This window comes from Ranitomeya imitator, chromosome 3 (assembly GCF_032444005.1).
Source record: "Ranitomeya imitator isolate aRanImi1 chromosome 3, aRanImi1.pri, whole genome shotgun sequence".
Taxonomy (NCBI): domain Eukaryota; kingdom Metazoa; phylum Chordata; class Amphibia; order Anura; family Dendrobatidae; genus Ranitomeya; species Ranitomeya imitator.
In genome coordinates, this window is record NC_091284.1 from 111,054,783 (window position 1) to 111,327,343 (window position 272,561).

At 43.8% G+C, this 272,561-nt stretch overlaps 1 protein-coding gene across 1 annotated transcript; it reads left to right on the forward strand.

Moving 5' to 3' along the window:
* The first annotated feature begins 120,397 nt into the window (after nucleotides 1–120,397).
* On the forward strand, nucleotides 120,398–241,637 carry CCDC92B (coiled-coil domain containing 92B). Its single transcript, XM_069761276.1, has 4 exons — nucleotides 120,398–120,740; nucleotides 153,484–153,628; nucleotides 201,925–201,972; nucleotides 236,494–241,637. The coding sequence occupies exons 2-4, from the start codon at nucleotides 153,499–153,501 to the stop codon at nucleotides 237,234–237,236; spliced, it is 921 nt and encodes a 306-aa protein (XP_069617377.1). The 5' UTR covers nucleotides 120,398–120,740; nucleotides 153,484–153,498; the 3' UTR covers nucleotides 237,237–241,637.
* Nucleotides 241,638–272,561: the final 30,924 nt, after the last annotated feature.

Below are 272,561 nucleotides of genomic sequence, written 5' to 3' on the forward strand. Positions count from 1 at the left end.
CGCGGAAATTGCACCTGTACTTCAAGATTCCGAGGAATGTTGGTACTTACCTATTTTCGGCGTGTATCATCCGAAGAAACCTGGTCAGATAAGAGTGGTATTTGACTCAAGTGCCAGATACGAAGGTGTTTCTTTAAACCACGTCTTTCTATCTTGTCCAGACCTCAACAACAGACTTCTGGGAGTACTTCTTCGTTTCCGCAAAGATGCAGTAGCATTTATGGCCGACATACAACAGATGTTTCACTGCTTCCTTGTTAAAGAAGAACACAGAAACTACTTGAGGTTTTTCTGGTACCGCGATAATGACCCCTACAAGGACATCGTGGAATATCGTATGAAGGTACACATCTTCGGGAACAGCCCTTCCCCTGCTGTCGCTATCTATGGGCTTAGACATTCAGCCAGAGAGGGTGAAGCAAAGTACGGATCGGATGTAAGATATTTTGTGGAAAAGGATTTCTACGTAGATGACTGCCTGAAATCCACACCCACAGATGAGTCGGCAGTCAGTCTCCTGAAAAGGGCGCAAGAAATGCTCGCTTCATCCAATTTGAGGTTGCACAAAATTGCTTCCAACAGCCAAAAACTAATGGCAGCCTTTCCCTCTCAAGATTACTCAACCGATTTAAAAGACTTGGATTTAAGCACGGACTCCCTCCCTATGCAGCGGAGCCTGGGTTTACTTTGGGATTTGAAAAGGGATGCATTCACCTTCCAGATCAGCGAAGAACAGAAACCTTTCACGCGTAGAGGCGTCCTGTCCGTTGTGAACAGCTTGTACGATCCTCTGGGATTTGTAACTCCTGTAACTATCCAAGGTAAAATGATGTTGAGAGACTTCACCCAAGAGACGTCCGATTGGGATGATCCGCTTCCCAGTGAGAAAAGAGACTTGTGGGTAAGATGGAAGAACTCGTTAGAAGCCCTGTCAAGTCTCTACGTTGCACGACCATATGCTTCTGTGCCATCAACAGAAATCAAGATGCAAAGGCTTTGTATCTTCTGCGATGCCTCAACCAAAGCAATTGCAGCAGTGGCGTATTTGAAAACTATTGACATCAATGAACAATGCCACGTGAGGCTTGTTATGAGCCGGACAAAACTGGCCCCGCTCCGTGAACACACAGTACCCAGACTGGAACTCTGTGCAGCTGTGTTAGCAGTAGAGTTAGCTGAGCTTATCTCAACAGAAATGGACCTGGAGGTCAAAGAAATCGAGTTCTACACTGACAGCAAGGTAGTGTTGGGGTACATTTGCAATTAAACTCGTCGTTTCTATGTCTACGTCAGCAATCGGGTGCTCAGGATCAGGAGATCCACCGACCCTAAACAGTGGCATTATGTGTCCACAAACCACAACCCTGCGGACCACGCAACCAGATCCATTGAAGCAAGACACCTTAAGGACACAACCTGGTTTACTGGACCAACATTCTTACACCGTTCGACGCCATACACGGACGAGTCAAACATCTTTGAGCTGGTAGATCCGGAGGCAGATAAAGAAATCCGCCCTCAGGTATCCATCCTACGTACGGTGACTAAAGACAATCACCTCAAATCCCACCGTTTCAATAGGTTCTCAACTTGGAACTCGCTTGTTCGTGCCCTCGCTTATTTAATTCATGCGGCTCGATCCTACAAGTCAACGTCACCCGCCATCCAGGAACCTTGCAAAGGTTGGCACCACTGCAAGCTTGCCTTTACCGTTCCAAACATGGAAAATGCCAAGAACGTTATAATTCGTACCATACAACGTGAATGTTACGCCAAAGAAATAGATAACCTCAATAAAAACCAACCTGTCTCTAGAGACAGTGTCTTGAAGAAGCTTGATCCAATCATCGACCAAGATGGGCTGTTAAGAATTGGAGGTCGTCTTCAAGAAGCTGAAGTGGAATTTGGGGAGAAACACCCTATAATAATTCCTGGACATCATCATGTCACGACCCTGCTTGTGCAACACCACCACGTCTTGGTGAAACATCAGGGCCGACTGTTTACCGAAGGAAATCTACGAACTGCTGGACTATGGATAGTTGGAGCAAAGCGGTGCGTGAGTAAACTCATTTACAACTGCGTGATTTGTCGCAAACTCCGTGGCGGGACTCAAAAGCCAAAGATGGCCAATCTCCCACCAGACAGACTTAGTACAGAACCTCCTTTTACCAACGTCGGACTGGACGTATTCGGGCCATGGTCTGTGGTTGCACGGCACACTAGAAGAGTCCAAGCCAACGCCAAACGCTGGGCGGTTATGATCACCTGTATGTTCATCAGAGCAGTCCACATCGAAGTAATTGAGTCCATGGACACTTCAGGGTTTATAAATGCACTCCGACGTTTCATCGCCATCAAAGGGCCCGTGAAGCACATACGCTCCGATAGAGGTACCAACTTTGTAGGAGCAGTGAAAGAACTTCAAATTCCTTCCAATCTAGACACCACCAGTGTGGAAAGGTACTTGAATGAGCAGGGATGCACCTGGACTTTCAATCTTCCACACTCTTCTCACATGGGAGGCGCTTGGGAGAGGATGATAGGAATGGCACGCAGAATCCTTGACTCCATCTTCTTGCAAGCAGGTAGCGCAAGACTCACACATGAAAGTTTGACCACATTCCTGGCAGAAGTTTCGGCCATTATTAATGCTAGACCATTGACTTCACTTTCTAGTGACTCTGAGGATCTGACCATTCTCACTCCTGCCATGTTACTTACTCAGAAAGCCAGCGTTCTCAGCGCTCCACCTGGAGAATTTAGCAACAAGGACCTCTACAGACGACAATGGAGACAAGTCCAAAGTCTCTCCAATACCTTCTGGGACAGATGGAGGAAGCAGTACCTCTCTACCTTACAACCCAGGAAGAAGTGGCAGACCGACAAACCAAACATCAAAACCGGTGATGTCGTTCTCATGAAAGACAGCCAGTCTCACCGTAATGAGTGGCCACTAGGCCTCATCACTAAGATACTCCCAAGCAAAGATGGGAAGGTACGTAAGGTCGAGGTCAAAGTAGGCAAGTCCGGGGAGAGTAAACTATTCCTCAGACCAGTTGTGGAACTTGTCTTACTGTTTTCGCCAAAAGAACTTGTGGGTGGCATCGGTTGATGCCAAGCGGGGAGTGTTCTGCCCATTCTAGCAAAGGTCAGGTTTCGTATCTAGCTTTAAAAAGGTTTAATACCATAGTTTTGGTTTTGCTGTGTTATAGCACCACCCAGTGGTGGTTAAATTTATTACCTGTGTTTTTCAGTAACTATTAGAGTGTTGCATTCTGGGATTCACCAAGGTATCATGGGAAGGGGAAACTCCATTTTCTCTCTGTGTATTTCCCTGGACACACGTGTTAATCTGCTGTGTTGAACTACCTCACTTACTTGCCATTCCGGTTAAGATTATCCGGTAAGACCATTATCCCTGTTCTTGCTATGTAATGTTGTACAGAGTGTGATTAACTGTATAGCAGCTAGTACACAGGAAATGTGATTTTTGGTTACCTGCTGTATGTAGTTATTATAGAAGTTGCATCATCCTGTATGCTTTCCCTGTTAGTTGCAGTCATGTTATTATTTGCCCAATACTTATACAAATCATTTGTATTCTTATAGTTTTACCGCGCTCATGTTTACCAATAAACAAGTTAGACTACAGAGAACAGTCTGCTTATTTGGGAGACAGAAGTGGTTTATGCCGTATGTCGGATCACACACCGTATCAACGTGTATGAAGACAGAACACTGAGGGAAATGAAATAATTAGTGATGGGCGAGCACTAAAATGCTCGGGTGCTCGTTGCTCGGGTCGAACAAATTGGAATACTCGGGTACTTGGCCAGAACAACGAGCCCAATGTAAGTCTATAGGAGACTGTACATGTACAGGTACCCCAGTTTTGGCATCTGTCTTAGTCATGTTTCTCTGGTCTTATATAGTGATTTACACTATGTAGTAACTCTAGTTTCACCCAGATTCAAGTGGCCACTTTTCAAGGTTGGATTAAACTGAGATATCATGGAGTCATCAGACGAGGGGCCATAAACCCCTAGAAAATAAAAGCCACACAGAGTTTGATCAAACCACCATCGGCATAGTTTCAGTAAACCTTAATGTTTTACAATGACAAACAGCAAACATATAGAGGCTTAGCCAACAATAGGAGAAAATGTAAATCCGCACCGCTGCTGGCAATTAACCCATAATTTCCATGCCATCCATTTGGCTGTGTCAGCAATGCCTCAAATCTTATATGGGATCACTTCGGGTGCTACATCCATAGACAAAACAAAGTCCAAGGTAAAAAAGAAAAAAATGATGTGCACTCACCAGTCCCATAAATCAGTTTCCTTTATTTGGACATAAGGCGGTTACAGACGAGGAAAAACGTGCAGATAAAAGGACAGCTGTTTCGCACGTAAGTGCTTCTACAGGTCCCAATCCAACACATTTTCCTCATCTGTAACCGCCTTATGTCCAAATAAAAGAAACTTATTTATGGGACCGGTGAGTGCACATCATTTTTTTTTCTTTTTTACTTTGGATATAGAGGATTAGAACTGTTTGTGAAGTGAATGAACAAACATTTATCAAGATTGTGTCACTATCAGCATTATCTGTCACATTTGTAAATGTTTTACAAGAAATGCAGCTATGTGATTGTCTGAATGCATTCGGTATAAAGTCTTTATATCTTGGTTACAAATCGCCATTTGTATATTTGCCATTTGTACATTTGAGGCAGCCAAAGTTATGGCTCTCAAGGAGATAAATTAATGTAGTTGGCAAAGAAATATTTTTAATAAACTACTGAGCCAAACTAACAGCATTGCTTTATTAAATTTATATGAAGTATTTTGTGTCCAATGTGAGCAACCAGGCAACAGAAAAATGAGCTTTGTAAGTGAGCTCTTTAAGATACACAAATGTTATGAAGTCTTTGCCAACAAGGATGTGGTTTCACCAATGTGGGGTACCTTTTTTAAAAATATACTAGTGCCATTGCAGGCCACTTGACCAAAATTCACCGGCCTATAACAGTACAGAGCAAGTTCACCCTGGTGATCTAGTGGCAGTTAACGAACACATTGCAGGAGTCAGAGTTAAAAAGTAGGCCCAATGGAATGTAATGTCTAATTCCCCAACCTGGTGTCCTTTTTGGACTTATTAAAATAGTGCCATCACAGCCCCCTAGCCCAAAATTCAGTGGCCTATAAGAGTACAGAGCACGTCAACCCTAGTGATCTAGTGGCAGTTAAAGGACACATTGCAGGAGACAGAGTTAAGAAGTCAGCCCAATGGAATGCCATGCCCAATTCCCCAATGTGGTGTCCTTTTTGGACTTATTAAAATAGTGCCATCACAGCCCCCTAGCCCAAAATTTAGTGGTCTATAAGAGTACAGGGCATGTCAACCCTGGTGATCTAGTTGCAGTTAAAGGACACATTGCAGGAGACAGAGTTAAGAAGTAGGCCCAATGGAATGCCATGCCCAATTCCTAAATGTGTTATCCTTTTTGGACTTACAAAAATGATGCCATCACAGCCTCCTTGCCCAAAATTCACTGGCCTATAACAGTTCAGAGCACATTCACCATGGTCATCTAGTGGCAGTTAAAGGAGACATTGCAGGAGACAGGTTAAGAAGTAGGCCTAATGTAGGGGTGTGGTGTCTGACACTTGTAATGGAGTGCATGGCCTGACAAGCAATTGCTCATGGGGAGGTAAATATTTAAAAAATATTTCATGGGGTTCATAGACACCCTTACCCAAAAATTGACTGTCTTTAGCAGCATGGAACACGTGAAGCCTGGTGATGTGGTGGTGGAGAATGATGAGAGGTGGAGGAAGGCCTCATTAAGACCTATTCCCAATGTAAAGGAGCGGGTCTCCTACACTTGTAATGCCCAGTGCATGGGCTGTGAAACATTTCCCCACGGGGGGTGAATTTTGTAAAAAAATTTGTTAACGGGCATCATAATTTATAAACACCTTGCAAAACTGTAAATTGGTTTCCTACACAGTTGCTGCTGGAAAGGTTCAGCTTTTTACTAAAAATATGGAGGACGAATCATTGGATGAAGTGATCAGGAAAAAGGGCATGGTGATGTCAGGAATGGGAACATACATGATTAATAACAGCGGTGGCTATGGGAGGTATGAGATCCAGGATACAGCCTACAATGATTAGTCTTTTAGCCACCACCAATTACCATAATGTGTTTCATGCCCGTCAGAAGATCTGTGTAACAGATGCGCATGTTAGACTCGAGCTAAAAAATTCCTGTCAAAAATATGTTGCCAAAGACGCACGTGTCTGTCTAAAGGGCAAAGTGCAACATGTTCAAGAGTTGCTGAATTAGAGAAATCAGATCAGTGTGGTAGGAAAACCAAAGAAAATGATGGATGCTTGTGAAAAACAAAGTTTAAAGAGCAGTGCATCTTCCATAACTATAAACACACCTGTGGCACAAGCTTCTTCATCTTCACCCATACATATTACCAATAATATCCAAATGTCACAGTCAACAATTCTTTTTTCTAGTGTAACAAACACTGTTAAAGGAATGCCACAAAATGTACATAACCACGACTCTGGGAAACCCCAGATTTCCTCTTTCTGAGATATGGACGATGATGGTATTGATGAACACTTTGAAATTTACTACATCCACACCAAGAAGATGAAGATCACAGCTGCAAAAAATGTGCAAAAATGGCCGTGAATGTCTGGGAAATCATTTTCTCTTGGGCAAACTTTCCCTCATACTAAAGTGGTACCGAATGATGCAAACACAGCTCTCAGGTCTATTTAGCCTGAGATGGTTGAAAGATGATGTATTCTGTTTGGTCCATGTCCTCTTTTTGAAAGCGAACACAAAAGAAGTATGAATTAGCGGGAAGACGTTTGCTTTTGGACGGTAAGGAGGTGATGTCGGGTACAGATAGGTAGATACGCGTGTCATTGACGTACTGATGAGATTACAAACCGTGCCATTACATCAGCTGGCCCAGGCCAAAGGTGTAGATGGAGAAGGGTAGGGGTGCTAGAACTGTGCCTTGGGGAACATCAAAAGACCGGGGTCGAGGTGAGGAGGTGGTGTGGGAGAGGGAGACACTGAATGTCCCCGTAACAGCCTGGTTGTTTTTTAAAGACTCTGCCGATAAACCCAAAAAAGGCCATTTGTACCACATGCCATGCCCGCATTAGCAGGGGTATCAAAACTCCCATCTTAACCACCACAAGCATGATCAGGCACATGACAGGAAAGCACCCGACTTTGTGGGTTGAACACAAGGCTCCATGAACAATGTGTGCGGGTGATGCCACTGCTTCTTCCGATGTTGTGCGTGCAAGCCAATCCCCTGTCCATGCTGCATGCAAACATGCCTCATGCCCTGCATTTGCAGTTGCACACAAACTCAACTACCACCATCAACAAGCTCATCCACGTCCTTGTCCCAGCGCACCGTTCAGTTGTCCATACCCCAGTCCTTGGAAAGCAAGTGGAAATACGCAAAATGTTGTATTTTAGGCCCGTATGAGGCCTAAGCTTTCAGCAAACTGATGGCGGTGACCATCACAAGGTACTCGCTACCCAGCCACCACAATTTTGCCCGGTCTGCAGTCATGACATTATACAAGCAACGACATGTCCCACAAAATTACCCGGGCCCTCAGCAATGCTGTTACAGGGAAAGTGCACCTAACCACGGACACGTGGACAAGTGCTTGTGGGCAGGGATGGTACATCTCGCTGACGGCACACTGGGTTAGTGTAGAGGAAGCCATGACCCAGTTGGACATTGGGAGACCATGTTACAGATGTATGGAAACAGGTTGTGGAAGGCTTTGCATGTCATAGTTAAGGTTTTGATTTTGAACTGTAGCCTCTGGGCAATTGGAAGTCAGTGAAGGGCCTAGCAGAGAGGAGAGGCGGGGAATAACCGAGGGACAGTTGGATTACTCGGGCATCAGACTTTAGGATAGATTGGAGTGGTGCAAGAGTACTAGAGGGGAGGCCAGACAGTAGAAGGCTGCAATAGTGGAGGCTGGAGAACATGAGGGCGTGGACAAACATTTTTGCAGTTTCTTGGAATGTACGGATCCTAGAACTGTTTTTGAGTTGTAGTGGGCAGGAGGAGGCAAGGGCTTGGATATGTATATTGAAAGGGAGGGCAGAGTGGAGGATCACCCCAAGGCCACGAACATGCGGGACTTTTTGTGCCAGTGTGGCATCCCGGGATTACACAGGCACAGGTCCCAAAACATTACCCGTGCCCTCCAAGATGCTGTTATTGGCAAAGTCAACCTAACCACCGGCACGTGGACAAGTGGTTGTGGTCAGGGACGGTACATCACACTAACAGCACAATGGGTTAACATAGTGGAAGCCGGGGCCCAGTACGACCTTGGGATGGTGCACGTCTGACCAACCACAAGTATTGCGGACCCTTAGTCAATCTGGATTGCCCCCACAGTCTTCAGCTACTCCACCTCCTCCTCTTCAGCCTCCATTTCCGCAAATAGCACATCAGTCACAAGCTGGAAACACTGCAGCATTGCCTCAGCCAAGCGGCAACAGGCTGTGCTGAAGCTAATATGTTTAGGTGACAACCCGCACAATGATGAAGATTTGTGGACAATGGACAGCTCTGAAAGAGCAGGCCGATCTGTGGCTGACACCGCTGAACCTACAGCCAGCCATGGTCATGTGGGACAATGGCTGCAACCTGGTGTCTGCTCTGTGTCGAGGTGATCTCTTGTTTCTACAAGACTGAGGAGTCCATCACTCCTCTGTGGGTCATTTGCATGTAAGCTGTTCCATCCTTATGTCCACATGGATATTCCTTCTCTGAACCCTGCTTATACAGGTACTATACAGATGACCAGGTTTTAAATACATCAGATAGGGATTATATACATTAGATAGGACTGCTCTATAAGGGTATACCTTGACGATTGGTGGAGCAGCATAGTATACATTTTTTTGCATAAAAATGTATCAACTAAATACCCTGTTTTTTTCCATCTTTTGACAAGCACTTGCTTATTACTGTGATTTTTTTTACAACAGAGTATTTTGACCTCACTGTGCTCTTTTGTGTTCTCAAGTTTTTTGGTGGTGTGAACAGGTTCTTACAGACTTGTTCAGTGTGCAAGTAGCCCATGTGTTTTTGGTTATATTATTGTTTAGCAAACTGAACACAGATCATGAACTGTCTCTCTCTACTGCACACGTGCGATGTACTCACCTTTATGGAGCACACGGTGCCTCGCTCTCCGGCGGTCATTGGGCACGTGTCTCCTCGCTTTATGGCAGTAGCGCTTTTATTGGCGGGAGAAAACGTCTTCATTATACAGAAACAGAGTACAACACCGCCCAAGTGTTTACACTCTGCTCCTCAGACTTTCTATGTGCGCAGTGACTGCCTGTAGGCAGAAGATGAGGATGGTGGTAGTAGTAGTTGGAGCATTTAACACAGTCATGACAACTTGAAAAGGAAGTATTTGTAACAAGATACCACACTGTTTGATATGTGGCCTGCATTTTTTACTTTTTTAAACTAAAATAGTGTACCGAACTAGGGTAACAGACAGCAAATACTGTGTAAAAAAGGCCTAAAATGCGGTAACTTGGAGCATGCACATACAGTTAGGTCCATATATATTTGGACAGAGACAACATTTTTCTAATTTTGGTTATAGACATCACCACAATGAATTTTAAACAAAACAATTCAGATGCAGTTGAAGTTCAGACTTTCAGCTTTCAATTGAGGGTATCCACATTAAAATTGGATGAAGGGTTTAGGAGTTTCAGCTCCTTAACATGTGCCACCCTATTTTTAAAGGGACCAAAAGTAATTGGACAATTGACTCCAAGGCTATTTCATGGACAGGTGTGGGCAATCCCTTCGTTATGTCATTCTCAGTTAAGCAGATAAAAGGCCTGGAGTTGATTTGAGGTGTGGTGCTTGCATTTGGAAGGTTTTGCTGTGAAGTAAACATGTGGTCAAAGGAGCTCTCCCTGCAGGTGAAACAAGCCATCCTTAAGCTGCGAAAACAGAAAAAACCCATCCGAGAAATTGCTACAATATTAGGAGTGGCATAATCTACAGTTTAGTACATCCTGAGAAAGAAAGAAAGCACTGGTGAACTCATCAATGCAAAAAGACCTGGGCGCCCACGAAAGACAACAGTGGTGGATGATCGCAGAATAATCTCCATGGTGAAGAGAAACCCCTTCACAACAGCCAACCAAGTGAACAACACTCTCCAGGAGGTCGGCGTATCAATATCCAAATCTACGATAAAGAGAAGACTGCATGAAAGTAAATACAGAGGGTTCACTGCACGGTGCCAGCCACTCATAAGAATCAAGAATAAAAAGGCTCGACTGGACTTTGCTAAAAAACATCTAAAAAAGCCAGCACAGTTCTGGAAGAACATTCTTTGGACAGATAAAACCAAGATCAACCTCTACCAGAATGATGGAAAAAGAAAAGTATGGCGAAGGCGAGGTACAGCTCATGATCCAAAGCATGCCACATCATCTGTAAAACACAGCGGAGGCAGTGTGATGGCTTGGGCATGCATGGCTGCCAGTGGCACTGGGTCACTAGTGTTTATTGATGATGTGACACAGGACAGAAGCAGCTGAATGAATTCTGAGGTATTCAGAGCCATACTGTGTGCTCAGATTCTGCCAAATGCAGCCAAACTGATTGGTCGTCGTTTCATACTACAGATGGACAATGACCCAAAACATAAAGCCAAAGCAACCCAGGAGTTTATTAAAGCAAAGAAGTGGAATATTCTTGAATGGCCAAGTCAGTCACCTGATCTCAATCCAATTGAGCATGCATTTCACTTGTTAAAGACTAAACTTCAGACAGAAAGGCCCACAAACAAACAGCAACTGAAAACCACCGCAGTGAAGGCCTGGCAGAGCATCAAAAAGGAGGAAACACAGCATCTGGTGATGTCCATGAGCTCAAGACTTCAGGCAGTCATTGCCAACAAAGGGTTTTCAACCAAGTACTAAAAACGAACATTTTATTTAAAATTATTGAATCTGTCCAATTACTTTTGGTCCCTTTAAAAACAGGGTGGCACATGTTAAGGAGCTGAAACTCCTAAACCCTTCATCCAATTTTAATGTGGATACCCTCAAATGAAAGCTGAAAGTCTGAACTTCAACTGCATCTGAATTGTTTTGTTTATAATTCATTGTGGTAATGTCTATGACCAAAATTAGAAAAATGTTGTCTCTGTCCAAATATATATGGACCTAACTGTATATGAGTCCTGTCACGGAAATAACACACTGCCAAATATGTGGGCTATTTTAAAATGCAAAATAGTGCATTTTAGTAATTAGTGTATCAGACCGCAAAAAAAGTGGTCCACCGGCCAAAAATGTGCTAACTTGGAGCACGCAGATATATCAGGGCAGACACGGAAATGCCACACTAGCAAATCTGTGGCCTTTGAATTTTTTTTTATGCGAAATAGTGTTGTATAGTATTTGAGTATCACACAGCCAAAAAATAAGTACACCGGCCTCCAATGCCCAAACTTGGAGCACAGAGATATATGATGGCTGTAACGGAAATAACAAGCTGGCAAATCTGTGGCCTTTGAATTTTTTTTATGCGAAATAGTGCTGTATAGAATTTGAGTATCACACAGCCAAAAAATAAGTACACCGGCCTCCAAAGCCCAAACTTGAAGCACAGAGATATATGATGGCTGTAACGGAAATAACAAGCTGGCAAATCTGTGGCCTTTGAATTTTTTTTATGCGAAATAGTGCTGTATAGAATTTGAGTATCACACAGTCAAAAAATAAGTACACCGGCCTCCAATGCCCAAACTTGGAGCACAGAGATATATGATGGCTGTAACGGAAATACCACACTGGCAAATCTCTTACCTTTCAATTTTTTTTATGCTAAATAGCGCTGTATAGAATTGAGTATCACACAGCCAAAAAATAAGTACATTGGCCTCCAATGCCCAAACTTGGAGCACACAGATATATGATGGCTGTAACAGAAATACCACACTGGCAAATCTGTGACCCTTGAATTTTTTTTAAAGCGAAATAGTGCTGTATAGAATGTGAGTATCACACAGCCAAAAAATAAGTACACCGGCCTCCAATGACCAAACTTGGAGCACGCAGATACAGTACAGACCAAAAGTTTGAACACGCCTTCTCATTTAAAGATTTTTCTGTATTTTCATGACTATGAAAATTGTAAATTCACACTGGAGGCATCAAAACTATGAATTAACACATGTGGAATTATATACTTAACAAAAAAGTGTGAAACAACTAAAAGTATGTATTATATTCTAGGTTCTTCAAAGTAGCCACCTTTTGCTTTGATGACTGCTTTACACACTCTTGTCATTCTCTTGATGAGCTTCAAGAGGTAGTCACCGGGAAGGATGCTTTGGGAAGGATGCTGTGGGACCAATGGACGCACATACAGTGCCTCCAGGCCTTGCACTGATGTGGATATGCTGTGCCCTGCCTAACTAGCGCTGCAATATCGGGACCCACGAATTAGCCCTAAAAAGGACTGTTGGTTTCTCAGGAGTTGTGGATGTAAGAGTTGCAGACCTACACTTACTCAAAAACCACGATTTTGACCCTATCTCGGCAGCAGCTCTCACTACTCTCACTGAAACAGGAACAGAATGTGGCGAGCATGGTGGCACCAGGTCTCTTATACTCAGAATGATGCTGTATGGCCCAGCCAATCACAGCACGACCACAACAAAGATGGCTGCGGCGTTTCATGGCTTGGCAGACAATCCCTGCACCGTGATTGGGTCTCTAAAGTCAGCCAAAACTGTTGGGTGGAGACTGCAGTTACCGCCGAATAATACCGGAAATGCTCAGTGCTCGCAGAGTATGCCGAGCATAGCAATACTCAGGCGAGTAACGAGTAGTGGCTAGCACGTACGCTCATCACTAAAAATAATCCTTTTTAGTAGGTGCCAGAGAGTATGGAAGCCATAAGTTAAAAGCCATTTCTCATCTTCCAAGCAATAAGGATAAACCTAATGTAACTGAGAAGGACAGCTGCATGGCCAAAGCTATGACCTACAGTATATAATGAGACTAGAGATCTTGCTCATTTCATTATTGCTCTTTGCAATAGGTCAGTTCAATCTTGACTCCAATCTCAACCACTTTTTATCAGTGTTCTGCTACTGATGCTCATTATATTGAACAGACATTACCAAACAGCAGTTGTAATGTGATACATCAGCAAAAGCAAGACGAGGTTAAGAGCTCAAAAATATGATGTCATTGCAGCTAATTAGTAAGCAGAAAGGAAAATGTTGAGAGACGAGGAAAGGTGGAAAGATGAGACTAGAGTAAAATTTGTGTTTTGCTAAATTTCTTTAAAGGGAACCTGTCACCCCCGTTTTTTGAGATTGAGCTATAAATACTGTTAAATAGGGCCTGCGCTGTGTGTTACTATAGTGTATGTAGTGTACCCTGATTCCCCATGTATGCTGAGAAATACATTACCAAAGTCGCCGTTTTCGCCTGTCAATCAGGCTGGTCTGGTCAGGTGGGCGTGTTCACAGCGCTCTTTTCTTCCCCAGCTTTCCGTTGGTGGCGTAGTGGTGTGCGCATGTCCAGAGTTCCGACTTCCCTGCGCCCACGTGAAGACACAGCGCGCGATCTGCGCTGTAATCCCTTGCATCGGTGGGGGCGGCCATCTTCCTGTGGCCGCGCGTGCGCAGATGGAGTACTCTGCTGCACGGGGCTTCAGGAAAATGGCCGCGGGCAGCCGCGCGTGCGCATTAGAGATCGCGGCGGCCATTTTCCCAAAGCCGAGTTTGCATCTCTAATGCGCACGCGCGGCTGCCCGCGGCCATTTTCCTGAAGCCCCGTGCAGCAGAGCACTCCATCTGCGCACGCGCGGCCCCAGGAAGATGGCCGCCCCCACCGATGCAAGGGATTACAGCGCAGATCGCGCGCTGTGTCTTCACGTGGGCGCAGGGAAGTCGGAACTCTGGACATGCGCACACCACTACGCCACCAACGGAAAGCTGGGGAAGAAAAGAGCGCTGTGAACACGCCCACCTGACCAGACCAGCCTGATTGACAGGCGAAAACGGCGACTTTGGTAATGTATTTCTCAGCATACATGGGGAATCGGGGTACACTACATACACTATAGTAACGCACAGCGCAGGCCCTATTTAACAGTATTTATAGCTCAATCTCAAAAAACGGGGTGACAGGTTCCCTTTAAAGAGGTTACCTACTACATATCAATGGTTAATTGGCAGGGATGCTAAGTGTTGGACCCTGACCGATCAGACTTAAGGATAGGTTATCCATGATAAACTAGTGGACAACCTTAAGTTAGACACAGCCAGTATAAATTCTTTTATTTGAAATAGCAACAAAACACATTTTTCCCTTTTTGTATTTAAAAATAACAAACACAGTTATACTCACCTAACGCCCATTCCATTGAATCCTTTGTCTCCTGTATGAAAACAAAAATAAAAAACAACAATATCCTTCACCTGTCCATCGTTCTGAAAACACTGTAATCCATGTCTGGGGATTACTAGTTCTCAACCAGGATGGTGCCAAGATGCGACTGTGCAGACTGAGAACCACTGGGAGAATGAGCTGCTGCAAACACAGCATCAGTGAGCAGCGGTGACCTCATCGAGGTTACCTCTGGTTACTGAGGCTGCATTTCCAGCAGGGCTGAGCAGCAGTGGTCCCCCTCCAGTGAGAGGTGAGTTCACCGCAATTCAAATTCACCGCAGTGAAATTCTCCCAGTGAAATGTGGTGAACACACCTCTCACCGGAGGGAGGTCACTGCTTTTCACTCGGCTGGGAATGCAACCTCAGTGACAGGCAGTAACCTTGATGACGTATCTTGCACATGTCTCCCGTACCGGAGCCGCACATCCATTATTTTCTTCTGTTATTGTGGATTTCTGACATGTTTTTGCTTTCTATATGTATTGAGCACCTACAGCGGTGTTTTTATACACATGCTGCGTATTACTCTGCAGATTTTTCCGGACTGATTTCGGCATATCCGCAGGTAATCCACACTGTGGATTTCCTGCGGAATTATCGCGGATTTACCGTGGTTTTTTTCGCATTTTCTGTGCGGATTTCACTTGCCATTTTACACCTGCTGATTCCTATTATGGAGCAGGTATAAACCGCTGCAGAATCTGCACAAAGAATAGATATGCTGTGGAATAAACAGCGCTACATTTCCGCACGTTTTTTACCACAGCATGTGCACTGCGGATTTTGTTTTCCATAGGTTTACATGGTACTGTAAATGCATGGAAAACTGCTGCGAATCTGCAGCGGCCAATCCGGTGCGGATCCGCAGCAAAATCCGCAGCGTGTGCACATACCCTTATGGCGTTCATGATTTAGTGTGGTTAACCTCATTTCATTACTTTGAGGTAAAGGCGATACAGTGGTGCCAAACACTCTTCCGCTGTTGAAAACTATTTATACCCATACATGAATTACGACGTGGGAAAGAACGACAGACAGGTGAATGATATTGTTGTTTTTTTAGTTTTCTATTCTTACAGGAGACGAGGGATTCAATGGAATGGATGAGTATAACTGTGTTTGTTATTTTTAAATAAAAGAAAAAGTGTGTTTTGTTTTTATTTCAAATAAAAGACTTTACTCTTGTGTTTTTATTTACAATACAACTATAGGATTAGTAATGGATAGGTGTCTCATAGACAGCTCTTCATTACTAATCTGTGGGCTTGATGTCGCCATACAATACAACGATGACATCAATACCACAAATATGAATCCCACTGGCCTCTGCTGTGGGGCCAGTGGGAAGAGCCGGGCAAAGTGCCAGAATTGGCGCATCTAACAGATGTGCCTTTTATGGCCAACTGGGGGCTGTTATTTTTAGGTTGGGAGGACAATATCCTTGGCCTTTACCAGTGTGAGAATACCAGCCCCCAGTTGTCTGTTTTAGCAAAGCTGGTTGTAAAAAATTGGGGGAATCCCACGTATTTTTTTTTTAAATTATTTATTTATATAATTAAAAATCAGCTTGGGGACCCCTCTATTCTTGATAACCAGCCTTGTTAACACTGACAGCTGAGGGTTGCAGCCCCCAGCTGTGAGTTTTGCCTGGCTGGTTATCAAAAATACAAGGGAACCCATGTTGTTGTTGGTTTTATTTATTTAGGGCGCAGGCACCCTCTGATGAATCCCGTCAGCTGCTGCCTGCTCTTTCTGTTATTAGCGGCAGCAGGCGCAGTCTGATGGGAGCAGTAGTCCCATTAGCCGACACCAGTGACTGGAGGTAAACTATATACCTCTAATCACAGCTGCGGGATCATGCTGTCATTTGATTGCGTGGGAACAGTGGCTGTCTGACCAGAGGTAATGATTTTACAGCCGATCAGAAGCAGTTTTTGCTGCGCTGTCATGCACATGACTGCGTGACAAACACCCAGTGTTTGGGGGGCCTAACTCGAACAGGAACATGGACTTCCTGGTGAAGTCCGTGTTCGGTATCCATGCCCAAAAAGTAAGTGTTCGGTACGGACGTCAAACCTTACTGTTCGGGTTCGCCGATCTCTAGAAAGAATAAAAGGAATGGTTATGTGTGCAACCACAATGCACAATCCGGTCTGCCTCAGAAGAGCTTATCTTACCCTCCTGAATCCTTATTCCAATTATCGATTTATTGGGCTAAACATTAAGAAAACAACTTTACACATTTACATTATTATTTATGTTATTTTTATCTAAATTCCCACTGTGAAGAGCTCCTGAGAGACTATTCCGGATTTTAATGATTCTTATGGCATGCAATTCTTCCTTTCTCCAAGTAGAGGGAGTGCACGCTTGTCTTTTGTTGGGGTTTTACATGAAACATCTTTTGACCATACCTTCGCGTATGAGCCATTTACTTTATTTTTCGGACTATAAGACACTCTTTTTTCCTCCAAAATTTTGGAAGAAAATGAAGGTGCATCTTATAGTCCAGATATACCTTATGTGGTTTGGCTGTGGATGGGGGGGAAGCGGCAGCGGCAGAGGAGAGGGTCACAGTAGGCACTGCAGCTAACACGTGTGCCCGCTGTTAACAAGAATGAAAATTCACTTCTCTTCATGCCCATAGTCCCTCCAGCCTCTATGCACTGTAGCTGTCACCAAGAGGTAGGAGGGACTATGTGAGTGGAGAGCGGTGAATATTAATTTTCTGTAATAAGGGGCACATGTGATCACCCAATCGCTGCAGGAGCCAGCGGCTGTGACTAACAGTGTGCCCAATATTAAAGAAAATGAATATTCACTACTCTCCACTCTCAAGGAATGAGAGAGTATGTATACCAGAATGGGGATGGGAGCCATGTATACCAGGATGGGGGCCACATATACCAGGATTGGGATGGAGCTATATAAACCAGGATGGGGGCCATGTATACCAGGATAGGGATGAGGGCCATGTATGCCAGGATGGGGATGGGGTGCCATGTATACCAGGACCGGGGCCATGTATACCAGGATAGGGATGGGGTGCCATGTATACTTGGACTGCTGCATATCTACTAGTTCTCTGAATGCTCTGTATAACCCCACCTACACCCCTGATCAAAAGCTTTCTGTGTACATTGTACATACTAAGAAAGCTGCTAATCAGTGGAGGGTGGGCTGGGGTAGAATGACCTACTGTTGATAAAATAGTGATTTTATCAAAACTACAGCAACCAGCTGGAATGAGGATCTTTGACTTTATAGTATAATGCTCTTGGGTTAGGTGAAAAAACCTGATGACAGATTCCCTTTAACCCCTTCACCCTGAAACCTGTTTTTAAATTTCTCACCAGGTCAATTTTTTAAATTTTGATCAATGTCACTTTATGTGGTAATAACTGTGGAATGCTTTAAAAAATCCCAGTGATTCTGAGATGGTTTTTCATAACACACCATACTACATGATATTAGTAAGTTTAGGTAATGTGATGCCACGGTAGCACACTTATGCAGGGATGAGGCAGTGATCCAGCAAACTTCAGAGCAAAAATGTCTCTTTAATGTTCAACTCAGCAAAACACAGCACACAATATCCTCCGGATCGCAGCCGGGGAGCATATCCTCTCGATTTCAGTTGCTAAACACGCCAGTCCTCCTCTTGAGACCAGTTGCCATGGGCAACTGCACCACCGTGTTAATGTTCTACTCACAGCATTACACAGCACACGATATCCTCTGGATTACAGCTGGGAACCATATCCTTCCGTTTACAGTCACTAAACATCCAGTTCATGGCCGAGCACAAGACAGTTCACTTCCGAGACCAGTTGCCATGGGCGACTGCACAGCTGTGTACGCTTTGGGTGCCAGGCCCCTGAGCTGCCTTGACTGCTTTGGCTCTGCTTGTCTGTGTTTCCTCACATGGAGGGAGCACTGCAGAGCCGACTGCTCTGCCCTCTTGCACATCCCAGACTGGCACTCATCCTGACACACCCAAACCCTATACTGCAGGGTTTTTAACTTGAATCTGTGGCCTTCAGCCACATGGAAAACCCAGCCCGGAATTAAATGGACTGCGCTACTACCATCCTATAGTATGTTTCAACACAAAAGCCCAGATCATGTTTTCCCTAAATCTGCCTTGGACAACCAGCATTTCCAAGACCTATACTCACTTTAGTCTGCATTGCAACCACAGCTATGCCTGTAACTCCAATGTCCTCTCATGACCTTAATACGCCTCTGTACGCATCCTGGTGGGAACATACAATGACCATCACATGGTACACCAGTCACTGCCTCACAGTCTATATGATTTGTGTTTTATGAAAATATCAAAAATGTTCCAACAATTTAGAAAAATTCTCAATTTTTGAACTTTGAATTTTGATGTCCTCAAAATAATTAATAAATAACATTTACCACTTTATGTCAGCATAATTTTTTAAATATATTTACTTTTTAAGTTAGAAGGGTTAAAAAAATAGCAGTCATTTTTTATTTTTTTATGAAATTTACAATGAATGATGTCCCATACATGGGTGAATACTAATGTTCGCATGCATAGAAGGGCTTGGAAGGGAAGGAGCACTATTTAAGAGCACGTTTTAAGAGCCCCCAAAGTGCCAAAAGAGCAGAAACCTCCCACAAGTGACTCCATTTTGGAAACTACGCCCCTCAAGGAAATTGAGGGTGGAGTGAGCATCTTGACCCCACAAGTGCTTCACAGAATTTTAAAATATTGGACTGTGAATATTTAAAATTAAATCTTTTCCCCCAAATGTTGCTTGAATCCCAAACTTTTCATTTTCAAAATTGTAACAGGAGAATATGAACCACCCAATTTATTTACCACGCAATTTCTCCTGAGTACACCCAATATGTGGGGTATAGCTATTGTTTAGACACACAGTGGAGCTTCAAAAGAAAATAGTGGTGTTTTGAGAGCAGATTTTGCTCATATAGTTTGCGGGCACCATGCCACATTTGTAGAGCTCTTGTATGAAAGAATAGGGGCAGTATGAAAGAATAGGGGCAGTACTGAACAAAGACAGATTAAGTAGGTAATAACAGCTTGGGATATATTAAAAATTAACTTTTATTGAGTACCATAATTTTATTAAAAAAGATTTAAGCCACAAAAAACACAAAATACATATAAAGTGCAAACGTGCCAAAGTGTTGTACATAGATAACGGTAAAAAAGTAGCTGATTACCAGATTACCACTATCATACCCTATATTGGTAGGGTGATACAGGGCCGGACTGGGACTAAAATTCAGCCCTGGCATTTGAAGTTACACAGGCCCACTTGTCACATGGTGACTGTATAATATCTTTGTACACTTGTTGGTTACAAGAAGTGAGGGGAGTGTAACACGACTACATAACATATAATTACAGCTGTATCCAGCATTACAGCTCAGTCCTATTTATTGCATTTAGTTGCAGTACCAAGAAAAGACGCTACTTTACCTACATAACTGGATCTCATAGATAATGAAGGGATGAGACGACCAAAGGCTATGGAACCTCATTCTGATGCTCCATAAACTTTGCCTACAGCCACTTTTGGTTCCGCTGCGCATGAGACCCGGTGACTCTGAAGAGTGGTGACATCAGTAACATCACCGCTCTTCAGATATTCCGGGTCTTGCGCTGAGCTCGGCGACTGTGAAAAGCGGTACTGTTACTACCGTCACCGCTCTTCAGAGTCTCTGGGTCTCGCCAGGTCTGGGCTAGTAGTGGAGGTGTATGATAGACACCTCTCCATTACTTACACCAGGGATTGATAGTAGCTGACATTACGCAGCTCCTTGAGGAAGGAGTCAGCGACTCTGAAACGCGTAGGATAGTGTGGTCCTGTGTGCACCTCGTAGCCGGTCACGTGAACACATCACGTGTCTGTGACGTCACGGAAGGTCCTGTACCTTGCCGGCTTTTTGTTCTGAACTAAGCCGTTACTACCAGTGCACGACAGATCTTATATTCTCAAGAGGCATGCTAGTCACCGGCCGGGACAGCATCCCCTGTACCATGATTTATTACTGATCACTGCTCTCTGGCATCGGGCGCTACTGGATTGGATATACAGATAAGGAGCCAGACGCACGCTTCACTGCACATAACTGCAGGACCTTTCCAGACGCTACAGGAAAAATCTGAATACAGTCTTGTAGATTGAGGTAATTATATACTGCTATTTATCTGTTGTGAATTCCGCTCTTCGGCTCCCTCCGGTGGTTGTAAGTGGCACTTTTGTGAGTTCCGCTCTTGGGCTCCCTCTTGTGGTTTCTAGTGGTATGGCTGCTCCTTGGAGTTAGCTGTCATCAGCTGCCTCCACTTATTGTCCGCTATTTAAGTCTGGCTCTTTATTCAGCCTGTGCCACTTGTCAATGTTCCTAGCTAGATTCACATCTCTGCTTGGATTCTCCTGGTTTCCTGACCAGTTCTGCAAAGATAAGTTCTGGCTTTGCTCATTTCAGTCCACATGTTGTGGACTTATTGTGCTGTGCATTCTATATTTGTCCAGTTGTCAGTATGGATTTTTTCTGTTAGCTGGAAGCTCTGGGAAGCAGATTTACCCTCCACACCTTTAGTCAGGTGTGGAGATTTTGTAAACTCTGTGTGGATTGTTTTGTAGTTTTTATACTGACCGCACAGTATCCTTTCCTGTCCTATCTATCAAGCTAGACTGGCCTCCTATGCTAAAATCTGATTTCATTTCTGGGTATGTTATTTTCCCCTCCTCTCACCGTCAATATTTGTGGGGGGCTAGCTTTCCTTTGGGGATTTTCTCCGAGGCAAGATAGGTTTCCTGTTTCCATCTTTAGGGGAAGTTAGATCTTAGACTGTGCCGAGGGGTCTAGGGAGCGTCAGGTACCCCCATGGCTATTTTTAGTTGCGCTGCTAGGTTCAGGGTTTGCGGTCAGTACAGATACCACCTCCTTCAGAGCTTGTCTCATGTTGTTCCTAAACCACCAGATCATAACAGTACAAGTGGCCAAAAATGAATTAAATGCATCTCAAAAGAAGGAAAAGAAAGTTCTGAACCGTTTTTTTTTCTGTGCTTTGGTTTGTCTTTTTTTTTCCTCTTGATATCTGGGTGGTTCAGGATATATGTTTTGGCATGGATGTTCAGGGTTTGTTTTCTCGTGTGGATCAACTTGCTGCAAGAGTACAGAATATCCAGGACTATGTTGTCCAGACTCCGGCTTTAGAGCCCAGAATTCCTACTCCTGATTTGTTTTTTGGGGACAGATCCAAGTTTTTGAACTTTAAAAATAACTGCAAATTGTTTTTTGCTTTGAAACCCCGTTCTTCTGGTGATCCCATTCAGCAGGTGAAAATCATCATATCCTTGCTGCGTGGTGATCCCCAAGACTGGGCTTTTTCTCTTGAAACAGGGGATCCGGCATTATTGAATGTAGATGCATTTTTTCAAGCGCTCGGATTATTTTATGACAAACCTAATTCTGTGGATCATGCAGAAAAGACCCTGTTGGCCTTGTGTCAAGGTCAGAAAGCGGCAGAATTATACTGCCAGAAATTTAGAAAATGGTCTGTGCTCACTAAATGGAATGAAGAGGCTCTGGCTGCTATTTTCAGAAAAGGTCTTTCTGAAACCCTTAAAGATGTTATGGTGGGCTTTCCTACGCCTGACGGTTTGAGCAAATCTATGTCTCTAGCCATTCAGATTGATCGGCGTCTGCGCGAGCGCAAAGCTGTGCACCATATGGCAGCATCCTCTGAGCATAGTCCTGAACCTATGCAATGTGATAGGATTTTGACTAGAATAGAACGGCAGGAATTCAGACGTCAGAATAGGCTGTGCTTTTACTGTGCTGATTCGGCTCATGTTATCTCTGATTGCCCTAAGCGTACTAAGAGAGTCGCTAGATCTGTTACCATTAGTACAATACAGCCTAAATTTCTCTTATCTGTGACCCTGATTTGCTCATTGTCGTCCTTTTCTGTCATGGCATTTGTGGATTCAGGCGCTTCCCTGAACTTAATGGACTTAGAATTCGCAAGGCGCTGTGGTTTTTCCTTGCAGCCTTTGCAGAGCCCTATTCCTTTGAGGGGCATTGATGCTACACCCTTGGCCAAGGATAAACCTCAGTATTGGACACAGATGACTATGTACATGACTCCTGCACATCAGGAAGATTGCCGTTTTCTGGTGTTGCATAACCTGCATGATGTTGTTGTGCTGGGATTTCCATGGTTACAGGAACATAATCAGGTGCTGGATTGGAAAACTATGTCGGTGACTAGTTGGGGTTGTCGAGGAGTACATGGTGACGTTCCTTTGATGACAATTTCCTCTTCCCCCTCTTCTGAGGTCCCTGAGTTTTTGTCGGATTTCCAGGATGTATTTGATGAGCCCAAGTCCAGTTCCCTTCCTCCACATAGGGACTGTGATTGTGCTATTAACTTGATTCCTGGTTGTAAGTTCCATAAGGGCCGACTTTTCAATCTGTCTGTGCCAGAGCATACCGCCATGCGGAGCTATGCTAAGGAATCTTTGGAGAAAGGGCATATTCGGCCCTCTTCGTCACCATTGGGAGCGGGTTTCTTTTTTGTTGCTAAGAAGGATGGCTCCTTGAGACCCTGTATTGATTATCGTCTTCTTAATAAGATCACGGTTAAATTCCAATACCCCTTGCCTCTGCTTACTGATTTGTTTGCTCAGATTAAGGGGGCTAGTTGGTTTACTAAGATTGACCTCCGAGGGGCATATAATCTTGTTCGTATTAAACAGGGTGACGAATGGAAAACTGCATTTAATACGCCCGAAGGCCATTTTGAATACCTTGTGATGCCATTTGGGCTCTCTAATGCTCCATCTGTGTTCCAGTCTTTCATGCATGATATTTTCCGCAATTATCTTGATAAATTCATGGTCGTATATTTGGATGATATTTTGATTTTTTCCAATGATTGGGAGTCTCATGTGAAGCAGGTCAGGATGGTGTTCCAGATCCTTCGTGATAATGCTTTATTTGTGAAGGGGTCTAAGTGCCTATTCGGAGTTCAGAAGGTCTCTTTTTTGGGTTTTATTTTTTTCTCCCTCGTCTATAGAAATGGATCCTGTTAAGGTCCAAGCTATTCATGACTGGATCCAACCCACATCTGTGAAGGGACTTCAAAATTTTTTGGGCTTTTCTAATTTCTATCGCCGTTTCATTGCCAACTTTTCCTGTGTGGTTAAGCCCCTTACTGATTTGACGAAGAAAGGCGCTGATGTGACTAATTGGTCCTCTGAGGCTGTTGAGGACTTTCAGGAGCTTAAACGCCGATTTACTTCTGCCCCTGTATTGCGTCAACCGGATGTTTCTCTTCCTTTTCAGGTTGAGGTCGACGCTTCTGAGATTGGGGCAGGGGCCGTTTTGTCTCAGAGGGAGTCTGATGGTTCTTTGATGAAACCATGTGCTTTTTTTTCCAGAAAGTTTTCTCCTGCGGAACGCAATTATGATGTCGGCAATCGGGAGTTGTTGGCTATGAAGTGGGCGTTTGAGGAGTGGCGACATTGGCTTGAGGGAGCTAAACACCGTGTTGTGGTCCTGACCGATCATAAGAATCTGATTTACCTCGAGTCGGCCAAGTGGCTGAATCCTAGACAGGCTCGATGGTCCCTGTTTTTCTCCCGTTTTGATTTTGTGGTCTAGTATCTTCCGGAATCTAAGAATGTTAAGGCTGATGCCCTCTCTAGGAGTTTTTCGCCTGATTCTCCTGGAGTCCTGGAGCCGGTTGGCATTCTTAAGGAGGGGGTGATTCTTTCTGCTATCTCCCCTGATTTGCGGTGGGTGCTTCAGGAATTTCAGGCTGATAGGCCTGACCGCTGTCCAGTGGGGAAGCTGTTTGTTCCTGATAGATGGACAAGTAAGGTAATTTCTGAGGTTCATTGTTCAGTGTTGGCTGGTCATCCTGGGATTTTTGGTACCAGAGATTTGGTTGCTAGGTCCTTTTGGTGGCCTTCCTTGTCTCGCGATGTGCGTGCTTTTGTGCAGTCCTGTGGGACTTGCGCCCGGGCCAAGCCTTGCTGTTCCCGCGCTAGTGGGTTGCTTTTGCCTTTGCCGGTCCCTGAGAAGCCCTGGACGCATATTTCCATGGATTTTATTTCGGATCTTCCTGTTTCCCAGAAGATGTCTGTTATCTGGGTTGTTTGTGACCGGTTCTCTAAAATGGTCCATCTGGTACCTTTGCCTAAGTTGCCTTCCTCCTCAGATCTGGTTCCATTGTTTTTTCAGCATGTGGTTCGTTTGCATGGCATTCCAGAGAATATTGTTCTTACCCACAGGCCCACAAGAATCTTATTCAGGGCACAGAATGTTTAGTTCAAAATATATAAACTTTATTAATATATAGAAACAACTTTTTTAAAAAAAACATATAATACAAAAACTTATGCAAGAACCTCTATTCCAAAAACAACCTTGATGTGTGCTTAGTAATTATATCCAACCAACATGCTGACCTTGATGTAAGACTATGTCATAGGTCAGATTATTGCATAAAAATGCTATATAGGTTTTAGGTATCGTATTGTAAGGTGACTGCTTGAATGTGAACTCTCTAAAGTGCAAATGTGCTGAATAGTAGTTTACGTGCTATAATTAAGCTGCAAAAGAACTATCATAGTACCATGCATAGATATACAAGAGCATGTACATAACGCAACTTCTGTGGCACATGCCCCAATAAAATATCCCCATATAATGCGCACGTACTAAACTTAAGAAGATGGTAAGTATAGAGCACAGAAAAGCATATTCACCTCACTGAAGCACACTCAAGGAAACCCCTACGCGCGTTTCGATCGTATCTTCATCCGGGGGCCCCCGATAGTCTTACATCAAGGTCAGCATGTTGGTTGGATATAATTACTAAGCACACATCAAGGTTGTTTTTGGAATAGAGGTTCTTGCATAAGTTTTTGTATTATATGTTTTTTTAAAAAAAGTTGTTTCTATATATTAATAAAGTTTATATATTTTGAACTAAACATTCTGTGCCCTGAATAAGATTCTTGTGGGCCTGTGGGTAAGATCAGTTATTTGAATGTGTTCTAACAGAGGTTCCAAGGACTAATATGTATAAAAACCAGAGAATATTGTGTCTGACAGTGGTTCTCGGTTTGTCTCTAGATTTTGGCGGGCCTTTTGTGCTAGGATGGGCATTGATTTATCTTTTTCTTCGGCGTTTCATCCTCAGACTAATGGCCAAACTGAGCGAACTAATCAGACCTTGGAGACCTATTTGAGATGCTTTGTGTCTGCTGATCAGGATGATTGGGTGTCTTTCTTGCCGTTGGCCGAGTTTGCCCTTAATAATCGCGCTAGTTCGGCTACTTTGGTTTCACCTTTCTTTTGTAATTTTGGTTTTCATCCTCGTTTTTCTTCTGGGCAGGTTGAGCCTTCTGATTGTCCTGGTGTTAATTCTGTGGTGGACAGGCTGCAGCAGATTTGGACTCATGTGGTGGACAATTTGATGTTGTCTCAGGAAAGGGCTCAACGTTTTGCTAACCGCCGTCGGCGTGTTGGTCCCTGGCTTCGTGTGGGGGATTTGGTTTGGTTGTCTTCTCGTCATGTTCCTATGAAGGTTTCTTCTCCTAAGTTTAAGCCTCGGTTTATTGGTCCTTATAAAATTTCTGAAATTATTAATCCGGTGTCTTTTCGTTTGGCTCTTCTTGCCTCTTTTGCTATTCATGATGTTTTCCATAGATCTTTGTTGCGGAGATATGTGGTGCCCGTTGTTCCCTCGGTTGACTCTCCTGCCCCGGTGTTGGTTGAGGGAGAGTTGGAATATGAGGTTGAGAAGATTTTGGATTCTCGTTTTTCGAGGCGGAGGCTTCAGTATCTTGTCAAGTGGAAGGGTTATGGCCAGGAGGATAATTCTTGGGTTGTTGCCTCCGATGTTCATGATACCGATTTGGTTCGTGCTTTTCACTTGGTTCGTCCTGATCGGCCTGGGGGCTCTGGTGAGGGTTCGGTGACCCCTCCTCAAGGGGGGGGTACTGTTGTGAATTCCGCTCTTGGGCTCCCTCCGGTGGTTGTAAGTGGCACTTTTGTGAGTTCCGCTCTTGGGCTCCCTCTTGTGGTTTCTAGTGGTATGGCTGCTCCTTGGAGTTAGCTGTCATCAGCTGCCTCCACTTATTGCCGGCTATTTAAGTCTGGCTCTTTATTCAGCCTGTGCCACTTGTCAATGTTCCTAGCTGGATTCACATCTCTGCTTGGATTCTCCTGGTTTGCTGACCAGTTCTGCAAAGATAAGTTCTGGCTTTGCTCATTTCAGTCCACATGTTGTGGACTTATTGTGCTGTGCATTCTATATTTGTCCAGTTGTCAGTATGGATTTTTTCTGTTAGCTGGAAGCTCTGGGAAACAGATTTACCCTCCACACCTTTAGTCAGGTGTGGAGATTTTGTAAACTCTGTGTGGATTGTTTTGTAGTTTTTATACTGACCGCACAGTATCCTTTCCTGTCCTATCTATCAAGCTAGACTGGCCTCCTATGCTAAAATCTGATTTCATTTTCCCCTCCTCTCACCGTCAATATTTGTGGGGGGCTATCTTTCTTTGGGGATTTTCTCTGAGGCAAGATAGGTTTCCTGTTTCCATCTTTAGGGGAAGTTAGATCTTAGGCTGTGCCGAGGGGTCTAGGGAGCGTCAGGTACCCCCCACGGCTATTTTTAGTTGCGCTGCTAGGTTCAGGGTTTGCGGTCAGTACAGATACCACCTCCTTCAGAGCTTGTCTCATGTTGTTCCTAAACCACCAGATCATAACATTTATCCAAATATCAATGTGAAACGAAGTTTGGATTCTTACCCACATTCTTATTTATTTATATATTTTTATTGAGTTTTTTAGTGCAAATATTTTTACTTTCCCCTTTATATATTATTATTTTGGACGAAGAGGAGTGGTTTCGTCCTTATATTTGCCGCAATTAATCTCAAATGATAAAGCAGCGCCTTCTGGTTTTTTCTTTATTGACATTACGCAGCTCACATCAACCCTAATAGTCATTACACATACCAGAATTAAATGCTTTGAAGGTTGGGAAAAGCAATAGAGTTAGCGCTATTCCCAGGCGTCGGGTGCTAACTACAACTGTCATCATCCTTGCCTGGTCTCCCTGCGAAGCATTTCTGTTGTATTTACATGCGCTGATCTCAGGCCGCTAAACGAGTGTGATTGACAATACTGAAGTCGTTCGCTTGTTTCCCGGCCTCTTTACACCAACTGAGAAAGAATGATGGGGACTGAACAATCACAATTAGATCAATCTGTCCCCATACAGTATCATGTTATCAGCAGCACATCTACAGATTACACCAGCGCTGTGTTATGTTCCCACATAAACAATCCAATCAACTCAATGAATAGGCAGCATTTTGCTTGTTTAGTATAATACACCCCATAGTCCTCCATATATTATAATGTGCACCTCAGTCCTCCATATAGTATAATACACTCTTCAGTTCTCCATATAGTATGATACACTCCTCCATATAGTATAATACAGTCCTCAGTCCTCCATATAGTAAAATACATACACTCCACAGTCCTCCATATAGTATAATACACTCCTCAGTTATCCATATATTATAATGTATTGCCACAGTCCTCCAAATAGTATAATACACTCCTCACAGTGCTCCATATAGTATAATGCACCGCCATTGTCATCCATGTAGTACAATTCACTTCCCATATTATAATGCACCCCATAGTTCTTCATATAGTATAATGTATTCCCCATAGTCCTCGATACAGTATAATGCAGCCCACATATAGTATAATGATGCCACTCCAGAGTATAATACAGCCACCTCACAGAATATATTGTAGCCCCCTGAGCATAATGTAACCCCCAGAGAATATAATGCAGCCTCCTCATATAATATAATGCAGCCCCTGCATATAAATGGTAGCCCCCTCATAGAGCATAATGCAGCCCCCATAGAATATAATGTAGCTCCTCCATAGAATACAATGCAGCATGCAGCCCTCCTCATATAGTATAATGCAGCTCCCCATAGAATATAATTTAGCCCCCTCATAGAGTATGATGCAATCACTCCTCATCTAATATATAAAGCTGAGTGTGTGTGTGTGTGTGTGTCCTGGATTGGCATCTGCACCGTCGCAGCTACAGCCAGAAAATTTTGCACAGTCACACGTCTGGACCCCAAGAGCGTCATAGGCTATGTTGTGAGGCGAAATTTTAACCTCGCGCTTTCCAATTCACCAAACAATTTTGCCCCTATCTACATAATGGGGAAAAAGTGAAAGGAAAAGTGTTGGAGGCAAATTGACAGCTGCCAGATGTGAACAAGGGGGACTTTAAGAATGAGAGCGATGGCGCCAAAGAGTGTATACCATACAGTTGCTAAGGTGGGGCCCCGACATGGGATACTCACCACACACGGGGATATGAACACACACACAAAATTTGCCACACACTACCAAGTGCTTGAACACATATACCACCCTGAGCACACATTTCACCACACATATACCAACCTCGCCACATAAAAGTCGAAACAAAAAAGTCACCACTCAAAACTCGCCACGTGCAAAATTCGCCACATGCAAAACTAGGCTCACGCAAAACTAGCCACACATGCAAAACTCACCTCATGTAAAACTCGCCACACGCAAAACTTGCACACGCGGAAAAATTGCCACATGCACAAAAGTTGCAGCACATGCAAAAGTTGCCTCACAGAAAACTTGCACATACTCAAAACGCACCACACATTAAACTCGCCACGCGCAAAACTTGCCAAGCGCAAAACTTGCTGCACACAACTTGCTACAGTAACCTGTCACATGCAATTCGACACACAAAAAGTTGCTACACGCATGTCGCCACACAAAACTCATCTTACAAAAGTCGCTACATGCATGTCGCCACACGCAACTCAACACACACAACTTGACACATGAAACTCGCCCTAAAACACACACAAGTCTGGTATTATCCTTCAAAAATAAAAATCTGATTAATAAGCAGACAAACTACAAGAGCAACAAATGTACCATATAGGAAATACGGCAGCTGTCAGTCACATGACCTGTTTATTATGTGTATGTGTGAGCTAATATATACTGCCAGGGGGGGAGGGCTTCCTGTTGGCTGGGGATTTATCAGGCTGCCAATTTAGGCTATGTGCACACGTTGCAGATTATTTGTGGTTTTTTAGCGTTTTTGCGCTATAAAAAAGCTATAAAACTGCAAATAATCTGCATACATTAAGCATCCTATCATTTTTAATGAAATCCGCAACTTCTGTGCACATGATGTGCGTTTTTCCGCATGAAAAATGCATTGCAGAAAAATAATGAACCTGCTCATTAATTTTGCGTTTTTTTCCCGGTTTTCCCACTGTCTAATGCATTGGGAAACGTCCGGAAAAAACGCGCAAAAACTGCATCAAAACCGCGCAAAAATCGCATGCGGATTTCATGCGGAAATCTGGCAGAAAAGTCTGGATTTTCACAGGAATTTTCTGCATGAATTCCTGAACGTGTGCACATAGCCTTAGCCTACAAATACTGAGGTAAAAATACTGACCCAATAATGTGTGAACGAGGTCTAATACAGAAGGAGATGACATACAGGTACATACTATATACAGGGGAGATGACACACAGGTATATACTATATACAGGAGCAGATGACACACAGCTATATACTATATACAGGAGGAGATGACTTACAGGTATATACTATAAACAGGAGGAGATGACAGACATATATACTATATTCTGGAGGAGATGACATACAGGTATATACTATATAAAAGAGGAGATGACACATAGGTATATAGAGGATGAGATGACATAAAGCAGGTATATATTATATACAGGGGAGATGACATACAGGTATATACAATATGCAGGAGATGACATACAGGTATATACTATATATAGGAGGAGATGACATACAGGTATATACTATATACAGAAGAGATGACATACAGGTATATACTATATACAGGAGGAGATGACACATAGGTATGTACAATATACAGGAGGAGATGACATACAGCAGGTATATAATATTTACAGGGGAGATGACATATAGGTATATACTATATACAGGGGAGATGACATACAAGTATATACTATATACAGGAGATAACATACAGGTGTGTACTATATATAAGGGAGACATGTATATACTGAGGGGAAAATGAGAGGTGTGAGGTGAAAATGAGAGGTGTGAGGTGAAAATGAGAGGTGTGAGGTGAAAATGAAAAGGTGCGAGTGCAAAATGAGAGGAGTGAGGGAAAATAGTGGAGTGATCGGAAAATGACAGATGTGAGGTCGAAATGACAAGTGTTAGGGGGAATGAGAGGAGTGAGGGGGGAATGAGAGGAATGAGGGGTAAATAAGAGGAGTGAGGGGGAAAAAGAGAGGTGTGAGGGAGAAAATGAGAGATGTGAGGGGGAAAATTAAAGATGTGAGGGGGAATATGAGAGGCATGATGGGAAAATAAGAGAAGTGAGGTGCTATAACTAACCACAGATAATTACTATGCCCAGGCAACGCCGGACTCTTCAGCTAGTAGAATATAATACAACCCCCATAGAATACAATGTAGCCCCCAGAGAATGTAATACAGCCCCCCATAGAATGTAATACAGCCCCCCATAGAATATAATACAGCCCCCCATAGAATATAATACAGCACCCCATAGAATGTGATACAGCTCCCCATAGAATGTAATACAGTACAGCCCCCATAGAATGTAATACAGCCCAGCCCCCATAGAATGTAATACAGCACAGCCCCCATAGAATGTACTGTAATACAGCACAGCCCCCATAGAATGTAACAAAGCCCCCCAATAGAATGTAATGCAGCCAGCCCCCATAGAATGTAATAAAGCCCCCCAATAGAATGTAATATAGCACAGCCACCATAGAATGTAATGCAGCCAGCCCCCATAGAATGTAATGCAGCCAGCCCCCATAGAATGTAATGCAGCCAGCCCCCATAGAATGTAATATAGCACAGCCCCCATAGAATATAATACAGCCAGTCCCCATAGAACGTAATAAAGCCCCCCATAAAATGTAATACAGCCCTTACTCATAGAATGTAATAAAGCACAGCCCCCATAGAATGTAATACAGCCCCCATAGGATGTAATGCAGCCAGCCCCCATAGAGTATAATAAAGCCCCCCATAGAATATAATAGAGCACAGCCCCCATAGAATGTAATACAGCACAGCCCCCATAGAATGTAATACAGCCCCCCCAATTGCCCCACAATCCAGTTATCACTCACTGATATATTAAAAAAAAACACTCTCCTCACCTCTCCTCATGCCCCGCGCTGCTCCTGGCTCCGGTCTCAACAGCTGCAGTCTGCCCAGCCACACAGCAGGTGCGCAATGATATGCATTCAACTGTACTGGCATCATAGACACCAGTATAGTTGAATGAAGGGTTGGGCAGGCGATCGGGGCGGGCGATCAGGGGGTGAGTTGGCACTGGCAGGAGGAGTCGGCCCTGGTGCCGCTGATAGCGGCAGCGGCCCACTCCTGGCACCGGCCCTTCTGCCATTTGCCGTGGGTGTAACACAGGGTGAGGGTAAAACAGTTTGGCAATGCTTTATTGAACCACAAAACAGGCAGATAACATGTAGAACAGTCCCAGCAAAATACCAAGATGGTGTACATTACAGAGTTTCAACCTTCCACTGACTCGCCGGGATAGAAGAATAGCTGTGACTTCAGAGGTTCCAGGGATGACTACCCAACCTGTGACATGCACAGAGAGGAGGTGTGAAGAAACCAGATTGTATCTTAATTTCCCTGACAACCATGTTTTTTGCAAACCAAAATTACTGGCTTTTTATCTGTATATTGGCTTGTGAATTTAAGAGTTTATGTATGGTGGGTCAAGAAGACAGACTTGCCAACTGATATACTATCTAACATACTGTGTAAGTCTGTAATAGTGACTGTAAATAGGGTGTGTTAAGCTTTATTGATGTGTGCTTATATGCTAATAGTGCTACTTAATCCCATCATCATTGTTTACCTTATCTTGATGTTGGACTGAAGGACCCTGAGTAATTCTAAAAATAGCTTACATGCCTTGGGTATAAAAAGACTCAGAGATCACATCCCGGGAGATGGAAGTAACACAGAGCTACCAGCCGGACATTCTGCAAACCACCCAACAGACAAGAGAAAGGACTACAGCCAATTCACCATGGCACCATCGCGAGGGACACTGATCTATGATTCTATAGGAAACAACCTAGGGACTTTCGGCTCTGGTTGGAAGGACACAGATCTGATCCAGTGACCATCTCTGAACCATAGATATGTTTGGAGAAAGCCAGGTTTGGGACCTGCTGGTCACCTGGTTCAATAGAGATGGTCAGATAAGCCAGGTGGAATAGCGACCCTGGGAGCTCTGACATCAGGTCATACTGAAAATATGTGGAGATGCAGTGATCTTTTATATGCACCCATGTGGCTTTGGACCTTGTATGGACTCTATGGACAGTTCTTGGTCATCTCCCTATGCTTGTCGTTACCTCTTCTCTGTGTGTGTATCACAGGTGGAATAGCGACCCTGCGAGCTCTGACATCAGGTCATACTGGAAATACGTGGAGATGCAGTGATCTTTTATATGCGCCCATGTGGCTTTGGACCTTCTATGGACTCTATGGACAGTTCTTGGTCATCTCCCTATGCTTGTCGTTACCTCTTCTCTGTGTGTGTATCACAGGTGGAATAGCGACCCTGGGAGCTCTGACATCAGGTCATACTGGAAATACGTGGAGACGCAGTAATCTTTTATATGCGCCCATGTAACTGTCAACTGGCTTTGAACCTTGTATGGACTCTATGGACAGTTCTTGGTCATCTCCCTATGCTTGTCATTACCTCTTCTCTGTGTGTATATCACAGGTGGAATAGCGACCCTGGGAATTCTGACATCAGGTCATACTGGAAATACGTGGAGACGCAGTGATCTTTTATATGTGCCCATGTAACCAAACAATCCCAGCCATGGGGGAATTGTTCTGTTTGCTATTGTGTGTTGTGGTTCAATAAAGTATTGCCACACTGTTTTACCCTAACTCTGTGTTGTCTGTGTAGTGTAGTGTATTGCACCCTGGGAGATAGAGCGGGCGTTCAGTGGTATGAGCTGTGGTCCATGCAGTCTTGCTAAAGACAGCCGGGCCAGCGGACGAGAGCAAACACTGACCCCGTTTCTCCACAGTAGGTAACAACAAGCTTGGGAAGACGACAGTCCATTCAGGTACAAGGCCAGTTGACCAGAGAGTCACAACCTGGTTTCAGCTCCCAGGGCCGACTACCTCACCTGTGGCACGCACACAGAGAGGAGGTTACGACAAGCTTAGGAAGATGACAGTCCATTCAGGTACAAAGCCAGGCAACTGGAAAGGTCCCATTCCTGTCTTTCACAAACTTAGCCATATGTCACTGATTGTCAAAGGAGCAGATCTGTATTCTCCCAGCCGGTGCCATGGTCCTCTAAGCTGGCTTCTTGTAGAATGTCACATCTGTGTCCCTCATGATGGAGCCATGATGTCTTGGGTGATGTCTAGTGTTGAGCATTCCGATACCGCAAGTATCGGGTATCGGCCGATACTTGCGGTATCGGAATTCCGATACCGAGATCCGATACTTTTGTGGTATCGGGTATCGGTATCGGATACATAGAGATGTGTAAAATAAAGAATTAAAATAAAAAATATTGATATATTTACCTCTCCGGCGGCCCCTGGTGAGTCCGCGGGTAACCAGCAGGCTTCGTTGTTCAAAATCAGCGCTTTTAGGACCTGAGAAACACGTCCCGGCTTCTGATTGGTCGCGGGCCGCCCATGTGACCGCCACGTGACCAATCACAAGCCGCGACGTCACCGCAAGCTATTAGCGCGCTCATTTTTGAAAAATGAGCGCGTTAATGACTTTCAAAGACGTAGCGGCTTGTGATTGGTCGCGGCCACGCGACCAATCACAAGCCGCGACGTCACCGCAAGCTATTAACGCGCTCATTTTTAAAAATGAGCGCGTTAATGGCTTTCAAAGACGTAGCGGGTTGTGATTGGTCGCGGCCGCGACCAATCACAAGCCGCGACGTCACCGCAAGCTATTAACGCGCTCATTTTTAAAAATGAGCGCGTTAATGGCTTTCAAAGACGTAGCGGCTTGTGATTGGTCGCGGCCGCGACCAATCACAAGCCGCGACGTCACCGCAAGCTATTGACGCGCTCATTTTTAAAAATGAGCGCGTTAATGGCTTTGAAAGACATAGCGGCTTGTGATTGGTCGCGTGGCCGCGACCAATCACAAGCCGCTACGTCTTTGAAAGCCATTAACGCGCTCATTTTTCAAAAATGAGCGCGCTAATAGCTTGCGGTGACGTCGCGGCTTGTGATTGGTCGCGGCCACGCGACCAATCACAAGCCGCTATGTCTTTCAAAGCCATTAACGCGCTCATTTTTAAAAATGAGCGCGTCAATAGCTTGCGGTGACGTCGCGGCTTGTGATTGGTCGCGGCCGCGACCAATCACAACCCGCTACGTCTTTGAAAGCCATTAACGCGCTCATTTTTAAAAATGAGCGCGCTAATAGCTTGCGGTGACGTCGCGGCTTGTGATTGGTCGCATGGCGGTCACATGGGCGGCCCGCGACCAATCAGAAGCCGGGACGTGTTTTTCAGGTCCTAAAAGCGCTGATTTTGAACAAAGAAGCCTGCCGGTTACCCGCGCTGAGTTCAGGGGCCGCCGGAGAGGTAAATATATCAATATTTTTTATTTTTATTCTTTATTTTACACCTCCCTATGGATCCCAGGGCCTGAAGGAGAGTTTCCTCTCCTTCAGACCCTGGGAACCATGAGAATACCTTCCGATACTTGATGTCCCATTGACTTGTATTGGTATCGGATATCGGTATCGGCGATATCCGATATTTTTCGGGTATCGGCCGATACTATCCGATACCGATACTTTCAAGTATCGGACGGTATCGCTTAACACTAGTGATGTCCTCTGAAGAGTCTCTGGTCCTTTGGATGTTTGGATGTCATGGCTGAATGTCTGTCTCTTCATACAAAGGCATATAACCTGTTTTATAGTTAACAAGTGTCTTTCATTCAGTAATCCCAGGTAAAGGTGAAAAATGGTGACGCAACGCATTATTTGCATAGTTTTTCCTCTATTTTAAAAGTCAACAGACTAGCTGGCCTAGACCATGTGTAATCAGCATATCAGAAAATATGATTCTTCTATGACCCTTTATCACTTGTCATCCATGATAAGAGCACAATATGCTACAGCAAATTGTCAACTTCCAAGTCAATATTACAGGCTTACACAAGCAACAGTCTGTTTCTTGACCAACCAGAAAAAAACACATAAATTCAAAAGTCAACATATAGATAAGTCTATTCTTCCTTTCTTGCAAACAGCAAGGCCACAAAAAGAGGACTTAAAATCCTCTCCAAAAATTCAAGAATTAATACAACAGAAAAAGGGCAGCAATGCTTAACTGCCCAGGTCTCCAAACAAATGCAGGATGCAGAAGACCCATGTTTTAAAGATGGCGACAACACAGGTTCAACATACTGATGAGACAACCACTCACAGCCTACCACTCCATGGAGGGGGTGATTGCTTAGTATATGATAGCACAAAAAGGGCTTGTATAGGGTTATGTTCACATACAGGTAATGCACAGCATCTGGTTTAGAGCCTATTAGTGACGCCCATACTATTAGATCAGGTGGGTTGTCCAGCGCTATCTAAATGTATCGCATATGAACAGACACCTCATTTTCCAAGACCAAAAATAATGGGCCTGGCTGCACCTTGAAAAATAAAGTGCAGAAAATACATATAAAAATATGTGAGGTATTGGTAAATATTTTGGCCAACATATTCAATCTCGCAACCTGCGCCAAGAGTCCTCACGCTTGCAAGTCCTAACACTAAAGTAAACCGCAAAACCACAAAAAGAGGACTAAAAATCCTCCAAAAATTCAAAAATTTCTGCATATGATAAATTGAGGGTGAGGGATGGGACTGCAGATGATGAATTAAAGGTGGGGGGCTGGGGAGAGGAAATAATAACTTGGGGACTGGGGGACAGCAAATAATGCTGTATTTTGAGGGTTAAGGGGAGTAAATGATGATGTATTGAGAATGGGTAAAGGGACAGTAAATGAGGACCTGAGGGTGGGGGACAACAAATGATGATTAAATGGGGGCGGGACAGAAAATAATGATAAACTGAGGGTGGGGGGAGAGTAAATGATGTATTGAATGTGGGGGACAGAAGTTGATAATGAATAGAGGGTTGGCGAAAGAGAAGATATAACATTATGAATTGGGGCGGAAGGGCCATGTAAATATAATCGTAGAAGCGGGGGTACAGAGTGGGGGCCGTTGAGATTGCAGTGACTGGTATTGAATTGGGGAAAGAGTACAGGTGAGAATTCATTTATATATTTATTAGGTAGGGAAAGTGGCTATTTATAGTGGTGGGGCACAGTGGTGGATTACAATTTATATTTGGAATGGTGGGTTGCATATCTGTATACAGCTGTGAGGTGTAGAAGAAAGGGAAAAAGTGGGGAATGTGCTCTGGAAGCGGTGCTCTAGATAACACTGACACTATACACTGTTTACTATGTACAGATCTCCTGTGTATAATGTCACTGGTGATCACTGTATTACCTGTACACTAACACTATATACAGAGCTACTGTGTATAATGTCACTGGTTATCACTGTATTACCTGTTGTACACTGACAGTATATACAGAGCTCCTGTGTATAATGGCACTTAGAATTTTTCTTTTTTTTATTAATGAGCAGCAGTGTAGTTTTCGGTCACTATGTGGTGGCAATGGTCTAGTCATGGTGTTGCGGTATTTGCTCCTTGTATGTGGTATTATTTGGTCACTATGTGATCTGGTCATAGCGAGGCAGGATTTGTCCCTCGTATGTGATATTATACAATCACTGTGATTTTAATATGTGGTCTGGTCATGGTTTGGCGGTATTTCCCCTTTGCATATGGTATTATTTGGTCACTATGTTGTGGTAATATGTGGTTTGGTCATGGTATGATGGTATTTGTCCCTTGTATGTGATATTAATGGTCATTTTAAAAAATGTATGTGACTCATCCCCTTAAAGAAAAATAAAGAAAAATATACCTTAAAAGAGTATTGAATATTTTAAGAAATGTTTAATAGATTAGAGTAGAGTAGGGCCCGGCCAGAGGAGTATACCTTGTCATGGTGGCGGCTTAAAAAATCTTTTGGACAAAACAAAAGCTGGTGGCTGTATATAAGATCTGATGTTCGATGGGAACTGTTAATGAGTGGTTGGTGAAAACATGGTGCAGAAGTGGAGTTTTTCCAAGAGTGGGCAATGGTACTGTGGAAGGTTCGAGGGGTGGAGGTGGAACTGGGGTAAAGCCTGGGCGGAGTCTCAAAGGGGCCTGAAAATGTTGCCAGTATGTGGCCCTGAAATTCCTAGTGGCAGCCCTGTGCCTTAAACATACAAAACTTTAGATAAAATGGATTTTACAGGAAAAATTTTTAGGAAGCATTCTTTCCTGTATAAGGACTTGTATATAAGGCACAATTAAAAATAGAAAAAAGCAAACAAAAAAAGTCACCTTAAAGGGAACCTGTCACCCCCAAAAAAGGTGTGCTGTAGATAAGCCCACGATGTATCCTGAAAGATGAGAAAAAGAGGTTAGATTATACTCACCCAGGGGCGGTCCCAGTACGATGAGCATCGCGGTCCGGAGCCTCCCATCTTCTTAAGATGACGTCCTCTTCTTGTCTTCAAGCCCTGTTGAGGGCAGAGCAAAGTGTACTGCAGTGCGCAGGCGCCGGGCCTCTCTGACCTTTCCCAGCACCTGCGCACTGCAGTACTTTGCTCTGCTCTCAACAGGGTATACAAAGTACGCCTGCGTCAGAGCCACAGCGTGAAGACAAGAAGAGGACGTCATCGTAAGAAGATGGGAGGCCCCAGACCGGACCGCGACACCTATTGGACCGGACCGCAGCGGGACCACTCCTGGGTGAGTATAATATAACCTCTTTTTCTCTTCTTTCAGGATACATTGGGGGCTTATCTACAGCATTCCAGAATGCTGTAGATAAGCCCCTGATGCTGGTGGGCTTAGCTCACCTTTGATTTTGGGGGTGATAGGTTCCCATTTCTCACCATATTTCCCTGTCTCCTATTGACTACAGTAGATGACATGATAGAGGGGTAAATAAAACTACACCCACCGGAAGTCAGCGGTAAATGTAATTTTAATATTTTATTACCTTATTTGGGCATGTGGTGTGTGTGATATGGTCCGATACATCCTGTTTAATTTATGAAGGAGGGACTCTGAAACTTCCTAAATGTGGACAATGCAAGAACTGCCAAAAATTTGAAGAAAGAGGGATGCTGATACGCCTTATTTTAACAGAATGTGAATGAGGCCTTCTTTATGTCTAAAATTGTTAGGTAGTAGGACTCCTAGACTCATAAAACCTATGCACTAAGTGCAAAGGCTGCCCAAAATTAGGAGGGACTGCAATACACCCTGGAAGACACGTAAAGAAGGGCCTCAGAAAACATTTTTTCCCATTTTAAAGATTGGTACTCCTAGGCTGGTAAGGTCTATGCACTAAGTGCAAGGACTGAAAAACATGAAAAACAATTACCCATGGGGTATATATATATATATATATATATATAAATGTAAGAGAATTGTAGAGGTAAAATTAGGAAGGAGGGCATCCTACACACCCTGGAAAAATTAATAGGGTCGCACGATGACCTTATAAAGATTTTGAGTGTGGTCTGCTTCATGACCCAATAAAGATTTTAAGTGAGGAACGCCTGAAGACCCTATAAAAGTTTTTTGAGTGAGGGCCCCCTAATTACCCTATAAAGATTTCGAGTGAGGGCTGCCTGATGGCCCTATGAAAATCTTGAATGAGTGCAGGCCTGACGACACTACATTTGAATTGGTTTTATGTTCCATTGCTGTTATCTGGTGGGGTTGAGAAGTCTGGCCCAAACCAAGACTTGTTCATTTTGATATGAGTCAGTCTGTTACCATTTTTAGTTGACAGACAGATGTGCCTATCAGTTATTATGCCCCCTGTGGCACTAAAAACCCTCTCTGACAGAACATTAGCAGCAAGGCAGGCCAGTACCTCCAAGGCGTAGAGGACAGTTCATGCCACGTGTTCGCTTGGATTCCCAATAGTTGTATGGCACAGAGGAATGACAGAGGACTCTGGTATGGTTGGCTAGGTACTCCTTCATCATCTTCAAAAACTTTTCCCTCCTTGTCAGACTACCCTGTGCATCAGGGCTAGGAGCTGGGAGGGTCTAATGAAACTGCCCCAGACCTTTGATAGTGTTCCCTTGCCTCTTTGACTCTATTAAACCTAGTGTGTGTGTGTCTCTCGTTTCTCCTACTTGGTTGCCCAAGGATCTATGATCTCTGCCATCACCATTGTCAGAGGGATTTTTTTTACTAATTGTTCGACTTGCCTCTCCACAACAGGAAGGAGAGATGTAAAGTTCTCCTTGTAGCGTGGGTCAAGAAGGTTGAACAACGATTCTCGGTGGCTTAGGCACCATCAAGAGAGGAAGCTTCTTCCAGGAGCTCCTGATCTTCAGCCTGGAAATCAACATCCATCGGCCACACTGCTGCTGTAAATCATCTTGTCTTACCATCTAAGCCTCCATGAGAGTGTGCTGCATCTGGTGGACCACAACAAAATAGCTTTTACAGAGTGTGAAGGGATCTCTGGAGCCTGAGCCTCGAGGCCTGGTGAGTGTAACAGGCCAGTGCTTCTCCTGTGGGGGAGGGCCTGTGATTTGCTCTCTGCACCTCTCGCTTCCCAAACATCTAACAGCAGAAACACCAGCACTTTTATCATCTTCCAGAGGTTTCCTTAATCCTTCTCAGCCCACAGTCAGATCTGTTAGGAGATTCCCCCTGAGCAGAGCAGTGATTACAGCCTGCACATGCTTGCAATAGCCCTGTTCTCATAGTGAGGGGGCCGGGACAGATCCTCCTCTGCTGGGCAAACACACTCCAGTGTGAGAGATAAGGGAGGCTGACAATATCCCTTCTAGTCAACAGAAGCTGATCGTCTACCACTGTCACTCTCCTCCATAAGAGAAGATAAACTATTTCTTTGGAATCCCATCCCTTTTCCTGCAGCAGCACCCAGGAGAACAATAAGACATATATCAGAGACAGTGTGCTTCCTGTATGTGTTTTCTCTGCTTCTACAACATCATCACTGAGTTGTACCCTCAAGTACACTGTCCTGGGCTTGTCCCACACCTAACCTTATCATGCTGGACCTAAAATGAGGTGACGAGCTTTGGCATCACCAGACATAACGCGGCTCATACCGGCTTTCACTGACTCTCCTGACCGCTGAGGCGCTTACCGCTAGAACCGCAGCACGACTGGGCACATGATGACCCGAGGCAGATCTCAGAAGAAGGCCTCTCCTCCTCGCCTGCCAGACTTCTTTCCGCGGTCTCAAACCGCACATGCCGCAGGGAAAATGGCGGCAGCTACTCCCTCCAGATCATCACACTCCTCCCGCGGCTCCCAGGATTCAGAAAGAGGTGAGACCTCAGCGGGAGCACAATATAGCAGCTCTGCACCTATGACCAGGGGGGATATGAAAGAATTCCTCACATCTATACACGCCTCATTAAAAGAGGATATGCAGGACATGTTGAAGGAGATAAGAGGAGACATTAACTCCTTAGGGGCCCGCACGGATCATTTGGAAAACAAAATGTCCGAATATGTCTCTGTAATTAACGCTCTGGTGGATGAAAACCAAGTTATAAAAGGCAAGTTAGCAGGGGCATTTAATAAATTGCACGACTTAGAGGACAGATCCAGGGGAACAATATTCGTGTGAGAGGAATCCCTGAGAATGTTGCAGATAAAGGTTTAGCTGCTTTCCTCCAGAATTTTATGCCCTCACTTTCCTCGAGAGATCTACTGGCGGACAGGGTACATAGAACACCCAAGCCCAAGCATCTAGACCCATCTCTTCCTAGAGACATCCTTGCACGGATTCATTTGTACACTACTAAAGAGACATTCCTGCAGCAGATAAGGAGCCCCCCTGACCTTCCCCCTGAATTCCGGGATCTCCAGGTCTTCCCGGATTTGTCAGCTGCTACCCTGGCCAAAAGGAGAGAATACGCCCATGTCTGTAAAGCATTGAGGGACATCAACATACGTTACCGATGGGGGTTTAATCCTGTGCGTTTGATTATCACTTATGAAGGACGCACGGTCGCCTGCCCCTCGCCTAAACAGGCAGAGGAGAGGCTTATGGCCTGGAAAATACCCTTTGCTCCCAGACCTGCGGATACAGGAAAGAAAATAGCCTCAGACTGGTCTACGGTTTGACAGTGCCACACGGACGGTGTCTGGATTGCTGAGCTCTCCTACTGCACCCCTCAGTGGGCCTTTGGATTGTCAACCTCTCACTTCCACCCCTCCACGCAGATTCTGTTCTGCGGACTGTCTGGACTGTTCCGGACGTTCCTACGAGGATTCCTCGTATATTGACCTATGTTTTGTTTTGTTTTCCTTTGTTTTTACTTTTTATTTTTTGGTTCTTTTTACTACATCCTTGCCCTTCCCCTTTCTTCCCTCCAGGTTTTTTCTCTCCAAATCCCCGGGCATTCTCTGTCTATATTGATTTTTGATTGTTATTATGGAACTGGCAGTTATTTGAATATAAGTTTTGGTACACCGCCATTGGGGTCACTGGGTAATACCAGCAGTATAGACTTTAGTATAATGGTACCATGACTTTACAAATTCTTTCTTTGAATGTCAGGGGTTTAAACTCCCCTGAGAAGAGATCTATGATGTGGAGGGAGGTGAAGCGGTCGAGGGCAGATATTATCTGCTTGCAGGAGACCCATTTGTTGGTCGAGGATAATTTTAGGCTTCGTCATCCCCTCTTCCCACACATTCTATTTGCTAATGGCCCATCCAAAAAGGCTGGTGTGTGCATCATGGTGAAAAATACAATTGCTTTTAAATTGATAGCGCAAAATAATGACCCCACGGGTAGGTGCTTAACTATCACGTGCTTATTAAATGGTGAGTTACGCACGTTGACAAATCTTTATGCTCCCAATGAGGGACAACATAAATTCCTGAGAACAACCCTTCATGAGGTCTCTGAGAATGTGAAGGGCAGCAATATAATATGTGGTGACTTTAATCTCCCCATGCATGTGGACCTTGATTGCTCTTCTGGTAGCAGACGACCTAGAGGGGACTTGACTCTCCTCACAGGCGAGTTTCACCTGCATGATTATTGGAGATATTCACATGCATCTGAGAGGGATTATACCTTTTACTCTTCCAGGCATTCCACATACTCCCGTATTGATTATTTTCTAACAGACAGTGCAACCTTGTCCAGATGTAGATCCGCAACTATAGGCTTAATAACGTGGTCTGATCACGCTCCCATCACTCTAACTCTTACTTTAGCACACCAAGCTAATCCAGCCTTTAGGTGGCGATTAAACGACGCATTGCTGTTGAATGGGGAGGTGTTAGATAGAATCTCTTCGGAGTTGGAACACTACTTTCAGATAAATGATAATGGAGAGGTTTCTGATGAGTCCTTATGGTTGGCGCATAAAGTAGTGATTAGAGGTGTGCTTCTCCAACAAGCTTCGTACCTGAAAAGGAAGAGGGAGAGTGGCAGAGAGGCTTTACTTTCCCACCTGCAATATTTAGACAATATCAACAAGTCTGCTCCCACGCCTTCTATCTCTGAGGAGATCTATCAGATTAGGTTTAAATTGAGAGAAAATCTCTTGGCCAGATACGCACATAACATGAAGAAATTCAAGACTAATCTATATGCCGCAGGTGATAGGGCAGGTGCACTCCTGGCGCGCAGAGTACGTAAGAGGGAAGCTAAATCAAGAGTGGACCATATCTTAGATAAAAATGGGAAGGTCCTCAGGAACCCTCAGGACATAGTCCAAGCTTTTGCAGAATATTATACCGGCTTGTATAATTTAAAAGATGACCCTTCTACTCCCCAGCCGGATCACCAATCTATTTATAAATATCTAGACTCTATAAAATTACCCCGTATTACATCTGAGCAGCTAAACTACCTTAATTCTCCCTTCACAGATGTAGAAATTAACTCGACGATTAAACAAACTAAATCTCATAAGGCCCCAGGCCCAGATGGGTTGACGAATGACTATTATAAATCCTTTTATCTGTTGCTGACTCCATATTTGCAGAGATTATTCTCGGTGTGGAGAGACTCGGGTACTGTGACGGCTCCTGGTTTGGAAGCTACCATATCTACCATACCCAAGCCTGGGAAACCCCTCACACACCCTGGTGACTTTAGACCCATTGCTCTGCTCAATTCAGATGTCAAAATATTCACTAAAATTATAGCGTCCAGACTAAAGCTTATTATCCCAACTATAATTTCACCGGACCAAGTGGGTTTTGTGGCCGGACGGGAGACGAAAGATGGGTGCGGCGCATGCTGAATCTGATTAAAATAGCCGAGCTGTCTGGCCTACCCAGTGCATTCCTGTCGCTTGATGCTGAGAAGGCTTTTGACAGGGTGCACTGGGGGTATCTTCGGGCAGTATTGGAAAGGTTTGGACTGTCGGGCCCAATATTCTCAGCAATCTGTGCTATGTATTCGACTCCTTGTGCCAGGGTCTTGACATCCGGTTTTTTATCTGGTCCGTTTCAGATCACAAATGGCACTCGTCAGGGTTGCCCACTCTCTCCTATTATTTTCGCACTGTGCATGGAGCCGCTTGCTGAACGCATTAGAACCTCTATTAATATCACCGGTATCAAGGTTGGACAGATGGAGCACAGAATTGGCTTGTATGCTGATGATGATATTCTATCCTGTATCAACTTGGAGACATCCTTGACAACTATTACCTTGGAACTCAGGGAATTCAGTAATGTGTCATACTACAGGTTGAATCCCACGAAGTCCTTGTTGTTTCCAGTGGCGGTTCCGTGCGCGGCCAAGTCGAAAATGGAGGCTGAGTTTCCATTTAAATGGATGACAGAGGGTATCCCGTACTTGGGAGTTATATTGACGGGCTCTGAACAGATTGTCGAGAAGAATTTCTCTAAATTGATCACACAGGTTAGGGCACAACTTGACCATTTTCACAAAGTTATGACATCCTGGATTGCCAGGATTAATGTTTTCAAAATGATGATCCGGCCTAAAATACTGTATCTCCTTAGGTGTATCCCATTAAAAATCCCCAAACGTTTGATTTTGAAATTACAAACTATGACATACGATTATATTTGGTCACACAAAAAATCCAGAATCTCTAGGACCTTGATGTACTATCCGTACAAACGGGGAGGGCTGGGAATGCCGAACCTCATGCTGTACCATAGAGCGGCCATACTAACTGGACTTAGAGACTGGTGGCAGGCAGACAAAGACCACAGATGGCTCCAAATAGAAAACTATTATGCCAAAACTAGATCTACCCGCACAATTCTTGAGGCTGAATCTATTGCAATCACTGATTATTCCCCTCCTTTACCAACCATGAAAATCGCGCTCCACTATTGGAGGACACTGGTCCCTTCCTTGATTAAATTATCTCATGACTCCCTATCCTTAAAAGCCCTTGAGACACACATCCCATTTATTAATCTCCAGCCTTGGGTTGATGCTGGAATCGTAACATTACGGCAGATATTGGATGCCGCTGGCCTTGTCCCCTTTGACCGCTTGGCCTCCAGCTTCCCGAATGTCCGGAGATATTTCTATCAATATTTGCAGATACGTCATCTACTTCATAATTCCCCAAACTCGCCTTTCTTCAACTCCCATTTAAATAACAGGGTTAATGGTTATTTCTTGTTGCCTGACTCTGGCCCGAAGGGAATTTCAATATTATATAAAGCCTTAAACGACCCAGCAGAAGATGTTAAACTGCCATATATGATCAAGTGGGAACAGGATCTGGACTTCCTATCGGACCCGATAGATTGGGAGGAGGGACTGGGTGAAGTATTACGGGTATCAGCCTGTGTCAATCATCTCGAACAATTGAAAAAAGTACACCTTAGATGGTATCAATATCCGGTTCAGGTGGCTCACTATGACCCTACTGGGTCGGACAAATGCTGGAGGGGGTGCGGTCACAGGGGAACTCTGGAACACACCTGGTGGTCGTGTCCAATTCTTCAGCCCTGGTGGAGAGATATGGACCTTTTAATTGCACAGGTCTTGGGGATCCAGCTGACTATGTCACCTAGGCAGGCCATTCTTCACATCGGCCTGGAGGACATTCCACACATACTTCGAGGTACACTATCACATATTCTAATAGCTGCCAGGTTATTAGTCGCCTCAAGATGGAAAGACACTAATCCTCCCAATATTAGTGAATTAATTAATAAACTTAATGTCCACTGCCAATATGAACTCGCTTTGGCTCACTCCATGACTGCCAAAACCAAAAGACAAAATATTTGGCACCCTTGGTTACATAGTGGTCATTCCTCTATTGACCCGCACCACCTTGTTTGATCGTTTACTTGAGTGGGAATAAGTAAGCATAATTGACATGTCTGTTTTTGTGTTTGTAATATTCTTATTCTGCCATAGTTTGCCAGGACCCCTTGTCTATAACTGAATTGCTAGATAATGTCTTGTGAATGCCTATACTCCTTTCCTCCCCCCCCCCCTATTCCCCCTACTGTACCTATCCCTCCCCCCCCCCCCCCCTTTCTCCCCTACTTCTTCCTTTCTGATTGGTTTGGTTTTTCTCCTTACTTATTTCTGGTCATTTTTAGTTGACCTCTGTTACTGTTATTACTGTTTGATTGCACTGTATTGTTTTGGAAATCTTCAATAAACACTAATTGATAAAAAAAAAAGGTTGAACAACCACTAATCAGTGTTGGCCAAAATGCATGTAGCGCAAGGGTCACAGGAAAGGCAGAGGGACATAAAGTCAGCTAAATGTGCCAGACTCCCAACAGGCAACCATCTCCTGTTCCTCCTACTCAGCCCCCTCCTCCTCGTTATCACCCAATCCACGTTGAGAAGATGAGATAAGGCTGGGCAGTACCGCCCTGTGTACTTTCTTCCTCCATCTCCACATGCACAGTTTCGTCTTTATATGTGAGCAATGAGCGTTTGCGGAGACACAAAAGCGGGATGGTTATGCTGATTATGGCATCATTGATGCTCACCATCTTGGTTGATTCCTCAAAGTATTGTAGAACTCACAGATGTCAGACATCCATGTCAACTCGTCGGTTGTTATGTGCGGAGGCTGACTGGAATGTGGACGGGCATGTTGTATCTGGTATTCAGCTGTTGCCCTCTCGTGCTCAAAAAGCCTTGCCAACATATGTGATGTGGAGTCTGAGCTCATGTTGCAGTGCTACGGATCCCTCCCCCTCTGCGCTGTTGGCCTCGCTCTGCATGGCACCTTCCCAGATTGGGTCAGTGATTTCATCATCCACCACTTCATCTTTGACCTCCACACTCTGGTCCTCCTGACTTGTGGACTTAACAACATAACTTGTTGGCATCTGTATCTCATCATCATCTACCTCTTGAGATATTAATTGCCGTTACATGCTTCCCAAATGTTTGTGCATGACTACAGATGATCTCCTCATGTCCCCATGTGCAGGGTGAGAGGCCAGAATCAATAAATAGAAGCGCTCCTCGGAGGTGTGGGATCATTTGTGTCCTGGGAGTCGCCATAGTGGGAAGAAGGAGAACCAGGGTGAGGATTATGTGGTCCAGAATCTGGAGACTGAACCATGTGGAAGACAGAATAATGCTGGGAAACATACTGAAAGCACTATCTACCATCCAATCTACCACATGTTCGCCCTGCACTGTCTTCGAGAGTGGTGTCCCGTGCCCCCCTGCAAAGTGGGACAAGAAGCTAGGTCTTGTGGATGAGCATGTTTATTGTGCTTCCACAGCAGGCACAATTTCGTCTGGCCCATGGCCCTGGCCTTTGCGTGCATCATCAGCAGGATTTCCACTTCCTTGTCCCTTACGACACATCTTGCCCATTATAAATTAGGTATATCTCATGACTTTACCGCAACAGAAAGGAGCTAGAACACCGCAGCATCTGATTTCTCCTACTCCTGCACTGACTAGAAGCACTTCACCTTCATATTAAATGGTGTACATTTATTTTAGCACTGCACTGCAGCTCCTGGAAGCTTTCCTGTGTTAAGGCTCTCAGCTGTGCACTGTTAGCCACTCCCATCTTCTACATAAACTAGTTTATGCTGCATGGCGGTTGTTGGTGATTATTATTGGAGAAAGCGTTTGGTGGATTTATTTGTGACTGTTACTAGGTTTGAGTGTGTGTTAATTCCCTTTCTTCTCCTACTTTAGTTTAACTCCATCCTCCACTACCCGGTGTTTACCTCTGTTGTTTACGTGTGTATATTTGTATCATTGGTATTTTTCTTTATCCCTGTTTGTATTACCTTGTTTATGTGGTTGGTATTTTAGGGTATGCTTCCACGGTAAGGAAACCCTGCTTGTTTGACGCTGCGTACAGCCGCTGCGTCAAACACGCAGCGTGCAGATGTTACAGCATAGTGGAGGGGATTTAATGAAATACCATCTCCACTATGCATTAAAAGATGCAGGCGGCAGACCAGAGTAAATGGACTTGCGGCGCGTCTTTCCAGAATGCAGCATGTCTGCTTACAATGCGGCGATGCTCCGTCGTCGCACCGTAAATTTACCATAGACTATCATTAGATGCGGTAAAACCACATCTAATGATTAGTCACATGTGAAATAACTGTGTAAATGCAGCTTACTACACATGTATACTAATTTAAATAAGGTCTTACTTGTCACACCGCCAGAAGTCCGCGTCCACTGCAGTTCTCGCCATAACTTAGCTTACCACGAGAACTGCCATGCACGTGACCGGTAGATATCTCCGGTCACCCTAGGCTAGTTCTCACGGTCAGTTGACCGCGAGAGCTAGAGTGTAGGTGATTGCTGGAGAGTTATCTCCAGTAGTCATCTACAAGCTCTGCTATGTCTGGATGTCAGGCATCCAGATGTAGCAGAGCTGGACTCGTCGTGGGACACTCGTTATTAAGGACTGCGTCGGACCAGGGAGTAAACTGTTGGTTTATTTTATTTTATTTTTTTCAGAAGATCGATGGCTTCGCTTGGATTACCAGTGTAATAAAGATGGCAAAACTGTGTGGTGCTTTATTTCATTAAAATACTTTCTTCTGCATGTGTGTGTGTTTTACTAACCCGTTACCAACTATAGGATTAGTAATGGTAGGAGTCTTATTGACGCCTCTCCATTACTAAGCCGGCTTAATGTCAGCTTACAAAGGTGACATTAACCCCTTATTACTTCATATGCCACCGCTACAGGGCAGTAGGAAGAGCGAGGCTAAGCTCCGAAATTGGCGCATCCTACAGATGTACCATTTCTGGAGCGGCTATGAGCTGGTATTTGTAGCCAGGGGGGCCAATAACTATGGTCGCTTCTTAGGCTATGAATATCAGCCCGCAGCTGTCTGCATAACCTTTTCTGGCTATTAATTATAGAGGGACCCCATGTCGTTTTTTGGGTGGTCCCCCTATTTTAATAGCCAGTAAAGGCTAAATATACAGCTGCAGGCTGATATTCATAGCCTGGGAAGCTCCAAGGGTATTAATCCCTTCCCAGGCTACAAACATCAGTTCCCCAGTTGTTGGCTTTCCCTCTTTGGTGCAGAAAATTGTACGGGAGCCCACGCCATTTTTATTTCAATTTTTTTTTTTTAAATTAAACATATTAATACCCGGCACTGCCGCCAGCACTCAGACCGGAGCGTTCAGCTACATAGAAATACATGCAGCCGCATGCTCCACTCCCGAGTTCCGGTGGCAATGCCTGGTATTAAGATCTGAGATTCCTCTGAGTTTCTCGCATGTGTGATCCCGGCCTAACTCTTTATGGTACATATTATGTCCAATAAGTATTGTTTCTCCTTGTGGAGATTGAGCTAAGCATGATGAGATGAATAGACTTAAAGCCGCAATGTTCCTCTGGGAAATATACTAATTATGCAAATTGTCTCTTCAGCGAGGAAGAGAACTAGAACTCTAGTGCAACCTATTGGAAGGTAGCAATCCTACAAGTCAGTGTTGACCCTTTAACCAGCCTTGTCACATGGCTTAGGATAATAGCCAAACCAGAATCTCAATTTGCAGACACTGTGTTTCGGTGTACTACCCCTTGTCAGTGCAAAGTGGAGATCTGGTTTGGCTGTGTGAGAGGCGTCCAACTGATATCCAAGAAGTATCTTTTCTCCTTGCGGAGATTGACATGCAAAGCATGACGAGATGAGGAGACTTAAAGCTGCAATGATCCTCTGGGAAATATGCTAATTATGTGTTCCCTGGGGTAAGCGGAAATACAATATTGAATAGAGCGATGAGCTAGACAGTAATTGTGCAATCTGAAAAGTGATAATGAATGTATTGTCTATTTATGTGAGCACTAGTGTTGAGCATTCCGATACTGCAAGTATCGGGTATCGGCCGATACTTGCTGTATCGGAATTCTGATACTGAGTTCCGATATTTTTGTGATATCGGAAATCGGTATCGGAGTGTGCGGTGCGTATGGTTCCAAGGGTTTGGAGGAGAGGAAACTCTCCTTCAGGCCCTGGGATCCATATTAATGTAAAAAATAATGAATAAAAATAAAAAATATGGCTGTACTCACCCCTCCGAAGAACCCTGGCTGTCACTGCTGCAAGCGTCCGCCTCCGTTCCTCAGAATGTAGTGAGTGAAGGACCTTAGATGACGTCGCAGTCACGTGAGCGGTCACGTGAGCGGTCAGGTGACCGGTCACCTGACCGCGATGTCATCGAAGGTCCTTCACTCTCTGCAATTCTCAGGAACGGAGGCAGACGCTTGCAGCGGTGACAGCCAGGGTTCTTCGGAGGGGTGAGTACAGCCATATTTTTTATTTTTATTCTTTATTTTTTACATTAATATGGATCCCAGGGCCTGAAGGAGAGTTTCCTCTCCTTCAGACCCTGGGAACCATCGAGGATACATTCCAATATTTGTGTCCCATTGACTTGTATTGGTATCGGGTATCGGTATCGGCGAGATCCGATATTTTGCCGGTATCGGCCGATACCATCCGATACCGATACTTTCAAATATCGGAAGGTATTGCTCAACACTAGTGAGCACAGAACACTTTGGCACTGATGCACTTTATGTGAACTATAGAAAATGACAATATGGAATAATGCACTTTTATGACTATATAATATGTACTGCACTTTATGAATATACTAGATGGTGGCCCGATTCTAATACGTCGGGTATTCTAGTATATGCATGTCCACATAGTATATTGCACAGCCCATGTAGTATATTGCTCAACCACGTAGTATATTGCCCAGCAACGTAGTATATTGCCCAGCCACGTAGTATATTGCCCAGCTACGTAGTATATTGCCCAGCTACGTAGTATATTGCCCAGTGACGTAGTATATTGCCCAGCCACGTAGTATATTGCCCAGTCACATAGTATATTGCCCAGTTACGTAGTATATTGCCCAGCCAAGTAGTATATTGCCCAATGACGTAGTATATTGCCCAGCCACGTAGTATATTGCCCAGCCACGTAGTATATTGCCCAGCCACGTAGTATATTGTACAGCGACGTAGTATACAGCACAGAGCCATGTAATATACAACACAGACACGTAGTATACGTATGTAACAGGTTAAAAAACAAAAAAGAAACATATACTCACCTTCCGAGGGGCCCTTTGTAGTCCTGTCGCCTGTGTGCAGTGCACGCGGCAGCTTCCGGTCCCAGGGTTGGTATGAGCTCAGGACCTGTGATGACGTCACGGTCACATGACCGTGACATCATGGCAGGTCCTTCTCGCATAGCATCCTTAGCACCGGAACCTGCCGCTTGCACTGCCGAGGACAGGGGCGACGTCGGAGGGTGAGAATAACGTTTTTTTTTATATTATTATTATTTGTTACATTAGATCTTTTTACTATTGATGCTGCATACGCAGCGACTTGGATTCCATGACAGACAGAGGCCGCGACTAATGAATAGCCGTGACAGACAGAAGGACAGACAGAAAGACGGAAGTGACCCTTAGACAATTATATAGTAGATAATGTGATTGGTTGTAATTAAGGATTGTTAAGATACCTATAAATATGCACCCTGTTGTAACACCTACTGCTTGAGAAAGGCTCATTCAGAGCCGAAACGTCACCCAGACATGTGGGTTGAATAAATCCTGCACGTTTTTCACCAATTTTTTGGGAATTTATATCTATAGATCTATCTATCAATCTATTATCTATTATCTATCCAGCTCTCTATCTATAGATCTATCTATTATATATCTATTCTCTATCTATAGATCTATCTATTATCTATCTATCCCATATCTATTTAACTATCTATCTATAGATCTATCTATCTATCTATGATGATCTATCAATCTGTGTGTGTAAACATTATCCTTCAATGGAGTATGTAAAAGAAGAGTTTGGACTAGGAAATTACATCACAATTCATTTTTTTTGCATAACTTTATTTAGCTTACAAATACACACACAAATTCGCATGAAAAACACATCAAAAATGCATCAAAAATGCAGGTGACCTGCCAGTGACCTCAGATGCAGATTTTACCTGCGTCAAATCCTGAGCAAATACTGAGCCATTCCTGACCGTGGAAACATACCCTTATGGTACACTACTACTCCCCTCTTACCTGGGTGCGGGAAGGGTACAGACTGAGGGCAGATTCAGGAGGTAAGGCAAGGTACATGGCCCCGGCGTCTTCACCATCAGAAGTAATCCAGGGACCAGGGCGAGCTAGGGCACCCCTAGTGTTAGTGACAGAGAAGGAACCCCTGGTCCTGGAACACCCGACAACAGTCGTGACAGTCTATATTTATAACTTTCCGGTAGTAATAGGGAAAAGAAAATATTTAGCCCTGAAAAGGACTATCTTTTAACGGTGCAGCAGCAGTATACAAGTACTGCAATAGCAATATTAAACCCTGCCTAGATGCTGCTAATCCAAAGCTATACATCCAGTGAATTCAGATAACAGCGGTTTTACTATAAAAAGGAAAAATTGTAGCCCTGAAAAGACCTGTTGCTTTTAATTGTGCAGCAGCGGTACACAAGTACTGCAATAGCAATATCAAAACCCGTCTAGATGCCTCTAATCCAAAACTATCTCTCCGCTAAATGCTAGTAACAGCGGTTTTACTAGAAAAAGGAAAATATTTAGCCCTGAAAAGGACTGTTGTTTTTAGGTTGAAGCAGCAGTATACCTATAGAAGGACTGTAAAGCAATATGCCCTGACTATATACCTACTCTTAAATACGCTTTCCCTCCTATAACAACTCGCCCTGAACTGAGGACAGTGTGCCGAACATTGCATCAGCGGGGCTTATATCCATATGGTCGGGGACCGTATAGGATAGCATGGCTTGCCACATGTGGTCCAAGGGCCCCAGGTTGTGCACACTTGATTTAAACCATACATTAAATATCGAATATAAAAAAAATCAAAATGCCTGAAATGCTTTTCTTTTTTCTTTTTGTTGCCGCACTGCCACCCCACTGCCAAAAATGCAACAAATACTAGTCAACATATTGAATGCGCCCTATTTATGGTATTGCTGTAAATTTATTGACCGGAAGAATTATATTTTCAGGTGATTTTTACTGCACAATGAATGCTGTAAAAACAAAATCTAAAAACAAAGGTGGAATTCTACTCTGAATTTTTTGCCCATTTTTGAGCACATGATATGCTAAAATGGATGGTGTCATTCATATTCAAAACTTCCATTCATCCCTCCAAAAGATAACAAAAAATATACAACCCATATGTTGCTATAAAATTAAAAAGTTATGGATTTTGAAAGGGGGGGAGTACTAAAGGGCAAAATGAAAAGTCATGCCATCATGAAGGGGTTTATAGCACTAAATAAGAAATACATGATCATAAAGGTCTTTTAATTATAGAACTATCGTATGTGGGTGATAAGTGTAAAAAAAGTCTGCACAATTGCGGTTTAACAAATGTACAGCATAAGCAAATGAATAAAGGTTGAGTGCTATAGCAACCCTGAGTTATTTTGCGATACTGTCAATATGGAGACACAGATTTTCTTATGTAGTTAATACGGTGTTTAGTAACAATTCCAGGAACACGTATTTCTCCATTTTCACATTTATAGCATCATTGCTGGTAAATGAAATATCAGCAGGTGGCAGCATATGTCAGCGATTTGTATGCAGTGTGCTACAAAGCTGAGAAGTTAATGGACACCATTTGCCTTGGTTTGTTTTGTCCATTAACGTCATAGCTACAATTCCTTATAAGTTTGTAGCACTGGATTAGGCACATTGATCTACCAATATTGTGTTTACTTTATCTGTATGTTCACATGTTGCATATTTCCAGTGTTTCTACACTAACAACCATTGTGGTGGCAGGAAAAATATTGTGTCGAATATGCACATTTTTGTCCCATTTTTACATGCATTTTTGCACTATTTTTCACTTATTCATTTTAATGGGTGAAAAGTGCTGCAAGAACTCTGAAATATTCCGGTCACGTGAGACAATCTCAGCAGCGGAAAAGCAGTGATGTTAAAAGACACATAAGCAAGGGCAATGCTTAATTGGGAGAATAATACTGTGTATGAGGAACTGTCAGGTCGGGGTCACACTAGAGAGGAATACGGACGAGCGAGAGGCGCAAAAACAGCGTATTGCACCCAGACCAATGTTTCTCTATGGGGCAGCTCCCATCAGCCGTATATTTCTCTGTCGTATTTTACGGGCTGAGAAAATCGAAGCATGCTGCGTTTGTCAGCGTATTGCGCAAAAAATCCGCCAATGAAAGTCTATGGAGGCGAGAAAAATACGGATTACACACGGACCATCAGTGTGACTTGTGAGAAATACGCTTCGGTGAATATAGAAAAGCCGGTAATTCAGTGTGGTGTACAGTAAAATGACACTGACAGGTTAGAATAGAATCTACCATATAATTGTCTAAGGGTCACTTCCGTCTTTCTGTCTGTCCGTCTGTCTGTCTTTCAGTCTGTCTGTCACAGAAATCCGAAGTCGCTGATCAATCAGCGACGGGCACAGTCTGGCCGCTCCCTACTCCCCTGCCATCAGTGCCCGCTCCATACGCCCCTCCAGTCAGCACTCAAACATGGTTAATGGCAGCGTTAACAGACCACGTTATGTCGCAGTGTAACGCACTCCGTTAATGCTGCTATTAACCCTGTGTGACCAACTTTTTACTATTAATGCTGCCTATGCAGCATCAATAGTAAAAAGATCTAATGTTAAAAATAATTAAAAAAAATAAAAAATCATTATATACTCACCTTCTGTCGGCCCCCGGATACAGCCCAGGCCTTTCCCGCTCCTCGCGATGCTCGGGTCCATGCATTGCGGTCTCGCGAGATGATGATGCACTTTTGGGACCGGAGCATCACGAGGAGCATAAGTAAACGCCTGGGCTGGATCCGGGTGCCGACGGAAGGTGAGTATATAACTATTTTTTATTTTAATTCTTTTTTTAACAAGGATATGGTGCCCACATTGCTATATACTACGTGGGCCGTGTTAGATACTGCGTGGGCTATGTTATATACTACATCTCTGTGCTATATACTATGTGGGCTGTGCTATATACTACGTGGCTGGGCAATATACTACATCGCTGTGCTCTATACTGCGTGGGCTGTGTTATATGCTACATGGCTGTGTTATATACTACGTCTCTGTGCTATATACTACGTGGCTGTGCAATATACTATGTGGCTGTGCAATATATTACGTGGCTGGGCAATATACTACATGTTTGTGCTATATACTACGTGGCTGGGCAAAATACTATGTGGCTGTGCAATATATTACATGGCTGGGCAATATACTACATGTCTGCTAAATACTAGGTGTCTGTGCTATATACTACGTGACTGTGCATTATACTACGTGGCCGTGCAATATTTTACGTAGCTGGGAAATATACTACGTGTCTGTGCTATATACCAGAGGTCCCCAACTCCAGTCCTCAAGGCCCACCAACATGGCATGTTTTCAGGATTTACTTAGTCTTGCCCAGGTAATAATTGCATCACCTGTGCAATGCAAAGGAAATCCTGAAAACATGACCTGTTGGTGGGCCTTGAGGACTGGAGGTGGGGACCTCTGCTATATACTACGTGTCTGTGCTATATACTATGTGGCTGGGCAATATACTATGTGGCTGGGCAATATACTACATGGCTGTGCAATATATTACGTGGCTGGGAAATATACTACATGTCTGTGCTATATACTACATGTCTGCTATATACTAGGTAAGTATCAAATATTAATAGTAAAGCCGCACCCTATAATGGCAATGTCTCTATGGACAGCAGAGTGCACGTCCTCACCAGGGGATCCATCCCCAAGCTTGAAAAAGGTCCACGGACCAAAACGTTGCAGATGGCAGAATAAATACGGGAGCTGTTTTTTCACAATTGCTGTGGTGCTGTCCTTCTCTTCATGCTATATACTAGGTGTCTGTGCTATGTACTACGTGGCTGTGCAATATACTACGTGGATGTGCAATATATTACGTGGCTGGGAAATATACTACGTGTCTGTGCTATATACTATGTGGCTGGGCGATATATTACGTGGCTGGGCAATATACTACGTGGCTGGGCAATATACTATGTGGCTGGGCAAAATACTACTTGTCTGTGCTATTTACTACGTGGGCTGTGTTATATACTACGTGGGCTGTGTTAGGGTGGTTTCACACTTGCGTTTTTGTCTGCAGCGTTTTTTTTCAAAAAAACGCATGCGTTTTTTTTCCCTATCTTTAACATTGAAAACGCATGCGTTTTTTTGTGTACGCGTTTGGTCACGTTTTTGGACGCATGCGTTTTTTTACTGCATGCGTTCATTTTCTGAAATGCTACTTGTAGTATTTTTAGAAGCGTTTTTTGGACCAAAAAAAAAACGCATGCGTTTTCATGCGTTTTTTTGGGTCAAAAAATACATTGGAGTCAATGGGGACGCATGCGTTTTTTGGTGCATGCGTTTTTTGCGGTAAAAAACGCATGCGTTTTTTTATTAAAAAACCAGAAAACACACTGATATGCCACCCCCCAGCATAAAGGTGATAAAGGGAACCTAACCCTACCCCTAACCCTACCCCTAACCCTACCCCTAACCCTAAGGGATCCTAACCCTAACCCTACCCCTAACCCTACCCCTAACCCTAACCCTACCCCTAACCCTAAGGGATCCTAACCCTAACCCTAATCCCTTTATGGTTAGGGTTAGGGGTAGGGTTAGGGTTAGGGGTAGGGTTAGGGTTAGGATCCCTTATGGTTAGGGTTAGGGGTAGAGTTAGGGGTAGGGTTAGAGGTAGGGTTAGGGTTAGGGGTAGGGTTAGGATCCCTTAGGGTTAGGGTTAGGGGTAGGATCCCTTAGGGTTAGGGTTAGGGGTAGGGTTAGGGGTAGGGTTAGGGGTAGGGTTAGGGGTAGGGTTAGGGTTAGGATACCTTAGGGTTAGGGTTAGGGGTAGGGTTAGGGGTAGGGTTAGGGGTAGGATCCCTTTAGGGTTAGGGTTATGATCCTTACCCCTAACCCTACCCCTAACCCTAACCCTAACCCTAACTATTTCTGGTTATAGTGGGTTTTTTACTTTATTTTGATGATTGGCAGTTGTCACACATTTTTCTGCATGCGTTTAAAAAACGCAAACGCATGAAAAAACGCATGTAAACGCGGTAAAACTCCGCGTTTTTTTCACCACATGCAAAAACGCATGCGTCAAAAAAACGCAGCGTTTACACGCGTTTACATGCGTTTTTTCACCATGCGTTTTTTTGCGTTTTTTACCGCAAAAACGCACCCGAAAAAACGCCAATGTGAAACCAGCCTTATACGCTACTTTGCTGTGCTATATTTCTCTGCTGTATCTGTGCATTATGAATCGTGGTATGTGTTAAAGAGGGGGGCCTACTGAGACTCTTTCGCCTGGGGCCTCAAAAACCTGGAGCTGGCCCTGGCTTCACTGATTGGTCACGCCCAGCCACGAACAATCAGCAACAGTCGCAGACCACCCGCGAATTGCCGCGGAATTTTAACCACGCTTCGCTAATTGGTCGAGGCCGGCTGGCTGAATCCTTTGTATAAATTGCATTATTCTGAAAACTTCATAAATAAACTACATACATATTCTAGAATACCCAATGCATTAGAATCGGGCCAGCATCTAATAGATAAAATAAATGTCTACATATAGTATAGGTATATGTGTGTCATTGACACACACATATATATCTATATTTATATTTAATACAGAGCTAGATAGCTTAAAAGCCAGCAATTCAATTGCCGGCTTTTGCTAACTCCTTATCAAACCCGACAGCATATGAGACATGGTTTACATACAGTAAACCATTTCATATCCCTTATATTTTTACATATTCCTCACTACTAATGTTATAAGTGTCTGTGTGCAAAATTTGGGAGCTCTAGGTGTTAAAATAAAGGGTTAAATCATGGGAAAAAACTGGCGTGGGCTGACGCGCAATTTTCTCTGCCAGAGTGAGAAAGCCAGTAACTGAGGGCAGATATTAATAACCTATAGAGGGACCATGGTTATTGCGCCCCCCCCCGACTAAAAACATCTGCCCTCAGCCACCCCAGAAAAGGCACTTCTGTAAGATGCGCCTATTCTGGCACTTAGCCTCTCTCTTCCCACTCCCGTGTAGCGGTGGTATATGGGGTAATAAGGGGTTAATGTCACCTTACTAATGTAAGGTGACATTAAGCCAGGTTAATAATGGAGAGATGTCAATAAGACACCTATCCATTATTAATCCAGTAGTAATAAAGGGTTAAATAAACACACACACATTATGAATAAAGTATTTTAATGAAATAAATACACATGGGGTTTTAATATCTTTATTGTACACTCAATCCAACTAACAACCCTCGATCTTCTGAAAAAAAAGGAAAAATAAAAAAACAACAATATCCCATACCTATACAGGAGGAAAAAGAGTCCAAAAATATTGCCAATTATTTAAAAAAAGTAATAATATTTATTCAAACAATCGCATTGAAATTTACACAAACAATTCAAATATAGCAAAAGCTAGAAGTACAGTATATGGATTTTATCATAAATGTGACTACATCCATAAATGCAAAAGATGACTCAAGAATGCAGAACGAGACATATAATACCCACAGCAGGTTCATAGAAGTATGCAATAAGGCATGATATCCATGATAATGTAAAGTACATGTGCTAAATAAATAGCGATCCTTGCTGCAACCAGTGCATCAATATAAACAGTCATTCCCTTCATCGCTATATACCTCTGTGCGCATAAGTCCAAAACAAATGAATATAACTCAATCAGGATGTTTACCCATAAATATGAAGTGTAAGGCCGGGGTCACACCAGCGAGTTTTCCGGACATATGAGAGGCGCAGAAAATACGCATTGCACACGGTACAATGATTCTCTATGGCCCAGCTCCTATTTGCCGTATTTTAAGCATCCGTATTATACGGTATTGTACGGCCGTAGAAAATCACAGCATGCTGCGCTTGTCAGCGTATTGCGCAAAAAATCCTTCAATGAAAGTCAATGGGGGCGAGAAAAATATGGATTACACACGGACCAACAGTGTGACTTGCGAGTAATACGCAGCGGTGTTCTATAGAAAAGCCAGCAATTCAGTGTGATGTACAGTAAAATAACACTGACAGGTTAGACTAGAATAGCTAAAATAAATGTCTACACAAAGTATAGGGGTATATATATATATATATATATATATATATATATACATATATATATATATATATATGTCAGTGAGACATATATATATATATATATATATATATTTCATACAGCGCTTGATAGCAGAAAAGCCGGTGGGCTCCCACGCAATTTTCTCCGCCAGAGTGGGAAAGCCAGTGACTGAGGGCAAATATTAATAGCCTAGAGAGGGACCATGGTTATTGGCCCTCCCTGGCTAAAAACATCTGCCTCCAGCCACCCCAGAAGAGGCACATCTGTAACATGCGCCTATTCTGGCATTTAGCTTCTCTCTTTCCACTCCCGTGTAGAGGTGGGATATGGGGTAATAAAGAAATAATGTCACCTTGCTATTGTAAGGTGACATTAAGCCAGAATAATAATGGAGAGGTGTCAGTAAGACACATATCCATTATTAATCCAATAGTAGGAAATGGTTAATAAAACACACACACATTATGGAAAAAGTATTTTATTGAAAGAAAGACACAGGGTGTTGTAATAGTTTATTATACTCTCAATCCAATTGAAGACCCTCGTTCTGTAAAAAAGGAAAAATAAAAAAACAACAATATCCCATACCTTCCGTCGTTCAGTCTTGTCCCACGCTGTAAATCCATCTGAAGGGGTTAAATAATTTTACAAGCAGGAGCCTGCTAATGCAGCTGTGCTCCTGACTGTAAAATCTGGGGAATGAATGGAAAGCAGGGGAATGTAGCTACCTAGACTTGCGGTGCTGCGCCCCTTGCTGGCATAGCCTCAGATGAACTCGAGCGTGAGAAAGTATTCAGAACCCCGGCCTGAGAGTCGTTATTCTGTGTGGGGGAAATCGTTGGGACAACATGTGTGCTGTGTAAGGGGTATTGGGTGGGCCATCATACTGTGTGCATGGGACAGTGAGGGTGGAGCTGTAAAGATAATATGCTATGTGTGGGGTGCTGTGGGGGCATCATACTATGTGAAGGGAGTTTGGGAGCATCATAGTGCATGGATGGTTCTGATGGGCATCAAAGTGTATTAAGGAAATGCACTGTGCTGACATCATATTATGTAGGGGTCTGAGAAGGCATCATACTCTGTGTGAGGGACTGTAGGGGCATCATACTGTATGGTAACTGTGAGGGCATCATATTGGGTGGTATGGACTGTGGGGATGTAAGGGGGTTACCTTCTCTGCTCCATGCCTGGAACCACTTAGCTGTGCAGCAGGTTTCCCTGGGGGCAGACTTAGAGACCGGGACAGGTAGGAAGCCGGGCTGAGGGAGAGAAAGAGCACGTTTTCCAGGGCTAGAGGAGCATGTACTGGACACAGAGCAGCACATGCAGCAGAGAGCAGCGGGCGCAGCGGAGAGAGCAGTGGATACAGCGGTCAGAACAGCACACAGCTGAAGAGAGAGAGAGCTCCCGGTTGGAGGACTGATACAGGGAGATTGTCCAGAAAGACTGCATCTTGTGAGTACGTGAAAGCGGACTCTGCTGTGACTGGAGAGGTGCGCCCTGATGCCCGTGCAGAGACAGTGACCCGTGCAAAGACAGTGACCCATGCAGAGACAGTGACCCATGCAGAGACAGTGGCCCCTAGTACCCACGGTATTACTGCAGAGCCCCTAATTCCTGTTGGGAGACCCAAAAATAGACTGAGCATCATTCTCCCGGGATAGGCTGCACTGTTGAAGCAAAAGACTCAGAGCACAGGGGACCCCGTTTGCCTAGCATCCCCTCTACTTACCACAGTAACTTGGAAAGAAGAAATATAAGCCAGCTCACCCGTGATGCATAAACCAAACTTCAGGAGCACAGAGCCGCTGTGTCCAGGCGTATAAGGTCCAAAAAAGAAGAGAGTGTCCAGCTTCACTGAATCCGTAAAAAAGAGTTTTCTTTATTCACAAACTTTAAGCATAGAGGATACAGACTTCAGCATGAACCATATGGGTAAGAATCTCAACGCGTTTCTGGAGACTAAGCTCCCTTAATCATGACAGTTTAAAGTTTGTGAATAAAGAAAACTCTTTTTTTCGGATTCAGTGAAGCTGAACACTCTCTTCTTTTTTGTTACCACAGTAATCCCTTAAACCCCATGTTGCGGGTTCCTAGAGACTACACAGCCCACGGATAACAGAGGGACGACAAGTGCCGCTGTTTCTTGGCTCCTACATTGGAGAAGACGACCCTACAAGCAAGTCCTCATCAGACTGATAAGTGTTTTCCCAAGAAATTCCGTTTATTACTGTTATGCTGTTTGACTGTCTGGGAACTTATACTGCTTCCCATATTTTTGCACAGTTATTTTATCAGTTTAGATTCTACTGTTTTCTCCTTGCGAAGAGAATATTGCCCCTGTTAATAAACCCCCCTCAACAGTTGGTCTGTCTGTTCCGTGGTGACATACTCTACCCTGCACTCTATTACAGGGACATCATACTCTATGGGCATCATGTGTGGGAAGGACTGTGTGCTGGGGTACTTAGAAGGGAATCATATTGTGTTTACATGTTTGGTATCTATAATCTCATAATTAGAGATGAGCGAATTTGCTCGGGTTTCCTCTTATTCGGCAAGCTAATGTAGAGCACTTGCCGTATAAGCTGCAGAGGGAACCCGGCTTCCTAGATCACGTCTGCCGATCAGCTGATCGGCACCGCAGCTGCATGTGTCACGGCTGTGTGACAGTCACGACACATGCATGGAGAGCCCAACAAACAGTGCTATAGCTTGCCGAGTAAGAGGGAACCCGAGCAGATTCACTCATCTCTACTTATTGTGACCCGGAGAATCATAATTACAGGTCAGTTTGAGCATTTAGTGAACATGGTAAAAAAAAACACAATTGTGGAATTGCACTCTTTCAATTTTACCACACATTGAATTATTTTCCAGTTTTCTAGTACACTGTATGGCAAAACCAATGGTGTAATTCAAAAGTACAGCTTGTCCCGCACAAAAATAAGCCACAATACAAAAACAAAGAAAAAGACTCTACTATAAAATGCACACCACCCAACACAATATAACAAAATACAAATTTTATTGGCACGAAAATTAAAACACAATTAAAAGCACTATGTTGCTTGCAATCCTACTAAATACATGGTACAAATTGCTACAAAACATCCATATTACAGCCTGGGGCACAGATACAATACATAATAATCTGTATACCATATATGATTCAAAAGTGCCCTGCCTAACGGCTCATGGGGAGTCCACATACATATGGATGTAACAACTCTGCTGGCATCGCAGCATGGCCTCACATCTCTCACACAATCTTACCCACTGCTCCAGGTCATGATGTGGTTTCTGTTTCATGCCAGCTCCATAGTCTGTTCCTCTGCTCTCTGCATGCTTCATGGCTATGTGTATAGGGGGCCGGCGCCTGAACTTTCTGGTTCTTAAGGTACTGTCACACTAGACGATATCGCTAGCGATCCGTGACGTTGCAGCGTCCTCGCTAGCGATATCGTCCAGTGTGACAGGCAGCAGCGATCAGGCCCCTGCTGTGCTGTCGCTGGTCGGGGAAGAAAGTCCAGAACTTTATTTCGTCGCTGGATTCCCCGCAGACATCGCTGAATCGGCGTGTGTGACACCGATTCAGCGATGTCTTCGCTGGTAACCAGGGTAAACATCGGGTAACTAAGCGCAGGGCCGCGCTTAGTAACCCGATGTTTACCCTGGTTACCAGCGTAAAAAAACAAACAGTACATACTTACATTCAGCTGTCTGTCCCTTGCCGTCTGGTTCCTGCACTGACTGCTGGCCGTAAAGTGAAAGCAGAGCACAGCCACAGCGGTGAGTCACCGCTGTGTGACTCACCGCTGTGCTGTGCTTTCACTTTCACTTTACGGCCAGCAGTCAGTGCAGGAACCAGACGGCAAGGGACAGACAGCTGAATGTAAGTATGTACTGTTTGTTTTTTTACGCTGGTAACCAGGGTAAACATCGGGTTACTAAGCGCGGCCCTGCGCTTAGTTACCCGATGTTTACCCTGGTTACCGGGGACCTCGGGATCGTTGGTCGCTGGAGAGCGGTCTGTGTGACAGCTCTCTAGCGACCAAACAGCGACGCTGCAGCGATCCGGATCGTTGTCGGTATCTTTATGGGAATCAGGTGCACCTGTCCAATCAGTTCCTGACCAATTACCGAGAGGCCTCCTGTATATAGGGCAGCTCCACCCTGTGGTCTGGGCCTGTGCAATGTGTTTGCTCAGTTAGTGTTTTGCTTCTGACTTTGCCAGGTCTAGCTCTGTGTTGCTCCCTCTCTGGAGGCTTTTCTCTGTGCATTTGCCTTTATCTTTGTCCGCCCTCCAGGAGGCAGAATATCCTGGTCCCTGTGTCTTTGTCCTTGTGTCTTGTTCCATTGCCTTGTCTGTACTTAGTCTTGTCTCGGTCTCCTTGTGTGTGGCTTCCTTCCCTGCTGTGTCTTTCCTTGTGTTCTCGGTCTGCTTGCACTCCGCACTCTTGCGGCTCTGCCTGCTCTGCATCTTGGTGGCTTTGCCGCTGCTCCGCACTTCTGCGGTTCTGCTCCGTCTTGCTCTGCTCCGCTCCCGTTGCTGCAGAAACCTCTTGCTGCAGTTCCTCTCTGCAATCCTTGCGGTTCCACTTTGCTTAGCTTCTGCAGTATCTCTTGCTGCAGCTTCTCTCCACATTCTTTGCGGCTCTGCTCAGCTTTTGTTGCTACGCTACCGCTTGCTGCTTTTCCATTCCTATCTGCAGTCTTGCACTCCTCTCCTGTGTGAACAGGTCCCTACCTGTTCCTCCAAACTATATATCCCTACCTGTTCCTTCATCTCACTCACAATTGGACTGCACTCGGGTGTCATCTGAGTGCAGCCTGATTCTAATATCTCATCAGCTAGTCCTGTGTTTCCTGCCGTCCTAGCCAGTCCTGTCTCCTGCCGTCCTAAGTCAGTCCTGTGTCTCCTGCCGTCCTAGCAAGCCCTGTGTTCTCTGCCGTGTCTCTGCCAGCCCTGTGTTCCAAACTACATAACTGTACCTGCACGTCCAGTGTGAACAGGCCCTTACCTGTTCCTTCATATACCACATCAACCAGTTCTGTGTTCTCTGCCGTGCCTCCCAATCCTGTGTTCCTGCCAGTCCTGCCGTTCCTGCCCTGCCTTCCAGTCCTGTGTTCCTGCTGTCCTAGCCAGTCCTGTTTCCTGCCGTGTCTCTGCCAGCCCTGTGTTCTCTGCCGTGTCTCTGCCAGCCCTGTCTCAGCCGTGCCAGCCTACTCGTCTGTGTTCCAGCCATGCTCTTCTGCCAGTCCTGCCTAATGCCCGCACCAATCCTGGTGTTCCTGTCTCCCAAGTGGGATCAGCAGCCACAGCCAGACACCACCCTGGAGTAGCACCTGGCAGTTGCCTGCTGCACAAGCCTGTCCTCACCATCAGAGGCTCCAGTGAAAACCCAGGCAGCTGTCATAGTCACGCCCCTTCCAGGGTAGTCTGGTTTGTGGCACAGTGGGGCCACAAAACCCCCGAGCTCACGCCCACCAGTCAGGGCGTGAGCGTAACAGTTTGCACAGGCATGGCCTCCGCTGTATCCCATGTCCTACCGCTCTCAGAGCATGATGAACTTTCTGTCTACCGGTATGAGCAAGCTGAAGAATTTGTTCCGCCCTGTGTCGTTCCAATTGAGGAGACCTCAGGCCCAATCATAATTTCAAACGCTCTCTACGATCAACTCCGGGCCTATGAGGAAGAGCACAACCCAGCAGACCCACCTAGGTTCTATGGGAATCCAGAGGAATGCCAAAGCTTCCTGGAACAGTGCTTGCGCTACATCCTGCAGAATGCAGCTTGTTTTCCCTCTGACCGGATTAAGGTGGCCTACATCATGTCCTACCTAGCAGGAGATGCTTTATTATGGATTTGTCCCCTCTGGGAAGCAGGGGATCCTATCGTCATGAGTCTTGGGGCCTTCCTGGTGGCCTTCCGTAAAGTATTTGACAAGCCTCGTCCTGCTGCTCCTGTGAAGTCTTCCCCATCTAGATCCGAGAGGAGCTCCAGACGGGCGAAACCTGTGAAGAAACCTCCACGTCAAGCCATGACCGTCTGTGATCCTCCAGTTCCTCTATCCGTTAAAGCAGCTACTCTAATAGAACCCAAAAAGACTGTCAAGAGTGGACTGGCAAAGCATCAGTCTAAGACCAGTCGTAAGAAGGGCTTACTATGTTGCTGCTGTTGTGAGGAACACCTGGAAGACCTCTGTCCAGGGGATCTAAAGCTCCAAAACCTCGGGCCAGTAGGAGAGACTGCCCTTGGTGAGAATAACTCCCTTCCGCTAAAGTCTGAGTCTGTTCCAGTGCCTTGTGGGAGCTTCGGTCCTGCAGATGTGTTAAAGCTGCTAACCAGACGGAGTCTAAGTGTGATTCCTGTTCCACTGCTCCAGAATCCTGTGAAGGTGTTTGGTGATTGCCGAGTCCTACTTATGAACAGTCCAGTGTTGAAGGGACAACTACAGCTCCAAATCGGAGCATTGTATGCGGAGAGATTTGTTTTCCACTGGTTGACCAGTCCGCCCGTCGGTCGTTCTGAACCGGATACTCTGCTGCCCGTTCCGGTCCAAAGACCCAGCGTGGTTCTGCGTTTGGAACTATCAAGTCTCCAGAAGTTTCTTGTTCCTAAACTGCTAGGTCAATCTACAGTGTTGATATCTTCGCCACCTAATCTGCTGGCTATTGAGTCACGGTGTGCTGACCTCACTGAAGTAAAGAAAGCAGTGGCGTCCTCTCCGCACACCTCCAGTGACCAGTTCCCAGGAACATCCCTGTCACTTAAAAAATTTTCCCTGAACTTTGGGAAGGAGATGCTTCCTGTAAAGATGCCTTCAGATTCCATGTGGCAAGTGGATGAAGAAGTTGAAGCTGAAGCTCTTGCATCTCTGTTCTTCACCAGTCCGGAGGAAGAGATGGTCCAGTTTTGTCTGAGTAACAAGCTGATGGGGCTTCCTGAATGTATGCCTTCTGCTTCCAAGTGGCTACTTGATACTAAGACAGAGACTTACTCATCCTCTAATCTAGAAGAGGAGGTCCAGTTTTTTCAGGGTACCAGGCTGAAGATGTTTCCTGTATGTATGCCTCCAGTTTCCATCTGGCTATTTGGTGAAGATCCCAAGACAGAAGTATTCTCATCTCTGCTTCCCACCGGTCTAAAGGAGAAGGTCCAATTTTCTTGTAATGATGGGCTTAAGTTGGATCCAGTGAACGTGTCTTCAGTTTCCAAGGAATCACATTATGTTGTGGTCAAATCGCAAGCTTCCAAGTCCCTGCTTTCAATTAACCAGGTGAAAGAAGTCCTGTCCCTTGTGTCTTCTGTGTGGGAAGCTGATCGTACTGGACTCAAAGAGACTGAGCATCCTGAGATCTCTAATGTCTCAAATACCTCATTCTACGAAAGGAATGTTGTGATGGCTATGACTATGTGTGCTCCTATCCTTCTTCTACAGGTTGTTCTGGCGGGCTTGAAGAGGAGGGGCTGTAAAGGGGGGGTACTGTAACAACTCTGCTGGCATCGCAGCATGGCCTCACATCTCTCACACAATCTTACCCACTGCTCCAGGCCATGATGTGGTTTCTGTTTCATGCCAGCTCCATAGTCTGTTCCTCTGCTCTCTGCATGCTTCATGGCTGTGTGTATAGGGGGCCGGCGCCTGAACTCTCTGGTTCTTATGGGAATCAGGTGCACCTGTCCAATCAGTTCCTGACCAATTACCGAGAGGCCTCCTGTATATAGGGCAGCTCCACCCTGTGCTCTGGGCCTGTGCAATGTGTTTGCTCAGTTAGTGTTTTGCTTCTGAGTTTGCCAGGTCTAGCTCTGTGTTGCTCCCTCTCTGGAGGCTTTTCTCTGTGCATTTGCCTTTATCTTTGTCCGCCCTCCAGGAGGCAGAATATCCTGGTCCCTGTGTCTTTGTCCCTGTGTCTTTGTCCTTGTGTCTTGTTCCATTGCCTTGTCTGTACTTAGTCTTGTCTCGGTCTCCTTGTGTGTGGCTTCCTTCCCTGCTGTGTCTTTCCTTGTGTTCTCGGTCTGCTTGCACTCCGCACTCTTGCGGCTCTGCCTGCTCTGCATCTTGGTGGCTTTGCCGCTGCTCCGCACTTCTGCGGTTCTGCTCCGTCTTGCTCTGCTCCGCTCCCGTTGCTGCAGAAACCTCTTGCTGCAGTTCCTCTCTGCAATCCTTGCGGTTCCACTTTGCTTAGCTTCTGCAGTATCTCTTGCTGCAGCTTCTCTCCACATTCTTTGCGGCTCTGCTCAGCTTTTGTTGCTACGCTACCGCTTGCTGCTTTTCCATTCCTATCTGCAGTCTTGCACTCCTCTCCTGTGTGAACAGGTCCCTACCTGTTCCTCCAAACTATATATCCCTATCTGTTCCTTCATCTCACTCACAATTGGACTGCACTCGGGTGTCATCTGAGTGCAGCCTGATTCTAATATCTCATCAGCTAGTCCTGTGTTTCCTGCCGTCCTAGCCAGTCCTGTCTCCTGCCGTCCTAAGTCAGTCCTGTGTCTCCTGCCGTCCTAGCAAGCCCTGTGTTCTCTGCCATGTCTCTGCCAGCCCTGTGTTCCAAACTATATAACTGTACCTGCACATCCAGTGTGAACAGGCCCTTACCTGTTCCTTCATATACCACATCAACCAGTCCTGTGTTCTCTGCCGTGCCTCCCAATCCTGTGTCCTGCCAGTCCTGCCGTTCCTGCCCTGCCTTCCAGTCCTGTGTTCCTGCTGTCCTAGCCAGTCCTGTTTCCTGCCGTGTCTCTGCCAGCCCTGTGTTCTCTGCCGTGTCTCTGCCAGCCCTGTCTCAGCCGTGCCAGCCTACTCGTCTGTGTTCCAGCCGTGCTCTTCTGCCAGTCCTGCCTAATGCCCGCACCAATCCTGGTGTTCCTGTCTCCCAAGTGGGATCAGCAGCCACAGCCAGACACCACCCTGGAGTAGCACCTGGCAGCTGCCTGCTGCACAAGCCTGTCCTCACCATCAGAGGCTCCAGTGAAAACCCAGGCAGCTGTCATAGTCACGCCCCTTCCAGGGTAGTCTGGTTTGTGGCACAGTGGGGCCACAAAACCCCCGAGCTCACGCCCACCAGTCAGGGCGTGAGCGTAACAATGGACCCTAGTAATCAGAACCATACAAGACTGAACAAAACGCCATAAGCAGATACAAACCAGCGTTTAAAGCGAGCAGGCTGGAGGATGTCCGAGGATTTAACAAGCCCTGGCCCCACGCGTATCGCCTCCCGAATGAGGCTTCGTCAGGGGAAGTACAAAGCACTGCCAATAGCAACAGTGCTCCCATCAGCTGACACCTGCTGTCGCTAATAACAGTGAGAGCAGGAGCGGTATATGGGAGTATTCATCAGCAGCTCCTGCTCTGTAAATAAATATTTATTTTTTTTAAACGGCGTGGGTTCACCTGTATTTTTGATAACCAGCCAGGCAAAACTCACAGCTGGGGGCTGTAACCCTCAGCTGTCAGCTTCAGCAAGTTTGGTTATCAAGAATAGAGGGGTCCACATGCTGTTTTTTTAAATGATTTAAATAAATAATTTAAAAAATGGCATGGGGTCTCCACATTTTTGACAACCAGCCTTGCTAAAGCAGACAGCTGGGGGCTGGTATTCTCAGGCTAGTAAGGGGCCATCTTTATTGACCCCCCAGTCTAAAAATAGCAGCCCGCAGTCACCCAGAAAAGGCATATCTATTAGATGCGCCAATTCTTGCTCTTTGCTCGGCTCTTCCCATTTGCCCTGTAGTGATGGCAAGTGGGGTTAATATTTGTGGGTTTGATGTCACCTTTGTATTGTCAAGTGACATCATGCCCACAGATTACTAATGGAGAGGAGTCTGAGACACCTATCCATTACTAATCCTATAGTTATATGCAGGGGTGGGATTCAAATTTTTAACAACAGGTTCTGTGTTTGTGTGTAGGAAAGCAACATCCATTTTTTAAGCCACACCCATTTACACACACCTTTTCCTCAAACATATAAAAGTGGGGGCGCAGTCAAACCATACCTCCCAACTTTTGAAGACGGGAAAGAGGGACAAAGTTGGCAGTGCACTGCGCATGCGGAGGCAAATTTTAGGCCACACATCTGACCACATCCATATCCACATCCCTACCACACCCATTTAGCACTGCTGATCACACTGTTTCATAAACAATAATTATAAACAAAAAAATATGGTCACACATGATGCTCAATACTGTATAATGGCCTACATGATGCTCAATCTATATATATAATTGCCTAAGGGTTTTTCCGTCTGTCTGTCTGTCTGTCTGTCTGTCTGTCCTGGAAATCCCGGCTCTCTGATTGGTCGAGGCCGCCAGGCCTCGACCAATCAGAGATCGGCACAGCATCGACGTAGAAATCCCGCGTCTCTGATTGGTCGAGGCCACCAGGCCTCGACCAATCAGCAACGGGCACAGCGACGATGATGTCATAAAGGACGTAGATATCCCGCGTCTGATTGGTCGAGGCCGCCAGGCCTCGACCAATCAGCAACGGGCACAACGACAATGATGTCATAATGGTTGCCATGGCGATGATGATGTCATAAAGGTCGCACAACAGACAACCATACACAAATATGCACAAATCATCATTGCCCATATACTACGGGGACATGTATATTCTAGAATACCCGATGCGTTAGAATCGGGCCACAATCTAGTACTGTATAATGGCCCACATAATGCTCCATACTGTATATTGGCCACACGTGATGCTCCATACTGTATAATGGCCACACATACTGCTCCATACTGTATAAAGGCCACACATGATGCTCCATACTGTATAATGGCCACACATGATGCTCAATACTGTATAACACCCCACATGATGCTCAATACTGTATAATAGCCCACACAATGCTCCATACTGTATAATGGCCACACATGATGCTCCATACTGTATAATGTCCACACATGATGCTCCATACTGTATAATGGCCACACATAGTGCTCCATACTGTATAATGTCCACACATGATGCTCCATACTGTATAATGTCCACACATGATGCTCCATACTGTATAATGGCCCACATGATGCTGAATACTGTATAATGGCCCACATAATGCTTCATACTGTAAAATGGCCACACATGATTTTCCATACTGTATAATGGCCACACATAGTACTCCATACTGTATAATTGCCACACATGATGCTCAATATTGTATAATGGCCCACATGATGCTCAATAGTGTATTATGGCCCACATAATGCTCCATACTGTATAATGGCCACACATGATGCTCTATACTGTATAATGGCCCACGTAATGCTCCATACTGTATAATGACCGCACACGATGCTCCATACTGTATAATGGCCACACATAGTGCTCCATACTGTATAATGGATACACATGATGCTCAATACTGTATAATGGCCACACATGATGCTGCATACTGTATAATGGCCACACATAGTTACTCCTGCACACACTGCTCCGCTCTGTACACCTTTCACACAGCTCCGTTCCGTCCACTTTGTACACACACAGCTCTGCTCTGTACACCGTACATACACTGCTCCGCTACATACACATGCTGCTTCGCTATGTACACCTCGTACACACGTGGTTCCGCTCCATAAACCTCATACACATGCGGCTCCGCTCCATACACCTCATACACACGCAGCTCCGCTCCATACATCTCGTACACATGCGGCTCCGCTCCATAAACCTCGTACACACACGGCTCCGCTCCATACACCTTGCACACATGGTTCTGCTCTGTACACTTTATGCACACACGACGCCACTCTGTGCACCTTGCACACACCTGGCTCCGCTCCGTACACCTCATACACACCTGGCTCCGCTCCATACACCTCGTACACACGCAGCTCCGCTCCATACATCTCGTACACATGCGGCTCCGCTCCATAAACCTCATACACATGCGGCTCCGCTCCATACACCTCATACACACGCAGCTCCGCTCCATACATCTCGTACACATGCGGCTCCGCTCCATAAACCTCGTACACACACGGCTCCGCTCCATACACCTTGCACACATGGTTCTGCTCTGTACACTTTATGCACACACGACGCCACTCTGTGCACCTTGCACACACCTGGCTCCGCTCCGTACACCTCATACACACCTGGCTCCACTCCATACACCTCATACACACACGGCTCCGCTCCGTACACCTCGTACACACCCGACTCCACTCCGTACACCTAGTACACACCCAGCTCCGCTTCGTACACCTCGTACGCACACAGCTCCTTACACCTCATACACACATGGCTCAGCTCCGTACACCTTGCACACATGGCTCCGCTCCGTACATCTCATACACACACGGCTCCACTCCATACACCTCGTACACACACGGCTCTGCTACATCTACACTGTAATCCCCTCCTGACTCCACACATAAGGTTACCCTCATCCAGCACCATGACAGCACGGCAGAGTCCTGCAATACACGGAGGCCCTTGATCATGTGACTCCTGACTCCTCCCCTCCTGTGACCTCATCACAGGTCCTGTGATAACAGAGCAGCAGCAGCCATATATGTGATGTGCGGCTCTCTGCGGGTGGAGGGATGAGGCTCTGCAGTGAAGGACCGCAGGGCACTGCCCGGCAGGATACGGGATGGTTGGGAGGTGTGGTACCGGATCGCTGCTCTGAATAACCCCGGTTCGGGAAACCGGCTGCTTTTTTAACAAGCGGTTCCATCAAACCGGGGAGAACTGGCCGAATCCCACCCCTGGTTATATGGTAAATAAAGATACAGCAAGAATGGTTCCCCACAGTCAGTTGGTCATTTGGAAATTTGTGACAGAGGGGAAAACAAGGCAGAAGTACTGGAATGCCAATTGACTTTTATGGATTCATAAAAATGCAGGTAGTTTTGCCTGCCAAACGGTCATTGTCATATAATCACATCTATAGCCTGACAGTGACACTTATGCTGGATCTGCCTGATGTGATTATATGACAATGACCGTTTGACAGCCTTTTTCTTATATTGGGTGCCATTTACTGCTTGTTATTTTACCCTGCCTCTGAGCAAAAACCTGCTGCTATTTTGATGTCGCTCTATTATTTAATTTTGTACTTAGTTTCTTGCCCTAAAACCTTGACATAGTCACCACATATTTTTGGTTATTCTTTGTACTAGTCAAAACTACCTGCATTTTTATGAATCCATAGGTTTCAATTGGCATTCTGGTACTTCTGCCATAATTGGACATGAATTATGTAATCTTTGTTTTAAATGTTTTTAATAATTTTTAATCTTTATATGTGTTTTTTTGTGTATACCAATAAAATTTGTTAATGTTTTATGGTGATCCCTGCTGTCATGCATGTCCCCTTTTTCTTTGCTCATTCATTGGTCAGTCTTTATGACATGCCATGGGTGGATTCCATATAAAATAAATACGATAGTGCCCTCCTATTAGTTTGTTTGATTGCCAGGGGGGGAAACGAGGGTGATTGAGGTGCCACCTCTGATGATTGTACTGTGTGTTATGGTAACGTGAAGGAAGAGGAGAAGAGGCCACTTGATGCAGCGCTTGCCATCCACTGGAACACATGCTCTTTCTGGCCCTCATCTACAAGGCGTACTGCTGTGCAGCGGCCAAAGAAAGGGAGTGTAGTAGCCTGTCCAGTAACAGATGTTGTATTTGGATAGAATAAGACAGTGTTTGTTCAGTTGAGCTTTCATTAACATTAACACCTAACCCACATACACAGCGTTGGACTGGAGCACCTTGGGCCCACCAGAGAAAATCATTCTTGGGGCCCACTATGTAGATACAGTACATAGAAATAACTTCAAGACCATCAATTGTGTAGTAGAAATCATTGCTTCCCCCACCACCATCATCATCATTGCTCCCACCATCATCATTGCCTCCAGCACCATCATCATCATTGCTTCCCCACCACCATCATCATCATTGCCCCCACCACCATCATTGCCCCCACCACCATAATCATTGCCTCCAGCACCATCATCATCATTGCTTCCCCCACCACCATCATCATCATTGCCCCACCACCATCATCATTGTTCCCACCATCATCATCATTGCCTCCAGCACCATCATCATCATTGGCCCCACCACTATCATCACCATTGCCCCCACCACCATCATCATTGCCCCACCACCATCATCATTGTAATCAGCACCATCATCATTGCCTCCAGCACCATCATCATTGCTTCCCCACCACCACCATCATCATTGCCCCCACCACCATCATCATAGTAACATAGTTAGTAAGGCCGAAAAAAGACATTTGTCCATCCAGTTTAGCCTATATTCCATCATAATAAATCCCCAGATCTACGTCCTTCTACAGAACCTAATAATTGTATGTTACAATATTGTTCTGCTCCAGGAAGACATCCAGGCCTCTCTTGAACCCCTCGACTGAGTTCGCCATCACCACCTCCTCAGGCAAGCAATTCCAGATTCTCACTGCCCTAACAGTAAAGAATCCTCTTCTATGTTGGTGGAAAAACCTTCTCTCCTCCAGACGCAAATAATGCCCCCTTGTGCCCGTCACCTTCCTTGGTATAAACAGATCCTCAGCGAGATACAGTGGGGCAAAAAAGTATTTAGTCAGTCAGCAATAGTGCAAGTTCCACCACTTAAAAAGATGAGAGGCATCTGTAATTTACATCATAGGTAGACCTCAACTATGGGAGACAAACTGAGAAAAAAAAATCCAGAAAATCACATTGTCTGGTTTTTTAACATTTTATTTGCATATTATGGTGGAAAATAAGTATTTGGTCAGAAACAAAATTTCATCTCAATACTTTGTAATATATCCTTTGTTGGCAATGACAGAGGTCAAACGTTTTCTGTAAGTCTTCACAAGGTTGCCACACACTGTTGTTGGTATGTTGGCCCATTCCTCCATGCAGATCTCCTCTAGAGCAGTGATGTTTTTGGCTTTTCGCTTGGCAACACGGACTTTCAACTCCCTCCAAAGGTTTTCTATAGGGTTGAGATCTGGAGACTGGATAGGCCACTCCAGGACCTTGAAATGCTTCTTACGAAGCCACTCCTTCGTTGCCCTGGCGGTGTGCTTTGGATCATTGTCATGTTGAAAGACCCAGCCACGTTTCATCTTCAATTCCCTTGATGATGGAAGGAGGTTTGCACTCAAAATCTCACGATACATGGCCCCATTCATTCTTTCATGTACCCGGATCAGTCGTCCTGGCCCTTTTGCAGAGAAACAGCCCCAAAGCATGATGTTTCCACCACCATGCTTTACAGTAGGTATGGTGTTTGATGGATGCAACTCAGTATTCTTTTTCCTCCAAACACGACAAGTTGTGTTTCTACCAAAGAGTTCCAGTTTGGTTTCATCAGACCATAGGACATTCTCCCAAAACTCCTCTGGATCATCCAAATGCTCTCTATCAAACTTCAGACGGGCCCGGACACGTACTGGCTTAAGCAGTGGGACACATCTGGCACTGCAGGATCTGAGTCCATGGTGGCGTAGTGTGTTACTTATGGTAGGCCTTGTTACATTGGTCCCAGCTCTCTGCAGTTCATTCACTAGGTCCCCCCGCGTGGTTCTGGGATTTTTGCTCACCGTTCTTGTGATCATTCCGACCCCATGGGGTGGGATTTTGCGTGGAGCCCCAGATCAAGGGAGATTATCAGTGGTCTTGTATGTCTTCCATTTTCTAATTATTGCTCCCACTGTTGATTTCTTCACTCCAAGCTGGTTGGCTATTGCAGATTCAGTCTTCCCAGCCTGGTGCAGGGCTACAATTTTGTTTCTGGTGTCCTTTGACAGCTCTTTGGTCTTCACCATAGTGGAGTTTGGAGTCAGACTGTTTGAGGGTGTGCACAGGTGTCTTTTTATACTGATAACAAGTTTAAACAGGTGCCATTACTACAGGTAATGAGTGGAGGAAAGAGGAGACTCTTAAAGAAGAAGTTACAGGTCTGTGAGAGCCAGAAATCTTGATTGTTTGTTTCTGACCAAATACTTATTTTCCACCATAATATGCAAATAAAATGTTAAAAAAACAGACAATGTGATTTTCTGGATTTTTTTATCTCAGTTTGTCTCCCATAGTTGAGGTCTACCTATGATGTAAATTACAGACGCCTCTCATCTTTTTAAGTGGTGGAACTTGCACTATTGCTGACTGACTAAATACTTTTTTGCCCCACTGTATTTGTATTGTCCCCTTATATACTTATACATGGTGTGAGGATACGCTACCTGAGTGTGTTGGGGGACACTCGCTTGGCATAAGATTCAAGCACTCAGGCATGGTACCTCACATAAATCTGGTTTATTAAACGTCATAAACCACATGACATACAGTCTCTTCATGCAGCAGATAAACCTCTCTGCCACATAATACAATCTCCTTGTCCAGGGTTACCTTACAGGAGTTCCAGCTCCATCTACTGGCTCCTGCCAGCGCTGGTTCACAGGAGAGAGCTGCCTCACTGGGATCACCGTCCTTGTGAACAGGGCACCTCAGATAGTCCAGACCCACAGTAGGAACTGTAGCCTCCCTAATACCGAAGCCATCACAGGCTCTGTAGTTGCAGCCTCTTCAGGTGCTTGCAGGACTCCAGTCCACACCAGGACAATCCAACACCTCGGCCACAAAGTCCACGGTCTCAGGTGCTTCCAGGAACACTCCACCAGCCAGGAGCTTCCAACACCGACTGTCCAGGACCTTGCACAGGAACAACCATGTGACCCACACCCTGGTCACATTACATACCTGTAACTACTCCCCTGGGTGGGAGTGTGGTTGTGTGTGGCTAGTTTGTCCCGCCCATCTCACATAACTAGCCCTGCCAATCTCCCATTACAACTTACACATTAACCTGTGGGACTACAGGTCCCAGACCACCAACTTATCTTCAGACTGACAGCGCAGAGTGACCTCCTCTGCGACACACATACCGGCCAATTATAATCCTGCCGGACTTTCTCTCATCACCATTATGCCTCCAAGTGCATCTTGAAGTGCACACACAGCGCCCCCTGGTTGTAACATTGGTCACTGCACCACATACCTCCCCCCTTTGTTCAACCCTATTGGGGTGGACACATGACATAAACCTGGGGTTCTGATAGCGGGAACCCACGTCACCTTTGACAGGCGTCCCCCGCCCCCAGCGGTCAGTTTGTCGGTGTTGGGCTTTAACCCTTGAGTCACCATCTGTTTGTTTTAGCAGACCCTTTTTGGTCAACCCACTTACAGTCGAGCTGACTGTCTGGTTTGAATCTGACCCTTCGCTACTACGTCTGCTACCAGGTTTCCTACCTTGGTCACTCAGCCCTGAGCTAATAGAGGAGTCACTCCTTTGGACTCTTCTACTCTTTAGGGTATCTTTTCGTATCTCCATACCCTGGGTTGGAAGTTGTCGCCATCTCATGTTCTGCAGCTGTTTATTAATCTTCAGACGTTCCAGTCTTAGCTGCTCTATCTCCTTTAGATACGTCACTCGGTATTCAAGAAGCACTCGAATGTTCCCAAGGCTATCTACTGAGCCAATTACAACAAATGGAACCATCTCATCTTCACCAGTTACCTGGACTTCACCATCATCCGGAATCCTAAGTCTTACCACACCGGATCTATTCACCAGGTCCTGCATCACTTTTCCAAATCTTCCAATGACTTTCCCCACCAGACTTCTGGGTACTTGAATGACGTCTTCCACAAAGCCCAGCCGACTTTGAGCTTTCCTGGCATGCTCCAAACGTCGAGCCGCTTTCTTATTTCTCAACAGGATCATTTGTTTCATGCGAAGACATTGTAGGTGCATATCCTTCAGGATAGCCACCCGCTTCACTGTGACTTCCCTAGTCGACAGTATCACCAACTGTTTCGTCTCTGGGGCCCAGTTCACACTATGCGCTTCGACTGTTTTCCTAAAGGCCTCATGCACACCTTCACCGGTACAGGCTTCTTGCACATCTTCGGATACATCTATCACACACTTGAATAGCGGGGTCTCACTCTCTTCATGGACAGACGGCTCCCCTTTTGCCATGGACCTTTCCATTAAGACATCTGCCACGACCGGGTGACTGTCTTGTTCTGTTTTTAGTGCCAATTCTTCCTCCACTTTACAGTCTTCCAGAACCCTGGCCAGGATGGGCACTGGCAACTTCACCTCGTTACCACTCTGGTACTGCCGCTGTGAGTCTGTGACCAGCATCTCCTTCTCTTGCAGAAGACCATTTAATGCTTCCCTGAGCACATCCACATCTTCCCTTAAGGCTTTATTCACACTTTGCCACGTTGACAGGTGATGTTTGAGCTCAGAGACTTCCTTCTCCAGTTCATCTACTCTGTGCTCAGCGGCTTGTCTCAGATGCCATAACTCGGCCTGTAAGTCTGTTACCTTTTGCTTGTCATGAGACAACTCATTAGCGAGATCATGGACCTCCTCTTTATCAACCTTCTCAGAGGGTGCAATTTGTTCAGTCCCTTTTCCTCTTTTACGTCTCTGGCGACGGGAGGAAGACTTGCCACTTATACTTGAGTCAGGTATACTGCACTCTTTTCCACTGGCGTCATCATCTGAATGGGAGTCACCACCACCCATTCGGTCCTCCTGGAACCGACAGTCCCCACCCAAACAGGTCACAACTTCTGGCATGTCTGTCACTGCCATCCTGTCTTCACCCTGTGGAGCCCTGTCATTCCCCTGTGTCAGTATTTCTGATACCGGTACATCATACTCAGTTGTAGCGCTTGTTACTGGCCACGTCATGTCACAGTCACCCCCAGAGCCAGTCTCACCCCCCACAACATGGTGAACCTTCCCACTGCTCCCTAACCGGGTGTCAGCTTCAGGGGCTTTATTAACCACGTCACTTACAGTCTTCTTGGGGTACACATCAGGTGACATGTCCGTAAGTTGGGCAGACGCTCCCTCGCCACTGGTCAACCCGACATTTGACCCTTCAACTTTGGGAGGAACACATGTTTTAAGGTACGCAACCCCACCAACTGAGAGCCCTCCATTCACCTGTTGTAAAGAAACTCCCTTCTCCCACAAGTCTGTGAAGAACTTAGAGTCCCGGCCAATTATCACTGGGCAGGGTAAAGTTGAGACTACGGCCACATCATGGATTGCACGGTCTTTGGCCATCTCTAGGACCACCCTGGCTATTGGAAAACGCTTAGTATGCCCATGGATGCAGGTGACCTTGATTTTCCTACCGGGTATTTCGAGTCCCTCAGGTGCAACCCTCAGTAGAGTCACCGGGCCCCCAGAATCGACCAGTCCATACATTTCCATATCCTGCATCCGTATGACACCCCCCCGTAAACTTTCACTAGGTGGATAGTTCACACAACATACCGGACACACATAACTCACAGGCCCCGGGCACCAATTTGTCTGCGGTACCTCTTTGGGATGCTCCTGCCCCTTTTGGGAAACCACTATTTCTCGAGATTCCACCTCTTTTTTAGCTACTACCCTTCTTTGGGTTACCCCCCCCATTTGGGACTCCACCCCCTTTTGGGCAATCATCCCCATTTGGGTCACCGCCCACTTTTATGGACACCACCCCTTTTAGGGACACCCTGTGGACTCCCCCACGGCACTCAGGCCCCAGTTCGCACAGTACACCCCTATGTCTCTGGGCTTGTACTGGCCCTTTAAGAGTCTGCAAAGAAAAAAAATGTTTGTTTTTTTTCCTTCAACACTTCACCAGCTCCTGCTGGCAATTACAAGCCGCTGCTGCTGAACCTCTTGCTGCAACTGCAGCCGCACTCCACAATGCTCTGCCGCAGACTTCGTGGACCCGCCGATCCACAGCAAGCCGCTTGTCACCTTTGTAACCCCGCCGAGTTACAGCAAGACGCTTGTCACCTTCGTAACCCCGCCGAGTTACAGCACAAACACAGTTTCTCACTGATCCTTATCAGTATAACATACGGTTACCAGACCGTTGACTCCTCTGGGTCAGATCAGCCAGCGCTGCAACATGTGCTTCTTGGACCGTTGCCCGCATTCTCCACCATATGTGAGGATACGCTACCTGAGTGTGTTGGGGGACACTCCCTTGGCATAAGATTCAAGCACTCAGGCATGGTACCTCACATAAATCTGGTTTATTAAACGTCATAAACCACATGACATACAGTCTCTTCATGCAGCAGATAAACCTCTCTGCCACATAATACAATCTCCTTGTCCAGGGTTACCTTACAGGAGTTCCAGCTCCATCTACTGGCTTCTGCCAGCGCTGGTTCACAGGAGAGAGCTGCCTCACTGGGATCACCGTCCTTGTGAACAGGGCACCTCAGATAGTCCAGACCCACAGTAGGAACTGTAGCCTCCCCAATACCGAAGCCATCACAGGCTCTGTAGTTGCAGCCTCTTCAGGTGCTTGCAGGACTCCAGTCCACACCAGGACAATCCAACACCTCGGCCACAAAGTCCACGGTCTCAGGTGCTTCCAGGAACACTCCACCAGCCAGGAGCTTCCAACACCGACCGTCCAGGACCTTGCACAGGAACAACCATGTGACCCACACCCTGGTCACATTACATACCTGTAACTACTCCCCTGGGTGGGAGTGTGGTTGTGTGTGGCTAGTTTGTCCCGCCCATCTCACATAACTAGCCCTGCCAATCTCCCATTACAACTTACACATTAACCTGTGGGACTACAGGTCCCAGACCACCAACTTATCTTCAGACTGACAGCGCAGAGTGACCTCCTCTGCGACACACATACCGGCCAATTATAATCCTGCCGGACTTTCTCTCATCACCATTATGCCTCCAAGTGCATCTTGAAGTGCACACACAGCGCCCCCTGGTTGTAACATTGGTCACTGCACCACAATGGTTATTAGATCGCCCCTCAGTCGTCTTTTTTCTAGACTAAATAATCCTAATTTTGCTAATCTATCTGGGTATTGTAGTTCTCCCATCCCTTTTTATTAATTTTGTTGCCCTCCTTTATACTCTCTCTAGTTCCATTATATCCTTCCTGAGCACCGGTGCCCAAAACTGGACACAGTACTCCATGTGCGGTCTAACTAGGGATTTGTACAGAGGCAGTATAATGCTCTCATCATGTGTATCCAGACCTCTTTTAATGCACCCCATGATCCTGTTTGCCTTGGCAGCTGCTGCATGGCACCAGCTGCTCCAGGTAAGTTTATCATTAACTAGGATCCCCAAGTCCTTCTCCCTGTCAGATTTACCCAGTGGTTTCCCATTTAGTGTGTAATGGCGATATTGATTCCTTCTTCCCATGTGTATAACCTTACATTTATCATTGTTAAACCTCATCTGCCACCTTTCAGCCCAGCACCATCATAATTGCCTCCAGCACCATCATCATTGCTTCACCCACCACCATCATCATCATTGCCCCCACCACCATCATCATTGCCCCATCACCATCATCATTGCCTCCAGCACCATCATTGGCCCCCACCACCATCATCATCATTGCCCCCACCACCATCATCATTGCCTCCAGCACCATCATCATTGCCCCCACCACCATCATTGTAATCAGCACCATCATCATTGCCTCCAGCACCATCATCATTGCTCCCACCACTATCATCATTGCCTCCAGCACCATCATCATCATTGCCCCCACCACCATCATCATTGCACCCACCACCATCATCATTGCCCCATCACCATCATCATTGCCTCCAGCACCATCATTGGCCCCCACCACCATCATCATCATTGCCCCCACCACCATCATCATTCCCTCCAGCACCATCATCATTGCACCCACCACCATCGTCATTGTAATCAGCACCATCATCATTGCCTCCAGCACCATCATCATTGCCCCCACCACTATCATCATTGCCTCCAGCACCATCATCATCATTGCCCCCACCACCATCATCATTGCACCCACCACCATCATCATTGCCCCACCACCATCATCAGTGCCTCCAGCATCATCATCGACATTGCCCCCACCACCATCATCATCATCATTGCCCCACCACCATCATCATTGCCCCCACCACTATCATCATTGCCTCCAGCACCATCATCATTGCCTCCAGCACCATCATCATTGCCTCCAGCACCATCATCATTGCCTCCACCACATCATCATCATTGCCCCCACTACCATCATCATTGTCAACAGCACCATCATCATCATTGCTTCCCCCACCACCATCATTATCATCATTGCCTCACCACCATCATCATTGCCCCACCACCATGATCATTGCCTCCATCACCATCATCATTGCTTCCCCCACCACCATCATCATCACTGCCTCCACCACCATCATCATTGCCCCACCACCATCATCATTGCCTCCAGCACCATCATCATCATTGCCCCCACCACCGTCATCATCATTGCCCCACTACCATCATCATTGCCCCCACCCCATCATCATCATTGCTTCCCCACCACCACCATCATCATTGCCCCCACCACCGCCATCATTGCACCCACCACCATCATCATTGCCTCCAGCACTATCATCATGTTTGCTTCCCCCACCACCATCATCATCATTGCCCCATTGCCCCACTACCATCATCATTGCCCCCACCCCATCATCATTGCCTCCAGCACCATCATTATCATTGGCCTCACCACCATGATCATAATTGAGCCCAACACCATCATCATCATTGCCCCACCACCATCCTCATCATTGCTTCTCCCACCACCATCATCATTACCCCCACCACCATCATGATTGCCTCCAGCACCATCATCATCATTGCCCCCACCACCATCATCATCATCATTGCCCCACCATAATCATCATTGCCCCCACCACCATCATCATTGCACCCACCACCATCATCATTGCCTCCAGCACCATCATCATCTTTGCTTCCCCCACCACCATCATCATTGCCCCACTACCATCATCATTGCCCCCACCCCATCATCATCATTGCTTCCCCACCACCATTATCATCATTGCCCCACCACCATCATCATTGCACCCACCACCATCATCATTGCCTCCAGCACCATCATCATTGCCTCCAGCACCATCATCATTGCCCCCACCACCATCGTCATTGTAATCAGCACCATCATCATTGCCTCCAGCACCATCATCATTGCCCCCACCACTATCATCATTGCCTCCAGCACCATCATCATCATTGCCCCCACCACCATCATCATTGCACCCACCACCATCATCATTGCCCCACCACCATCATCATTGCCTCCAGCACCATCATTGGCCCCCACCACCATCATTATCATTGCCCCCACCACCATCATCATTGCCTCCAGCACCATCATCATTGCCCCCACCACCATCATCATTGTAATCAGCACCATCATCATTGCCTCCAGCACCATCATCATTGCCCCCACCACTATCATCATTGCCTCCAGCACCATCATCATCATTGCCCCCACCACCATCATCATCATCATTGCCCCACCATAATCATCATTGCCCCCACCACCATCATCATTGCACCCACCACCATCATCATTGCCTCCAGCACCATCATCATCTTTGCTTCCCCCACCACCATCATCATTGCCCCACTACCATCATCATTGCCCCCACCCCATCATCATCATTGCTTCCCCACCACCATTATCAACATTGCCCCACCACCATCATCATTGCACCCACCACATCATCATTGCCTCCAGCACCATCATCATTGCCTCCAGCACCATCATCATTGCCCCCACCACCATCGTCATTGTAATCAGCACCATCATCATTGCCTCCAGCACCATCATCATTGCCCCCACCACTATCATCATTGCCTCCAGCACCATCATCATCATTGCCCCCACCACCATCATCATTGCACCCACCACCATCATCATTGCCCCACCACCATCATCATTGCCTCCAGCACCATCATTGGCCCCCACCACTAACATCATCATTGCCCCCACCACCATCATCATTGCAGCCACCACCATCATCATTGCCCCACCATCATCAGTGCCTCCACCATCATCATCATCATTGCACCACCACCATCATCATTGCCCCACCACCATCATCATTGCCTCCAGCACCATCGTCATTGCCTCCAGCACCATCATCATTGCCTCCAGCACCATCATCATTGCCTCCACCACCATCATCATCATTGCCCCCACTACCATCATCATTGCCAACAGCACCATCATCATCATTGCTTCCCCCACCACCATCATTATCATCATTGCCTCACCACCATCATCATTGCCCCACCACCATCATTGCTTCCCCCACCACCATCATCATCACTGCCTCCACCACCATCATCATTGCCCCCACCACCATCATCATTGCCAACAGCACCACCATCATCATTGCTTCCCCCACCACCATCATTATCATCATTGCCTCACCATCATCATCATTGCCCCCACCACCATCATCATCATTGCCCCACTACCATCATCATTGCCCCCACCCCATCATCATCATTGCTTCCCCACCACCATCATCATCATCATTGCCCCCACCACCATCATCATTGCACCCACCACCATCATCATTGCACCCACCACCATCATCATTGCCTCCAGCACTATCATCATGTTTGATTCCCCCACCACCATCATCATCATTGCCCCATTGCCCCACTACCATCATCATTGCCCCCACCCCATCATCATTGCCTCCAGCACCATCATTATCATTGGCCTCACCACCATCATCATAATTGAGCCCAACACCATCATCATCATTGCCCCACCACCATCCTCATCATTGCTTCTCCCACCACCATGATCATTACCCCCCACCACCATCATGATTGCCTCCAGCACCATCATCATCATTGCCCCCACCACCATCATCATCATCATTGCCCCACCATAATCATCATTGCCCCCACCACCATCATCATTGCACCCACCACCATCATCATTGCCTACAGCACCATCATCATCTTTGCTTCCCCCACCACCATCATCATCATTGCCCCACTACCATCATCTTTGCCCCCACCCCATCATCATTGCTTCCCCAACACCATCATCATCATTGCCCCACCACCATCATCATTGCCTCCAGCACCATCATCATCATTGCCCCACTACCATCATCATTGCCCCCACCCGATCATCATCATTGCTTCCCCACCACCATTATCATCATTGCCCCACCATCATCATCATTGCACCCACCACCATCATCATTGCCTCCAGCACCATCATCATCTTTGCTTCCCCCACCACCATCATCATCATTGCCCCACTACCATCATCATTGCCCCACCCCATCATCATTGCCTCCAGCACCATCATCATCATTGGCCTCACCACCATCATCATAATTGAGCCCACCACCATCATCATCATTGCCCCAGCACCATCCTCATCATTGCTTCCCCCACCACCATCATCATTGCCCCCACCACCATCATCATTGCCTCCAGCACCATCATCATCATTGCCCCCACCACCATCATCATCATCATTGCCCCCACCATAATCATTGCCCCCACCACCATCATCATTGCCCCCACCACATCATCATTGCACCCACCACCATCATCATTTCCTCCAGCACCATCATCATCTTTGCTTCCCCACCACCATCATCATCATTGCCCCACTACCATCATCATTGCCCCCACCCATTATCATCATTGCTTCCCCACCACCATCATCATCATTGCCCCACCACCATCATCATTGCACCCACCACCATCATCATTGCCTCCAGCACCATCATCAACTTTGCTTCCCCCACCACCATCATCATTTCCCCACTACCATCATCATTGCCCCCACCCCATCATCATTGCCCCCAGCACCATCATCATAATTGCCCCCACCACCATCATCATCATTGCCCTCACCACCATCATCATCATTGCTTCCCCCACCACCATCATCATTGCCCCCAACACCATCATCATTGCCTGCAGCACCATCATCATCATTTCTTCCCAACCACCATCATCATCATTGCCCCCACCACCCTCATCATTGCCTCTAGTACCATCATCATTGCCTCCAGTACCATCATCATTGCCCCCAGCACCATCATCATTGCCTGTAGCACCATCATCATCATTTCTTCCCAACCACCATCATCATGATCATTTCCCCCACCACCATCATCATTGCCTCCAGCACCATCATCATTGCCTCCAGCACCATCATCATCATTGCCCCACCACCATCATCACTGCCCCCACAACTATCATCATTGCTTCCAGCACAATCATCATTGCCCCCACCACCATCATCATTGCCTCGAGCACCATCATCAACATTTCCCCACCACCATCATCATCATTGCCCCCACCACCATAATCATTGCCTCCAGCACCATCATCATTGCCTTCAGCACCATCATCATTGCCCCCACCACCATCATCGCCTCCAGCACCATCATCATTGCCCCCACCACCATCATCATTGCCTCCAGCACCATCATCATTGCCCCCAGCACCATCATCATTGCCCCCACCACATCATCATTGCCTCCAGCACCATTATCATTGCCTCCAGCACCATCATGATTGCCCCCACCACCATCATCATTGCCCCCACCACCATCATCATTGCCTCCAGAACCATCATCATTGCCCCCACCACCATCATCATTGCCTCCAGCACATCATCATCGCCTCCAGCACCATTATCATTGCCCCCACCACATCATCCCTGCAGCGGCGCTCTGGTCCCAAGCTGCAGGGATCACAATCAAGGATCGCTGCCCTTTAGGGGCCCACCTCCGGGGCCCCCCATTTAGCAGCAGCGGCGGTGGCTGCAGAACACACTACAGCATGAGCTGCACTCACACACACTGATCTCGCAGACAGCCGTGAACAGGGCAGAGAACTGTGCACTAGCACTGCAAGGCTGCAGAAAGGCTCCTCTATCTACTCCTATGTAGTGTTTGCAAGCAATCTAGCTGGATACGGATGGAACCACACTAATAGGAGAAATCAGGAAAAATGAGTAGCACTAATGTAAAAAAGGACAATGTATGAGACAGTGACGCACGCTGAGCGGACTACAACCGGAGGTGGCTGCACAACACACTACAGCGTGAGCTACACTCACACACACAGACCTCGCAGACAGCCGTGAAAAGCGCTGCAAAGCAAAAGAAAGCTTCTCACACAGCGGTTGCTAAAGTAGCCTGGGTAAAGCACAATAAAGCAAATCGCTAGCTCAAACTGTCCCTCAGAGTCAGAACAGCAGCGTCCTGTCCTAAGTGCATTATGGGAACTTCCAATTCCGTTATTCGATATTCTAAAAGTACCGGAACTCAGTATCAGAACTCTGATACAGCGAATATCGGTTGATACCAGATATTTCAGTATCGGAATGCTCAACACTAGTTAATACTAAGCTGGATGTTAGATATTTTATTTAGCACTTGGGTTTTGATCTGCTATGCAAAAAAATATTATTTTACTTAAGAATATAATCCTATGGGAGATCATATAAACTGAAAAAAAAACTGAGAGATTATGAGAGATTATAATTGAAGGATTGAAAGTAACCTATTGTGATTATGCAAATGTCATTAAATACTTGGGACACAAAATTGAAGTCTCATTTTACATCTGAATCACTCAAGAAGGCAGAAGGCAGTAACAATATGGCTACACTTAAAGAAGTCATTAAAATATTTCATGTAATTAACGTAGGCAAAAGCCTTGATTCATCACAGAATGGCAAATTGGGCAGGGATCTAGCGGATGACCGTCACTGAAGATGAATGTTAAGTAATGTATCTAGGTCACTGTAATATTTAGAACACTTAAAGTGTCTGCAATTTATAAACGCGCAGCTTATAAAGGAAATCTGCTGTGTCCTTCACATATATCTATATAAATGTTTTTCTGGATTCTTATATAAATGTTTCTATTGATTCTCGAACTTGAACATAAGCTAGTGAGCATATGGGCTGATCTTCTTTGGACTTTTTGACAGAAATACCTATAAATAAAGGACCACAACCTGAAAAGAGCACTACAACCGACCATGTAGTCCAATATAATGTGATTCTATTACATAAATATATAATTACAGTAGAAAGTTAAATAACGGGAAAATTTACAGGTGAAAAATACATAGACCACCATGCCAAGTTGCAAATTAACTACAAAAATGTACCAGGAAAAGGGACATGTACCCAGGAGCATGTAAGGACTGGGTTTAAAAAGATACTGTGTAGGCGACAATATAGATCACAATAGATCATATATGCATAAGTAGCTGATTATGTTACAAAAAGCAAGTGAACTCCACCAATATTACCTAAGTATGAAACCAATCATGTGTGGTGGTGAAGCATACATCTGAATTAACAAAAAATACAAACATGTGTGAACAATTGTTGTGTTGCAGTGAATAAAGCAAAACTGATGATCAAAAAGAAAAAAAGTGAACGCTCAGTCGCTCACAATGAGTGGTAATACTGTGAAGTGAAAGTGAAGGGAAGGCACTTCACAGTATTACCATTCATTGGTAAGGATGAGGATAAGGAGGAGGAAAAGAACAAACAGACCAAATCTGGAAGCGTATGCCCATGTGTTGTTGTGAAGAGGTGCATGGGAATTCACCTCCCCAAAAGAGAGAATGTATTTGAGGTTATGTTTAGCTGTTTTCACTTGGTGCTGTACAGAAGTCATTTCCAATCCAGCCCTTGTTCATTTTTATAACAGTCTGCCTGTCAGCATTTTCAGTTGATAGGCAGATGCGCTTATCTGTTATAATTCCACTAGCAACACTAAAAACTCACTCTGACAGAACGCTAGCAGCAGGGCAGGCCAGGACCTCAAAGGCGTAGAGAGCCAGTTCATGCCACGTGTCCAGCTTGGATACCCAATAATTAAAAGGCACAGAGGAATCATGGAGGATGTTTATATACGAACTGCAAGGTACTCCCTCACCATCTTCCCAAACATTGGACTTCTTGTGACAGCACCCCTTGCCTCTGTGCCATCACGAATGGAGGGTCTGAGAAAACTGTCCCAGAACTTTGCCATTGTTCCCCTGCCTGAGCTGGATTGTACTTCTGTCTCTCTCGCTTGGAGTCCTTGGTTGTACAACAATCTCTGACGTCTGCTGCCAGCGTTCTCACATGGGAATTTTCTAAGTAATTCCGCTACAAGGGCCCTGTGGTACTGCAATATTTTAGTACACCTCTGTGCCTCTGGCAGAAGAGATTGAAAGTTCTCCTTGTACTGTGGGTCTAGAAGTGTCACCAACCAGTAATGAGTGTCACCCCAAATTTTTATAATGCGAGGGTCACATGAAACGCAGCGCAACATAAAGTCAGCAATGCATGCCAGACTGCTAACAGGCAAGACTTCCGTGTCCTCACCAACAGGACGACTGACCATGCTGTCCTCCTCCTCCTCATCCTCATTCTCCTCCTCCCTGTCCTCAGGCCATCTCCGCTGAACAGACGGTATGACAGCTGTGCTTGTAGTACTGTCTATAGCGCATGAAAGTAGCTCCTGTTCTTCCTCCTCCTCCTCCTCACTGCCTACCAATCCATGTTGAGAAGACATGAGGCTGGGCTGAGTGTAATCCCCCTGTATGGTTCCTTGCTCCATGTCCTCGTGCTCTGCCTACAATGCATCCTCTTAAATTGTGATCAGAGAGGTTTTCAGAATGCTGAGAAGCGGGATGGTGACGCTAATTATGGTGTCATCGCCGCTCACCATCTTGGTGCAGTCCTCAAAGTTTTGGAGGATGGTACATATGTCTGACATCCATGTCCACTCCTGAGGTCTTATGTGTGGAGTCTGAACTGAATATTGACGGCCTTGTTGATGTTGGTAGTCAACAACTGCCCTCTTCTGCTCACAAATCCTTTCCAATATATGCAGCGTAGAGTTCCAGTGCGTGGGGACATCACACACCAGTTGGTGAGCTAGAAGCCGCAAACGCTGCTGAAGCACGGCAAGGGAGGCTAAAGCTATAGCTGACTTTCTAAAATCGGCAGACAGATGGTGTACTTTCACTAGCAGTTCCGTCAGCTCCGGGTAGCTTTTCAGAAAACGTTGAACCATGAGGTTAAGCACATGGGCCAAGCAAGGTATGTGTGTGAGCTCACCTTGCCTCAGAGCCGCCAACAGGTTATGGCCATTGTCACACACGGATGCACACCTTCTGTCTGTGGCCACCACACTGCTTCTTCCTGCCTGTTGGGGGATATGCCTCCTTCCCCATTTGTGCTGCTGTCCTCGCTCTGCATGTCCTCCTGCCAGGTTGGGTCAGTCACTATGTCATCCACCATCTTCCACATCTGCATCTCCTCCTGGCTTTCTGGCAATTGTGTCTCATCGTCGTCCACCTCTTGTGACAATTTCCCGCCATCACCTTCATGCGGCCTGGGCTGGTCAAAGCATTGGGCAGCTCGACATGCGATCTCATCTGTCCCCACTTCAAGTTGACCGGCCGTGAGTATGGAATCTTGAAATGGAAAACTGAACAACTCTTCAGAGTGTCCAAGTGTGGGATCAGTTGTCTCAGGGCACTAGGCATGGTAGGAGGAAAGAGGATCAGGGAGAGGAATATCCGGGCCACACTCACCGCTACTCAGACTTGACCGTGTGGAAGACATGGTGGTGGTGGTGGCTAAGTGACTAGAATCATTACCTGCTATCCAACCAACAACCGTTTCACACTGCTCTGGCTTCAATAATGGTGTGCTGCGGTCCCCTAGAAACTGGGACAGGAAGGTCGAGCAAGAAGATGTGGGTCTTTGTTGTGGCCCACTTTCACCTTGGCCATGGCCTCGTCCTCTGCATGCACCATCAGCATCACGTCCACTTCCCTGTCCCTTGGCCCCTTGTCTTGCCCATTTTAAATGGACTACTGCACTATTTCAAAAGCTCAACACAAATGTCTTTATTTGGAGCTAAATGATATCTGATTAGTATGCCTGCAAAGCTACGATTTTTCAAACACAAACACCAGGCCTCAGCCTGACATAACAGACTATATTACAATTTTTTGGGCTTTTTGGTGAATTTAAAACCCCAAAAAAGAGTGGCACAAGGCTAGCACACAGAACTAAGCTACAGTGCCTTGCGAAAGTGTTCGGCCCCCTTGATCTTTTCAACCTTTTCCCACATATCATGCTTCAAACATAAAGATACCAAATGTAAATTTTTGGTGAAGAATCAACAAGAGATGGAACACAATTGTGAAGTTGAACGAAATTTATTGGTTATTTAACATTTTTGTGGAAATTCAAAAACTGAAAAGTGGGGCATGCAATATTATTCGGCTCCTTTACTTTCAATGCAGTAAACTCACTCCAGAAGTTCATTATGGATCTCTGAATGATCCAATGTTGTCCTAAATGCCTAATGATGATAAATATAATCCACCTGTGTGTATTCAAGTCTCTGTATAAATGCACGTGCTCTGTGATAGTTTCAGAGCATCATGAAGACCAAAGAACACAACAGGCAGGTCCGTGATACTGTTGTGGAGAAGTTTAAAGCCGGATTTGGATACAAAATGATTTCCAAAACTTTAACCCCTTAGTGACAGAGCCAATTTGGTACTTAATGACCGAGCCAATTTTTGCAATTCTGACCACTGTCACTTTATGAGGTTATAACTCATAAAGTGACCAAAGAGCATCATGAAGACCAAAGAACACAACAGGCAGGTCCGTGATACTGTTGTGGAGAAGTTTAAAGCCGGATTTGGATACAAAATGATTTCCAAAACTTTAACCCCTTAGTGACAGAGCCAATTTGGTACTTAATGACCGAGCCAATTTTTGCAATTCTGACCACTGTCACTTTATGAGGTTATAACTCTGGAACGCTTCAACAGATCCCGCTGATTCTGAGATTGTTTTTTCATGACATATTGTACTTCATGTTAGTGGTAACATTTCTTCGATATTACTTGCGATTATTTATGAAAAAAACGGAAATATGGCGAAAATTTTTAAAATTTTGCAATTTTCAAACTTTGTATTTTTATGCCCTTAAATCAGAGAGATATGTCACACAAAATAGTTAATAAATAACATTTCCCACATGTCTACTTTACATCAGCACAATTTTGGAAACAAAATTTTTTTTTGTTAGGGAGTTATAAGGGTTAAAAGTTGACCAGCAATTTCTCATTTTTACAACACCATTTTTTTTAGGGACCACATCACATTTGAAGTCATTTTGAGGGGTCTTTATGATAGAAAATACCCAAGTGTGACACCATTCTAAAAACTACACCCCTCAAGGTTCTCAAAACCATATTCAAGAAGTTTATTAACCCTTTACGTGCTTCACAGGAACTGAAACAACGTGGAAGGAAAAAATGAACATTTAACTTTTTTTTGCAAACATCTTAATTAAGAACCATTTTTTTTATTTTCACATGTGTAAAAACAGAAATGTAACCATAAATTTTGTTATGCAATTTCTCCTGAATACGCCAATACCCCATATGTGGGGGTAAACCACTTTTTGGACGCACCGCAGAACTTAGAAGTGAAGGAGCGCCATTTGACTTTTTCAATGCAGAATTGGCTGGAATTGAGATGGGACGCCATGTCACGTTTAGAGAGCCCCTGATGTGCCTAAACAGTGGAAACTCCCCACAAGTGACACCATTTTGGAAACTAGACCCCTTAAGGAACTTATGTAGATGTGTGGTGAGCACTTTGAACCCACAAGTGCTTCACAGAAGTTTATAACGTAGAGCCGTGAAAATAAAAAATCGCTTTTGTTTACACAAAAATGATCTTTTCGCCCACAAATTCTTATTTTCACAAGGGTAACAGGAGAAATTAGACCACAAAAGTTGTTGTGCGATTTCTCCTGAATACGTCGATACCACATATGTGAGGGTAAACCACTGTTTGGGTGCACCGCAGAGCTTGGAAGTGAAGGAGCGCCGTTTTACTTTTTCAATGTAGAATTGGCTGGAATTGAGATTGGACACCATGTCGTGTTTGGAGAGCCCCTGATGTGCCTAAACAGTGGAAACCCCTCAAGTGACACCCTTTTGGAAACTAGACCCCTTAAGGAACTTATCTAGATGTGTGGTGAGCACTTTGAACCCCCATGTGCTTCACAGAAGTTTATAACGTAGAGCCCTGAAAAAAAAAATCGCATTTTTTCTACAAAAATTATCTTTTTGCCCACAAATTTTAATTTTCACAAGGGTAACAGGAGAAATTAGACCACAAAAGTTGTTGTGCAATTTCTCCTGAGTACGCTGATACCCAATATGTGGGGGTAAACCACTGTTAGGGCGCACCGCAGAGCTTGGAAGAGATGGAGTGCCGTTTTACTTTTTCAATGTAGAACTGGCTGGAATTGAGATCGGACGCCATGTTGCGTTTGCAGAGCCCCTGATGTGCCTAAACAGTGGAAACCCCCCACAAGTGACACCATTTTGGAAACTAGACCCCTTAAGGAACATATCTAGATGTGTGGTGAGAACTTTGAATGCCCAAGTGCTTCACAGAAGTTTAGAATGCAGAGTCGTGAAAATAAAAAATATTTTTTTTTTCACAAAAAAGATATTGTAGCCTCCAAGTTTTTATTTTCACAAGGGTAACAGGAGAAATTGGACTGCAATAGTTGTTGTCCAATTTATCCCGAGTACGCTGATGCACCATATGTGGGGGTAAACCACTGTTTGGGCGCACGGTAGAGCTCGGAAGGGAAGGAGCGCCGTTTTGGAATGCAGACTTTGATAGAATGGTCTGTGGGCATTATGCTGCGATTGCAGAGCCCCTGATGTACCTAAACAGTAGTAATCCCCCACAAGTGACCCCATTTTGGAAACTAGACCCCCCAAGGAACTTATCTAGATGTGTGGTGAGAACTTTGAATGCCCAAGTGCTTCACAGAAGTTTAGAATGCAGAGTCGTGAAAATAAATTTTTTTTTTTTTCACAAAAAAGATATTGTAGCCCCCAAGTTTTTATTTTCACAAAGGTAACAGGAGAAATTGGACTGCAATAGTTGTTGTCCAATTTATCCCGAGTACGCTGATGTGCCATATGTGGGGGTAAACCACTGTTTGGGCGCACGGCAGAGCTCGGAAGGGAAGGAGCGCCGTTTTGGAATGCAGACTTTGATAGAATGGCCTGTGGGCGTTATGTTGCGTTTGCAGAGCCCCTGATGTACCTAAACAGTAGCAACCCCCCACAAGTGACCCTGTTTTGGAAACTAGACCCCCCAAGGAACTTATATAGATGTGTGGTGAGAACTTTGAATGCCCAAGTGCTTCACAGAAGTTTATAATGCAGAGTCATAAAAAAATATATATATATATTTTTCCACAAAAAAGATTTTGTAGCCCCCAAGTTTTTATTTTCACAAGGGTAACAAGAGAAATTGGACCCCAGAAGTTGTTGTCCAATTTATCCCAAGTACGCTGATGCCCCATATGTGGGGGTAACCCACTGTTTGGGCGCACGGCAGAGCTCAGAAGGGAGGGAGCACCATTTGACTTTTTGAGCGCAAAATTGGCTGTCGTGTTTGGAGATCCCCTGATGTACCTAAACAGTGGAAACCCCCCAATTCCAACTCCAACACACCCCTAACCTTAATCCCAACCTGATCCATAATCCTAATCACTAACCCTAACGATAATCACAACCCTTACCCCAAAACAACCCTAATGTCAACCCTAACCATAACCCTAATCAAAACCCTAAATCCAACACACCCCTAATCCTAATCTCAACCCTAACCTCAAACCTAACCCTAATCCCAATACACCCCTAATCACAACCCTAACCTTAACCCTAATCCCAAACCTAACCCTAATCCCAAGCGTAACCCTAATGCCAACCCTAACTCTAATACCAACCCTAATCCAAACCCTAACCCTAATCCCAACTCTAACCCTAACTTTAGCCCCAACCCTAGCCCTAACTTTAGCCCCAACCCTAACCCTAAGGCTACTTTCACACTTGCGTAGTTTGGCATCCGTCGCAATCCGTAGTTTTGGACAAGAAACGGATCCTGCAAATGTGCCCGCAGGATGCGTTTTTTGCCCATAGACTTGTATTGCCGACGGATCGTGACAGATGGCCACACGTCGCGTCCGTCGTGCACTGGATCAGTTGTGTTTTGGCGGACCGTCGGCACAAAAAAAGTCCATTGAAACGTTTTTTTGTACGTCGCATCCGCCATTTCTGACCGCGCATGCGTTGCCGTATCTCCGCCCCCTCCTCCCCAGGACATAGATTGGACAGCGGCTGCGTTGAAAAACTACATCCGCTGCCCACGTTGTGCACAATTTTCACAACGTGCGTCGGTATCTCGGGCCGACGCATTGCGACGGCCCCGTACCGACGTAAGTGTGAAAGAAGCCTAACCCTAAATTTAGCCCTAACCCTAAATTTAGCCCTAGCCCTAACCTTAGCCCTAACCCTAGCCCTAACCCTACCCCTAACCCTACCCCTAACCCTAGCCCTAACGCTAGCCCTACCCCTAACCCTACCCCTAGCCCTAACCCTACCCCTAGCCCTAACCCTATTCCTAACCCTAGCCCTAACCCTACCCCTAACCCTACCCCTAACCCAACCCCTAACCCTACCCGTACCCCTAACCCTAACCCTACCCCTAACCCTAACCCTACCCCTAGCCCTACCCCTAACCCTAGCCCTAACCCTACCCCTAACCCTACCCCTAGCCCTAACCCTAGCCCTAACCCTACCCCTAACCCTACCCCTAACCCTACCCCTAGCACTAACCCTAACTTTAACCCTAACCCTAACCCTACCCCTAACCCTAACCCTAATTTTAGCCCCAAATGCTGTTCTCCTGCCGGCCAGCAGATGGAGACAGATGGCGGGCGCACTGCGCATGCGCCCGCCATTTTCTTTTGCCGGCGGCCAGGAGGAGCAGCAGGAGGACCCAGGGACACAGGTGAGTTTGCTAGGGTCCCCGAATCCCCCTATTTCTCTGTCCTCTGATGTGCGATCACATCAGAGGACAGAGAATTACACTTTACTTTTTTTTTTTTTTGCGGTCGCCGGTAAGCAGTTAATTACCGGCGATCGCAAAACAGGGGTCGGTAAAACCGACCCCGATCATGTTCTTTGGGGTCTCGGCTACCCCCGGTAGCCGAGACCCCAATGATTCTCCCGGTGCCGGCCGGCGGGCGCACTGCGCATGCGCCCGCCATTTTGAAGATGGCGGCGCCCACCGGGAGACACGAGGAGCATCGGGGGAGATAGGTGAGTATTGGGGGGCTACCTGGGACCCCTTTTCTCTGTCCTCCGATGTGCGATCACATCGGAGGACAGAGAAATTAAAAAGAGATCGCGTTTTTTTTTTTGCGATCGCCGGTAAACGGTTAATTACCGGCGATCGCAAATGCGGGGTCGGTTAAAAACCCCCCGAATCATGTTCTCTGGGGTCTCGGCTTCCCCCGGCAGCCGAGGCCCTGGAGAATCTGACTCTGGGGGGTGCTATTCACTTTTTCCACCACAGTGCCATTAATTAACGGCGCTGTGGTTTAAGTAAACTTAGCGGCCGCCGTTAAAAGGCGTATCGGCGGTCGCTAAGGGGTTAAACATTCCAAGGAGCACTGTGCAAGCGATCATATTGAAATGGACGGAGTATCATACCACTGCAAATCTACCAAGACCCGGCCATCCCTCTAAACTTTCATCTCAAACAAGGAGAAGACTGATCAGAGATGCAGCCAAGAGGCCCATGATTACTCTGGATGAACTGCAGAGATCTACAGCTGAGGTGGGACAGTCTATCCATAGGACAACAATCGGTCGTACACTGCACAAATCTCGCCTTTATGGAAGAGTGGCAAGACAAAAACCAAATCGAACTTTTTGGCAATAATGCTAAACGATATGTTTGGCGTAAAGGCAACACAGCTCATCACCCTGAACACACCATCCCCACTGTCAAACATGGTGGCGGCATCATCATGGTTTGGGCCTGCTTTTCTTCAGCAGGGACAGGGGAGATGGATAAAATTGATGGGAAGATAGATGGAGCCAAATACAGGACCATTCTTGAAGAAAACCTGTTGGAGTCTGCAAAAGACCTGAGACTGGGATGGAGATTTGTCTTCCAAGATAATGATCCCAAACATAAAGCAAAATCTACAATGGAATGGTTCACAAATAAACGTATCCAGGTGTTAGAATGGCCTAGTCAAAGTCTAGAGCTTAATCCAATCGAGAATCTGTGGAAAGAGCTGAAAACTGCTGTTCACAAATGATCTCCATCAAACCTCACTGAGCTCGAGCTGTTTGCCAAGGAAGACTGGGCAAGAATTTCAGTCCCTCGATGTACAAAACTGATAGAGACATACCCCAAGCGACTTGCAGCTGTAATTGCAGCAAAAGGTGGTGCAACAATGTATTAAGTTAAAGGGGTCAAATAATATTGCACGCCCCACTTTTCAGTTTTTGAATTTCCACAAAAATTTAAAATAACCTGTAAATTTCGTTCAACTTCACAATTGTATTCCACTTGTTGTTGATTTTTCACCAAAAATTTACATTTGGTATCTTTAACACAAAGAAATAGAGTGATAAAGTCCACAAAGACATAATTATCTTAAAAATGTCAATCTTATTTTTATTATAGACAAAAAGTAACAACAAACATATACAAAATAGGTCAGATGCCGCAACAAGGTGCTATATGCACCATGCAAGCTAAGGATGAACGATAGGGAAGAGACATGACGGAATTTGAGCAGAGAAGGGGAAACACTCCCAATGTATCATTCCTTACATAACTAAAAAGCACTAGTGCACATATGCTGTAAAGAGTCCCACAGGTATCCCATATGCATGGATAACAGAATGTTACTAGTAACACAGAGCAGGCTTACCCAGGTAACCCTGTTGAAAAAGCCATTGGGCGAAATGTGCGTTCGGGGGCTTTGAGAAGGAGGGGGTGCGCTTCCTGACACCTAAGATGGGTAAGCCTGCTCTGTGTTACTAGTAACATTCTGTTATCCATGCATATGGGATACCTGTGGGACCCTTTACAGCATATGTGCACTAGTGCTTTTTAGTTATGTAAGGATACATTGGGAGTGTTTCCCCTTCTCTGCTCAAATTCCGTCATGTCTCTTCCCTATCGTTCCTCCTTAGCTTGCATGGTGCATATAGCACCTTGTTGCGGCATCTGACCTATTTTGTATATGTTTGTTGTTACTTTTTGTATATAATAAAAATAAGATTGACATTTTTAAGATAATTATGTCTTTGTGGACTTTATCACTCTATTTCTTTGTGTTAATATCTGCCTGGAGTGGTCGCAGTGATAGGACACTGTTATGATCCGGTGACCTAGGAGCTGCATGAGAACTTTCACTGGCGAAGGTGTCCACTATACTGACCGCAATCCTGAACTTAACACCGCAACTAGAAGTAGCCGTGGAGTGTACCTAACACATCTAGACACCTCGTCACAGCCGGAGGACTAAATACCCCTAAAGATAGAAATTGGAATACTATCTTGCCTCAGAGAAAGTCCCCAAAGGATAGACAGCCCCCCACAAATATTGGCGGTGAGTCGGAGAGGAAAAAACATACACAGGCAGAAAAACAGGATTTAGCACAGGAGGCCACTCTAGCTAGATAGGACCGGATAGGACAGAGTTCTGTGCGGTCAGTATTAATACCCTTCAAAACTTACACAGCAGAATATACAAAAAACTTCCTACATCTACTAAAAGATGTAGGAGCGTAAATCTGCAACTCCAGTGAATCCTACAATCAGAGCAGGAATAAAACTGAAACAAGCACACAGCAGTGTGCCACAGATACAAAAACCAAACACTTATCTTTGCTGAATTTGGCAGCAACAGGAGAAGCCAGAAAGTGATCCAACACTTCACAAGTAACATTGACAACTGGCAAGGGCTAAAGGATCCTGCACACCTAAATATCCCAGTCAGAATTGAAATCATCCGATACACCTGGTCAGGACTGCGAGTCAGAGACAACTGCATTCCCACCAACAACCACTGGAGGGAACCCAAGAGCAGAATTCACAACAGGACACCTTGTTGGTGTTTGGGGAGAGCAGAATTTTGTCGCTCTCAGATACATTGTACCTTGGTGCTTCTTGATTGTGTGAGTAATTTGGTATCTTTATGTTTGAAGCATGATATGTGGGAAAAGGTTGAAAAGTTCAAGGGGGCCAAATACTTTTGCAAGGCACTGTAGATATAACTTTAAATTATATCATGGAGCAGATTCTAAAAAATACTTTTATTTCTACTCACAGATGGGGCGTACCAGTCCGATGGGCGTCTCTGGTCTTGATCCGGCACTTCCTCTCTTCCCAGCTTTAGTGTGGATGACACATTCTACGTAATCTACAGTGTCTCCTTCACTCTCCTATACAGGAGCACTTCTCTCTGCCTTATTGAAAGCAGAGCATGGTACTGTAATGCGCATGCGCCAGGAAAGGCCGAAGAACGCCAAAGACCTGGAGGTAAAGTCAGCACATTCTTACTACAGTATTTTAGAGATAGTAATAAACCATGCCAAGGGCGCTTCCACTGGATGAAAAACGAGGATTCGGAGGTGGAAAAAATCCTTCTTATTGTAAAAAATCGAATTTCAAGTTTGTCACGCTGACACTAGTGATAAGCGAACAAGCTCGTATAAGGTCTTATCCTAGCAGGCTCTTGTGTTATCCGAGCATCTTGGGCGTACTTGTATATAATAAGTATATAAGTTCCTGCGTCTGCATGATTTGCGACTGTTAGACAGCCTGAACACATGTGTGGATTGCCTGTTTGTTATGTATCCCCACATGTGTTAAGGCTGTCTAACAGTCGCAAATCATGCAGCTGCAGAGACTCAAACATAATATACGAGCACACCCAAGATGCTTGAATAACACCTGAGTCTTCTCTGGAAAGACCTTATCTGAGCACGTTCATTCATCACTAGCTGACACATTAAAAACAAAAAAATTATTTTTATAAAATGTATAAGCCGAGAGGGGCACTTTCAGCCTAAAAAAATGGGCTGAAAATCTCGGCTTATACTCGAGTATATACGGTAAGTTTTTGTGCCGGAGATCGCAGTATGCATTCAGTGCTTACGCAAACCGCGATCTCCTGGGCCGCAATCCTTATCCCTGGATGCGTAACTCGGTCGCGCTTGCGCAGTCTATAAAGCTTCAGACAGAGTGACACTCAGGGCACTAAGGTCTGATTAGAACAATTTGTATGTCAGCAATCATGAAGGTTGTAAAGGAGCAAAAAAAAGAAAGAAATATCCAGTGCCAATGATCCAGTACAAAATTCTTGCTTGGCTTTATTAAAGTATCTATTTTGCAGAATTTAGACAAAAATACATTCATACAATTGTTCAGATGGAGCCAGTGCTCTGCACCTTCTCTGAGCTAGCTGTCAAGCTGACAGCCAGCTCAGAGGATGGCCGACTACCAGTCCTGGTGGGCAGCAAAATGCAGACGCCAAGGGAGACACCTCGGACTGCTGCATTATGCTGCCCTACAGCATCCCCCTGCCAGCTGCATCGCCTGACCCCCCCCCCCAGAAACACCCCTGCACCTACCACCCCACCAGTCAGCAGTTATCAGCTTTTCCACCTGCCAGTAGTGAACATTGAACAAAGCAGAACAGCCCAGCTACAAGGACTGATTACTAGCCACTGCCATGTGCTACAGTTCAGTTATTTAAAACCCTTGTACTGATTCGCGACCCCCCACCCCCGTTTCTGCTTTGGCCGCTTGGCAGTAACCTGCTTTTATTGCTTGCAATGCATCATAGCGCAAGTCCTATTTATTTTGGGACTTTTGTTGCTACTCTATAAGGGAGCTGTTTGGATAATTTTAATCTAGATTATGATCACCCCTTCCTTTGGGCCCTCAGCTATTTAAACCCCTGAAGCTCTGACTCTACTACCAGTCAGCAGCATTGCAGTCCTGTTCTTTGACCTTCGCTTGACATTTGACTACCCAGTAGCTTTCTGAATTTGTCCCTGACAACACCTATTGGCTTTTGCTCTGCTTGAAAACCCTTTGTGACTCTGGTTTGCTCTTCCTGACAGCAGCACCTTCCGTGGAAGCAATCCATTGGACCTCGTTGTAAGACCAGATCCCTGTGGTTAAATGGTGTATGGGGTTTCTCTAGAATCTGCCCGATGGAGTGGCTTGTGCCAAGTCTGTGCAAGGTAGCCTCTGACAGTCATGATTCTCTGATTTAGGGGAATAGGAGCTGATTTACAGTTCTTGGCAGTGGCCTCTATACATTGAATAAAACCGTGCTGCTCAGTTCTGATCAATGTTTCCGTCCACTGGATGTTCATGCCAAAGCTAATAACAGCTGATCAATAGGAGGGCAGGATGTAAGACCCCCAGCACTTTAATATTGATGAGATCCAAAAAAATAGCAATTTCGGTCACCTAATTTGAGAGCAGGGCCCCAATGTACACAGTAAAAAAAGAAGAGAGTGCATAGACACTCTCCCCATTCATTTCTATGGGAGCTCCAGAATAATTTGCTTAGCAAGCGCACTTAAATCAGTTTTGAAAGATTTGAGTTTCTGAAAATATGATACACCGTTATAACCGAAGAGCCATTGATCTGAAAGACAATTTGCTCAGAATGTTGTATCAGATTTCCAGTAACACAAATCTAAGAGAAGTGCAAAAGAAATATGTGCACTCATCCAGCTGTTCTATTCAAATCAATGGAGAGCGATCTCTCCTCACATTCATATGGCATATCAGACCTCCTTTTACTGAATTCTACCTATATGTAGACAATCTCTATTACTGAAGCTTTTCAGAGTAAAAGTAAATGAATACTAATCTACCCAAAGAATACTTTAACCTGGATAAAACAATATGTGCAAATATGTTGTAGACTCCACAATTGCACTACTTGATTAATCCATTCATTAAAGTGGTTGTCCAGAACATGATATTGATGACTGGTGTCCAGATTAAACAGTGCATGAACCCAGAACAGGTAACATCACAGTTTCAGGACTATGGACAGCCATAATTAATCCAGAAATTAGTAGCCAACTGTCCATTATATCGCTAGCTGTGCATGAAACGAATTTACAAAAATTTGAGTTCTCAAATTTTATAAATTCTTAACAAATTTAATTTGTTTAGAATTGATTCGCTCACCATTAGGCTATGTTCACACGTAGCGGTTTTTGTAGCCTTTTTTTTTTTCTGCAGCTATTATGTTCACTCTTGGCAGTAAAAACTCTACATTTAAAAAGCAGCAAATAGGTGTGCTTTTGGCAGTGTTTTTCCGGTGGATTGTATGTATAATTTGTCAACAGTACATGTTAATACGGTTAAGTTTTATTCAGCAAAATAAGCAGCATAACTATTATACTGAATTTATTTGCCGCGTTTTTGCACGTTCTCAATGCTTTCAAAGGGTGAAAAAACGCAGAAGGAATTGAAAAATGCTGCAGGCTTTCAAAAACCCTGCGGTTCTCAAATTCAGTCGGGAAAATTAATGATGTGTGTGTGAGATTTCTGAAATTGCATAGCTTTTGTGGGAACTTTAAAATGCAGATTATTTTCTGCAGAAAAATATGCAGCCAAACCCCAACACTACAAAAACTCCACATGTGAACATGGTCTTAAATTGGTACCATGATGTCCTTAAAAAGAAAAAGAAAGCCTGGCATACAGTATGATGTTTTCTGTATGCACCTAAAATCATTGCAAATCTAAAGTTTAATAATAAATTCACCATTGGGTACAAAGCTGTAATGGTAATACTTAGAGCACTGCTGCGATAAATGCCGGCACATAGTCTTAAGTAAACAAGCGGCACAGAATTCTTTTGGAATGAGGCGAATTGGTTGTGCTCCGATAGATTGTAAAATGCTTTTACATGTCTCTTCACAATGAGCGGCTTCACACAGGGAAGCAGGGCATTGTTTAAATTCTCTAGTCAGAACAGATTAGTTAAATCTTTCATTTAGGTTCTCCCCATGCACTGTGTTAAAAGGAAAGTGTCACAATTTTTTTTCTCTCAAATGTTTAGACTTTATGTTAAAAAGTTTATTTATAAATGTATAAAATTAAATGGTGTACTTGTTTTTAAATAATTTTTTGACTGAGTTGCTGCTTTTCTTTACTGGTGTCAGAACATGACATTTATCACAAATACGGCAGCTCTATGCTTTTAGGAGACGGCAGTCAGCGTCTGACCCTTTGGGCTCGATTACACCACTGTATAGCTCGGATGAGTACTCTCCTATTTTTTATCCAAATATATTCGGACTAATGTTATTCAATGGGGCAGCACTGATGACCTTTATTTCCACTGACATAATCTATTTGAAAAATTGCAGCAAGTTGCGATTTTATTCCGAAATCGGACGGGTGCGAGAAAAAAAAAACAGATGCCATACAGAGCTACAGTATAGCATGTGATTTTTTTTTTGGATACATTACAATTCTGTAGCATAGCAAATTGTAAATGGTCCTGTAAATGATTAATAGCTGCTGAGTGAAAAAAAACATATTGCACACGGACTGCACTTGGATGACAAGTGAGAAAAAAATGGATAAAAATCACACCATTAGCTGTAAACCGGACACATCGTTGGCCATCATGTAATTGCAGTGCTCAGATCAGAGTAATTGCCAGTGGGTGTTAATCAGGTCCGGGCACGGGAGCAGCAGCAGTGAATTTATCCAGTGATTTGTACTTACCGCAGGATGAAGTCACCACTGCGGCTCTGGTGCTCAGACCTACTGAGTGCTTACTGGTAATTACTGTAATCTAATTGGAGCAGTCATGTCATTGTAGCACTCAGATCACAGTAATAGCCAGTGAGTGTTTATCAGATCCAAACACTAAGCCTGCAATGGTGACTTAATCCAGAGGAAAGGACACCTCACTGTATAAAATCATCGCGGCAGCGCTGGTGTCCAGACATGTGGAGTGCTCACTGGTAATTACTGATATGAGTGCTGCAGCCGCAAAAGCATGAAGGCTCAGTTTTGATCTCAGTAATTATTTGCTGAGCTGTATATCTAATCCAATCATGTGTAAAACAGTCCACATAGCCAGGTATCTATTCTTATCATGTGTGATGTGGTCCACATAGCCATGTATCTAATCCTATCATGTGTGTTACAATATGCTGAGCTGTGTCTCTAATCCTATCATGTGTGATACTGACTGCAGATCAGCGTAATTACTGTGAGCATTGCAACCACAAGGATATGACTGTTCCACTCAGATATCTGTAAAAAACAGTGAGCAGTGCAGCGACAACTAACAGAATCGTCGCTGCCAGCCATCCTTGGTGACACTGTCCATATCTCAGTATCAAATTTTAGTCACCAACAAAATAACTGCATTGTTCTACTAAACTTTATCCTCCCTTATCCTTTTGTGAACACCCAGAAGAAGACAACACACAAGTGAGCATACCCTGACCACATTTACTGCAGTCATAATGAGAGCTTACAGTACACCGGGTTTTAATGCAAATGTCGGCAGTGGCTCTCCTTAGTGTTTAAAAGTTGAAATGTTCAAAACTTTTCAATTATTTTTCAATCTTAATACTAGTATAAAAAAAAGTATTTTTTAAAAAATAAAACAATAATACTTTACATTATTTCAATTGTTGAAAAAAAATTTTTATTGATGACAATTTACTATTACTTTACCATTTTTTGCCTTTACTATTACCTTTTTACAGAGTCATAAGATTTGAAGTAAACATCTTATCAATGGTTTAGAAGCACACCTGTTACGGGGATACCATGATAGAGAGAGGCCAGAAGATCGCAGCACCTGGTTACATGAACCCCTGCACTGGTTAGAACTGCTTCACCCTCCTATTAGCAGTGCAGGTTTTCCTTTCTCTGTTATTGCAATGGTTAATCAGTTCGGTTTATCTCCTGGAACTCTTTATCCTGAATTGTCTCAGCTAGTCTGTGTTCTCTGGTATATACAGTGCCTACAAGTAGTATTCAACCCCCTGCAGATTTAGCAGGTTTACACATTTGGAATTAACTTGGCATTGTGACATTTGGACTGTAGATCAGCCTGGAAGTGTGAAATGCGCTGCAGCAAAAAAGAATGTTATTTCTTTGTTTATTTTTTTTTAAAAATTGTGAAAAGTCTTTTCAGAGGGTCATTTATTATTCAACCCCTCAACCCACCAGAATTCTGTTTGGTTCCCCTAAAGTATTAAGAAGTAGTTCAGGCACAAAGAACAATGAGCTTCACATGTTTGGATTAATTATCTCTTTTTCCAGCCTTTTCTGACTATTTAAGACCCTCCCCAAACTTGTGAACAGCACTCATACATGGTCAACATGGGAAAGACAAAGGAGCATTCCAAGGCCATCAGAGACAAGATCGTGGAGGGTCACAAGGCTGGCAAGGGGTACAAAACCCTTTCCAAGGAGTTGGGCCTACCTGTCTCCACTGTTAGGAGCATCATCCGGAAGTGGAAGGCTTATGGAACTACTGTTAGCCTTCCACGGCCTGGACAGCCTTTGAAAGTTTCCTCCCGTGCCGAGGCTAGGCTTGTCTGAAGAGTCAAGGCTAACCCAATGACAACAAGGAAGGAGCTCCGGGAAGATCTCATGGCAGTGGGGACATTGGTTTCAGTCAATACCATAAGTAACGTACTCCACCGCAATGGTCTCTGTTCCAGACGAGCCTGTAAGGTACCTTTACTTTCAAAGCGTCATGTCAAGGCTCGTCTACAGTTTGCTTATGATCACTTGGAGGACTCTGAGACTGACTGGTTCAAGGTTCTCTGGTCTGATGAGACCAAGATCGAGATCTTTGGTGCCAACCACACACGTGACGTTTGGAGACTGGATGGCACTGCATACGACCCCAAGAATACCATCCCTACAGTCAAGCATGGTGGTGGCAGCATCATGCTGTGGGGCTGTTTCTCAGCCAAGGGGCCTGGCCATCTGGTCTGCATCCATGGGAAGATGGATAGCACGGCCTACCTGGAGATTTTGGCCAAGAACCTCCGCTCCTCCATCAAGGATCTTAAGATGAGTCGTCATTTCATCTTCCAACAAGACAACGACCCAAAGCACACAGCCAAGAAAACCAAGGCCTGGTTCAAGAGGCAAAAAATCAAGGTGTTGCAGTGGCCTAGTCAGTCTCCTGACCTTAACCCAATTGAAAACTTGTGGAAGGAGCTCAAGATTAAAGTCCACATGAGACACCCAAAGAACCTAGATAACTTGGAGAAGATCTGCATGGAGGAGTGGGCCAAGATAACTCCAGAGACCTGTGCCGGCCTGATCAGGTCTTATAAAAGACGATTATTAGCTGTAATTGCAAACAAAGGTTATTCCACAAAATATTAAACCTAGGGGTTGAATAATAATTGACCCACACTTTTATGTTTAAAATTTATAAAAATTTAACTGAGCAACAAAACTTTTTGGTTTGTAAGATTTATGCATCTGTTAATAAATCCTGCTCTTGTTTGAAGTTTGAAGGCTCTAACTTATTTGCATCTTATTAAACCTCTACAAAAAAACGGACGGGACGAAGCATTTCAGTGCGAAACGCGCGTCGGGTGTGGTGGACGCCTGGTTATCCTACACCTGATCTGGTAAATATATGTACATAATGTAACGTTGTTGTCACTAGTTATATGCTATTTTATACTATTCATAGGACCTTTGTCGGCCTTTACTGGTGTACGTTTTTGGTTGTAGCTTTCCATACGTATATAGGCATATTAGACATTAAGGTCTCCTTACTTTGTTCCAAATCTGTTTTTGGATTTATTATGTGACAGGTCAGCTGTGGTTTATACATAGACGTTTATCCAGGCGTTGTCTACCTCTTCCTTCTTGTTTGTGTGATCCTCACCTGCAGTATATCTTTGTATTTTATATATTTTGTATTTATTTTATGTTCAATAAAGTTATATCCTTTTATGATATGGTTCTTTTTGGTGTTGCCATTTTTTTGTAGGTGTTTATTATCTAGTATTATGGCCCTTATATAGGACATGTATATAGGTGTTTTGTTTTTTTATCTTATTAAACCTGCTAAATCTGCAGGGGGTTGAATACTACTTGTAGGCACTGTATGTTCACCGTTTGCACTTGGGAGTTGCCAGTGATAGTTTACCACTTCCTGGTATGGAGTTGAAGTAGAAGTACAGTGTTTGGAGTAGGAGATTGGAATGTTTTTCAAGAGATTTCTGCATGGAGTTGATTTGTGTATTTATCTCCCTATCCTCTACCCATTTGGTTTGTCCCTCCTATTACTCTCCTGATTCCCACTCAGTTACTTTGTGAGTGTATTTGTATGACTGTAGTTTTCTTTTATCCCTGTCTGTTTACCCCTGTCTGTCTGGTTTGTGTTATCCTATACACTTCTCTCCCATACCTCCCTGGGTGGGGGAGGGAACAGAGAAGATCTTATATAGGAGCATAGAAAGGTAAAAGATCCCAACATCTATTCCATCAGGCGTAACCAGGGGTACAGGGATGAGTAGGTGCCCATTGTCCCTTGCAATTACGTGACAACACAGCTCATGAGTACTGCTAACTGATAGTTACTGCCAGCCCCCTGTTACCATCTGCTTGTATTGTGTCCGATATCAGGGGACAGGGTGGGGCATGGCATGTTCTTGACTGCTAGCAGCTGCCAGTTACCTCATAATATCTGCTTGCTTCATTTCTAGATCAGAGGGCTTGGTCTGCTTCATGATCTAGGATTGCAGGGAAGGACAAATTATCAGGGGGCTGGCTGCTGCTAGCAAAGGGGAGCAATCCATGCCCCACCACACCCCTTGATATCGGACTGAATACAAACAGATGGTAACATGGGGCTGGCTACTGCTAGCAGCCGGGAGCACACCATGCCCCTCCGATGTGGAGAACCAAAGAGCAGCTCCAGCATCACAGAATTACAGCTACTGTGAGGATGGAAAACATCACTATTCATGTTAGCCTAATAGTTTATGAAGGTATGCACATTAGGATAATTTTTTTATCTACCCGGAGTACCCCTTTAAAGCTAAAACTATGGAACAAATCAAACTATTATGTTGAGGAGCTACATAGTAGCAAGTTTATAATCTGTTCCCCTAACTATATTCCCTCAAGGATTTGCTCACATCAGCCTATAAATCGTACAAGTACATTGCGAGAAAAAAATTGCATTGCACTCTGACCAATGTTATACAATGAGTCAGTGCTCATCTGTGAGTTTTTCCTCAGCTGGAATTGGGCTGAGTAAAAATTTGCAGCATGCTGCCCATGGCTGCCAATATTAGACAAGACTCACCAATAAAAGTTATTGGTTGCTATAAAAAAATTGGACAGCACACGTACCATGCATATGCCATCCAATTTTTACTCATACATCCCAAAGGAACCACAACATTTCAACAACCAAGTACAGTAGATTCACAGCTAGAACCCTCAGAAGAGCTAGATAGGATAGATACAGTGTATCACAAAAGTGAGTACTCCCCTCATATTTTTGTAAACATTTTATTATACCTTTTCATGGGACAACACTGAAGATATGACACTTTTCTGCAATGTAAAGTAGTCAGTGTAACGCTCCTATAGCAGTGTACATTTGGTGTGTCCTCTAAATATCCCAACACACAGCCATTAATGTCTAAGCTGCTGGCAACAAACTGAAAATGGTCAGATTGTGCCCAAAGTATCAAAATTTTGTGTGGCCACCATTATTTTCAAGCACTGCTTTAACGTTCTTCAGCATGGAATTCACTAGAGCTTCACAGGTCTATGACAACATCACACAGGTGGATGTTAGAGGCCTTTAGAGACCTTGTGCTCCTCCTCCTTCTGTGTTTAGCTTTGTTTAACCTAATAAATAAATTTAAAATATGACGTGGGGTCCCCATTTTTTAATGACCAGCAAGGGTAAAGCAGACAACTGTGAGCTCAAATGATCAGGCTGGGATTGCCCCTGGTTATTGGGCCTTTCCCAGCCTGCAGCCACCCCAGAAGTCCAAAGGCATCTGACGTCCAAAGGCTATGGTGAACAAAGCTCCATAGGCTGTAGCAGCAGCGAATTCGAGTCACACTTAAGTCCACGAGACCCTGCAGCTCTGAAAAGCAGTGATATCAGTTACTATACCACTCATCAAAGTCACTGGGTCTCACAGAGGCCAGCGTAACTATGCGACCCTGGTGAGCGGTATAGTTACTGACATCACCACTGTTCAGAGCTGCCGGCTCTCGGAGAGAGCAGTGGGACGTGGAATTCCTTCATAGCCTTTGGACATCAGATTCAAGAATCATCAGGGGGAACACCAAGGACTACGTTGGACCTGTGTGGGAACTTTTTGGTTTTCTAACAAATTGGTGAATGAGGGACATTGTCTTGTCTTTATTTTTCTTTTTTTTTTAGGATTTTCAGGTTTCCATTTGTGGACTTTGGTGGATTCCCTTCCCAAGACTATGATGGATTCCCAGGACTATGGCAGACCTGCATGGCTTTTTTTTCTTTTAATAAATTGGGGACCTGGGGAAATTGTCGGGGAGTGCTTTTTCAAATAAAGTATTTTTTGTGTGTGTTTTTTTGGGGGATAACTGGGCTAGTAATGGGGATGTCTGATAGATACCTCTCCATTAATAACACCAGAGCTTGAAGTCAGCTGTGTTTTTTGACAATAACAGCTAACATCAACCCCAACTACCAATTTCCCGATTGCCACCACACTAGGGCAATCGGGAAGAGCCAGGCAAAGCGTTCAAATTGGCACATCTAATGTGATATGCCACTTCTAGGGCGTCTGCGAGCTTGTATTTTTGATCACATCAGCTCACAGCTGTCTTCTGTACCTTTGCTGGCTATCAAAAATAAGGGGGGACCCTATGATGTTTAGTTATTCATTTATTAGGTTAAACAAGCCTAAAATGATGTACAATATAGTCCACATGAAAGGAACTAAAGGATGCAAGTCTATTATATGAAGGAGACTTGTGAAATTATATATCTACAGGACATCTATCTATTATCTATCTTTTCAGGATGAACATTGGTGCACTTTTATATATGCTGATGTGAGAAAATCCTAAAGGGGATTTGTCATGTCCGATAACACTATTAACCTTCAGATTTAGGGTTAATCTGCAGGTTTTTAAGATTATGAAGGTGCCTGGCCAATGTACTGAAAGTGTGGCAACCCCGGTGACCCTGATGTAAGTCCAGATCTCAGTACAAAGGTCAAATGATAGAGGCCAGGGCACCTCTGGGACCTGCTTAATTGAGTGGTTTACTCAAAGTAGGTCAAGGTAGCCTTTTGGAGCTGACAATCCCAAACAGACCCTTACACACCTGCCTTTTTTCTCTAAAATAAGATCAGCGGTGGCTCATTGAGAAGTGTTGAAAACTGTTTCTGTCTTCGGTTCGTGGCCACCAGCTGTCTCTGACATCCGAGCACAGGACCTGCTCCTATTACATTGCAGGAGCAGGAGCACTAATCCCACAATGCACATTTACAAGGAAGTGGGATGAAAGCTCAAGTCCAGATGAAGAATAGGAATATAGAATCGTGAAATTTGACTTTTTGCACTATTGAGCCTCATAATAATCTAATGATTTCTGTTATGTAGAGGCAGAGAAGAAGCTGTCCTTCTTCTTCTTCTCCCTTCTCTTCCCACACACAACAGTTACCAACATGCTTCCACTGCACAGTGGCATTGATTGACAGTGGTCCTAGACTAGCATAGTGACAGCAGACGGTGAAAGCATGAACAATTAAACTTAGTTTTACACAATTTGATTTAGCTTTAAAGGCTACCACAGGCATCACTAAAGATGGGTATTAGGAGGTTAAAAAAAGCACCCTACATGGAATTTGTCAGCAGTTTTTGCAATGTAATCTGACAGCTGCATGAGGTAGGGACAGATACACTGAGTCCAGAAATGTATAACTTAATTTACTGGGTGTAATAGTTATGATACAATAACAATTTTCTGAGTTGAAGATTTAGCAGAGCTCAAATGTTGTAACTCTGCCCACACCACTGACTAGCTGATCTCTGTATACAATGTATAGCGTCAGAGTGCTGCTGAAGGCATGGCTGGACTAGGCTGCACTAGGACAGATGTCATGCTGTGATAATAATCTGCTGATAAAATGCTGATGGTATTGAAACAGCAAAACACAGCCTAGGAAGTGATGCTACACTGTAATCAGGGTCTCTTCTACTACACGATGGTGCTCAGAGATTACATAGTAAAAAATTGGTGACAGATTCAATTTAATACCTTCTGATGACAAGTTCTCTCTAAAATCTTTTAAAGAGGATTGTTCATTTATTCTGACATGAGGTATTGAAATAGGTACACCAGCCTCATTAGGTCTAAGATATCTGTTTATTAATATATGCAGGTTGTTTACAATTGGAATTGTGCTCCTTGGAATTATCATTTTTGTTTCTGCATAAATGATCCAATCGCCCAATGAATAAGTGTTTTGCTTTTTCATGGAGTTATTGCCAATATATTTACACCAACAAATGGCTCATCTGCACTACCAGTATTATAGATGTCATCTATTGACACGCAGTGTCTTGCAAAAGTATTCACCACTTCCTATTTTTTGTGTTTTGCTACATCACAATCTGAAGTTTTACTATTTTTTTAGAGTTTGTACCGGTTCATGTAAAGAAAATGCCTACACATGTGAACATTTGTTTTTCTTTTAATTGTAATGCAAGCATCAAATAGGAAAAAATAACTGAAAACTTCAGTGTAATTATTCACCCCCCCCCCCCCCTCCCCCAAGTCAGTACTTTGTGGAGCCTCCTTTTGCAGAAATTAAAGCAGCAAGTCTCTACTAGCTTTCCACATCTTGCCACTGGGATTTTTGCTCATTCCTCTAGGCAAAACTTCTCCAGCTCCTTTAAGTTAGCTGGTTTCCTCTTGTGAACAGCAATCTTCAAGTCTGACTACAGACTCTCAAGTGAGTCTGGACTTTGACTAGGCCACTCCAAAACATTTACACATCTCCCCTTAAACCACTCGAGTGTTGCTTTAGCACTATGCTTTGGATCATTGTCTGGTTGGAAGGTGAACCTTCGTCCCAGTCTCAAATCACTGACAGACTGAAAATATTCCTGTATTTTGCACCATCCATCTTCCCTTTGACTTGAACCATTTCCCCTATCCCTGGTTCTGAAAAACATCCCCACAGCATGATGCTGCCACCACCATGTTTCATTGTGGGGATGGTGTTCTTGGGGTGATGAGCTGTGTTTGGAGCAAGACATCGGATTTACCTGGGTGGACAAAAAGTTCAATACCTCTGGGGAGTCTCCCACGTCTTTTTGCAAACCCAAAATGAGGCTTACAATTTTTGTGCGTAAGTAAATGCATTTTTCTGTCCACTCTTCCACCAATTCCACCTCCATGGAGCATACAGCTTATTGTGGTCATATGGGCAGATACTCCAGTCTCTGCTTGGGAATTCTGTAGCTCCTTCAAGGTTACCTTTGGTCTCTGTGCTGCCTTTTTGATCAATGCCCTCCTGGCCCGAGCTGAGAGTTTTCGTGTGAGGCCCTCTCTTGGCAGGTTTGTTGTGGTACCTTGTTCTTTCCATTTGATGATAATAAATTTGATGGCAATCCATTATCAGTGAAAATTTTTAGTTAATTGATCACATAAATTTAATTTATGCCTATATCTTTTTCTTTTCATCAACTTAGACTATTTAGTGCTGATGCGTCACACACAATTTGGATTACAAAAATACTTAAAACAGATTGTTATGCAACAAAATCGAACTCCCTCCCTTTGATGTGGGCTCCGGCGGTGAACCCACATCTTTCTGGGCACATATCAGCTGTTTTGAACAGCTGACATGTGCTCACAATAGCCGTGGGTGGAATTGCAATCCACCCGCGGCTGTTAACCCCTTAAATGCCACTGTAAAATGCTGACCATGGCATTTAACGATCGCTTTCTGCAATCGTGCTGAAAATACGCACACTGGTGACCCCCGGCACGGTGATCGAGGATCACCGGTGTGATGGCATGACAACCAGAGGTCTCCTGGAGACCTCTATGGTTGTCAGTGCCGGCTTTCTGTGAGTGCCACCCAGTGGTCGGTGCTCATAGCAAGTGAGTAAATCTGCTATATAGAGGCGATCGGGTTGTGGCAGCTTCTAGTCTCCTATGGAGGCTATTGAAGCACGCTGAAAAAAAAATATTTTTGGCATAGCGAGAAAAAAATAAAAAAGCCAGACTTACGTTTTTTTGGTCGCTGCAACATTGCATTAAAATGCAATAGCGGGTGATCAAAACATTGTATTTGCACCAAAATGGTATCATTAAAACAGTAGCTTGGCACACAAAAAATAAGCCCTCACCAGTAGCGTAGCTACCGGGGGGCAGAGGGGGCGGTCGCCCAGGGTCCCGCGCTCTGAGGGGGCCCACCTGGCAGCGCGCCAATAGAGTTACATTCTGCAGCAGAGCGGGGAGAATCGATCTTTCTGCTCTGCTGCTATGGAGCCCTTGAGCAGGCGGGGGGGGCCGGTGCCAGCAGTGGGCCCCCCGCCTTCATTGCATGGTGAGCTGTATCGGCATCTAGCCAATACAGCTCACCACAGTGATGAGGGAAGGAGCGCTGTGTTCCTCCCATCATCCCCCACACCGTCTGACAGCGGGCGCGATGATGTCACCACCCAGCGCCCCCTGTCAGATGAGCAGGAGCAGTAAGTACCGATGGAACAAGGAGGAAGAGAGGTGAGTATTTATTTACTGTGTTTTTTTATGGGGGCTGCCTTAGGTATCTACCTATAGGGGGGAGTGCTGCCCTATATACAGGATCTGCCTATAAGGGGGGAGTGCTGCCTTATATACAGTATCTGCCTATAAAGGGGGGAGTGCTGCCTTATATACAGGATCTGCCTATAAGGGGAGTGCTGCCTTATTCTACAGGATCTGCCTATAAGGGGAGTGCTGCCTTATATACAGTATCTGCCTATGGGGGGAGTGCTGCCTTATTCTACAGTATCTGCTTATGGGGGGAGTGCTGCCTTATATACAGGATCTGCCTATAGGGGGAGTGCTGCCTTATTTTCCAGGATCTGCCTATAAGGGGGGAGTACTGCCTTATATACAGTATCTATCTATGGGGGGAGTGCTGCCTTATTCTACAGTATCTGCCTTTGGGGGAGTGCTGCCTTATTCTACAGTATCTTCCTATGGGGGGCAGTGCTGCCTTATTCTACAGTATCTGCCTATGGGGGAATGCTTCCTTATTCTACAGTATCTGCCTATGGAGGGGAGTGCTGCCTTATTCTACAGTATCTGCCTATGGGGGGAGTGCTGCCTTATTCTACAGTACCTGCCTATAAGAAGGGAGTGCTGCCTTACATAAAGGATCTGCCTATGGGGGGAGTGCTGCCTTATATACAGGATCTGCCTATAGGGGGAGTGCTGCCTTATTCTACAGGATCTGCCTATGGGGGGTGCTGCCTTATTCTACAGGATCTGCCTATGGGGGGGTGCTGCCTTATACTACAGGGTCTGCCTATGGGGGGTGCTGCTTTAAATACAGGGTCTGCCTATAGGGGTGCTGCCTTGTGCTATATTGAGGACAATCTGGCACATTATACTATACTAGATTGTGGCCGGATTCTAACGCATCGGGTATTCTAGTATATGCATGTCCCCGTAGTATATGGACAATGATGATTCCAGAATTCGCGGCAGACTGTGCCCGTCGCTGATTGGTCGAGGCAACCTTTATGACATCATCGTTGCCATGGCAACCATTATGACATCTACGTCGATACTGTGCCCGTCGCTGAATCAGAAACGTGGGATTTCTACGTCCTTTATGACATCATCGTCGCTGTGCCCGTTGCTGATTGGTCGAGGCCTGTTGGCCTCGACCAATCAGAGACGCGGGATTTCCTGGACAGACAGACAGAAAGACAGACAGACGGAAAAACCCTTAGACAATTATATATATAGATGGAGGTTATTTATGGGGCCATCGTACAGTGTGGGGATTACAGTGTTGGAGCCATCAAACAGTTTGAAGGCTACTAAGGGGTCAGTATACTGTGTGGGTGGTACTATACAGTTAGGGGGCATTATACTGTGTATAGGGTAGCTGTACAGGGGGGAGACTCGGGACATTATTAAATGTAAAGTGGGCACTTATTGTAATGTGACTATCAAAGGGGCACACAGAGGGCATTATTACTTTCTAGGGGGCAAAATGTGGGCTCTGTTTTCTAGGGCACTTGCACCTGGCAGTACTGTATTATAGAGGGGTGCTTTCGAATTTAGAGGGCACAGAGAACCACAGAGTAGGTGCAGTAATAGGGTCACATACGGCAGCAGCGGCTCAGTATTGGGATATCAGGTGCAGTAATAGGGACACATACGGCAGCAGCGGCTCAGTATCGGGGTATCAGGTGTAGTAATGGGGTCACATACGGCAACAGCGGCTCAGTATTGGGGTATTAGGTGCAGTAATAGGGACACATACGGCAGCAGCGGCTCAGTATTGGGATATCAGGTGCAGTAATAGGGACACATATGGCAGCAGCGGCTCAGTATTGGGATATCAGGTGCAGTAATAGGGACACATACTGCAGCAGCGGCTCAGTATTGGGGTATCAGCAGGATGAGTGGTTTGTGCAGGTTGGGAATAGATGGTGATGGCTGGAATGTGAGAAGTGAAATGTGTCTTTGTTCTTTTCTCTGCAGACGAGTTGTATCTGGAAGAATTTGTCATGTCGGTCTGGGCCAAACGGAAAAGATGGGAAAAGTGACGATTCCATCATAAAGAACGTCAATGGTAAGTCATTATGTATAACTGTGCTGTGATCTCTTATATGCTCTGTAGGGCTGGTATCTACCACTGACCATATGGCGGTAATATCCATGTTGGTCGTTATATAGAGATTATCTTCAGTAACAGCGCGGTCATCTGCTGAAGTTCTCCTCCACTATTAGGGGGCGTCATTGAGTTGTAATCAAGGTTACCTGGTTAGGGGCCCACTCAGAAGCTTCGCTCTCCCTGTACCAAAACCCTAGCTACGCCTCTGGCCCTCACCCAACCCGAGATCATGAAAAATGGAGACTCTACGGATATCGGAAAATGACATAATTTTTCTTTTCAACAAAATTTGGAATTTTTCTCTGCTTAGATAAGAAAGAAACTAGACATGTTTGGTGTCTATGAACTCTTAATGACCTGGTGAATCATAATGGCAGGTCAGTTTTAGCATTTAGTGAACCTAGCAAAAAAGCCAAACAAAAAACAAATGTGGGATTGCACATTTTTTTAAATTTCACCGCACTTGGAATTTTTTTCCCGTTTTCTAGTACATGACATGGTAAAACCAATGGTATCGTTCAAAAGTTCAACTCGTCCCACAAAAAACAAGCCCTCACATGGCCATATTGACGGAAAAATAAAAAAGTTATTGCTCTGGGAAGAAGGGGAGCGAAAAAAGAAAACACAAAACAGAAAAAAAGCTCCTGGGATTAAGGGGTTAAGCAACTGCCCACACTGCCTCCAGTAACACTTGCACTGCTATAGAGTATCGAAGGCATCCAAGGGAATTGAATCTGGTCATGTCCAGCAACCTTTGCAAGCTTCAAAGTAGCGCTTGCAAGCTGCTTGACAAACAGCTTACGAGCGCGAACTCCTCGCCTAAGTAACTACGGCAACTAACTGTAAACTATAGAATGAAAAATCCTTCTGTTCTTGAAAATGGAGAGGATTTTTAATTAAAAGTTATTTGTAAGTTTGATTATATTTTCAAACTCTTTGCAATTTTACCAATTTAATAAAATGAAACAACCCATTTAATTGTGCATTATTGCTATTCTGGGATAGCCCTAGGACAACTTCTAGAACTGCTGTTGTGGATAATGTACTTCTGATCTAAAGAATTAGTGATGCATTTCTAAATGCATTTTAAAGGACTTACAGTGCCTTGCGAAAGTATTTGGCTCCCTGGAACATTTCAACCTTTTCCCACATATCATGCTTCAAACATAAAGATACTAAATGTAAATTTTTGGTGAAGAATCAGCAACAAGTGGAACACAATTGTGCAGTTGAACTAAATTTATTGGTTATTTTAAATTTTTGTGGAAAATCAAAAACTGAAAAGTGGGGCGTGCAATATTATTCAGCCCCTTTAACTTAATACATTGCTGTGCCACCTTTTTCTGCGATTACAGCTGCAAGTCTCTTGGGGTATGTCTCTATCAGTTTTGTACATCGAGAGACTGAAATTCTTGCCCAGTCTTCCTTGGCAAACAGCTCGAGCTCAGTGAGGTTTGATGGAGATCGTTTGTGAACAGCAGTTTTCATCTCATTCTGCAGATTCTCGATTGGATTGAGGTTCGGACTTTGACTTGGCCATTCTAACACCTGGACATGTTTATTTGTGAACCATTCCATTGTAGATTTTGCGTCATGCTTGGGATCATTGTCTTGTTGGAAGACAAATCTCCGTCACAGTCTCAGGTCTTTTGTAGACTTCAACAGGTTTTCTTCAAGAATGGTCCTGTATTTGGCTCCATCCATCTTCCCATCAATTTTAAGCATCTTCATTGTCCCTGCTGAAGAAAAGCAGGCCCAAACCATGATGCTGCCACCACCATGTTTAACAGTGGGGATGGTGTGTTCAGGGTGATGAGCTGTGTTGCCTTTACGCCAAACATATCGTTTGACACTGTTGCCAAAAAGTTCGATTTTGGTTTCATCTGACCAGAGAACCTTCTTCCACATGTTTGGTGTGTCTCCCAGGTGGCTTGTTGCAAACTTTAAAAGACACTTTTTATGGATATCTTTGAGAAATGGCTTTCTTCTTGCCACTCTTCCATAAAGGCCAGTTTTGTGCAGTATACGACTGATTGTTGTCCTATGGACAGACTGTCCCACCTCAGCTGTAGATCTCTGCAGTTCATCCAGAGTGATCATGGGCCTTTTGGCTGCATCTTTGATCAGTCTTCTCCTGGTTTGAGATGAAAGTTTAGAGGGACGGCCGGGTCTTGGTAGATTTGCAGTGGTATGATACTCCTTCCATTTCAATATGATCCCTTGCACAGAGCTCCTTGGGATGTTTAAAGTTTTGGAAATCATTTTGTATTATAAATCCAGTTTTAAACTTCTCCACAACAGTATCACGGACCTGCCTGTTGTGTTCCTTGGTCTTCATGATGCTCTCTGTGCTTCAAACAGAACCCTGAGACTATCACAGAGCAGGTGCATTTATACGGAGACTTGATTACACACAGGTGGATTATATTTATCATCATTAGGCATTTAGGATAACTTTGGATCATTCAGAGATCCACAATGAACTTCTGAAGTGAGTTTGCTGCACTGAAAGAAAAGGGGCCGGATAATATTGCACGCCCCACTTTTCAGTTTTTGAATTTCCACAAAAATTTAAAATAACCAATACATTTTGTTCAACTTCAAAATTGTGTTCCATTTGTTGTTGATTCTTCGCCAAAAATTTACATTTGGTATCTTTATGTTTGAAACATGATATGTGGGAAAAGGTTGAAAAGTTCAAGGGGGCCGAATACTTTCGCAAGGCACTGTATATATTATATAGCAATATATAGTGTTGCATAGCGCCCATTATAAGGAATATTTATACCAAATAATACAGAATAATAATATAATACCTGAACACCATGCAGTGGCCAGAATGGGATCTCCTTTGATTTCCATCAGTCACGTTTGTTCACGTTGAATCACGATACATGGAGGAACATTTTTGCATTGTGAAATGGCTGCGCATGAATTGAAAGTCATTTTGGTTTGCTGAAGCAGTTTTCAGAAAAGCGTTGGACTATATATAAAACATCACCAGGCAACTGAGCAGCTGGGGCAGCGCCAGGTACACGGCTGATACTGCAGGTACTTACAATCAGATGAGTGCCTTACCGAAGAAAAGGAGGAAGACAAAAGAGAAGAATGCTGCATAATTCCAGTACACTCCCTGGTCATCATAAAAATATATTTGGGGCTCTGATATAAACACATAATATCACTACAGCACAACCATTATGTATTTGCTACTGTGGTTGATGGAGTTTCCTCAGCTGTTCACACAAGTATCCACAACACTCATGTATTATACATAGGCCAATGCAGAGGCAGGCTGCAGCTGCCCATGATCTGCTCTCTGGTCCAGACTACTGATTAAAACATGAAGGAAACTGTTGCACTGATCGCTGCTGTACCGGTCATTGTAAAAAGCCTTTTATTACAGGATCAATAAATATGGAGCTGCTCAAATCAATTAGAAGGTAAATATTATTGGAGATTACTGGAACTGGAGAAACAGTGATCATGAAAGAAGTGACCCTATCTGGGCAGTAATCTCATGGAACACTGCAGTCAGCCTCTCCCAACAGGGAACAAAAAACTGTCCTCACAGAAAGGAGCCAAGTATGTGTATGGGAAAGATGCAAACACTTATTGAAAGTATATGGTCACCTTTTGGTGAGAGTCACACGGCCATATAACTCAGCTGAGGATCACAATGCAATGCTCTGACTGGCTCTCCCGTCCCGACCATGACCGCATGTGTTTCTATGCAGCTGTCACAATTCGGTCGGGATAGCCAACAGCCAGTCCAAGCATTACTTTGCGAACCTCGTCCAAGTTATACGGCCATGTGACTCTCCCTAATACACTCTCAATGAGTGTGTGGGTCTTCCCCATACACATACTTGTCTCATACTTACCTCCTGTGCAAACCAACAATGAGGCATATTGAAATTCAACATGTTCAACCCCTCTTTACCCAAATATCTTCTCATATCTAGGAATAGTGTGGCACCTGTACAACCAAAATTGGTAGTTTGAGTAATGTGTATGGGAACCTTAAGATATTAAGCTGACAATGCACATTAGATAAATATCAGGGCTGATAACCAATTTGTTAGTATTAACCAATAACCCAATGAGGGCAGCTCTGCAGACATGGAGTGGAAAACACAGTTGTTGGACTTCAACATGCCTGACCCTTTGCTCCTGGATCATGGCACCTGTGATTTGCTGAAGATCTCGATCAGCATGGACATTTTACCGATAACCCACTGTATTACTGAGGCGCATGCACTGGTTGTCTATTGGCATCTATTTAGAGTACAGTGTGGTATGATCTGTCCTGTACTATTCTTTACCCATACAAGGAGGGGGCAGCACCTTCATCTTTCGGGAACACTATGTCTCCTATAGAAGATCCTACAGAAGCTCATTTCCTAAATATAGAACATGATGTACAGTTTTCAGTATCTCTCTATGACTTGATTTAATAAATTGTTTTATACTTATTTTTCTTCAATCATTATTTTATTTCATTTTGGGTTTACGTTTTGGAACCAATTACTAGTTTTTCAGAACATCGTCTAAAGTTACAATGTTTTCAACTTGGTATTCTAAAAGTCGATCATATTGTGAGTTGACGCACCGCTATATTAAAACGTTGTATGCAACAATTCAAATAATTACTAAGTGATGGCAAATCTTTACCTGACTTTTAGGATCCCAATCGATCCTTAGAGTAAAGGGCCGCTCAATGCTTCCCGACATACCTTATACATGCACCAATAAACACCACCAAGTGCCTTGACTTGACGTTTCCTTTTACCATTGGGCTTAATAAGAACTATAGAGGTCATACATTATCATACCAATCCCTTGAGGCATGAGTAACTGTCAACCCTGCACCCATTGATAGGAGAGAGGTATATTTAAAAGATTAAAGAGAGGGGACAGCCTTGCAATTCTTCTGCAGGGTAAGGACATGATTCGTAGCATCCTGTGCACTAAGAGCAAATCCTTTGGGAGGTGGCGGTGATGATTTCATCATGCTGATGAGGTTGAGCCTCCCTCCCCCTCCAGTTTCTGAGATGAGAGACCCAGCCTGAGCTCACCAGCTTCTGTCACGTTGTTCTGTTTACGCCTTATCCTGTGCCCAGCCTCCTGGCCTGATGCCTTGTTACATAGAGGGAGGCCTGCAGCATATCGCAAAGGAGGATACCCAGTCCCATAGCACAGACACCAAGGACTGAGAATGGGCGGCATATATTCTGCCATGGAATGTTTACATTGGATTTACCCTTACTCCCCTCTGCAGTGAACTTCCAGTGCATCATCCCTGTCCTTGCCTATAGATTATTTTCAGCCCTTATGTAGCCCTAATGAGGTGAATCTGCAGCAAACCCCTCCTAACATCCTCCTTCTCTGCAGGTAAGATGGCTGTGCTCTTTGCATGTAAACAATTCATTCCAGGCTGCCTGACTCATAGGGAAAGTGAGGGGGAAATGTGCTTGGCGTGATCCCACAGTCTATCTAGATAATTAGTGGGGTGGGCATCATATCTTCTCTGACTGAGACAACATCAGTTGGGTTTGGAGAATCTGTCGCACATGTCACGGATTAATTTTCACAGTAGAATAACTTTTAAAAGTTCCCAGTTATAGATCATGTGATGTGTCCATGGTGCTGAAACCAAGTATACAATGTCTTGTGTCTTCTCCATTCTCATCTCTCTCCTTCCATATTTAGTAATTAATACATTAGCATTGACTGTTATTGGCATTTATTTCCTTTATTTCCTAAAATGATGACTATGATAACCTTCACATTGAGGTCATTAGTTGCGACAAGGTTTTCGCAGCCTCAGAACCTATAAACACATTTCTCGGAGACTTTATGAATGTCTTAAAGTCAAATTTACTAATCAATGTCTATAATAAACAATGGAAGAATAATTCTTATTTTGTTATGTTATTATCACACATAGTTGTATGTTTTATAAGGACTTCTGATTATTGACTGAATATCATGTATAAAATATAAAACTTGAATTCTTTGAGGGTTCTAATTTAATTCGTCCCTGGTTCTATCTTATGAGACTGATGCGTCCTTTAAATATAAGAAGAAACTGATCCCTTTCTCACATTGCTTTAGCTAAGAGTCCATTTCCTCACCAGATCCTGCAATCCCAACACATATTTTCAGGGTTGTCAGTTCTGTGACGCACTTTGTAATCAAGCTCTGCGTAAAATTGCAAAGAAGCCAAAAAAACAGGAACAGCATGCAGTGGAAACCACCTACCAAAATCTTGGCACGTTCTACATTCACCTCTCTCTAGTAGCTAATTGGTAATTTTTAGTACATTTATATTTTCTTGGTAAAGAAAGCAACTTAGAATGGAGTTTCTTCCATTATGAAGTATTACATATATCTCATAACCCATTCAGTTATAGACTGGAACAAGATAGGGGTCTACTGTTTTTGATAATATCGGCTGTGGGTTGGGTCAATAAGCCAACATATATAAACTAATGTCAATGGTTGATTTTGGTATACCCTCCATATTATCACTGGCAGCAAGATTACTGAAAGAAGGTCTTACGTGGACTGTCCGACTGTAAAAAAAAACAAAAACCTTTTCTAGAAATTGCCTGTAATTGGGGGATAATGGGAACCCTAACCTAAAACATATTAGATTGCCAGCCAGGCTGCCAAAAATGGTGGTTTCACACTCTTTTCTCTTATGTCAATGAGGACTGCCCTTTTACACCTTATCTTTCACTTAAAGTAAAAAGTCATCACCCTTATTAAGCAACAAATAAAGTAGCATTCTTCTGTAGCGCTATAGCATGAAAACATGAAATATATGACATATGAATTACGTTACTGCACTAGAAAATATGAAAAATTGAGAATACTTAGAGCATAATTGGTCAATTCATGTGTGCCCAGCAGCTGCGATAAGCCGATTCTCATTGCTTAGGAACCTGCCTGATTTGAATCCACTCTTAGGCTAAAGACTACATTTATATGGGAAGGTAGGATCCTGCTATAACTAAAAACGCCTGAGGCTGATGCGTGGCGTGCTCAGTCAGAGAACCTATGTATACAAATATCAAAAGCCTGAAACTTCCAAACAGAAATCCGGTGTGAACAGATTACTAAAAGTTGACATCCCCATATATAACCAACAAATAAAGTAGCACTCTGTATATATATTTCATGTTCACATGCTATAGCGCTACAGAGTGCTACTTTATTTGTTGGTGACATATGGAGATGGCTACTCTTAGTAAGCACTTGTTCACACCTGATTTCTGTTTGGAACTGACAGTCAGTCTTTTGATATTTGTATAAATAGGCTCTCTGAGCACTCCACCCATTAGCCTCAGGTGTTTTTAATTACAGCAAGATCCTACCTTCCCATATAGATGTAGGCTTTAGCCTAAGAGCAGATTCACATTAGGCAGGTTCCCAGCAACGAGCATCACCTTATTGTGGCAGCCAGGTACACATGAATTGGCCAATTTATGCGTTAAGTATTCTCAATTTTTCATATTTTCTAGTGTAAACAGCAAAAGTACAAAAAGAGGATTCAGAGATCCTCCAAAAATTAGAAAAAACAGCAAAACATGGCAGAGGTTCTTACCTGCCTAGGCCTTCAAACAAATGCACTAACAGGATGCAGTGGACCCATGTGGTAAAATAGAAACACAGGTGCAGCATAACCGATGACGCAGCCACTCACCAGCTACCAAACTAATGGAGGGGGCGGCTGCTTGGCACATAGCTGCACATAAAAACTTGCATGTGGCGCTGTTCACACAATGGAGATGCACAGCATCCAGGCAGGCCTAGTAGTGACACCCTTCTATTAGATCAGGCGGGCCTGCCCAGCGCTATCCAAATGCACCCCATGTGCACAGACACCACAGTTTACAAGTAGAAAATGGGCCCAACTGCACCCCGAAAAAAAAAGTGCAAAAAACACATAAAAAAATATTATGTGAGGTATTGGTTTATATTCTGGCCAAAATACGCAAGCTCATAACCCACGTGCAACAGCGTGTGAACAGCGTGTGAACAGCGCCACATGCAAGTTTTTATGTGCAGCTATGTGCCAAGCAGCCGCCCCCTCCATTAGTTTGGTAGCTGGTGAGTGGCTGCGTCATCGGTTATGCTGCACCTGTGTTTCTATTTTACCACATGGGTCCACTGCATCCTGTTAGTGCATTTGTTTGAAGGCCTAGGCAGGTAAGAACCTCTGCCATGTTTTGCTGTTTTTTCTAATTTTTGGAGGATCTCTGAATCCTCTTTTTGTACTTTTGCTGTTTAGAGATAGGACTCATAAGCGTGAGGACCCTTGACGTGGGTTATGAGCTTGCGTATTTTGGCCAGAATATAAACCAATACCTCACATAATATTTTTTTATGTGTTTTTTGCACTTTTTTTTTCGGGGTGCAGTTGGGCCCATTTTCTACTTGTAAACTGTGGTGTCTGTGCACATGGGGTGCATTTGGATAGCGCTGGGCAGGCCCGCCTGATCTAATAGAAGGGTGTCACTACTAGGCCTGCCTGGATGCTGTGCATCTCCATTGTGTGAACAGCGCCACATGCAAGTTTTTATGTGCAGCTATGTGCCAAGCAGCCGCCCCCTCCATTAGTTTGGTAGCTGGTGAGTGGCTGCGTCATCGGTTATGCTGCACCTGTGTTTCTATTTTACCACATGGGTCCACTGCATCCTGTTAGTGCATTTGTTTGAAGGCCTAGGCAGGTAAGAACCTCTGCCATGTTTTGCTGTTTTTTCTATATTTTCTAGTGTAGAAATGCAATTCAAATTTCATATATTTCATGTTTTCATGCTATAGCGCTACAGAGTGCTACTTTATTTGTTGATTAATTATATAGATGGCTACTCTTAGTAAGCACCTATTCACACCTGATTTCTGTTTGGAGGTGACTTTCAGTCTTTTGATATCATCCTTATTAAGGATGTAACATATGGACATTTATCTGAGTAATCATTTTTGTGGAGTTATTTGCACGTTCAGTCCAAACATAGAGGTTATATGATCAAGACACAATGATGGCCACAAATTATGTAAGGAAGGATGACTAGTGGGAATATTGTCACGAAAAAAGTAAATACATAGAATATTCCAAAATGCTCTATAATTTTTCTGGTGTTAATTGTAGATTATGCTGTATGTACGTGACATAATCAGCAAGCAGTCAACATTGCCCTTTTTTCTGCTTGAATGGACAGCTTTGTATTGATTTTTCTCTTGAGCTGGAACGAAATTGAATGTGAGCTAGAGTAGTATCATTAAGTGACTTCCTGAAAGAAGCCATGTCTGCTGCATTTCCAGAAATAGATCTTTGTTCCATATTGTGGAATCAGAATAATGCACAGGAATAAATCGGCGTCCTTACATGAGCATCTGAAAACCACTGCGATCTGCCTAACACTGCAGCAGCTTCACTTTATGGGATCACAGCAGATACAACAAATTCAGGTACTTCAATCAAAGTAGTCTATATATGGCCGAATACCAGAAGATTCTAAAAATAACTGCTACCTTCTTTTGGGAGTCACTTATGGCGGCATCAGATGATACTAAGTTACTCTAGACATCCCGACACTGTAACCAAAAATAAGGGAGAATAATGATACAGAGACATATTGTGTGATACAAAATAAGACTTGTATTTTCTTAAAAGTCCACAATTGGCTTTGCGTTTGTCATCATTCACTTTAATTGCATATATATGGTATATGTATAGTATATATGTATACATATACAGTGGGGCAAAAAAGTATTTAGTCAGTCAGCAATAGTGCAAGTTCCACCACTTAAAAAGATGAGAGGCGTCTGTAATTTACATCATAGGTAGACCTCAACTATGGGAGACAAACTGAGAAAAAAAAATCCAGAAAATCACATTGTCTGTTTTTTTAACATTTTATTTGCATATTATGGTGGAAAATAAGTATTTGGTCAGAAACAAAATTTCATCTCAATACTTTGTAATATATCCTTTGTTGGCAATGACAGAGGTCAAACGTTTTCTGTAAGTCTTCACAAGGTTGCCACACACTGTTGTTGGTATGTTGGCCCATTCCTCCATGCAGATCTCCTCTAGAGCAGTGATGTTTTTGGCTTTTCGCTTGGCAACACGGACTTTCAACTCCCTCCAAAGGTTTTCTATAGGGTTGAGATCTGGAGACTGGCTAGGCCACTCCAGGACCTTGAAATGCTTCTTACGAAGCCACTCCTTCGTTGCCCTGGCGGTGTGCTTTGGATCATTGTCATGTTGAAAGACCCAGCCACGTTTCATCTTCAATGCCCTTGCTGTTGGAAGGAGGTTTGCACTCAAAATCTCACGATACATGGCCCCATTCATTCTTTCATGTACCCAGATCAGTTGTCCTGACCCCTTTGCAGAGAAACAGCCCCAAAGCATGATGTTTCCACCACCATGCTTTACAGTAGGTATGGTGTTTGATGGATGCAACTCAGTATTCTTTTTCCTCCAAACACGACAAGTTGTGTTTCTACCAAACAGTTCTAGTTTGGTTTCATCAGACCATAGGACATTCTCCCAAAACTCCTCTGGATCATCCAAATGCTCTCTAGCAAACTTCAGACGGGCCCGGACATGTACTGGCTTAAGCAGTGGGACACATCTGGCACTGCAGGATCTGAGTCCATGGTGGCGTAGTGTGTTACTTATGGTAGGCCTTGTTACATTGGTCCCAGCTCTCTACAGTTCATTCACTAGGTCCCCCTGCGTGGTTCTGGGGTTTTTGCTCACCGTTCTTGTGATCATTCTGACCCCACGGGGTGGGATTTTGCGTGGAGCCCCAGATCGAGGGAGATTATTAGTGGTCTTGTATGTCTTCCATTTTCTAATTATTGCTCCCACTGTTGATTTTTTCACTCCAAGCTGGTTGGCTATTGCAGATTCAGTCTTCCCAGCCTGGTGCAGGGCTACAATTTTGTTTCTGGTGTCCTTTGACAGCTCTTTGGTCTTCACCATAGTGGAGTTTGGAGTCAGACTGTTTGAGGGAGTGCACAGGTGTCTTTTTATACTGATAACAAGTTTAAACAGGTGCCATTACTACAGGTAATGAGTGGAGGAAAGAGGAGACTCTTAAAGAAGAAGTTACAGGTCTGTGAGAGCCTGAAATCTTGATTGTTTGTTTCTGACCAAATACTTATTTTCCACCATAATATGCAAATAAAATTTAAAAAAAACAGACAATGTGATTTTCTGGATTTTTTTTTTCTCAGTTAGTCTCCCATAGTTGAGGTCTACCTATGGTGTAAATTACAGACGCCTCTCATCTTTTTAAGTGGTGGAACTTGCACTATTGCTGACTGACTAAATACTTTTTTGCCCCACTGTATATATACTGTATATATATACAGATATATATATATATATATATATATATACACATCTCATCCACATGTTGAAGTCGTACTATGGCAGCTTTGATAATTGCATCGCGCAGCTGTTCGTCACGGAGGCTAAATGAGCAACCACCTACTCAACGTGCATAGGCTCACAATGACATCAGCGTAGCTTACCACATTCTTTATTTTTACCTTTACAACATCTGTAGGAAAAGGCATGACAAAATCATACTTTGGAATCCCTTTGAGAAGCTACTTATAAATGCGGTCAAAATGGTCTTCTAGGATGGTGGTCTTCTCATATTAGGACACTAATATAGACAGAAGATAAGGAAATGCAATATAACTACCTACATGGTGCGGTCTCCTCAAAGTGTTAGTCTTTTAGAAAGGTCTCACTGTACATGAAGGTAAAGAAGGTTGTATAAGTAGTAGGCTTTGGATAAACTATAATTCATTATAGGGTTTCGCTGCTACTTTTTTTAATCAACGGCCTATCCGCAGGATTGGCCATCAATATATGATTGGTAGAGGTAAGACACCCAGCACCTCAGCTGATCAGCTGTTGCCGACGCTGGCCAGAAGCTCTCAAATGCTGCCGGAACACAGCAGCTTTGTAGATTCTATAGTGGCTAAGGTCGGATACCTGTGGGAACTGCGGATTCACTATAGTTTAGACGGAGCTGCTATGTTTGAACAGCATCTCAGAAGTTCACTCACCACCCACAGAAACTAATTGTCAGGGTGTAGAGTGTCGCATCCTTACCGATCTAATATTGATGTCCCATACTATGTGGCCAAACCATTTAGCCCATTTTAATGGTTTCTGATTACGAAAAAAAAACTAAAAAATCTAAATAGTATATTTTTGAAAAGCAAAGTTTTGTAGTTCACTTTCTCTATCAATTTCTCATACTTGTTAAAATCTTGGCTCGCTGTCATTTCATAAGTAACTTAATTGTTTACTTTTATAGTGTGAAAATCTGTCCCGTTCATGTGAGGATCAGAGATGTCTTGCAATGAATTTCCACCTTTTATGAAATTCTTAATTCCTGTGTGAGTCCGCCAATGTGGGTGCCATTTTGTGGCAATTAATGGTTTCACTACTGATCTTGTTAATGCAACAATGGATAATACCTCTTTCAGTACCAACCCATGTTTCAGGAGGTCCACTCTGCTTTGGCTGGAGTCCGAATGAAGGACGCTGGCTGGAATCGCTTGGTTACATGGGCGCATATAAAAGATCATTGCTTCTCCACGTATTTCCAGTCTGACAAAACTTTACTCACAGGACACAGAATATATCACACAGATACAGAGGGCAGGCCAGACATACATTACAATAGCCGCAGGTGGCCGGAGCCTGCCGATATTTACTGTGGGAATTACAAAGGTGGGGGGAGGGCAAAAGGGGAATATCTTGTCCCCATCTGCCCGGGGGCGCAGCCTGTGGGCTGATGTATTAGGGACATGCATCTCACATGGAACCTATTATACATACAGTGGGGCAAAAAAGTATTTAGTCAGTCAGCAATAGTGCAAGTTCCACCACTTAAAAAGATGAGAGGCGTCTGTAATTTACACCATAGGTAGACCTCAACTATGGGAGACTAACTGAGAAAAAAAAAATCCAGAAAATCACATTGTCTGTTTTTTTTTAATTTTATTTGCATATTATGGTGGAAAATAAGTATTTGGTCAGAAACAAACAATCAAGATTTCAGGCTCTCACAGACCTGTAACTTCTTCTTTAAGAGTCTCCTCTTTCCTCCACTCATTACCTGTAGTAATGGCACCTGTTTAAACTTGTTATCATTATAAAAAGACACCTGTGCACTCCCTCAAACAGTCTGACTCCAAACTCCACTATGGTGAAGACCAAAGAGCTGTCAAAGGACACCAGAAACAAAATTGTAGCCCTGCACCAGGCTGGGAAGACTGAATCTGCAATAGCCAACCAGCTTGGAGTGAAAAAATCAACAGTGGGAGCAATAATTAGAAAATGGAAGACATACAAGACCACTAATAATCTCCCTCGATCTGGGGCTCCACGCAAAATCCCACCCCGTGGGGTCAGAATGATCACAAGAACGGTGAGCAAAAACCCCAGAACCACGCAGGGGGACCTAGTGAATGAACTGTAGAGAGCTGGGACCAATGTAACAAGGCCTACCATAAGTAACACACTACGCCACCATGGACTCAGATCCTGCAGTGCCAGATGTGTCCCACTGCTTAAGCCAGTACATGTCCGGGCCCGTCTGAAGTTTGCTAGAGAGCATTTGGATGATCCAGAGGAGTTTTGGGAGAATGTCCTATGGTCTGATGAAACCAAACTAGAACTGTTTGGTAGAAACACAACTTGTCGTGTTTGGAGGAAAAAGAATACTGAGTTGCATCCATCAAACACCATACCTACTGTAAAGCATGGTGGTGGAAACATCATGCTTTGGGGCTGTTTCTCTGCAAAGGGGTCAGGACAACTGATCTGGGTACATGAAAGAATGAATGGGGCCATGTATCGTGAGATTTTGAGTGCAAACCTCCTTCCAACAGCAAGGGCATTGAAGATGAAACGTGGCTGGGTCTTTCAACATGACAATGATCCAAAGCACACCGCCAGGGCAACGAAGGAGTGGCTTCGTAAGAAGCATTTCAAGGTCCTGGAGTGGCCTAGCCAGTCTCCAGATCTCAACCCTATAGAAAACCTTTGGAGGGAGTTGAAAGTCCGTGTTGCCAAGCGAAAAGCCAAAAACATCACTGCTCTAGAGGAGATCTGCATGGAGGAATGGGCCAACATACCAACAACAGTGTGTGGCAACCTTGTGAAGACTTACAGAAAACGTTTGACCTCTGTCATTGCCAACAAAGGATATATTACAAAGTATTGAGATGAAATTTTGTTTCTGACCAAATACTTATTTTCCACCATAATATGCAAATAAAATGTTAAAAAAACAGACAATGTGATTTTCTGGATTTTTTTTTCTCAGTTTGTCTACCATAGTTGAGGTCTACCTATGATGTAAATTACAGACGCCTCTCATCTTTTTAAGTGGTGGAACTTGCACTATTGCTGACTGACTAAATACTTTTTTGCCCCACTGTATATGTATACATATATACTATACATATACCATATATATGCAATTAAAGTGAATGATGACAAACGCAAAGCCAATTGTGGACTTTTAAGAAAATACAAGTCTTATTTTGTATCACACAATATGTCTCTGTATCATTATTCTCCCTTATTTTTGGTTACAGTGTCGGGATGTCTAGAGTAACTTAGTATCATCTGATGCCACCATAAGTGACTCCCAAAAGAAGGTAGCAGTTATTTTTAGAATCTTCTGGTATTCGGCCATATATAGACTACTTTGATTGAAGTACCTGAATTTGTTGTATCTGCTGTGATCCCATAAAGTGAAGCTGCTGCAGTGTTAGGCAGATCGCAGTGGTTTTCAGATGCTCATGTAAGGACGCCGATTTATTCCTGTGCATTATTCTGATTCCACAATATGGAACAAAGATCTATTTCTGGAAATGCAGCAGACATGGCTTCTTTCAGGAAGTCACTTAATGATACTACTCTAGCTCACATTCAATTTCGTTCCAGCTCAAGAGAAAAATCAATACAAAGCTGTCCATTCAAGCAGAAAAAAGGGCAATGTTGACTGCTTGCTGATTATGTCACGTACATACAGCATAATCAACAATTAACACCAGAAAAATTATAGAGCATTTTGGAATATTCTATGTATTTACTTTTTTCGTGACAATATTCCCACTAGTCATCCTTCCTTACATAATTTGTGGCCATCATTGTGTCTTGATCATATAACCTCTATGTTTGGACTGAACGTGCAAATAACTCCACAAAAATGATTACTCAGATAAATGTCCATATGTTACATCCTTAATAAGGATGATATCAAAAGACTGAAAGTCACCTCCAAACAGAAATCAGGTGTGAATAGGTGCTTACTAAGAGTAGCCATCTCTATAATTAATCAACAAATAAAGTAGCACTCTGTAGCGCTATAGCATGAAAACATGAAATATATGAAATTTGAATTGCATTTCTACACTAGAAAATATGAAAAATTGAGAATACTTAACGCATAAATTGGCCAATTCATGTGTACCTGGCTGCCACAATAAGGTGATGCTCGTTGCTGGGAACCTGCCTAATGTGAATCTGCTCTTAGGCTAAAGCCTACATCTATATGGGAAGGTAGGATCTTGCTGTAATTAAAAACACCTGAGGCTAATGGGTGGAGTGCTCAGAGAGCCTATTTATACAAATATCAAAAGACTGACTGTCAGCTCCAAACAGAAATCAGGTGTGAACAAGTGCTTACTAAGAGTAGCCATCTCCATATGTCACCAACAAATAAAGTAGCACTCTGTAGCGCTATAGCATGTGAACATGAAATATATATACAGAGTGCTACTTTATTTGTTGGTTATATATGGGGATGTCAACTTTTAGTAATCTGTTCACACCGGATTTCTGTTTGGAAGTTTCAGGCTTTTGATATTTGTATACATAGGTTCTCTGACTGAGCACGCCACGCATCAGCCTCAGGCGTTTTTAGTTATAGCAGGATCCTACCTTCCCATATAAATGTAGTCTTTAGCCTAAGAGTGGATTCAAATCAGGCAGGTTCCTAAGCAATGAGAATCGGCTTATCGCAGCTGCTGGGCACACATGAATGAACACATGACAAGCCAGTACATGTCCGGGCCCGTCTGAAGTTTGCTAGAGAGCATTTGGATGATCCAGAGGAGTTTTGGGAGAATGTCCTATGGTCTGATGAAACCAAACTAGAACTGTTTGGTAGAAACACAACTTGTCGTGTTTGGAGGAAAAAGAATACTGAGTTGCATCCATCAAACACCATACCTACTGTAAAGCATGGTGGTGGAAACATCATGCTTTGGGGCTGTTTCTCTGCAAAGGGGTCAGGACAACTGATCTGGGTACATGAAAGAATGAATGGGGCCATGTATCGTGAGATTTTGAGTGCAAACCTCCTTCCAACAGCAAGGGCATTGAAGATGAAACGTGGCTGGGTCTTTCAACATGACAATGATCCAAAGCACACCGCCAGGGCAACGAAGGAGTGGCTTCGTAAGAAGCATTTCAAGGTCCTGGAGTGGCCTAGCCAGTCTCCAGATCTCAACCCTATAGAAAACCTTTGGAGGGAGTTGAAAGTCCGTGTTGCCAAGCGAAAAGCCAAAAACATCACTGCTCTAGAGGAGATCTGCATGGAGGAATGGGCCAACATACCAACAACAGTGTGTGGCAACCTTGTGAAGACTTACAGAAAACGTTTGACCTCTGTCATTGCCAACAAAGGATATATTACAAAGTATTGAGATGAAATTTTGTTTCTGACCAAATACTTATTTTCCACCATAATATGCAAATAAAATGTTAAAAAAACAGACAATGTGATTTTCTGGATTTTTTTTTCTCAGTTTGTCTACCATAGTTGAGGTCTACCTATGATGTAAATTACAGACGCCTCTCATCTTTTTAAGTGGTGGAACTTGCACTATTGCTGACTGACTAAATACTTTTTTGCCCCACTGTACATATAACTGCACAACATATTCTGGGTGCTGAGTGGTTCCGTAACACGTAACACACATTACCAGTAATTTTAATAATGTGGCGTTGCGCCTACTGTTTGTGTTGGGGAACACTCGCTTGGCAGCAGATTAACGTAGTCAGGCACGGTTTTCTCACAAAAACAGTCTATTTGGTTTATTTATACAACATAAACCACATAACAAAGTCCATTTCATTACATCCATAAACATATCACGACCACCAGTCTGTTCATGCAGCAGATAAACCTCTCTGCCGTATATTACAATCCCCTTGTCCAGGGCTGCCTTCCAGGATCTCTGCTCCTCACCTCCTCAAGCCGTCTCCTTATCAGTCCTGTCTTTTACAACACAGAAGCCGTCCCAGGCTCTACAGGTACATGGTCTCACCAGGTGCTTCCTGGAAGTCTCCACTCACTGGAGCTTCCAACACCGACCATCCAGGTCCACAGTCTCTCCAGCTGCTTCCAGTAGGTCTCCACTCACTGGAGATTCCAACACAGACCGTCCAGGTCCACGGTCTCTCCAGGTGCTTCCAGGAAGTCTCCACTCACAGGAGCTTCCAACACAGACCTGACCTCTTCCAAGACCTACAGTACAGACCATTTAGGTCCAAACACTCTCAACCACGTGATCCACACCCTGGTCACATTATGAAGCTGTAACCAGCCCCACAGGTGGGAGGGTGTGTGGCACGTTCACCCCGCCCAGCTCTTCAAGCTAGCTCAGTAAGCCTCCCTCTCTAAACTATACAAATACTTGTGGGACTACAGGTCCCAGAACAACAATACTGCAGCCTTACCGTGCAGACTTCCTCTGCGACACATACCGGTCTGTTGTGAATTCTGTGGCTGAATTCACTCCTGTGGTCACAAGTGGTACTGCAGCTTCTGGGCTTCCTCCCTCAGGTGTTCTGGTGAGCTCGTTGGCTGCCTTGTTATTTAACGCCACCTGATTCTGTCTTCCTTGCTCCTTGTCAATGTTCCAGTGTTGGATCTGAGCTTCTGGATCTTTCCTGTGGCCTGCTGCTCTGCTTAGATAAGTGCTTCTTTGCTTTTGTTGCTGTTTTTTCTGTCCAGCTTGTCTATTCGTTTTTGCTGTAAGCTCTGAGACGCAAAGGGTGTACCGCCGTGCCGTTAGTTCGGCACGGTGGGCCTTTTTGCCCCCTTTGCGTGGTTTTTTGCTTTAGGGTTTTTTGTAGACTGCAAAGTTCTCTTTGCTATCCTCGCTCTATCTAGAATATCGGGCCTCACTTTGCTGAATCTATTTCATCCCCACGTTTTGTCTTTTCATCTTGCTAACAGTCATTATATGTGGGGGGCTGCCTTTTCCTTTGGGGTATTTCTCTGAGGCAAGTCAGGCTTGTATTTCTATCTTCAGGCTAGTCAGTTCCTCAGGCTGTGCCGAGTTGCATAGGTAGCGTCAGGCGCAATCCACAGCTGCCTTTAGTTGTGTTTAGGATAGGTTCAGGTATTGCGGTCTACAGAGATTCCACGTCTCAGAGCTCGTTCTATTGTTTTTGGGTTATTGTCAGATCACTGTATGTGCTCTGATTACTGGCACACTGTGTTACTGGATTGCCTTCATAACAGTACAAGGAGCCAAACTAATGATTCTCAATAGAGGGAAAAAAGAAGTTCTGAAATCATTTTTTTTTCTCAGCTCTGTGTTCAGTCTTTTTTTTCCCCTAGACATTAGGGTGCTTCAGGACACAGCTGTGGACATGGATATTCAGGCTCTGTGCTCTTCAATGGATAATCTCGTTATAAATGTACAAAAGATTCAAGATACAATTGATCAGAAATCTATGCTAGAACCAAGAATTCCTATTCCTGATTTGTTTTTTGGTGATAGAACTAAGTTTCTGAGCTTCAAAAATAATTGTAAGCTATTTCTGGCCTTGAAACCTCATTCTTCTGGTAATTCAGTTCAACAGGTTTTGATTATTATTTCTTTTTTGCGCGGCGACCCTCAGGACTGGGCATTTTCTCTTGCGCCAGGAGACTCTGCATTGAGTGGTGTCGATGCGTTTTTCCTGGCGCTCGGATTGCTGTACGATGAGCCTAATTCAGTGGATCAGGCTGAGAAAAATTTGCTGGCTTTGTGCCAGGGTCAGGATGATATAGAAGTATATTGTCAGAAATTTAGGAAGTGGTCAGTACTCACTCTGTGTAATGAATCTGCGCTGGCAGCTTTGTTCAGAAAGGGTCTCTCTGAGGCTCTTAAGGATGTCATGGTGGGTTTTCCTATGACTGCTGGTTTGAATGAGTCTATGTCTTTGGCCATTCAGATCGGTCGTCGCTTGTGCGAGCGTAAATCTGTGCACCATCTGGCGGTATTTTCTGAGATTAAACCTGAGCCTATGCAGTGCGATAGGACTATGACCAGAGTTGAACGGCAAAAACACAGACGTCTGAATGGGCTGTGTTTCTACTGTGGTGATTCCACTCATGCTATTTCTGATTGTCCTAAGCGCACTAAGCGGTTCAATAGGTCTGCCGTCATTGGTACTGTACAGTCCAAATTCCTTCTGTCCATTACCTTGATATGCTCTTTGTCATCGTATTCTGTCATGGCATTTGTGGATTCAGGCGCTGCCCTGAATCTGATGGATTTGGATTATGCTAAACGTTGTGGGTTTTTCTTGGAGCCTTTGCGGTGTCCTATTCCGTTGAGAGGAATTGATGCTACACCTTTGGCCAAGAATAAACCTCAGTACTGGGCCCAGCTGACCATGTGCATGGCTCCTGCACATCAGGAAGTTATTCGCTTTCTGGTGCTACATAATCTGCATGATGTGGTCGTGTTGGGGTTGCCATGGCTACAAACCCATAATCCAGTATTGGATTGGAACTCTATGTCGGTATCCAGCTGGGGTTGTCAGGGGGTACATGGTGATGATCCATTTTTGTCTATTTCGTCATCCACTCCTTCTGAGGTCCCAGCGTTCTTGTCTGATTATCAGGATGTATTTGAAGAGCCCAAGTCCGATGCCCTACCTCCGCATAGGGATTGTGATTGTGCTATCAATTTGATTCCTGGTAGTAAATTCCCTAAAGGTCGTTTATTCAATTTATCCGTGCCTGAACACACCGCTATGCGCAGTTATGTGAAGGAATCCCTGGAGAAGGGACATATTCGCCCATCGTCATCACCACTGGGAGCAGGGTTCTTTTTTGTAGCCAAGAAGGATGGTTCGCTGAGACCGTGTATTGATTACCGCCTTCTTAATAAGATCACTGTTAAGTTTCAGTATCCCTTGCCATTGTTATCTGACTTGTTTGCTCGGATTAAGGGGGCTAATTGGTTCACTAAGATAGATCTTCGTGGTGCGTATAATCTGGTGAGAATCAGGCAAGGAGATGAATGGAAAACGGCATTTAATACGCCCGAGGGTCATTTTGAGTATCTGGTGATGCCGTTCGGACTTGCCAATGCTCCATCTGTTTTTCAGTCTTTTATGCATGACATCTTCCGTGAGTATCTGGATAAATTCCTGATTGTTTACTTGGATGACATTTTGATCTTCTCAGATGATTGGGAGTCTCATGTGAAGCAGGTCAGAATGGTTTTCCAGGTCCTGCGTGCTAATTCTTTGTTCGTGAAGGGATCAAAGTGTCTCTTCGGTGTGCAGAAAGTTTCATTTTTGGGGTTCATCTTTTCCCCTTCTACTATCGAGATGGATCCGGTTAAGGCCCAAGCCATCCAGGATTGGACTCAGCCGACATCTCTGAAAAGTCTGCAAAAGTTCCTGGGCTTTGCTTATTTTTATCGTCGCTTCATCTGTAATTTTTCTAGCATTGCCAAACCATTGACCGATTTGACCAAGAAGGGTGCTGATTTGGTTAATTGGTCTTCTGCTGCCGTGGAAGCTTTTCAGGAGTTGAAGCGTCGTTTTTGTTCTGCCCCTGTGTTGTGTCAACCAGATGTTTCTCTTCCGTTCCAGGGCGAGGTTGATGCTTCTGAGATTGGAGCAGGGGCGGTTTTGTCACAGAGAGGTTCTGGTTGCTCAGTGTTGAAACCATGTGCTTTCTTTTCCAGGAAGTTTTCTGCTGCTGAGCGTAATTATGATGTGGGCAACCGAGAGTTGCTGGCCATGAAGTGGGCATTCGAGGAGTGGCGTCATTGGCTTGAAGGAGCTAAGCATCGCGTGGTGGTATTGACTGATTATAAGAACCTTACTTATCTCGAGTCTGCCAAGCGCTTGAATCCTAGACAGGCCCGTTGGTCGTTATTTTTTGCTCGCTTCGATTTTGTGATTTCGTACCTTCCGGGCTCTAAAAATGTGAAGGCGGATGCTCTGTCTAGGAGTTTTGTGCCCGACTCTCCGGGTTTATCTGAGCCGGCGAGTATCCTCAAGGAACGAGTCATTGTGTCTGCCATCTCCCCTGATTTGCGGCGAGTGTTGCAAAAATTTCAGGCTAATAAACCTGATCGTTGTCCGGCCGAGAAACTGTTCGTCCCTGATAGGTGGACTAGTAAAGTTATCTCTGAACTTCATTGTTCGGTGTTGGCTGGTCATCCAGGAATCTTTGGTACCAGAGAGTTAGTGGCTAGATCCTTCTGGTGGCCATCTCTGTCACGGGATGTACGTACTTTTGTGCAGTCCTGTGGGATTTGTGCTAGGGCTAAGCCCTGCTGTTCACGTGCCAGTGGGTTGCTTTTGCCCTTGCCGGTCCCGAAGAGGCCTTGGACACATATTTCGATGGATTTCATTTCTGACCTTCCCGTTTCTCAAAAGATGTCAGTCATTTGGGTGGTCTGTGATCGCTTTTCTAAAATGGTCCATCTGGTGCCCTTGGTTAAATTGCCTTCCTCCTCTGATTTGGTGCCTTTGTTCTTCCAGCATGTGGTTCGTTTGCATGGCATTCCTGAGAATATTGTTTCTGACAGAGGTTCCCAGTTTGTTTCAAGGTTCTGGCGAGCCTTTTGTGGTAGGATGGGCATTGACCTATCTTTTTCCTCGGCTTTCCATCCTCAGACTAATGGCCAGACCGAACGAACCAATCAGACCTTGGAAACATATCTGAGATGTTTTGTTTCTGCAGACCAGGATGATTGGGTGTCCTTTTTGCCGTTGGCTGAGTTCGCCCTTAATAATCGGGCCAGCTCGGCTACCTTGGTCTCTCCATTTTTCTGCAATTCTGGGTTCCATCCTCGTTTCTCTTCAGGACAGGTTGAGTCTTCGGACTGTCCTGGTGTGGATTCAGTGGTGGACAGGTTGCAGCAGATCTGGACTCAGGTAGTGGACAATTTGACCTTGTCCCAGGAGAAGGCTCAACTTTTCGCTAATCGCAGACGCCGTGTGGGTCCCCGACTTCGTGTTGGGGATCTGGTTTGGTTATCTTCTCGTCATATTCCTATGAAGGTTTCCTCTCCTAAATTTAAACCTCGTTTTATTGGTCCGTATAGGATTTCTGAGATTCGCAATCCTGTGTCCTTTCGTCTGACCCTCCCGGACTCCTTTTCCATACATAATGTATTCCATAGGTCGTTGTTGCGGAGATACGTGGCACCTATGGTTCCATCTGTTGAGCCTCCTGCCCCTGTTTTGGTGGAGGGGGAATTGGAGTATATTGTGGAGAAAATTTTGGATTCTCGTGTCTCTAGACGGAAACTCCAGTATCTGGTTAAATGGAAGGGTTATGCTCAGGAAGATAATTCCTGGGTTTTTGCCTCTGATGTCCATGCTCCAGATCTTGTTCGTGCCTTTCATGTGGCTCATCCTGGTCGGCCTGGGGGCTCTGGTGAGGGTTCGGTGACCCCTCCTCAAGGGGGGGGTACTGTTGTGAATTCTGTGGCTGAATTCACTCCTGTGGGCACAAGTGGTACTGCAGCTTCTGGGCTTCCTCCCTCAGGTGTTCTGGTGAGCTCGTTGGCTGCCTTGTTATTTAACTCCACCTGATTCTGTCTTCCTTGCTCCTTGTCAATGTTCCAGTGTTAGATCTGAGCTTCTGGATCTTTCCTGTGGCCTGCTGCTCTGCTTAGATAAGTGCTTCTTTGCTTTTGTTGCTGTTTTTTCTGTCCAGCTTGTCTATTCGTTTTTGCTGGAAGCTCTGAGACGCAAAGGGTGTACCGCCGTGCCGTTAGTTCGGCACGGTGGGTCTTTTTGCCCCCTTTGCGTGGTTTTTTGCTTTAGGGTTTTTTGTAGACTGCAAAGTTCTCTTTGCTATCCTCGCTCTATCTAGAATATCGGGCCTCACTTTGCTGAATCTATTTCATCCCTACGTTTTGTCTTTTCATCTTGCTAACAGTCATTATATGTGGGGTGCTGCCTTTTCCTTTGGGGTATTTCTCTGAGGCAAGTCAGGCTTGTATCTCTATCTTCAGGCTAGTCAGTTCCTCAGGCTGTGCCGAGTTGCATAGGTAGTGTCAGGCGCAATCCACAGCTGCCTGTAGTTGTGTTTAGGATAGGTTCAGGTATTGCAGTCTACAGAGATTCCACGTCTCAGAGCTCGTTCTATTGTTTTTGGGTTATTGTCAGATCACTGTATGTGCTCTGATTACTGGCACACTGTGTTACTGGATTGCCTTCATAACACCGGTCATTTACAATCCTGCCGGACTTTGTATCATCACCAGTTATACCCACCAGTGCCATGCATTCTTATGGCCTCAATACACCTCCATGCATATTCTGAAAAGACCATGCAGCGCTTCCTACCTGTAACAGAAGTCACTGCATCACAATATAAATTAGGATAACATCACATCGTAATAGGTTACACGTAGGTTTTCTCTTCCAACTTTTCAAGGGTCACTGTTAATAGTATCTATTAAGAACTTGAGTTCTAAAATGTGTCTATAGACCTAAGATAACTCTCTCTCTCTCGTTTAGTCAAGAGCTATCCATCCATACAGATGATTGCATAGTTTGGGTGATCTGGCGCCAGCTTATCTGTCTCCAGAACAAAAAAGATTGGGCAAAAAAGTTCAAACCACCCAAATAATATATTCCCTGAGAGTTAGGAGCCTCGGGAGGGTTTGTACTACTTTAATATACTGTGTATGTGGGCCTTTAAACTACATACATGAGAGCAGAAATGCTCATGGTTAAAAATCTTTTTCCATCTTCACAACCTTTTGTTTTTATTCTCCCATTTCCAATGAGCGAATGAATTCTAAACAAATTGATTTCACTACAAATTTCTAAAAAAAATTGTATCTTAATCAATTTACTCAAAACCAGCAAAATGGTGGCCATTTGGCCATCATTTTGCTGAGTTCTAAAGGCTGATAAGGTTAAAAAATATGTTCTGTACTCCATTTTCTTTGGACCTCTCCAAACCTTTTTGGCTGCTACCACTACCTGCCTAGCCCACAGATTGACTGCTCTTTTGTGTAATCCACCCTTAAGTTCTTCCAGTTGATCCCACCACTGGCTAGACCCCATGAGGTCATAAGGGAATAATGTATTTCAATGTCAATGAGGAGATGAGCGTATAAGAGTTTATTAGTGTTTAACTAGTTTCAGGCAATTTAAAAATGCACCAAAATAATTTGATGTGATTTGGACCTTTCTCTGTTCCTCTTCCACTGATTTGAACAAATCTGCTGAATTGAGTTTTGGGAGATTTGTTAAACTCTACTTTTAATTTATCTTAAATGGTCCAATAAATCTTTATTCAAAATTACTTATTGTTTTTTTACACCACCGATGCAGATCTATGTGGTCTTCCATAGCAACAATCAAAAATCAGTGTTCCTTGATTGTGTTGATATATGACTTATTATTTGCCTGATAGAGCTGAAACTTGAATTTGTAGATTGCACAGTGACCTATGTTCACAGACAAGTTCTAGAAGCATTAGGTTGCCCATGCAGTGATGTGCATAAGGGAATCATGCCTGTTTTTTTGTATAAATCATTTTTATTGGTCACAGCAATAAAAAAAAACAAAGGCAAACGTTACAAACTGGTAAATCTGTGCAATGATAGGCAGTAATTTTAAGTCGAACAAGAGGAGCATAGTTACAGCATTTATGTCTTATGATTTAACTTTTCTGATCAGCAATGCTCCTGGCTATCCCGAAATCATGAGCTGATAACAATAAAAAACAGCCGGGATAGATGGTACCAATTGTTAGATTTCTTTGTGGATATTCAAAATACAATATGTATAATCGAACTAGTTATGAGGAGGACAAACATAGAAAGTAAGGAAGGGGAAAGAAAAGAGGGTGGGAAGAAGAAAAGAAGGATGGATGAGGGTGTGGGGAATTCAGGGAAGGAGTGTGGCTGCCCACGCATCCCAGCGGACAGGACGCACGCCGAGGAACGGCCTGGAAGCATACGAGAATAGGCTATAAAGTGCGTCGGGTTCTGGAAACCCAGAGATCCAGTTCAGGAGTTTCCCTAAAAGCGATCCAGGTGGCCCATATGTTGTAGGTTTTTTCTACGTTACCTGGTGACTGATTTATCAACTGCTCCATTCTATAGATGTCATTAAGTTCTGCCACAAAATCTGTACGGGAAGGAAATTTTTCTTGTTTCCAAAACCTAGGGATCAGATTTCTGACTGCAGTAAGAAAGTGTCTGAGGATACCCCTCTTGAACCTAGATATTGACAAGTCGCATAGAGACAGCAAAGCTAGACCTGCTGAAGGTTGGATCTGTGTGATAGACAGCTTATTATGAAGTTTAAAGACGGCCAGCCACAAATCCCTTATGGGGGGGCAGTCCCACCAGATATGCATGTAAGAGCCTATCTCCTTTAGACATCTCCAGCAGGTGTCAGGGGTCGTGGGGAACACCGCATGCACCATGGAGGGGCATCTATACCATCTTGCTAGAATCCTATAGCTCCTCTCCTGTGATACTGCGCATAATGACGATCTGGAAGAAAAGAGAAGAATTTTTTCCCTATCTTCAGATGACAAGGGTCTTCCTAGGTCGCCCTCCCATTTTGAGAAAAACAATGGCCAACCCTGCAGCGGAGCCCTTCCCTCTTGGAAGATTTTATAAAGCAGCGAGACAGTATGATCTGGGGGATTTGCTGATATGCAAAGCTTCTCAAAGGGAGTTAGCGGCCTGTTGATATTGGCTTGTTTAGAGATTGAGTGGATATAACATTTTAGTTGTTCATAGAAGAACCAGTCAACAGAGCATGATTCCTCCTCTGGGAATAGTTCCCTAAGGGACTTCATCCCAGTTTCATTTAAATAGTCATGGATGATGGGTTTTGAATCTTTTCTTTTATTTAGAAATGTCTCTCTATTCAACCCTGCCGGAAAAGCAGAATTATCGTAAATTGGAATTAAGGGGCCCGGGAGGGTTGTGATCTGAAAGTCTTTATTTCGGTTTTTGATAAGAAGCAACAAGTTTCTCGTAAGGAAGGGTATGTAGGTGCCCGGCCCTAGCCCCTTGCCTCCTTTCCAAAGTACAATTTGGGAGTCTCGTCCATTGAGATCATTTTCTAAGTTAACCCACTTTTTGTTGTTTTTACTGTGATAAAGGTCTAGGATACAAGTTCCCATTGATGCATAACTATAAATCGCGAGGTCCGGGAGACCCAGTCCACCTGTCGATTTAGATCTACTCAATGTTGTATATGAAATACGTGCTCGATTATGAGACCAAATAAAACGAGTAATTATTTGTTTGAGGCGGGAAAAGAAGGAAGCTGGTAGGTATAGGGGAATTGTTTGAAAAAAATATAAGAGGCGAGGCAGGAGGTCCATCTTCACTGCATTGATTCTACCCAGCCAGGACAATTGTAGCCTGTGCCACTTCTCCAAGTCTGAGTTTGTTTTCTGTAGGATTGGCGCAAGGTTGGTTTCAAACAGTTTAGACGTTTTGTTTGTAATTTTGATACCTAAATAAGTAAGGGAATCAAAGCTCCATTTAAATGGGAAAGCCCTCCTTAATTGGTCCACCAAGGGGAGTTGGAGTGATATGTTTAGGATTTCGGATTTATGGGAATTCATTTTGAAGTTACTTAGGTGGCCAATCATGCCTGTTTTTAATGCAGTGCCGCCAGGGGGCCCATAGATCACGAGCATCTAGTAACAACAGTCATCGATGGATGTCCCTTGAGCACATGGATTTCACCAGAATCATGAATCTTTTAGTGATATTATGTAGATGGCGGGATATTCAAAGTCTTTACAATTTTACATTGAGGAACATTTTTCTGAAATTTTTCCACAATTTTTAGAAACAGTTGTTTTCAGATTGGTGACCTCTGACCATCTTTGCTTCTGAGAGACTCTGCCTCTCTAACATAATTATTTTATACACCGTCATGTGGCTTAGTTGAAAATTGAACCTCCTGCTATTGTTCATTACTGTCACTTGCTTTTCCAGGCTTGTTAACCCTGGTTCCAACTTTTTGAGATGTATTGCTGTCATCAATTTCTAAATGAGCTAATTTTGGAAAAATATCTAATGTTCAGCTTCGGATCTGTGTCATTTGTTCTGCTAAGAATAAAATATGCTTTGCAAAAAAGAAAAAAAAGAGAGAGCATGAACCGCACATCCCAAAATCATACGTTGATCTAAAGCCGCTAGGCAAAAATTAATATAACTGAATATGAGGTTTTCAGTTTAACATTCTGATCAGACTGTATGAAGCCCACTGCCCCTTCACGGCAAACCTCGTAGTGGGTCCTATCGCCCTAACGGAGCTCCGTTAGGGCGATAGGACCCACTACGAGGTTTGCCGTGAAGTGGCAGTGGGCTTCATACAGTCTGATCAGAATGTTAAACTGAAAACCTCATGTTCAGTATATAAATTTTTGCCTAGCGGCTTTAGATCAACGTATGATTTTGGGATGTGCGGTTCATGCTCTTTTTTTTTTTGTACTAAGAATAAAATATGGCTATAAGATATTTCAAAATTAATACATTCTTGCTTTCTTCACATTTTACATGTCCCAAGTTTTTAAAAAAAAATTGGGGTTGTAATCGAACATACCTTATGAACATATTTGAGGTTAAAAAGTGTACAATCTGTACTTTTACTGCACTGACATTCCGCAACTTTCATTAGGAATTTTGATAAAGGAACATACAAAACCAAATATGTAGTATTACATTAATAATGCGAGGTTTATAATTATTATATATTATTATATAAATCACACTTGTGTATTAATTAAAGGGAATTTGTCACCAGGTTTTTCCATCCAATCTGAGAGCAGCATAATATAGGGGCAGAGTCCCTGATTCCAGTGCTATGTCACTTTCTGGGCTATTTAGTGCAGTTTTGATAGGACTAGTGAACCTATTGCCATGAAGTCAAGTATTTTCATGAGCTCTATATAGGGTTATACAAAGCTCAAAATACATACTGGTAGATCTGCAGCAGATAAAAAGGGATTTTAAAAAAAGACAGCAAGCAGCCAATAACTGATACATCACTAGATCATGCTGCTCTCATACTGTGTAGCAAAAACCTGATTACAGGTTCCCATTAACCCCTTAGTGACAAAACCAATTTTGACCACCTTAACGACCAGGCAAAATTTTTGAAATCTGAGCAGTGTCACTTTATGTGGTAATAACTCTGGAACACTTCAACGGATCCCACTGATTCTGTTTTTTCGTGACATCCTGTACTTCATAGTAGTGGTAAAATTTGTTCAATATGACTTACATTTATTTGTGAAAATATCGGAAATGTTCCCAAAATTTAGCAATTTTGAACATTTTAATTCTTGTGTCTTTAAATCAGAAAGTTATATTACACAAAATAGGTAATAAATAACATTTCCCACGTCTACTTTACATCTGCACCACTTTTTAAGTCTATTTTTTCTTTGTTAGGAAGTTAGAAGGGTTAAAAGTTGACCAGCAATTTCTCATTTTTTAACAAAATTTACAAAACCATTTATTTAGGGACCATCTCATATTTGAAGTCACTGTCTGTATGACAGAAAATACCCAGAAGTGACACCATTCTAAACACTGCACCACTTAAAGTACTTAAATCCACATTCAAGAAGTTTATTTACCCTCCCGATGCTTCACAGGAACAAAAGCTATAGAGAAGAAAAAAATTAACATTTAACACTTTTTCACAAAAATTTTACTTTACCTCCAAATTTTATTATTTTCACAAGGGTAACAGGAGAAAATGGATTGCAGGTCTCACTTGGCCACAATGAGAGTTATCTGAAAAGAAAGCCTTGCTGAGTGAGCACATGGTGCTCGGAACAAGTGCGGCGGTTTCTCACCTCTGCTGCGGATGCTGATATACCAATCAAAGCAAGTGACTGCAGCAGACATGAGAAAGTGCTGCTCCTGCTCCGGGCACTGTATGCTCACACTCCAAAACGTTCTTTTCATCTAACACTCACTCTGGTCAAGAGAACTCTGGCAATCTAGGTGCGGGGAGGTGGCCAGGCATGATACTTAAGAGGCAAGACATTGCCTGAGCGCTTGTGGCCACACCAAGGGTGCACCGAACATCCTCATTTTGCATATTAAAAAATGCTTTTTATGCTTTCTTAAAAGTGTTTTTGGGGTGAGAGGCTCCCCTTAACCCCTTCCCGACCCATGACGCCACGTAGGCGTCATGAAAGTCGGTGCCAATCCGACCCATGACGCCTATGTGGCGTCATGGAAAGATCGCGTCCCTGCAGATCGGGTGAAAGGGTTAACTCCCATTTCACCCGATCTGCAGGGACAGGGGGAGTGGTAGTTTAGCCCAGGGGGGGTGGCTTCACCCCCTCATGTCTACGATCGCTCTGATTGGCTGATGAAAGTGAAACTGCCAATCAGAGCGATTTGTAATATTTCACCTATTATAACTGGTGAAATATTACAATCCAGCCATGGCCGATGCTGCAATATCATCGGCCATGGCTGGAAATACTAATGTGCCCCCACCCCACCCCACCGATCACCCCCCCAGCCCCCCGATCTGTCCGGTACACTGCTCCGGCTCCCCTCTGTCCTGTGCTCCGCTCCCCCCGTGCTCATGTCCGCTCACCCCCGTGCTTCAATCACCCCCCCGTGCTCCAATCACCCCCCCTGCACTCCGATCCACCCCCCTCCGTGCTCTGTTCCACCCCCCCGTGCTCCGTTCCACCCCCCCGTGCTCCGTTCTACCCCCCCGTGCTCCGTTCCACCCCTCCCGCGCTCCGGTTCACCCCCCCATGCTCCGATCCCCCCCCCCCGTGCTCCCCCCCACCCCATCATACTTACCGATCCTGCCGGGGTCCGTCCGTCTTCTCCCCGGGCGCCGCCATCTTCCAAAATGGCAGGCGCATGCGCAGTGCGCCCGCCGAATCTGCCGGCCGGCAGATTCGTTCCAAAGTGCATTTTGATCACTGAGATATAATCTATCTCAGTGATAAAAATAAAAAAAATAATAAATGACCCCCCTCCTTTGTCACCCCCATAGGTAGGGACAATAAAAAAAATAAAGAATTTTTTTTTTCCCACTAATGTTAGAATAGAGTTAGGGTTAGGGGTAGGGTTAGGGGTAGGGTTAGGGTTAGGGGTAGGGTTAGGGCTAGGGTTAGGGGTAGGGTTAGGGTTAGGGTTAGGGCTAGGGCTAGGGTTAGGGTTAGAGGTAGGGGTAGGGTTAGGGGTAGGGTTAGGGGTAGGGTTAGGGGTAGGGGTAGGGTTAGGGATAGGGTTTCGGTATGTGCACACGTATTCTGGTCCTCTGCGGATTTTTCCGCTGCGGATTTGATAAATCCGCAGTGCTAAACCGCTGTGGATTTATGGCGGATTTACCGCGTTTTTTCTGCGCATTTCACTGCGGTTTTACAACTGCGATTTTCTATTTGAGCAGTTGTAAAACCGCTGCGGAATCCGCACAAAGAAGTGACATGCTGCGGAATGTAAACCGCTGCGTTTCCGTGCAGTTTTTCCGCAGCATGTGTACAGCGATTTTTGTTTCCCATATGTTTACATTGAACTGTAAGCTCATGGGAAACTGCTGCGGATCCGCAGCGTTTTCCGCAGCGTGTGCACATACCTTTAGAATTAGGCTATGTGCACACGGATTTGGCTGCGGATCCGCAGCAGTGTTCCATCAGGTTTACAGTACCATGTAAACATATGGAAAACCAAATCCGCTGTGCCCATGGTGCGGAAAATACCGCGCGGAAACGCTGCGTTGTATTTTCCGCAGCATGTCAATTCTTTGTGCGGATTCCGCAGCGTTTTACACCTGTTCCTCAATAGGAATCCGCAGGTGAAATCCGCACAAAAAACACTGGAAGCCGCGGAAAATCCGCAGGTAAAACGCAGTGCCTTTTACCCGCGGATTTTTCAAAAATGATGCTGAAAAATCTCACACGAATCCGCAACGTGGGCACATAGCCTTAGAGTTAGAGCTGGAATTAGGGTTGTGGTTAGGGTTGTGATTAGGGTTATGGCTACAGTTGGGATTAGGGTTAGGGGTGTGTTGGGGTTAGTGTTGGAGGTAGAATTGAGGGGTTACCACTGTTTAGGCACATCAGGGGTCTCCAAACGCAACATGGCGCCACCATTGATTCCAGCCAATCTCGTATTCAAAAAGTCAAATGGTGCTCCCTCAATTCCGAGCCCTGACGTGTGCCCAAACAGTGGTTTACCCCCACATATGGGGTACCAGCATACTCAGGATAAACTGCGCAACAATTACTGGGGTCCAATTTCTCCTGTTACCCTTGTGAAAATAAAAAAATGCTTGCTAAAACATCATTTTTGAGGAAAGAAAAATGATTTATTATTTTCACGGCTCTACGATGTAAACGTCTGTGAAGCACTTGGGGGTTCAAAGTGCTCACCACATATCTAGATAAGTTCCTTGGGGGGTCTAGTTTCTAAAATGGTGTCACTTGTGGGGGGTTTCTACTGTTTAGGCACACCAGGGGCTCTGCAAACGCAATGTGACGCCCGCAGACCATTCCATCAAAGTCTGCATTTCAAAAGTCACTACTTCCCTTCTGAGCCCCGACGTGTGCCCAAACAGTGGTTTACCTCCACACATGGGGTATCAGCGTACTCAGGAGAAACTGGACAACAACTTTTGGGGTCCAATTTCTCCTGTAACCCTTGGGAAAATAAAAAATTCTGGGCTAAATAATTATTTTTGAGGAAAGAAAACGTATTTATTATTTTCACGGCTCTGCATTATATACTTCTATGAAGCACTTGGGGGTTCAAAGTGCTCACCACACATCTAGATAAGTTCCTTTCGGGGTCTAGTTTCCAAAATGGGGTCACTTGTGGGGGGTTTCTACTGTTTAGCCACATCAGGGGCTCTGCAAACGCAACGTGACGCCCGCAGAGCATTCCATCAAAGTCTGCATTTCAAAACGTCACTACTTCACTTCCGAGCCCCGGAATGTGCCCAAACAGTGGTTTACCCCCACATATGGGGTATCAGCGTACTCAGGAGAAACTGGACAACAACTTTTGGGGTCACATTTCTCCTGATACCCTTGGGAAAATAAAAAATTGCAGGCTAAAAGATCATTTTTGAGAAAATATTTTTTTTTTTTTATTTTCATGGCTCTGCGTTATAAACTTCTGTGAAGCACTTGGGGGTTCAAAGTCCTCACCACACATCTAGATTAGTTCCTTTGGTGGACTAGTTTCCAAAATGGGGTCATTTCTGGGGGATCTCCAATGTTTAGGCACACAGGGGCTCTCCAAACGTGACATGGTGTCCGCTAATGATTGGAGCTAATTTTCCATTTAAAAAGCCAAATGGCGTGCCTTCCCTTCCGAGCCCTGCCGTGCACCCAAACAGTGGTTTACCCCCACATATGGGGTATCAGCGTACTCAGGACAAACTGGACAACAACATTTGGGGTCCAATTTCTCCTATTACCCTTGGCAAAATAGGAAATTCCAGGCTAAAAAATCATTTTTGAGGAAAGAAAAATTATTTTTTATTTTCATGGCTCTGCGTTATAAACTTCTGTGAAGCACCTGGGGGTTTAAAGTGCTCAATATGCATCTAGATAAGTTCCTTGGGGGGTCTAGTTTCCAAAATGGGGTCACTTGTGGGGGAGCTCCAATGTTTAGGCACACAGGGGCTCTCCAAACGCGACATGGTGTCCGCTAACAATTGGAGCTAATTTTCCATTCAAAAAGTCAAATGGCGCGCCTTCCCTTCCGAGCCCTGCCGAGTGCCCAAACAGTGGTTTACCCCCACATATGAGGTATCGGCGTACTCGGGAGAAATTGCCCAACAAATTTTATGATCCATTTTATCCCATTGCTCATGTGATAATGAAAAAATTGAGGCGAAAAGAATTTTTTTGTGAAAAAAAAGTACTTTTTCATTTTTCCGGATCAATTTGTGAAGCACCTGGGGGTTCAAAGTGCTCACTATGCATCTAGATAAGTTCCTTGGGCGTCTAGTTTCCAAAATGGGGTCAATTGTGGGGGAGCTCCAATTTTTAGGCACACAGGGGCTCTCCAAACGTGACATGGTGTCCGCTAAAGAGTGGAGCCAATTTTTGATTCAAAAAGTCAAATGGCGCTCCTTCCCTTCCAAGCCCTGCCGTGCGCCCAAACAGTGGTTTACCCCCACATATGAGGTATCAGCGTACTCGGAACAAATTGGACAACAACGTACATGGTTCAATTTCTCCTTTTACCATTGGGAAAATAAAAAAATTGTTGCTAAAAGATAATTTTTGTGACTATAAAGTTAAATGTTCATTTTTTCCTTCCATGTTGCTTCTGCTGCTGTGAAGCACCTGAAGGGTTAATAAACTTCTGGAATGTGGTTTTGAGTACCTTGAGGGGTGCAGTTTTTAGAATGGTGTCACTTTTGGGTATTTTCAGCCATATAGACCCCTCAAACTGACTTCAAATGTGAGGTGGTCCCTAAAAAAATGGTTTTGTAAATTTCGTTGTAAAAATGAGAAATCGCTGGTCAAATTTTAACCCTTATAACTTCCTAGCAAAAAAAATTTTGTTTCCAAAATTGTGCTGATGTAAAGTAAACATGTGGGAAATGTTATTTATTAACTATTTTGTGTCACATAACTCTCTGGTTTAACAGAATAAAAATTCAAAATGAGAAAATTGCGAAATTTTCAAAATTTTCGCCAAATTTCCGTTTTTATCACAAATAAACGCATAATTTATTGACCTAAATTTACCACTAACATGAAGCCCAATATGTCACGAAAAAACAATCTCAGAACCGGTAGGATCCGTTGAAGCGTTCCTGAGTTATTACCTCATAAAGGGACACTGGTCAGAATTGCAAAAAACGGCAAGGTCTTTAAGGTCAAAATAGGCTGGGTCATGAAGGGGTTAAACAAATTATTAAAGCACCACTTCAGTAATTTTTTTTGTCTTACTGCTGTAGTGTTGTCACTAATGTAAGTTCTCTGCCCCTAGTCTTATACTCACCGACTTGCTGTGTTCAGTCAGCTGTTTCCAGTGCTGCTCCGGTCCCAATCCGCCATTTTGTGACCACAACTTCTGACTGTTTGGATGTCAGAGGTAATGGTCACAAGCTCTAAGTCTATGAAATCCTCGTTCTTCGTTTCTGTAATGTTCTGCTGCAGTGCAGTATAGAGCAACCTCCACCAGGGGGTGCTGGTTAAGGAAAAGAGGTTGTACACACAGCGCAGCAACACTGAATAACAACACAGGTGTCACAGGTAATGAAAGAGACGTGAGACAAGCCAAAGTCATACACAGAGATAGCAGTGCGGTACAGAATGGGCGAACAGAGAATAGTCGGGGACAAGCAAGACGTCAGAACCTACCGGGAACGTGGTAACCAAAATGTGAGATGTAAGACGGAGTCGGGGTACAGGCCAGAGGTCAGAACAAGTCAAGAACAGGTGCAGGCAGTTAGAGGCAAACAGGAACACTAGTACAGGTATCCAGGTCAGGAGCTCAAACAGTGCAGCATGAACTATAGCTGACACTGGCCCACAGGCTGCAGAGGACTTAAATAGTTCAGCCAGCTTCAGAGTGAGGCAGAAAGGATTAACTCCCACATGACCAGTCCAGAGACAAGACAGCTGAACATAATTTCAGAACTGGATCATGACAGTGTCATAGACTTACATTGAAAAGTGACCTCCGGCTTCCCCAGCAAACAATGGTGCGATCCGGCAGGTCACAATCTGCAGAAGACCAACTGGCTGCTAAGGATAATACTACGTATAGGGACCTCACATTACAGACACCGCTGCAGTGGAAAAATAAAAGAAACCCTGCAGCGGTGCCTTAATAGATAGAAATGGGTTTATTCTATAATGATAAGGACACATACACAGTGTGCAGAATAAGGCAAATCATAGCATGTTCTTTAGAGGCAGCGGTTGCTCCTAGAATCTGATTGTGTTGGTTTGGGACCTTGGGTCTGTTATATTTGTGCTGTAGACAGTTTTGAGTAAAAGCCTCCATCTAATGCTGGCTCAGGCCTAAAAATGCATGCATGGTACTAAATTGGACTCTAAATGTCACTGTTCATTAAACTGCAGCTTGCTGTGGGCTTTTATGTGGAACTACAGTATGACTTTATAAATAATTACTTATGAAGCTTAACTACGTATGAATGGTGGAATAGCAGCTCTGACTATAGCTATTAACACAGAGGTCATCATCGTTTTGCAGCAGAAAATGACTGCCTATTGTTGTCCAAACAGCAGGCTTAAAGACTAATGGCGATACTTTTCGCTACGTCATGTAGGTGTAGCTGAGTGATTAGCTCTGCAGACCCACAATTAATTTGGGCAACATCGGTACAGTCATCTACTTATTTGTCTTCCTCTAGGTCATGTAAACAACAAAATAAATAGCAGTGACTGATATGTGACATGGCGGACACCACTTGCACCCAGCAGACCCCATTGGCTATAATGTGCTCCGTTTGAGTTATCGCCATGGTGTCTGCGATTTTATCAAACAGAATAGTACAGCATACTGAGCTATTTGGTCCAACTTTATTGATCAAATCCACAACTGTCGCTAAAAAAAATACCTTCCTCAGGGTGTAGATTATTTCAAGAAAAGTCAACCACGTGTTCTAATATTTTTGAAAAAAGGTACTATTCACTATTTGTATGGACTATTTTTGTTCATAGAAGTCTGTGAATGCAAAAGTAAGTGGACACATTAATTTTGAATTCAGGATTTCATTTTGTCCCATTGTTACAACTGTAAAATATCTGGCCCTCTCGCAATGCAACCTGCCGTTACAAAGTTTTCTGAAAGAAAGGTCTGTTTTAAATAGTTTACTGAATTTGAGCATGCTACTGTAATTGGATGCCACCATTCCAACAAATCAATTCATGAAATGTCGTCCCTCCTAAATATTTACCTGTGAGTGGTATTATTGAAAAGTGGAAGTGTTTAGGATCCACAGCAACTCAACCACAAAGAGAATCGGGATCACCGAGTACTGAAGCGTGTAAACAAGTACGCCAATGCAACAACGCAGAGGATGAGGACACAGTATTAACCAACAAATATTTATTTGATTAACACAACTATAAGTGATACCTATGTAAGAGGGTGTGCTGTGGAAGATGAGATTCCCCAGAGCTGTGTGGCATTTGTAAACCGGAGACTGCCACCTACTGCTCAAATGGAACCTTGCGGAACCAATAAGAGGGGGGAGTGTTTCAAGAAGGGCAAGACTAGATGGAGCACCAGGTCAGGTGACATTCATGACACAGTTCCCTAATATAAAAGGCTGGAGTGACAATGCGGGTAGAGATTTGGCACCAATGAGAGAGAATAGCAGGACGTGTGCTCGGATGGACACCATGGCTCAGACATAGGGATGTACCCGACCAGAGGCCCAGCCCTGCACCAGTCAAGATCCATAGACCAGACCATGCTGGGCAAGACTGCCAGACTGAATTAGGCTAGGTTCACATTGCGTTAAAGCAGCCCGTTCAACACATGCGTTAAATGGGCTGCGTTAACGCAAGTGCCGAAATGTGATCGCCTTAGTGCAGATAGAGCTAGCAGATGCTCTATCTGCGCTAGCGGTGATTGACCCGGAAATGCTGCAGCCCGCGTCCCAGGGTCCTTCACTCAATGATGGCACATCGCTAGCGCATGCCCATTTTGGGCGCGCGCTAGCGATGTGTCCGATATAGGGCTTAATGGCGGCATTAACGGACTGCGTTACACCGCGTTATGCCGCGGTGTAACGTAGTCCGTCTAACGGACTGCCTATAATGTGGACCCAGCCTTATGCTAACTGTAAAGTTTGGATAATTCTATGGGGTTGCTTTTCATGGGTAGGCCTAGGCCCCTTAGTTCCAGTGAAGGAAAATCTTAAGGCTTCATCATAACAAGACATTTTGGACAATTGTAGCTTCCAGCTTTGTGGGAAAAGTTTGGAGAAAGCCGTTTTCTATTCCAGCCTGACTGTGCCCCAGTGCACAAAGCAAAGTTCATAAAGGCATGGTTGGTTGGGTGAGTTTATTGTGGAAGCACTTGACACAGAGCCCTGACCTCAACCCCATCTATCAATTTTGGGATTAACTAGAATGGCGATTGTGAGTCAGACCCCTATTGTAAAATTGGGGTCTGACCTTACAAGTGTTCTTGAAGGTGAATGGGCAAATATTCCCACTGACACACCAAAAAATCTTGTAGAAAGTCTTTCCAGAAGGGTCGAAGCTGTTTATAACTGCAAAAGGGGGGAATCTCCATTGTAATGCCTAAGTATTTAGAATGGGAGGTCATAAAACTCATGTTGGTGTCCTCATACTTTTGGCTATTTAGTTTACTTACTTTGGAAAATTTTCAAAGGGAATACCCCAAACAAACAAACAAACAAACAAACAGAAAGAACATTTCTTATCTCTAAAACTGGTTACCTTGACTTCGAATTAAGATGAATTAGGGGCGTTTGACATTGTGCCTGGGGTCTGGTATAACAGCATTTCTTTGGAAACTCTAAATGTACAAGAATAAGCACTTCAATGAAAAGAAATCCATACTTTACCCATTAGGTGCTCATTATATGACCGTTACCACAATTTAGAAATTCGTTCATAGCGTTCAATAGAGTTCATCACTATGTAACACTTTGTTGTAGATGCCAGGATTCCACCCCAGTAGCTTCTTCCTTTGCAGGCGAGGGTGATGTTGAGCTGAGAATCATTCTAATTTTCTGTAATCTTCTTGTTTCTATATTGATTATTTGCCTAACTAAAGCATGTATCATCCTCTGTGTTATATTCCCTCCCAGGAGTTGACTCTCGTAATGGAGACTCAGTCTTTGGAGCAGCAAATTCAAAGCGTGGAGCGCAACATTACTTTCCTAAAAAAGGAACAACTAGGAATGTTGCATGATCTTCAACTGGAGATTCAGCGCCTGCAGAAACGTTGTACAGGTGAGCTGTTTTTACTCATTCCTTCCATCAGTTATCACCAACATCAGGCTCTCCAGTTGATACAAAACAATAAGGCCTCATTGGGGCGTCCATATTTCATGCACATGTGCTATTTGTGAATTCCACGGAGAGGGCACATACCCATTAAAGTCCGGATTATCTGTACACAAAAAGATCAGCAAGATTTCTCCACTTTTGGTTATTGCTGCAGATCAAACTCGCCAAGTCAAAGTGTCCATGAAAAAAACGGATAACACAGAGATTTTTATCTGCTTTTTTCTCCAGATTTTTAAGAACTTTTTTATGCTTTACTTTCTTTTAAGCAAAAAAAATGCTATTTGCTGTAAGTATGTGTGAAAATATTACAAGATTAATAATAGCATTGCAAATAGTTTGTGAAGAATTTTGAAGACTTATTTTTTTTCTTTTCCAAACACAGCATGTTCTAATTTTAGTATTTTTTTATACCTCTTTGCATAGGCTTCTCTAAATTGAAAAAAAGATCCATAAAAAATATATCTATATAGGAAACAACTTCATACAATTTTAATAACATCTATATACATAATTGTCTAAGTCTGTCTGTCTGTCCTTCTGTCACGGATATTCATTGGTCGTGGCCTCTGTCTATTATGGAAATCCAAGTCGCTGATTGGTCGCCGCAAAACAGCCACGACCAATCAGCGACGGACACAGTCCAGAAGAAAATGGCCGCTCCATACTTCCCGCAGTCAGTGCCCGGCGCCCGCTCCCCGCAGTCAGTGTCCCCGGAGCTCCGCCCCCCGCAGTCAGTGTCCCCGGCGCTCCGCTCCCCGCAGTCAGTGTCCCCGGCGCTCCGCTCCCCGCAGTCAGTGTCCCCGCGCTCCGCTCCCCGCAGTCAGTGTCCCCGGCGCTCCGCTCCCCGCAGTCAGTGTCCCTGGCGCTCCGCTCCCCGCAGTCAGTGTCCCCGGCGCTCCACTCCCCGCAGTCAGTGTCCCCAGCGCTCCGCTCCATACTCCTCTCCGGTCACCGCTAACACAGGGTTAATGCCGGCCCCCTCCCTGGCTGTGACCTTACACTGTTCCCCCACACTACTCAGTCTTTATTCTTTGCCCACTCACACTTTTCTCCCCTTATATTGTCTCCTCACACTACTACCCTCAATAGTCTCCTCACACATTTATCCCTCCCTCCTCATGCTGTCTTCTCTCACATCCCCCTGCTAACCATTCTGTCTCCTCACAAATCCCCCGACTCCCTATATTGTGTCTGCACCCACCACCCCCTTCGCTCCCCATATTGCGTCTGCACCCATCACTCCACATACTGTGTCTGCACCTGTCTCCTCCCTTGCTTCCCAAACTGGTGTCCTCAAATCTTTCGCCTTGTTACACTAACTCTCTGTCACAGGTGTGTCAGATGCAACAGACTGTCGCTTTGCATTTTACTGCAGAAGGTCTCTGCGTTTGGCATTACAGATGCCAACGTAATCCTACTGACTCTTGGACCAGCAGCAACCTCTGGCTCTAGATGACCCACCTGGACCTGGGGGTTTATAAATTCCCAGTCTGCTGCAGAGAGTTGCCAGTGATATTCTCATTTTTCCCTTGTGAAGGCTTGGAGTTATAGCAGTCGGCTAACTTCCTCTCTGGAGCTGTTTGAGGACGTTTGGTGTTATCTCTCTGAGTCTGCTCAAGCTAAGTTCATTTTCCTTGTCTGTCTACCATTTTGTCTTTAGTTTACAGCGGGGACTGACCAGTGCTTATCCCCTCTCCCTCCTTATCCAGGGCCTAGCTCTAGGGAGATACAGGGCTTAGGTTCCTGTTCAGCGATTGGTGAGCAACCAATTTAAGGACGGTAGAGCAGGTAGGGTGTTATCAGATCTGCCTAGGGGTCTCCACTCCCCTTTCCCTGGAGTCTGTGCTTCCTTCTCCTCATCTCTTTCTTGTTGCACTTAGTCTTCCCACACTGTGCATGACAATCTCCATCCCACCACAGAATAAATCTCCCTCCCACAACTGAAAAAATCTCCCACCCACACAGTAAATCTTCCTCCCACATCAATAATCTTTCTCCCATGTCATAAATCTTTCTCCCACATCATAAATCTTTCCCCACATCATAAATCTCCCCCCGACAGAATAAATCTCCCCCCACAGAATAAATCTCCCCAACAGAAAAAGTCTCTCAAGCACAGAATAAATCCCCCCATAGAATAAATCTCACCTCATGGAATAAATTCCTCCCAACAAAAAACAAATCTCCCCCTCCCCATTTATATTTAATCTTCGGTGTCTTCAGCTCCAGTGTGGAGCACTTACCGCCGATGTTCTTCTTTCTTTTGGACGCCGGCAAGTAATGTTAGCAGCGTGAGCACATGACCGGATCACACTCCTGACGTCGCTCTGACCCGGTGGTCAGAGCCTCAATTGTACTCATTAGCACAATTAATCACTGGGAGCCGGTATGGTGTTGGCTATCAGCTTGACAGCTGGCTCAGAGAGTTGCAGACTCCCATTCCAGGGGTAGGCAGAATGCAGCTGCTGGGGGAGGCACTTTGGACTGCCCCCCCAGGTACGCCTCAGCGATGTTTATAAATATTCCATGCAGTTAGTGCCATTGTCATCTGTCTATTGCAACAATATGTTACTGAGCTGTTTGCAGTAGTTTTCATAAAATCACTGTTTTATCACCAGGTGATTATCACTAGAGCACTGGTAAATCTGCTGCCATGTAGTCCTCCAAATTAATGAGCTCTGTGTAACTTTGCCTCTGCCATTGATTGGCAGCTTTCTGTGTTCACTGTGCATGTGTAGAAAGCTGTCAGTGATGTGAGAATGGTTACACAGAGCTCAGCATTCAGAGAACTGATAGATCTGCAACAGAGAAATCAGGGATTTAATCAAAATGACAGCAAACAGCCCAGTAAGTAACTCTGCTGCTATTAGTGCTTCTGCCCCTACATTATGCTACACTTAGATGGGATGACAAAACCATGCTGACAGATTCCCTTTAAGGTGAACTTGTCAGCAGGCTTTTTCAAAGTAAACCATAAACACTGTCAGGTTGGCAGTGTTAAACTGATTAAAATGATACCTGGGCTGAAGAAATCTGTCTTGTGGTCCTTGTGTAATCAGTGTTAGAAGTTTTCAGCTAATGAGATGCCTGTGCTTCAGGACGGGACTGTAGGCAGAGTCTTTTCTTCCTGCTCTAGGCCAGAGAAACCAAGGAGAGACCTGCCCACAGGACGCCTCGAAGCACAAACAGTCTTTCTCTATGATGAGGAACATATTTGTGCTTCGGAGTGTCCTGTGGGCAGGTCTCTCCTTGGTTTCTCTGGCTCAGAACTGGAAGATAAGACTCTGCCTACAGTATAGCCCAGGAGCACGGGCATATAATTAACTGAAATCTTCTAGCACTGATTTACACAAGAATCACAAGACAATTTCTTCACCCCAGGTATCATTTTAATCACTATAACTGCGCCAACCTGACAATGCCTGTAGTTTACTTAGCAAAATCCTGCTGACAGGTTTACTTTAAAGGGAACCTGTCACCCCGTTTTTTCAGATTGAGATATAAATACTGTTAAATAGGGCCTGCGCTGTGCATTACTATAGTGTATGTAGTGTACCCTGATTCCCCACCTATGCTGAGAAATACATTACCAAAGTCGCCGTTTTCGCCTGTCAATCAGGCTGGTCAGGTCAGGTGGGCGTGGTAACATCGCTCTTTTCTTCCCCAGCTTTCCGTTGGTGGCGTAGTGGTGTGCGCATGTTGCAGTGACGAATCCACTGCGCGCACGTGAAGAAGCAGCGCGCGATCTGCGCTATTACCCCCTGTCATCGGTGGGGGCGGCCATCTTCCTGGGGCCGCGCGTGCGCAGATGGAGTGCTCTGCTGCACAAGGCTTCAGGAAAATGGCCGCGGGATGCCGCGCGTGCGCATTAGAGATCGCGGCGGCCATTTTCCCAAAGCCGAGTTTGCATCTCGGCTTTGGGAAAATGGCCGCCGCGATCTCTTCTGCGCACGCACGGCATCCCGCGGCCATTTTCCTGAAGCCCCGTGCAGCAGAGCACTCCATCTGCGCACGCGCGGCCCCAGGAAGATGGCCGCCCCCACCGATGACAGGGGGTAATAGCGCAGATCGCGCGCTGCTTCTTCACGTGCGCGCAGTGGATTCGTCACTGCGACATGCGCACACCACTACGCCACCAACGGAAAGCTGGGGAAGAAAAGAGCGATGTCACCACGCCCACCTGACCTGACCAGCCTGATTGACAGGCGAAAACGGCGACTTTGGTAATGTATTTCTCAGCATAGGTGGGGAATCAGGGTACACTACATACACTATTGTAACGCACAGCGCAGGCCCTATTTAACAGTATTTATATCTCAATCTGAAAAAACGGGGTGACAGGTTCCCTTTAAGTGGTCACTTTTAAGGCATATTTAATAAATTATGTTATGAGGTGGAATTTCTGTGAATTTTTGAATATACAATAATAGTGGGAAAACACTTTTAATAATATTGATGACACCAACGCATGAGTATAGAACATGTATAACGGAGAGGAGCTACAAGCCATAGAGTGAGGACCACTGGACCATAATTGACCCCTATATTGCTAACCCACTAGTTTTCTGCAGTCAGGTTCTATTATCTTTGATGCAGTACTACCCATTCATAGACAAAAGAACAGCTTTATAAACTGTATTGATAGCTTAGCTGTCAGACAGTGTAATACGAGATCAATGAGATTCATGTTCTGTAAATTAGAAATCACACAAGATGTATTTTCCTCCCATTTACCACCTGAGCACACTGCTGTTCAGCCAAGAAACAGCTGCCATGTGGAAATCCCCAAGAGCTCCTACCATAGATTCCTACATACTGTAAATCATTCTTCTGGCACAATGGGGGGATCATTGTGACTGATAGGAGCTAGTAGCCAACATTAAGTATGCAAACAGCTATAATATGGTAAAATACAGTACTCGATTTCAGCTAATTATCCCCAAAGACAGAAATATTGTGATTAGTATTATTTATTTACTTGCACATCTTTACTTATTTTATGTACCATATTGCTTAATGAATGACATAAGTTCTGGTGAAGAACATGGAGGCAAGCTGTTATTTGCTATACAGTGTCACTGAGAGAAAGCAGCCCAATTCTCTTCCCTACTGCTGCCGGCACAGTCATCCCATTGTCACACTCTCATGGTTAATTGCAAGCTATTCAGATGGTGTGCCACGTAAGCTAAAGTCTGATCTTGCCCCTGTGTACAGTATTAGTATGTCAGACCTGACCTTGAAGAGCTTGGAAGAAAAATGTCTCCAGTAATATTGTCTTTCATTGTAGTTACAGTGGGGGGCTAGTCGCAGCGTGCTGGAGGGTGGAGATGTCTGGAGCTCCGCAACTTTATACTGGATGGGTGCCCTCTCAATAAATATGTCAGCTTTAAGAAACACCCTTCAGTTCAGGTAGCTTTTTAGACTAAGTAGCTGCATGTACATCAGTAAAAGATATTAAATATATGTGACACCCCAGGGTCCTGGTTGTTACAGTGGCATTGCTTTCTTCACGGGGAGAGTGAGGTCATGCTTGGAAGCGAAGGAGGATCTTCTCTATCAGGTATACACAAACATGCAACATGTTCACACTCCAGGCCAGAAGGGGGAGCTCTGAACCCGGTTTTCAAGGGAACTTCCCTATATATATATTCTGGTCTGGAGGGAAAGTCAGGCAGTGAGTCAGAGATTGCCAGAGAGGAGCTGGTCAAGGAACTTCAGCTTAGGCGGACCTGGTAAGAAAGGAGTGTAGCTGATCAGACGTGGGAGTCTGCAGCTCCTGGCAGAAAGAGATGAGAGCAGTCAGAAGTACTGGAGGGGCCATGCAGCTACGAGGGTGCTGCAGCTCCAGGACAGAGATAACACAGAAGGAAGAACAACTTGTAGTGAGCGTGCAGGAGAGCGAAGCACAGGAGAGTGACAACTGGGGAGAATAGCTGCGAATGGGCTACCTCGCTGCAGAGCGTAGATTCCGGTAGCCGGAAGACCGAGGTTGTGAGGGACTCCAGGACTTACAGCAGAATCCGGCAGGACAGCTGGACTACACATAACCCATCCTCCCCAATACCCAGGAGACACAGTGGCGCATAGAGCCCGGGTCGTGATAGAGACCTTGTAAACAGGCTCGAGCCACCTGTCATACGAGTTAGTGTCCCACCTTTACGGAGGACAGAGAGAACAGTGAGGACCTTGACAGAAGCCACAGGCAGCAAAGGACTACACCACCGCACAAGTAGGAAGGCTTCTAACTTCACCTGGTAAAGGGGACTCTGAACTCGCTTCCAAGCCGGCCGGACCGTGCCTGTACCTGTGATCTGGTGCCTTGGACTGTGGCTGCCTGAAGTCTTCAGTAAACCAGGTAAAGAGACTGCAAACCTGTGTCCCCTGTTTCTTGCCGTACCACCCACCATCTTCATCTACACACCGGGAACCCTGGGGACCCAACTTCACCTGTGGGAAGTTATACCATCTTAACTGCCATAACATCACCCCAGAGGACCCCTGTAAGCAGCGTCGGTCCCCACTGACCAAATACCACAGGTGGCGTCACGAACACAAACTTTATTCAAAACCCCTTTCAAAGACATTCCCTTTTACTTGGGCGCCCAGGGCCACGGACCGGGTCACCGCCACCGTGACATCCCCTTTAAGTACCGGACCCGGTACTAAGTATACCACGGCCCTGGCGGGCGACTCATACAGTATATATATTAGAAATACATGCATACAGTGCCTTGAAAAATATTCATACCCCATGCAATTTTCCACAATTTTTCACCTTACTCCCACAAATTTCAATGTATTTTATTTGGAGTTTATGTTATACACCCACAATAAGTAGCAAGCATTTAAGTGTAAAGGAAATGATACAGGGTTATCCATTTTAAAAATATAAATCTGAGAATTGTGACGTGCATTTGTACTCAGCCCTTCCCAAGTCAATACTTTCACTACAATTACTGCTGCAAATACTTCAGGTATGTCTCTGAGTTTTGCAGATCTAGAGGATGAAATGTTTGACTATTTTTCTTCTCAAACAAGCTCTAGCTCAGTGAGATTGGATGGAGGTGGAGGCGTTTGTGAAAAGCAACTTTCAAGTCTTACCACAGATTCTCAATGGTTATTAGTTCTGGACTGTGGCTCGGCCATTCACACACTTGGATATGCTTTGATCTAAACCATTCCATTGGAAGTATGCTTAGATGCTTAGAGTTGTTGGACTGCTGGAAGGTGAACCTACGCGAAAGTCTCAAGTCTTTTGCAGATACTTAACAGGATATTACCTCAGGTAGATACAACCTCAGATGAACAACAACATATGACGCATTACGCTATGTCATTATTTAATTTTCGCCTGTCCAACAAATAACCCAGTTGGGAAGGGGTTAATGTTATGCCGTTTAACGATCGGGTTAATACTTTTTTTATATTGATAGATTGGATGATTCTGAATGTGGCGATACCAAATATGTGTATGATTTTTTTTTTATTGTTTTATTTTTAATGGGGCGAAAGGGGGGAGATTTGAACTTTTATATTTTTTCAATTTTTTAAATATTTTTTAAAACTTTTTTTTTACTTTTTGCATGCTTCAATAGTCTCCATGGGAGACTAGAAGCTGCAGTACTTTGATCGGCTCTGCTGCATACAGGCAATGATCAGATCGCCTGAATGTAGCAGAAATGCTCACTTGCTATGAGCGCCGACCACTGGGCAGTGCTCATAGCAATCTGGCTATGACTACCATAGAGGTCTGCTGGAGACCTCTGGTTGTCATGCCAACCCATTGACAGGTTACTGATGGGCAGGATTTCCGGGATGTGACGTGCTTCCGTGTTAAATGTTGCTGTCAAAGATTGACAGCAGCATTTAACTAGATAACAGCCGCGGGTGGATTGCGATTCCCTCAGGTTCTGTTGCGGGCACATGTCAGCTGTATATATCAGCTGTCATGTGCCCGGGAAGGTGCGGGCTCAGCGCCTGAGCCCGCACCAAACAGGGGGAGTCCGACATCGACGTACTTTTACACCTGATATCGGAAAGAGGTTAAAGAGCATCTACCACAAAAAAAAAATCTAGTTTTATTTAATAAAAGATATATCCTATTTTTAAGATTAGAAGCCACACACCCATTTCCCCACAAAATTTTGGGGAAAAAAGTGTGTCTTATAATCCTAAAAATACGGTACATCTTTTGTTAAATAAAACTAGATTTTGTTTTTGTGGTAGATGCTATTTAAGCAATGTTGTAAATTGGGGCAAAATTCCACTAGAACAATGTGAGAGACTGATAAAGTCTTACATAAAATGACCTAGGCAAACTCGAGTAATGAGCATTTGAGTCATCACTAATTCTTTTTTCAGCTATTCTGATATAGATTTGCTCCTATACTTGGGATCATTGTTCTGGTGAATGATATTACCAATACGAGTAAAGTGATACCTTGATAATCTGCGATCCGATGTCTTATTCCAGAGAAATACATGTTTTTGTTAGCTATAAATAAGGTATTAAAATATACGGCTGGGTACAGATCTTCCTGTGAATCTGCCTCTGGAGCTTATTTTAATAAAAGGAGGAGTTACCAGTCTGAGTCATGTAACTAACACAGTAGAACTGAACTTTGTCTCCTTACTAACACATTTGATGCAGCTGTCACAGCTCTGCTGTATTGCAACACTGCTGCCTAAGGGAAGCTGCGACTGAGAGGAAGCTGCAGATGTCAGGTATAATCACACACAGCTCTGCAGTGAGAGCAGAGAGCAGCCATTACACATCACACTGGTAACTCCCCTTCATGTAGCATAATCTCTGGAGGAAGATTCTCAGGGAGATCTATGTCCAGCCCACAGTTCTTAACAGCTCATTTATATACTGTATATAAGAAAAATGTGAATTTCTCTGGAAAAAAAACATCGGATCGCAGATATCAAGATATCATTTTATTCAGCTTCCTATAACTTGCATGCCCATATAGACGGCTCAGGAGGTTTGATCCTCCTGACAGACTCCCTTTAATATGTGCACATACAAATAGTGTGTTAGGCCATGTTCACACAGTGCGTTTTTTACCGGTTCCGCAGCTGTTTTCCATGCAGGGTACAGTACACTGTACCCTATGGAAAACAGGACACACTGTGCACATGGTCCGGAAATTGTAAAAAAAAAGCCGCGCTGAATAGCTCCCGGAAAAAAGAAGGAGCATGTCAATTCTTCTTCCTGAACCGCAGCGGTTCTGCACCCATAGACCTCCATTGTGAGGTCAAAATCACAGTAAAACCCGCAGATCAAAAATATATCTGCGGGTTTTACTGCGATTTGATGTGCAGAACCGCTGCAGCAGGAAGTGCGGGGGAGCGGGCGGAAGTGCGTGGGCGGAGTGTGGCTGCCCCCCCGTGCTCCGATCCCGCCCCCCCGTGCTCCGATGCCCCCCCCAGTGCTCCGATGCCCCCCCCCGTGCCCTAATCTCCCCCCCTTATACTTACCCGGCGTCCCGGTGTCCGTCCGGCCGTCTTCTCCCTGGGCGCCGCCATCTTGCAAAATGGCGGGCGCATGCGCAGTGCGCCCGCCGAATCTGCCGGCAGGCAGATTCGCTCCAAAGTGCATTTTGATCACTGAGATATAACCTATCTCAGTGATCAAAATAAAAAAATAGTAAATGACACCCCCCCACTTTGTCACCCCCATTGGTAGGGACAATAAAAAAAATTAAGAATTTTTTTTTTTTTTCACTAAGGTTAGAATAGGGTTAGGGTTAGGGGTAGGGTTAGGGTTAGGGGTAGGGTTAGGGTTAGGGGTAGGGGTAGGGGTAGGGTTAGGGTTAGGGTTAGGGTTAGGGGTAGGGTTAGGGGTAGGGTTAGGGTTAGGGTTAGGGTTAGGGTTAGGGGTAGGGTTAGGGGTAGGGTTAGGGTTAGGGTTAGGGTTAGGGGTAGGGGTAGGGTTAGGGGTAGGGTTAGGGGTAGGGGTAGGGTTAGGGGTAGGGTTAGGGTTAGGGGTAGGGTTAGGGGTAGGGGTAGGGGTAGGGTTAGGGGTAGGGTTAGGGTATTTTCAGCCATTTTAGCCCTAAAAAGCTTCCTAGGAAACACACAGTAAAAAAAGGATAAAAAAACGCATCAAAAAACGCATCAAAAAACGCATCAAAAAAGGACAAAAAAAGGACCTGCGTTTTCTGCCAAGAGCTGCAGTTTTTTAAAAAAACTGTCCTGAAAAAAAAGGATGGAAATCCTGAACGTGTGAACATACCCTAAGCCATGCTGAATGACAATTAAAACACAATGCTCTTCAGTACCTCCTCGTAATGGTCGCTTCAGGTATCCAGAATTTTTACAATTTTATGGTTGCTTGAAGAAAAGAGGATTTGGATCTCAGCGATAAAAGTTACAATGAACAAAATTTAAAAATAATTAACGTTTGGGGATATTATTGTGGAGGTCAGAGAATGTAGGAGCACCACCTACCAAAATCAGAACATTTGTAGCAGTCCAGTCATTCTTGGTATGACAGTTACACAATAGTTCTGAAAAATTCTATTTTTACATCTTCATCCATAAGCATTATAGTTTTCTTCTCCTCAACTCCACCTTATAATCTCCATAACTGATTTATTCCCTATAATATCTCAACTTTCCTCATTCCAATTACAAAGGTATATTTGCTGCTTACTTTATAGAGGTTACGTATGGTTATCGCTTACCATTCAGTCATACGAAGGTGGGTTCACTTTACAAATACTGCAGTGCAGACGTCTATTAGAAATACACTTTCTGCAGGGTTTCAGGTTCATTGCAGATGGTGAAAGATTTCACTTGACTAATGTAACAACTCTACCTACAAGGACAAGGCATAAATAATTCATTTTCTTGAGATGTACTGTAAAAGCAGAATAGAAAGAATAGGACTTATATGTTCCTGGAGACGGGAATAAAAATAGTAACCTAAGAATTTAGCATTAGCCTTTTATTAGGATTATCAGTTTTATATTTTAATTTCCATCTAACTGTATTTTATATTTAGAAATTATACATTCCTGGCAGGATTGGAAATAAAAATGGCTAAATTAAAAAAAAAAAATCATCAAACCTGTTTACAGTGCCACATCGGGCATTGAAAATTAGCCCTGTTCACATAAGGTAAAAAATTAGCTGTCATACCAAACGTAACCATGGTGTGGCGCTGTTTCTCAAAGACAGCAGCTATGTTCTCGAATTCTAAACAACGCCTTTAATACAACATGGAATTAGAAAAAAGTGCTGGTTTATGCTTTGCCAGGCTTATTTGCCAATCTGTGCTTTAAGGCTAATGTTGATAAGAAGCCAATGACATGCTGCCTGATGGTTCCATTGACCACTATAACTGTCTATTACTCTATATTCCTAGCAAGTAGACATAAGCATGACTGCACTTTCACAAATTGATTGACATATATGTTTGTCATTGAAACATGTGGAAGTCTAGGTGCTGAGACGCCACTAGCTACTGAAATGAAGGAGCAGAAGTGATCTGCCAAGCTTTACTCCGAGACTGAAGACAATCTGCATAAATCATCTAGTAGAGAAGCGTTTGGCTGATTGCTTCTGCTTCTTCATTGTAGTGCGCTCACCGTAATTCCTTACACATAAGATAAAACCATTAACCTTTATTGTAACTATTAAAATAACACACTACAAAAGAAATACAACCGCTACACCGACACGGGAGGAAAAATGAGAAATAAACACCACAGGGAGGTGCCTATCCCTGTGCTGGCCTGAGTCTCCCTACCTACCAGCGGAGGTTGGCACCCTAGGGACCTGCGCAATGGTGCCCCCACTCCACTGCCTACCAGCCCTATATGGCCCTGTTAATATCAGGGAGGTGAGAAAGATTATAGGTAGGTGGGATAGAGAGATGTGTATTAAAGAGGTGTCAAATAGATAGCATGCTGACTCTATTTCTTCAGTTAGATATATATAGATCTTCCCCTAATTGTTGAGGATCTGTCTTGTATGGCAAAGCTTTCCATAGTGAAACGCGTGTTGGGTGTGGTGGCTGCCTGGCTGCTGGCTTGTACGAGGTAATTAGATTTCATGGTTTGTACTTTAGGGTCTCATTTCATCATTGCTGTTTATGTCGGCCCTGCTTACGGTAGTGCTCTGCCCTATTGCTTGCAGATTGAGCTGACTGACTGTATGTATACAACATGTGTGTTTATCCCTTTTTAGACTGGATATATATGTATTTATCATAATTCCCTTTGGATATTGATTACCATAGTCCTTTACGTACCTGATATATATTATGCCACTTTGAAGCCATACCCGCCTTTGTTTTCCTGTTTCTTTCCCCATTAATACTATTTCATGTATTTTTATAAACCTGTGTGTTTTTATTGTGGTAAAAATATAAAATTTAATTTTTTAACCAATCTTAAAAAGTGGCAGTTTTGGTGCTAACTAAAAACCATTATTGTTAATATTCAACTCTAGTTACCATTATTATTTTTTTTTAAAATAGAGCGGGTGAATGTTGAATGTCGGGCAGCACGGTGGCGCAGTGGTTAGCACTGCAGCCTTGCAGCACTGGGGTTCTAATCCAACCCAGGACAACATCTGCAAAGAGTTTGTATGTTCTCTCAGTGTTTGCGTGGGTTTCCTCCGGGTTCTCCGGTTTCCTCCCACATTCCAAAGACATACTGATAGGGAATTTAGATTGTGAGCCCCATCGGGGACAGTGATGATAATGTGTGCAAACTGTTAAGCGCTGCGGAATATGTTAGCGCTATATAAAAATAAAGATTATTATTATGTTGAAAGTTCAATGACTTCATGGTCCGCGAATGCCAACTATACGTACAGCTTCCTTGCTTTAATGTGTATGGGGTAATAGTTTTGCTATATGATGACAAGATCTTCTTGTTTAAGCATGCTTCACTAAGAACAGGATATACTTTAACCCCTTAACAACTGCCGTTACGCCTTTTAATGGCGGCAGTTAAGGTTACTTAAACCACAGCGCCGTTAATTAACAGCACTGTGGAAAAAGTGTATAGTGCCCCCCAAATTCGGATTTTCTCTGGGGTCTCGGTTGCCGGGGGTAGCCGAGACCCCAGAGAACATGATTCGGGTCGGGTTTACTGACCCCCCAGTTGCGGCCGCAAAAAAAACATGATTTCCCATTTAATTTCCCTGTCCTGCAATGTGATCGCACATCAGAGGACAGAGATATGGGGTCCCCAATAGCCCCCCAATACTCACCCATTACCCCTGATGCTCCTCGTGGCTCCAGATTGGCGCCGCCATCTTTTTCCGGGGAAAAAATGGCAGGCGCATGCGCAGTGCACCCACCGGCCGGCATCCAGCAGATCTTTGGGGTCTTGGCTGCTGGGGGTACCCAAGACCCCAAAGAACATGATCGTGGTCGGTTTTTGCTGACTCCCACTTTGCAATCGCCAGTAATTAACTGGCATGTCATTCTCTGTCCTCTGATGTGATCGCACATCAGAGGACAGAGAAATAGGGGGATTCGGGGAACCCTGTTATACTTACCGGTGTCCCTGGGTCCTTCTGCGTCCCCTCCTGGCCGCCGGCTTCTTCCTCTGGGAAGAAAATGGCGGGCGCATGCACAGTGCGCCCGCCGTGATGTGCTGGCCGGCAGAGGAAGATTCTTCCTCTTGTTTTATTTTGGTTACTGTGAGATCCTATCACGGTGATCAAAATAAAAAAATAACCCCTCTTTATCACCCCCTTAGTTAGGAAAAAATAATAAAATAAAAAAGTATGTATTTCTATTTTCCAATTAGGGTTAGGGTTAGAGCTAGGGTTAGGGTTGGGGCTAAAGTTAGGGTTAGGGTTGGTGCTAAAGTTAGGGTTAGGGTTGGGGCTAAAGTTAGGATTAGGGCTAGGGTTAGGGTTGGGGCTAAAGTTAGGGTTAGGGCTAGGGTTGGGGCTAAAGTTATGGTTAGGGATGGGGCTAAAGTTAGGGTTAGGGCTAGGGTTAGGGTTGGTGCTAAAGTTAGGGTTAGGATTGGGGCTAAAGTTAGGGTTAGGGTTGATGCTAAAATTAGGGTTAGGGCTAGGGTTGAGGCTAAAGTCAAGGTTAGGGTTGGGGCTAAAATAGGGTTAGGGTTGGGGCCAAAGTTAGGGTTGGGGCTAAAGTTAGGGTTAGAGTTGGGATTAAGGTTATGGTTGGGATTAGTGTGTGGATTAGGGTTAGGGTTGGTATTAGGGTTAGGGTTGGCATTAGGGTTACGTTTGGGATTAGGGTTAAGGTTAGGGTTGGGGTTAATAAACTTCTTGAATGTGGTTTTGAGCACCTTGAGGGGTGTAGTGTTTAGAATGGTGTCAAGCTTAGGTATTTTCTGTCATGTACACCACTCAAAGTGACTTTAAATGTGAGATGGTACCTAAAAAAATGGTTTTGTAAATTTTTGTTGTAAAAATGAGAAATTGTTGGTCAACTTTTAACCCTTATAACTTCCTAACAAAAAAAATGTTGTTTCCAAAATTGTGCCTATGTAAAGTAGACATGTGGGAAATGTTATTTATTAACTATTTTGTGTGATATATCTCTCTGATTTAAGGGCATAAAAACTCAAAGTTTGAAAATTACAAAATTTTAAAAATTGTAGCCATATTTCTGTTTATTTCATAAATAATTGCAAGTAATATCGAAGAAATATTATGACTAACATGAAGTACAATATGTTATGAAAAAACAATCTCAGAATCAGCGGGATCTGTTAAAGTGTTCCAGAGTTATAACCTCATAAAGTGACAGTGGTCAGAATTGTAACAATTGGCTCAGTCATTAAGTACCAAATTGGCTCTGTCACTAAGGGGTTAAGGGATATTCTCAAGTTATTAAATTGCTTTAGTTAGTTTGAAGATAAACAAGTTTTCTATTGGACTTCTTTTTCTACTTATTCATTCTCCGGCAATGAGAGCTTTTATCTTGCATAGTATATAGTGTACAGCTGCTTTCAATGGAGCTTGGCCACTAGAGTGTGCTCAGTAGTAACATTCCAGGAAAGGAGTTAACTCATAACATACCAGTCAGCCCTCTCTGTTTAGGGAGAGATCTGTAACTCCAGGGAAGCCGTTAGGAAGAAGCAACAGGGATTAGTTTCCTCTGTGGCTCGGCCACCAGTTTTTAAATGATGTTTACTACAGTATTTCAGAGGTTAACATATATGACTGACATCATTGTTGTGAATTCTGTGGCTGAATTCACTCCTGTGGTACTGCAGCTTCTGAGCTTCCTCCCTCAGGTGTTCTGGTGAGCTCGTTAACTGCTTCATTACTTAACTCCGCCTGATGCTGCTATCCTTGCTCCTTGTCAATGTTTCAGTGTTGGATCTGAGCTTCTCCTGATTGTTCCTGTGACCTGCTGCTCTGTATAGCTAAGTGCTTTTTGCTTTTTTGTTGCTTTTTTTCTGTCCAGCTTGTCTTTTGTTTTGCTGGAAGCTCTGAGACGCAAAGGGTGTACCGCCGTGCCGTTAGTTCGGCACGGTGGGTTTTTTTTGCCCCCTTTGCGTGGTTTTGCTTTAGGGTTTTTTGTAGACTGCAAAGTTCGCTTTACTGTCCTCGCTCTGTCCTAGAATATCGGGCCCCACTTTGCTGAATCTATTTCATCCCTACGTTTTGTCTTTTCATCTTACTCACAGTCATTATATGTGAGGGGCTGCCTTTTCCTTTGGGGAATTTCTCTGGGGCAAGTCAGGCCTATTTTTCTATCTTCAGGCTAGCTAGTTTCTTAGGCTGTGCCGAGTTGCCTAGGTAGTTGTTAGGCGCAATCCACAGCCGCTTTTAGTTGTGTTTAGGATAGGATCAGGTGTGCAGTCTACAGAGTTTCCACGTCTCAGAGCTCGTTCTTGTATTTTTGGGTATTTGTCAGATCACTGTGTGCGCTCTGATCGCTAAGCACACTGTGTTTCTGGATTGCCTTCATAACACCTGTCATTAGCAAACATAACAGTACAAGGAGCCTAACTAATGATTCTCAATAGAGGGAAAGAAAAAGTTCTGACATCATTTTTTTTTTTTTTTTTTTCTGCTCTGTGTTCACTTTTTTTTTTTTTTCCCCTAGACATTTGGGTGATTCTGGACACAGGTGTGGACATGGATATTCAGGGTCTGTGCTCTTCAATGGATAATCTCGTTATAAATGTACAAAAAATTCAAGATACTATTGATCAGAAATCTATGTTAGAACCAAGAATTCCTATTCCTGATTTGTTTTTTGGAGATAGAACTAAGTTTCTAAGTTTCAAAAATAATTGTAAGCTATTTCTGGCCTTGAAACCTCATTCTTCTGGTAATCCTATTCAACAGGTTTTGATTATTATTTCTTTTTTGCGCGGCGACCCTCAAGACTGGGCATTTTCTCTTGCGCCAGGAGACCCTGCATTGAGTAGTGTCGATGCGTTTTTCCTGGCGCTCGGATTGCTGTACGATGAGCCTAATTCAGTGGATCAGGCTGAGAAAAATTTGCTGGCTTTGTGCCAGGGTCAGGATGATATAGAAGTATATTGTCAGAAATTTAGGAAATGGTCAGTACTCACTCAGTGGAATGAATCTGCGCTGGCAGCTTTGTTCAGAAAGGGTCTCTCTGAGGCTCTTAAGGATGTCATGGTGGGATTTCCTATGCCTGCTGGTTTGAATGAGTCTTTGTCTTTGGCCATTCAGATCGGTCGACGCTTGCGCGAGCGTAAATCTGTGCACCATTTGGCGGTACTGCCTGAGGTTAAACCTGAGCCTATGCAGTGCGATAGGACTATGACTAGAGTTGAACGGCAGGAATACAGACGTCTGAATGGTCTGTGTTTCTACTGTGGTGATTCCACTCATGCTATTTCTGATTGTCCTAAGCGCACTAAGCGGTCCGCTAGGTCTGCCGTCATTGGTACTGTACAGTCCAAATTCCTTCTGTCCATTACCTTGATATGCTCTTTGTCGTCGTTTTCTGTCATGGCGTTTGTGGATTCGGGCGCTGCCCTGAATCTGATGGATTTGGATTATGCTAAACGTTGTGGGTTTTTCTTGGAGCCTTTGCGGTGTCCTATTCCATTGAGAGGAATTGATGCTACACCTTTGGCCAAGAATAAACCTCAATACTGGGCCCAGCTGACCATGTGCATGGCTCCTGCACATCAGGAAGTTATTCGCTTTCTGGTGTTGCATAATCTGCATGATGTGGTCGTGTTGGGGTTGCCATGGCTACAAACCCATAATCCAGTATTGGATTGGAATTCCATGTCGGTATCCAGCTGGGGTTGTCAGGGGGTACATGGTGATGTTCCATTTTTGTCGATTTCGTCATCCACCCCTTCTGAGGTCCCAGAGTTCTTGTCTGATTATCAGGATGTATTTGAAGAGCCCAAGTCCGATGCTCTACCTCCGCATAGGGATTGTGATTGTGCTATCAATTTGATTCCTGGTAGTAAATTCCCTAAAGGTCGATTATTTAATTTATCCGTGCCCGAACACGCCGCTATGCGCAGTTATGTGAAGGAATCCCTGGAGAAGGGACATATTCGCCCATCGTCATCACCACTGGGAGCAGGGTTCTTCTTTGTAGCCAAGAAGGATGGTTCGCTGAGACCGTGTATTGATTACCGCCTTCTTAATAAGATCACTGTTAAATTTCAGTATCCCTTGCCATTGTTATCTGACTTGTTTGCTCGGATTAAGGGGGCTAGTTGGTTCACTAAGATAGATCTTCGTGGTGCGTATAATCTGGTGAGAATCAGGCAAGGAGATGAATGGAAAACTGCATTCAATACGCCCGAGGGTCATTTTGAGTATCTAGTGATGCCGTTCGGACTTGCCAATGCTCCATCTGTGTTTCAGTCTTTTATGCATGACATCTTCCGTGAGTATCTGGATAAATTCCTGATTGTTTACTTGGATGACATTTTGATCTTCTCAGATGATTGGGAGTCTCATGTGAAGCAGGTCAGAATGGTTTTTCAGGTCCTGCGTGCTAACTCTTTGTTTGTGAAGGGATCAAAGTGTCTCTTCGGTGTGCAGAAAGTTTCATTTTTGGGGTTCATCTTTACCCCTTCTACTATCGAGATGGATCCAGTTAAGGTCCAAGCCATCCAGGATTGGATTCAGCCGACATCTCTGAAAAGTCTGCAAAAGTTCCTGGGCTTTGCTAATTTTTATCGTCGCTTCATCTGTAATTTTTCTAGCATTGCCAAACCATTGACCGATTTGACCAAGAAGGGTGCTGATTTGGTTAATTGGTCTTCTGCTGCTGTGGAAGCTTTTCAGGAGTTGAAGCGTCGTTTTTGTTCTGCCCCTGTGTTGTGTCAGCCAGATGTTTCTCTTCCGTTCCAGGTCAAGGTTGATGCTTCTGAGATTGGAGCAGGGGCGGTTTTGTCACAGAGAGGTTCTGATTGCTCAGTGATGAAACCATGTGCTTTCTTTTCCAGGAAGTTTTCGCCCGCTGAGCGTAATTATGATGTGGGCAATCGAGAGTTGCTGGCCATGAAGTGGGCATTCGAGGAGTGGCGTCATTGGCTTGAAGGAGCTAAGCATCGCGTGGTGGTATTGACTGATCATAAGAACTTGACTTATCTCGAGTCTGCCAAGTGCTTGAATCCTAGACAGGCCCGTTGGTCGTTATTTTTTGCCCGCTTCGACTTTGTGATTTCGTACCTTCCGGGCTCTAAAAATGTGAAGGCGGATGCTCTGTCTAGGAGTTTTGTGCCCGACTCTCCGGGTTTATCTGAGCCAGCGGGTATCCTCAAGGAAGGAGTCATTGTGTCTGCCATCTCCCCTGATTTGCGGCGGGTGCTGCAAAAATTTCAGGCGAATAAACCTGATCGTTGTCCAGCAGAGAAACTGTTCGTCCCTGATAGGTGGACTAATAAACTTATCTCTGAACTTCATTGTTCGGTGTTGGCTGGTCATCCTGGAATCTTTGGTACCAGAGAGTTAGTGGCTAGATCCTTCTGGTGGCCATCTCTGTCACGGGATGTACGTACTTTTGTGCAGTCCTGTGGGATTTGTGCTAGGGCTAAGCCCTGCTGTTCTCGTGCCAGTGGGTTGCTTTTGCCCTTGCCGGTCCCAAAGAGGCCTTGGACACATATTTCGATGGATTTCATTTCTGACCTTCCCGTTTCTCAAAAGATGTCAGTCATTTGGGTGGTCTGTGATCGCTTTTCTAAAATGGTCCATCTGGTGCCCTGGGCTAAATTGCCTTCCTCCTCTGATTTGGTACCTTTGTTCTTTCAGCATGTGGTTCGGTTGCATGGCATTCCTGAGAATATTGTTTCTGACAGAGGTTCCCAGTTTGTTTCAAGGTTTTGGCGAGCCTTTTGTGGTAGGATGGGCATTGACCTATCCTTTTCCTCGGCTTTCCATCCTCAGACTAATGGCCAGACCGAACGAACCAATCAGACCTTGGAAACATATCTGAGATGTTTTGTTTCTGCAGACCAGGATGATTGGGTGTCCTTTTTGCCGTTGGCTGAGTTCGCCCTTAATAATCGGGCCAGCTCGGCTACCTTGGTTTCTCCATTTTTTTGCAATTCTGGGTTCCATCCTCGTTTCTCTTCAGGACAGGTTGAGTCTTCGGACTGTCCTGGTGTGGATTCTGTGGTGGATAGGTTGCAGCAGATCTGGACTCAGGTAGTGGACAATTTGATCTTGTCCCAGGAGAAAGCTCAACTTTTCGCTAATCGCAGACGCCGTGTGGGTCCCCGACTTCGTGTTGGGGATCTGGTTTGGTTATCTTCTCGTCATATTCCTATGAAGGTTTCCTCTCCTAAATTTAAACCTCGTTTTATTGGTCCGTATAGGATTTCTGAGGTTCTCAATCCTGTGTCTTTTCGTTTGACCCTCCCAGACTCCTTTTCCATACATAATGTATTCCATAGGTCGTTGTTGCGGAGATACGTGGCACCTATGGTTCCATCTGTTGAGCCTCCTGCCCCGGTTTTGGTGGAGGGGGAATTGGAGTATATTGTGGAGAAGATTTTGGATTCTCGTGTTTCTAGACTGAAACTCCAGTATCTGGTTAAATGGAAGGGTTATGCTCAGGAAGATAATTCCTGGGTTTTTCCCTCAGATGTTCATGCTTCCGATCTTGTTCGTGCCTTTCATGCGGCTCATCCTGGTCGGCCTGGGGGCTCTGGTGAGGGTTCGGTGACCCCTCCTCAAGGGGGGTTACTGTTGTGAATTCTGTGGCTGAATTCACTCCTGTGGTCACAAGTGGTACTGCAGCTTCTGAGCTTCCTCCCTCAGGTGTTCTGGTGAGCTCGTTAACTGCTTCATTAGTTAACTCCACCTGATGCTGCTATCCTTGCTCCTTGTCAATGTTTCAGTGTTGGATCTGAGCTTCTCCTGATTGTTCCTGTGACCTGCTGCTCTGTATAGCTAAGTGCTTTTTGCTTTTTTGTTGCTTTTTTTCTGTCCAGCTTGTCTTTTGTTTTGCTGGAAGCTCTGAGACGCAAAGGGTGTACCGCCGTGCCGTTAGTTCGGCACGGTGGGTTTTTTTTGCCCCCTTTGCGTGGTTTTGCTTTAGGGTTTTTTGTAGACTGCAAAGTTCGCTTTACTGTCCTCGCTCTGTCCTAGAATATCGGGCCCCACTTTGCTGAATCTATTTCATCCCTACGTTTTGTCTTTTCATCTTACTCACAGTCATTATATGTGGGGGGCTGCCTTTTCCTTTGGGGAATTTCTCTGGGGCAAGTCAGGCCTATTTTTCTATCTTCAGGCTAGCTAGTTTCTTAGGCTGTGCCGAGTTGCCTAGGTAGTTGTTAGGCGCAATCCACAGCCGCTTTTAGTTGTGTTTAGGATAGGATCAGGTGTGCAGTCTACAGAGTTTCCACGTCTCAGAGCTCGTTCTTGTATTTTTGGGTATTTGTCAGATCACTGTGTGCGCTCTGATCACTATGCACACTGTGTTTCTGGATTGCCTTCATAACACCTGTCATTAGCAAACATAACACATCATACAGCCATATTTGATACATGCTGCCTGTGGATCAGGCAGCATATATCAGCTGTCAGGTTTCCTTTAAATCCTCACCCCCCATCCCTCCTTCTCAGCTGGCGAGCTGTTCTTATCAATCCTGTAGAATCAGAGTCCCCAGAACCCAGCATCATGGCTGTCACTGTCAGGAGCCCTGTGCTTGTTCAAATGCACTGTTATCTCTATAGGTAAATACAGGGTTAACAGTTTAGGACAAACCACTGATAGCGAATGTGTTAAGGTACCGTCACACTGAACGATATCGTTAACGATATCGTTGCTTTTTGTGACGTAGCAACGATATCGTTAACAAAATCGTTGTGTGTGACAGCGACCAACGATCAGGCCCCTGCTGGGAGATCGTTGGTCGCTGGGGAAAGTCCAGAACTTTATTTCGTCGCTGGATCTCCCGCTGACATCGCTGGATCGGTGTGTGTGACGCCGATCCAGCGATGTCTTCACTGGTAACCAGGGTAAATATCAGCCCTGCGCTTAGTAACCCGATGTTTACCCTGGTTACCCGGGGACCTCGGGATCATTCGTCGCTGGAGAGCGGTCTGTGTGACAGCTCTCCAGCGACCAAACAACGACGCTGCAGCGATCGGCATCGTTGTCGGTATCGCTGCAGCGTCGCTTAGTGTGACGGTACCTTTACAGCTGAATTTGTGCAGAGCTTTATAGTTTTACTAATTCTACAGTTCTGCTACCCACCAGAAACCAGGAAGTGAAAAAGACTGGAAAGCTGAGCGCTGCTCAAGAGACCACTTGAGAATAACTCCTTTTAAAAGATATAGCATGGTGTCTCTATATCTGGACAGCTCTCTCTGAAGGGAAGGTCATATTACCAGTTGTTTTTGCTGCTCACAAGTTTGATTTACTGTATGATAGATAAGACTAATTGAAAAGGATTTGTCACATTTGATTGTAACCATAGAAACCAATCAGATTTAAATTTTTAATTTCTGTGTTGTCAATTAAATACATCTCCCAACTAAAGACTATGCATTAGTTTTATAATGTCTTGAGGCAATTCACTGTATACAAAGTTTACTTTTAATGGGAATTTTCTACTTTTTGCTAAAATTTCTAAAATACAAAAAACTGGTATGTACCAGTATAGAAAACTATTCCCCACACACATACGCACGCACATACACATTTATTACTGCAGGTCCAGGATTCTAATCTTCCACATTCTTGGCGCTCAAGATGATGATGATCACACGATATACCCACTTCTCTGGCCTTGTCCTCATCGGCATCAGCGCTGAAAACATTCAATGCATGTGGAGATAAGGTGAAAATACAGGTAGAATTTGTATAGCGTTAGTGAAAGCTTACACTGTGAATTTGTAAAATTAGGCATGTCACAATTGATCATTACAAAATAAACCATAGACCCAATATTCATTTACATAGCCATATGAGAGCTTGTTTTACGTTTAAGAGTTTAGTTTTGAATGACTCTGTAAAATATACAGGAAAACAGAAAAAAAAATCCAAATGCAGTTAAATGATGAAAAAGTGCAATTCCGCCATTGTTGTTGTTTTTTTCAGCATTCATTGTACAGTAATAATGACCTGACAGCATGATTTTCAGATCAGTATGGTTACAGTGATATCAAACTTGTATAGTTATTATCTTTGGGTGCTAAAAAAAATTCTGAAATTTACAAAACAATATATCTAAATTTGACGTGTGTGGCCATTTTTTGAGACTTGTGGGTTTTTTTTTTTATTTTTCCATCAATAGTCAAAATGTGAAGGCTTGGGGGTACCTTTTAATTGCATTTTTTAAAGGTTGTGTATTGAAAAAAACACAATTCTGGCATTTTGGAGCAGTAAGATGGTCATATAAAATCGGAGCGAAATTGGAATACTGTGCATGGACTGGCCAGAGGCTCTCCCAACCTGAGTGTGACAGCTGCATAGAAATACATGAAGTTGTCACACTCGGGTCAGGAGAGTCGCCGGCCATTCCGTGCACTGCGTTTTGATCTTGCTTCAATTTTAGACGGCCGTCTGACTGTTCCCTAAGGCCAGCTATAGCCACAAAGATCCTTATATTTTACGCTATGACATTACTGTGTGCCTGATCTCTGCATATTAGGGTTCTTTAAAAAAAAAAAAACAGACAGCACTATCATTGACTGCTTCTGTAAAAAAAAAAAAACAGATTGCATACAGACACAATTGAGGAAAAAAAATGTTCAACTTTTCTGGATGAAACACTGAATGATGTTTTATTTGCTTGTGTGAACCTTCCCTTAGGAAAAGACACCAGGCAAAGACTGGAGACTTATATAAAAAAGGCATCAAGACTGACATTATTCACACCAGCCTCTTTTTTAATTTATTTGAGAGAGCAGGTGCTGGCTGAAGAATACTCCCAACACCACTGCCTGCTCTCACTGTTATTAGTGGCAGCAGGTATAGGCTGATGGGAGCATTAATCCCATCAGTCAACGCCAGTGACTGGAGGTATACTTTTTACCTCCAATCAAAGCTGCAGGCTCACGCTGTCATTTGACAGCATGGGAACCGCGTCTGTCTACCCGGCGATAATTATTTTACCGCCGATCAGAAGCAGTGTTTGCCACGCTGTCATACACATGACAGCGTGACAAGCACTGGATGTTTGGGCACCCATTCAAGTGAATGGAGTCCAGATTCTGGTACCCGAACCCACATTTTTTGCCAACTGTTTGCCCGAACCCGCCGGACCTGAATATCCAGGGGTCCGCCCATCTCTAGTTATGGTGTCTGATGTTTACTGGTCATTTCACTGTCTGCAACCATACTCCCTTCCATACTTCTTTTCACTCTGATATGGGTATACCGTGAAGTTTGGTAGAGCAGCTTAGTATACATTTTTTGCAAAAAACGTATCAACCAAATACCCTGTTTTTTACATCTTTTACTAGCACTTGCAGATTACTGCAATTTTTTTCAAACTGAGTGTTTTTGGTTTTACTATTCTCTTTTGTGTCTTCTTTTCACTATAGTCTAGCTAGCACACATTTAGCAGGTTGACAAATAGGGAACATAAGAAACTGACTGAAGGATCAGACTACATCAAGCTTCTTAGTAGTCTGTAACCATTGAGACTCATTGGTGTGCATTGGAGCAAAGCTTTAGCTTACCTTTAAAACGTCCTATCATATGACAGCATAATCTGTAAGGTTTTGTACAATATCTGCTATGTGATGCCGTAAATATTGCTGTACATTCATTATTTTCACTGACTACTGCTGGAACTAAATCAAACAATTAAATCGCAGTAATGAAGGTCATGTTCCCCTGTATTGTGCACTTCGCGTAGACCATTGATTTTCACATTAAGTAGCCCTTATGAATTACTTGCTTTGTATAAAAGAATAAACAGCAGCAAAAAGAGACATTATTCTCCTGTACTTGCAATTTTTTTAGTGGGGACATAACAGAAAGACAATATTTTGTGCTAGACAGGAGCTAGACTGCTATTAATCTGGTGCTATAAAATAATTACAGTTATCGTAAGTAGATACTATAAGTGTGGATTCACTAAAGGTTTCCGAAATTAGACCTTTTTAACATCTTCATGATGTATGATGCCTAAAGAGTAGAAACCCCCCACAAGTGACACCATTTTGGAAACTAGACCCCCTCAGGGAACTTATCTAGATGTGTAGTGAGCACCTTGAACATTTAGGTGCTTCACAGAAGTTTAAAACGTTGAACCGTCAAAATTAAAAAATAATTTTTTCCACAAAAATGTGCTTTTAGCCCCAAATTTTGCATTTTCACAGGGGTAGCAAGAGAAATTGTATCATACAATTTGTTCTGCAATTTCTGAGTACACAGATACCACATATGTGTGGGAAAACTACTGTTTGGGTGCACGGCAGGCCTCAGAAATGAAAGAGTGATGTTTTAGAACACAGACTTTAATGGAATGGTCTGCGGGTGTCATGTCGCATTTGGAGAGCCCCTGATGTGCCTAAACAGTAGACACCCCCCACAAGTGACACCATTTTGGAAACTAAACCCCTCAAGGAATGCATCTAGATGTGCGGTGAGCACCTTGAATCTCCAGGTGCTTCACATAAGTTTATAACGAAGAGCGGTGAAAAGTAAAAAAAATCTATTTTTTCCCACAAAATGTTATTTTAGCCCCAATTTTTTTTTAATTTTTATAAGGACAACAAGACAAAATGGACCTCAAAATTTGTTGTGCAATTTCTCCTGAGTATACCGTTACCCCATGGTAGTCAAAAACTAATTTTGTGGCATAGTGCAAAGGTCAGAAGGGAAGAAGCGCCACATTGGAGTTCACATTTTGCTGGCATTGTTTGAGGGTGCCATGTCATATTGGCAGAGCCCCTGAGGTGCCAGAACAGCAGAACCCCCCCATAGGTGACCGTATTTTACAAAATACACTTCTCAATCAATTAATCTAGGGGTACAATGATCATATTGACACCACAGGTGTGTCACAGAATTGCATACCATTGGGCAGTGAAGAAAACATAATTACCACCAAAATTTAGCTTTAGCTCCAGATTTTACATTTTCAAAGGAGAAAAATGGGCAAAAATGGCATCAAAATTGTTCCCACAATTTCTGCTGAATGTAGAAATACCCCATATGTGGCTGTACAGTGCTGTTTAGCCATACGGCGAGACTCGGAGCACAGATTTTGGTAGAATAGTTTGTGGACTCCATATACAGATCCCCTAAGTGCTAGAAAAGCAGGATCTCCCCTCAAGTGACCCCATTTTGGAAATTTTAGCCCTTTGGGAATTTATCCACAGGTCTAGTGGCTATTTTTACTCTATGGGTGTTTTCCAGAAAACAAGCAGTAGTGGATGTTGCTGTCATCACTACTGAAATGCCAAACATGGAGACATTAAATGTGATTTAGGACACTGAAGCTCGGGAGGGAGGGTGTTGTGAATTCTGTGGCAGAGCTCCCTCCTGTGGTCACAAGTGGTACTTCGGCTGATTCTCTCTGTGAGCTTCTGTTGGTGGAGGGAAGTGGTACTGCGGCTTCTGAGTTTCCTCCCTCAGGTGATCTGGTGAGGTCGTTAGGTGCTTCTCTACTTAACTCCACCTAATGCTTTGATCCTGGCTTCCTGTCAATGTTCCAGTGTTGGACTTGCTTTTCCCTGGATCATTCCTGTGGCCTGCTGCTCTGCATAGCTAAGTTCTTCTTTGCTATTTGTTTGCTATTTTTTCTGTCCAGCTTGTCTAATTTGTTGCTGGAAGCTCTGGGACGCAAAGGGTGTACCTCCGTGTCGTTAGTTCGGTACGGAGGGTCTTTTTGCCCCCTGTGTGTGGTTTTCTTTAGGGTTTTGTGTAGACCGCAAATTTACCTTTTCTATCCTCGATCTGTTAAGAAAGTCGGGCCTCACTTTGCTGAATCTATTTCATCTCTACGTTTGTCTTTTCATCTTAACTCACAGTCATTATATGTGGGGGGCTGCCTTTTCCTTTGGGGTATTTCTCTGAGGCAAGGTAGGCTTATTTTCTATCTTCAGGCTAGTTAGTTTCTCAGGCTGTGCCGAGTTGCATAGGCAGAGTTAGGCGCAATCCACGGCTGCCTCTAGTGTTGTTTGGAGAGGATTAGGGATTGCAGTCTGCAGAGTTCCCACGTCTCAGAGCTCGTTCTATGATTTTGGGTTATTGTCAGATCACTGTATGTGCTCTGACCGCTATGTCCATTGTAGTACTGAATTGCCTTTCATAACAGTACAGGAAGCCAAAAGTACTAATGATTCTCAATAGAGGGAAAAAAGAAGTTCTGAGACCATTTTTTTTTCTTTGCACTGTGTTTTGCCTTTTTTTTCCCCTAGACATTTGGGTGGTTCAGTACACAGGTGTAGCGATGGACATTAGAAGTCTGTCTTCATTTGTGGATCAGCTCTCGGCAAGAGTACAAAAGATTCAAGACACTATTGATCAGAAAGCTATGTTGGAACCAAGAATTCCTATTCCTGATTTGTTTTTTGGAGATAGAACTAAGTTTCTGAGTTTCAAAAATAATTGTAAATTATTTCTGGCCTTGAAACCTCGCTCCTCTGGTGATCCAGTTCAACAGGTTTTGATTGTTATTTCTTTTTTGCGAGGCGACCCTCAGGACTGGGCATTTTCTCTTGCGCCAGGAGATCCTGCATTGAGTAATATCGATGCGTTTTTCCTGGCGCTCGGATTGCTGTACGATGAACTTAATTCAGTGGATCAGGCAGAGAAAAATTTGCTGGCTCTTTGTCAGGGTCAGGATGAGATAGAGGTATATTGTCAGAAATTTAGAAAGTGGTCCGTGCTCACTCAATGGAATGAATCTGCGCTGGCAGCTATGTTCAGAAAGGGTCTCTCTGAAGCCCTTAAGGATGTCATGGTGGGATTTCCTATGCCTGCTGGTTTGAATGAGTCTATGTCTTTGGCCATTCAGATCGGTCGACGCTTGCGTGAGCGTAAATCTGTGCACCATTTGGCGGTATTATCTGAGCTTAAACCTGAGCCTATGCAGTGCGATAGGACTTTGACCAGAGTTAAACGGCAAGAACACAGACGTCTGAATGGGCTGTGTTTCCACTGTGGTGATTCCACTCATGCTATCTCTGATTGTCCTAAGCGCACTAAGCGGTTCGCTAGGTCTGCCACCATTGGTACGGTACAGTCAAAATTTCTTCTGTCCGTTACCTTGATCTGCTCTTTGTCATCGTATTCTGTCACGGCATTTGTGGATTCAGGCGCTGCCCTGAATTTGATGGACTTGGAGTATGCTAAGCGTTGTGGGTTTCTCTTAGAGCCCTTGCAGTGTCCTATTCCATTGAGAGGAATTGATGCCACGCCTTTGGCCAAGAATAAGCCTCAATACTGGACCCAGCTGACCATGTGCATGGCTCCTGCACATCAGGAGGTTATTCGCTTTCTGGTGTTGCATAATCTGCATGATGTGGTCGTGTTGGGGTTGCCATGGCTACAAGCCCATAATCCAGTATTAGATTGGAAATCCATGTCGGTGTCCAGCTGGGGTTGTCAGGGGGTACATGGTGATGTTCCATTTCTGTCAATTTCGTCATCCACCCCTTCTGAGGTTCCAGAGTTCTTGTCTGATTACCGGGATGTATTTGATGAGCCCAAGTCCGATGCCCTACCTCCGCATAGGGATTGTGATTGTGCTATCAATTTGATTCCTGGTAGTAAATTCCCAAAAGGTCGACTGTTTAATTTATCCGTGCCTGAGCACGCCGCTATGCGCAGTTATGTGAAGGAATCCCTGGAGAAGGGGTATATTCGCCCGTCATCGTCACCATTAGGAGCAGGGTTCTTTTTTGTAGCCAAGAAGGATGGTTCGCTGAGACCTTGTATAGATTACCGCCTTATAAATAAGATCACGGTTAAATTTCAGTACCCCTTGCCATTGTTATCTGATTTGTTTGCTCGGATTAAGGGGGCTAGTTGGTTCACCAAGATAGATCTTCTTGGTGCGTATAATCTGGTGCGAATCAGGCGAGGAGATGAATGGAAAACTGCATTTAATACACCCGAGGGTCATTTTGAGTATCTAGTGATGCCATTCGGACTTGCCAATGCTCCATCAGTGTTTCAGTCCTTTATGCATGACATCTTCCGAGAGTACCTGGATAAATTCCTGATTGTGTACTTGGATGACATTTTGATCTTCTTGGATGATTGGGAGTCTCATGTGAAGCAGGTCAGAACAGTTTTTCAGGTCCTGCGTGCTAATTCTTTGTTTGTGAAGGGATCAAAGTGTCTCTTTGGTGTGCAGAAGGTTTCATTTTTGGGGTTCATCTTTTCCCCTTCTACTATCGAGATGGATCCTGTTAAGGTCCAAGCCATCCATGATTGGACTCAGCCGACATCTCTGAAAAGTCTGCAAAAGTTCCTGGGCTTTGCTAATTTTTATCGTCGCTTCATCTGCAATTTTTCTAGTATTGCCAAACCATTGACCGATTTGACCAAGAAGGGTGCTGATTTGGTCAATTGGTCTTCTGCTGCTGTGGAAGCTTTTCAAGACTTGAAGCGTCGTTTTTCTTCTGCCCCTGTGTTGTGTCAACCAGATGTTTCTCTTCCGTTCCAGGTCGAGGTTGATGCTTCTGAGATTGGAGCAGGGGCTGTTTTGTCGCAGAGAGGTTCTGATTGCTCAGTGATGAAACCATGCGCTTTTTTTTCCAGGAAGTTTTCGCCTGCTGAGCGAAATTATGATGTGGGCAACCGAGAGTTGCTGGCCATGAAGTGGGCATTCGAGGAGTGGCGTCATTGGCTTGAAGGAGCTAAGCATCGCGTGGTGGTATTGACTGATCATAAGAACTTGACTTATCTTGAGTCTGCTAAGCGGTTGAATCCTAGACAGGCTCGTTGGTCGCTGTTTTTTGCCCGTTTTGACTTTGTGATTTCGTACCTTCCGGGCTCTAAATATGTGAAGGCGGATGCTTTGTCTAGGAGTTTTGTGCCCGACTCTCCGGGTTTGTCTGAGCCGGCGGGTATCCTCAAGGAAGGAGTAATTGTGTCTGCCATCTCCCCTGATTTGCGGCGGGTGCTGCAAAAATTTCAGGCTAATAAACCTGATCGTTGTCCAGCGGAGAGACTGTTTGTCCCTGATAGGTGGACCAATAAAGTTATCTCTGAGGTTCATTGTTCGGTGTTGGCTGGTCATCCTGGAATCTTTGGTACCAGAGAGTTGGTGGCTAGATCCTTTTGGTGGCCGTCTCTGTCGCGGGATGTGCGTGTTTTTGTGCAGTCCTGTGGGATTTGTGCTCGGGCTAAGTCCTGCTGTTCTCGTGCCAGTGGGTTGCTTTTGCCCTTGCCGGTCCCGAAGAGGCCTTGGACACATATCTCTATGGATTTTATTTCTGATCTTCCCGTTTCTCAAAAGATGTCAGTCATTTGGGTGGTCTGTGATCGCTTTTCTAAGATGGTCCATCTGGTACCCTTGTCTAAATTGCCTTCCTCCTCTGATTTGGTGCCATTGTTCTTCCAGCATGTGGTTCGTTTACATGGCATTCCAGAGAATATCGTTTCTGACAGAGGTTCCCAGTTTGTTTCAAGGTTTTGGCGAGCCTTTTGTGGTAGGATGGGCATTGACTTGTCTTTTTCCTCGGCTTTCCATCCTCAGACTAATGGCCAGACCGAACGAACCAATCAGACCTTGGAAACATATCTGAGATGCTTTGTTTCTGCCGATCAGGATGACTGGGTGTCCTTTTTGCCTTTGGCTGAGTTCGCCCTTAATAATCGGGCCAGCTCGGCTACCTTGGTTTCACCATTTTTCTGCAATTCTGGGTTCCATCCTCGTTTCTCTTCAGGACAGGTTGAGTCTTCGGACTGTCCTGGTGTGGATACTGTGGTGGACAGGTTGCAGCAGATTTGGACTCATGTAGTGGACAATTTGACCTTGTCCCAGGAGAAGGCTCAACGTTTCGCTAATCGCAGACGCCGTGTGGGTCCCCGACTTCGTGTTGGGGATCTGGTTTGGTTATCTTCTCGTCATATTCCTATGAAGGTTTCCTCTCCTAAGTTTAAACCTCGTTTCATTGGTCCGTATAGGATTTCTGAGGTTCTTAATCCTGTGTCTTTTCGTCTGACCCTTCCAGATTCTTTTTCCATACATAACGTATTCCATAGGTCATTGTTGCGGAGATACGTGGCACCTATGGTTCCATCTGTTGATCCTCCTGCCCCGGTTTTGGTGGAGGGGGAATTGGAGTATATTGTGGAGAAGATTTTGGATTCTCGTGTTTCTAGACGGAAACTCCAGTATCTGGTTAAATGGAAGGGTTATGCTCAGGAAGATAATTCCTGGGTTTTTGCCTCTGATGTCCATGCTCCCGATCTTGTTTGTGCCTTTCATGTGGCTCATCCTGGTCGGCCTGGGGGCTCTGGTGAGGGTTCGGTGACCCCTCCTCAAGGGGGGGTACTGTTGTGAATTCTGTGGCAGAGCTCCCTCCTGTGGTCACAAGTGGTACTTCGGCTGATTCTCTCTGTGAGCTTCTGTTGGTGGAGGGAAGTGGTACTGCGGCTTCTGAGTTTCCTCCCTCAGGTGATCTGGTGAGGTCGTTAGGTGCTTCTCTACTTAACTCCACCTAATGCTTTGATCCTGGCTTCCTGTCAATGTTCCAGTGTTGGACTTGCTTTTCCCTGGATCATTCCTGTGGCCTGCTGCTCTGCATAGCTAAGTTCTTCTTTGCTATTTGTTTGCTATTTTTTCTGTCCAGCTTGTCTAATTTGTTGCTGGAAGCTCTGGGACGCAAAGGGTGTACCTCCGTGCCGTTAGTTCGGTACGGAGGGTCTTTTTGCCCCCTTTGTGTGGTTTTCTTTAGGGTTTTGTGCTGACCGCAAAGTTACCTTTTCTATCCTCGATCTGTTAAGAAAGTCGGGCCTCACTTTGCTGAATCTATTTCATCTCTACGTTTGTCTTTTCATCTTAACTCACAGTCATTATATGTGGGGGGCTGCCTTTTCCTTTGGGGTATTTCTCTGAGGCAAGGTAGGCTTATTTTCTATCTTCAGGCTAGTTAGTTTCTCAGGCTGTGCCGAGTTGCATAGGCAGAGTTAGGCGCAATCCACGGCTGCCTCTAGTGTTGTTTGGAGAGGATTAGGGATTTTGGTCTGCAGAGTTCCCACGTCTCAGAGCTCGTTCTATGATTTTGGGTTATTGTCAGATCACTGTATATGCTCTGACCGCTATGTCCATTGTAGTACTGAATTGCCTTTCATAACAGGAGGGGGCATTTGGATTTGGGAGCGCAGAATTTGCTGAATTTGGCTTTTCCAGAGCCTTTGTACTACCAGTAATGTGGAAGCCCCTTATATTTCTGACCACAGATGACGAACGTGAGGACTTTATTTTTTTGGATTGATTTGAAGCTTTTTTGGGGAACATTTTGCATAACATATGGGATCACATTTATCCTGCGCTCTACACTGAGCACTTACCTTGCCATCTAAAAGCTCCAAGTGACGTGATTCAGCTTAGACCACCAATGACTTACTATATGAGGCAGCAGATTTACTCTGGACTTCATCTGGCCTCAGTTCAGCATTGTCCTCCCTTTCAGAAGTACACAAAACTGTGGCTGGCTGCTCTCTTATGCACGCCTAAAAAGACAGACATAGGCGGCCAGACTGCTTCTATAGTGCCTCCATCTGCCTCATTATACAGAATCTTCCGCCTGGCTTTCCGTCTGGATCACATATTTCATAGATTTACACAGAAACCCCCGATGTAAGCGCTCAGCACAGGATAAATGTGTGCCAAGCCTTACTGCTATCTTTGGGAGGCAGAATGAAAAAATCAACAGCAGGTGAAGAATTGGTTTTATTTATCTTTTATGCCATTGCTTGTGCGGTATAAGTGATTAGACGACTTTATTCTGTGGGTCGATGCGATTACAGCAATGCCAGATTTATATTGTTACTTTTCTGTTTGACTGCTGTCATACACTAAAATACTCTTTTTAGTGCAAAAGCTAGGTTTCCGAGTTAACACGGGGATCCAGCTTGGGGCTGCAGGGTCCGAATGATTCAGACACAAAGGATGGCTTGTAGACTCATTCCCTTAGTTAAGCCAGGTGGCCGATCTGCAGATGTGGTTCCACTTCAGGATTTTATTCTCCCTTCACACACTGAGTAGTTGGGCAGTTAGCACTAACATTGTGTATCTGTCCTCTGCTCTCCTGGATAAGACTCTCCCATGTCTGACATGGAGGACTGCACACATTGCTCCACCCTTTTTTCTCTAACCTGCTCAGCCAATCAGTCCAACCAGGACAAGGGGACTTCATAGACCGATCTTACAGCTTTTAACCCCCAATGATGGATATATCCGACATTGGACACCTCCCCCTGCTTGGTGTTGGAAATCAAGGAGAATATATATTTGACACTTAGCGGCTCACTGTTTATGGCATCTGACTCCGGATTTTATGCAATAACATAATACAGTAGTTAATTTTCTGGTGCTGGCAATTTGCAGTCTCTCCTTTATCATTTGGCTTTGTTCATTTTCGCCCTTGTGATGACTCTTGATTGATCCAGTCTCACAGTACCTATGCTCAATTTATTTTTGTATATTGACTCTGCAAGTCACAGTATTTTCAGTGCTCTGGAATTTTTTAAGAATTGTTACATTCGATCTTTGGTTTTCTTCACAGTTGAAAGATGAAGCTGCTCAACTCATTAAAACACTTTCAATATTTTGACTTAAGGGGGTACTCCAATTTCTTAAATGAACCCTTAATAGACACAAAACTACTAAGAATAACAAAGCATAACGATTGCCACAACTACCTGTGTAACTCCGACAACTAGTTACTAGCATCAGTGGTGACGTCAAAAATTAATGTATGTTAAGTCCTCATTTCCACTTCCGTTTAAGAAATTGTACCAGTGTCAATCACTATTTTACTTTAGTGTGTCATCCGTGTGTCCGTTTTTACCATCAGTGTGACATCAGTGTTTGGGCCGGGTATCCATATTTACAATCAGTGTATCATAAGTGTATTTCATGGATGGATAAAGAAATAAATAAATTATAAAGCATCTCCTATACTTTGCAATGTTAAACATGTACTGCACACAGATGGCACATGGATGTGTTTTTCATGGACTTCTACACTTATATTGACCCTTGTCTGCCTGAAAAAAAAACGGATAGGTTGCCGTGTTTTGCATGGACGCATGGTCCGTGAAAAACACAGACATGTGAATAGCACCTTAGACTATAATAGGTACATAGTGTATCTATGAAAAAAACTGATAAAACATATACATGTGAATGAGACCTACACTACGGTAAAGGGGCCCAACCAACAAGTTAAGGGTCCCAACTATTACCTCCAAAGCAGGTGGAATTGGGCATTATGATGAGCTATTGGACTGCAAAGTACCCATAAATTGTTCTTACCCAGGTGCCCTCTTCTGTCTGCGTCCGCTACTGAATGTAATGTATATGAAGCCATCCTGCAGACCTTATACCTGGTAACCATTGGACTTCAGGAGTAGGATAGGTGAAAAATTGAACTGGTAAGTTTAATTCTCCTCTGAGAATTTAAATATGGAGGTAGCCAGGAAGGGATCAGAACCTTTGGTGCCACCTATTGGATGTAGCTATCTTTAAAGTCAATGTAGATGTTAAAAGAGCTTTGCCACATAACTTAAGATAATCAGATCAGAAACCAGACATATTTCAGGGTGATTGCCACTCATGAGTGCAAAGCAGGAGCTGGTGCAGCACAGTAGCTGAGTGATTAGCACTATTCATCTGAGGTCAAATTCCACCAAAGAAAACATCTGTAAGGAGTTTGTATTTTTTCTTCATGCTTGCATGGGTTTCCTCCCACACTCTAAAAACATACTGATTGGGAACTTAGATTGTGAGATCTAATGAGGACAGTGATGATAATGTCTGTAAAGTGCTCTGGAATTAATGTAAGCCAGTAAAATAGACTGACTAGTTTAGCTGAGTGAGAGGCCTTTGACACTGGGTCTAAAGGTACCTTCACACATAACGATATTGTTAACGATATCGTTGCTATTTGTGACGTAGCAACGATATCGTTAATGAAATCGTTCTGTGTGACAGCGACCAACGATCAGGCCCCTGCTGGGAGATCGTTGGTCGCTGAACAAAGTCCAGAACTTTATTTGGTCGCTGGACTCCCTGGAGACATCGCTGGATCGGCGTGTGTGACACCGATCCAGCGATGTCTTCACTGGTAACCAGGGTAAACATCGGGTAACTAAGCGCAGGGCCGCGCTTAGTAACCCGATGTTTACCCTGGTTACCATGCTAAAAGTAAAAAAAAACAAACACTAGATACTTACCTACCGCTGTCTGTCCTCCAGCGCTGTGCTCTGCTCTCCTCCTGCACTGGCTGTGAGCCGGAAAGCAGAGCGGTGACGTCACTGCTCTGCTTTCCGGCTCACAGACAGTACAGGAGGAGAGCAGAGAAGCAGAGCGCAGCGCTGGAGGACAGACAGCGGTAGGTAAGTATCTAGTGTTTGTTTTTTTTTACTTTTAGCATGGTAACCAGGGTAAACATCGGGTTACTAAGCACGGCCCTGCGCTTAGTTACCCGATGTTTACCCTGGTTACCGGCATCGTTGGTCGCTGGAGAGCGGTCTGTGTGACAGCTCTCCAGCGACCAAACAGTGACGCTGCAGCGATTCGGATCGTTGTCGGTATCGCTGCAGCGTCGCTAAATGTGAAGGGGCCTTAAGAGGGAAAGCTTTTTATCATGTCAAAGCTCTTTAAAGAGAATTTTTCATCCCCCCCAAATTTTTTTCAAAATGTAATGTGTTCATTCACCAATCACACATTAACAGGTCCCATCTAACATCATATTACATATATAGCCATCAGCTTTTGTTTTGGCCAAAATACTGATATAAAATACTGACCAAATACTGAACATGTGCACGTGGCATTAAAGGGAAACTGTCAATAGGAATAACGCTGTTAACCTGCAGATATAGGGTTAATCTGCAGGTCAACAGCGTTATGATGGTGCCTGTACACAGCCGAATGCAGCAGGGAGAAAATAACCTTTATTCCCCCTAGCAGATTTGGTATTCAGTCATAGGGGCGGCGCTGGTTCAGTCGAATAGAGTAAACAGAGCGGCTGCTGTATCTGCGCCCCCAGCCCTGATTGACACTGGCCCTACATTGTGGTAGGCTGTCAGTCAGGGCTGGGGGTGCGGATACAGCAGCCGCTCTATACTCGCTCCCGCCACTATAACTGAAACCGAACGCAGGCGGGGAGAATAAAGATCATTTTTTTCCCCGCTGTGTTCAGCATCAGACAATAAGGTGGCGCCTGGACCCCCCACGGTTGTGAACAGGACAGTCTAGGGGGTCTGCTCAGTTCACAGCTGTGGTAGCCAGAGTGTAGGATCAATATTGACTTTCAGGATTGCTACCTCCATTAGGTGGCACTAGAGTTCCTGACTTCTTCCTCTCTGAAGAGGCTACTGGCATAAGAGGGAATAGGCATGCACTGCCTGTACCTAGTCAATTATCATAGGCACTTGGCATGCAATGGTTAATTCTTTAAGGATATTAAAACTCGATATTTCACATGAAAAGCAATAAACAGTAGACTATATAAATTTAATTTGTTTCCATTACCTAAAACAAAGGAAGATATTGGGTGAATAACCTTAGGGAGAAGGAAAACAATCAGACAGCAGCAAGTACTACTAGGAAACACATCTCACGAGGATCATTCATACTTGCAAGAACACAGAAGGGATTACAGATTTAGATGGAGAGTTTTATGAGACCACTCACACATCCATTTTGTTAACAGAAACAAATCCGTTAAACTCAGTGCATATCCAATTTTTATCCATATTTCTGGGTCAGGCTCAGCCATTCAAGCCTACAGGGATCTGTCAAATAATGTTTTAGATTAGTTTTCCAACCGTTTTTGGCCACGTTCACATGTTCAGTATTTGGTTAGTATTTTACATCAATATTTGTAAGCCAAAAACAGGAGTGGAACAATCAGAGGAAAAACCTTCTGCACTTATCACCCATTCCTGGTTTTGGTTTACATATACTGAGGCAAAATATTGAGTGTGAACATGGTCTTAGGATAGATGATTACTTGTTTTCACCCTTGTACCAATGAAAGTACATATTTACTACTATACAATAGTCACTGGACAAGAAGGGGTTAAACACCCAAGTATTTAGTCTCTTTTGGAAATCAAGAATATTCACTTTATTGATATCAGAGAGAACAAGTTACCTCCATATACAAAGCAATCCAAAATACCAACACCAATAATACCATATATAAAGAACAAATACCGCCACACCATGACCAGACTATGTATACACAGTAACTAAATAATACTACATACAGAAGATAAATACCGTCAGACCATGACCAGATCACATATTACCACCACATAGTGACTGAATAATACCACATACTGTCACACTGTGATGGTCTTTAGTAGTGATGAGCGAGCATTCTCGTTGCTCGGGTGGTCTCTGAGTATTTTGGCAACTCCCACATGTATTCAGGCTGCCTAGCAGTCGCAAATCACGCAACTGAGGCAATGAAAACTAAATCTCCGAGCACACCAAAATACTCGGAGGACACCCGAGCAACGAGCATACTCGCTCAACACTAGTTTTTAGTAAGGGAGAGGTGCCTCAAACTGTCCCTGGAACTGGGAACCTAACTATCCCTGTCCCGGGGACACTCTTGAAGGTAGAGATGCCTATGTCTCCGACCTTACTATGGTTCTGTTAAACCCGGAACTGTACCCTCCCCCACTCCCATGAGACATGGGACAGAAATGTAAGGTAAACAAGACAAAACAGGGATAACTGGAAACCACTATAATACAAAAGAACTCACCAACAAAAAGGAAGAGGATAGGAACAGAGAGGAGTAAACTATATAGGAATAGGGGCTAAAAGAAAAACTCTCTCCTACTACAGCAAGCAATAGATCACTATTACTACAACTTCACTCCAACTACTCAGCTTTAGCACTTAGCACAGGAAGACCAATCTTTCACTGGCAAGGACTAAACACCCAGAGCCAGTATCTATAGAGGGAGTAAATGATAATACAAGGCCAGATTACCAAAGCCAGATCACATATTACCACTACATCATGATTGAATAATACCACATACAGGGCATAAATACAGTCACGCCATGACCAGACCACATATTACCACCTCATAGTGACCAAATAATACCATACACAAGAGAAAAATACCACCATACCATAAGCAGAACACATATTACCACCACATAGTGACTGAATACTACAATAATGAACATTAATAAAAACCACAATACTAATAACATTAATAATACCATTAGTGACATTATACATTTAGTAGCTCTGTATATAGTTTGATCTTGCAGGTAATGCAATGATCACCAGTGACATTATACACAGAAACTCTGCACATATACAGTATATAGTGTCAGTGTACAGGTAATACAGTGACTCACCAGTGACATTATGCACAGGAGCTCTGTATATATTATATAGTGTATATTGTCAGTGTAAGGTAATACAGTGATCACCAGTGACATCATGCACAGGAGCTCTGTATAAAGTGTCAGTGTATAGGTAATACAGTGATCACCAATGACATTACAGTATATACAGAGCACCTGTGTAGATAGTATACAGGTAATACAGTGAACACCAAAGTTCCATTATATACAGGAGCTCTGTATATAGTGTGCAGGTAATATAGTGACCACTGATTCCAGTATACTCAGGAGCTCTGTATATAGTATACAGCGTATAGTGTCAGTGAAAAGGTAGCAACTACACTAGTGATGTCTGTAGTTGAAGTCATTCAGCTCTGCAGAAAATAAGACATGTATAGCTGATCGCTTCCAGAGCATATTACCCACTTTTTTCACCAACTCCTACACTATGTCAGATGAAGAAAAAAAAGTGTGATAGTGCCGCCCTGCACAGTAACAGGTCCCCCTTTTGCTTCACCCCATGAAAGACAATATCCTCATAAGAAAATTAAATTACAGCAGCAATAATGTCCCCTGATTGGCCCCTACAGTAATTATGTCTCCACTTGCCCCCCATAAATCAATAATGTATGTCCCTCATCATGACTCCCATACAGTAATTATGCTACCCCTTTATGTTGCCCCCATCCTCGACCCCTATGTCCACTTTAATGTCAACATCCTGGGCCCCTTTATTTAATAGTGTCCCCATCCTGGGCCCCTTCCAGTAATAATGTAACCATCCTGGGCCCCTTCCAGCAATAATGTCTCCATCCTGGGCCCCTTCCAGTAATAATATCCCCATCCTGGGCCCCTTCCAGTAATAATGTCTCCATCCTGGGCCCCTTCCAGTAATAAGGCCCCCATCCTGGGCCCCTTTATTTAATAATATCCCCATCCTAGGCCCATATGTCACCCCGTCCTGGGCCCCTATTTTGCCCCCATCCTGGGCCCCTATGTTCACTTTAATAATGTCCCTATCCTGAACCCCTATGTCAGCCTCTATATTCACTACCCTGCTCAATTACAGAGGTGGGGGAGATTCTCCTCACCTTCCTGTGCTCCCCTGCGTCCTCTTGCGGCGTCATACTTGACATGGTCGTTAAAATGGACGCCGACTGCAGCTGTGACAGGGCGCTGTGCTCTGTGACAGGCCATGCCCTGACATCATATAGCAGTAACAATAAAAGACCACCGGCCTATCAAAGGCTGCAGGTGTCATCATGCGACTTCTGATAGGCCAGCAGCCATTTACCATCACTGATATGTGATGACGGTGCACAGCCTAATCATAAAAAAGGAAGACAGCCGACAGCACATCAGTAGTTGGATGCACGCTCCAGTCCAACGACCCAATTGGAAATGAACAGTCTTCAAAGTAAAAGGAACAGCATCCAGTCCAGGTGATAAAAGAATCCAATATCTTTATTCTGCCATAATGCGACGTTTCGACCTATGCTTGATAAAGACCTTTTTAGGTTGAAACTTCACATTATGGCAGAATAAAGATATTGGATTCTTTTATCACCTGGACTGGATGCTGTTCCTTTTACTTTGAAGACGGTGCACAGCCTGTCACAGAGCAGAGCACCGCTGCCGCTGTTATGACTAGATGCCTAAAGCTGATAGAAAAAAATGACTAGCACATTCAAACTAGTGTGTATAGGTGCTAACTTAAAAAAAAATGTAACTATAAGAAAAGATAAAGTTTCATCCAGAATTGCTAAGAATGGTAATTTTAGAATATTGGAACTGCATTACTGCCACAGAAAATAGGAAAACACTACATTATGTACATATGGAATTTTGGAAAAATGAAACTGCAATATTGCTATGAAAAATTACAGTGAAAAGGAAAGTACTGTAGTAGATTGGCAAATATATGTGAACCCAACAGCCAACGTCAAGGTGTCCTTCATTTTTGGATCCTTGTCTGATAAGACACCTATCCTGGACAAGAAGCCTACAATTTATGGAGCAGGAAGGAACCAGCTAGCTACTTAAAACCATCTGAGGCTGATGGGAGTAGGAGCACATGTCAAAAAAGTTTGCTACTGAAAGAAAAAAAAAAGAGCAACACATCCAAACTAGTGTGAACAGGTGCCAATGAAAAAATATAACTATAGTATAAGGCTGTGGTCACACTTGCAAGTGTGATGTGAGAAACTCACACGAGTCTCTCACATCTATATCTGGCACTGCTGCGGGCACTCGGATTCGGAGTGTGCGGCTGCATGTGAGTCGCCCGCCAGGGCAGTGGCATACTCAGCACCGGGTGTGGTAGTTAAAGGGATGTGTCATGGCGGCGACCCGGTCCGTGGCCCTGGGCGCCCATATTAAGGGAAAAGTCTTTAAAGGAGTTATGAATAAAGTTTGTTTTCGTGACGCCACCTGTGGTTCTCGGTCAGAGGTGACCGACGCTGCTGAAAGGGGACCACTGGGGTAATGTTATGGCAGCTAAGATGGTATGGCTTCACACAGGTGAAGCTGGGTCCCCAGGGCTCCCGGTGTATAGGTGAAGATGGTGAATGATGTACCAAGAAACATAGGACACAGGTTTGCAGTCTCTTTACCTGGTTTACTGAAGGATTCAGGCAGCCACAGTCCAGGGACCCGGATTACAGGTACAGGTAGGGTCTGGCCGGCTTGGAAGAGAGTTGGTAGTCCCCCTTACTAGGTGGGGTTAGAAGCCTTCCTTCTAGCGCTGTGGTGTAGTCCCTTGCTGCCTTAAGCCTCTCACAAGGTCGTCACATGTGCTCTCTGTTCTCCAGGTTGGTAGGACACTACCCATACGACAGGTAGCTCGAGCATTTTTACAGGGTCTCAATCACGACCCGGGCTCTATACGCTACTGTGTCAGGTGTAAGGATGGACAGGTGACGTATAATCCAGCTGTCCTGCCGGTTTCTGCTGTGCCACTTGGAGTCCGAAACAACCACGGTTTTCTGGCTACCGATGTCTGCGCTCTGTAGGGTGGTAGTCCAGTCACAGTTATTCTCCCCAGTTCTTCACTCTCATGCGCTTCTCTTCCCTTCCACACTCTCTACAGCTTTGTTCAGCATACTGTTCTATCTCTCTTCCTTCCAGGAGCTGCAGCACCCTCCTGGCTGCACGGCCCCTCTACTCCCTTCTCCTCTGTCTCTCTGACAGGAACTGACTGACTGACCTCACTTTCCCTCCAGACCAGAATATATATAGGGGAGCCACCCACAAGCTGGATCAGAGCTCCCCCTTCTGGCCTGGAGTGTGAACATGTTGCAGCTTTGTGGTTACCTGATAAGAGAGATCCTTCCAAACGTGACATCACTCTCCCCATGAGGAAAGCAATGCCACTGTGACAACCAGGAACCTGGTGTGTCACACATGTATATCTATGCAGCTGAACGCTCCGGTCTGAGTGCCGGCGGCAGTGGCGGATATTGATGCGAGAGACTCGTACGATTTTCTCGCATCACACTCGCAAGTGTGACCCCGGCCTAAGAAAAGAATATATTTAGAATATTGGAACTGCATTACTGCCATAGTAAATAGGGAAATGCTACATTATGTACATATGGAATATTGGAAAAATGAAACTGCAATATTGCTATGAAAACTTACAGTAAAAAGGAAGGTACTTATTACATAGATTGGCTAATATATGAACACTAGATGGAGGCTCGATGCTATCGCATTGGGAGGGCGGTGATGTCATGATGGAGGCAGGCAGGCTTTGCATCGTTGAGAATCTCTCCCCATGTGCTCACCCACCTATCCAGTCTCTCTTTCCCCATGTGCTGACTTCTTCCATCTGTGCTCTCTTCTTTGATCTGTCTGCCACATGTGCTATCCCTCTTGTCTGCTGTCTCTCTCCTTCCTGTGCTGTGTTCTCCCCTCATGTGCTGTCCTGTTTGAGCTGTCTCCCCCTGTGCTCTGTCTCTCTCACCCCTGTGCTCTTTCTCTCTCCCTCATCTGCTGTTTTCTCCTCTCATGTCATCTATTCTTTGACCTGTGTTCCCCATGTCCTCTCCCCCTTGTCTGCTCTCTCTCTCCACCACTGTGCTGTCTTCTTCCCCCATCTACAGAACATACCACATCTCCTGGGCAGGGGAGGAAGCAAAAGACAATACTGACATTACAGCAGGAGATCACAGAGGATACATTTTGTGAGGTAAAATATTGTTTAAAAACAGTCAGTGAAATATTTTACCTGACAAAAGAAATCCTCTGACAGTATTGTCTGTTGCTTCCTCCCTTGCCCAGGAGATGTGGTATGCTCCGTACATGGTCAGACACAGTCAATTTTTAAAATTAACTTTCGTTCGTGGGAAGACCTTTAATGTGACCGGCTTCCTCTGCCTGTAGACACATCGTGCATCTGCTGCCGGGATCAGCCGATTGATTCACTGCGCCTGCGCAGAATTTGCGCAGGCGCAGTAAATCAGACCGCCGCCATCTTTGTGCAGACAGATAGTGGCGCTTATATTAAAACTGCGCATGCCCTCCTCTTGTACAAAGATGGCGGCGGTCAGTGGATCATTCCGCTGATCCCAGCAGCGGGGTGTTCTCGACGGTGTTCCACTGGTGGTACCACGCAAGACGCTGCGTACGGCGTATATAGTGTGTGTGTGGTGCATACGGCATATGCAGTGTTTGTGTGTGTGTGGTGCGTACGGCATATACAGTGTGTGTTTGTGTGTGGTGCGTACAGCGTATAGTGTGTGTGTGTGTGTGTGTGTGTGTGGTGCGTACGGCATATACAGTGTGTCTGTGTGTGTGTGTGTGGTGCGTACGGCATATACAGTGTGTGTGTGTGGGTGTGTGTGCATGTGTGCATGTGCATGTGTGTGGTGCGACTGTGTTCCGCTGGTGGTACCGCGCAAGAGGCTGGTACCACCAGCAGTTTCCATATTGAGACACCCATCACTTGGGTGTCCCAATATGGAGGTCAGTGAATTTCCGCCGCTTGGAATTCTGGGATCCGGACACATCTGGATGGAATGCTCCTGGACATGTAATATGAACTAGTGATCACCACCTACTACTATTGAATTCAAGAACTTAGAAATACATGTTATTTTCAAAGTGGAGCAAGATCGTTTTTGCCACATATCTTCAGGTCAGTTTTGTAATATTGATACCTAGATTCATACCGGTACAAGTTTTTTGCATTCTTCTAGTAATAAAAACACCATTTTTAAACTCTACAATTATAAATTTGCCCTGATTGACAACACCCCAAAATCCTGCCTGTTAGTGCAATATAGGCTAGGGCTACATGGCAACTTTGGCTGCAACACTTGTAGCGTGACCGAAGTTTCATATGTGTCACTGCTTTATCACAGCGCAATATAAGTGAATGGGCTAGCATTGAAACTCTGAGGGGACTGAGACCCCGACAAGAAGGAACATTGCCTGTTTGTTAGGCAATCCCTGCAAGTGTTGTGGCTGTCAAACAGCTGTGAGACATGCAGCCGCGGGGACTCGAACATATTTATTCGAGTACTTGGTTAGCACCCGAGAGTGTCCTGATGACACCTTATCAGAGCACATTCGCTCATCACTAATAATAACGTTAACATTTGATGCTAACCTTTAAAGGGATTGTCTCGGTTTGGGGCACATGTTTGCAGTCTGTGACTTCATACTTGTGAATCCTGACGGTGTGCTCTGTCAGGATTCTCTGGTGCCGGGAGTGGGCAGTCACGTGTCTTTAAGTATGTGATTTGTATACTTCTGGTCACATTCTGACTAGACATGTCCTGCCTCGCTCAATTCACTTGCGTTGAGTAAAGTCATGCACGTCTAGTCTGTACGTTAATAAATCACATACTTGCAGTCATGTACCTTAGCCGCTCCTGGCACCAGAGGATCCTGACAGGACGCACAATGCGCACTGTGAGGATTCACAAGTCTGCAGTCACATAGAGTGACTACAAACTTCTGCCCCAAGCTTGAACAACCCCTTTAAGCTCTGATTTCACCCACTGAATATTCTTTGGCAATGCAGCTGTAAATGTAATTTATATCTGTGCTTAATATTCAGTTTTGCAACTCAGGATATCACAGGCTTTGGGCATAATACTGGAAGAGAACAATCAATTCTCCTACACCAGCCGACAGCTCTAAAACTCTGGGATTTTGCATTTTGATTTCCCATTTTGAATAGTCTTCAGTTCTCAGAGAACGAGGTCACCAGATCTTATCGTCAGATGCTACATGAGGAGTTCTGTGCAGATCCCCTGCTGCCACTTTAACTGTCAGAAGCTTTCACAGTTTTTCGCTAGGAATTAGGAAGCAAAGCATATGATTAAGAGTTAATCACATTATGACATGTTCATGCCTTCAGCGTGGTCTCGGTCATCATGGAATTCAGGCTGATGTCTTTATCATGAAACCAATTGCCTGAACTACCCAAATGAAATCCTCTTCCTATTCCAGCTGGACGTGACTAATGTCATAGTCGCGCAATATGTTAAATTGCCAGCATTCTGCTGAACTGGGGGAATGTCGTCAAGATGAAATCTGTGTTCCTTGAAATGTTATTGTCAGCGGGAAGCCGGATAGAGGAGGAAAGTAGCTGTTACAATCTCTTATTGATTGCCCATATTTATTAGTGTCTTCCACCTTCAGTTCATTTGCATGTAAGATCTTACACACATTGCACCAATTTCTAAAAGGTTCCCTTTCCACTTTTTAAAAAATACCATGAATTGAAAACTGTTTTTATAGCCTTTTGTTACATGTCATTTATTTTTTCTTTAGATTTTTCAGTATAGAGTGATCTATTTCAAGTGTTTATTTCTGTTAATGTTGATGATTGACCAAACCGCTGCATGACCATCTCTACCCTCACCTATTGTATCCTCACCCATCCCTTGTAGATTGTGAGCCTTCGCGGGCAGGGTCCTCATTCCTCCTGTACCAGTTATGACTTGTATTGTTTAAGATTATTGTACTTGTTTTTATTATGTATACCCCTCCTCACATGTAAAGCGCCATGGAATAAATGGCGCTATAACAATAAATAATAATAATAATAATAATAATGATTGTGGCTTACAGCCAATGAGTACCCAAATGTCATTATCTCATTAAATTAGAATACTTTATAACATCAGTTTGAAAAATCATTTTAAAATCCGAAATATTGGCCTAATGAAATGTATGTTCAGTAAATGCACTCAATACTTGGTCGGGGATACTTTTGCATCAATTACTGCATCAGTGCAGCGTGGCATGGAGGCGATCAGCCTGTGGCACTGCTGAGGTGTTATGGAAGCCCAGGTTGCTTTTATAGCAGCCTTCAGCTCGTCTGCATTGTTGCGTCTGGTGTCTCTCGTCTTCCTCTTGACAATACCATGGGGCTAAGGTCAGGCAAGTTTGCTGGACAATCACGCACAGGGATACTGTTGTTTTTAAACCAGGTATTGGTACTTTTGGCAGTGTGGACAAGTGCCAAGTCCTGCTGGAGAATGGAATTTCCATTTCCAAAAAACTTGCCGGTAGAGAGAAGCATGAAGTGCTCTAAAATTTCCTGGTAGATGGCTGCGCTGACTTTGGTCTTGATAAAACACAGTAGACCTACACCAGCAGATGACATGGCTCCCAAACCATCACTGATTGTGGAAACTTCACACTAGACCTCAAGCAGCTTGGATTGTGGCCTCTCCACTCTTCCTCCACACTCTAGGACCTTGATTTCCAAATTAAATGCAACATTTACTTTCATCTGAAAACAACACCTAGGACCACTGAGCAACAGTCCAGTTCTTTTTCTCCTTGGCCCAGGTAAGAGGCTTCTGGCTTTGTCTATTGGTCATCAGAGACTTGACACAAGGAATGTGACACTTGTAGCCCATGTCCTGGATACGTCTGTGTGTGGTGGCTCTTGAAGCAATGACTCCAGCAGCAGTCCACTCCTTGTGAATCTCCCACAAATTTTTGAATGGACTCTTTTTAGCAATCCTTTTAAGACTGCGGTTATCTCGGTTGCTTGTGCACCTTTTTCTACCACACTTTTACCTTCCACTCAACTTTCCATTATTATACTTGGATGCAGCAGTCCGTGAACAGCCAGCTTCTCTAGCAATGACCTTTTGTGGCTTACCCTCCTTGTGGAGTGTGTCAATGACTGCCTTTTGGACATCTATCAAGTCAGCAGTCTTCCCCATGATTGTGGAGCCTACTGAAACAGACTAAGGGACCCTTTTAGATGCTTAGGAAGCCTTTATAGGTGTTTTTTTATTAATTGTTCTAATTTACTGAGATAATGACTTTTGGGTTTTCATTGGCTGTAATAAACACTTGAAATAGATCACTCTGTTTGTAATGACTATATAATATATGAGTTTCACTTTTTGTATTGAAGAACTGAAATAAATTAACTTTTTGATATTCTAATTTTATGAGAAGCACCTGTACTTGCTTAATACAATAAGTAATTAATCAAATTAACATAAAACTTATATACAAGCATTATACGTCTTCATGCTCATATTATTAAAGAGAACCTGACACCTGATACGGTACATATTGTCCAATATGTGGGCAGCATAAAACAGGCAATGGCTGTATGTACTCAGCCAGGTATGCTAAACTCTCAAATGCTGCAACGTTTCAAAGAAAAACATACTTGAAATGCCGCTGAGACCACAATGTAGACTAGTCGTACATAGCTTGGAATATGCTGCCCACGTTGGGAAAGTGTCAGCTGTCAGGTTCTCTTTCATACAAGTCTAAATGAATATGATAATTAATAGTGATGAGCGAGTGTGCTAGGATATCATGTTATCAGGCCATGCTCGGGTGTTATCCGAGTGTCTTCAGCGTGCTCAAGTAACATGTCCAAGTCCATGCGGCTGCATGATTCACAGCAGTTAGACAGCCACAACACATGCGGGGATTGGCAATTTGTTAGGCAATCCCTGCATGTGTTGTGCTGTCTAACAGCCGCGAATAATGCAGCTGCAGGGACCCGTACATATTACTCAAGCACGTCCGAGATACTCGGATAACACCCGTCCATGCTCAGAGAACACGTTTTATCATCACTAATAATCTAATATATAATTGCCTAGAATACTACTTCCTGCAATTTGTGCCAACTTCCTGTCCGGAGCTAATGTCCGGAGCTAATGTCCGGAGCTAATGTCCGGAGATAAGTGACGTCAACAGTGTCCAGTGTCTGATTGGTTGCTGCCTGCTGCGAGCGACCAATCAGAAACGTGCCGTACTGTGACACACTCCGCCCACCATTTTGGTGTGATTTTTGAATTTTTACCTCACAGCAAGTTTCTACTGCGTGGAGGCGGGCCCAGTGACGTTGCTCTTCAAGCTCCTGCCGAATTTCATAAAAAAAATGATAATACCATTTACCAAAACTATATATATTTAGTTGTGAAGTGGTTCAGTGACATTTTCACACCAATTTTGAACTTTTGTTTGGTGTTTTCTCCATATACTGCCTATTATTCACTGACTGTTATACTGAGAGACTGCCGTTTATTAACCTCTTCTTTGCCACATTGGGTATATTGCTCTATTATTTGCCACATAAGGACATTGTCCATTATTGCCCAGCAATTTCTTAAATAACAAGAATTGTCAAGAGCTGGTGAGTGCAGCCATTTTTTGTTCTTTCTTACTATTATTTATTAATTGTATTATTCTTACATTTGAATAAATAAAGTATATATGGATTCTAGACTCCCGATTCTTTAGAATCGGGCTGCCATCTAGTTACACATAAAAACATAAGCAGTGATGTCCACAATATACACATCAGAAAGGGCTAAAAGAGAACCTAGTGTACAAGTCAACTGAAGCTATACAATATTATGTCCCAAAAGTGAACTAAGTTTTTAGTGTTCTTTTTAAAGGGAACCTGCCATTCGATTCATTCTACCCAAACTACGGGCAGCACGATTCAGAGCCTGGTTTCGTGACTGCAACTAAATAGGTTTTTCTCTGAAGCTCTAGAACCCGATTGGGGACCAAACTAAGCCTTCTCTGAAACTTTCCGGGGTCTCAGAGAAGAACGTGCCTAATCGCCATAATGCAGCAAGGCTCTAATTCATGTTGCCGCATGGTTTGGGCAACATGAACATATAACAGGTTCCCTTTCAAGAATTGTTGGGTTACTAAATTTAGTTTTTATGGAATTGATATTTTTCGTAATCATTTTATGTGTTGACAGGTTCCCTTTAAAGAATTGTTGGGTTTCTAAATGTAGTTTTTATGGATTTGCTATCTTTAGTAATTATTTTATGTGATTTTTTTTAGAATTAACTCAGGACCTTGAAACAAAAGAAGTGGAAAACTTTCAGCAAGGTTTGTAACACTTTTTCTATAAGTCTGTCTCTCATTCTCTCTTGTCCCTCTCACTGTATCATAAAGAAAAGATGGAAATGCTGCCTCCATCATACTCGCTTTGTCAGTATCATACAGGTACCATATTACTCATCAGTGCAAAGTATGAGATCTGATTTGGCTAGGTGAGAGACCCCAGTCCAGAGCCTCTCACCTAGCCAAATCAGTTCTCATACTTTGCACTGAGGAGGGCCAACAGCCCGAATCACTGTGTCTGCAAATTGAGATTCTGATTTGGCTTTTATCCTGTCATATTGCACGACTCGTTAAAGGGTTCATTGTGACTTGTAGGATCGCGGCTTCCAACAGGTGGCGCTATAGAGCTCAAGTTCTCTTTCTCTCCGAAAAGGCAATTTACATATTACATTTCCCAGAGGACCTTTGCACAGCGAATAAGCCTCCTTACCTTGGCATGCCAGAGACGGAATGTCACTCTCCACAAGAGAGATATTTATTCTGGTGGTATGAGAGGAGGGTTAATGTGACGGTGTGTGATGGTGTAGGGCAGTAAAAGAATAAAGTGTACCTATTATCTCACATTAGACTGGAGGTGCTCACTGCATTCAGATATTACACAGTCTATACAAGCTATATCTTATATTAGAAGTCACAAGACACAAGGAAAAAACCAACATCTGCAAAAATTCCGTCTGCCCACCACATAAGTCCACAGGAAAAAGGTTTGGAATACTATTAAATGCTTTTATGCAATAGTTATTACTAGAGATATACAAATCTGTGAAGTTTCTCCTTAAAATTATCTTTCATTAAAGCAAATTTCCTCCATAAAACAACATGATCTGCAATGTATAATGCTGTATTACAACATCTCAACCTCCCTTGTCTCATACAGCAGGAAATGGCGCGCTAATGGGAACATTTCTAGTAGTTGTTCTACTAGAGAGCAAAATAAATTATACTGAAAAAATTGTGATTTTTTTTTAATGATTCTAAAAGTTGAATTATCACTCAGAACAGAAAAGTATTTTTATTTCTTTACTACCTTAGGGAATTTGGCACCAAATGTACTCTTCTCAATCTCAGGGCATTATAAAATAGGGACAGAGATCCTAATTCCAGATTTAGGTCACTTATTGGGCTGCTTGCTGTAGTTTGGATAATGTCACTGTTTTATATGCCGATTTTTCAATGATAATATATAAACCCACAGTCTACCTACACTGTGCATAGGAAGAAAGTGGTCAATCAAGTGTGTGTGTGGGGGGTCTGGATAGCCAGAACTCCTAAATATTGAGGACTACATAGCAGAAGATTACCAGTCAGGGCGCTTACAGCAGATAAAACAGTGTTGTATCTAAACTACAGCAACAAACCCAGTATGTGACACATCAGGGGCTCTTACCCTACATTATGCTGCTTTCAAATAGGGCAGAATAACCTGGCGACAGGTTAATGATTAACCATTTATATAACATGTTGATGATTACTTTGCCCAATACATTTTTATTGAGTGTTTTCCTGGTAATTACCAGTGCATCATTATTAGACTCCAGACATTCACTGGTGCTCAGCAACAAAAAAAGGCCAGTCTCAAATGTCCAGATTTTTCTGGTACGTGAAGAAACGGTCCCGGAGTTATCCGTGTCCGTATGTCAGTGTGTGCACGTAGGCCATCCGTGTGTTGTCTGTGTGTCCGTTTTTCTCGTCCGTGTGCTGTCTGTGTCTGTGTTTGTTTTAATTTTAACCCTATGACTTTAAAAAAGCACACGGACAGCACACGGACAGCACATGGACAGCACACAGACGGCATCCATGTGCGGTACGTGTTTACATGCACCCATTGACTTTAATGGGTCCGTGTGATCCGTGCGCTCCCATGAACACTGACATGTCTCCGTGTTTGGCACACGGACACACGGTCTGTGAAAACACGCTGACATGTGCTCTATAACCCTATATGTAACCCCTTTCTCATGTACAGCACCATGGAATTAATGGTGCTATATAAATTAATAATAATAATAATAATGTGCAGAGACACATTTATTTTAATGTGTCTACGTGAGTCAGTGTCTCAGGTACATGAGGAAACGGTCACCTCACGTACCGGAGCCACTGACGTGTGAAACCGGCCTTAGTTCAATAAGTTATCTGTGAGTAGCTGAATTATAGCAACAACCCCAAATCACTATAACATTCTTTCTTTAGTATACACGCTATTAAAAACAGCTAAAAAAGAGTTAATACACAGCTGATATGTGAACAACTGACGTTTGGCAGTAGCCGGTGCTGCTTCTTCCTGCTTCCTGGGAACCATCCCCCAAGACAGTGCTTTTTTATGTAATTGGAGGATTATGCACACATCTTCATTACATAATTAAAAACAGGCAATAAGTACCGGTATGTCGGATATAGCAGCAATAAAAAAGAACACAAAGACATTCAAAAATGCTCATATCCAATTACAAAAACCTGCTTAAATCATTGTGTTCATTCATCCCTAACTGGCCAAATGCATCCTTATAAATAGTCCAATGACCTTCTCTTTGTAATAGGAGGTTATGTTTATGTATAGAGACTATACTCCTCGTCACTCCTTCAGGGTACGCTCAGACTAGCGTATAATACAGCCGAGCGCTAACTGATGTTTTACTGGATAGCACTCGGCCCAGTGTTATACTATGGGGCAGTATAGGTCTGTGATTCTTTTCTCATTCCGATTCAGCATGAGAAAACAATTGCAGCGTGCTGTGAGTGGTCCACAAATACAAGTCTATGGGTACAAGTGTAACATCGGACTGCACTCAGATGTCATCCGAGTGCAGTCTGACATCCGAGGACAAAGACAATGGAGAAGATGGAGAAATTAAGTTCTTCTTCTCCACACCTGTGCTGCGTTCTCTCATGCAAGAGAATTGGATCATAGTAAACGGACACTCGGCTATTAACATAATCAGCCCAATTTTCTTGCATGAGAGATTATACGGCAGTGTGAGTGAGCCCTCAATCCCTGCATAAGACAGAGTCAAAGGGTTACTCACATGTGCTCCTGGAAATATTTTACCAATGTAGGGCATCCTCTTACTAAAGGTCACACATGTTCCTTTATCCTTTTACACAAAGGACAGGTCATCTTGCCTATGTCCAAAAGGGCAGAAAGCCACATGAACATGATCCATTTAACATGTTATAAAATCATGAACCTGATGACATACTAAGCCCGTATCCAGTATTTTTGCCTTTTCATTCATGAAATACAGAAGCAACTAACGCAGTTATTGTTACCCACTGGAACAGTGTTCTCCAACCATGACCTTCTTGTTTCTCCTAAAATACAGGTCCTTCTCAAAAAATTAGCATATAGTGTTAAATTTCATTATTTACCATAATGTAATGATTACAATTAAACTTTCATATATTATAGATTCATTATCCACCAACTGAAATTTGTCAGGTCTTTTATTGTTTTAATACTGATGATTTTGGCATACAACTCCTGATAACCCAAAAAAACTGTCTCAATAAATTAGCATACTTCACCCATCCAATCAAATAAAAGTGTTTTTTAATAACAAACAAAAAAACCATCAAATAATAATGTTCAGTTATGCACTCAATACTTGGTCGGGAATCCTTTGGCAGAAATGACTGCTTCAATGCGGCGTGGCATGGAGGCAATCAGCCTGTGACACTGCTGAGATGTTATGGAGGCCCAGGATGCTTCAATAGCGGCCTTAAGCTCATCCAGAGTGTTGGGTCTTGCGTCTCTCAACTTTCTCTTCACAATATCCCACAGATTCTCTATGGGGTTCAGGTCAGGAGAGTTGGCAGGCCAATTGAGCACAGTAATACCATGGTCAGTAAACCATTTACCAGTGGTTTTGGCACTGTGAGCAGGTGCCAGGTCGTGCTGAAAAATGAAATCTTCATCTCCATAAAGCATTTCAGCCGATGGAAGCATGAAGTGCTCCAAAATCTCCTGATAGCTAGCTGCATTGACCCTGCCCTTGATGAAACACAGTGGACCAACACCAGCAGCTGACATGGCACCCCACACCATCACTGACTGTGGGTACTTGACACTGGACTTCAGGCATTTTGGCATTTCCTTCTCCCCAGTCTTCCTCCAGACTCTGGCACCTTGATTTCCGAATGACATGCAAAATTTGCTTTCATCAGAAAAAAGTACTTGGGGCCACTTAGCAACAGTCCAGTGCTGCTTCTCTGTAGCCCAGGTCAGGCGCCTCTGCCGCTGTTTATGGTTCAAAAGTGGCTTTACCTGGGGAATGCGGCACCTGTAGCCCATTTCCTGCACACGCCTGTGCACGGTGGCTCTGGATGTTTCCACACCAGACTCAGTCCACTGCTTCCTCAGGTTCCCCAAGGTCTGGAATCGGTCCTTCTCCACAATCTTCCTCAGGGTCCGGTCTCCTCTTCTCGTTGTACAGCGTTTTCTGCCACATTGTTTCCTTCCAACAGACTTACCATTGAGGTGCCTTGATACAGCACTCTGGGAACAGCCTATTTCTTGAGAAATTTCTTTCTGGGTCTTACCCTCTTGCTTGAGGGTGTCAATGATGGCCTTCTTGACATCTGTCAGGTCGCTAGTCTTACCCATGATGGGGGTTTTGAGTAATGAACCAGGCAGGGAGTTTCTAAAAGCCTCAGGTATCTTTTGCATGTGTTTAGAGTTAATTAGTTGATTCAGAAGATTAGGGTAATAGGTCGTTTAGAGAACCTTTTCTTGATATGCTAATTTATTGAGACAGGTTTTTTGGGTTATCAGGAGTTGTATGCCAAAATCATCAGTATTAAAACAATAAAAGACCTGACAAATTTCAGTTGGTGGATAATGAATCTATAATATATGAAAGTTTAATTGTAATCATTACATTATGGTAAATAATGAAATTTAACACTATATGCTAATTTTTTGAGAAGGACCTGTATACCGTATATTGGGCTTTCACTCTGCTCATTCTGCTAAAAGGGTATCAGCTTCAATTGTGCACCAATTCTTATCTATGACCTCTTCTTTCTTTCATAGATCTATGTTGAAAATACAATACAAATCTTCTTGATTGTTCTCTTCCTATTTTCTTTTCTTTGCTTGACCAAGCACAATACATTAACTCAATTAATTTTGCAGGATACCCCTTTTCACTTAGCCTAATCTTTAATTCTGCAGCTTGGATTACAATTATCTTATCTGAAATACTTATCCTGCACAGACTCAAAAACTGACTATAGGGCGATGCTCTTTTTATATGTATGTATTGGTAGCTACCATAATGAAGCAATGCATTTCCCAATATAGACTCCCTAAAGATGTTGCTTATCAATCCTTTTTCTTTCGTCTACCATAAAATGGAGAAACTCAGTTTTATGATCAATTGTGAATTTGACCTATTTCGCAAATGAGAAAGAATCACCGTTCACTAGATAGCCAATGTATCTGTAGAAAAGTTTCAATTTGGATTTTTTTTTAAAAGATTGTTCACGAAATATACACAATCCTCCTTAAAAGCTGCCAGGAACGGGATGGAAATCATCGGAGTGACCAGCGTCCCCATCGCTGTCCCTGACAGCTGCTGAAATCATTGTTGATTAAATTGAAGCGCATTATGGGAGAGAATGAACTTAAGGTCATCACATAGAAAATCTTACATTGATCATCCTTATCAGTTCTATCCAGGAATCTTTTAACCAGTGCTACCTTTCTATTAATCAATGGGAGCATCGACAGGGATTCTTGGGGTTCAATTCAGTTTCGGTGCCTAGATTGGTTCCTGACACCACAATTGTTCCTTTGTATCTTATAGGTGCTAATGATTTTTTGCAAATGATTGAGTCCTTCAAATAACAGTAAGGCTATGACTTAGCCAGAATAGTGGTGGAAAGTCTCCACATTTGAATCCTGCAAGGGCAAGGGGTACAGATGATTCTATAATAGAACTACGCGCTGTCGCACTCACTTTACTCGGAAAAATTGCTGTAACTTCTAAGAGCACAACCAAGGCAGAAAATTGTGCCAGGAGAAAATGTAATAACGAAAAAATTACTATAAGAGTATACTTTATTAAATACATATACGAAAGCAGTTATATGCAAATAATTCGGACAATGCAGACAAGAGGTGAGATTAATAGGTGAGCAGTTGTGGGAATCCCAATAGTAAATGGAGAACACAATTAAATAAAACATTTAATATAATTACTGTAAAGGGAACCTATCAGGTCCCCCTCGCCCTCCAACTCAGCAGCGTTCGCTTATTTATGAGTAAATTCCCCGCATAACCATCCCTGTATAACATTTTTCTGTAAAAATGAGGTTTATAAAAAGCATTTACATTCTCCCCGTTTCCTATGCTAACCAGGACTTCGACTAGTCGATGGGGCATTAGTTGTGTCAGACTAGTCAGCCCTCTTTCCATGTCATCATGCCCCTGTGGACGTGATAATATAATTTGCAGGAGCTGTCGTCATCACCAGCTCCCGCAAATCTCGCGCAAGCGCGCCACACATTTTGGAAGCGTCACTGCACCTCTGCAGCCAAGTAGAATATATACTGTATATATATGATTTTCTTATGACTGCACCATTTTCCAGTGTATAAGACAAGGGAGGTTGAAATGTTGTAATACAGCCTTATACACTGAAGATTACGTCATCTTATGATTTGGCTTAATGAAATAAACTTTTAAGGATAATTTCCACTGATTTGTGGAGCGCCCCCATGGGGCCGTGGGGTATTCGGTACCAGGTCCTGCAGTTCACAGGGGGATGTCACGGTGGCTGACCCGGTCCGTGGCCCTGCGACATCCATGTAAAATGGAAAGGTCTTTAAAGGGATAGAGTTTGTGTTCGTGACGCCACCTGTGGTATTCGGTCAGAGTGACCGACCCTGCTTAAGGGGTCCGCTGGGGTGATGTTATGACAGCTAGATGGTATGCCTCCCACAGGTGAAGTATGTCCCCAGGGCTGTGTAGATGGTGGATGGTGAATGGCGCAGAGAAGAACGAAGACACAAGGTTGCAGTCTCTTTACCTGTACTGAAGACTTCAGCATCCAGAGTCCATGGCACCAGATCACAGGGCAGGCAGAGTCCGACCAGTTTGGAGGCAAGTCCAGAGTCCCCTTGTCCAGGTGGAAATCAATAGCCTTCCTTCGCGCTGTAGTAGTGTAGTCCCTTACTGCCTATGGCTTCACATAAGGGTCTCACAGATGCGATGTTTCGCTCTCTCTCTGTCCCCCATATAGGATAGGACAAAACCCGTATGACTGGTGGCTTGAGGCTGTTTATAGGGACTCTATCACGCCCCAGCCTCTGTGGGGTGCCACCCTGCCTCCTGGGTATAGGTGTGGACAGGTAACCTGCAATTAGCTGTCCTGACGGTCTCTAGAGGAAAGCATAAAGGTCCTTACTCCCTCGGTGTTCCGGGTACCGGGCTTCTGCGCCTCAGAAGGAGGCAGCCTGTGTAGGGCTGGTCCCCTTCTGGTATCCTCTCCTTTGCTTTGGTTTCCTTGCACACTCGCTGCACTACAGTTCTGCCTTCTGAATGTCTCTTTCTGGGAGCTGCAGCTCTGAGGGCATGCACAGCTCCTTGGATCCTCTGTCTACCTCAGACTACTGTCTGGAACGTTCTAACAGAACTCCTGTCTGGAGCTCTGCCAGGGACTCACTAACTTTCCCTACAGACTACCAGTTTCATATATGTGGGGAGTGACCTAATAAATAGGAGCAGGAGCTCCCCCTGGTGGTCTGGAGTGTGAAATGTGTTGCACTGCAGACACGGTGTTTTGGGCTGTTGGCCCCCGTCAGTGCTAGGTGAGAGGCTCTGGACTGGGGTCTAAGGGAGTTTAAGTCCTCTTTTTCTCAGAAGAGGCAATTTGCATATTATATTTCTCAGAGGAGCATTGCACGGCAAATAAGCCTCCTTACCTTGACAAGCCAGAGATGGTATGTCACTCTCCATAAGGAGAAACGATACCCCTTAGACCCCAGTCCAGAGCCTCTCACCTAGCCAAATCAGTTCTCATGCTTCGCACTGACGAGGGTCAACAGCCCGAAACACCGTGTCTGCGAATTGAGATATTGATTTGGCTTTTATCCTAAGTTATATTGCACGACTCATTAAAGGGTTGATTGTGACTTGTAGGATTGCTACTTCCAACAGGTGGCGCTATAGAGTTTAAGTCCTCTTTTTCTCAGAAGAGGCAATTTGCATGTGATACCTGGATGCAGTTATCCTTCTTTGCCTCCAAACGTAGTATCACTCTCCCTGAGAGGAAAGCAATACCACTGCGACGACCAGGACCCTGGGACCCCGTATTTGCATATCTCTAATAACAATTTAAATATTAACTATTTAAATATAAAACTTTAATAGTATTCCAAACATTTTCCAAATAGACATGTGGTGGGCAGACAGTAATTTAAACTTTTTCTACGTGTAGCATCCACTAAGGAGCTTCTGATAATAGAAAATGTAATATAGATAAGATGCTAACATTCAGTATGAAGGAAGCTGTGAAATCAGTAGTAAGCATCTTCTGTCTAAGATAAAATAATAGCATTGTACTTGGCACTCGACGAAAGGTGCAAATTATTGTGCTTTATTTACACTTGCAATCCATAGTTTAATGCATAACGTTTCGATCAGATCCCTGAACTTTATCAGATGCACGGATTGCTTTTAGACAAGGTTGAAAAGAATGTAAACCATATGCTGAGGGAATAGGGAGTCACTGCTGGAGAAGGGAAGCTCCAATCAGATAAGATTGCCTGCTGGTGCGAAACGACAGTTACCCACATGGCAGATGTTAAATTATGTTTTTTCAAGTTGTTTTTAAACATGTGCAGTAAGGAAACAATATTTTACTTACCAGTGATTGCTGCTGTATTTCTGCTACTTGAAGATAAAGTGATTAATAGTTCATTGCTTTATGCTTGCTAGTATATTCATGAGTAGGGTTGAGCGACTTTTACTTTTTTAGGGTCGAGTCGGGTTTTGCGAAACCCGACTATCTCTAAAGTCGAGTCGAGTGAAATCGGCCGATTATGGCGAAAAGTCGGGGATCGACCGAAACACGAAACCCAATGCAAAGTCAATGGGAATTTTTTATTTTTGTTTTATTTTTTTATTTTCTCTCCCTCTCCCTCTCCCTCTCTCTCTCTCTCTCTCTCTCTCCTCCGTCCCTGAACAGAAAAGCTGGTGTTACACATTGCAAATCTCTACTGCGCACAATCGACAAGATGACGATAGGCGTCCACGCCCCTAAGACCTATGTCATCACTCTGCCCACGCTCCTTCATTGGCTGAAAAAATGGCACCAAGCGCGTCATACGAAACGCGACTTTGGCGCGAAAGTCGCGTATCGCATGGCCGACCCCACACTAGGATCGGGTCGGGTTTCATGAAACCCGACTTTGCCAAAAGTCGGCGACTTTTGAAAATGAACGATCCGTTTCGCTCAACCCTATTCATGAGACCATTTAGAAATGGTATTATGTAACCCACTGAAATTCAGTGAAATATTAATGTGCCTATATTTGTTCGTACTGCAAACTATTCCGTAAGAATAAACACAGCAGCGTAAAACAGAAAACTCTCTTTTCTTTCCATTATATATGGCCGCTGTCATCCACAGTGCAGATTTTGAGCACCTAATATCTTTTCAGGTCAGGAACTTGTCCTTTAGGATATGTTTACAAGTTGCGAAGCCCGTACTGATTTTCCATCCTGATTTGAGGACAGAAATTCCACAGTGTATTAAAAATAAAAGCAGATTAGATTTTACTGAATCTCATCTTTAGGGCTCATACTCATCTGCGAGAAAAATGGACAAGAGCAAACGTGCAATCCGATAAAAAATCGGATTGCACTCTGACCAATGATCATCTATGAGTCCCTGCTTATCTGCAATTTTTTTTCTCAGATCAGACTGAGACAAAATATCACAGCATGCTGCGATTGCCCTAGTATATCAGATGATACTCGCCAATGCAAGTCAATGGGTGTGATTAAAAAAAAAAATCGGATCATGAGTGTGCCATCCGATTTTTACACACCAATGTCCTTGAAAATCCGACATTTCATCTGCCGCGTACAGTAAAATTTGTGTCAGAAGAGATTTTTGTGGAGATCCCTCACGCAGCTGAATTGTTGAAAGACGTCAGTCCGAGATTGAGTTTAATAAATATATGTAAGGGCTGTTCATACCAGAACAGGACACAGAACACTCTGTCCTGTTCTGGTATTAATGGCGCTTACAGATATGAAGAAGTACTTGTAACTTCGAAACACGTAGAATACTAGGACTGATCCAACAAACAGGCTCTCCATGCATCTGCTGTGACAGTGACAAAGCTGCGACACATGCAGCTGTGGCGCCGATGAGCTGACTGGCCGGCGCGATCCAGGAAGCCGAGTACCCTCTGCAGCTTATTCGGTAAGCGCTGTAGCTTGTCAAATGAGAGGGAACCCAAACATATTCGCTCAACTCTAATAAAGATGTCAGTGACATATATAATTATTGCAGTGCGTGTGCAGCTTACTGTACGTTTTTAATTAATAAATGAATAATTTTCAGAAAAAAATAGCGTGGGACGCCTCGATATTTTATCAACCAGCAGAAGGAAAGCAGACAGCAGGGGGCTAATGTTTATAGTCTGGGAAGTGGGTAATACCCATATAGCTTCCCAGGCTATTATTTTTAGCTCACAGCTGTATACTTAGCCTTTACTGGTTATTAAAATGGGGGAAACCAAAAAAAAATGACATGGGGTCACCCCTACAAGTAATAGCCAGCAAAGGCTAGGCAGACCACTGTGGGCTGATATTAATAGGCTATGAAGGGGCCATGGATATTGCCCGCCTCTCTGACTAAAAACATCAGTTCTCAGTCACCCCAGAAATGTCACATCCATAAGATGCGCCAAGTCTGGCGCTTAGCCGCGCTCTTCCCACTTGCCCTGTGACGGTGGCAAGTGGGGTGATAGGGTTGTGGTTGATGTTACCTTTGTATTGTCAGGTGACATCAAGCCCAAGTGTTACTAATGGAGAGGCATCTATAAGACGCCCCCATTACTAACTCTATAGTCATATTGTTAAAAAAAATTAAAATGAAGTCCTTACTTGAAATAATGACACATAAAAAAAACTTATGCTCACCTTTGCGCCAAATCCATTGATGCTCATGTCCCCGTAAAAGAGTTTACAAAATAAATAACCAAATTCCTTACCTCTCAGATGAGAAGATAATCTATTTGTCCATTAATGACTCTAGCACTGCTACATCTATTTGGCATGCTGAACACTGGCATGATATGAGCGTTCAGCATGCCAGACAGCAGTGACAATGATCTGTGCGTGCTTTGCGCAGCTCAGTGCCTCGCGGTGACGGTAAAAAGATAGGAGTTCCTATTCAATGAACTCAGTTCACCTCAATGATGTCAGTGCGAACGCCGTGGGAAAGTTCTCATGGTGCTCACATTGACGTCATTGAGGTGAAAGAATTCATTGGTGCTGAACTCCAATGACCTTTCTGACGGCACCGTGACCTTGAGAACATTCTCACGCTCGCGGTGACATCAATGAGGTGCATACTGACATACCATGTGATGCTTAGATTGCACACAGGTGGACTTCCGGTAACTAAGCACGTGGCTTATGAAGGGAATTGCTTGCACCACAAATTTTTAAGGACTTCAAAGCAAAAGGGGTGAATACATATGCACATGCCAACGTTTAGTTATTTGATCCCATAAATTTGATTTAATGCCTATATATTTCTCACTTCACTTCACCACCTTAGACTATTTAGTGCTGATGCGTCACACACAACTCCGAGTACAAAATTATTTAAACACAGGTTGTAATGTAACAAAATAAGTAAAAAGCCAAGGGGCTGAATACTTTCGCATGCCACTGTATAGGTGTTATAACAAAAGCACTGTAATCCAAAGATGTGCCTAATATATGAAACTGCCTGAATCATTGATTCATTTTAAGACTGTCTAGTATTAGGTTACACTGTCTAAAAATTGGATAGTTCTAGTAATTCTGACAAGTGTAATTGGAAGCTTAGAGAAGAGATAAATGTGACCGCTGCTCATTGTGTGTGACGGTCCCATTCTAGATGGCCAACACTGGGGTTCCAGAGGGCAAATCCTTTCCTTACCATGTTTTTAATTTCTATGCCTCTATTGACCCGACCTGTAAGATGACAACTTTAAAAGGACACTAAGATCTCGCTCGTTTTCCTTTTTTCTCTCAACATGACTGTATTTCATCAGTGTGCTAGATCTAATGTTGAGCCATGTTTGATGCATGTGTCGATTTTCCCAGTCAGTAAGACAATCATATTTTTCAAGCTTCCCTTACTCATTATCATAAAAAAGCAAAGCACTTGAGTCCCATGACACATTAACACATGGATGGTATTAGTGTTGCTGTTTCTTTTTTTTTTTCACCGACCCATTGATTTAAATGGGGAAGTTTTTTCAGCTAAGACTTGAATCAATAGGTGACATTCATCTCTTTTTTTGTTTTGTTTTTTTTTTTTTTTTTTTTTTGGGGGGGGGAAGATTCGATCTGCAAAAAACACAAAAATGTTAACAGCCCCACAGACTATAATGAGCTATCCATGATAAACATACTGCAGATCACATATGAGAAAATGGATGAAAAATTCTTTCTCCAGATTGTATTTGTTTTTTTACCATTTTTTTCAGTTTGTGTCTGTTTAAATCTTCCTATACGTTTTACAGGCAAACATACTATTAATGTTAGACTTTGGTATGGTGACCTATTTTTATGTTCAACAATACCCTACATGTAGAAACAAAACTTAGGAAAAATATGTGATGAATAATGGTTTTCTATCTTTCATTTTTGTGATGTTATTATACAGAAGTCAGTGTGCCAGCCACTCATTATTGTAGCTGGATACGTCGACAGAGAGGCGAAGAGCGTGCGGTTAGAGATCAGTCCTGAGGATGCAGCATTTCATAAAGAGAATTCTTCCAGTTGAAATATTTGAAGCCCTCAATAAAACAATGAAAATTTTCCAGTTCCCCCCTTTCCCATCTCCGCACCCTAGCACAATGCATTGTTCAGGTATACCAGTGATGCGTTCACCAGTTCCCTGCCAGCTCACAAAATCATCCTCGTACATAGTTATTACTTCAGCAATAAAGAACCAGACTATAATTGTGTAATAATTATGAAGAAGCATTCACTTTGGCTCTGCAATCTGAATAGTTAGAACTAGGGCTAGGTCGCCATGACAAATTTTTGTAGTGGTAAACTTGAGGATTGCTGCAACCATTGATAGATGTCAATGTTGTACCATGAGGAAACATCGATATCCTAAAACAGTCTCATTAATATGTGATGTTGATGCGAATATTGCACACCCAAAGGTCACCATGGAGCCCTAGTCTGAGATTGGGACTACAAGGAGAAACCGGGTTGGGAGACATTTCTTTGATAAGTTACATGACCAAAACCCATCTCTGTGACTTGCTGTGATGGCTATTCTACACTCCTCACCGAAAACGAAAAGTCATGGTATTATATAAATCAATGGATAGACATGTTAGTGATATGCAAATGATGAAAAAATGGAAACAAAATTTTCAAAACATCTCAATTTTTTCAGTATCAGTTAGCCTGATTAATGGTTGCCTGAGGAATGTTCATCCATGCTGAATGCACTTGAGCACATAAATCATCAACATCTGCTGCGGGCAGCTCCCTTTGCAATCACCAACCAATGACGTCCCAGATGTGCTCAATGTGAGACAAGTCCAGAAATTCTTCAGGCCATGGTAGCACATTTAGCACACACAGGTTGTTCACAGTAGCACGAGCAACAATAACAATATTGATGTAATTCGACACTTGTTTCCTGGCCTCTTTAGGGTAAGTGCACACATTCAGTAATTGGCAGTGATTTGTACGCAGCACATGTCCAATGTGTCCAAAGCTTTGCCGGCTATTGAACACAGGTGAATCTGCATGTGTCCACTGAACCATGCGGAATCACTGCGCCCAATACATTGAATGGGTGAAATTTATCTTGCAGAGGCTTGCGTCTCCGCAAGATAAATAGAAATGCTGCAGTTTGGAAAGATGCGCCACATGTCTGTCTCCGTGGGTGAGCTGCAGATGTCTGTGAACGCATAGTGGGCATGGGATTTCTTGAAATCTCATCCAGTATGCTGTAACATATGGACGTTGCACAAGTTTGCAGCGTCCAACCCGCATCGTTTACTGAACGTGTGCATCTACCCTAACTCCGGATGAGAAAGAATATTTGGTACAGATAGTCCTTGATACAGTATAATGCAGGTCCTATATAGTACATATAGTAAAATGCACTCCCCGTGGTCCTTGATAGAGTATAATGCAGCCCCCTTCAGAGTATACTGCTGCCCCCTCAGAGAGTATAATGCATCCCCCTCATAGAGTATATTGCAGCCCCCCTCATAGAGTATACTGCAGCCCCCCTCAGAGTATAATGTAGTCCCTTCATAGAGCATAATCCAGCTCCCATCAAACAATAATGCAGCCCTCTCAGGGTATAATGCAGCCCCTTCAAAGTATAATGGAGCTTCCACACAAGGTATAATGCAGCCCCCCCACACAGTATAATTCAGCCCTCCCACAAACACACACATAGTATAGTGCAGCCACCTCACACATACAGTATAATGCAGCCCCCCACACACCCACACAGTATAATGCAGCCACCCACACAGTATAATGCAGCCCCCTAAGAGTATAGTGCTGCCACACACACTCAGTATAATGCCGCCCCTCAGAGTATAAAGCTGCAACCTCAGAATATAATGCAGCACCCCTAGAATATAAAGCAGCCCTCTCAGAGTATAACGCAACCCCACACATAGTATAAAGCAGCCCTCACACATACACAGTATGATTCAGCCCTCCACAAACACACACACAGTATAGTGCGGCCCCCCACACATAGTATAATGCAGCCCCCACAAACAGTATAATGCAGCCCCCCCACACACACAGTATAGTGCAGTCCCCCAGAGTTTAGTGCAGCCACCCATATACACAGTATAGTGCAGCCCCAACACACATAGTATAGTGCAGCAGACACACACATAACACAGTATAGTGCAGTCCCACCACATACAGCATCGTGCAGTAGACACACACAGTATAGTGCAGCCCTCGCACACACAGTATAGTGCAGCCCACACACACAGTATAGTGCAGCCCCCCTACACACAGTATAGTGCAGCAGACACACACACAACACAGTATAGTGCAGTCCCTCCACACACAGTATAGTGCAGAAGACACAAACATAACACAGTATAGTGAAGTCCCCCACACACAGTATCGTGCAGCAGGCACAAACATAACACAGTAGAGTGCAGTCCCCCACACACAGTATCGTGCAGCAGACACACACATACACGCAATACTTACCTCTCCTTCTCGTTCCCCCGCTGCTCTGGCTTCTGCAAAGCATCTCAGCACCTCATCAGCTCCACTCCTGGCACACGCTGAGTCAGAGGCAGAGGGGGAGTGATGGGAGTGGAAGCATCACAGGAAAAATAATGTAATACATAATATTAGATGAGTTGCCATCAATGTATTACTGACTTTTTCAAAATTTTGACCAAATGGGTGAAGGAGGATGGGGTTCCTGATAAGAAGGCCATCTTCCATGATTTGATATGACCTAGATAAGCATTGGACTGTGGTTGTCTTCATGAGTCAACTCCTTTAGCAGCACTATAATGTATGAGAAATCCTGATACTATAGTGCCTAATATTTTATCTGATGTACTTGAAATATTGGCGTACCATGTAATACCCAGTATACATAGTGTAGGATCTGTGATTGCCTGAGTTGTGCTGCGTTTTACCATGGTCACAGGTTCCTAGGTCTGCAGACTAGGAAGTCCTTTAATGTATTGTACTTTGCTGCCACTTAGTGTTGGGTCAGATCGAAAGATGAGAAGATGCATATTAACAAACTAACTCCAGGATGCTCGTGCTAAAAGTCTTTAAAGTGTTATCCAGCTTTGGAAACATTTTAAAAAAATATCATAGAATACTATAATGACGTGGCTGTTGTGGTCATATGCTTGTCACATTAATGTATAAACAAGGAGCTCTGCTGGAGCATCTGCACTGGATTACTGGATGGCGAGAAGGGGAAGTGGGAGTGAGAAGACGTGCTATCTTATCACATCACAACGCAACACTGGCTGCTGAACACGTGACAACCCATAGGGAGTTATTTAAGACAAAAGAAAAATATGCAAGTGCAAAAGGGATCTCCATAAGTAGAAATAATTTTATTATGCAAATGTACAAAAAGGAAAACAATAAAAAAAACTATTAAAAAGCCAATATGCAGCACTGTACCCTCAATAAGGTAGCAACCAACCCCCTTCTGCCAAAAATGTATCACATTATGTATGTGGTGCACATTTTCAACAAACTTTATCTCTGTCTATTTTCACACAACTTTATAGTCAACTCGCTCAGACCTTATGACATCATTGATTGCAGAAATGTTGTGGCCATGACTCCATGCTGCATCTCATAGACAGCTGGACGCTATATGTGGTAACTAATTAATTGATGATCACTCATCTGCTGCATTTATAAAGGACTTTCTTACTTGCCTTCACTACATCCCTGATGAAGCCACAATACTAGTGGTGATACACTTTGAGATTTCTTGCTCATCTGCCTCAACTTACAGATCCCTCCTATACCCATTATCTCATGGTTTACTATGGTTTTTTTAACTACAGATCTTTTGTGCATATTTCCCCATTAGAGGGTTTATTATTACAACGCCTTGTTATCTCCAATATTCTATTTATCATACCGACTATATTATTTGCTATTTTGAGGTGTTTCTATAGGACCAGATTCTTGTTTATTGCTTGACATTGTTTGGAACTGGCACTTACTGGTCCTTTGGGTCAATATTCTATTGCATTTTAACCCCTTTCTGCCATTAGACGTACTATTGCGTCCATGTGGGGTGGGCTTTACTTCCCAAGGACGCAATAGTACGTCATATGCGATCGGCAGCGCTCACGGGGGGAGCGCCGCCGATCGCGGCCGGGTGTCAGCTGTCTATCGCAGCTGACATCCGGCACTATGTGCCAGGAGCGGTCACGGACTGCCCCCGGCACATTAACCCCCGGCACACCGCGATCAAAGATGATCGCGATGTGCCGGCGGTACAGGGAAGCACCGCGCAGGGAGGGGGCTCCCTGCGGGCTTCCCTGAGCCCCCCGCAGCAACGCGATGTGATCGCGTTGCTGCGAGGGTCTCACCTCCCTCCCTGCTCCCTCCAGCCCCGGATCCAAGATGGCCGCGGATCCGGGTCCTGCAGGGAGGGAGGTGGCTTCACAGAGCCTGCTCAGAGCAGGCACTGTGAAGCAGCCTGCACTCCTATCAGATCAGTGATCTGACAGAGTGCTGTACAAACTGTCAGATCACTGATCTGTGATGTCCCCCCCTGGGACAAAGTAAAAAAGTAAAAAAAAAAAATTTCAAATGTGTAAAAAAAATAAAAAAAAATATTCCAAAATAATGAAGAAAAAAAAAAAAATATTATTCCCATAAATACATTTCTTTATCTAAATAAAAAAAAAAAAACAATAAAAGTACACATATTTAGTATCGCCGCGTCCGTAACGGCCCGACCTATAAAACTGGCCCACTAGTAAACACCGTAAGAAAAAAAAAAAAAAAACGAGGCAAAAAACAACGCTTTATTATCATACCGCCGAACAAAAAGTGGAATAACACGCGATCAAAAAGACAGATATAACTAACCATGGTACCGCTGAAAGCGTCATCTTGTCCCGCAAAAAACGAGCCGCCATACAGCATCATCAGCAAAAAAATAAAAAAGTTATAGTCCTTAGAATAAAGTGATGCAAAAATAATTATTTTTTCTATAAAATAGTTTTTATCGTATAAAAGCGCCAAAACATAAAAAAATGATATAAATGAGGTATCGCTGTAATCGTACTGACCCGAAGAATAAAACTGCTTCATCAATTTTACCAAACGCGGAACGGTATAAACGCCTCCCCCAAAAGAAATTCATGAATAGCTGGTTTTTGGTCATTCTGCCTCACAAAAATCGGAATAAAAAGCGATTAAAAAATGTCACGTGCCCGAAAATGTTACCAATAAAAACATCAACTCGTCCCGCAAAAAACAAGACCTCACATGACTCTGTGGACCAAAATATAGAAAAATTATAGCTCTCAAAATGTGGTAACGCAAAAAATATTTTTTGCAATAAAAAGCGTCTTTCAGTGTGTGACGGCTGCCAATCATAAAAATCCGCTAGCAAACCCGCTATAAAAGTAAATCAAACCCCCCTTCATCACCCCCTTAGTTAGGGAAAAATTTAAAAAATGTATTTATTTCCATTTTCCCATTAGGGCTAGGGTTAGAGTTAGGGCTAGGGTTAGGGCTAGGGCTAGGGTTAGGGCTAGGGTTAGGGCTAGGGTTAGGGTTAGGGCTAGGGTTAGGGTTAGGGCTAGGGTTAGGGCTAGGGTTAGGGCTAGGGTTAGGGCTAGGGTTAGGGCTAGGGTTAGGGCTAGGGTTAGGGCTAGGGTTAGGGTTAGGGCTAGGGTTAGGGTTAGGGCTAGGGTTAGGATTAGAGTTAGGGCTAGGGCTAGGGCTACAGTTTGGGTTGGGGCTAAAGTTACAGTTAGGGTTTAGATTACATTTACGGTTGGGAATAGGGTTGGGATTAGGGTTAGGGGTGTGTCAGGGTTAGAGGTGTGGTTAGGGTTACTGTTGGGATTAGGGTTAGGGGTGTGTTTGGATTAGGGTTTCAGTTATAATTGGGGGGTTTCCACTGTTTAGGCACATCAGGGGCTCTCCAAACGCGACATGGCGTCCGATCTCAATTCCAGCCAATTCTGCGTTGAAAAAGTAAAACAGTGCTTCTTCCCTTCCGAGCTCTCCCGTGTGCCCAAACAGGGGTTTACCCCAACATATGGGGTATCAGCGTACTCAGGACAAATAGGACAACAACTTTTGGGGTCCAATTTCTCCTGTTACCCTTGGGAAAATACAAAACTCGGGGCTAAAACATATTTTTTGTGGGAAAAAAAAAGATTTTTTATTTTCACGGCTCTGCGTTATAAACTGTAGTGAAACACTTGGGGGTTCAAAGTTCTCACAACACATCTAGATTAGTTCCCTGGGGGGTCTAGTTTCCAATATGGGGTCACTTGTGGGGGGTTTCTACTGTTTAGGTACATTAGGGGTTCTGCAAATGCAATGTGACGTCTGCAGACCATTCCATCTAAGTCTGCATTCCAAATGGCGCTCCTTCCCTTCCGAGCTCTGCCATGCGCTCAAACGGTGGTTTCCCCCAACATACGGGGTATCAGCGTACTCAGGACAAATTGGACAACAACTTATGGGGTCGAATTTCTCCTTTTACCCTCGGGAAAATACAAAACTGGGGGCTAAAAAATAATTTTGGGGGGAAAGATTTTTTTTTTTTAATTTTCACGGCTCTGCGTTACAAACTGTAGTGAAACACTTGGGGGTTCAAAGCTATCACAACACATCTAGATGAGTTCCTTAGGGGGTCTAGTTTCCAAAATGGTGTCACTTGTGGGAGGTTTCTACTGTTTAGGTACATTAGGGGCTCTGCAAATGCAATGTGACACCTGCAGACCATTCCATCTAAGTCCTCATTCCAAATGGAGCTCCTTCCCTTCCGAGCCCTCCCATGCGCCCAAACAGTGGTTCCCCCCCACATATGGGGTATCAGCGCACTCAGGACAAATTGGACAACAAATTGTGGGGTCGATTTTCTCCTGTTACCCTCGGGAAAATACAAAACTGGGGGCTAAAAAATAATTTTTGTGGGAAAAAATTTTTGTTTTATTTTTACGGCTCTCCATTATAAACTTCTGTGAAGCCCTTGGTGGGTCAAAGCGCTCAGCACACATCTAGATAAGTTCCTAAGGGGGTCTACTTTCCAAAATGGTGTCACTTGTGGGGGGTTTCTACTGTTTAGGTACATTAGGGGCTCTGCAAACGCAATGTGACACCTGCAGACCATTCCATCTAAGTCTGCATTCAAATGGCACTCCTTCCCTTCTGAGCCCTCCCATGTGCCCAAACAGTGGTTCCCCCCACATATGGTGTATCATCGCACTCAGGACAAATTGGGCAACAAATTTTGGGGTCCAATTTCTCCTGTTACCCTCAGGAAAATACAAAACTGGGGGCTAAAAAAATAATTTTTGTGGGAAAAAAATTTTGTTTTATTTTTACGGCTCTGCATTATAAACTTCTGTGAAGCACTTGGTGGGTCAAAGTGCTCACCACACCTCTAGATAAGTTCCTTAGGGGGTCTACTTTCCAAAATGGTGTCATTTGTGGGGGGTTTCAATGTTTAGGCACATCAGTGGCTCTTCAAACGCAACATGGCGTCCCATCTCAATTCCTGTCAATTTTGCTTTGAAAAGTCAAACGGCGCTCCTTCCCTTCCGAGCTCTCCCATCCGCCCAAACAGTGGTTTACCCCCACATATGGGCTATCAGCGTACTCAGGACAAATTGTACAACAACTTTTGGGGTCCAATTTCTTCTCTTACCCTTGGGAAAATAAAAAATTGGGGGCGAAAAGATAATTTTTGTGAAAAAATATGATTTTTTATTTTTACGGTTCTACATTATAAACTTCTGTGAAGCACTTGTTGGGTCAAAGTGCTCACCACACCTCTAGATAAGTTCCTTAGGGGGTCTACTTTCCAAAATGGTGTCACTTGTGGGGGGTTTCAATGTTTAGCCACATCAGGGGCTCTCCAAACGAAACATGGCGTCCCATCTCAATTCCAGTCAATTTTGCATTGAAAGTCAAATGGCACTCCTTCGCTTCCGAGCTCTGCCATGCGCCCAAACAGTGGTTTACCCCCACATGTGGGGTATTGGCATACTCAGGACAAATTGTACAACAATGTTTGGGGTCCATTTTCTCCTGTTACCCTTGGTAAAATAAAACAAATTGGAGCTGAATTAAATTTTTTGTGAAAAAAAGTTAAATGTTCATTTTTATTTAAACATTCAAAAAATTCCTGTGAAGCACCAGAAGGGTTAATAAACTTCTTGAATATGGTTTTGAGCACCTTGAGGGGTGTAGTTTTTAGAATGGTGTCACACTTGGGTATTTTCTATCATATAGACCCCTCAAAATGACTTCAAATGAGATGTGGTCCCTAAAATAAAATGGTGTTGTAGAAATGAGAAATTGCTGGTCAACTTTTAACCCTTATAACTCCCTAACAAAAAAAAATTTTGTTTCCAAAATTGTGCTGATGTAAAGTAGACATGTGGGAAATGTTATTTATTAAGTATTTTGTGTGACATATCTCTGTGATTTAATTGCATAAAAATTCAAAGTTGGAAAATTGCGAAATTTTCATAATTTTCGCCAAATTTCCGTTTTTTTCACAAATAAACGCAGGTACTATCAAATAATTTTTACCATTGTCATGAAGTACAATATGTCACGAGAAAACAATGTCAGAATCACCAGGATCCATTGAAGCGTTCCAGAGTTATAACCTCATAAAGGGACAGTGGTCAGAATTGTAAAAATTGGCCCGGTCATTAACGTGCAAACCACCCTTGGGGGTAAAGGGGTTAAATGGTACTTTGTTAAATGATACATTTTTTGGCAAAAAGGGGTAGGTTATTACTTTATTGAGGGTTCATTGTAGTTATTGCCACCTATTGTGTGTTGAAGTTTTTTCTTGTCCTTTTTGATCAATTTTTTTGTACTGCTGTTGCTTACTACTTTTTTTTTTTTTCTTAAATGGTATATGTAAGGTTAGGTTTATATCCTTGATAGTGATTCCCTCTTAGTTTTCATTTTTCAGCCCATAGGGAGTTGTAATGACTGCTATGGTGGTTGAACTCCATATCATACTACCCAGGGGTACAGTAATCCATATTATTAAAACAAAGTAATTGTGTATTTCTTTTTCTAAAAATATTGACATTTGAAAGACCAGTTCTGGTATTTTTTTAACTCTACCCATCTAAACTGGTGAGTCGCCCGCCAGGGCCGTGGGGTACTCGGTACCGGGTCCTGCGTTCACAGGGGGATGTCACGGTGGCTCCAACCCGGTCCGTGGCCCTGGGCGCCCGTGTAAAAGGAAAAGGTCTTTAACCCCTTTATCCCCAAGGGTGGTTTGCACGTTAATGACCGGGCCAATTTTTACAATTCTGACCACTGTCCCTTTATGAGGTTATAACCCTGGAACGCTTCAACGGATCCCAGTGATTCTGACACTGTTTTCTCATGACATATTGTACTTCATGATAGTGGTAAAAATTCTTTGATAGTACCTGCGTTTATTTGTGAAAAAAATGGAAATTCGGCAAAAATTATGAAAATTTCGCAATTTTCCTATTTGAATTTTTATGCAATTAAATCACAGAGATATGTCACACAAAATACTTAATAAGTAACATTTCCCACATGTCTACTTTACATCAGCACAATTTTGGAACCAAAATTTTTTTTTGTTAGGGAGTTATAAGGGTTAAAAGTTGAGCAGCAATTTCTCATTTTTACAACACCATTTTTTTTTAGGGACCACATCTCATTTGAAGTCATTTTGAGAGGTCTATATGATAGAAAATACCCAAGTGTGACACCATTCAAAAAACTGCACCCCTCAAGGTGCTCAAAACCATATTCAAGAAGTTTATTAACCCTTCTGGTGCTTCACAGGAATTTTTGGAATGTTTAAATAAAAATTAACATTTACATTTTTTTCAGAAAAAATTTAATTCAGCTCCAATTTGTTTTATTTTCCCAAGGGTAACAGGAGAAAATGGACCCCAAACGTTGTTGTACAATTTGTCCTGAGTACGCTGATACCCCATATGTGGGTCTAAACTACTGTTTGGGCGCATGGGAGAGCTCGGAAGGGAAGGAGCGCCGTTTGACTTTTCAAAGCAAAATTGACAGGAATTGAGATGGGACGCCATGTTGCGTTTGGAAAACCACTGATGTGCCTAAACATTGAAATCCCCCACAAGTGACACCATTTTGGAAAGCAGACCCCCTAAGGAACTTATCTAGAGGTGTGGTGAGCACTTTGACCCACCAAGTGCTTCACAGAAGTTTATAATGCAGACCCGTAAAAATAAAAAATCATATTTTTTCACAAAAATTATCTTTTTGCCCCCAATTTTTTATTTTCCCAAGGATAAGAGAAGAAATTGGACCCCAAAAGTTGTTGTACAATTTGTCCTGAGTATGCGGATACCCAATATGTGGGGGTAAACCACTGTTTGGGCGCATGGGAGAGCTCAGAAGGGAAGTAGCGCCGTTTGACTTTTCAATGCTAAATTGACAGGAATTGAGATGGGACGCCATGTTGCGTTTGGACAGCCACTGATGTGCCTAAACATTGAAACCCCCCACAAGTGACACTATTTTGGAAAGTAGACCCCCCTAAGGAACTTATCTAGATGTGTGGTGAGCGCTTTGACCCACCAAGGGCTTCACAGAAGTTTATAATGCAGAGCCGTAAAAATAAAACTAAAATTTTTTCCCACAAAAATTATATTTTAGCCCCCAGTTTTGTATTTTCCCGAAGGTAACAGGAGAAATTGGACCCCAAAATTTGTTGTCCAATTTGTCCTGAGTGCGCTGTCACCCCATATGTGGGGGAAACCCCCCACAAGTGACCCCATATTGGAAACTAGACCCCCCAGGGAACTTATCTAGATGTGTTGTGAGAACTTTGAACCCCCAAGTGTTTCACTACAGTTTATAACGCAGAGCCGTGAAAATAAAAAATCTTTTTTTTCCCACAAAAATTATTTTTTAGCCCCCAGTTTTGTATTTTCCCAAGGGTAAAATGAGAAAATTGGACCCAAAAAGTTGTTGTCCTATTTGTCCTGAGTACGCTGATACCTCATATGTTGGGGTAAACCCCTGTTTGGGCACACGGGAGAGCTCGGAAGGGAAGAAGCACTGTTTTACTATTTCAACGTAGAATTGGCTGGAATTGAGATCGGACGCCATGTCGCGTTTGGAGAGCCCCTGATGTGCCTAAACAGTGGAAACCCCCCAATTATAACTGACACCCTAATCCAAACACACCCCTAACCCTAATCCCAACAGTAACCCTAACCACACCTCTAACCCTGACACACTCCTAACCCTAATCCCAACCCTATTCCCAACTGTAAATGTAATCTAAACCCTAACCGTAACTTTAGCCCCAACCCTATCCCTAACTTTAGCCCCAACCCTAACTGTAGCCTTAACCCTAGCCCCAACTCTAACCCTAACCCTAGTCCTAACCCTAGCCCTAATGGGAAAATGGAAATACATTTTTTTAATTTTTCCCTAACTTAGGGGGTGATGAAGGGCGGTTTGATTTACTTTTATAGCAGATTTTTTAGCGGATTTTTATGATTGGCAGCCGTCACACACTGAAAGACGCTTTTTATTCCAAAAAATATTTTTTGCGTTACCACATTTTGAGAGCTATAATTTTTCCATATTTTGGTTCACAGAGTCATGTGAGGTTTTGTTTTTTTGTGGGACGAGTTGACGTTTTTATTGGTAACATTTTCGGGCATGTGACATTTTTTGATCGCTTTTTATTCCGATTTTTGTGAGGCAGAATGACCAAAAACCAGCTATTCATGAATTTCTTTTGGGGGAGGCGTTTATACCGTTCCGCGTTTGGTAAAATTGATAAAGCAGTTTTATTCTTGGGGTCAGTACGATTACAGCGACACCTCATTTATATCATTTTTTTATGTTTTGGCGCTTTTATACGATAAAAACTATTTTATAGAAAAAATAATTATTTTTGCATCGCTTTATTCTCAGGAATATAACTTTTTTATTTTTTTGCTGATGATGCTGTATGGTGGCTCGGGACAAGATGACGTTTGCGGGACAAGATGACGTTTTCAGCGGTACCATGGTTATTTATATCTGTCTTTTTGATCGCGTGTTATTCCACTTTTTGTTCGGCAGTATGATAATAAAGCGTTGTTTTTTGCCTCATTTTTTTTTTTTTTTCCCTCACGGTGTTTTCTGAAGGGGTTAAACAAGGGGGCCAGTTTTATAGGTGGGGTCGTTACGGCGCAGCGATACTAAATATGTGTACTTTTATTGTTTTTTTTTATTATTATTTAGATAAAGAAATGTATTTATGGGAATAATATTTTTTTTTTCATTATTTAGGAATATTTTTTTTTTTTTACACATTTGGAAAAATTTTTTTTAACTTTTTTACTTTGTCCCAGGGGGGGGGACATCACAGATCGGTGATCTGACAGTTTGCATAGCACTCTGTCAGATCACCGATCTGTCTCAGAGCACTGCAGGCCTCACAGTGTCTGCTCTGAGCAGGCTCTGTGAAGCCACCTCCCTCCCTGCAGGACCCGGATGCCGCGGCCATCTTGGATCTGGGCCTGCTACAGGGAGGGAGGTAGGGAGACCCTCGCAGCAACGCGATCACATCGCGTTGCTGCGGGGGGCTCAGGGAAGCCCGCAGGGAGCCCCCTCCCTGTGCGATCCTTCCCTATACCGCCGGCACACCGCGATCATGTTTGATCGCGGTGTGCCGGGGGTTAATGTGGCGGGAGCGGTCTGTGACCGCTCCTGGCACATAGTGCCGGATGTCAGCTGCGATAGGCAGCTGACAACCGGCAGCGATCGGCCGCGCTCCACCCATGAGCGCGGCCGATCGCGTATGACGTACTATCCCATCGGTGGTCATAGGGGCCCACCCCACCTCGACGGGATAGTACATCTAATGTCAGAAAGGGGTTAAAGTGAAAAAATAAAGTTTATGTTTGTGACGCCACCTGTGGTATTTGGTCAGTGGGGACCGACGCTGCCTTAAGGGGTCCTCTGGGGTGATGTTATGGCAGCTAGATGGTATACCTTCCCACAGGTGAAGCATTTCCCCAGGGCTTCCCGGTGTGTAGATGGAAGATGGTGAGGAGTGCAGTGAAGAACGAGGACACAGGTTTGCAGTCTGTTTACCTTATTTACTGAAGACTTCAGCACTCAGCAGCCACAGTCCAGATCACCAGATCACAGGGCAGGCAGGGTGCGGACGGTTTGAAAGCGAATCCAGAGTCCCCTTTACCAGGTGGAGTTAAAAGCCTTCCTCTAGCGCGGTGGTGTTGTAGTCCCTTACTGCCTATGGTTTCAGATGAGGTCCTCACAGATGTTCTCTCTACAGTCCTTGGTGTTCCGGCTACCGGTTATCTGCACTTCAGAAAGAGATAGTTCATTTGCAGCTGATCTCCCCTCATGTCACTCTCCTGTGCTTCGCTCTCCTGCACACTCACTGAATGTTCGGCTTTCTATATGTCTCTTTCCAGGAGCTGTAGTGCTTCAGAGTACACGACCCCTTCAGACCTTCTGACACTCTATGTCGGTCTGCTCTCTTCTGTGTCTCTCACTTTCTGAACACTTTCCCTCCAGATCAGGATGCAGTTATAGGGGAGTTCACCTTAAACAGGTTAAGAGCTCCCCCTTAAGGCCTGGAGTGTGAACATGTTGTATGCATTCTCGTTACCTGATAAAAGATATCCTTCATCACTTCCAAACGTAACATCACTCTCCCCGTGAGGAAAGCAATGTCACTGTGACAACCAGGACCCTGGGGCGTCACACTGACACCACTACCATGCTCTTCTGCTGCTTTATTTTCTAAAGCAGATGCCAAATTTTATGTCTCCTAGAATCGACCATCAAGGAGCTGGAGTCAAATCATAATTAATCCCACCTAACTTAATTTTACTACAAAAACGCTTGTTTTATATGGCATCAGTGGCCTTTAAATAGTATGTGTCATCAGAATATGACCTATTGCTTTGGGATTTTTTTTTCCCTCTGGCCATTGAGGCTATTTTAGACTCCTACTTCCTGTTGTTTCCAGAAATCCACATTCACATAAGCAGCAATATATTGATTAAGACCCACTAACAAGCCTGTGCCACGGTCCTTGTGAAGGGAAGACGAATAGGGGGAGTTGTGACATCACCTAATGGGAATAGTGGATCCTGTGTTTCAGCTGTGTATAGAGGTGTTGCCACACATTATGATCCTGCCTGTGTTAATAATGAGTCTGCTGAAAACAGTTTCTTGAAGGACAGGAAGTATGAGCCTGAAATAGACCAAGTGATCAGTATGAAAATTGCAAGATTTCTGCTTTTCTTTTCAATACAGATTGTGATATGAATAAAAAATTGCCTACATTTTTTTTTGCATACAGTATACAGTACAGACCAAAAGTTTGGACACACCTTCTCATTTAAAGATTTTTCTGTATTTTCATGACTATGAAAATTGTACATTCACACTGAAGGCATCAAAACTATGAATTAACACATGTGGAATTATATACTTAACAAAAAAGTGTGAAACAACTGAAATTATGTTTTATATTCTAGGTTCTTCAAAGTAGCCATCAAAGCAAAAGGTGGCTACTTTGAAGAACCTAGAAAATAAGACATAATTTCAGTTGTTTCACACTTTTTTGTTAAGTATATAATTCCACATGTGTTAATTCATAGTTTTGATGCCTTCAGTGTGAATGTACAATTTTCATAGTCATGAAAATTGAAGACACAAAAGAGAATAGTAAAACCAAAAACACTCAGTTTGAAAAAATGTTGCAGTAATCCGCAAGTGCTAGTAAAAGATGTAAAAAACAGGGTATTTGGTTGATACGTTTTTTGCAAAAAATGTATACTAAGCTGCTCTACCAATCTTCACGGTATACCCTTATCAGAGCAGTCCTAACTAATGTATGCAATCCCTATCTGATGTATTTAAAAACCTGATCATCTGTATATAACCTGTGTGAACAGGGTTCAGAGAGGAAAAATCCATGTGTGCATACAGGGTAGAACAGCTTTTGTGCAGATAGCCCAAGAGGAGTGGTGGAACTCCCCAGTCTTGTAGACACAAGAGAACAATTATGGAAACAGGAACACATGGGCTACTTGCACAGTGAACAAGTCTGTATGATCATGTTCACACACCACCAAGAAACCTGAAGACACAAAAGAGAATAGTAAAACCAAAAACACTCAGTTTGAAAAAATGTTGCAGTAATCCGCAAGTGCTAGTAAAAGATGTAAAAAACAGGGTATTTGGTTGATACGTTTTTTGCAAAAAATGTATACTAAGCTGCTCTACCAATCTTCACGGTATACCCTTATCAGAGCAGTCCTAACTAATGTATGCAATCCCTATCTGATGTATTTAAAAACCTGATCATCTGTATATAACCTGTGTGAACAGGGTTCAGAGAGGAAAAATCCATGTGTGCATACAGGGTAGAACAGCTTTTGTGCAGATAACCCAAGAGGCGTGGTGGAACTCCCCAGTGTTGTAGACACAAGAGAACAATTATGGAAACAGGAACACATGGGCTACTTGCACAGTGAACAAGTCTGTATGATCATGTTCACACACCACCAAGAAACCTGAAGACACAAAAGAGAATAGTAAAACCAAAAACACTCAGTTTGAAAAAATGTTGCAGTAATCAGACTTGTTCACTGTGCAAGTAGCCCATGTGTTCCTGTTTCCATAGTCATGAAAATGCAGAAAAATCTTTAAATGAGAAGATGTGTACAAACTTTTGGTCTGTACTGTATATATTTAGCCCAATCCTTGATTTAAACAATCGGTAATTTTCTGAGGATACAATCTCCTTAAATTAGGCTTCTGCTTCACTAGTTAACACAGTTTTAGAAATTACTAAAGCAGAACATTATGGTGCTGATGGCAGTTTGGGGGTAAAAACACAGATGATATCATGTGCCCGACACATATAGAAGTAATAATAATAATAATAATAATAATAGAAGTTAGCTTTTATACTCATACTGTTCAGCATTAACCTGCTTTCTGCTACTGAAATATGCAAGAAATGGGAATCAACAGCTTTTGTAATTGCAGGTTCTGAGACATTTTATCCATTACCTCCTAATTTTCCTCCTCCTTTCCCAGACACAGACATGGAACACCTCATGGCATGAGAACACAAGCTTCTTACAGGCTCAGTGCTGTATTCAGCACCCCCAGCCAGACTTTTGGCTATAATATAATTATTAGAAGCGGTGCTAATCAAGACTTGTTTTAGCCGGCTTCTAAAATGTGTCTGCTTTTAAAAATGTAAATTTTGCAGCTGTGACTCAAATGAAAGAGAATATTAATGTGTGTGTTGTGTTGGGTGGAGATATCTGATGGGCTGGCGAAGCTTCTCCACATTATCATGGCGTATGTATGACAAGTTATATTGCTTGATTTCAATCATTTCATAACCATTACATACCATGATATATAAATGTAAAGGTAATATTTGTAAATTTGTGTTATGTTATTCAGTACTGTTAATCAGTGGGGGTTCTGGGTCCTGAAAATCTCATCATTGGCTCAAAAGTATGTTGACAGGTTTAATAGAAAGTCTATTGGCTGGTACACCAATTTTTTTGCGCTCGAGCATAAGCTATTGGTGATTTGGGTTATTGTGGGTCCAATTCCTAAACAGTACTAAAAAAGGGATAAAATTCTTTAAAAGTTTGGTTATCATTTAAACTTTAGTTCAGATAATACACTGTCTTATTTAACCCCTTCGCGACATGCGCCGTACTAGTACTGCGCTGCCGGCACTGCATTAGTGCCAGCAGCAGTACTAGTACGGCGCACCGATCACCGCGGTCTCGCGCTGAGCGCCGCGGTGATCGGGTGCGGGTGTCAGCTGTATACGACAGCTGACACCCCGCAGCAATGCCCACGATCGGCGCTATCGCCGATCGCGGGCATTTAACCCCTCTGATGCCGCTGTCAGTAGTGACAGCGGCATAGAGGGGGATCGCGCAGGGACGGGGGCTCCCTGCGCTCTCCCACCGGAGCAACGCAATAAGATCGCGTTGCTCCAGTGACCTGGAAGGAGTCCCCGGATCCAAGATAGCCGCCGGACTCCTTCCGGGTCATGAAGTGACCTGGCTAGCCGGCGCCTGCTGAGAGCAGGCGCTGGAGAGCCACCTAAGCTGCCTGTCAGATCGTTGATCTGACAGTGTGCTATGCACAGTGTCAGATCAACGATCTGATCTAGTACAGAGATGTCCCACCCTGGGACAATGTTAGAAAGTAAAAAAAAAAAAAATAGAATGTGTAAAAAAAAATTAAAAAAAATCCCCAAATAAAAAAAAAAAAAACATTTCCCAATAAATCCATTTATTTATGTAAAAAAACAAAAAAAACAATAAATGTACACATATTTGGTATCGCCGCGTCCGTAACGACCCGCTCTATAAAACTATCCCACTAGTTAACCCCTTCAGTGAACACCGCAAAAAAAAAAAAAAAAAACAAGGCAAAAAACAACGCAAAAAGTGGAATAACACGCGATCAAAACGACAGATATAAATAACCATGGCACCGCTGAAAACGTCATCTTGTCCCGCAAAAAAAAAGCCGCCATACAGCATCATCAGCAGAAAAATAAAAAAGTTATAGCTCTCAGAATAATGCGATGCAAAAACAATTATTTTTTTATATAAAATAGTTTTTATTGTGTAAAAGCGCCAAAACATAAAAAAAATTACATAAATGAGGTATCGCTGTAATCGTACTGACCCGAAGAATAAAACTGCTTTATCCATTTTACCACACGTGGAACGGTATAAACGCCCCCCCTAAAAGAAATTCAGGAATTGCTGGTTTTTGTTCATTCCGCCTCCCAAAAATCGGAATAAAAAGCGATCAAAAAATGTAATCTGCCCGAAAATGTTACCAATAAAAACGTCAACTCGTCCCGCAGAAAACAAGACCTCATATGACTCTGTGGGCCAAAATATGGATAAATTATAGCTCTCAAAATGTGGTGATGCAAAAACTATTTTTTGCAATAAAAAGCGTCTTTTAGTGTGTGACAGCTGCCAATCATAAAAATCCGCCAAAAAAACGCTATAAAAGTAAATCAAACCCCCCTTCATCACCCCCTTAGTTAGGGAAAAATAATAAAATGTAAAAAAATGTATTTATTTCCATTTTCCCATTAGTGCTAGTGTTAGGGCTAGGGTTAGGGCTAGGGTTAGGGCTAGGGCTAGGGTTAGGGCTAGGGTTAGGGCTAGGGTTAGGGCTAGGGTTAGGGCTAGGGCTAGGGTTAGGGTTAGGGCTAGGGTTAGGGTTGGGGTTAGGGTTTCAGTTATAATTGGGGGTTTCCACTGTTTAGGCACATCAGGGGCTCTCCAAACGCGACATGGCGTCCGATCTCAATTCCAGCCAATTCTGCTTTGAAAAAGTAAAACAGGGCTCCTTCCCTTCCGAGTTCTCCTGTGTGCCCAAACAGTGGTTCCCCCCAACATATGGGGTATCAGCGTTCTCAGGACAAGTTGGACAACAACTTTTGGGGTCCAATTTGTCCTGTTACCCTTGGGAAAATAAAAACATAGGAGATAAAATATCATTTTCGTGGAAAAAAAAATATTTTTTATTTTCACGGCTCTGCGTTATAAACTGCAGTGAAACACTTGTTGGTTCAAAGCTCTCACAACACATCTAGATAAGTTCCTTTGGGGGTCTAGTTTCCAATATGGGGTCACTTGTGGGGGGTTTCTACTGTTTAGGTACATCAGGGGCTCTGCAAATGCAACATGACGCCTGCAGACCAATCCATCTAAGTCTGCATTTCAAATGGCGCTCCTTCCCTTTCGAGCTCTGCCGTGCACCCAAACAGTGGTTCCCCCCAACATATGGGGTATCAGCGTTCTCAGGACAAGTTGGACAACAACTTTTGGGGTCCAATTTGTCCTCTTACCCTTGGGAAAATAAAAACATAGGGGATAAAATATCATTTTCGTGGAAAAAAAAATATTTTTTATTTTCACGGCTCTGCGTTATAAACTGTAGTGAAACACTTGTTGGTTCAAAGCTCTCACAACACATCTAGATAAGTTCCTTGGGGGGTCTAGTTTCCAATATGGGGTCACTTGTGGGGGGTTTCTACTGTTTAGGTACATCAGGGGCTCTGCAAATGCAACATGACGCCTGCAGACCAATCCATCTAAGTCTGCATTTCAAATGGCGCTCCTTCCCTTCCGAGCTCTGCCGTGCACCCAAACAGTGGTTCCCCCCAACATATGGGGTATCAGCGTTCTCAGGACAAGTTGGACAACAACTTTTGGGGTCCAATTTGTCCTGTTACCCTTGGGAAAATAAAAACATAGGGGATAAAATATCATTTTCGTGGAAAAAAAAATATTTTTTATTTTCACGGCTCTGCGTTATAAACTGTAGTGAAACACTTGTTGGTTCAAAGCTCTCACAACACATCTAGATAAGTTCCTTGGGGGGTCTAGTTTCCAATATGGGGTCACTTGTGGTGGGTTTCTACTGTTTAGGTACATCAGGGGCTCTGCAAATGCAACATGACACCTGCAGTCCATTCCATCTAAGTCTGCATTTCAAACGGTGCTCCTTCCCTTCCGAGCTCTGCCATGCACTCAAACGGTGGTTCCCCCCCACATGTGGGGTATCAGCGTACTCAGGACAAATTGGACAATAACATTTGTGGTCCAATTTCTCCTGTTACCCTTGGGAAAAAAAATTGCGGGCTAAAACATCATTTTGTGGAAAGAAAAAATGATTCTTTAATTTTCAAATGCTACATTCTAAACTTTAGTGAAACAATTGGGGGTTAAAAGTGCTCACCACACATCTAGATAAGTTCCTTAGGGGGTCTTCTTTCCAAAATGGGGTCACTTGTGGGGGGTTTCCACTGTTAAGGCACGTCAGGGGCTCTCCAAATGCGACATGGCGTCCGATCTCAATTCCAGCCAATTTTGCATTGAAAAGTCAAATGGCACTCCTTCCCTTCCGAGCTCTGCCATGCGCTCAAACAGTGGTTTATCCCCATATATGAAGTATCGACGTACTCAGGACAAATTGCACAACAACTTTTGGGGTCCAATTTATCCTTTTACCCTTGGGAAAATAAAAAATTTGGGGCAAAAAGATCATTTTTTGTGAAAATTAATAAAAAAAATTTTTTTACGGCTCTACATTATAAACTTCTGTGAAGCACTTGGAGGTTCAAAGTGCTCACCACACATCTAGATTAGTTCCTTAGGGGGTCTACTTTCCAAAATGGTGTCACTTGTGGGGGTTTCCACTGTTTAGGCACATCAGGGGCTCTCCAATCGTGACATGGGCTCCGATCTCAATTCCAGCAAATCTTGCATTGAAAAGTCAAATGGCGCTCCTTCCCTTCCGAGCTCTGCCATGTGCCCAAACAGTGGTTTACCCCCACATATGGGGTATCGGCGTACTCAGGACAAATTGTACAATGACTTTTGTGGTCCAATTTCTCCTGTTACCCTTGGTAAAATGAAACAAATTGGACCTGAAGTAAAAATTTTGTGAAAAAAAAGTTAAATGTTCAATTTTTTTAAACATTCAAAAAATTCCTGTGAAGCAACTGAAGGGTTAATAAACTTTTTGAATGTGGTTTTGAGTACCTTGAGGGGTGCAGTTTTTAGAATGGTGTCACTTTTGGGCATTTTCTGTCATATAGACCCCTCAAAGTCACTTCAAGTGTGAGGTGGTCCGTAAAAAAATGGTTTTGCAAATTTTGTTGCAAAAATGAGAAATCGCTGGTCAACTTTTAACCCTTATAACGTCCTAACAAAAAAAATTATGTTTCCAAAATTGTGCTGATGTAAAGCAGACATGTGGGAAATGTTGTTTATTAACTATATTATGTGATATAACTCTCTAATTTAAGGGCATAAAAACTAAGAGTTTGAAAATTGCTAAATTTTCATAATTTCCGACAAATTTTAGTTTTTTTCACAAATAAATGCAAGTCATATCGAAGAAGTTTTACCACTATCATGAAGTACAATATGTCACGAGAAAACAGTGTCAGAATCACCAGGATCCGTTGAAGCGTTTCAGAGTTATGACCTCATAAAGTGACAGTGGTCAGAATTGTAAAAATTCGCCCTGTCACTTAGGTGAAAACAGGCTTTGGGGTGAAGGGGTTATGGGGGAATCAATTCTAGAAAGAGATGCCTACATACTTGTGAGAAGACTGCAAAGTTGGGATCCAACTTTGTAGCACCGGAGTCCAAGGATTCAAATCACGCCAAAGACAACATCTGCAAGGATTTATCTTCTCTACATGTTTGTATGAGATTCCACCAACACTCCAAAAACATACAAATAGGAAATTTAGATTGTCAGCCCCGATAATGACAGTGATGATGATGTTTGTAAAGTGCTGTGGAAATTAATGGTGCTATAAGCACCAAATAAGCACGTAAAATTGTAGCATACGTAAGCATGTAGTACTAGACAGGAACAATGCCGTATCTTTTTAGAAAATGTCATAATTACTCCAAAGCATTATTAGGCACTGCTAACGCATCTTTATACTTTTTCAGATCAACTTGAGTTTGAAATGGAGGAAAAATGCAGAATTCTGGAAGCCAGGTACATAGAAAAAGAACACCTGAACCTCCAGTTAAAGAAGGATCTCTATCTCCGAGAGAATCGAGTTGCAGCCTTGAGATCTAAACTAAGGGAGAAAGAAAGACGTTTCCTGGAGGAGCTGAAGAAAAGAAGTCACAGAGTGACCATATTAAATACAGAACTGCATAAACAAACTGAAGCTGCAGCTTATTTGTCCTTCCAATTGCATGCCTCTAAGCAAAAGCCGCAAAGCTCACAAAACAGCTGTCAGATGACCTCACGACCGCTGGACATCGTAGGAGTCAAGCAACCATACCATGAAGGAAGAGCCAGGCGGAGAGTACATAAGAACCACAGTGTCTGGAGACCTGACTGTTCCTTGGGCGTAGATAAGTCAAGAGACTGTTTTCAGAGAGATCAAATGACCAACTATGATGATTTGGAAGCCATGCCAGATCCAGCTCTATTTTTATACCCCAAGAGGTATATGCAGCCGCCTCATCGACAGAGATCAGACACAAAACCTCACTGTGATAAAAGTGCTTCAGGCCCTGCTGGTAGCGGTCTGGCAGCGGGCGCTCAATGGTCGGAGAGACTGTCATCAGATAACGAGGATTCGCCACCTCCTATTCCTGTTGTCAAAACAAAACTTACAAAAAGTGAGAGAGGAAAGAGGAGGGCATTGGCCCGACAACGCTCACGAGATTCAGAATAAAGCAGTAGATTTTATTTGAAGGATATGTAGCCGTACCTAATAGGCCATAAAATGGCTGATGAAGAGGGAAAGCGGGTACTTCAGTAACATACATGTCCACTAACATTTTGGACTTAAAGGAACGGTCTCTTTTGTTATTGTCTTCCTGTGTTTGGCTGAAGTCCTCTCCCAATGCCTAATGACAGAGTATTCCCCGACGGGACAGCACATTTTCTCCAATGCCCTTCTTTTAACAAGTCTTGTGACCTTATTTTTGTTATAATTCTATTTTTATATCATTCATCTCAGTTCTGAAGGGATTCATTCATTATAACCTAAGCAACAATAACCATAATTTATATATCCTACAAATTCCTAACCTCATATAAGCAAAAGAAAAGACTATGCACTACTCTTGGAGGATGTTCTTGTTTTTCCCAATACAGTATTTGCGTACCTCCCATACAGTAGGTCTCTTTGCTGCTTGGCCTCTCTATCTACCATAGGAACAAATTGTTTTATTCACCCCTGGTACAGGATAATCGAAATATGTTTTGTTTGTTTGTTTGTTTGTTTGTTTGTTTGTTTGTTTGTTTTTTTCAATTTAAAGAAGTTTAAATTTCCACATTTTTATTAGAACGGATGTCAATGCAAAATCATATTACACGCTCAAGGAATTCAGGAATCAGGTGAATGGACTACAATATGATTTTTCTACAAGGAGAAAGACGCTCTATTTATTTTTACATTGTCTAAAACTGTATATTTAACCCTCCAGTTTGCACAACTGAACACGAATGAGCTGGTTTCTCAATATCTGATTTGCATCAATTAAATTTTTCTAGTTGATACCAAAGTAATAATTACATCACGACTAGCTGAAGAAGTATTTCCTATAGAGCTGATCGCCATGTAGACAGTATTATTAGGCTTAGAATTACGTGATGGTGTCATTGATGGCTAGACAGACACTTTAAATATTCATCATCTAATCTTTATGAAATACGTAGTTACTTTGCTAGCTCCATCCTTGCATTTCAGTCTTCATAAAATTTTCGTGCAGTGCTTGCTTTTTTACCTTACTCATGAAAATTTTAGAGGAAATGCCCAACATGCCCATGATAAGACAAGGCCTTTCTTTAACTAGTTTTTCTTTTTCTGAAAGTGATTTTCTCATTCATTGATTTATCCTCAGGCAATGTGGAGGCATTAAGTGATTACATTTAGAACTGCTTTGGGAATATGCGATTTTCTTTTAGAGCTCTGCAATTTGCATATATATATATAGATCAAAGACGGGCTGTGCATTTGAAATACTTGTCACTTTGGATTTTCTTCTGTTTATTCCTTTTGACAAGTTTTTAACAAAGAGTTGGTAGAACGTCCCTTTCCTCAAAATTGTATAATCAGGTGCAGAAATCATTGTTTACCTGTTAAGGACAACTAAAATTTACCTGTCCCCAGGGTACATATTTTCATTTCAAAAGGTAACCTCCTCTTGTGACAGGCATGACCATGCTCCTCACTGTTGGTTCCTGCTCTTTACAAGTCAACACTGGAAACTCATCATCGGGTATTGGACAGAGGAAAGGAATGGCAGGAGAAAAGAGGGACTGTCAGCGGGGATTGAGCCAACAATCTTATTTTGAGATATCATTCACACATAGGGATTAGTTTAGTACAATAACAGGTGGGCTATACATTATATATGGCTGTCCGGGCCAATGCCGCTAAGCCCACATCATTGTCCTTCATATATAACCACTACAGACATTGCACTGTGTTCTGCCATCTAATCATAAATCTGTAACCTTGCGTGGTAGACGCTTACAAGAATACACTTAAAGGGATTATCAAGGACATTTTTTTTACTATGGGCCTAAAAATGAACAGGTAAATAGTTGCTAACTGCGTCCCAGCTCTACCAAGCACCGACACAGAGCGGTCATTGACCGATCCTGCTGCCAATTCAACATCTCAATGTCAACAGAGCATTTCTTCCTCTTCCGGGCTGTTCTGTAGACAGGGCAGCAGTTAGGCAACAGGAAGCTGGCTGTCAATCAGCATGACATCAGCAGTCACGCCCCATCAACAGAGCAGTGCGGAAGAGAAGTTGCTGCTCTGTCGACGTGACATCAATGGAAAACTGAATGCCCGCAAGGAGAAGCTTGGGACTTCCTTGTGCTGGCAGAGATCTGTACCAGGCACAACAGGCAGGTAGGTAGCTGTTTTTATTTTTTTTTTCAGTTTTGGATTAACCCTTTAACATTTCACATTATAGTTCTCCTCTATGAGATCTATGATGCATTTGTCTTTGTACAGTCACATGAGCTTTCATATTTTATATTGTATGTTAATGATACAATGTACAGTACCTAATACAGTAATGGCTTAACTTGAAGCTCATGAGCACCAGTGCAAGATCTCCAACAGGGCCCCCAACAATCACGGGGCCTTCATAGTATTTTTCTTGTCATATATATCAAAAGGACATTTTTGGCCCCTATAAGTTCCAGAACCCAGTTGCAACTACAACCCCTACACACGCTATTGTTAGACCCTTATTAGCTAATCGTATTATTTCATAATCTTTATACATACTGTATATTATACATGGTTAGTTTCATGTACATTGTTACAAAGACTTTACAACATTTTTTTTAAATCTTATAATATGAGTATTTTAGTTATTACTCTAACAAAGCTCCAAATCGACTGCATAGCTATAGCACATTTGTGTATAAAATAGCAAGATGTACAACTTACACATAGGCTTTAAAGCGCATCTATCCTTTCAGGAAACTTTTTTTTTATAATTAATGTGTGTACATGGAGAATAGCATTATTTCTGGCCATTATATGACTTGTATCCTGTATTGTCCACCAGATTTCCCCTATGCAAGCTATATCTTTTGTTTTCAGTTGTCTCTGAGCTTGTGAGTGGGATCTAGCTGCTGTGATATCTTCCATACACAATACACAGAGACATCATTGAATCCTGCTCTTCTTTCTCTGTTTAAGTCATGTTGAGAATTAGTAGATGTATAGAGGACATCATACCACATCACTGAGTGGTGTAACTGTGAATCCAGCTATGGGATAAACTAAATCACTCAATAACTGTAGCATGATCTGCCTGTTTTCTCTGCTATATGGGCCTGTTTTCTCACACCGTTTCTCACTACTCCTCCCTTCTCCACCTCCATGGGTTATAGATGGAGTTAGCTGACACCTCACTGTGCTGGTAGACCATCATAATTTGACTTACACAGATTTAAGCTGTATTTTTAGAGTAAATGAGGAGTCCAGGAGGGGATGAAGTGGCTCATAAGTGGAGAAGCATATTTCTCTGATAAGGTATGTCACAACATTTTTGTATTCGCTCGTACAATTGGTGGGTGCTAAGCTTGTTGAAATGACAAGGACCATTGTGTCATTGTAGTCAAAGGGGACTGGCTCATTTAAATAGCTTAGTCAGCTCTACTATCTGTGACTGTTGATGCTGAGACAAAAAAGGGGCTAACCTAGGATTTGAAATGAGCTAGTAGGTCAACCTCATTGTGCGCAGCACCGATGGCACAGGAAACGCTGTGCTAGATTCAGCACAAGCTATAACTGAAGTTTCTGGGACCTGGACTGATACTGATATTTGAAGATTGGGACATAGTTGTTTATTGACGTATATAATAACTTAGATATTTTGCTATTTAAACACATTTCTAGCTATTTTTTTAATGGACGACCCCTTTGATTTCTGTTTGCTTGAAGCTACGCAGGGGGTAGCAGAAGGGCTTCCTGTATAGCGTTTCACTATTCCAATGAATGTATAAACTGTATTCAGAAAGCTTCCAAGCTCCCCCTAGTGGTCGCTCCAGGCAGTCTGAACTTTGTTATTTAACCTTATGTCTACGCAGGAAATTATGAGGCCAACTGTCATAAAGATATATTAAAAAATGAAATAGCAGAGAATGTTGGACCTCACCGACTTATCAAGGTTGTCTATTCCTCCGTTACTTTAGCCATCCTCGTATGTTAGCAGAAATCCTTATCTCTTATTGTAGATGTATAACTAAAATATAATCCTCAAAGAGCTGTGTTATAAACCATATCTATATTATTTATAAGCATGAAAAACTATATTTCTCCATAATGATTATCCAACCTTGGATGTTTGAGTTGTTGCAATAAATTTAGCACTCAAGCAAGCCAACATCAATGGGGGCATTGGCTTTAGACTAGTGTGTCTACAATCATTGGAATAACATGCATATAATGTATTAAGAGACATAGGCATCTTAATACATTTGTTGTATCCTTGCCTCTTGCCTATCTGTGTTTATGTCAGCTACCGGCATTTGTAAATCTGTGCAACCTCTACGCCGATTTCAGCCATAAATGAAAATAAAATTGTCATACTGTGATAGGCCATGCCCCTTCTTTAAGATACTCTAACTTTTTTGAAACATGGCAAGTGTAGTATAAAAGTAAAAAAAGCCATTCATTGTCAACTTTTTTTTTCTAAAACTAGAAGTCTGCTGTAGGTTGCTACATATATATATATATATATATATATATATATATATATATATATATATATATATGTATAAATTGTATTCTTTAACTAGCTAGTAAATTAAACTAGAAAGTACTTTATTGTGTATGCCCAAATAAATGCACATAAGCTACTTAAATGGAATCTGTCACCACATTTAAAGGGAGCCTGTCACCCCAAAAATCGAAGATGAGCTGTGGCTACCGGTATCAGGGGCTTATCTACAGCATTCTGGAATGCTGTAGATAAGCCCCCGATGTATCCTGAAAGATGAGAAAAAGAGGTTAGATTATACTCACCCAGGGGCGGTCCCACTGTGGTCCGGTCCGCCTCTCTGACCTTTCCCAGCGCCTGCGCACTGCAGTACTGCCCTCAACAGGGCAAAGTACGCCTGCACCGGAGCCGCAGCATGAAGACAAAAAGAGGACGTCATCGTAAGAAGATAGGAGGCCCCAGACCGGACCGCGACGCCCATCGGACCCGGACCACAGCGGGACCGCCCCTAGGTGAGTATAATCTAACCTCTTTTTCTCATCTTTCAGGATACATTGGGGGCTTATCTACAGCATTACAGAATGCTATAAATAAGCCCCTGATGCTGGTGGCCGCAGCTCATCTTCAATTTTTGGGGTGACAGGTTCCCTTTAACCCAGCAAAACTATTAATATTGGAATATAGACTATAGAATGCTGAAAACAGTCCTCCCTGTGTGTCCCATATCAGATGTGCTGTTGCTGAATAATCTTTTATCACTTTATATAAATGACCTCTTCCAGCCTCTGGGGAGGACGCTGCCTGGAAGATAACTCTGCCTCCAGAGATTATTTTACATGAAGCCTCCTGAAGCTGAGAGAGAAGCAAAAAATGTGTTTGCAAGAAAATAAATTTAATTTCTCCTGCTCTGTGTTAGTTACTTGTCTCACACTGGTAACTACTTCATGTAGAATAATCTCTGGAGGCAGAGTTCTCTTCCAGGCAGCGTCCTCCCCAGAGACTGGAAGAAGTCATTTATGTAAAGTGATAAAAGATGATTTCTCAGCAACAAGACATCTGATGTGAGACACACAAGTAGGACTGTTTTCAGCAGTCTTTAACCTGTGCCATATTAATAGTTTAGATAGGTCAAATGTGACAGATTCCTTTTAAAGAGAAACTGAACTTTCTTTTTAATTATCTAATAGTCTTTAGAATATTTTCTATTATCTTATTTTGCTTTTCGTTCTCACAAATTCCATTTTGAAAGTGCTGTTTTAACTGCCTTGCAATTAGAGTATCTCATTCGAACTGCTGGCCTAGCAAAGATCTTTACTCCAGCGTGAGCTTCTCGTCTCTGGTTCTCCAAATGCAGAACGTTTTCATAAATACAGAGAGTGTTTGTATCGGGGAGGGGAGCAGAGAGACTCACACATACCTGTAGTTCAAATCAGCTGCTCTAAGTGTATGAACAAGGCAGTTAAAACAGCCTTTTCAGCATGGAATTTGGGAGAAAATAAAGCAAAATAACGTAAAAGAGTATATTACAAAGACTCAGAACTTTTCAAAGACTGATCAATAATATTTTTTTTTAAAAAAGTTTAGTTACACTTTAAAAGGTAAAGCAAGAAATCATTTAGTATTTTTATGGAGGTATGCAAAATGGAAAATTAAAAAAATTAAGCTGTTAACAGGCAAGTAAAACATTTACATCTAGATCTGTCGTACACATTGCAACTATGGAAACTTCAAATACATTTTTTAATACCTGAGGCAAATGTAGATGAAATTTGCTGTTTAAATAAGGAGTCAGAAAAACAGCATAGTTGGTTCTTTAAAGTGAACCTGTCATGTAAAAGAACGTTATTAACCCATTACTTTAAAAAAATTACAGATTTTTAATGATTTTGGGTCCTAAAGAATCAGAAACATAATTTGCTAAATTTTTACAAGTACGGATTTTTCAGAAAAGGGCGTCCCAATATTGAATTAAAAATGACAATGACATGATTTCCTGTTTTGAAAGCGTTCATTTTACAAACACAACACAAAAAAATTGGACCTAATTATAAAAATTATAAAATCTTAGTTGCTAGAAGCCAAAAATTAGGCGTCCCCAAAAAAGGACATTGGTAAATGAAGGGTTAACCTGCGGATATGGGGTCAACCTGTGCTGCCCAGTGACCGCACTGAGAGCTGCGCTGCCAGGAAGAAATGAACCTTATTCTTACCAGCAGCCTCAGGCTTTCATTCATAGGGATGGGTCAGTACAGCGTCAGTCGCCTCTCAGTGCATAGTGAGCGGCAGCTGTAATTTCGCCCCCGACACTGACTGACAGCCGGCTCTAATGCGGAGTTTGTTGTCAGTCAGTGACGGGGCATGTTTTCAGCCGCCACTCACTATGGAATGTGCTGTAACTGAAGCCACACTAACCCACCCTTATGACTGAAAACCTGTGGCTGATGGGAGGAATAAAGTTAATTTCCTCCAAGCAGCCAGGTTTTGAGTGCGGGCACCAGGAAGCTTCAAAAGCTTTTAACATGCAGATTGACCCCATATCCTCAGGTTGATAGGGGTTTTTTTATGACCGGTTCCCTTTAAGATGGTGCTATGAGTGGTTCCATGTAATGTGTAACAACGTGTATGATATTACACTACCACAAGAAATTTATCTAATGGTCATTGAAACCAATACGATTTCAGCAATCATTTCTTATATCTGTCAACTATCTAGCAGGACAGTAGCGAAGTTTATATTTCCCTGAGCGGTGTTGCATTAGTGGAAATGTCCTATGCTATTAGTTATGGGAAGCATTCCACTTATATACCTTAGTGGTGTATGTCGTGTTTTGGGTGAAAAATGTTTGGTTTAGAGAAAAAAGTGATATCCCAAATTTTGTTAACAATAATAGAAAAGAATGGGGGTCATTAAAGTAAAAAGCACAATTGAAGGGTGAAATATAAAAAAACAGATGGTATGAGAAAGAAAATAGAAATAACAAAATGCGCAAAAATGTTTTATGACACTTATTTTGTAAAATTTATGTAAAATAGTTATGCATTGTTACAATATAAATATGAAATGACAAATAATATAATAAGTACCGTAGACATTTTAATGATTTTGGAATTCAAAAAGATCGCACAGTTCTTTTCTCAATAGCTGCTTCCTACAAAATGCTGAATCTCAGGACTTCTACAAGGACTGGTGAAGATTGACTGGTGGCAGTAGAATATTTTGATCTTCTTATGTTCACTTTAGGGGCAGAGAAAGAAACGCAAAGCATTGTTATAAATATACAAGCAATAAATGGGGTAAAGCCATGTTAGAAATGGAAAAGCCATTACATTTTATATATGATAATTACAACAATAATTATTTTGCTTTCATAAATCATTCTAGCAATGCTTCGGGTTGCATAGCTTCTTGGAGGTACGTATGCGTAAAGAGTTTGTTTCATTAAGAAAGATCTTTTTTCCATTGAAGCTGGCCCACCAATCATCTGATTGTCAAGGGATTGTACAACAGCTTATAGTAGTGTGAAATGCCTGTTTTTCAGATGTATGGTTGACCATAAAAAACACCGTCAGATATCTTGGAGTGAAAGATGTCCTCTTTGATAGAAGTTGGCAACATTGGATAAAGGAGTAGGAGTCTAAAGGTACCTTCACACTGAACAACATTACAACGATAACGATAGCGATCCGTGACGTTGCAGCGTCCTGGATAGCGATATCGTTGTGTTTGACACGCAGCAGCGATCAGGATCCTGCTGTGACATCGCTGGTCGGAGCTAGAAGGCCAGCACTTTATTTCGTTGCTGGATCACCCGCTGACATCGCTGAATCGGCGTGTGTGACGCCGATCCAGCGATGTGTTCACTTGTAACCAGGGTAAACATCGGGTTACTAAGCGCAGGGCCGCGCTTAGTAACCCGATGTTTACCCTGGTTACCATTGTAAAAAAAAACCACTACATACTTACATTCCGGTGCCTGTCACGTCCCCGGCGTCTGCTTCCCTGCACTCCTCCTGCATCCTGTGTCAGTGTCGGCCGGCCGTAAAGCAGAGCACAGCGGTGACGTCACCGCTCTGCTTTACGGCCGGCGCTTACACAGGATGCAGGAGGAGTGCAGGGAAGCAGACGCCGGGGACGTGACAGGCACCAGAATGTAAGTATGTAGTGGTTTTTTTTTTTACATTTACAATGGTAACCAGGGTAAACATTGGGTTACTAAGCGCGGCCCTGCGCTTAGTAACCCGATGTTTACCCTGGTTACCCGGGGATTTTGGCATCGTTGGTCGCTGGAGAGCTGTCTGCGTGACAGCTCTCCAGCGACCACACAAGGACTTTCCAACTATCACGGCCAGGTCGTATCGCTGGTCGTGATCGTTGGAAAGTTGCTGAGTGTGACGGTACCTTAAGCAGGGAACTCCAATCAATCATCTTCATGATGTTGTCATTAGAAATTTGTAGTCCTCACTGTAATCTTTCCATTTCATGAAAATCTAAGATTGAGTGTGAATTCTAGTTGGAAACCTGGCTTTAGAGAAAGGCCACCGGGTCTAGATGAATCAATCTTACCAATTCAACCATACAAAAATGTACTTGTCAGTAGCCACCCATAATTTACATCCAGCTCATTGATCGATCCATCCTGTTTTGAGAGTATTTGCTGTTAATCATATGTGTGTGATCACTACATACTTCAGATTCTCTGCACAATTTACCAAATTTAACTGGATCTGCAAATACTGTATATCTTATTTACCAGTGAATATGAAATAGTCAATGATGAAAATTATTAAGCTTTCTTTGAACATCTGCCCAAGAAACAAAATCTTTTTCCAAACCTGTTAGGCATAATTTTAAATCTTGTATTTTCTAACTTTCCACAATGTCTATACAGAGTGTAGTCATTGTAGGGTTTCTGTCTGATAGTTAAAAGATTTTGTATGCAATCTGTGGCAACTCAGTAATTGTTAATTTTAGATTAGGGGTCTTCAACCTCTAGCTCGAGAGCCACATGTGGTTTGCGGGCCCGTGATGTGTGGCTCGCGGCTATCTGCCAGCTTGGTGCATTAGCCCCAGGTGTTGCAAACAGCTATTACGAGTAGATCTCTAGATGGCGACTTTTGTGTGTTGCCCTGCACAGAAAAGCAGACTTGAATGGGGTAAGATAGGAAACCCTGGAGCTTGGCATACTGCCCTGGTGTGATTTCATTGGAAAAGCTTTCGCTGTCATTATACCGATAATAGGGAGCTCTGGATGTTACTACTGTGGATTGGGCAGGAGCTGGATGTGGCTCCCGACCTTCTTTCACAGCTAAATGTGGTTCTCAAGGTTGGAAGCATCGGGGCTCTCTGTTCTAGTTGATCGGATACCAATCAATATGATTCTGCCAGATATTTTTAAAGGGACACTGTCACCTGAATTTGGAGGGAACAATCTTCAGCCATGGAGGCGGGGTTTTGGGGTTTTTGATTCACCCTTTCCTTACCCGCTGGCTGCATGCTGGCTGCAATATTGGATTGAAGTTCATTTTCTGTCCTCCATTGTACACGCCTGCACAAGGCAATTTTGCCTTGCGCAGGCGTGTACTATGGAGGACAGAGAATGAACTTCAATCCAATATTGCAGCCAGCATGCAGCCAGCGCGTTAGGAAAGGGTGAATCAAACACCCGAAAACCCTGCCTACATGGCTGAAGATTGTTCCCTCCAAATTCAGGTGACAGTGTCCCTTTAAGGTCTTTTAAGACATTCTGGCTGTGACATTTTCTTGTTCAACATAGGCTGATATAATGACATATCAATCGGTCTGGGCTCCCTGCCGGGGTACAGATATTCCAGCTCAGTTGAAAATAATCCCCTTTAGAAGAAAATTAGCACAATACTCTAATTTGTTTGCTTTACAAAGAAAGCAAATTCATTTAGGCGGATATCGCTGCATATAATATATACTGATTTTTGGTGTATTATTAAATGCAGAAGTCTGCTCTTGTCTTAGTATTGCCCAGTATTCAGGGGTACCTTCACTTAGCGTTCAGCTCTCTTCGTACTTTTGGATCTGCCATTCTTCCATTATTCTCAACAACATATAATGGTTGAACAACATGTCCGGAATCTGTTACTCAAATTCTGAAACAAAGAGATGTGCTGGACGACAAAGCTCGAGAAAGGGCACAGTTTCATCATATGGCCCGACCTCTTCTATGTATACACCGGTATCCATATGACTTGACCTTGGACCTTAACTATATTCAATGATACAATGCACATCTCCATCTTTTTACTCGTGAGACATATATCCAACATTCTTGTTATCGTCAATCGTTTTCCATGACCTGGATGGATAGCAATAAAAGGATGTGCCGTTCATTGATCTGATTGTAACTTCTATATTTTATTTATGGTACATTGATATTCCATTATATCTATTTAAGTCAATGTGCTGCTAGTGCAAAAACTGAAATATGGCATATCAGTAAATTGTATCTAAGAGTTTATTGCAATAGATAACTTGAACCAGCTGGACATTTTTGTTTTGCTGTACATCATCATAAAATGAAGTTGTCCCCAAAATGCAGATAAATGTGATTAAAGCTTATTCATGTCCACCTCACAAATATCAGTATATTTAGGTTGTAAAAGTGATTCTTGTGTTTGTTTTTTAGGAGTTTATTATGTTTATGTCAAAAGTTGGATTTTTTAAGCAGTTATTTTGACCAAAGAGCAACTCTGTTCAAAAAGAAAATTAACTATGTTTTTTTTTTTTTTTTGGGGGGGGTCCACATTCCTACTTGATGAGCCACAATAAGTATGCTCAGAGCAGTGTTACTTCCCAGCATACTGGTAAAGCTTTACCCAAAGGTGGTGGCATACAGCACAGGTGATCGTGCCTCCCAGGGTTTAAAAAAAATCAAAACATGCAGTCTATTATAAGGCAAGAAAATAGTTTTTCTGTACATATTTTACCATTTTTAACTAAATGTAAATGACAAATATCATGGATACACCACCAAATTCTGATGGGAGGGATCCGATGACCAAAATTTAGCCTCCAGGAAAAGGTGATAAATTAATGTAACACTTTTATTTTACTAATTCTACCATGCTCTAGGGATCATCGGAGGTCACCGTCATCAATTCCTACTCGTTTGTCATGTGCCCTAGCAATGTGTCATTAAAGCATACCTCTACTTTCACAAAAAAATTATTAATCATTTTCCTAAATCAGTCTATTACTAGAGATCAGCTAACTTGCTCAGATAAGGTGTTATCAGAGCATCCTCGGGGTGCGAACCCAGTGTCTTCGGCATACTTCGAGTCCCCCGCGGCTGCATGGCTCGCGGCTGTTCGACAGCTGCAACTCATGCATGGATTGCCTAACGAACAAGGAATCCCTGCATGTGTTGCGGCTGTCGAACAACCGCGTGGACTTGAACATGTTTTTCGAGCACACCAAAGACACTCGGTTAGCACCCAAGAATGCTCAGATAACACCTTATTCTAGCACATTCACTCATCACTATGTATTAGTCATTTTTGTTGCAGGAAAAATATATATCTTGGTACCGTGTTAGCCAGTGGATAGAAAAATATTTAGAATTGAGAGTCTTCAGTGGTTGATACCTTTTAATGGCTAACTGAAAAATACCATAGATAAGACAGGTGACGTGAAGCAGAATTACCATTATATGAATGATAAACAGTTATGTCCATAAATATTGGAACAGTTCATAGATAAGGAGTGAGAATGTTTTATTGTCCTCTGATTGGCATCTGGTTCTATGTTGTGATGACCCCACACGGTCTGAGGAGCAAATTCCTTAGTTGATGTAAAAAGACATAAATCCATGCAACACATTCATTCCTGCACTGAGTGTGTCAAAGGTCATCATCAGCTTATATTCCCAGACTCTTCTGTCTCTCTGAGATTTGAAGTTACCTTTTAATACAAGTAATTTCATGCCCATAATGCTATGATCAGGGAGACAGAAATGTATTGCCACAGGTAGATCCATTCTTTTTTCTCTTATTGTATGGTGATGCGAATTCATTCTTGTTCTCAGTTTCTGCCCTGTCTCCCCTACATACAGACCCCCAGTTGGACATTTAGTACAAATAATTAGGTACATCACATTAGAAGTGACGCAGCTGAAATTACCTGGTATCTTGTAGTCCTGATGTGAACTGGGGATCTTTATCTTGTCCTTATCTTGTCATTATAAATGGACAGGTTTTAAATGTTTTCTGGTTGCAAGGAAAAGTACCTGCAGCTGTTGTGCATAAATATGTGATTCTTCAGAATTTCTATTAGTCTATGCCTGATGAAGAGACCGGAGTAGTCTCGAAAGCTTGCAATTTGTTACCATCTTTTCAGTTAGCCATTAAAAGGTATCAACCAGTGAAAAATCTCAATTCTAAATATTTTTCATTTTTGCTAATAACTCGCAGCATGGACCAACAGTAGGATAAGGACGCTGCTTAGTTTAGTGTAGCCCACAGTACAGACTTTGAGTGGTGCGTAATGTAGGTTTTCAGCGAGTATCACTAATGAACTGATTCTGAAAAATAATTATACTGCACTGTAAAAATAATTCTTGTGAAGTGCAAGGTACGCTTTAACATTGTTACTGAGAATAACCTTCTAACTGGTTTAATGTATCTTGGCAACAACAGTGAATGGATTTGCTCTTTACACTTTTTATATTATAATAACAAGTTTAACAAGATTTCTGTTGCCATTAATGTCATAGTAATGCTAAAAAAGTTTTTTTTTTCTTATTAAAATAACAAGGAGCAAACTGGTAAATATGCTCCTGAATGTTCTCATTGCTACATATGTATTGAAGATGTTTTGAGTGCCTTAGTGCTTGTTGGAAGTGCCAGTGCTGTACAAAGCTAGCAAACCTGCATAGAAACCAACAACCGGTGATGTCTACCTGCTGCTCACACACTATATGTAATCCAGAGTTCCTAATCAACTCGTTACCTGCATTAAAGAGAGCTGCCTTACATAGTCACCTTTGGAAAAGACTATTATCCACAGACTCAATCAGTTAGACTCTAACCCCTACAACATGGGCAAAACCAAAGAGCTTTATAAGGATATCAGGAACAAGATCATAGACATGCACAAAGCAGCAATGAGCTACAAAACTATGAGTAAGACGCTGGGTGAGAAGAAGACAACTGTTGGGGCAATAGTAAGAAAATGGAAGAAATACAAAATGACTGTCAATCGACATCGATCTGGGGCACCATGCAAAATCTCACCTCATGGGGTATCCTTGATCATGAGGAAGGTGAGAGATCAGCCTAAAACTACACGGGGGGAGCTTGATAATGATCTCAAGGCAGCTGGGACCACAGTCACCAAGAAAATCATTGGTAACAAATTACGCCATAAAGGTTGAAAATCCTGCAGTGCCCGCAAGGTCCCCCTGCTCAAGAAGGCACATGTGCAGCCCCATCTGAAGTTTGCTAATGAACACCTGGATGATTCTGTGAGTGATTGGGAGTAGGTGTTGTGGTCAGATGAGACAAAAATTGGGCTATTTGGCATAAACTCAACCCGCCGTGTTTGGAGAAAGAGAAATGCTGCCTATTACCTAAAGAACACCGTCCCCACTGTCAAGTATGGAGGTGGAAACATGTTTTTGGGGTGTTTCTCTGCTAAGGGCACTGGACTACCTCACTGCATCAATGCGAGAATGGATGGAGCCATGTATAGTAAAATCCACCTTCCCTCCGCCAGTACATTAAAAATGGGACGTGGCTGGGTCTTCAAGCAAGACAAAGGCAACAAAGGAGTGGCTCAAAAAGAAGCACATTAATGTCATGGAGTGGCCTAGCCACTCCAGACCTTAATCCCATAGAAAACTTATGGAGGGAGTTGAAGCTCCAAGTTGCCGAGCGACAGCCTCAATTTAGAGATGATCTGCAAAGAGCAGTGGACAAAAATTCCTCCTCACATGTGCGCAAACCTCATCATCAACTACAAAAAAGATCTGACTGCTGTGCTTGCTAACAAGGGTTTTGCCACCAAGTATTACGTCTTGTTTGCCAGAGGGATCAAATAATTTCTTCTCACTGCAAAATGCAAATATATTTAAATAATTTACACAATGTGATTTTCTGGATTTTATTTTTGATAATCTATCTCTCAATGTTAAAACTAACCTACCCTTAAAATTATAGACTGTTGATGTCTTTGTTAGTGGCCAAACTTAAAAACTCAGCTAGGGATTAAATATTTATTTCCTTCATCTGTAACTTGATCATATCTATAAGAGAACTGTTGAAAGCTACGCCTTCAGCCCCCCCAAACAAATATGTATGATAAGATGGGCTTAGGTTTGAATTCAGGAGCAAAAGTAAATTAAGAGATAGGATAGCTGCCCATAAACAATAAATAATTGGCCAGACATCACGGACAGGATAGAAAAATTAACTAAATAGGATGTAAGGCCATTAGTGTAATTGGGTAAGCAGTATGTGAAGGAAGAAGATAATTACTGCTTACCCATAGAAATAAAAAAGAAGTGCTCATCTGCCATTTGCCCCGATATGCATTTCGCCATTGCTTTTACGAGGGGTGTGTGCTAAAAATGTGGAGAAAGTCCTTATTTCCACATCCCCCTGTGTATAAGTCACGTCCGGCACTCCTCCGGCACTCCTGTCCCGACTCTGCGCCCAGGGAAGGTATTCCCCGTGACGTCAAAGGCACAGATGCAGGATGGGCCATTGGAGGAGTGAGGAGATGGGGCAAAGTGCACATGCGCACAATGGCTGAAATTTTCCTGATGTCCTGAGAAGGTGACAGAAAGAGGTAAGGAGAATATGTGATCACTGAGGTGAAACAAATTAAATGAGTGGCAAGGAGATCTGATAAATGACATCAGGATTAAAGAGAAGTGGTATTCATAATGTGTATGGATGCAAATTTTTTAGGTTTTTGGGAAAGAACCATCTTTCAGGTTGAAGGTAGATGTACCACCGACCATGTGCACTCCTGGCTACGTTACATTCACGATTTACTTATCATTTGGCAGGGCCACAAGAAGGATCTGATTGAATTTTTGAGCAATTTGAAAAACAATCCATCCAATATCAAACTGACGTATAAATTTGATAGACAACAAATTTAATTTCTGGACATCAAGATCATAATTGCTGATGTTGGGCCTTATTGAGACAGATGTCTTTAGAAAAGGTACGGCAGTCAATGCACTTCTACATTCCAGTTCTGTTCCCACTCCATCCACTATACTATATATCCATATATAACAGGTCAATTCTATAGAATGAAGCAGATTTGCTTCGCCCATGGTAGATTTGAACACAAGGCATCTGATTTGAAAACAAGATTTGAAGCCAGAGGATGTAGCCACAGAAATATCAAGCAGGCATACCAAAAAGCAAGGAGGACACCTTGTGACAAACTTCTAATATCCAACCAAAATAATAATGACACTAAAACTGATGAGAAGACTCGCTTCATCTCGACCTTTAACTGTCAATGGGATAATGTCCGTCACATCTTGGATGAACACTGGCCCATTCCTAAGACCGACCCAAAATATTGGTGTAAAATACTGAACGTGTGAACATGGCCTTAAGAGGATAAAAGTTTTATTGGAAGTGCTTCTTTAAAAACAATCCATTTACCTATAATGGGGTCTATTTAGTTTCCATTAGGGCGTCTGCCAAATGCTGGACACTTGCCAAATGCTGGAAACCAAACATCCCCCATTATAGTAAAGTCATATTAGTTTCCATGACGGTCCCTGAGTCTGACATTTAAAATATAGGACGTCAGGGAGGAATATCGCTATTTATCCCTTGTATTGTGTAAATGGTCCACAAACAATAACTGATTCCATATCTAACTTTGAAAACGTACTCTCTGTTGAGACTCACCCTTAAAGTACATCACCTTTTTTATTTTTGCTGGTATTTTTTGGTGAAAAAGGGAGGATACTTTTGGGGTCCTTTTACCTTTGTCTCTGACTCATTCCTTTACTTAGGTGCTGAGGGTTCATCGAGGTTAGTGGGCGCGCCATCGGCTTCATCTGTCTAGGACACCAAAATACCTTGTCCCGGCCCTGGTCCCATACACAATAAATGATGGGCCAGACATCAGGGACAGGATAGCTGCCCATACACAATAAATGATTGGCCAGACATCAAGGACAGGATAGCTGCCCATACACAATAAATGATCGGCCAGACATCAAGGACAAGATAGCTGCCCCATACACAATAAATGATCGGCAAGAAATCAGGGACAGGATAGCTGCCCCATACACAATAAATGATCGGCAAGACATCAGGGACAGGATAGCTGCCCCATACACAATAAATGATCGGCAAGACATCAGGGACAGGATAGCTGCCCATACACAATAAATGATCGGCCAGACATCAAGGACAAGATAGCTGCCCCATACACAATAAATGATCGGCCAGACATCAAGGACAAGATAGCTGCCCCATACACAAAAAATGATCGGCAAGAAATCAGGGACAGGATAGCTGCCCCATACACAATAAATGATCGGCAAGACATCAGGGACAGGATAGCTGCCCCATACATAATAAATGATTGGCCAGACATCAGGGACAGGATAGCTGCCCCATGCATAATAATAATCGGCCAGACATCAGGGACAGGATAGCTGCCCCATACACAATAAATGATCGACCAGACATCAGGGACAGGATAGCTGCCCCATACACAATAAATGATTGGCCAAACATCAGGGACCGGATAGCTGCCCATACACAATAAATAATTGGCCAAACATCAGGGATAGGATAGCTGCCCATACACAATAAATGATCGGCCAGACATCAGGGACCGGATAGCTGCCCCATACACAATAAATGACTGTCCAAACATCAGGGACAGGATAGCTGCCCCATACACAATAAATGATCGGCCAGACATCAGGGACAGGATACATGCCCCATAGACAATAAATGATTAGCCAAACATCAGGGACCGTATAGCTGCCCCATACACAATAAATGACTGGCCAAACATCAGGGACAGGATAGCTGCCCATACACAATAAATGATCGGCCAGACATCAGGGACCGGATAGCTGCCCCATACACAATAAATGACTGTCCAAACATCAGGGACTGGATAGCTGCCCCATACACAATAAATGACTGGCCAAACATCAGGGACAGGATCGCTGCCCCATACACAATAAATGTGCGGCCATACATCAGGGACAGGATAGCTGCCCCATACACAATAAATGAGCGGCTAGACATCAGGGACAGGATAGCTGCCCCATACATAATAAATGATTGGCCAGACATCAGGGACAGGATAGCTGCCCCATACACAATAAATGATCGACCAGACATCAGGGACAGGATAGCTGCCCCATACACAATAAATGATCGACCAGACATCAGGGACAGGATAGCTGCCCATACACAATAAATAATTGGCCAAACATCAGGGATAGGATAGCTGCCCATACACAATAAATGATCGGCCAGACATCAGGGACAGGATAGCTAGCCCATACACAATAAATGATTGGCCAAACATCAGGGACCGGATAGCTGCCCCATACACAATAAATGACTGTCCAAACATCAGGGACAGGATAGCTGCCCCATACACAATAAATGATCGGCCAGACATCAGAGACGGGATACCTGCCCCATAGACAATAAATGATTAGCCAAACATCAGGGACCGGATAGCTGCCCCATATACAATAAATGACTGGCCAAACATCAGGGACAGGATAGCTGCCCATACACAATAAATGATCGGCCAGACATCAGGGACCGGATAGCTGCCCCATACACAATAAATGACTGTCCAAACATCAGGGGCAAGATAGCTGCCCCATACACAATAAATGACTGTCCAAACATCAGGGACAGGATAGCTGCCCCATACACAATAAATGATCGGCCAGACATCAGGGACAGGATACCTGCCCCATAGACAATAAATGATTAGCCAAACATCAGGGACCGGATAGCTGCCCCATACACAATAAATGACTGGCCAAACATCAGGGACAGGATAGCTGCCCATACACAATAAATGATCGGCCAGACATCAGGGACCGGATAGCTGCACCATACACAATAAATGACTGTCCAAACATCAGGGACCGGATAGCTGCCCCATACACAATAAATGACTGGCCAAACATCAGTGACAGGATCGCTGCCCCATACACAATAAATGAGCAGCCAAACATCAGGGACCGGATAGCTGCCCATACACAATAAATGATCGGCCAGACATCAGGGACCGGATAGCTGCCCCATACACAATAAATGACTGTCCAAACATCAGGGGCAAGATAGCTGCCCCATACACAATAAATGACTGTCCAAACATCAGGGACAGGATAGCTGCCCCATACGCAATAAATGATCGGCCAGACATCAGGGACAGGATACTTGCCCCATAGACAATAAATGATTAGCCAAACATCAGGGACCGGATAGCTGCCCCATACACAATAAATGACTGGCCAAACATTAGGGACAGGATAGCTGCCCATACACAATAAATGATCGGCCAGACATCAGGGACCGGATAGCTGCCCCATACACAATAAATGACTGTCCAAACATCAGGGACCGGATAGCTGCCCCATACACAACAAATGACTGGCCAAACATCAGGGACAGGATCACTGCCCCATAAACAATAAATGAGCAGCCATACATCAGGGACAGGATAGCTGCCCCATGCACAATAAATGAGCGGCTAGACATCAGGGACAGGATAGCTGCCCCATACATAATAAATGATTGACCAGACATCAGGGACAGGATAGCTGCCACATGCATAATAATAATCGGCCAGACATCAGGGACAGGATAGCTGCCCCATACACAATAAATGATTGGCCAAACATCAGGGATAGGATAGCTGCCCATACACAATAAATGATCGGCCAGACATCAGGGGCCAGATTGCTGGCCCATACACAATAAATAATTGGCCAAACATCAGGGATAGGATAGCTGCCCATACACAATAAATGATTGGCCAAACATCAGGGACCGGATAGCTGCCCCATACACAATAAATGACTGTCCAAACATCAGGGACAGGATAGCTGCCCCATACAGAATAAATGATCGGCCAGACATCAGGGACAGGATACCTGCCCCATCTATATATATAATTGTCTAAGGGTTTTTCCGTCTGTCTGTCTGTCTGTCTGTCCTGGAAATCCCAGCTCTCTGATTGGTCGAGGCCTGGCGGCGATGATGTCATAAAGGACGTAGACATCCCGCGCCTCTGATTGGTCGAGGCCGCCAGGCCTCGACCAATCAGCAACGGGCACAGCGATGATGATGTCATAATGGTTGCCATGGCGACGATGATGTCATAAAGGTTGCCTCGACCAATCAGCGACGGGCACAGTCTGCCGCGAATTCTGGAATCATCATTAGGGACATGCAGTCTGATTGACACTTCTATATTGATCAGTCCTCCTGACACTTCTATATTGATCAGTCCTCCTGACACTTCTATATTGATCAGTCCTCCTGACACTTCTATATTGATCAGTCCTCCTGACACTTCTATATTGATCCGTCCTCCTGACACTTCTATATTGATCAGTCCTCCTGATACCTCTATATTGATCAGTCCTCCTGATACCTCTATATTGATCAGTCCTCCTGACACTTCTATATTGATCAGTCCTCCTGATACCTCTATATTGATCAGTCCTCCTGACACTTCTATATTGATCAGTCCTCCTGACACCTCTGTATTGATCAGTCCTCCTGACACTTCTATATTGATCAGTCCTCCTGACACTTCTATATTGATCAGTCCTCCTGACACTTCTATATTGATCAGTCCTCCTGACACTTCTATATTGATCAGTCCTCCTGACATTCTATATTGATCAGTCCTCCTGACACTTCTATATTGATCAGTCCTCCTGACACTTCTATATTGATCAGTCCTCCTGACACTTCTATATTGATCAGTCCTCCTGACACTTCAATATTGATCAGTCCTCCTGACACTTCTATATTGATCAGTCCTCCTGACACTTCTATATTGATCAGTCCTCCTGACACTTCTATATTGATCAGTCCTCCTGACACTTCTATATTGATCAGTCCTCCTGACACTTCTATATTGATCAGTCCTCCTGACACTTCTATATTGATCAGTCCTCCTGACACTTCAATATTGATCAGTCCTCCTGACACTTCTATATTGATCAGTCCTCCTGACACTTCTATATTGATCAGTCCTCCTGACACTTCTATATTGATCAGTCCTCCTGGCACTTCTATATTGATCAGTCCTCCTGGCACTTCTATATTGATCAGTCCTCCTGACACTTCTATATTGATCAGTCCTCCTGGCACTTCTATATTGATCAGTCCTCCTGACACTTCTATATTGATCAGTCCTCCTGACACTTCTATATTGATCAGTCCTCCTGACACTTCTATATTGATCAGTCCTCCTGACTAGTGTTGAGCATTCCGATACCGCAAGTATCGGGTATCGGCCGATACTTGCGGTATCGGAATTCCGATACCGAGATCCGATATTTTTGTGATATCGGGTATCGGTATCGGAAGTGTAAAATAAAGAATTAAAATAAAAAATATTGTTATATTCACCTCTCCGGCGGCCCCTGGACATCAGCGGGAGGATCCGGCGTCCGGCACGGCTTCTTTCTTCAAAATGCGCGCCTTCAGGACCTGTGGAATGACGTCCCGGCTTCTGATTGGTCGCGTGCCGCCCATGTGACCGCCACGCGACCAATCAGAAGCCGCGACGTCATTCCTCAGCTAAAGTCCTAGAATGAGCGCCTTCTAGGACCTGAGGAATGACGTCGCGGCTTCTGATTGGTCGCGTGGCGGTCACATGGGCGGCACGCGACCAATCAGAAGCCGGGACGTCATTCCACAGGTCCTGAAGGCGCGCATTTTGAAGAAAGAAGCCGTGCCGGACGCCGGATCCTCCCGCTGATGTCCAGGGGCCGCCGGAGAGGTGAATATAACAATATTTTTTATTTTAATTCTTTATTTTACACTTTAATATGGATCCCAGGGCCTGAAGGAGAGTTTCCTCTCCTTCAGACCCTGGGATCCATGAGGATACATTCCGATACTTGATGTCCCATTGACTTGTATTGGTATCGGATATCGGTATCGGCGATATCCGATATTTTTCGGGTATCGGCCGATACTATCCGATACCGATACTTTCAAGTATCGGACGGTATCGCTCAACACTACTCCTGACACTTCTATATTGATCAGTCCTCCTGACACTTCTATATTGATCAGTCCTCCTGACACTTCTATATTGATCAGTCCTCCTGACACTTCTATATTGATCAGTCCTCCTGACACTTCTATATTGATCAGTCCTCCTGACACTTCTATATTGATCAGTCCTCCTGACACTTCTATATTGATCAGTCCTCCTGACACTTCAATATTGATCAGTCCTCCTGACACTTCTATATTGATCAGTCCTCCTGACACTTCTATATTGATCAGTCCTCCTGACACTTCTATATTGATCAGTCCTCCTGGCACTTCTATATTGATCAGTCCTCCTGGCACTTCTATATTGATCAGTCCTCCTGACACTTCTATATTGATCAGTCCTCCTGGCACTTCTATATTGATCAGTCCTCCTGACACTTCTATATTGATCAGTCCTCCTGACACTTCTATATTGATCAGTCCTCCTGACACTTCTATATTGATCAGTCCTCCTGACACTTCTATATTGATCTGTCCTCCTGACACTTCTATATTGATCAGTCCTCCTGACACTTGGCGATGATGTCATAAAGGACGTAGATATCCCGCGTCTCTGATTGGTCGAGGCCGCCAGGCTTCGACCAATCAGCAACGGGCACAGCGACGATGATGTCATAAAGGACGTAGAAATCCCACGTTTCTGATTCAGTGACGGGCACAGTATCGACGTAGATGTCATAATGGTTGCCATGGCGACGATGATGTCATAAAGGTTGCCTCGACCAATCAGCGACGGGCACAGTCTGCCGCGAATTCTGGAATCATCATTATCCATATACTACGGGGACATGCATATTCTAGAATACCCGATGCGTTAGAATCGGGCCACAATCTAGTACACAATAAATGATCGGCCAGACATCAAGGACAAGATAGCTGCCCATACACAATAAATGATCGGCAAGACATCAGGGACAGGATAGCTGCCCTATACACAATAAATGAGCGGCTAGACATCAGGGACAGGATAGCTGCACCATACACAATAAATGATTGGCCAGACATCAGGGACAGGATAGCTGCCCCATGCATAATAATAATCAGCCAGACATCAGGGACAGGATAGCTGCCCCATACACAATAAATGATCGGCCAGATATCAGGGACAGGATAACTGCCCCATACACAATAAATGATTGGCCAGACATCAGGGACAGGATAGCTGCCCCATGCATAATAATAATCAGCCAGACATCAGGGACAGGATAGCTGCCCCATACACAATAACTGATCGGCCAGACATCAGGGACAGGATAGCTGCCCATACACAATAAATGATTGGCCACTTGTAACAAGATTAGAGAGCTCAACCATTATATTCTGATGTCTTCATCCAGGAGTAAAAACATATACATACATTAAAAAATTCAAAAGGATTTTAATATTAATGGCTCCTTGAGATCCCCCTCTTACCATTATTTAACGGAACAATATGAAAATGTATGTTCTGTGGGATCAAAAAGAGATGACGAGGTGACCATCACACCATTTTGTATATCTGTATGTCTCTTTCTTAAATAAAGTACAAGGGAGATTTTACATCTGATTTTGGGTTCATATTTAGGTTCATTAATATTTGCATCCATGTATAAACTAATACTTTAAAACATATTTCTGTGCATCTTCTAGATAAACAATTGAATGTGTCTACAGAATGTATACAGCTGACACTTTCATATTTGTCTGCAGCCCATTAACACACCAGATTACCCCCTGAGGCAGAACTGTCTGAGGACTTGAACACATGACAGGTGACAACCTGAATACAATCTATATGGACAATTACAACTGCAATTTCAACCAGGTGAAAGTCAGTTCTGGGAAATGTGAAGTTAGCGCTACAAATGTCACACAGAATAATGACCAATCTCATCACTGGGAAGAATAATTGCTACTAATGAATGCTAGTTCATATTAGATGCATCAGCCTTCTCTACAAACAACTACAAGAGGAAAAGAAATGCGATAAAAAATATAACTGAATTATATAAGAAGGATCACAGAATGTAGTAAAATATATGCACTATAAAATTAGGAAAATATTCACAGAACAAGAGAAAAAACAATAAAGTAATACAGATATCAATATAAAAATGCTCCTGACCAATGCTAGCAAATAATAATAATGACTGATCACAAAGACGTCAGTGTTATAGGAATTGCTAAGCTGTAAAACCTCATCACAATAAGAAAAAAAAAATCATGAAAAAAAAAAAATCAGGCAGAAACAGTAAATTAGCAAAAACTAAAATAACCGGGCATCCGCCACTACGCAGCTTTCATTTCACGCTTCATCCCAATTTGTACTGTGTACACCTCATGCTGGGTGCAGCGCCCCAGAGTCCTGGTACAGTAGTTGCAGTAAGGTCGCTCTGCCACTAAGGGGAGTGATGTTATGTCTGATTGCACTAAAGGAGTTCACCTGACCAGGTATCACAAGCACACATTACACTTCACACTCCGGCCACCAGGGGGAGCAAAAGGCACTATGTATTAGGCCACGCCTCACACTGGTAAAACTGGGGGTCGGATAGGAAGTTAGAACAGAACGCAGCGTGGGAGAGCTCCAGGGAGGACCTGTCAGGGGTGGGTTCCGGACAGGGGCCTAGCAGAACGAATAGAAAGCAACGAAACCGCGCCTGCACTACCTTGCGGCGGTATCCTAAGAAAGGACACGAAGAGAAGGATATTGTGGAAAGTGAGAAACGAGATCAAGCACAAAGGAGAGCCAGTAGGAGTCGTGCCTCAAGAACGGCAACTTCCTACTGAGGCGCGTAGCCGGTGACCGGAACACCGAGGAAGTAACCGACTCTATGCCTTACTTCAAATACCGCAGGACAGTTAATTATAGGTTGGCTGTCTACCATACATCACCTAAGCAGACATAGGGGGCAAGCGTGGAGAGGGGCGTCTCTAGGGTCCCAGAATAGCTCCGAGCCTTCCCGTCAAACCGGTGCGTCCTATCCAGATAAACTTGGGGGACGGAGAGAGAGAGAGAAAGAACGAGAACAGAAGTTGTGAGGACTATCCCAAATGCTCAGCAGGGAAGAACTACAACACACAGGCGCTAGTGGTAGGCACTGATTTCCACCTGCAAAGGGAACTCTGGATGTGCCTTCGGACCAGCCGGTCTCAGACAGCCTTGTTAACAGTGCTCTGGATTGAGGATCCCGAAGTCTTCAGTAAAAGGTAAAGAGACTGCAACCCTGTGTCCTCGTTATTAACTGCGCCTCACATCATCGCCACCTTCATTATTGGGAAGCCCTGGGGACATACTTCACCTGTGGGAAGGTATACCATCTAGCTGCCATTCCATCACCCCAGTGGACCCCTAAGCAGCGTTGGTCACCCTGACCGAATACCACAGGTACACCACAGGTGTCACGAACCTTTGACAAACTTTCATCACCTCTTTTATTGGACGCCCCTTAGCAGGGTCACGGACCGGGTCCAGCCACCGTGACAACCCCAGCACCGAGACAGAGGGAACCGGTACCGAGTCACCCGCGGCCCTGTGTCTGGGGGCGCTCCATTGGGCGCATTAGTATTTTTACACCATTTCTGGGGATGGTTTCACACATTTTGATGCAGTTTTTTTCTTACATAGTTTTTGAAGCAAAAACAAGGAGTGGAAAGCAAAGATTAGTAGAATCTTACCTTAACGGAGGTCTATGAGCAGGATTTGTAGGGGATTTTGATCTCTAGAGCAGGGGTGCACAACCTTTCCTGGTATGAGGGCCACATTGTCATATACAACCACATTCAAGGGTCGCAACAAAACTTAAAGTGGTATCAGTGTTTGAGAAATTTATGAAATATCAAAATTAGTTGCAATAAATGTCTTAAAAGTGTAGGTTCCACTAATAGGACAACCACATATCTAGAGAATATGGGTGCTCTTCTCCCCCAATCAGTACTCCGGAGAAGAGAAGCTGTGACTCTCTCCATTAAAGGGAACCTGTCACCAGATTTTTCCCAAATAACCTTCAGCCACCACCTTTCAGCCCCATGTGACAGCATTCTATAATGCTGTGTACAGTGGGTACGGAAAGTATTCAGACCCCTTTAAATTTTTCACTCTTTGTTTCATTGCAGCTATTTGGTAAATTCAAAAAGTTAATTTTTTTACATTAATGTACACTCTGCACCCCATCTTGACTGAAAACAACAGAAATGTAGGAATTTTTGCAAATATATTAAAAAAGAAAAACTGAAATTATCACATGGTCATTAGTATTCAAACTCTTTGCTCAGACACTCATATTTAAGCCACATGCTGTCCATTTCATTGTGATCCTCCTTGAGATTGTTCTACTCCTTCATTGGAGTCCAGCTGTGTTTAATTAAACTGATAGGACTTGATTTGGAAAGGCGCACACCTGACTGTATAAGACCTCACAGCTCACAGTGCATGTCAGACCAAATGAGAGTCATGAGGTCAAAGGAACTGGCCAAGAAGCTCAGAGACAGAATTGTGGCAAGGCACAGATCTGGCCAAGGTTACAACAGAATTTCTGCAGTACTCAAGGTTCCTAACAGCACAGCGGCCTCCATAATCCTTAAATTGAAGAAGTTTGGAATCACCAGAAGTCTTCCTATACCTGGTTGTCCAGCCAAATTGAGCAATCGTGGGAGAAGAGCCTTGGTAAGAGAGGTAAATAAGAACCTCAAGATCACTGTGGCTGAGCTCCAGAGATGCAGTAGGGAGATGGGAGAAAGTTCCACAAAGTCAACTATCACTGCAGCCCTCTACCAGTCAGGCCTTTGTGGCAGAGTGGCCAGACGAAAGCCTCCTCAGTGCAAGACATATGAAAGCCCGCCTAGAGTTTGCTAACAAACACATAAAGGACTCCCAGACTATGAGAAATACGATTCTCTGGTCTGATGAGACAAAGAAAGGCCTTTTTTGTGATAATTCTAAGCGGTATGTGTGAGAAAACCAGGCATTGCTCATCACCTGCCCAATACAATCCCAACTGTGAAACATGGTAACATCATGTTTTTTCAGCTGCAGGGACAGGACAACTGGTTGTCATTGAGGGAAATATGAATGCAGCCAAGGACAGAGATATACTGGATGAAAACCTCTTCCAGAGTGCTCTGGACCTCAGACTTGGGCGAAGGTTCACCTTCCAACAAGACAATGACCCTAAGCACAAATAACAAAGGAGTGACTTCAGAACAACTCTGTGACCATTCGTAACTAGCCCAGCCAGAGCCCTGACCTAAACCCAATTAACCATCTCTGGAGAAACCTGAAAATGGCTGTCCACCAGCGTTCACCATCCAACCTGACGGAACTGGAGAGGATCTGCAAGGAAGAAAAACTTGTTGCATCAATCCCAAGAAGGCTAGTTTCACACTAGCGTTTACCTGATCTGCGGCGGGCTGCGGACTTCCTCCTTGAAGCCCCGCCCTCCGCCGCACCTCCGCTGCTAGCTCCGCCTACATCTGCATGCAGCCCGCATGCGGCCTGCGTACCTATATTTAACATTAGGTACACAGGTCGTGCGGCTGTATGCGGATTGTGCCGCATGTGTCGTTTTGATGATGTGGAAAAAAAAATGCTACAGGCTGCGTCTACGCTGGTCACCGCATCGTCAAAATGACGCATGCAGCACCATCTGCATACAGCCGCACGACCTGCGTACCTAATGTTAAATATAGGTACACAGGCCGCATGCAGGCTGCATGCAGATGTAGGCGGAGCTAGCGGTAGAGGTGCGGCCGAGGGCGGGGCTTCACGGAGGAAGTCCGCAGCCCGCCGCAGATCAGGGAAACGCAAATGTGAAACCGGCCGAACACTCATGGCTGTACTAGCTCAAAAAGGTGCTTCTACTCAATACTGAGCAAAGGGTCTGAATACTTATGACCATGTGATAATTCAGTTTTTCTTTTTTAATAAATTTGCAAAAATTACTACATTTCTGTTTTTTTCAGTCAAGATGGGGTGCAGAGTGTACATTAATGAGAAAAATGAAATTTTTTGGATTTTACCAAATGACTACAATGAAATAGTGAAAAATGTAAAGGGTTCTGAATACTCTCCATGCCCACTGTACATTATAGATCTACAGTGTATCCATACCCAGTACTTTATGTAGACCTTTATGAAGTATTTATACAATACAGAACAATATGGGAACACTGATGACATCAGATACATCAGAAGGTCGACCAGTTCCACTAAAATTTGGAAGCTTGGACTGTTTTCACCCTAATGTGTATGGGGCCTTAATTATTGAAAATAGTGCATGGTCACCTACAACTTACAGTGTGGATCGTGAAGTATAAATTGATCCATAAGAAATAATTTCAAAATTCTTCTGTGACCTCTGCCAAACCCCTATTTAGCATCATCATATCTTCTCTTCTTCTCAGTTATATTGAACATCTTGGCAATATTTCCTGCTTAATGGCCACTCTAGTATATTAATAAATAAAAGCTGCAAAATTTTGATGAGGACTTTTACGATGCTGAGTGTGTAGGACTGGTAATGTGCCTGAATAGGGATTTCTCCCTATAGCTATTGGCTGTATTTACTTACTGTAGACAGTTTAAAATGCTATTGATTCAGCCTTCTAAAAAGTGACATATGTACAACAAATAATTAGCACATCATGAAGAACAGCATCGTTTGGTGAACAAAGGCACTTGTTCATCCAGTTTAACCAGAAAGATAAGAAGTGAGGTTTTATTCAGAATACAAAAACTCTTCTAAGGCCAGGTCCCCGATATTGTAACGAGGAAAAAAAATCTGTCATCATGAAACCTAGCACACAGACTGATTCATTTTGATAAAGTTCTTTTTAGAATTTTAATAAACTCATCAAAAAAATTTTTTAAACCCAAGACCAATAGCTTTTTCAGCCAATGTTTAGTTAGACTAGCCCTGATGTTTTTGTGAGATTCATTAAAGGTGGTTATGAAACTGTATTTGATCTTCCTGTTCAATTCAATATCCTTACGTTCAATTTTTTCTATTCCCATTGCTATTACTTACTCCATAGAAACAATTAGTTTGGGTACGCTTTTTCGTGCGTTTATATGCATCCTTCAACATCTGCTTAGGGTATTTTTTCTCTTTGAATCTTTTCTGTAAAACTTTAGCTTATTTTTCTAACTTAAATATCACATGTGCAATTTTTTCTTATTCGTCTGTACTGTCCAAAAGGGACATTGTGGATTCATTTTTGATAATGTCCACTTGAAAACCCTAAATAACTGTTAACATCCACATTTTTAAAATGTGCACTAGTGGTGATCTTACCCTTTTCTCCCTTTGAGATGATCAAGTCCAAAAACTCAATATGAAAACAAGTTGTCAATGAACCTGTTGTAGAAGCGGATGTGGCCCACCGGTCACAATAGAATGAACAAACGTAGGTATAACATTCATCATGGGATAACTAACCATAGTCTATCAAGACATTTTTAATTGAACACCTAAAATATCCCAGTGGTTTGGAATTATATTGAACAGATACCTGACAACACCCTGCATTACTTTTAAGCATCCGTATCTTCTAAAGACAGATACATTTGGAAACAGTGATGGAGGAGGAAGCCAAAAGCCCACTGCTCCACCATTTACTTAGCAGATTGCTTGAAGGAGAGATACTCTTTTCCCATTGGTAGCAACTAGTGATGAGCGAATATACTCATTACTCAAGATTTCTCGAGCACGCTCGGATGACCGCCGAGTATTTTTTAGCGCTTGGAGATTTACTTTTCCTCACCTCAGCTGAGTGATTTACATCTTTTAGCCATCTTCATTACATGTGGGGATTCCCTAGCAACCAGGCAACCCCCACATGTACTTATCCTGGCTAACAGATGTAAATCATTCAGCTGCCGCGCTGAAAACTAAATCTCCGAGCACTAAAAAATCTCCTGCCTACTGGGCCTTTGTTCACTCAGTGTAAGCTGACCTGCGGTGCTTCACATCCACAACATGTCAGTTCCTCTTGTGGGTACGCGGCAGAGGCATAGCTAGGGTTTTGGTTCAGGGTGGGCAAAGCTTCTGAGTGGGCCCCTAACCAGGTAACCTTGATTACAACTCGGTGACGCGCCCTAATACTGGAGGAGAACCTCAGCAGATGACCACGCTGTTAATGAAGATAATCTCTATATAACAACCAACATGGATATTACCGCCATATGGTCAGTGGTAGATACCAGCCCTACAGAACATATAAGAGATCACTGCACAGTTACAGATAATGACTTACTGCTGACGTTCTCTGATGGAATTGTTCACTTTTCCCGTCTTTTCCCATCTGGCCCAGACCGACATGACAACTTCTCCAGTCAGGACTCGGCTACAGAGAATACAACAAATACATGTTTAACTTCTCATATTCCAGCCCCATCACCATATGTTGCCATACTGCACAAACTCCTCATCCTGCTGATATCCCAATACTGAGCCGCTGCTGCCGTATGTGTCCCTATTACTGCCCCTGATACCCCAATACTGAGCCGCTGCTGCCATATGTGTCCCTATTACTGCCCCTGATACCCCAATACTGAGCCGCTGCTGCCATATGTGTCCCTATTACTGCCCCTGATACCCCAATACTGAGCCGCTGCTACTGTATGTGTCCCTATTACTGCCCCTGATACCCCAATACTGAGCCATTGCTGCCGTGTGTGACCCTATTACTGCACCTGATACCCCAATACTGAGCCGCTGCTGCCGTATGTGTCCCTATTACTACACCTGATACCCCAATACTGAGCCGCTGCTGCCGTGTGTGACCCTATTACTGCACCTGATATCCCAATACTGAGCCGCTGCTGCCATATGTGTCCCTATTACTGTACCTGATACCCCAATACTGAGGCACTGCTGCCGTATGTGACCCTATTACTGCACCTGATATCCCAATACTGAGCCGCTGCTGCCGTATGTGACCCTATCACTGCACCTGATACTCCAATACTGAGCCGCTGCTGCCGTATGTGACCCTATTACTGCCCCTGATACCCCAATACTGAGCCACTGCTGCTGCCGTATGTGTCCCTATTACTGCACCTGATACCCCAATACTGAGGCACTGCTGCCGTATGTGACCCTATTACTGCACCTGATATCCCAATACTGAGCCGCTGCTGCCGTATGTGTCCCTATTACTGCACCTGATACCCCAATACTGAGCCGCTGCTGCCGTATGTGTCCCTATTACTGCACCTGATACCCCAATACTGAGCCGCTGCTGCCGTATGTGTCCCTATTACTGCACCTGATTCCCCAATACTGAGCCGCTACTGCCGTATGTGACCCTATTACTGCACCTGATACCCCAATGCTGAGCCGCTGCTGCCGTATGTGTCCCTATTACTGCACCTGATACCCCAATACTGGGCCGCTGCTGATGTATGTGTCCCTATTACTGCCGCTGATACCCCAATACTGAGCCGCTGCTGCCGTATGTGACCCTATTACTGCCCCTGATACCCCAATACTGAGCTGCTGCTGCCGTATGTGACCCTATTACTGCCCCTGATACCCCAATACTGAGGCACTGCTGCCGTATGTGACCCTATTACTGCACCTGATATCCCAATACTGAGCCACTGCTGCCGTATGTGACCCTATTACTGCCCCTGATACCCCAATACTGAGCCGCTGCTGCCGTATGTGTCCCTATTAATGCACCTGATACCCCAATACTGAGGCACTGCTGCCGTATGTGACCCTATTACTGCACCTGATATCCCAATACTGAGCCGCTGCTGCCGTGTGTGTCCCTATTACTGCACCTGATACCCCAATACTGAGCCGCTGCTGCTGTATGTGTCCCTATTACTGCCGCTGGTACCCCAATACTGAGCCGCTGATGCCGTATATGACCCTATTACTGCCCCTGATACCCCAATACTGAGCTGCTGCTGCCGTATGTGACCCTATTACTGCCCCTGATACCCCAATACTGAGACGCTGCTGCCGTATGTGACGCTATTACTGCACCTGATATCCCAATACTGAGCTGCTGCTGCCATATGTGTCCCTATTACTGTCCCTGATACCCCAATACTGAGCCGCTGCTGCCATATGTGTCCCTATTACTACACCTGATACCCCAATACTGAGCCGCTGGCGCTGTATGTGTCCCTATTACTGCCCCTGATACCCCAATACTGGGCCGCTGCTGCCATATGTGTCCCTATTACTGCACCTGATACCCCAATACTGAGCTGCTGCTGCTGCCGTATGTGCCCCTATTACTGCACCTGATACCCCAATACTGAGATGCTGCTGCCATATGTGTCTCTATTACTGCCCCTGACACCCCAATACTGTGCCGCTGCTGCCATATGTGTCCCTATTGCTACACCTGATACCCCAATATTGAGCCGCTGGCGCTGTATGTGTCCCTATTACTGCCCCTGATACCCCAATACTGGGCTGCTGCTGCTGTATGTGTCCCTATTACTGCACCTGATACCCCAATACTGAGCCGCTGCTGCCATTGTGTCCCTATTACTGCACCAGATACCCCAATACTGGGCCGCTGCTGCCGTATATGTCCCTATTACTGCACCAGATACCCCAATACTGGGCCGCTGCTGCCGTATATGTCCCTATTACTGCACCTGATACCCCAATACTGAGCCGCTGCTGCCATATGTGTCCCTATTATTGCCCCTGATACCCCAATACTGAGCGGCTGGCACCGAATTGTGTCCCTATTACTACACCTGATACCCCAATACTGAGCCGCTTGCGCTGTATGTGTCCCTATTACTGCCCCTGATACCCCAATACTGGGCCGCTGCTGCCATATGTGTCCCTATTACTGCACCTGATACCCCAATACTGAGCCGCTGCTGCCGTATGTGACCCTATTACTGCCCCTGATACCCCAATACTGAGCCGCTGCTGCCGTATGTGTCCCTATTACTGCACCTGATACCCCAATACTGAGCCGCTGCTGCCGTATATGTCCCTATTACTGCACCTGATACCCCAATACTGAGCCGCTGCTGCCGTATGTGTCCCTATTATTGCCCCTGATACCCCAATACTGAGCGGCTGGCACCGTATGTGTCCCTATTACTACACCTGATACCCCAATACTGAGCCGCTGGCGCTGTATGTGTCCCTATTACTGCCCCTGATACCCCAATACTGGGCCGCCGCTGCTGCCATATGTGCCCCTATTACTGCCCCTGATACCCCAATACTGAGATGCTGCTGCCGTATATGACCCTATTACTGCACTTGATATCCCAATACTGAGCCGCTGCTGCCATATGTGTCTCTATTACTGCCCCTGACACCCCAATACTGTGCCGCTGCTGCCAAATGTGTCCCTATTGCTACACCTGATACCCCAATATTGAGCCGCTGGCGCTGTATGTGTCCCTATTACTGCCCCTGATACCCCAATACTGGGCCGCTGCTGCCGTATGTGCCCCTATTACTGCACCTGATACCCCAATACTGAGCCGCTGCTGCCATTGTGTCCCTATTACTGCACTAGATACCCCAATACTGGGCCGCTGCTGCCGTATATGTCACTATTACTGCACCTGATACCCCAATACTGAGCTGCTGCTGCCGTATGTGTCCCTATTATTGCCCCTGATACCCCAATACTGAGTGGCTGGCACCGTATGTGTCCCTATTACTGCACCTGCTGTGTAAATTCTAAAGCAACCCTCTATAATACAGTAATGCCAGGTACAAGTGCCCTAGAAAAGAGTGCCCATATTTTGCCCCCTAGAAAGTAATATTGCCCTGTGTGCCCCTTTGATAGTCACAGTAACCAGTTCCCCTATAACAGTAAGTGCCCACTTTACATTTAATAATGTCCCGAGTCTCCCCCTGTGCAGCTCCTCTATACACAGTATGATGCCCCGTCACTGTATAGTACCACCCACACAGTATACTAACCCCTTAGTGGACTCCAAACTGTTTGATGGCTCCAACACTGTATGATGGCCCCTTCACTGTAATCCCCACACTGTATGATGGCCCCCTAGAGAACCTCCATATAGTATAATGTGCCAGATACCCCTATAGGCAGACCCTGTAGTATAAGGCAGCACCCCCGCATAGGCAGATCCTGTAATGTACAAGGCAGCACTCCTCCCCCCCATAGGCAGATCCTGTAATGTATAAGGCAGACCCCATTAAAAAAACACAATACTCACCTCTCTTCCTCCTTGTTCCTGCGCTGCTCCCGCTCTTGTCCTGACAGCGGGCGCCGGGCAGTGACGTCACCGTGCCTGCTGTCAGTGTAGGCGTCTGTGACGTAGATCAGACGCTGACAGGGAATGATGGGTGAAGGAGCGCAGCGCTCCTTCCCTCATCAATGTGGTCAGCTGTATTGGCTAAATGCCGATACAGCTCACCATGCGACGACTGCGGGGGGGGGGGGGGGGCCACTGCTGGCACCGGGCTCCCCCGCCTGCTCAGGGGCCCCATAACGGCAGAGCAGGGAGATTGATTCTCCCTGCTCTGCCGCAGAATATAACTCCTGGAGAAGCCGTCAGTGAAACGCGCGTTGGGGCAGAGGGACGCCGAGGAGAGACCACACTACACACTGCGGGTAACGTGTATCTTTTCATGCTAATTTTGGCACTCACTACCTTAGCTATTGGGGCTTCCCCCTTAGAGTACCATATGTGTAACTTCCATAATACAGAACAGTCTGAAATGTAGACAGGAATACATGATATACTATATGGTCCATATTGACTATGATTTTTTCTATCAGTGGGGTATATTGCCTCTCTTTACTCTATATCACCGCAGTATTATAGTATTTAGTGGTTCTCCTATGGTTATGTCCCTCTTTTTAGTGGATTCTGCAACTTTTTTTTGTGATTTTTTGTTTACTTTTTGTTATTTAATGTCTATGTATGTTTTATTTTTTGTGTAATAAACTATATTTTATCTTGAAAGTACCTTTTGTTTTGGGATTTACTGTGTAGGATAATCACCAAAACTATGTGATTTATGGTTCTAGTATCTAGTGGTACTTATATCCCCAATTTAGGGGTATTCTACTAAGGGGCAACCTATGTGAATTGCAGAATATAACTGTATCGGCACGGGCAACGCACTGATACAGTTACAGTAGCGTAGCTCCGGGTGGGCGCCCTCAGAGCGCGGGGCCCTGGGCAGCCAACCCACCGGTAGCTACATTACTGGTACTCTGGTTTTCACTGTGGAATTTTTTCCCATAGACTAACATTAGATGTGGTAAATCCACAACAACAAAAAAAGCACGTTCATTTTTAGTGCATCAGTGAGAACGCATGTACTCCGCACCTAAGTATATTAATAACGTTTTGTCAAAGCAAAAAAACAGGAAGTATCAAAAACAGGCAGCTTTATTTACAAAATGACAAAAAGAGACCAAAAAGGCAGCATCAAAAACACGATGAAAAATACACAAGTAACCTAATTTAAATAATAAATGCAGAAATTCCATCAAAAACTCACCAAAAGCTCACTGTGGGAATGGAGTCTTAGGGTATATGTCCG

What these genes read in the sequence shown, in the direction of transcription:
- CCDC92B (XM_069761276.1), top strand. Translation starts at nt 153,499, where the DNA reads ATGGAGACTCAGTCTTTGGAGCAGCAAATTCAAAGCGTGGAGCGCAAC. An exon ending in CCTGCAGAAACGTTGTACAG is followed by an intron (nt 153,629 to 201,924) that starts GTGAGCTGTTTT and finishes GATTTTTTTTAG; the next exon opens with AATTAACTCAGGACCTTGAA. An exon ending in AGTGGAAAACTTTCAGCAAG is followed by an intron (nt 201,973 to 236,493) that starts GTTTGTAACACT and finishes ATACTTTTTCAG; the next exon opens with ATCAACTTGAGTTTGAAATG.